This window comes from Pristiophorus japonicus, chromosome 30, assembly GCF_044704955.1.
Source record: "Pristiophorus japonicus isolate sPriJap1 chromosome 30, sPriJap1.hap1, whole genome shotgun sequence".
NCBI classification, from domain to species: Eukaryota; Metazoa; Chordata; class Chondrichthyes; family Pristiophoridae; genus Pristiophorus; species Pristiophorus japonicus.
This window is the reverse complement of record NC_092006.1, coordinates 268,786-557,143: the sequence shown is the minus strand read 5'-3', so window position 1 is coordinate 557,143 and position 288,358 is coordinate 268,786. Positions and strand designations below refer to the sequence as shown.

Sequence of the window (288,358 nt, the reverse complement as noted above, 5' to 3'; positions counted from 1 at the left end):
CACTCACTCACTCACCTCTCACTCACTCACTCACCTCTCACTCACTCACTCACCTCTCACTCACTCACTCACCTCTCACTCACTCACTCACCTCTCACTCACTCACTCACCTCTCACTCACTCACTCACCTCTCACTCACTCACTCACCTCTCACTCACTCACTCACCTCTCACTCACTCACTCACCTCTCACTCACTCACTCACCTCTCACTCACTCACCTCTCACTCACTCACCTCTCACTCACTCACCTCTCACTCACTCACCTCTCACTCACTCACCTCTCACTCACTCACCTCTCACTCACTCACCTCTCACTCACTCACCTCTCACTCACTCACCTCTCACTCACTCACCTCTCACTCACTCACCTCTCACTCACTCACCTCTCACTCACTCACCTCTCACTCACTCACCTCTCACTCACTCACCTCTCACTCACTCACCTCTCACTCACTCACCTCTCACTCACTCACCTCTCACTCACTCACCTCTCACTCACTCACCTCTCACTCACTCACCTCTCACTCACTCACCTCTCACTCACTCACCTCTCACTCACTCACCTCTCACTCACTCACCTCTCACTCACTCACCTCTCACTCACTCACCTCTCACTCACTCACCTCTCACTCACTCACCTCTCACTCACTCACCTCTCACTCACTCACCTCTCACTCACTCACCTCTCACTCACTCACCTCTCACTCACTATTCTAACCTCCACACGTATACCTCACTCACTATTCTAACCTCCACACGTATACCTCACTCACTATTCTAACCTTCACACGTACACCTCCCTCACTCACTCACCTCGCAATCACTCACACACACTCACTCACTCACTTACCTCTCAATCACTCACTCACTGCTCTCTGTCTCTGTCGTGGCTGCCTGTTGGTAGCGGTAGTAACTGGCGAGTTACTGACCCACATTCAATGTGTCGTTGGGTGATGAGTTGTTTAACTGTCCTCAGTACCAATGGGTTCGGGACTGATCATTCTCCAGCGTCTCCTGCTGCAAAGTTCCCGAGTCTGTTTGTCGGGTGAGCTCATTTCCTGCTAAAGCCGAGATCTTCAGTAGAGGAACACAAATTGCCCGGAACACTTACCCGTCCCCACCCACTGACACTTACTTTTAAACGATAAGTTGCAAACACCCATCAACATCTCACGGCAAACCTTTCTCCCACATTACGGTGAGATGTTGAGCGGGTTTGGTGTGTTACGGTGAGATGTTGAGCGGGTTTGGTGTGTTACGGTGAGATGTTGAGCGGGTTTGGTGTGTTACGGTGAGATGTTGAGTGGGTTTGGTGTGTTACGGTGAGATGTTGAGTGGGTTTGGTGTGTTACAGTGAGATGTTGAGCGGGTTTGGTGTGTTACAGTGAGATGTTGAGCAGGTTTGATGTGTTACGGTGAGATGTTGAGCGGGTTTGGTGTGTTATGGTGAGTGGGTTTGGTGTGTTATGGTGAGTGGGTTTGGTGTGTTACGGTGAGATGTTGAGTGGGTTTGGTGTGTTATGGTGAGTGGGTTTGGTGTGTTATGGTGAGTGGGTTTGGTGTGTTACGGTGAGATGTTGAGTGGGTTTGGTGTGTTGGTGAGATGTTGAGTGGGTTTGGTGTGTTACAGTGAGATGTTGAGCGGGTTTGGTGTGTTACAGTGAGATGTTGAGCAGGTTTGATGTGTTACGGTGAGATGTTGAGCGGGTTTGGTGTGTTATGGTGAGTGGGTTTGGTGTGTTACGGTGAGATGTTGAGTGGGTTTGGTGTGTTGGTGAGATGTTGTGGGTTTGGTGTGTTGGTGAGATGTTGTGGGTTTGGTGTGTTACGGTGAGATGGTGACCGGGTTTGCTTGGGTTTGCCTTGTAGTGATGACGATGGGCACCAGGACTCCAAAGACAATTGTCCAGAAACTCCAAACAGCTCCCAGCTGGACTCTGACAACGACGGGCTGGGCGACGAGTGTGACGATGATGACGACAATGATGGGATTCCTGACTATGGGCCATCGGGCCCCGATAACTGCCGCTTGATTGCGAACCCCAATCAGAAGGACTCTGATGGTCAGTGTCTCGATCCAACTCTCGCACCACAAAGAGGCAGGGTGGGGTGGTGGATGGTTCTGGAGATGGGGGACTGGTTTGGGGGGTGGGGGGGGGCGGTCAGGGGGAAGGAGCCGGACTGGGATTTGCTTAGTAGTGGTGAAGTTTGGGGAGCAAGGTTGGGTCGGGAACGGGATTTGGGGGGCAAGTTCGGGGAGTGGGGTGCCAGGTGTGGAGTTTGGGGAGCAGGGGTGGGGCGAGGGTGGGTTTTGGTGATGGGGGTCAGGTTTGGGGGGAAGCTAGGCTGAGGTTTGGGGAGCAGGGGTGGGTCGGAGGTGGCTTTTGGGGTTGGGTGGGGAGCAGAGTTGGGGTAGGGGTTGGTTTAGGTGTTGGGGTTCTGGTGGGGAGCAGGTGTGGAGTTTGGGAAGCAGGGTTGGGTCGGGGATGGGACTTGGTGATGGGGTCAGGTTCGGGGAGGGGGAACGCGAGCGGGGTTAGTGAGAGGGCGGGGTATGGGATTGTGTAGCATGGTTGGGTTTTGGGGTTCGGGGATGGGGTTTTTATGGGGTTAGAGAGGGGAGCAAGATAGAGGTTCGAGAGCGAGAGTGAGGTTCAGGGAGCGGGATGGGGGTTAGAGAGGGAGAGTGGGGAGCGGGATGGGGGTTAGAGAGGGAGAGTGGGGAGTGGGATGGGGGTTAGAGAGGGAGAACGGGGAGCGGGATGGGGGTTAGAGAGGGAGAACGGGGAGCGGGATGGGGGTTAGAGAGCGAGAGTGGGGAGCAGGATGGGGGTTAGAGAGGGAGAACGGGGAGCGGGATGGGGGTTAGGGAGGGAGAGTGGGTAGTGGGATGGGGGTTAGAGAGGGAGAACGGGGAGCGGGATGGGGGTTAGAGAGCGAGAGTGAGGTTCAGGGAGCGGGATGGGGGTTAGAGAGGGAGAGTGGGGAGCGGGATGGGGGTTAGAGAGGGAGAACGGGGAGCGGGATGGGGGTTAGGGAGGGAGAGTGGGTAGAGGGATGGGGGTTAGAGAGGGAGAACGGGGAGCGGGATGGGGGTTAGAGAGCGAGAGTGAGGTTCAGGGAGCGGGATGGGGGTTAGAGAGGGAGAGTGGGGAGCGGGATGGGGGTTAGAGAGGGAGAGCTGGGAGTGGGATGGGGGTTAGAGAGCGAGAGTGGGGAGCAGGATGGGGGTTAGAGAGGGAGAGCTGGGAGTGGGATGGGGGTTAGAGAGGGAGAGTGGGGAGCGGGATGGGGGTTAGAGAGGGAGAGCTGGGAGTGGGATGGGGGTTAGAGAGGGAGAGTAAGGTTCAGGGAGCGGGATGGGGGTTAGAGAGGGAGAACGGGGAGCGGGATGGGGGTTAGAGAGGGAGAGCTGGGAGTGGGATGGGGGTTAGAGAGGGAGAACGGGGAGCGGGATGGGGGTTAGAGAGGGTGAGCTGGGAGTGGGATGGGGGTTAGAGAGGGAGAGCTGGGAGTGGGATGGGGGTTAGAGAGGGAGAGCTGGGAGTGGGATGGGGGTTAGAGAGGGAGAGCTGGGAGTGGGATGGGGGTTAGAGAGGGAGAGCTGGGAGTGGGATGGGGGTTAGAGAGGGAGAGCTGGGAGTGGGATGGGGGTTAGAGAGGGAGAGCTGGGAGTGGGATGGGGGTTAGAGAGGGAGAGCTGGGAGTGGGATGGGGGTTAGAGAGGGAGAGCTGGGAGTGGGATGGGGGTTAGAGAGGGAGAGTGGGGAGCGGGATGGGGGTTAGATAGGGAGAGCTGGGAGTGGGATGGGGGTTAGAGAGGGAGAGCTGGGAGTGGGATGGGGGTTAGAGAGGGAGAGTGGGGAGCGGGATGGGGGTTAGAGAGGGGGAGCTGGGAGTGGGATGGGGGTTAGATAGGGAGAGCTGGGAGTGGGATGGGGGTTAGAGAGGGAGAGTGGGGAGCGGGATGGGGGTTAGAGAGGGAGAGCTGGGAGTGGGATGGGGGTTAGAGGGGGGAGTGGGGAGCGGGATGGGGGTTAGAGAGGGAGAGTGGGGAGCGGGATGGGGGTTAGAGAGGGGGAGCTGGGAGTGGGATGGGGGTTAGAGAGGGAGAGCTGGGAGTGGGATGGGGGTTAGAGAGGGAGAGTGGGGAGCGGGATGGGGGTTAGAGAGGGAGAGCTGGGAGTGGGATGGGGGTTAGAGAGGGAGAGCTGGGAGTGGGATGGGGGTTAGAGAGGGAGAGTGGGGAGCGGGATGGGGGTTAGAGGGGGGGAGCTGGGAGTGGGATGGGGGTTAGATAGGGAGAGCTGGGAGTGGGATGGGGGTTAGAGAGGGAGAGCTGGGAGTGGGATGGGGGTTAGAGAGGGAGAGCTGGGAGTGGGATGGGGGTTAGATAGGGAGAGCTGGGAGTGGGATGGGGGTTAGAGAGGGAGAGCTGGGAGTGGGATGGGGGTTAGAGAGGGAGAGTGGGGAGCGGGATGGGGGTTAGAGAGGGGGAGCTGGGAGTGGGATGGGGGTTAGAGAGGGAGAGTGGGGAGCGGGATGGGGGTTAGAGAGGGAGAGCTGGGAGTGGGATGGGGGTTAGAGAGGGAGAGCTGGGAGTGGGATGGGGGTTAGAGAGGGAGAGTGGGGAGCGGGATGGGGGTTAGAGGGGGGGAGCTGGGAGTGGGATGGGGGTTAGATAGGGAGAGCTGGGAGTGGGATGGGGGTTAGAGAGGGAGAGCTGGGAGTGGGATGGGGGTTAGAGAGGGAGAGCTGGGAGTGGGATGGGGGTTAGATAGGGAGAGCTGGGAGTGGGATGGGGGTTAGAGAGGGAGAGCTGGGAGTGGGATGGGGGTTAGAGAGGGAGAGTGGGGAGCGGGATGGGGGTTAGAGAGGGGGAGCTGGGAGTGGGATGGGGGTTAGAGAGGGAGAGTGGGGAGCGGGATGGGGGTTAGAGAGGGGGAGCTGGGAGTGGGATGGGGGTTAGAGGGGGGGAGCGGGGTAGGGTTGGTGTCGATGTTTTATTCAGATGTATTTATATTTTATTCCAGATAACGGGATTGGTGATGTTTGTGAAAATGACTTTGATAATGATGCTGTGTTTGACCAGTTTGATGTGTGTCCCGAGAATGCGGAGGTCGCACTCACTGATTTCCGAGCCTATCAGACTGTAGTTCTGGACCCTGAGGGGGATGCACAGATTGACCCAAACTGGGTGGTCCTAAACCAGGTAAATTAATTCTCTGTGCCTCTCTTTATCTGTGTTAATTCTCACTCCCTCGGTGCGAGTTAGGACACCTCCAGTTTACGTCGGGTAGAATGTGGGAGACCAGTCATTGGGAGTAGTCGTGTCTGGAGGTAACAAAGGCACAGATGAGGGCTTCAACAGCAGATGAGCTGAGGCAAGGCGGAGACAGGGGATGTTACGGAGGTGGAAATAAGTGGTCTTAGTTATGCTGCCGATATATGGTCGAAAGCTCATTTCAGGGTCAAATATGACAGCGAGGTTGTGAAACAGTCTGTTTCATGCCTCGGACAGGAGTTGGGGAGAGGGATGGAGTCAGTGGCTGGGGAACAGAGTTTGTGGCAGGGACCAAAAACAATGGCTTCAGTCTTCCCAATATTCATTTGGGGAACATTTCTGCTCATCCAAAGCTGGATGTCGGACAAGCAGTCTGACAATTTAGAGACCGAGGAGGGGTGGAGAGAAGTAGGTGGGGTGAGGTAGAGCTGGGTATTGTCAGCGCACTTGTGGAAACTGTCGAAATCTCGACCTCCGAAAAGAATGACTCCGACACTTACAGCTCCGGCAGAAGTTTCTTTAATTTACTTGCTAGCAAGGGGTAGATCACATTCAGTCAATGGCTAAGTGAACACCTCCGCAATGGTACAGTTTAACAAGATATTTATACAGTAAAACCCAAGTTATGGCCTCTCCCTGTGTATTGCTCTGTCTCTCAGTCAGTGAATACAGATAAAGAGTTAATTACTATATCCTGGTCCTGACATGGTTTCCAGATATTTCCTTTTGTCAGGGTTGTCAGTTGGCCAGCCGGCCATTACTCCATGAGAGTGTGGTAATGAGCTATTACCTGTCTTGCATTGTGTCAGGATTGTCCAGTTTCCTAGTCAGTTATCTTTTTGCATCAAATGGATGAGGTCTCTACAAGAGATAATGGCTGGTGGTTTGAGTACTTCGAAAAGGGTGGGGTGGCGTGGAACTGGTGTCGTGTAGACAATAGGAGAGCACCATGGGGGGGGGGGGGTACTTGTCTCAGCATGACTTGTCTCCTAGCTGTCTGATGGCCATCAGCCATCTCAAACCAGGTTTCGCTGTTTATGCAAGCTGACTGCTTTTATGCAGAAAGTTCTGGAAGGACCAGGACTCCATTTTGTTATATATATATTGCAAAGGGCACACAAATACCGTATGGTATCCGCTTAGATAAAAATACATTTCCACATTCCCCCATTTTGTCCTTCACAAGGACAACTCAATCCATTCTGATATTGTACAGTCTCTCCATTTCCATTTCCACACAAGAGCCTTCAGCAGTTGTTGCTACCATAACTCTAGCCGTGGTCTCGGTAGGTAACATAGTTTCTCCCACCCTGGCACAACAACACTTAACGACGACAAATAATAGATACAGGGCGAAGACTATCAGCAGGAATATGATCAAACCCTGTACCACAGATTTCCCTAGAGATCTCAACCATCCCGATGCCCAACCCCACAAGGTGATAGCGTCCTGGCCAACTGTCTGTTTATACTCTATTACCTTTTTCCTGATGTTTTCAGCTAGACTGCCGATATCTTCTGATTTATCCGGGATATACGTACAGCATTCTCCACCTATTAATGCGCATGTCCCTCCCTCCTTGGCTAGGAGATAATCTAAGGCCATATGATTTTGGAGAGCCACTGTTCGAATAGCTACCATTTCATCATTTACCACTTCAAAGGCTTGGGAAGTTGCGTTGGCTACTGATTCGACTAAGTTAGCCAGTTCCCGTAACTGCCATTCGCTCGATGCTATTCCATAGGGTGGCACCATTACCTTGAATATTCCGTTTAGCCATGTCAAATCCCGTTTAAATCTGTGACTTCCATAGGCATCCCTTAGAGTCTTTACTGATCTGATAAGGGGTACCACATATCCTAAGTAACAGGACCCTGTCCAGTTTGCTGGTAACCATGGGTAGGCTTTATGGCCACAAATAAAGTAGGTGCAATTATAGGACGTCCGCTCCTGGTCCTTTCGCACTATCCCTACTCGAGTGCTCTCACCTTCCCACCCTTCACCTGGGGCTTTGTTATGGACCGTTGTCCAGCCAACGGTTGCTATCTTTCTCTCAGTGGGATTAGTTGTGGCTTGCAATTTAATCATTTGGGAACACTTGCTGCGTCCCATTTCTGGTCCTTTAGTCTCATTACTCACTAGGCATATTATACCTTCGGGATTTTCTATTCTGGGAGTAATGCTTAGGAAGGGAGGCTGATGGTTATTATTATAATTGGGCTGGTACCATCCCTGAAAGGCTGTAAGTTTATACCCTGCCGACCTCCATTCTGTGTGCTCCTTCGTTTCTGGCCCCTTAGTTAGGTTTGTCCTATTTTGCACTGTCAACCATTCTACCATTTCTGATTCGTTAAAGGGGACAGATCTCAGGGGAATACCCCCTTCAGAGTGGACAGGCACATGGGAACATATCCAACAACTCGACAAGTTTCTTTCTTAAGCATACTTATGACTCAGTGCCATAAATACGTTTACGTGCAATTCCCTTCTGTGGCGGGTCTGTACCCCTGGTGTAATCAATAATGCAAAATAAAACCCTGTCAAGCCCAGCACCATCAGTCCCCATAGTCCATACAGTTCCTTATTCAGTCTTCCTTTTTCTGTTCCTCTGGTTCCTTCTTCCCTTCCTCCTGGTCGGGTGCCCGTTTGCAATGGGATGCGTGGATCCATGTTGGTCTTTCCTTTACCTTGATTGCAGTATTGGTCGCCAGCAAGACCTGGTATGGTCCTTCAAATCTTGGCTGTAGACTGCTTTTTCTTTTAAAAATCTTGATGTAAACAAATTTCCCTGGCTCCAGGTTATGACACTTCCCTTCCGCTGGCTTGACTTGGGCTTCCTTTACCTGTGAATGAAAGCTGGAAATACATTTGATTAGTGCAATACAATAATTCAACATATTTTCCTCCATTTTGTGGATGTCCATTTGTTTTGCAGTAAATGGTGCTGTAAAAGGTAGTCGTTGGGGACGTCCCATAACTATCTCATGCGGTGACAGGCCTGTTGTTCTGTTGGTTGCAGATCGTATTACCATCAAACCTAAGGGCAGCAGTTCTGTCCATTTCAGTCCAGTGTCATTGCATAGTTTTGCCAGCTTATTTTTAAGCATTCCATTATATCTTTCAACAAGTCCAGCTGATTGTGGATGATAACTGCAATGAAAACGTTGATTAATCTGTAAAGCTTTACACATTTCCCTAATAACAGTTCCCATGAAATGTGACCCGTTATCACTAGAAAGCTTAGCAGGGATTCCGAAGCGCGGTACGATTTCTTTTAACAAACATTTAGCAACAGTAGTGACATCGGCCTTTTTACATGGAAAGGCTTCAATCCATCTAGAGAACACATCTACAATAACTAATACATACTTGAATCCCATACACATAGGTAATTCAATAAAATCCATTTGTAAATGTACAAAAGGCCCGACTGGATTTGGGTGGGAGGCAGATTCTACTTTTTCCGTCTTACCCGGATTCATTGTCTGACAGGTAACACAATTTTCACAGATTTGTTTTGCGATTGCCGAAATACCTGGTGCATACCAAGTTGCCAAAATATAATCTGCCATCCCCCCTTTGCCCGCGTGTGCGAATGTATGAACACATCGGGCAATCCATGGAAGTAAGGATCTGGGGGCCACCACGCGGCCGTCATGGTGAACCCATATTCCTTCTGGATTTTTATAACATTGATCCTTCGTCCAGGTCACCACCTCCTCCGTACTGGCCTGTGTCTGAAAGACCAGCACGTCATTAATAGTGGGTGGCGGGTCTGTCACCACCTCCTCTGTACTGGCCTGTGCCTGAAAGGCCAGCACGTCATTAATAGCGGGTGGTGGGTCTGTCTCCTCCTCCTCCGTACTGGCCTGTGTCTGAAAGGCCAGCACATCATTAATAGTGGGTGGCTGGTCTGAGCAATTATTGTTCCTTAATGGGAACAATGACACCTGCATCCCCCCTTTTGACAGAGCTGCTGACTTAGCTGCATTATCAGCTCTGGCGTTCCCAAGTGCCACCTCATTCGACTGGCCTGTATGTGCTTGGCATTTGATAATGGCAAGTTTCAAGGGGCATTGAATGGCTCGCAGGAGATTTTCCACTTGTTCTGCATTTTTGATAGTGGTTCCTGAAGAAGTCAGGTACCCGCGAATCTTCCAAATTTGTCCATAGTCATGTGATACCCCAAAAGCACACCTGGAGTCAGTGTAAATATTAACTGTTTGTCCTTCAGCCAGAATACAGGCTCGAGTTAACACAAACAATTCGGCTTGTTGGGCTGAAAAGGAGTCTGGAAGAGAGGCTGTTTCGACAACATTAAACTGGGTTACAATTGCATAAGCTGCTCTAGGTTGGCCCCTATCATTTCGTAGGGCTGATCCGTCAACATAGTACACTAGATCAGGGTTACACATTGGTACATCTGTTAGATTGATACGTGGTTTAGTCACTAATTCGGTTACCATTTCACATGAATGGGGTTCGCCGTCATCTTCCGTGGGGAGTAGAGTGGCTGGATTTAAGGTAGTGCATCTTTTGATGATAAGGTTCGGATTTGATAACAGTTCGACCTCGTATTTAGTGGTTCTTGCGGAGGTTAGGTGTTGGGTGGCACACTTAGTAAGTAAAATCTCGACAGAGTGTGGGATATACAAAATGGTCTGATGATTTAGAGTTATTGTCTGAGCCTGTTGCATAGCATAATAAGCTGCTGCCAATGAAGGAAGACATCCTGGTAGTCCGCGTGCCACTGGGTCTATTTGGGTACTGAAATATGCTACCGGCCGCTGCCTGTCCCCATGTAACTGAGTCAAAACAGATTGTGCAAAACCCGACTTATGATGCACAAATAAGTTGAATAGCTTAGTGTAATCTGGTAATCCCAAGGCTGGTGCTGAAGTGAGGGGCTGCTTAAGACTCTGGAAAGCATTCCGGGATACTTCATTCCAAATCCTTCTTTAAGCATTGTGAGAATATAGTAGATTCATTCACAGCTCGTAGGTCTTGGACACACCTCCATTTGTGTGGGCTTCTGAACTGGAAGAATCTGTGTGTTACACGGACTTCTCATTTATGCTTATAGTGATTCACAGATCACAGAATGTAAAGTACTTGTTTTCTAATTTTATTAAAAGGCTTCCAAACCCAAGATTTTTCCAATACACCCAAAATGTTGATCACGGAGATCACCTGAAATATCTCAAAATCCCAATTCAAATATTGTACTGCCACTCTTTATCAAAAAAAAATCCTCTTACTGAGCTAGAAGCTTTTGTACCAAGATTTTACACCAAGGACAATGAGAGTGTACTCCCCCAGCCTGCACCTCGAGAGACCCACAAAGGCTTTTCTTTTTAAAAAAAGGCATTACAACTTCCCAAGGCATTACAACTTTTAACCACCGGGACCATGTCTCAACAAACCTATCCTTTGTGCATTTCCTAGCTCCGTAACTTCTCATCCGAATAAATCCACACCTGCGCTTCTAACTTAAAATGTCTTAAACTTCCCACATACAGGACAACACTATGAAGGGTTTAACAAACTTCACTTTGTTTGAAAAAGTGGGTGGAGCTAAAACAAACAGGCAGCTCCACAACCTTTCCAAACAGGTTTCCAGACACAAGGAAAAAACACAGAAGCACTCTCATTCAAAGACAAGACATTCACGCACTCTCATTCAAAGACAAGACATTCACAAAAGTCTCTCTCCATTCAATAAAGCTTTTTTTTTGGCTAGCTTTATTTTTTTTTTAATCCATAAGTCACTATCAGGTTCTTTTTTTTTACATTTGATTTACTTCCTCTGTTAATTTTACGTGGGCTTGAAGAATCGGAACCCAGGCCTTTTCTATTACTTTCCTTTTTTTTTCTCTTCTACCTGGATCTGTTTATAAGACACTCCTCTAGGCATGTTGTTCTCTCTAAATTAAATGAACCATCGGGTGGAAATGGCCTGTTTTCACCCTTAGTCCACTTTACCGTTTTTTGTTTCTTTGGTCAATTGAAGACTGACCACAATTCTGGAGCATGACATAGGCTGGTATGCCTTTTGGTGGTGGTTTACTTGCTCCAGCCCCCATTCTGGATGATTAAGATTTTCCACAGTTTCTGATCTCACAATCCTTTCGGCCGACCGAGTTCTCTACGCCCACTTCTCCTGGCCGTTACGTGGCCTGAAAAGGCTCTTAATTCGGGCTCAGTCTGGGTGTGTGAGATATGTTGGCACGAACCAACCGCAGTTGATCAATCAGTTACTGTTTCTTTTCTTAATCAATCCTTGTGTTTTTTTTTCCCGAATCACAATTTTCCCTAGTGACTCTTCCTGTTTCTCTAATGGCAATCTCTTACAAAGGTATTGCACACAACAGTATAACAAGGACAACAAACAATATTCTCAGTCTGCGTTGTACGCCACTACAGACCGAGTCCTTAACTTATCCTAATAAAAAAACTGATAAAACTTATGGTTCCATACCCAAACTCTTATCACATAAGAACCTTCGATCGATTGCGCTTTCTTTTTTTTTTCCTGTACTCTTATCACATAAGAACCCCTTCCGAATTAAAAACAATAAAAATCTTATCACATAAGAACCTTCGATTGATTAGCGCTTTCTTTTTTTTTTCCTACTCTTATCACATAAGAACCTGGAACCCTTTTCGATCGACTAGCGCTCCCTTACCTACTGAAACCTTCCCCGGGCTGTTTCGAGATTTTTCCAGAACCTGTTCTCTTCTGCTGGCGAGCTGAGAAAGAAATGGTTATAAAAAATACCTTTAGCTTTTAAATGCCGAGTCTTGTAGATTGCAGTACCTCCCCTGTGGACAACAGATTACATATGTGATTCAATAGTGAAGAAACCTCTTGTGAGCAAAAGGCTCACCTTGTTTTGGCCACTGAAGCCTTTCACTGGAGAGGCACTATGCCTGTATCCGTTTTACTCACAGGGCAGAGAGTATGCATCTCGGTGGAACCTCCAAGTAGTAACTGTCGAAATCTCGACCTCCGAAAAGAATGACTCCGACACTTACAGCTCCGGCAGAAGTTTCTTTAATTCGCTTGCTAGCAAGGGGTAGGTCACACTCAGTCAAGGGCTAAGTGAACACCTCCGAAATGGTACAGTTTAACAAGATATTTATACAGTAAAACCCAAGTTATGGCCTCTCCCTGTGTATTGCTCTGTCTCACAGTCAGTGAATATAGATAAAGAGTTAATTACTATATCCTGGTCCTGACATGGTTTCCAGATATTTCCTTTTGTCAGGGTTATTACTCCATGAGAATGAGGGAATGAGCTATTACCTGTCTTGTATTGTGTCAGGATTGTTCAATTTCCTGGTCAGTTTATCTTTTTGCATCAAATGGATGAGGTCTCTGCAAGAGATAATGGCTGGTGGTTCAAGTACTTCGAAAAGGGTGGGGTGACATGGAACTGGTGTCGTGTAGACAATAGGAGAGCACCATGGGGGGGTACTTGTCTCAGCATGACTTGTCTCCTAGCTGTCTGATGGCCATCAGCCATCTCAAACCAGGTTTAGCTGTTTATGCAAGCTGACTGCTAAAAAGCAGAAAGTTCTGGAAAGACCAGGACTCCATTTTGATATATATTGCAAGGGGCACACAAATACCGTATGGTATCAGCTTAGATAAAAATACATTTCCACAAAACTGACTCCGTGACCAGATTAAATGTGAGATTTAGAGTAGCGAGCCGGTGAATGCTCTTCACAGAGAGTTGTGACACTGCGGGATTCACTCTCTGGGGTAGTGGTTGAGGCAGAAAGGGTTAACATTTCAGGTTAGATTGGCTGGAGGGATGAAGGATAGGAGACCAGGGGTGGGTAAACTATGTACTCTGGCCAAGTGGCCTGTTTTCATGTTGTAATCTTTATGGATTTCTAAGTACCTTCCCCACCACATATAGCCGGGCGTGTTATCGGTTTCTCTCTCTCAGGAAATTGTGACCATTGGATCCAGAATCTGGTCACAGGTAATGGCATCTTAACAAAGTGGGAACAGTGCGTTCAAACAAATCATCAGCTTCTTAATTGGGTGGGCACGGGATTAGGAACGGGATCAGGGACAGGGTGGGCACGGGGTCGGGCACGGGATTAGGAACGGGATCAGGGTGGGCACTGATTTGCCCTCCCTAACTCTCTGTGTTTGTATACCAGGGGATGGAGATCGTTCAGACGATGAACAGTGACCCTGGATTAGCTGTTGGTGAGTTGGTGCAATTTGTTCGATTTGTGAAACGTGACGAACAGCAACATCCTGAACTGGACTGACTGCGTATGAAGAGAGCGCTCGTAATGACTGGGAACACCAGGGATTTCCTGTCTAACTGGCCTCCATTAAAAGTCCATTCTCTTCCCCTCTACCTGGGAGTGTTTGATGGGACAGTGTAAAGGGAGCTTTACTCTGTATCTAACCCCCTGTACCTGCCCTGAGAGTGTGTGATGGGACAGTGTAGAGGGAGCTTTACTCTGTATCTAACCCCCTGTACCTGCCCTGGGAGTGTTTGATGGGGCAGTGTAGAGGGAGCTTTACTCTGTATCTAACCCCCTGTACCTGCCCTGGGAGTGTTTGATGGGACAGTGTAGAGGGAGCTTTACTCTGTATCTAACCCTGTGCTGTACCTGCCCTGGGAGTGTTTGATGGGACAGTGTAGAGGGAGCTTTACTCTGTATCTAACCCCCTGTACCTGCCCTGGGAGTGTTTGATGGGACAGTGTAGAGGGAGCTTTACTCTGTATCTAACCCCCTGTACCTGCCCTGGGAGTGTTTGATGGGACAGTGTAGAGGGAGCTTTACTCTGTATCTAACCCCCTGTACCTGCCCTGGGAGTGTTTGATGGGACAGTGTAGAGGGAGCTTTACTCTGTATCTAACCCTGTGCTGTACCTGCCCTGGGAGTGTTTGATGGGACAGTGTAGAGGGAGCTTTACTCTGTATCTAATCCCCTGTACCTGCCCTGAGAGTGTGTGATGGGACAGTGTAGAGGGAGCTTTACTCTGTATCTAACCCCCTGTACCTGCCCTGGGAGTGTTTGATGGGGCAGTGTAGAGGGAGCTTTACTCTGTATATAACCCCCTGTACCTGCCCTGGGAGTGTTTGATTGGGACAGTGTAGAGGGAGCTTTACTCTGTATCTAACCCTGTGCTGTACCTGCCCTGGGAGTGTTTGATGGGACAGTGTAGAGGGAGCTTTACTCTGTATCTAACCCCCTGTACCTGCCCTGGGAGTGTTTGATGGGACAGTGTAGAGGGAGCTTTACTCTGTATCTAACCCCATGTACCTGCCCTGGGAGTGTTTGATGGGACAGTGTAGAGGGAGCTTTACTCTGTATCTAACCCCCTGTACCTGCCCTGGGAGTGTTTGATGGGACAGTGTAGAGGGAGCTTTACTCTGTATCTAACCCCGGTACCTGCCCTGGGAGTGTTTGATGGGACAGTGTAGAGGGAGCTTTACTCTGTATCTAACCCCGGTACCTGCCCTGGGAGTGTTTGATGGGACAGTGTAGAGGGAGCTTTACTCTGTATCTAACTCCCTGTACCTGCCCTGGGAGTGTTTGAAGCTCCGTTATGCCCTAGTATTGATGAAATCTCCTATTTATGAAAGTAGAGATCGAGGAGAGTTACAGGAGAAGTTTTGAATCTAACCAATATTGATTGCACTATTCTGGCCGTCCTGTCCCAGGTTACTCTGCGTTCAATGGCGTGGATTTCGAAGGCACGTTCCATGTTAACACAGTGACCGATGATGATTATGCCGGGTTTATCTTTGGCTATCAGGACAGCTCCAGCTTCTACGTAGTGATGTGGAAACAGACGGAACAAACATACTGGCAGGCCACTCCGTTTCGTGCAGTGGCTGAGCCCGGACTTCAGCTCAAGGTGAGTCTAGGCTCGAGCTGTGAGGGACAGGCCTGCCCTGGTCACTCGGTGACTACAGGCCCTGTGTAAGACAGGCCTGCCCTGGTCACTCGGTGACTACAAGACTTGGTCACTCAGTAACTACAGGCCCTGGTCACTCGGTAACTACAGGCCCTGGTCACTCGGTAACTACAGGCCCTGGTCACTCGGTAACTACAGGCCCTGGTCACTCGGTAACTACAGGCCCTGGTCACTCGGTAACTACAGGCCCTGGTCACTCGGTAACTACAGGCCCTGGTCACTCGGTAACTACAGGCCCTGGTCACTCGGTAACGACAGGCCCTGGTCACTCGGTAACGACAGGCCCTGGTCACTCGGTAACGACAGGCCCTGGTCACTCGGTAACGACAGGCCCTGGTCACTCAATAACTACAGGCCCTGGTCACTCAATAACGACAGGCCCTGGTCACTCGGTAACTACAGGCCCTGTGTGAGACAGGCCTGCCCTGGTCACTTGGTAACGACAGGCCCTGGTCACTCGGTAACGACAGGCCCTGGTCACTCGGTAACTACAGGCCCTGGTCACTCGGTAACTACAGGCCCTCATCACTCGGTAACTACAGGCCCTGGTCACTCAGTAACTACAGGCCTGAGCTGTAAAAGTCAGCCATGGTTCCTGATCTAGCTGGTGATCCCTTGCTTGGGGAATGTGTGGGTTGATGATGGGAGGTTAGGACCAGGACCGAGTAGTGAAACTTCCGATCACCCAATGGCCTGGTCACGAGGCATGGCGACTACAAGCCCTGTGGGTCCAGTGTACCCCAGACAAACGTCTGCCCTTGGGCGGGACCCCTGCCCAGAATCAGCCACTGTGTAGCTTGTGAGGTCACTGAATGCAGGCTCCTGACGGAATTCTCCGGGCTGCACGACCTGTGGTGGGCCTGTTGAGCCTTGCTGTCCCTCTAGGGTCCTCGATCAAAGGTGGCCAAGCACAAGGGAGACTTTCCCTGGGTGCCTCTGCAAACTGACAGCCGCCAGATGTACCGAGCAGATAAGGCCCGAGCCCTCCCTCCCTCCCTCCCTCTCTCTTTAGAGGGCTGCGTCTGCCTGGTACATTACACTGCCTCCCAACGCCCCGCCCCAGGAGTCCCTGACCTCCACTCCCTCCCCCCCTGCCCCCTGCACCCTGCCTCGCCCTTGGAGTCCCTTGGATGTGCACTAAGTACTTTGTACAGTTTGGGTCTCCTTACCTAAGGAAGGATATACTTGCCACAGAGGGAGTGCAGCGAAGGTTCACCAGACTGATTCCTGGGATGGGGGGATTGTCCTATGAGGAGAGATTGAGCAGACTGGGCTGATATTCTCTGGAGTTTAGAAGAATGAGAGGTGATCTCATTGAAACACACAACATTCTTACAGGGCTTGGCAGGGTAGATGCAGGGAGGGTGTTTCCCCTGGGCTGGGGAGTCTACAACCAGGGGTCACAGTCTCAGGATAAGGGGTCGGCCATTTAGGACTGAGATGAGGAGGAATTTCTTCACTCAGAGGGAGGTGAATCTTTGGAATTCTCTGCCCCAGAGGGCTGTGGAGACTCAGTCGTTGAGTATATTCAGGGCTGAGATAGATAGGTTTTTGGATATTAAGGAATCGAGGGATATGGGGATCGGGCGGGAAAGTGGAGTTGAGGTCGAAGATCAGCCGGGATCTCATTGAATGGCGGAGCAGGCTCGAGGGGCCGAATGGCCGACTCCTGCTCCAATTCTTATTCTAAGCTCCCAACCGCGCGAAGGCAGCAAAATGGCCGTTCCCAGCTCTCACCGTAAGCGCCCGGCGCCATTTACCCAGCTCCTCCCGCTTGGAGTTTCTTAATGGCGGCCGCTTTGGACTGGGCGATCGTGGAGTCCATCCTCTTCAGGGGTATTTACACAGTGTATGGGGGGAGGGGGGTATTTACACGGTGTGTGTGGGGGGGGGTATTTACACAGTGTGTGTGGGTGGGGTATTTACACTGTGTGGGGGGGGGGATTTACACAGTGTCTGGGGGGTATTTACACAGTGTGTAGGGGGAGGGGGGTATTTACACAGTGTATGGGGGGAGGGGTATTTACACAGTGTGTAGGGGGGGTATTTACACTGTGTGTGTGGGGTATTTACACTGTGTGTGTGTGGGGGGGGTATTTACACAGTGTGGGGGGGGTATTTACACAGTGTGTGGGGGGGGTATTTACACAGTGTGTGGGGGGGGTATTTACACAGTGTGTGTGGGGGGGTATTTACACAGTGTGTGTAGGGGGGTATTTACACAGTGTGTGTGGGGTATTTACACACTGTGTAGGGGGGTATTTACACTGTGTGGGGGGGTATTTACACAGTGTGTGTGTGGGGGGGTATTTACACAGTGTGTGTGGGGGGTATTTACACAGTGTGTGTGGGGGGTATTTACACAGTGTGTGTGGGGGAGATATTTACACAGTGTGTGTGGGGGAGATATTTACACAGTGTGTGTGGGGGGTATTTACACAGTGTGTGTGGGAGAGATATTTACACAGTGTGTGTGGGGGAGATATTTACACAGTGTGGGGGGGGGGTATTTACACAGTGTGGGGGGGGGTATTTACACAGTGTGGGGGGGGGGTATTTACACAGTGTGTGGTTGAGATGAGGAGGAATTTCTTCACTCAGTGGGAGGTGAATCTTTGGGATTCTCTGCCCCAGGGAGCTCTGGAGGCTCAGTTGTTGAGTATATTCAAGGCTGAGGTCGATAGATTTTTGGATATTATGGAATCGAGGGATATGGGGATCGGGCGCGAAAGTGGAGTTGAGGTCGAAGATCAGCCGGGATCTCACTGAATGGCGGAGCAGGCTCGAGGGGCCGAATGGCCGACTCCTGCTTCTAATTCTTAAGTTCTTAGCGAGCTGTGACATACAGGGCTCCGGACCTGGTGCTGGAAGTGGGATTAGGCTGGGTAGCTCTTTCTCGACTGACACAATAGGCCAAATGGCCACCTTCTGTCTCATTATTTTCTCTGATTCTAATCTGTTTGAATATCATGTTGGTGGTGACAGTGCATCTTGTGAGCAGCTGAACTCTGTTCCTGAACGGCCAGCTGACTTGTGCTTCCCTTTGTGTCTCAATCAGGCTGTGAAGTCAAAGAGCGGCCCGGGGGAACACCTGAGGAATGCGTTGTGGAACACTGCCACCACCCACGACCAGGTCACGCTGCTGTGGAAAGATCCCCGTGACGTGGGCTGGAAGGACAAGACCTCGTACCGATGGCAGCTGATGCACAGGCCACAGGTCGGCTACATCAGGTGAACTATAGGACCATCAGATCACGTCTAGAATGCACACACCAGTATACGTCACAGCCGCGCATCCAGCTGTGTCTGTGTACACAATAACTTGCATTTACATAGTGCCTATAACGTGGTAAAACACCCTAAGGTGGTCACAGGAGCGTTATGTTTGACACCGACCCACATAAGCAGATAAAGGGTGAACCTGCCTTACCCGGAACCATTCCCGACCACCACAGAACTCCGACATGAACAAATTGAAATCCTTCCTTGCTGCCGATTCCCGCAATCGCTGCCCTGACCCCGTGTTCCACCGTCCCCCCACAATCTCTCGGCCACATTCCCAGCCCCGGCCAGCCAGCCCTGATATCCCCTTGCTCAGTACCTGTACCATCCAATTTAACCTCCAGAAAAATCCCTTCTCCGGAACAGGCCAGGTCCCGGGAGTTCCGGGTAAGGGAGGTTCAACCTGTATTTGGACAGGTGAGAGTTAGGTTTTAAGGAGCGACTTAAAGAAGAGGTTTAGGGAGGGAATTCCAAAGCTTATAGTGTGTATGGGTCTCAGACAGATTTGTATTTCCATGATGGTCATTAAATAATCTGTGAAAACCATGGATGTATGGGATTTTGACGGTTTGGTGACATTTGGTGATGATCTCATGCCTTGGCAGCCCATGTTAGCTGATCGGGATTGTGTTTCATCACTCTGGTAAATGCTGAACACGTTCTCCAGACACAAAGACATCCTTTCCCCTCCAGTAACACGGTTACTTCTCCATAGCAACTGGATGCTGACAGGCAAGTCGGGGCCCCTGCTTCTATTGAGATGTAAATCTGGAGACAATGGCTGATGGGTTGAAGTTACTGTTTGGAATCAGAGTTCTGCATCATCAGATCAGCAAGACTCCAGCTCTCAGCTATTCCACTTCCTTTGTTTGTTTCAGGCCATGGGATCGGAGCCTGAAATCAGGCTCAAAAAGATTCATTCTGCTGCAACACACAGTTAGAGAGAGAGAGAGACTGTGCAGAGAGAGAGAGAGAGAGAGACTGTGCAGAGAGAGAGAGAGAGACTGTGCAGAGAGAGAGAGAGAGAGACTGTGCAATGTTAGAGAGAGAGAGAGAGAGAGAGAGAGACTGCAGAGAGAGAGAGAGAGAGAGAGACTGTGCAGAGAGAGAGAGAGAGAGAGAGAGACTGTGCAATGTTAGAGAGAGACTGTGCAGAGAGAGACTGTGCAGAGAGAGAGAGAGAGAGACTGTGCAGAGAGAGAGAGAGAGAGACTGTGCAGAGAGAGACTGTGCAATGTTAGAGAGAGAGACTGCAGAGAGAGAGAGACTGTGCAGAGAGAGAGAGAGAGAGAGACTGCAGAGAGAGAGAGAGAGACTGTGCAGAGAGAGAGAGAGAGAGACTGCAGAGAGAGAGAGAGAGACTGCAGAGAGAGAGAGAGAGAGACTGTGCAATGTTAGAGAGAGACTGCAGAGAGAGAGAGACTGTGCAATGTTAGAGAGAGACTGTGCAGAGAGAGACTGACTGTGCAGAGAGAGAGAGACTATGCAGAGAGAGAGAGAGAGAGAGACTGTGCAGAGAGAGAGAGAGAGAGACTGTGCATAGTCCATGTCTGCACGTCTAAACATCTTTGTGTGTGATCCTGACCTCTCCCTTCCCTCCCCCTCCCTTACCCCCTCCCCCTCCCTTGCCCCCCCTTCACCACTCCTCCCTTCCCCCCTCCTTCCTTCCCCCTCGCCCCTTCCCCCCCTCCTCCCTTCCCCTCATACCCCTCCTCACTTCCCCCCCTCATCCCTCCTCCCTCCCCCCCTCACCCCTCCTCCCTTCCCCCCCTCATCCCTCCTCCCTTCCCCCCCTCATCCCTCCTCCCTTCCCCCCCTCATCCCTCCTCCCTTCCCCCCCTCATCCCTCCTCCCTTCCCCCCCTCATCCCTCCTCCCTTCCCCCCCTCCTCCCTTCCCCCTCACCCCTCCACCCTTCCCCCCTCCCTTCCCCCCCCTCCCTTCCCCCCCCTCCCTTCCCCCCCCTCCCTTCCTCCCCCCCCTTCCCCCTCACCCCTCCTCCCTTCCCCCCCCCCCTCAGCCCCCCTCCCTTCCCCCCCCTCCCTCCCCCCCCTCACCCCTCCTCCCTTTCCCCCCCCCTCACCCCTCCTCCCTTCGGCCCCTCCTCACCCTCACCCCTCCTCCCCCATTCCCGCTTTTGTCTCCCTCACTGTTCCAATGACGCTCCATGCATGTTTCCGGATCACAAGCTGATCACTCTGCAGCCCAGCCCAGATCTGAACATTGAGCTTTAAAAACTTCATAGCTCAGAGCCGCCGCTTCCTTTACAGCAAAGTCTGTCTGTCCAGGAGGAAGGCAGCCAGGGTCAAAGGTTACACAGCCAGGGTCAAAGGTTACACAGCCAAATGGCCATAACGTGACTTACAGGCTGACTGACCTGCTGTGTGCTTCCAGCCTGATTATAACCAGACAAGGGCTACACCATTCCCGGGACCCTCAGTAAGGGGCTTGGATACACTGTGGGCTGGAGAGAAATATTTCTGCTGGTTGAAAAGCTGTTTCTTCCCACCCCTTTCAGAGTTAAACTGTACGAAGGACCGAATCTTGTGGCAGATTCAGGCGTCACAATCGACACGACGATGCGTGGGGGGCGACTTGGTGTCTTCTGCTTCTCCCAAGAGAACATCATTTGGTCCAACCTGCGCTACAGGTGTAACGGTGAGTCCAGCGATAGGTGGTCGGGCGTGATGGGGACAAGTGCTGGATTTTCCCGCTCACCTAATCTTTCTGTTCCCCCCCCCCTCCCCCTTGTTTCACAGACACAATTCCTGACGACTTTGAGCCATTTCGAAAGCTGCTGCAACTCGGCCTGTGAGGCCCCTGAAGTTGGGAGAGGACCACCCATCTGGTGGTGTCGGGGCTTGTCAGTCGTTTATACAACCAGTGAATTCAGCCCAATTGCAACAAGAACATCTTTTTTTAAAACTCCCCAAAAAATTAAAAAAAATAGAAAAGAAAATAATAAACCCAGCTGGGAGTGTGACTGTCCCAGTAAATATTGGCCCTGGGTTACTGCGGGGGGTCGGGGGTTACGAGGAGTTACTGCGAGGGGGGGGTCGGGGGTTACGAGGAGTTACTGTGAGGGGTCGGGGGTTACGAGGAGTTACTGCGGGGGGTCGGGGGTTACGAGGAGTTACTGCGGGGGTCGGGGGTTACGAGGAGTTACTGCGGGGGGGGTCGGGGGTTACGAGGAGTTACTGCGGGGGGTCGGGGGTTACGAGGAGTTACTGCGGGGGGTCGGGGGTTACGAGGAGTTACTGCGGGGGGTCGGGGGTTACGAGGAGTTACTGCGGGGGTCGGGGGTTACGAGGAGTTACTGCGGGGGGGGTCGGGGGTTACGAGGAGTTTCTGCGGGGGTCGGGGGTTACGAGGAGTTACTGCGGGGGTCGGGGGTTACGAGGAGTTACTGCGGGGGGTCGGGGGTTACGAGGAGTTACTGCGGGGGGTCGGGGGTTACGAGGAGTTACTGCGGGGGTCGGGGGTTACGAGGAGTTACTGCGGGGGGGTGAGTTACTGCGGGGGGGTCGGGGGTTACGAGGAGTTTCTGCGGGGGTTGGGGGTTACGAGGAGTTACTGCGGGGGGTCGGGGGTTACGAGGAGTTACTGCGGGAGTCGGGGGTTACGAGGAGTTACTGCGGGGGTCGGGGGTTACGAGGAGTTACTGCGGGGGGTCGGGGGTTACGAGGCGTTACTGCGGGGGGTCGGGGGTTACGAGGAGTTACTGCGGGGGGTCGGGGGTTACGAGGAGTTACTGCGGGGGTCGGGGGTTACGAGGAGTTACTGCGGGGGGTCGGGGGTTACGAGGAGTTACTGCGGGGGGTCGGGGGTTACGAGGAGTTACTGCGGGGGTCGGGGGTTACGAGGAGTTACTGCGAGGGGTCGGGGGTTACGAGGAGTTACTGCGGGGGGGGTCGGGGGTTACGAGGAGTTACTGCGGGGGTCGGGGGTTACGAGGAGTTACTGTGAGGGGTCGGGGGTTACGAGGAGTTACTGCGGGGGGAGGGTCGGGGTTTACGAGGAGTTACTGCGGGGGGGGGTCGGGGGTTACAAGGAGTTACTGCGGGGGGGTCGGGGGTTACGAGGAGTTACTGCGAGGGGTCGGGGGTTACGAGGAGTTACTGCGGGGGGTCGGGGGTTACGAGGAGTTACTGCGGAGGGGGGGTCGGGGGTTACGAGGAGTTACTCCGGGGGGTCGGGGGTTACGAGGAGTTACTGCGGGGGGGGGTCGGGGGTTACGAGGAGTTACTGCGGGGGGTCGGGGGTTACGAGGAGTTACTGCGGGGGTCGGGGGTTACGAGGAGTTACTGTGGGGGGTCGGGGGTTACGAGGAGTTACTGCGGGGGGTCGGGGGTTACGAGGAGTTACTGCGGGGGGTCGGGGGTTACGAGGAGTTACTGCGGAGGGTCGGGGGTTACGAGGAGTTACTGCGGGGGGTCGGGGGTTACGAGGAGTTACTGCGGGGGGTCGGGGGTTACAAGGAGTTTCTGCGGGGGGGGGTCGGGGGTTACGAGGAGTTACTGCGGGGGGTCGGGGGTTACGAGGAGTTACTGCGGGGGGGTCGGGGGTTACGAGGAGTTACTGCGGGGGGGGTCGGGGGTTACGAGGAGTTACTGCGGGGGGAGGTCGGGGGTTAGGAGGAGTTACTGCGGGGGGTCGGGGGTTACGAGGAGTTACTGTGGGGGGTCGGGGGTTACGAGGAGTTACTGCGGGGGGGTCGGGGGTTACGAGGAGTTACTGCGGGGGGGTCGGGGGGTTACGAGGAGTTACTGCGGGAGGTCGGGGGTTACGAGGAGTTACTGCGGGGGGGGTCGGGGGTTACGAGGAGTTACTGCGAGGGGTCGGGGGTTACGAGGAGTTACTGCGGGGGGGGGTTACGAGGAGTTACTGCGGGGGGTCGGGGGTTACGAGGAGTTACTGCGGGGGGGGGTCGGGGGTTACGAGGAGTTACTGCGGGGGTCGGGGGTTACGAGGAGTTACTGCGAGGGGTCGGGGGTCGGGGGTTACGAGGAGTTACTGCGGGGGGGAGGGTCGGGGTTTACGAGGAGTTACTGCGGGGGGGTCGGGGGTTACGAGGAGTTACTGCGGGGGTCGGGGGTTACGAGGAGTTACTGCGGGGGGGTCGGGGGTTACGAGGAGTTACTGCGAGGGGTCGGGGGTTACGAGGAGTTACTGCGGGGGTCGGGGGTTACGAGGAGTTACTGTGAGGGGTCGGGGGTCGGGGGTTACGAGGAGTTACTGCGGGGGGGAGGGTCGGGGTTTACGAGGAGTTACTGCGGGGGGGGGTCGGGGGTTACGAGGAGTTACTGCGGGGGCCGGGGGTTACAAGGAGTTACTGCGGGGGGGTCGGGGTTACGAGGAGTTACTGCGAGGGGTCGGGGGTCGGGGGTTACGAGGAGTTACTGCGGGGGGTCGGGGGTTACGAGGAGTTACTGCGGGGGGTCGGGGGTTACGAGGAGTTACTGCGGGGGGTCGGGGGTTACGAGGAGTTACTGCGGGGGGTCGGGGGTTACGAGGAGTTACTCCGGGGGTCGGGGGTTACGAGGAGTTACTGCGAGGGGTCGGGGGTTACGAGGAGTTACTGCGGGAGGGGTCGGGGGTTACGAGGAGTTACTGCGGGGGGTCGGGGGTTACGAGGAGTTACTGTGAGGGGTCGGGGGTTACGAGGAGTTACTGCGGTGGTCGGGGGTTACGAGGAGTTACTGCGGGGGTCGGGGGTTACGAGGAGTTACTGCGGGGGGTCGGGGGTTACGAGGAATTACTGCGGGGGGTCGGGGGTTACGAGGAATTACTGCGGGGGGTCGGGGGTTACGAGGAGTTACTCCGGGGGGTCGGGGGTTACGAGGAGTTACTGTGAGGGGTCGGGGGTTACGAGGAGTTACTGCGGGGGTCGGGGGTTACGAGGAGTTACTGTGAGGGGTCGGGGGTTACGAGGAGTTACTGCGGGAGGGGGTCGGGGGTACGAGGAGTTACTGCGGGGGGGGGTCGGGGTTACGGGGAGTTACTGCGGGGGGGGGTCGGGGGGTTACGAGGAGTTACTGCGGGGGGTCGGGGGTTACGAGGAGTTACTGCGGGGGGTCGGGGGTTACGAGAAGTTACTGCGGGGGGTCGGGGGTTACGAGAAGTTACTGCGGGGGGTCGGGGGTTACGAGGAGTTACTGCGGGGGGTCGGGGGTTACGAGGAGTTACTGCGGGGGGGGGTCGGGGGTTACGAGGAGTTACTGTGAGGGGTCGGGGGTTACGAGGAGTTACTGCGGGGGGTCGGGGTTACGAGGAGTTAATGCGGGGGGTCGGGGGTTACGAGGAGTTACTGCGGGAGGGGGGTCGGGGGTTACGAGGAGTTACTGCGGGGGGTCGGGGGTTACGAGGAATTACTGCGGGGGGTCGGGGGTTACGAGGAGTTACTGCGGGGGGTCGGGGGTTACGAGGAGTTACTGCGGGGGGGGGGTCGGGGGTTACGAGGAGTTACTGCGGGGGGGGGGGTCGGGGGTTACGAGGAGTTACTGCGGGGGGTCGGGGGTTACGAGGAGTTACTGCGGAGGGTCGGGGGTTACGAGGAGTTTCTGCGGGGGGTCGGGGGTTACGAGGAGTTACTGCGGGGGGTCGGGGGTTACGAGGAGTTACTGCGGAGGGTCGGGGGTTACGAGGAGTTACTGCGGGGGTCGGGGGTTACGAGGAGTTACTGCGGGGGGTCGGGGGTTACGAGGAGTTACTGCGGGGGTCGGGGGTTACGAGGAGTTACGGCAGTAGCACGGATTGTTATTGTAACAATGGGATGTGATGGGCGGTTCCCATTCCAATAACAAATGTTGATGGATGTTTTCTTCATCTCCCTCCCTCACTTCAGGGCTCCCAGTTCCCAGGACCCCCCCCCACCTGAGGGACAGTATCAGCCCCCCAGCAGTGAGCAGCCCTTGTCCCAGCCTCTGTGTACCTTCAGTGGGAGCGACCCAGCCCATCAGTCGTGTTACTCTTCTCCCTGATGCACCATTGAGTGCTGTGCCCCTATGTCAACCTTGGAGCTGGTGAACAAGACACTTAGTGTCTGGGAAATGTCTGAGCACCACATTCACGTTATTTAAACTGTTCTCTTACTGAACCTCAGCGACCCCAACCAGATTAGTTAACGGTCTCGCTCCTCTCACACACCTGGACCAAACTATCGGCATTCACCCACAGCACAGGAACAGCGTGTCCCTAGTTACATAAATAGGAGTCGGCCATTCACTAAAATCATGGCGGATCTGATCTTGCGCTCCATCACCCTGGTCTCCTGCTGGATGTGGAGTGAAGACTGGGTCAGGCCGGTGTGGTGCTCCCCAGGGACATTCGAGGCTCCAGGTGGCCATTCGAATCATCCAGTTAAAGGGACGTGGCCCCGAGATGTGTAATCCTCTCAGACTCTGGCCGGGATGAGTGCAATGCCTTTAAGGAAAAATGCAATGCAAATTACAGCTCTCCCAACCTTAGAATGAAAGGTAGCCCAGTGGGTCACATCTGATCACAGTCGCTGCCGCCTTGTCCAGTCAGACCGGGAGGCCGGGACGAGTGCAATATTGGAAGGTAATGAGACAACAGTGCACCTCATCCCGTACCATCCGGTCAGTCGGAGCAGCAAAGAGCTTCTTCAACCCGATTCTGTGACACTGCCCTTCAACCTGAAGGAGATAAACACAGGAATTAAACCACAGACAAATGGATGGGGAAAGAACAGCCTGGTGTACTGAGCATTCGCTCAGGTAGTGGCCGAGTTTGACCCAGATCGAGCAAGTGACAGCGTCAATGTTCAACCTTTATTTATATTAGATTTCCAAAGCAAAACACAATATTCTAAATTATTCCTTCACTAGTTCATTCATGTCGATTCTTTGTAAACTTTAACAGTATTTTATGAGGGTCGGGTGTTCTAGCTCGGAGGTCCTGTTGGTAAAGAAAGAATGAGCATTTATAAAGCGCCTTTCACAACACTAGTGCTTTGCAGTTTGTGAAGTACTTTTGGAGTGCAGTAATGGGAGGGAACACTGCTGGGTCAGAGTGGAGCACGGCTGCAATCCATCCATGCAGGGGATGGGGGCCCCTGAATATAAACACCCGGGAGTGAGTCACAAGCTGGAATCTAATCGTGGTGTTCGGGGGTTTATATATAGAATAACAGATACCCGGGAGTGAGTTACAGGCTGGAATCTAATCGAGGGGTTCGGGGGGTTTATATATAGAACAACAGATACCCGGGAGTGAGTTACAGGCTGGAATCTAATCGTGGTGTTCGGGGGTTTATATATAGAATAACAGATACCCGGGAGTGAGTTACAGGCTGGAATCTAATCGAGGGGTTCGGGGGGTTTATATATAGAATAACAGATACCCGGGAGTGAGTTACAGGCTGGAATCTAATCGAGGGGTTCGGGGGGTTTATATATAGAATAACAGATACCCGGGAGTGAGTTACAGGCTGGAATCTAATCGTGGTGTTCGGGGGTTTATATATAGAATAACAGATACCCGGGAGTGAGTTACAGGCTGGAATCTAATCGTGGTGTTCGGGGGTTTATATATACAATAACAGATACCCGGGAGTGAGTTACAGGCTGGAATCTAATCGAGGGGTTCGGGGGGTTTATATATAGAATAACAGATATCCGGGAGTGAGTTACAGGCTGGAATCTAATCGAGGGGTTCCGGGGGGTTTATATATAGAATAACGGATACCCGGGAGTGAGTTACAGGCTGGAATCTAATCGAGGGGTTCGGGGGGGTTTATATATAGAATACCAGATACCCGGGAGTGAGTTACAGGCTGGAATCTAATCGAGGGGTTCGGGGGGTTTATATATAGAATAACATACCCGGGAGTGAGTTACAGGCTGGAATCTAATCGAGGGGTTCGGGGGGTTTATATATAGAATAACAGATACCCGGGAGTGAGTTACAGGCTGGAATCTAATCGAGGGGTTCGGGGGGTTTATATATAGAATAACAGATACCCGGGAGTGAGTTACTGGCTGATTCTCTGGATTAATCCCACTGTGCGGTGTGGGATCCTGGATTAATCCCACTATCGATTTTCTAGATCAAGTACAAATGTGTCCCTGCTGAAAGAACTTTAGTGAATAAAGAGGTGGATTTAATGCCAGTTTGGGACCAAACTTTGGGTATGAAAAGAGAGAAGACCCTGAATGAAGAAGATTAATTTCTGCTTTAAACACAGATCCGTGTTGCTGCAAATTATTTTTTTTCGCTTGCTGAGCAAGTTTAGAGTTTCTTTATCTAATGTTTGTTTTTGTCCTTTCTAATGAGTAACTGGGCTGTATAGAGGCACTGGCAGTCGTCATGGTGACAGGCTCCTAGCAACACTGCAAGATCAGCTCAATGGAGAGGGTGAGAAACACAGACAGAAAAAGAGGGAGAGAAGGACACAGAAAAAGTGATGAAAAGGGAGAGGGTGAGAGAGGGAACCTAAAATAAAAGGGAGGAAGAGAGGAACAAATGGAGAAGTAAAGGAAATGTGGAAAGTTTATATAAAGTTTACTCAAGGGAAGAGCAATGCTAACAAATCTTGTTATATTATCTTTATAAAACTGTAAAGTCAACAGACCCTTGGAGAATTTAACCATGTCAAATGAGCAAAGTTTTTTCTACCTCGAATGGATTTCGGGTCATTTTACTTAAAAAAAAAAACCAAATGTGAATAATTAATTGTGCAACATTAACAATCTCCCAAACTTCCTTTCGCTCAGTGACAGACCTTGAAAAGCCTACCTGCTCCATGGCGGGCTGTTCCCTGTGTGTCTGGGTCCGCGAGCAGTTTGCAGCTCCCTGCAATGAGACTTGGTGGAAATGGGTCTTTGGTCTGCCCTCTAACCCGCCCCCTTCCCTCACACACCAACAAAAGACACCGCTCTATTCACTTGGCTCTGTCATGCCACTTAAAGGGGCACTGCGCATGTTAAAGAGGGAATCTCAGCACCTCGAGGGAATCGGAGCACTGAGGATTTCATAGGGTATGGCAGGGAAGCTGGAATGTGGTTGTGAGTGAGCAGCTAGCCAGGGTTGTGTTGGTGGGGAGTCCCAGTGATTGTGATAGACCCATATTCCCAGCTACTATTGGTGCTGGCACACAACACAAAATGTCACTCGCTCAGTCGGGCCCACTGAACTTTATTCACCCAATCACTGCTGGTACCCTTGGAATAGTGAGGACAATGTACAGTGGAAACTCGCACACATCGGGCCTCTTGTGTGAGATACCAAGAGGCAGCCACTGCTTATGGACCTCTTCCTCTGAATGAGTCAATCCCTCAGGTGACTCATTCAAGTCTTCATTGTATGACAGTGTGTTCAACCCTGGGGAACAGTTCAGCCATGCTGCATTCTGTCCTTCCCCCAACAGCCACGATGCCAGCAGGAACGACTAGGAGCAATCAGGAAATGGGACAGGACCGGTTCCTGCACTAGTTCCTGCACTGGGTCTGAGGCTGTGAGTGTGACTCAGTACCTAATATCTGAGCCACGCACACACTGGGCGATACAGTAATATCGGGCCCTTGATACCAAGCACTGTATTCGAGCCCTGTGATCAAACTGCCTGCAGTTGTTAGAATTTTACCGTTACACTCAGTTCAATATCACACAAGTTCCATTTGAATCCTCCTATTGGACAGGTGCGATAGATTTTGGATTCCTCCCTCCCCTGTAAGAACATAAGAAATAGGACTACGAGTAGGCCATTGGGCCTCTCATGCCTGCTTCCCCCATTCAGTAAGATCATGGCTGATCAACCTTAATGCCACTTTCCTGCAAAGAGACAAATACAAAGGCTGGCACATGCAATAAGAGTCATGGTCAGTTGTGGCTGGAAACTTGGTTCTGCCTACTTGTGGCTATGTCGTGATGGTGCCACTGACTGGCTGAGCATTCAACCCTCCTTGCAATCACCGTATACAGCACCACCTACACTTCAACAGCTATCAGACAAGGACTTGAATTGGGGTTCCTGTTGCCTCGACTTTAGCTTTTCTCTTCCCTCCATTCTTTTCTCTCAGTCAAATGTCTCCGCACCCTTGGAAAAACTGATAATGGTCGGCTGCCGACCTGCCCCTTTAATTAGCCACATCCCTCGAAGTTTCACTCAGTCACAATTTGCTGGTCCAACCATTAGAGTGCTTCCTACACGTGTCCAAACCTGAAGCTACATTGAATGAGCTCTCAGAAAACTGGTGCAAACAGCACTCTTCCTGTCTAAAATTCACTCAAATATTCCAAACAAAGAAACTCCAAACAGGCACATCCGAAAAGGGAAAACGCAGAGCAAGAGTTGCAGAATACTTCATTTCAATATTTTGTGTCAAATCTGGGGCCTTAACGAGACTAATGCGTGAAACAGACACAAGTCCTTCAGCTTACATAAAGCAGCAGAAATGGACACAAGATATATTCTCAGTTCTGACAACCATCACACCCCCCCTCCCATCGCTGCCCATCCATCACCCGCTCTCAGCACAGAGTACCACACAATCTACTGTCCTGTTATTTCACAAACATATCTACATTGTTATAACTTTCAAAAGCTCACGATGCAAAGATGCTCTTTCCATGCAACACAGCCACATAATGATAATATTATCACCCTGTAATCACTCGGCAGAGATATGCAACTGACTAAACATCTGTTTGCAGAGAGACCAGCCGGCAGAAATATTAACGTTGAAGGTTACTGCCAAAACTGCTCCCAGTGGACAGGCCTTGCTTTGAGCTCCCGACTAGTGCCGAGAGTGACACCACAACACCCAGATATATGCACTCAGCACATCCTACAGACAAAATTCACAGAACAACACATCTTTCATTGTCTGAAGGACTCTGGTTCATCTATAATAAAAGACACACTAGTTCCTACAGCTTCAGTCCCCTTTACGTATTGAGCTTTATTCACTGTACTCTGCCACCAACGTACTGCTTTTGTAATCATTTCATTGCCCTGGGAACACACTGGAAACACAGGAGCTCTGCTCGTTGTAAGGAGAGAAGACGGGTTAATGTTTAGGGTGGGGACTTGATCGGAACAGGTTTGTTGACCCATCTTTCTCTTTACGTTAACAGTCCAGCTATTTATTTCCACTTTTTTTTTTAACCATCTCTGCTGCTCCATGGGAGCTGACTGAAGAAATCTCAATTTATGCAGAAATTCAACTCCCATTTAGCCTCTCATTTACATTACACTTAATAGCCCAGTCTCCAACCCAATGTTGCCATTGAGCCAATCATTATACATTACACTCACTCTTTTCCTCACACGGCCGAAGGCTGCACTGGCGCACTGGAGGCGATGTTGAATCTCCGCATTAATGTCTGCCTTTGTTGATAAGAGGCTCCCGGGGTATGGGAAATGGTCCACGTTGTCGAGGGCTGTGCCGTGAATCTTGATGATTGGAGGGCAGTGCTGTGCAGCGGGGACAGGCTGGTGGAGGTCCTTTTTCTTACAGATGTTAAGCGTTTGAAGATCTGGCCCTCAAATCTACCACCAAGCTCATGGTCTACAGGGCTGTAGTAATACCCGCCCTCCTGTCTGGATCTGAGGCATGGACGATGTACAGAAGGCACCTCAAGTCGCTGGAGATATATCACCAACAATGTCTCCGCAAGATCCACAAATCCCCTGGGAGGACAGACGCACCAACATCAGTGTCCTTTTCCAGGCTAACATCCCCAGTATTGAAGCACTGACCACACTCGATCAGCTTCGCTGGGCAGGCCACATAGTACACATGCCAGATACGAGACTCCCTAAGCAAATGCTTTATGCAGAGCTCCTTCATGGTAAACGAGCCAAAGGTGGGAAGCGGAAACGTTACAAGGACACCCTCAAAGCCTCCCTGGTAAAGTGTGACATCACCACTGACACCTGGGAGACCTTGGCCGCAGACCGCCCGAGGTGGAGAAAGTATATCCGGGAGGGCGCTGAGCTCTTCGAGTCTCAACGCAGAGAGCGTGAAGAGGCCAGGCGCAGGCAGCGGAAGGAGCACCCGGCAAACCAGCCCCACCCACCCCTTCCCCTGACCAATGTCTGTCCCACCTGTAACAGGGTCTGTGGCTCTCGTACCGGACTGTTCAGCCATCGGAGAACTCAGTTTGGGAGTGGAAGCAAGTCTTCCTCGATTCCGAGGGACTGCCTATGATGATGATGATACATTACACTCAACACTCCAGTCTCCAACCCAATGGTGCCATTGAACCAATCATTATACATTACACTCAACACTCCAGTCTCCAACCCAATGGTGCCATTGAACCAATCATTATACATTACACTTAACACCCCAGTCTCTAACATTGGGCCCCAGTCACATAAGAACAGAACAAATAGGAGTAGGCCATTCACCTCCTCGAGCCTGCTCTATTCAGGAGACTGATCTGATCTGATCCTGGCCTCAACTCCACTTTCCTACCCACTCCCCATAACCCTTCACTCCCTTATCAAAAATCTGTCTATCTCCACCTTAAATATATTCAATGACCCAGCCTCACAGCTCTCTGGAGCAGAGAATTCCAAAGATTCATGAGCCTCTGAGAGAAGAAATTCCTCCTCATCTCCGTTTTAAATGGGCGAACCATTATTCTATGCCCCCTAGTTCTAGACTCCCCCACGAGGGGAAACATTCTCTCTGCATCTACTCTGTCCAGCCCCCTCAAAATCTTATCCATTTCAATAAGATCACCTCTCATTCTTCTAAACTCTAATGAGGATAGGCCCAATCTTTCTTCATATGACAACCCCTTCATCTCAGGAATCAACCGAGTGAACCTTCTCTGAACTGCCTCCATTGCAAGTATATCCCTCCTTAATTACGGAGACCAAAACTACATGCAGTACTCCAGGTGTGGCCTCACCAATACCCTATACAGTTGTAGCAGGCCTTCTCTGCTTTTATACTCTATCCCCCTTGCAATAAAGGCCAGCATCCCATTTGCCTTCCTGATCACTTGCTGTACCTGCATACTAACTTTTTGTGTTTCATGTACAAGGACCCCCAGGTCCCTCTGTACTGCAGCATTTTGTAATCTCTCTGCATTTAAATAATAATCACTATAATTGTCTGCCCTTTACTCAGATTTATACAATGCCTTTCATATTAAAATGTCTCCAATTGCTTTCACAATGAATTCATTCTTCGATTGTAATGACTATTATGTAGGTAATCATTAATTACCGTTTCATCAGAACTGGGAATGGTTAGAGATGTAACAGAATTTAAGCAAGTCATCTCATCATCATCATCATCATCATAGGCAGTCCCTCGGAATCGAGGAAGACTTGCTTCCACTCCCAAACTGAGTTCTCTGGTGGCTGAACAGTCCGATACGAGAGCCACAGACCCTGTTACAGGTGGGACAGACATTGGTCAGGGGAAGGGGTGGGTGGAGTTGGTTTGCCGGGGGCTCCTTCCGCTGCCTGCGCCTGGCCTCTTCACGCTCTTTGCGTTGAGACTCGAAGAGCTCAGCGCCCTCCCGGATACACTTTCTCCACCTCGGGCGGTCTGCGGCCAGGGTCTCCCAGGTGTCGGTGGTTAATGTCGCACTTTACCAGGGAGGCTTTGAGGGTGTCCTTGTAACGTTTCCGCTGTCCACCTTTGGCTCCGCATAAAGCATTTGCTCAGGGAGTCTCGTATCTGGCATGCGGACTATGTGGCCTGCCCAGCGAAGCTGATCGAGTGTGGTCAGTGCTTCAATACTGGGGATGTTGGCCTGGCCGAGGACCCTGATGTTGGTGCGTCTGTCCTCCCAGGGGATTTGCAGGATCTTGCGGAGACATCGTTGGTGATATTTCTCCAGCAACTTGAGGTGCCTTCTGTACATTGTCCATGCCTCAGATCCATACAGGAGGGCAGGTATTACTACAGCTCTGTAGACCATGATCTTGGTGGTAGATTTGAGGGCCTGGTCTTCAAACACTCTTCCGCAGGCGGCCGAAGGCTGCACTGGCGCACTGGAGGCGATGCTGAATCACCGCATCAATGTCTGCCTTTGTTGATAAGAGGCTCCCGAGATATGGGAAATGGTCCACGTTGTCCAGGGCCGCGCCGTGGATCTTGATGACTGGGGGGCAGTGCTGTGCGGCAGTGACAGGCTGGTGGAGGACCTTTGCCTTACGGATGTTAAGCGTAAGGCTCATGCTTTCATATACCTCATGTCTAGAACATGAATTCCTCATCACCAGCACCCTGTTCCGCCAAAGGGACAAATACAAGGCATCGTGGCAACACCCTCGCTCCAAACACTGGCACCTGCTCGACTGAGTCATCGTCCGAGCCAGGGATCGCAAGGATGTGCGCATCACCCGCGCCATGACAGGAGCTGACGACTGCTGGACAGACCACCGCCTAATCCAATCCATCATCAACATAAACATTGCCCCAAAGTAGAGGGGACAGCAGAAGCAGTGCCGCAAAAAAGTTAATGCCGGGGCACTTAGAGACCCAGCTAAGAGAGCCCTATACAGCCAGCGCCTCACAGCCAATCTGGCGTGCCTTGATGACTCAGATGCAGAATACCCACAGCGCTTGGTCTGCCCTCCAGGCCTCTATAACCAGTGCCTGTGAAGAGACACTTGGTCACTCAACCAGAAAACACCAGGACTGGTTTGATGAGAATGATCAGGAGATTGAAGAACTAATAGATCGCAAGCGCAAAGCATTTCTGAGCCTCAAGCAACAGCCCAACTCGGGAACCGCAAAACATTACAGACGGCTCAAGGCTCAGGTCCAACAAAAAACCCGGGACCTAAGCAAGTACAGAGGCAGGGAAAGGAGCGAGAGGAGGAGAAAACAAAAGGGAAAGTTTGTGATATGGTGGAGGGCAGGAGAGATTCAAAAACAAAAAGGGATGATGGTGCAAGGCAGAAGGTAATGGAACAAGTATTGAAAAAAAGACTTGCATTTATATAGCACCTTTAACAACCACCAGACGTCTCAAAAGTGCTTTACAGCCAATGAAGTACTTTTGGAGTGTAGTCACTGTTGTACTATGGGAAATCCGCGCACAGCAAGCTCCCACACACAGCAATGTGACAATGACCAGATCATCTGTTTTGTTATGTTGATTGAGGGATAAATATTGGCCCCAGGACACCGGGGAGAACTCCCCTGTTGTTCTTCAAAATAGTGCCGTTGGATCTTTTACGTCCACCTGAGAGAGCAGACGGAGCCTCGGTTTAACATCTCATCTGAAAGACAGCACTTCTGACAATGCAGCCCTCCCTCAGTACTGCACCTCCGAGAGTGCGGCGCTCCCTCAGTACTGCCCCTCCGACAGTGCGGCACTCCCTCAGTACCGCCCCTCCGAGAGTGCGGCACTCCCTCAGTACCGCCCCTCTGACAGTGCGGCGCTCCCTCAGTACCGCCCCTCTAACAGTGCGGCACTCCCTCAGTACCGCCCCTCTGACAGTGCGGCGCTCCCTCAGTAGTGCCCCTCTGACAGTGCGGCACTCCCTCAGTACTGCCCCTCTGACAGTACGGCACTCCCTCAGTACTGCCCCTCCGACAGTGCGGTGCTCCCTCAGTACTGCCCCTCTGACAGTGCGGCACTCCCTCAGTACTGCCCCTCCGAGAGTGCGGTGCTCCCTCAGTACTGCCCCTCTGACAGTGCGGCACTCCCTCATTACTGAACCCACAACCTTCTGACTCAGAGGCAATTGTGTTCCCCACTTAAAAAAAAATATTTATTCAACATAAAAAATATTTACAGCATGGTGACCATTCCATTGTATGATACAAATCCTTTGCACCCTCTGCACAGACATTGCTCCCACACATATTGACATCAAAACCTGAAGTTTAATTTGTCTCCCGTAACATATATTAATCTATCGTACTTTAAAAATTGACCGACCATAACCAAACCTTCCAAACTCTTGCCAGGATATCCTCGTCCCGAAAGTTTTTTTGCCTTTCAAACACTGCAACAACTGGCGCAATTTCCTCTCCCCCCTCAACTTAATCGAGACCAATAAAGGAAGTGTGCCTGATAATCCCACCATCGTTTAATCTCCAGCCCTTCCCTCCTCTCGCACTCCTTCCCAACCTTTGGACAGCTGTTGCTTTCTGCTGTAGCTTTGGGCTCTTCCTCACCTCCTGATTGAACCTTCCCTGCCCTTTCAGCCTCTTCCTTACATTAGGTTGAGGCCGAGGAACTGCCCCTCACTAACCTTTCCCCTTCCACATGATCCCATGTCTCCATCTCCCTCTGACCCCCTCACTCTCGAGCTCTGTAATCTCCCGTCCCTGTTCCCCGTCAGATACAGAATCTCCCTGAGAGAGTCTTCCTGCTAATATGGTTTCTCCAACAGTGTCACTCCCTTCGGCCTCACCTCCACCGCTCACCCCTGACCCCTGACCCTGGCTCCCCGTTATGATATTAAACGGTCGAACAGGCTTGAGGGGCCAAAATGAACTGCTCCTGTTCCTATTTCTTATGTTCTTTATACTTCCATTGGCTACCCCCATTCCAGGATAGTATCTCCTCTGAGCAAAGTTCAATGTCCCACAATACCAGCTTGTTTATCAGCACATTGTCCTCAGTGTAAACCGCCAGGTTTAAGAACGACACTAGCAGAGATATATCCAAGTACTTCTCTCCAACCTTCAGCCTCAGTCTTTCCACCTCCTCTCGGCTACTGACCCTCACTTCGAATCCAACATTCGGCTTTGATGGGTAAGCAGAACAACTTCCCTCGCCGTGTTCCTCACGTACCGCCTGGATGACAGCTCGCGCTCACCTCTCTCCTTATCCAGGCAGTGAACCACCGCCGTGTTTTCTTTTCCAAACCTCCTGGGGTCCCGGCCCAAACCTTTTATTCTCCCTTCTCCCAACATTTTCTCCCCTGATTAAATTAATGTTGGGAGCACTCCGGGTCCCTCTGAGCCAGAGTGGCCTTAAAATCGGAATTAAAAACAACCCACAAGCCCTGCACCAACTTTTGCCAAACGTTAGTGGGAGTTGTGTACAGACCTCCAAACAGTAGTAGTGATGTTGGGGAGGGCATCAAACAGGAAATTAGGGGTGCGTGCAATAAAGGTGCAGCAGTTATAATGGGTGACTTTAATATGCACATAGATTGGGCTAACCAAACTGGAAGCAATACGGTGGAGGAGGATTTTCTGGAGTGCATAAGGGATGGTTTTTTAGACCAATATGTCGAGGAACCAACTAGGGGGGAGGCCATCTTAGACTGGGTGTTATGTAATGAGAAAGGATTAATTAGCAATCTCGTTGTGCGAGGCCCCTTGGGGAAGAGTGACCATAATATGGTGGAATTCTGCATTAGGATGGAGAATGAAACAGTTAATTCAGAGACCATGGTCCAGAACTTAAAGAAGGCTAACTTTGAAGGTATGAGGCGTGAATTGGCTGAGATGGATTGGCGAATGATACTTAAGAGGTTGACTGTGGATGGGCAATGGCAGACATTTAGAGACCGCATGGATGAACTACAACAATTGTACATTCCTGTCTGGCATAGAAACAAAAAAGGGAAGGTGGCTCAACCGTGGCTATCAAGGGAAATCAGGGATAGTATTAAAGCCAAGGAAGTGGCATACAAATTGGCCAGAAATAGCAGCGAACCTGGGGACTGGGAGAAATTTAGAACTCAGCAGAGGAGGACAAAGGGTTTGATTAGGGCAGGGAAAATGGAGTATGAGAAGAAGCTTGCAGGGAACATTAAGACGGATTGCAAAAGTTTCTATAGATATGTAAAGAGAAAAAGGTTAGTAAAGACAAATGTAGGTCCCCTGCAGTCAGAATCAGGGGAAGTCATAACGGGGAACAAAGAAATGGCAGACCAATTGAACAAGTACTTTGGTTCGGTATTCACGAAGGAGGACACGAACAACCTTCCGGTTATAAAAGGGGTCGGGGGGTCTAGTAAGGAGGAGGAACTGAGGGAAATCCTTATTAGCCGGGAAATTGTGTTGGGGAAATTGATGGGATTGAAGGCCGATAAATCCCCAGGGCCTGATGGACTGCATCCCAGAGTACTTAAGGAGGTGGCCTTGGAAATAGTGGATGCGTTGACAGTCATTTTCCAACATTCCATTGACTCTGGATCAGTTCCTATGGAGTGGAGGGTAGCCAATGTAACCCCACTTTTTAAAAAAGGAGGGAGAGAGAAAACAGGGAATTATAGACCGGTCAGCCTGACATCGGTAGTGGGTAAAATGATGGAATCAATTATTAAGGATGTCATAGCAGTGCATTTGGAAAGAGGTGACATGATAGGTCCAAGTCAGCATGGATTTGTGAAAGGGAAATCATGCTTGACAAATCTTCTGGAATTTTTTGAGGATGTTTCCAGTAGAGTGGATAAGGGAGAACCAGTTGATGTGGTATATTTGGACTTTCAGAAGGCGTTCGACAAGGTCCCACACAAGAGATTGATGTGCAAAGTTAGAGCACATGGGATTGGGGGTAGTGTATTGACATGGATTGAGAACTGGTTGTCAGACAGGAAGCAAAGAGTAGGAGTAAATGGGTACTTTTCAGAATGGCAGGCAGTGACTAGTGGGGTACCGCAAGGTTCTGTGCTGGGGCCCCAGCTGTTTACACTGTACATTAATGATTTAGATGAGGGGATTAAATGTAGTATCTCCAAATTTGCGGATGACACTAAGTTGGGTGGCAGTGTGAGCTGCGAGGAGGATGCTGTGAGGCTGCAGAGCGACTTGGATAGGTTAGGTGAGTGGGCAAATGCATGGCAGATGAAGTATAATGTGGATAAATGTGAGGTTATCCACTTTGGTGGTAAAAACAGAGAGACAGACTATTATCTGAATGGTGACAGATTAGGAAAAGGGGAGGTGCAAAGAGACCTGGGTGTCATGGTACATCAGTCATTGAAGGTTGGCATGCAGGTGCAGCAGGCGGTTAAGAAAGCAAATGGCATGTTGGCCTTCATAGCAAGGGGATTTGAGTACAGGGGCAGGGAGGTGTTGCTACAGTTGTACAGGGCATTGGTGAGGCCACACCTGGAGTATTGTGTACAGTTTTGGTCTCCTAACCTGAGGAAGGACATTCTTGCTATTGAGGGAGTGCAGCGAAGGTTCACCAGACTGATTCCCGGGATGGCGGGACTGACCTATCAAGAAAGACTGGATCAACTGGGCTTGTATTCACTGGAGTTCAGAAGAATGAGAGGGGACCTCATAGAAACATATAAAATTCTGACGGGGTTAGACAGGTTAGATGCAGGAAGAATGTTCCCAATGTTGGGGAAGTCCAGAACCAGGGGTCACAGTCTAAGGATAAGGGGTAAGCCATTTAGGACCGAGATGCGGAGGAACTTCTTCACCCAGAGAGTGGTGAACCTGTGGAATTCTCTACCACAGAAAGTTGTTGAGGCCAATTCACTAAATATATTCAAAAAGGAGTTAGATGAGGTCCTTACTGCTAGGGGGATCAAGGGGTATGGCGAGAAAGCAGGAATGGGGTACTGAAGTTGAATGTTCAGCCATGAACTCATTGAATGGCGGTGCAGGCTAGAAGGGCCGAATGGCCTACTCCTGCACCTATTTTCTATGTTTCTATGTTTCTATGTTTCCTGCAGTAATCAGCAGCACCTGCTCACTGCTAGCCCCTCCCACCACCAGGCCAACACCACAAGAGGAAGTGGTCATTCCCAGCAACACCGGAGCACTGCTTCTCATCGCTAATTCTTCAACTCAGTGTTGAGTCCGCAAGGCTGCAAAGTGCCGAATGGAAAGATGAGGCACTGTTCCTGCTTCCCTGATTTTTCACAGGGATCTGAGCTACTGCAAGGGACAGACGGACAGAGCCTCGGTTTAACATCACAACTAAAGGATGGCCCAGGGCTCCCTCATTTCCAGAGGCTCAGTCAGGATTACTTGGATTAATACAACACCTTCAATGTCGCAATGCCACAGCGGAGGCAGCGTTTGTCAAAGAGTATGAGACTGCAACAGAAAGCAGGGTGGTAGAGCCAGGCGTTCAGAGGGCTCCTACTGTTGGAGATGATGTCGCTGAAGTAGGGAGAGAGTTGCAGAGTATGGCTGAAGGGCCCTGTCACTGATGATGGAAGCAGGCAGGATCAGGTCCAAAGAGCAGGGGGCTCACACTGGGCCAGGGCAGGGGGCAGGGGGCTCACACTGAGCCAGGGCAGGGGGCAGGGGGCTCACACTGGGGAAGGGGGCAGAGGGCTCACACTGGGCCAGGGCAGGGGGCTCACACTGGGGCAGGGGGCAGAGGGCTCACACTGGGCCAGGGCAGGGGGCAGAGGGCTCACACTGGGCCAGGGCAGGGGGCAGGGGGCTCACACTGGGGCAGGGGGCAGAGGGCTCACACTGGGCCAGGGCAGGGGGCAGGGGGCTCACACTGGGGCAGGAGGCAGAGGGCTCACACTGGGCCAGGGCAGGGGGCAGAGGGCTCACACTGGGCCAGGGCAGGGGGCAGGGGGCTCACACTGGGCCAGGGCAGGGGGCAGGGGGCTCACACTGGGGCAGAGGGCTCACACTGGGCCAGGGCAGGGGGCTCACACTGGGGCAGGGCAGAGGACTCTCACTGGGGCAGGGCATGGTGCTAAGGGCAGAGACTGGGGCAGGCCAGGCCAGGGTACAGAGGGGACATGCTTGGGCAACTGGGTCAGGCTGGAGAAGGAGGGTGGGTTCACAATGTAAGAGATTTGCAAACACGGAGTTTAATATCAATGGATGGTTGGGCTTGGAGTGAATGGAGGTTGAAGAATGACAGAGAGACAGGATAGATTGTGGGGAATGTGGGATAGTTGAGCCGCAGGTGACAATGGTTTCAGTAGCAGTGGGGATATGGTATGAGCGGAGGTGGAAGATATTGTAGAGGTGACAATAGGTAGTGGCAGTAAGGGCTGCGCTGTTGGGTTCAACCAGGGAGAAAACAGCACCCTCGGCCTTGGTGTTGTTGGGTTGGAGCATGGTTCTGCTCGTCATTGAACACACAGTCAGACAATACGGCAATGGTCGAAGGTGTGGGTGACTATACCAGGGAGAAACAGGTAGATGAGAAACAAGACAATATGGGACTCAAACTCAAAGAGCAATCTCTCCATTTACAGACAAGAACATAAGAAATGGGAAGAAATAGGTGCAGGAGTAGACCATTCGGCCCTTCGAGCCTGCACCACCATTCAATAGATCATGGCTGATCATTCCCTCGGTACCCCTTTCCTGCTTTCTCTCCATACTCCTTGATCCCTTTAGCTGTAAGGGCCATATCTAACTCCCTCTTGAATATATCTAACGAACTGGCCTCAACAACTCTCTGTGGTAGAGAATTCCACAGGTTCACAATTCTCTGAGTGAAGAAGTTTCTCCTCATCTCGGTCCTAAATGGCTTACCCCTTATCCTTAGACTGTGACCCCTGGTTCTGGACTTCCCCAACATCGGGAACATTCTTCCTGCATCTAACCTGTCCAGTCCCGTCAGAATTTTATATGTTTCTGTGAGATCCCCTCTCATTCTTCTAAATTCCAGTGAATATAAGCCCAGTCGATCCAGTCTTTCTTCATATGTCAGTCCTGCCATCCCTGGAATCAGTCTGGTGAACCTTCGCTGCACTCCCTCAATAGCAAGAATGTCCTTCCTCAGATTAGGAGACCAAAACTGCACACAATATTCCAGGTGAGGCCTCACCAAGGCCTTGTACAACTGCAGCAAGACCTCACTGCTCCTATACTCAAATCCTCTAGCTATGAAGGCCAACATGCCATTCACAAGACACAAGAACATAAGAAATAGGAGCCTGAGTCAGCCATTTGGCCCCTCGAGCCTGCTCTGCCATTCAATAAGATCATGGCTGATCTGATCCTGGACTCAGCTTCACTTCCCCGCCCGTTCCCCATAACCCGTGACACCCACTGGAACGTGAACCAAAGGAGATTCACAACAAACCATCCAGTGTGTTCTCTCCTAGTGACTTGGAGCAAGCTGAGACGTACTGACCAGAAGCCACTCTCTGCTGTGCCTTTGCGTGAAGGATGGATGACCCCAACTGGTGGCTGAGGACAGGAATGGGCTTTGCTGGGATCAAACAGGAAGAATGGTCACTTGGGCAGCCTCTGAACAATGTGCAGATAAACCATAGTCTGGTGATTGCCGGTGAGGGCTGATTGATCCGGTGAGGGCTGATTGATCCGGTGAGGGCAGATTGATCCGGTGTGGGCAGATTGATCCGGTGAGGGCAGATTGATCCGGTGACAGATTGATCCGGTGAGGGCTGATTGATCCGGTGACAGATTGATCCGGTGACAGAGTGATCCGGTGTGGGCAGATTGATCCGGTGAGGGCTGATTGATCCGGTGACAGATTGATCCGGTGAGGGCAGATTGATCCGGTGTGGGCAGGTTGATCCGGTGACAGATTGATCCGGTGAGGGCAGATTGATCCGGTGACAGATTGATCTGGTGACAGATTGATCCGGTGACAGATTGATCCGGTGAGGGCAGATTGATCCGGTGTGGACAGATTGATCTGGTGACAGATTGATCCGGTGACAGATTGATCCGGTGAGGGCAGATTGATCCGGTGAGGGCAGATTAATCCGGTGACAGATTGATCCGGTGAGGGCAGATTGATCCGGTGAGGGCAGATTGATCCGGTGACAGATTGATCCGGTGTGGGCAGATTGATCCGGTGACAGATTGATCCGGTGAAGGCAGATTGATCCGGTGACAGATTGATCCGGTGAGGGCAGATTGATCTGGTGGCAGATTGATCCGGTGACAGATTGATCCGGTGAGGGCAGATTGATCCGGTGACAGATTGATCCGGTGAGGGCAGATTGATCTGGTGGCAGATTGATCCGGTGACAGATTGATCCGGTGAGGGCAGATTGATCCGGTGAGGGCAGATTGACCCGGTGACAGATTGATTCGGTGACAGATTGATCCAGTGTGGGCAGATTGATCCGGTGAGGGCAGATTGATCCGGTGACAGATTGATCCGGTGACAGATTGATCCAGTGACAAGTTTTATCCGGTGTGGGCAGATTGATCTGGTGTGGGCAGACTGATCCGGTGACAGATTGATCTGGTGACAGATTGATCCGGTGACAGATTGATCTGGTGACAAGATATATCCGGTGTGGGCAGATTGATCCGGTGTGGGCAGACTGATCCGGTGACAGATTGATCCGGTGACAGATTGATCTGGTGACAGATATATCCGGTGAGGACAGATTGATCCGGTGACAGATTGATCCGGTGACAGATTGATCTGGTGAGGGCAGATTGATCTGGTGGCAGATTGGTCCGGTGAAGGCAGATTGATCCGGTGTGGGCAGATTGATCTGGTGAAGGCAGATTGATCCGGTGACAGATTGATCCGGTGACAGATTGATCCTGTGAGGGCAGATTGATCCGGTGAAGGCAGATTGATCCGGTGACAGATTGATCCGGTGACAGATTGATCCTGTGAGGGCAGATTGATCCGGTGAAGGCAGATTGATCCGGTGACAGATTGATCCGGTGACAGATTGATCCGGTGAGCGCAGATTGATCCGGTGGCAGATTGATCCGGTGACAGATTGATCCGGTGAGGGCAGATTGATCCGGTGACAGATTGATCCGGTGACAGATTGATCCGGTGAGGGCAGATTGATCCAGTGGCAGATTGATCCGGTGACAGATTGGTCCAGTGACAGATTGATCCGGTGTGGGCAGATTGGTCCGGTGACAGATTGATCCGGTGACAGATTGATCCGGTGAGGACAGATTGATCCGGTGACAGATTGATCCGGTGAGAACAGATTGATCCGGTGAAGGCAGATTGATCCGGTGACAGATTGATCCGGTGACAGATTGATCCTGTGAGGGCAGATTGATCCGGTGAAGGCAGATTGATCCGGTGACAGATTGATCCGGTGACAGATTGATCCGGTGAGCGCAGATTGATCCGGTGGCAGATTTATCCGGTGACAGATTGATCTGGTGAGGGCAGATTGATCCGGTGAGGGCAGATTGATCCGGTGACAGATTGATCCGGTGACAGATTGATCCGGTGAGGGCAGATTGATCCAGTGGCAGATTGATCCGGTGACAGATTGGTCCAGTGACAGATTGATCCGGTGTGGGCAGATTGGTCCGGTGACAGATTGATCCGGTGACAGATTGATCCGGTGAGGACAGATTGATCCGATGACAGATTGATCCGGTGAGAACAGATTGATCCGGTGACAGATTGATCCGGTGTGGGCAGATTGATCCGGTGACAGATTGATCTGGTGACAAGATATATCCGGTGTGGGCAGATTGATCCGGTGTGGGCAGACTGATCCGGTGACAGATTGATCCGGTGACAGATTGATCTGGTGACAGATATATCCGGTGAGGACAGATTGATCCGGTGACAGATTGATCCGGTGACAGATTGATCTGGTGAGGGCAGATTGATCTGGTGGCAGATTGGTCCGGTGAAGGCAGATTGATCCGGTGTGGGCAGATTGATCTGGTGAAGGCAGATTGATCCGGTGACAGATTGATCCGGTGACAGATTGATCCTGTGAGGGCAGATTGATCCAGTGAAGGCAGATTGATCCGGTGACAGATTGATCCGGTGACAGATTGATCCTGTGAGGGCAGATTGATCCGGTGACAGATTGATCCGGTGACAGATTGATCCGGTGAGGGCAGATTGATCCGGTGGCAGATTGATCCGGTGACAGATTGATCCGGTGAGGGCAGATTGATCCGATGAGGGCAGATTGATCCGGTGACAGATTGATCCGGTGACAGATTGATCCGGTGAGGGCAGATTGATCCAGTGGCAGATTGATCCGGTGACAGATTGGTCCGGTGACAGATTGATCCGGTGTGGGCAGATTGGTCCGGTGACAGATTGATCCGGTGACAGATTGATCCGGTGAGGACAGATTGATCCGGTGACAGATTGATCCGGTGAGAACAGATTGATCCGGTGACAGATTGATCCAGTGAGGACAGATTGATCCGGTGACAGATTGATCCGGTGACAGATTGATCCGGTGTGGGCAGATTGATCCGGTGACAGATTGATCCGGTGTGGGCAGATTGATCCGGTGAGGGCAGATTGATCCGGTGACAGATTGATCCGGTGTGGGCAGATTGATCCGGTGACAGATTGTTCCGGTGTGGGCAGATTGATCCGGTGAGGGCAGATTGATCCGGTGACAGATTGATCCGGTGTGGGCAGATTGATCCGGTGACAAATTGATCCGGTGTGGGCAGATTGATCCGGTGACAGATTGATCCGGTGAGGGCAGATTGATCTGGTGACAGATTGATCCGGTGACAGATTGATCCAGTGACAGATTGATCCGGTGACAGATTGATCCGGTGAGGGCAGATTGATCCGGTGTGGACAGATTGATCTAGTGACAGATTGATCCGGTGACAGATTGATCCGGTGAGGGCAGATTGATCCGGTGAGGGCAGATTAATCCGGTGACAGATTGATCCGGTGAGGGCAGATTGATCCGGTGAGGGCAGATTGATCCGGTGACAGATTGATCCGGTGTGGGCAGATTGATCCGGTGACAGATTGATCCGGTGAAGGCAGATTGATCCGGTGACAGATTGATCCGGTGAGGGCAGATTGATCTGGTGGCAGATTGATCCGGTGACAGATTGATCCGGTGAGGGCAGATTGATCCGGTGACAGATTGATCCGGTGAGGGCAGATTGATCTGGTGGCAGATTGATCCGGTGACAGATTGATCCGGTGAGGGCAGATTGATCCGGTGAGGGCAGATTGACCCGGTGACAGATTGATTCGGTGACAGATTGATCCAGTGTGGGCAGATTGATCCGGTGAGGGCAGATTGATCCGATGACAGATTGATCCGGTGACAGATTGATCTGGTGACAAGATATATCCGGTGTGGGCAGATTGATCCGGTGTGGGCAGACTGATCCGGTGACAGATTGATCCGGTGACAGATTGATCTGGTGACAGATATATCCGGTGAGGACAGATTGATCCGGTGACAGATTGATCCGGTGACAGATTGATCTGGTGAGGGCAGATTGATCTGGTGGCAGATTGGTCCGGTGAAGGCAGATTGATCCGGTGTGGGCAGATTGATCTGGTGAAGGCAGATTGATCCGGTGACAGATTGATCCGGTGACAGATTGATCCTGTGAGGGCAGATTGATCCGGTGAAGGCAGATTGATCCGGTGACAGATTGATCCGGTGACAGATTGATCCTGTGAGGGCAGATTGATCCGGTGAAGGCAGATTGATCCGGTGACAGATTGATCCGGTGACAGATTGATCCGGTGAGCGCAGATTGATCCGGTGGCAGATTGATCCGGTGACAGATTGATCCGGTGAGGGCAGATTGATCCGGTGTGGGCAGATTGGTCCGGTGACAGATTGATCCGGTGACAGATTGATCCGGTGAGGACAGATTGATCCGGTGACAGATTGATCCGGTGAGAACAGATTGATCCGGTGACAGATTGATCCGGTGTGGGCAGATTGATCCGGTGACAGATTGATCTGGTGACAAGATATATCCGGTGTGGGCAGATTGATCCGGTGTGGGCAGACTGATCCGGTGACAGATTGATCCGGTGACAGATTGATCTGGTGACAGATATATCCGGTGAGGACAGATTGAACCGGTGACAGATTGATCCGGTGACAGATTGATCTGGTGAGGGCAGATTGATCTGGTGGCAGATTGGTCCGGTGAAGGCAGATTGATCCGGTGTGGGCAGATTGATCTGGTGAAGGCAGATTGATCCGGTGACAGATTGATCCGGTGACAGATTGATCCTGTGAGGGCAGATTGATCCAGTGAAGGCAGATTGATCCGGTGACAGATTGATCCGGTGACAGATTGATCCTGTGAGGGCAGATTGATCCGGTGACAGATTGATCCGGTGACAGATTGATCCGGTGAGGGCAGATTGATCCGGTGGCAGATTGATCCGGTGACAGATTGATCCGGTGAGGGCAGATTGATCCGATGAGGGCAGATTGATCCGGTGACAGATTGATCCGGTGACAGATTGATCCGGTGAGGGCAGATTGATCCAGTGGCAGATTGATCCGGTGACAGATTGGTCCGGTGACAGATTGATCCAGTGTGGACAGATTGGTCCGGTGACAGATTGATCCGGTGACAGATTGATCCGGTGAGGATAGATTGATCCGGTGACAGATTGATCCGGTGAGAACAGATTGATCCGGTGACAGATTGATCCAGTGAGGACAGATTGATCCGGTGACAGATTGATCCGGTGACAGATTGATCCGGTGTGGGCAGATTGATCCGGTGACAGATTGATCCGGTGTGGGCAGATTGATCCGGTGAGGGCAGATTGATCCGGTGACAGATTGATCCGGTGTGGGCAGATTGATCCGGTGACAGATTGATCCGGTGTGGGCAGATTGATCCGGTGAGGGCAGATTGATCCGGTGACAGATTGATCCGGTGTGGGCAGATTGATCCGGTGACAGATTGATCCGGTGTGGGCAGATTGATCCGGTGACAGATTGATCCGGTGAGGGCAGATTGATCTGGTGACAGATTGATCCGGTGACAGATTGATCCAGTGACAGATTGATCCGGTGAGGGCAGATTGATCCGGTGACAGATTGATCCAGTGACAGATTGATCCGGTGTGGGCAGATTGATCCGGTGAGGGCAGATTGATCTGGTGACAGATTGATCCGGTGACAGATTGATCCAGTGACAGATTGATCCGGTGAGGGCAGATTGATCCGGTGACAGATTGATCCGGTGAGGGCAGATTGATCCGGTGACAGATTGATCCGGTGTGGGCAGATTGATCCGGTGAGGGCAGATTGATCTGGTGACAGATTGATCCGCTGACAGATTGATCCAGTGACAGATTGATCCGGTGAGGGCAGATTGATCCGGTGACAGATTGATCCAGTGACAGATTGATCCGGTGTGGGCAGATTGATCCAGTGAGGGCAGATTGATCTGGTGACAGATTGATCCGGTGACAGATTGATCCAGTGACAGATTGATCCGGTGAGGGCAGATTGATCCGGTGACAGATTGATCCAGTGAGGGCAGATTGATCTGGTGACAGATTGATCCGGTGACAGATTGATCCGGTGAGGGCAGATTGATCCGGTGTGGGCAGATTGATCCGGTGACAGATTGATCCGGTGACAGATTGATCCGGTGAGGGCAGATTGATCCGGTGACAGATTGATCCGGTGAGGGCAGATTGATCCAGTGACAGATTGATCCGGTGAGGGCAGATTGATCCAGTGTGGACAGATTGATCCGGTGAGGGCAGATTGATCCGGTGCCAGATTGATCCGGTGAGGGTAGATTGATCCGGTGACAGATTGATCCGGTGACAGATTGATCCGGTGAGGGCAGATTGATCCGGTGCCAGATTGATCCGGTGCCAGATTGATCCGGTGCCAGATTGATCCGGTGACAGATTGATCCGGTGACAGATTGATCCGATGTGAGCAGATTGATCCGGTGACAGATTGATCCGGTGACAGATTGATCCGATGGCAGATTAATCCGGTGCCAGATTGATCCGGTGACAGATTGATCCGGTGACAGATTGATCCGGTGACAGATTGATCCGGTGACAGATTGGTCCGGTGACAGATTGATCCAGTGTGGGCAGATTGGTCCGGTGACAGATTGATCCGGTGACAGATTGATCCGGTGAGGATAGATTGATCCGGTGACAGATTGATCCGGTGAGAACAGATTGATCCGGTGACAGATTGATCCAGTGAGGACAGATTGATCCGGTGACAGATTGATCCGGTGACAGATTGATCCGGTGTGGGCAGATTGATCCGGTGACAGATTGATCCGGTGTGGGCAGATTGATCCGGTGAGGGCAGATTGATCCGGTGACAGATTGATCCGGTGTGGGCAGATTGATCCGGTGACAGATTGATCCGGTGTGGGCAGATTGATCCGGTGAGGGCAGATTGATCCGGTGACAGATTGATCCGGTGTGGGCAGATTGATCCGGTGACAGATTGATCCGGTGTGGGCAGATTGATCCGGTGACAGATTGATCCGGTGAGGGCAGATTGATCTGGTGACAGATTGATCCGGTGACAGATTGATCCAGTGACAGATTGATCCGGTGAGGGCAGATTGATCCGGTGACAGATTGATCCAGTGACAGATTGATCCGGTGTGGGCAGATTGATCCGGTGAGGGCAGATTGATCTGGTGACAGATTGATCCGGTGACAGATTGATCCAGTGACAGATTGATCCGGTGAGGGCAGATTGATCCGGTGACAGATTGATCCGGTGAGGGCAGATTGATCCGGTGACAGATTGATCCGGTGTGGGCAGATTGATCCGGTGAGGGCAGATTGATCTGGTGACAGATTGATCCGCTGACAGATTGATCCAGTGACAGATTGATCCGGTGAGGGCAGATTGATCCGGTGACAGATTGATCCAGTGACAGATTGATCCGGTGTGGGCAGATTGATCCAGTGAGGGCAGATTGATCTGGTGACAGATTGATCCGGTGACAGATTGATCCAGTGACAGATTGATCCGGTGAGGGCAGATTGATCCGGTGACAGATTGATCCAGTGAGGGCAGATTGATCTGGTGACAGATTGATCCGGTGACAGATTGATCCGGTGAGGGCAGATTGATCCGGTGTGGGCAGATTGATCCGGTGACAGATTGATCCGGTGACAGATTGATCCGGTGAGGGCAGATTGATCCGGTGACAGATTGATCCGGTGAGGGCAGATTGATCCAGTGACAGATTGATCCGGTGAGGGCAGATTGATCCAGTGTGGACAGATTGATCCGGTGAGGGCAGATTGATCCGGTGCCAGATTGATCCGGTGAGGGTAGATTGATCCGGTGACAGATTGATCCGGTGACAGATTGATCCGGTGAGGGCAGATTGATCCGGTGCCAGATTGATCCGGTGCCAGATTGATCCGGTGCCAGATTGATCCGGTGACAGATTGATCCGGTGACAGATTGATCCGATGTGAGCAGATTGATCTGGTGACAGATTGATCCGGTGACAGATTGATCCGATGGCAGATTAATCCGGTGCCAGATTGATCCGGTGACAGATTGATCCGGTGACAGATTGATCCGGTGACAGATTGATCCGGTGACAGATTGATCCTGTGACAGATTGATCCGGTGACAGATTGATCCGGTGTGGGCAGATTGATCCGGTGAGGGCAGATTGATCCAGTGACAGATTGATCCGGTAAGGGCAGATTGATCCGGTGACAGATTGATCCGGTGAGAGCAGATTGATCCGGTGCCAGATTGATCCGGTGAGGGCAGATTGATCCGGTGACAGATTGATCCGGTGACAGATTGATCCGGTGAGGGCAGATTGATCCGGTGACAGATTGATCCGGTGAGGGCAGATTGATCCGGTGCCAGATTGATCCGGTGAGGGCAGGTTGATCCGGTGCTAGATTGATCCGGTCACAGATTGATCTGGTGAGGGCAGATTGATCCGGTGCCAGATTGATCCGGTGAGGGCAGATTGATCCGGTGCTAGATTGATCCAGTGACAGATTGATCCGGTGTGGGCAGATTGATCCGGTGACAGATTGATCTGGTGACAAGATATATCCGGTGTGGGCAGATTGATCCGGTGTGGGCAGACTGATCCGGTGACAGATTGATCCGGTGACAGATTGATCTGGTGACAGATATATCCGGTGAGGACAGATTGATCCGGTGACAGATTGATCCGGTGACAGATTGATCTGGTGAGGGCAGATTGATCTGGTGGCAGATTGGTCCGGTGAAGGCAGATTGATCCGGTGTGGGCAGATTGATCTGGTGAAGGCAGATTGATCCGGTGACAGATTGATCCGGTGACAGATTGATCCTGTGAGGGCAGATTGATCCAGTGAAGGCAGATTGATCCGGTGACAGATTGATCCGGTGACAGATTGATCCTGTGAGGGCAGATTGATCCGGTGACAGATTGATCCGGTGACAGATTGATCCGGTGAGGGCAGATTGATCCGGTGGCAGATTGATCCGGTGACAGATTGATCCGGTGAGGGCAGATTGATCCGATGAGGGCAGATTGATCCGGTGACAGATTGATCCGGTGACAGATTGATCCGGTGAGGGCAGATTGATCCAGTGGCAGATTGATCCGGTGACAGATTGGTCCGGTGACAGATTGATCCGGTGTGGGCAGATTGGTCCGGTGACAGATTGATCCGGTGACAGATTGATCCGGTGAGGACAGATTGATCCGGTGACAGATTGATCCGGTGAGAACAGATTGATCCGGTGACAGATTGATCCAGTGAGGACAGATTGATCCGGTGACAGATTGATCCGGTGACAGATTGATCCGGTGTGGGCAGATTGATCCGGTGACAGATTGATCCGGTGTGGGCAGATTGATCCGGTGAGGGCAGATTGATCTGGTGACAGATTGATCCGGTGTGGGCAGATTGATCCGGTGACAGATTGTTCCGGTGTGGGCAGATTGATCCGGTGAGGGCAGATTGATCCGGTGACAGATTGATCCGGTGTGGGCAGATTGATCCGGTGACAGATTGATCCGGTGTGGGCAGATTGATCCGGTGACAGATTGATCCGGTGAGGGCAGATTGATCTGGTGACAGATTGATCCGGTGACAGATTGATCCAGTGACAGATTGATCCGGTGACAGATTGATCCGGTGAGGGCAGATTGATCCGGTGTGGACAGATTGATCTGGTGACAGATTGATCCGGTGACAGATTGATCCGGTGAGGGCAGATTGATCCGGTGAGGGCAGATTAATCCGGTGACAGATTGATCCGGTGAGGGCAGATTGATCCGGTGAGGGCAGATTGATCCGGTGACAGATTGATCCGGTGTGGGCAGATTGATCCGGTGACAGATTGATCCGGTGAGGGCAGATTGATCCGGTGACAGATTGATCCGGTGAGGGCAGATTGATCTGGTGGCAGATTGATCCGGTGACAGATTGATCCGGTGAGGGCAGATTGATCCGGTGAGGGCAGATTGACCCGGTGACAGATTGATTCGGTGACAGATTGATCCAGTGTGGGCAGATTGATCCGGTGAGGGCAGATTGATCCGGTGACAGATTGATCCGGTGACAGATTGATCTGGTGACAAGATATATCCGGTGTGGGCAGATTGATCCGGTGTGGGCAGACTGATCCGGTGACAGATTGATCCGGTGACAGATTGATCTGGTGACAGATATATCCGGTGAGGACAGATTGATCCGGTGACAGATTGATCCGGTGACAGATTGATCTGGTGAGGGCAGATTGATCTGGTGGCAGATTGGTCTGGTGAAGGCAGATTGATCCGGTGTGGGCAGATTGATCTGGTGAAGGCAGATTGATCCGGTGACAGATTGATCCGGTGACAGATTGATCCTGTGAGGGCAGATTGATCCGGTGAAGGCAGATTGATCCGGTGACAGATTGATCCGGTGACAGATTGATCCTGTGAGGGCAGATTGATCCGGTGAAGGCAGATTGATCCGGTGACAGATTGATCCGGTGACAGATTGATCCGGTGAGCGCAGATTGATCCGGTGGCAGATTGATCCGGTGACAGATTGATCCGGTGAGGGCAGATTGATCCGGTGAGGGCAGATTGATCCGGTGACAGATTGATCCGGTGACAGATTGATCCGGTGAGGGCAGATTGATCCAGTGGAAGATTGATCCGGTGACAGATTGGTCCAGTGACAGATTGATCCGGTGTGGGCAGATTGGTCCGGTGACAGATTGATCCGGTGACAGATTGATCCGGTGAGGACAGATTGATCCGGTGACAGATTGATCCGGTGAGAACAGATTGATCCGGTGACAGATTGATCCGGTGTGGGCAGATTGATCCGGTGACAGATTGATCTGGTGACAAGATATATCCGGTGTGGGCAGATTGATCCGGTGTGGGCAGACTGATCCGGTGACAGATTGATCCGGTGACAGATTGATCTGGTGACAGATATATCCGGTGAGGACAGATTGAACCGGTGACAGATTGATCCGGTGACAGATTGATCTGGTGAGGGCAGATTGATCTGGTGGCAGATTGGTCCGGTGAAGGCAGATTGATCCGGTGTGGGCAGATTGATCTGGTGAAGGCAGATTGATCCGGTGACAGATTGATCCGGTGACAGATTGATCCTGTGAGGGCAGATTGATCCAGTGAAGGCAGATTGATCCGGTGACAGATTGATCCGGTGACAGATTGATCCTGTGAGGGCAGATTGATCCGGTGACAGATTGATCCGGTGACAGATTGATCCGGTGAGGGCAGATTGATCCGGTGGCAGATTGATCCGGTGACAGATTGATCCGGTGAGGGCAGATTGATCCGATGAGGGCAGATTGATCCGGTGACAGATTGATCCGGTGACAGATTGATCCGGTGAGGGCAGATTGATCCAGTGGCAGATTGATCCGGTGACAGATTGGTCCGGTGACAGATTGATCCGGTGTGGGCAGATTGGTCCGGTGACAGATTGATCCGGTGACAGATTGATCCGGTGAGGACAGATTGATCCGGTGACAGATTGATCCGGTGAGAACAGATTGATCCGGTGACAGATTGATCCAATGAGGACAGATTGATCCGGTGACAGATTGATCTGGTGACAGATTGATCCGGTGAGGGCAGATTGATCCGGTGACAGATTGATCCGGTGTGGGCAGATTGATCCGGTGAGGGCAGATTGATCCGGTGACAGATTGATCCGGTGTGGGCAGATTGATCCGGTGACAGATTGATCCGGTGTGGGCAGATTGATCCGGTGAGGGCAGATTGATCCGGTGACAGATTGATCCGGTGTGGGCAGATTGATCCGGTGACAGATTGATCCGGTGTGGGCAGATTGATCCGGTGACAGATTGATCCGGTGAGGGCAGATTGATCTGGTGACAGATTGATCCGGTGACAGATTGATCCAGTGACAGATTGATCCGGTGAGGGCAGATTGATCCGGTGACAGATTGATCCAGTGACAGATTGATCCGGTGTGGGCAGATTGATCCGGTGAGGGCAGATTGATCTGGTGACAGATTGATCCGGTGACAGATTGATCCAGTGACAGATTGATCCGGTGAGGGCAGATTGATCCGGTGACAGATTGATCCGGTGAGGGCAGATTGATCCGGTGACAGATTGATCCGGTGTGGGCAGATTGATCCGGTGAGGGCAGATTGATCTGGTGACAGATTGATCCGCTGACAGATTGATCCAGTGACAGATTGATCCGGTGAGGGCAGATTGATCCGGTGACAGATTGATCCAGTGACAGATTGATCCGGTGTGGGCAGATTGATCCAGTGAGGGCAGATTGATCTGGTGACAGATTGATCCGGTGACAGATTGATCCAGTGACAGATTGATCCGGTGAGGGCAGATTGATCCGGTGACAGATTGATCCAGTGAGGGCAGATTGATCTGGTGACAGATTGATCCGGTGACAGATTGATCCGGTGAGGGCAGATTGATCCGGTGTGGGCAGATTGATCCGGTGACAGATTGATCCGGTGACAGATTGATCCGGTGAGGGCAGATTGATCCGGTGACAGATTGATCCGGTGAGGGCAGATTGATCCAGTGACAGATTGATCCGGTGAGGGCAGATTGATCCAGTGTGGACAGATTGATCCGGTGAGGGCAGATTGATCCGGTGCCAGATTGATCCGGTGAGGGTAGATTGATCCGGTGACAGATTGATCCGGTGACAGATTGATCCGGTGAGGGCAGATTGATCCGGTGCCAGATTGATCCGGTGCCAGATTGATCCGGTGCCAGATTGATCCGGTGACAGATTGATCCGGTGACAGATTGATCCGATGTGAGCAGATTGATCCGGTGACAGATTGATCCGGTGACAGATTGATCCGATGGCAGATTAATCCGGTGCCAGATTGATCCGGTGACAGATTGATCCGGTGACAGATTGATCCGGTGACAGATTGATCCGGTGACAGATTGATCCTGTGACAGATTGATCCGGTGACAGATTGATCCGGTGTGGGCAGATTGATCCGGTGAGGGAAGATTGATCCAGTGACAGATTGATCCGGTAAGGGCAGATTGATCCGGTGACAGATTGATCCGGTGAGGGCAGATTGATCCGGTGCCAGATTGATCCGGTGAGGGCAGATTGATCCGGTGACAGATTGATCCGGTGACAGATTGATCCGGTGAGGGCAGATTGATCCGGTGACAGATTGATCCGGTGAGGGCAGATTGATCCGGTGCCAGATTGATCCGGTGAGGGCAGGTTGATCCGGTGCTAGATTGATCCGGTCACAGATTGATCTGGTGAGGGCAGATTGATCCGGTGCCAGATTGATCCGGTGAGGGCAGATTGATCCGGTGCTAGATTGATCCAGTGACAGATTGATCCGGTGAGGGCAGATTGATCCGGTGACAGATTGATCCGGTGACAGATTGATCCGGTGACAGATTGATCCGGTGAGGGCAGATTGATCCGGTGAGGGCAGATTGATCCGGTGACAGATTGATCCGGTGACAGATTGATCCGGTGTGGGCAGATTGATCCGGTGACAGATTGATCCGGTGACAGATTGATCCGGTGTGGGCAGATTGATCCGGTGACAGATTGATCCGGTGACAGATTGATCCTGTGAGGGCAGATTGATCCGGTGAAGGCAGATTGATCCGGTGACAGATTGATCCGGTGACAGATTGATCCGGTGAGCGCAGATTGATCCAGTGAGGGCAGATTGATCTGGTGACAGATTGATCCGGTGACAGATTGATCCAGTGACAGATTGATCCGGTGAGGGCAGATTGATCCGGTGACAGATTGATCCGGTGAGGGCAGATTGATCCGGTGACAGATTGATCCGGTGTGGACAGATTGATCCGGTGAGGGCAGATTGATCTGGTGACAGATTGATCCGCTGACAGATTGATCCAGTGACAGATTGATCCGGTGAGGGCAGATTGATCCGGTGACAGATTGATCCAGTGACAGATTGATCCGGTGTGGGCAGATTGATCCAGTGAGGGCAGATTGATCTGGTGACAGATTGATCCGGTGACAGATTGATCCAGTGACAGATTGATCCGGTGAGGGCAGATTGATCCGGTGACAGATTGATCCAGTGAGGGCAGATTGATCTGGTGACAGATTGATCCGGTGACAGATTGATCCGGTGACAGATTGATCCGGTGAGGGCAGATTGATCCGGTGACAGATTGATCCGGTGAGGGCAGATTGATCCAGTGACAGATTGATCCGGTGAGGGCAGATTGATCCAGTGTGGACAGATTGATCCGGTGAGGGCAGATTGATCCGGTGCCAGATTGATCCGGTGAGGGTAGATTGATCCGGTGACAGATTGATCCGGTGACAGATTGATCCGGTGAGGGCAGATTGATCCGGTGCCAGATTGATCCGGTGCCAGATTGATCCGGTGCCAGATTGATCCGGTGACAGATTGATCCGGTGACAGATTGATCCGATGTGAGCAGATTGATCCGGTGACAGATTGATCCGGTGACAGATTGATCCGATGGCAGATTAATCCGGTGCCAGATTGATCCGGTGACAGATTGATCCGGTGACAGATTGATCCGGTGACAGATTGATCCTGTGACAGATTGATCCGGTGACAGATTGATCCGGTGTGGGCAGATTGATCCGGTGAGGGCAGATTGATCCAGTGACAGATTGATCCGGTAAGGGCAGATTGATCCGGTGACAGATTGATCCGGTGAGGGCAGATTGATCCGGTGACAGATTGATCCGGTGTGGGCAGATTGATCCGGTGAGGGCAGATTGATCTGGTGACAGATTGATCCGCTGACAGATTGATCCAGTGACAGATTGATCCGGTGAGGGCAGATTGATCCGGTGACAGATTGATCCAGTGACAGATTGATCCGGTGTGGGCAGATTGATCCAGTGAGGGCAGATTGATCTGGTGACAGATTGATCCGGTGACAGATTGATCCAGTGACAGATTGATCCGGTGAGGGCAGATTGATCCGGTGACAGATTGATCCAGTGAGGGCAGATTGATCTGGTGACAGATTGATCCGGTGACAGATTGATCCGGTGAGGGCAGATTGATCCGGTGTGGGCAGATTGATTCGGTGACAGATTGATCCGGTGACAGATTGATCCGGTGAGGGCAGATTGATCCGGTGACAGATTGATCCGGTGAGGGCAGATTGATCCAGTGACAGATTGATCCGGTGAGGGCAGATTGATCCAGTGTGGACAGATTGATCCGGTGAGGGCAGATTGATCCGGTGCCAGATTGATCCGGTGAGGGTAGATTGATCCGGTGACAGATTGATCCGGTGACAGATTGATCCGGTGAGGGCAGATTGATCCGGTGCCAGATTGATCCGGTGCCAGATTGATCCGGTGCCAGATTGATCCGGTGACAGATTGATCCGGTGACAGATTGATCCGATGTGAGCAGATTGATCTGGTGACAGATTGATCCGGTGACAGATTGATCCGATGGCAGATTAATCCGGTGCCAGATTGATCCGGTGACAGATTGATCCGGTGACAGATTGATCCGGTGACAGATTGATCCGGTGACAGATTGATCCTGTGACAGATTGATCCGGTGACAGATTGATCCGGTGTGGGCAGATTGATCCGGTGAGGGCAGATTGATCCAGTGACAGATTGATCCGGTAAGGGCAGATTGATCCGGTGACAGATTGATCCGGTGAGAGCAGATTGATCCGGTGCCAGATTGATCCGGTGAGGGCAGATTGATCCGGTGACAGATTGATCCGGTGACAGATTGATCCGGTGAGGGCAGATTGATCCGGTGACAGATTGATCCGGTGAGGGCAGATTGATCCGGTGCCAGATTGATCCGGTGAGGGCAGGTTGATCCGGTGCTAGATTGATCCGGTCACAGATTGATCTGGTGAGGGCAGATTGATCCGGTGCCAGATTGATCCGGTGAGGGCAGATTGATCCGGTGCTAGATTGATCCAGTGACAGATTGATCCGGTGTGGGCAGATTGATCCGGTGACAGATTGATCTGGTGACAAGATATATCCGGTGTGGGCAGATTGATCCGGTGTGGGCAGACTGATCCGGTGACAGATTGATCCGGTGACAGATTGATCTGGTGACAGATATATCCGGTGAGGACAGATTGATCCGGTGACAGATTGATCCGGTGACAGATTGATCTGGTGAGGGCAGATTGATCTGGTGGCAGATTGGTCCGGTGAAGGCAGATTGATCCGGTGTGGGCAGATTGATCTGGTGAAGGCAGATTGATCCGGTGACAGATTGATCCGGTGACAGATTGATCCTGTGAGGGCAGATTGATCCAGTGAAGGCAGATTGATCCGGTGACAGATTGATCCGGTGACAGATTGATCCTGTGAGGGCAGATTGATCCGGTGACAGATTGATCCGGTGACAGATTGATCCGGTGAGGGCAGATTGATCCGGTGGCAGATTGATCCGGTGACAGATTGATCCGGTGAGGGCAGATTGATCCGGTGACAGATTGATCCGGTGACAGATTGATCCGGTGAGGGCAGATTGATCCAGTGGCAGATTGATCCGGTGACAGATTGGTCCGGTGACAGATTGATCCGGTGTGGGCAGATTGGTCCGGTGACAGATTGATCCGGTGACAGATTGATCCGGTGAGGACAGATTGATCCGGTGACAGATTGATCCGGTGAGAACAGATTGATCCGGTGACAGATTGATCCAGTGAGGACAGATTGATCCGGTGACAGATTGATCCGGTGACAGATTGATCCGGTGTGGGCAGATTGATCCGGTGACAGATTGATCCGGTGTGGGCAGATTGATCCGGTGAGGGCAGATTGATCTGGTGACAGATTGATCCGGTGTGGGCAGATTGATCCGGTGACAGATTGTTCCGGTGTGGGCAGATTGATCCGGTGAGGGCAGATTGATCCGGTGACAGATTGATCCGGTGTGGGCAGATTGATCCGGTGACAGATTGATCCGGTGTGGGCAGATTGATCCGGTGACAGATTGATCCGGTGAGGGCAGATTGATCTGGTGACAGATTGATCCGGTGACAGATTGATCCAGTGACAGATTGATCCGGTGACAGATTGATCCGGTGAGGGCAGATTGATCCGGTGTGGACAGATTGATCTGGTGACAGATTGATCCGGTGACAGATTGATCCGGTGAGGGCAGATTGATCCGGTGAGGGCAGATTAATCCGGTGACAGATTGATCCGGTGAGGGCAGATTGATCCGGTGAGGGCAGATTGATCCGGTGACAGATTGATCCGGTGTGGGCAGATTGATCCGGTGACAGATTGATCCGGTGAGGGCAGATTGATCCGGTGACAGATTGATCCGGTGAGGGCAGATTGATCTGGTGGCAGATTGATCCGGTGACAGATTGATCCGGTGAGGGCAGATTGATCCGGTGAGGGCAGATTGACCCGGTGACAGATTGATTCGGTGACAGATTGATCCAGTGTGGGCAGATTGATCCGGTGAGGGCAGATTGATCCGGTGACAGATTGATCCGGTGACAGATTGATCTGGTGACAAGATATATCCGGTGTGGGCAGATTGATCCGGTGTGGGCAGACTGATCCGGTGACAGATTGATCCGGTGACAGATTGATCTGGTGACAGATATATCCGGTGAGGACAGATTGATCCGGTGACAGATTGATCCGGTGACAGATTGATCTGGTGAGGGCAGATTGATCTGGTGGCAGATTGGTCTGGTGAAGGCAGATTGATCCGGTGTGGGCAGATTGATCTGGTGAAGGCAGATTGATCCGGTGACAGATTGATCCGGTGACAGATTGATCCTGTGAGGGCAGATTGATCCGGTGAAGGCAGATTGATCCGGTGACAGATTGATCCGGTGACAGATTGATCCTGTGAGGGCAGATTGATCCGGTGAAGGCAGATTGATCCGGTGACAGATTGATCCGGTGACAGATTGATCCGGTGAGCGCAGATTGATCCGGTGGCAGATTGATCCGGTGACAGATTGATCCGGTGAGGGCAGATTGATCCGGTGAGGGCAGATTGATCCGGTGACAGATTGATCCGGTGACAGATTGATCCGGTGAGGGCAGATTGATCCAGTGGCAGATTGATCCGGTGACAGATTGGTCCAGTGACAGATTGATCCGGTGTGGGCAGATTGGTCCGGTGACAGATTGATCCGGTGACAGATTGATCCGGTGAGGACAGATTGATCCGGTGACAGATTGATCCGGTGAGAACAGATTGATCCGGTGACAGATTGATCCGGTGTGGGCAGATTGATCCGGTGACAGATTGATCTGGTGACAAGATATATCCGGTGTGGGCAGATTGATCCGGTGTGGGCAGACTGATCCGGTGACAGATTGATCCGGTGACAGATTGATCTGGTGACAGATATATCCGGTGAGGACAGATTGAACCGGTGACAGATTGATCCGGTGACAGATTGATCTGGTGAGGGCAGATTGATCTGGTGGCAGATTGGTCCGGTGAAGGCAGATTGATCCGGTGTGGGCAGATTGATCTGGTGAAGGCAGATTGATCCGGTGACAGATTGATCCGGTGACAGATTGATCCTGTGAGGGCAGATTGATCCAGTGAAGGCAGATTGATCCGGTGACAGATTGATCCGGTGACAGATTGATCCTGTGAGGGCAGATTGATCCGGTGACAGATTGATCCGGTGACAGATTGATCCGGTGAGGGCAGATTGATCCGGTGGCAGATTGATCCGGTGACAGATTGATCCGGTGAGGGCAGATTGATCCGATGAGGGCAGATTGATCCGGTGACAGATTGATCCGGTGACAGATTGATCCGGTGAGGGCAGATTGATCCAGTGGCAGATTGATCCGGTGACAGATTGGTCCGGTGACAGATTGATCCGGTGTGGGCAGATTGGTCCGGTGACAGATTGATCCGGTGACAGATTGATCCGGTGAGGACAGATTGATCCGGTGACAGATTGATCCGGTGAGAACAGATTGATCCGGTGACAGATTGATCCAGTGAGGACAGATTGATCCGGTGACAGATTGATCTGGTGACAGATTGATCCGGTGTGGGCAGATTGATCCGGTGACAGATTGATCCGGTGTGGGCAGATTGATCCGGTGAGGGCAGATTGATCCGGTGACAGATTGATCCGGTGTGGGCAGATTGATCCGGTGACAGATTGATCCGGTGTGGGCAGATTGATCCGGTGAGGGCAGATTGATCCGGTGACAGATTGATCCGGTGTGGGCAGATTGATCCGGTGACAGATTGATCCGGTGTGGGCAGATTGATCCGGTGACAGATTGATCCGGTGAGGGCAGATTGATCTGGTGACAGATTGATCCGGTGACAGATTGATCCAGTGACAGATTGATCCGGTGAGGGCAGATTGATCCGGTGACAGATTGATCCAGTGACAGATTGATCCGGTGTGGGCAGATTGATCCGGTGAGGGCAGATTGATCTGGTGACAGATTGATCCGGTGACAGATTGATCCAGTGACAGATTGATCCGGTGAGGGCAGATTGATCCGGTGACAGATTGATCCGGTGAGGGCAGATTGATCCGGTGACAGATTGATCCGGTGTGGGCAGATTGATCCGGTGAGGGCAGATTGATCTGGTGACAGATTGATCCGCTGACAGATTGATCCAGTGACAGATTGATCCGGTGAGGGCAGATTGATCCGGTGACAGATTGATCCAGTGACAGATTGATCCGGTGTGGGCAGATTGATCCAGTGAGGGCAGATTGATCTGGTGACAGATTGATCCGGTGACAGATTGATCCAGTGACAGATTGATCCGGTGAGGGCAGATTGATCCGGTGACAGATTGATCCAGTGAGGGCAGATTGATCTGGTGACAGATTGATCCGGTGACAGATTGATCCGGTGAGGGCAGATTGATCCGGTGTGGGCAGATTGATCCGGTGACAGATTGATCCGGTGACAGATTGATCCGGTGAGGGCAGATTGATCCGGTGACAGATTGATCCGGTGAGGGCAGATTGATCCAGTGACAGATTGATCCGGTGAGGGCAGATTGATCCAGTGTGGACAGATTGATCCGGTTAGGGCAGATTGATCCGGTGCCAGATTGATCCGGTGAGGGTAGATTGATCCGGTGACAGATTGATCCGGTGACAGATTGATCCGGTGAGGGCAGATTGATCCGGTGCCAGATTGATCCGGTGCCAGATTGATCCGGTGCCAGATTGATCCGGTGACAGATTGATCCGGTGACAGATTGATCCGATGTGAGCAGATTGATCCGGTGACAGATTGATCCGGTGACAGATTGATCCGATGGCAGATTAATCCGGTGCCAGATTGATCCGGTGACAGATTGATCCGGTGACAGATTGATCCGGTGACAGATTGATCCGGTGACAGATTGATCCTGTGACAGATTGATCCGGTGACAGATTGATCCGGTGTGGGCAGATTGATCCGGTGAGGGCAGATTGATCCAGTGACAGATTGATCCGGTAAGGGCAGATTGATCCGGTGACAGATTGATCCGGTGAGGGCAGATTGATCCGGTGCCAGATTGATCCGGTGAGGGCAGATTGATCCGGTGACAGATTGATCCGGTGACAGATTGATCCGGTGAGGGCAGATTGATCCGGTGACAGATTGATCCGGTGAGGGCAGATTGATCCGGTGCCAGATTGATCCGGTGAGGGCAGGTTGATCCGGTGCTAGATTGATCCGGTCACAGATTGATCTGGTGAGGGCAGATTGATCCGGTGCCAGATTGATCCGGTGAGGGCAGATTGATCCGGTGCTAGATTGATCCAGTGACAGATTGATCCGGTGAGGGCAGATTGATCCGGTGACAGATTGATCCGGTGACAGATTGATCCGGTGACAGATTGATCCGGTGAGGGCAGATTGATCCGGTGAGGGCAGATTGATCCGGTGACAGATTGATCCGGTGACAGATTGATCCGGTGTGGGCAGATTGATCCGGTGACAGATTGATCCGGTGACAGATTGATCCGGTGTGGGCAGATTGATCCGGTGACAGATTGATCCGGTGACAGATTGATCCTGTGAGGGCAGATTGATCCGGTGAAGGCAGATTGATCCGGTGACAGATTGATCCGGTGACAGATTGATCCGGTGAGCGCAGATTGATCCAGTGAGGGCAGATTGATCTGGTGACAGATTGATCCGGTGACAGATTGATCCAGTGACAGATTGATCCGGTGAGGGCAGATTGATCCGGTGACAGATTGATCCGGTGAGGGCAGATTGATCCGGTGACAGATTGATCCGGTGTGGACAGATTGATCCGGTGAGGGCAGATTGATCTGGTGACAGATTGATCCGCTGACAGATTGATCCAGTGACAGATTGATCCGGTGAGGGCAGATTGATCCGGTGACAGATTGATCCAGTGACAGATTGATCCGGTGTGGGCAGATTGATCCAGTGAGGGCAGATTGATCTGGTGACAGATTGATCCGGTGACAGATTGATCCAGTGACAGATTGATCCGGTGAGGGCAGATTGATCCGGTGACAGATTGATCCAGTGAGGGCAGATTGATCTGGTGACAGATTGATCCGGTGACAGATTGATCCGGTGACAGATTGATCCGGTGAGGGCAGATTGATCCGGTGACAGATTGATCCGGTGAGGGCAGATTGATCCAGTGACAGATTGATCCGGTGAGGGCAGATTGATCCAGTGTGGACAGATTGATCCGGTGAGGGCAGATTGATCCGGTGCCAGATTGATCCGGTGAGGGTAGATTGATCCGGTGACAGATTGATCCGGTGACAGATTGATCCGGTGAGGGCAGATTGATCCGGTGCCAGATTGATCCGGTGCCAGATTGATCCGGTGCCAGATTGATCCGGTGCCAGATTGATCCGGTGACAGATTGATCCGATGTGAGCAGATTGATCCGGTGACAGATTGATCCGGTGACAGATTGATCCGATGGCAGATTAATCCGGTGCCAGATTGATCCGGTGACAGATTGATCCGGTGACAGATTGATCCGGTGACAGATTGATCCTGTGACAGATTGATCCGGTGACAGATTGATCCGGTGTGGGCAGATTGATCCGGTGAGGGCAGATTGATCCAGTGACAGATTGATCCGGTAAGGGCAGATTGATCCGGTGACAGATTGATCCGGTGAGGGCAGATTGATCCGGTGCCAGATTGATCCGGTGAGGGCAGATTGATCCGGTGACAGATTGATCCGGTGACAGATTGATCCGGTGAGGGCAGGTTGATCCGGTGACAGATTGATCCGGTGAGGGCAGATTGGTCCGGTGCCAGATTGATCCGGTGAGGGCAGGTTGATCCGGTGCTAGATTGATCCGGTCACAGATTGATCTGGTGAGGGCAGATTGATCCGGTGCCAGATTGATCCGGTGAGGGCAGATTGATCCGGTGCTAGATTGATCCAGTGACAGATTGATCCGGTGAGGGCAGATTGATCCGGTGACAGATTGATCCGGTGACAGATTGATCCGGTGACAGATTGATCCGGTGAGGGCAGATTGATCCGGTGAGGGCAGATTGATCCGGTGACAGATTGATCCGGTGACAGATTGATCCGGTGTGGGCAGATTGATCCGGTGACAGATTGATCCGGTGACAGATTGATCCGGTGTGGGCAGATTGATCCGGTGACAGATTGATCCGGTGACAGATTGATCCGGTGTGGGCAGATTGATCCGGTGAGGGCAGATTGATCCATTGACAGATTGATCCTGTGAAGGCAGATTGATCCGGTGACAGATTGATCCGGTGACAGATTGATCCGGTGACAGATTGATCCGGTGAGGGCAGATTGATCCAGTGACAGATTGATCCGGTGAGGGCAGATTGATCCGGTGACAGATTGATCCGGTGAGGGCAGATTGATCTGGTGGCAGATTGATCCGGTGACAGATTGATCCGGTGAGGGCAGATTGATCCGGTGACAGATTGATCTGGTGTGAGCAGATCGATACAGTGAGAGATTGATCCGGTGGCAGATTGATCCGGTGAGGGCAGATTGATCCGGTGACAGATTGATTCGGTGACAGATTGATCCAGTGTGGGCAGATTGATCCGGTGAGGGCAGATTGATCCGGTGACAGATTGATCCGGTGACAGATTGATCCAGTGACAAGTTTTATCCGGTGTGGGCAGATTGATCCGGTGTGGGCAGACTGATCCGGTGACAGATTGATCTGGTGACAGATTGATCCGGTGACAGATTGATCTGGTGACAAGATATATCCGGTGTGGGCAGATTGATCCGGTGTGGGCAGACTGATCCGGTGACAGATTGATCCGATGACAGATTGATCTGGTGACAGATATATCCGGTGAGGACAGATTGATCCTGTGACAGATTGATCCGGTAACAGATTGATCTGGTGAGGGCAGATTGATCTGGTGAAGGCAGATTCATCCGGTGACAGATTGATCCGGTGACAGATTGATCCTGTGAGGGCAGATTGATCCGGTGAAGGCAGATTGATCCGGTGACAGATTGATCCGGTGACAGATTGATCCTGTGAGGGCAGATTGATCCGGTGAAGGCAGATTGATCCGGTGACAGATTGATCCGGTGACAGATTGATCCGGTGAGGGCAGATTGATCCGGTGGCAGATTGATCCGGTGACAGATTGATCCGGTGAGGGCAGATTGATCCGGTGAGGGCAGATTGATCCGGTGACAGATTGATCCGGTGACAGATTGATCCGGTGAGGGCAGATTGATCCAGAGGCAGATTGATCCGGTGACAGATTGGTCCGGTGACAGATTGATCCGGTGTGGGCAGATTGGTCCGGTGACAGATTGATCCGGTGACAGATTGATCCGGTGAGGACAGATTGATCCGGTGACAGATTGATCCGGTGAGAACAGATTGATCCGGTGACAGATTGATCCGGTGTGGGCAGATTGATCCGGTGACAGATTGATCTGGTGACAAGATATATCCGGTGTGGGCAGATTGATCCGGTGTGGGCAGACTGATCCGGTGACAGATTGATCCGGTGACAGATTGATCTGGTGACAGATATATCCGGTGAGGACAGATTGATCCGGTGGCAGATTGGTCCGGTGAAGGCAGATTGATCCGGTGTGGGCAGATTGATCTGGTGAAGGCAGATTGATCCGGTGACAGATTGATCCGGTGACAGATTGATTCTGTGAGGGCAGATTGATCCGGTGAAGGCAGATTGATCCGGTGACAGATTGATCCGGTGACAGATTGATCCTGTGAGGGCAGATTGATCCGGTGACAGATTGATCCGGTGACAGATTGATCCGGTGAGGGCAGATTGATCCGGTGGCAGATTGATCCGGTGACAGATTGATCCAGTGAGGACAGATTGATCCGGTGACAGATTGATCCGGTGAGGACAGATTGATCCGGTGACAGATTGATCCGGTGACAGATTGATCCGGTGTGGGCAGATTGATCCGGTGACAGATTGGTCCGGTGACAGATTGATCCGGTGTGGGCAGATTGGTCCGGTGACAGATTGATCCGGTGACAGATTGATCCGGTGAGGACAGATTGATCCAGTGACAGATTGATCCGGTGAGAACAGATTGATCCGGTGACAGATTGATCCGGTGAGGACAGATTGATCCGGTGACAGATTGATCCGGTGACAGATTGATCCGGTGTGGGCAGATTGATCCGGTGACAGATTGATCCGGTGTGGGCAGATTGATCCGCTGAGGGCAGATTGATCCGGTGACAGATTGATCCGGTGTGGGCAGATTGATCCAGTGACAGATTGATCCGGTGAGGGCAGATTGATCCGGTGACAGATTGATCCGGTGAGGGCAGATTGATCCGGTGACAGATTGATCCAGTGAGGGCAGATTGATCTGGTGACAGATTGATCCGGTGACAGATTGATCCGGTGAGGGCAGATTGATCCGGTGTGGGCAGATTGATCCGGTGACAGATTGATCCGGTGACAGATTGATCCGGTGAGGGCAGATTGATCCAGTGACAGATTGATTCGGTGAGGGCAGATTGATCCAGTGACAGATTGATCCGGTGAGGGCAGATTGATCCAGTGTGGGCAGATTGATCCGGTGAGGGCAGATTGATCCGGTGCCAGATTGATCCGGTGAGGGCAGATTGATCCGGTGACAGATTGATCCGGTGACAGATTGATCCGGTGAGGGCAGATTGATCCGGTGAGGGCAGATTGATCCGGTGCCAGATTGATCCGGTGAGGGCAGATTGATCCGGTGCCAGATTGATCCGGTGCCAGATTGATCCGGTGACAGATTGATCCGGTGACAGATTGATCCGGTGACAGATTGATCCGGTGACAGATTGATCCGATGTGAGCAGATTGATCCGGTGACAGATTGATCCGGTGACAGATTGATCCGATGGCAGATTGATCCGGTGACAGATTGATCCGGTGAAGGCAGATTGATCCGGTGACAGATTGATCCGGTGACAGATTGATCCGGTGTGGGCAGATTGATCCGGTGAGGGCAGATTGATCCAGTGACAGATTGATCCGGTGAGGGCAGATTGATCCGGTGACAGATTGATCCGGTGAGGGCAGATTGATCCGGTGCCAGATTGATCCGGTGAGGGCAGATTGATCCGGTGACAGATTAATCCGGTGACAGATTGATCCGGTGAGGGCAGATTGATCCGGTGACAGATTGATCCGGTGAGGGCAGATTGATCCGGTGCCAGATTGATCCGGTGAGGGCAGGTTGATCCGGTGCTAGATTGATCCGGTGACAGATTGATCCGGTGAGGGCAGATTGATCCGGTGCCAGATTGATCCGGTGAGGGCAGATTGATCCGGTGCTAGATTGATCCAGTGACAGATTGATCCGGTGACAGATTGATCCGGTGTGGGCAGACTGATCCGGTGACAGATTGATCCGGTGTGGGCAGATTGATCCGGTGAGGGCAGATTGATCCGGTGACAGATTGATCCGGTGACAGATTGATCCGGTGACAGATTGATCCGGTGACAGATTGATCCGGTGAGGGCAGATTGATCCGGTGACAGATTGATCCGGTGACAGATTGATCCGGTGACAGATTGATCCGGTGTGGGCAGATTGATCCGGTGACAGATTGATCCGGTGTGGGCAGATTGATCCGGTGACAGATTGATCCGGTGACAGATTGATCCGGTGTGGGCAGATTGATCCGGTGAGGGCAGATTGATCCATTGACAGATTGATCCTGTGAAGGCAGATTGATCCGGTGACAGATTGATCCGGTGACAGATTGATCCGGTGACAGATTGATCCTGTGACAGATTGATCCTGTGACAGATTGATCCGGTGCCAGATTGATCCGGTGACAGATTGATCCGGTGACAGATTGATCCGGTGACAGATTGATCCGGTGACAGATTGATCCTGTGACAGATTGATCCGGTGACAGATTGATCCGGTGTGGGCAGATTGATCCGGTGAGGGCAGATTGATCCAGTGACAGATTGATCCGGTAAGGGCAGATTGATCCGGTGACAGATTGATCCGGTGAGGGCAGATTGATCCGGTGCCAGATTGATCCGGTGAGGGCAGATTGATCCGGTGACAGATTGATCCGGTGACAGATTGATCCGGTGAGGGCAGATTGATCCGGTGACAGATTGATCCGGTGAGGGCAGATTGATCCGGTGCCAGATTGATCCGGTGAGGGCAGGTTGATCCGGTGCTAGATTGATCCGGTCACAGATTGATCTGGTGAGGGCAGATTGATCCGGTGCCAGATTGATCCGGTGAGGGCAGATTGATCCGGTGCTAGATTGATCCAGTGACAGATTGATCCGGTGAGGGCAGATTGATCCGGTGACAGATTGATCCGGTGACAGATTGATCCGGTGACAGATTGATCCGGTGAGGGCAGATTGATCCGGTGAGGGCAGATTGATCCGGTGACAGATTGATCCGGTGACAGATTGATCCGGTGTGGGCAGATTGATCCGGTGACAGATTGATCCGGTGACAGATTGATCCGGTGTGGGCAGATTGATCCGGTGACAGATTGATCCGGTGACAGATTGATCCTGTGAGGGCAGATTGATCCGGTGAAGGCAGATTGATCCGGTGACAGATTGATCCGGTGACAGATTGATCCGGTGAGCGCAGATTGATCCAGTGAGGGCAGATTGATCTGGTGACAGATTGATCCGGTGACAGATTGATCCAGTGACAGATTGATCCGGTGAGGGCAGATTGATCCGGTGACAGATTGATCCGGTGAGGGCAGATTGATCCGGTGACAGATTGATCCGGTGTGGGCAGATTGATCCGGTGAGGGCAGATTGATCTGGTGACAGATTGATCCGCTGACAGATTGATCCAGTGACAGATTGATCCGGTGAGGGCAGATTGATCCGGTGACAGATTGATCCAGTGACAGATTGATCCGGTGTGGGCAGATTGATCCAGTGAGGGCAGATTGATCTGGTGACAGATTGATCCGGTGACAGATTGATCCAGTGACAGATTGATCCGGTGAGGGCAGATTGATCCGGTGACAGATTGATCCAGTGAGGGCAGATTGATCTGGTGACAGATTGATCCGGTGAGGGCAGATTGATCCGGTGACAGATTGATCCGGTGAGGGCAGATTGATCCAGTGACAGATTGATCCGGTGAGGGCAGATTGATCCAGTGTGGACAGATTGATCCGGTGAGGGCAGATTGATCCGGTGCCAGATTGATCCGGTGAGGGTAGATTGATCCGGTGACAGATTGATCCGGTGACAGATTGATCCGGTGAGGGCAGATTGATCCGGTGCCAGATTGATCCGGTGCCAGATTGATCCGGTGCCAGATTGATCCGATGTGAGCAGATTGATCCGGTGACAGATTGATCCGGTGACAGATTGATCCGATGGCAGATTAATCCGGTGCCAGATTGATCCGGTGACAGATTGATCCGGTGACAGATTGATCCGGTGACAGATTGATCCTGTGACAGATTGATCCGGTGACAGATTGATCCGGTGTGGGCAGATTGATCCAGTGACAGATTGATCCGGTAAGGGCAGATTGATCCGGTGACAGATTGATCCGGTGAGGGCAGATTGATCCGGTGCCAGATTGATCCGGTGAGGGCAGATTGATCCGGTGACAGATTGATCCGGTGACAGATTGATCCGGTGAGGGCAGGTTGATCCGGTGACAGATTGATCCGGTGAGGGCAGATTGATCCGGTGCCAGATTGATCCGGTGAGGGCAGGTTGATCCGGTGCTAGATTGATCCGGTCACAGATTGATCTGGTGAGGGCAGATTGATCCGGTGCCAGATTGATCCGGTGAGGGCAGATTGATCCGGTGCTAGATTGATCCAGTGACAGATTGATCCGGTGAGGGCAGATTGATCCGGTGACAGATTGATCCGGTGACAGATTGATCCGGTGACAGATTGATCCGGTGAGGGCAGATTGATCCGGTGAGGGCAGATTGATCCGGTGACAGATTGATCCGGTGACAGATTGATCCGGTGTGGGCAGATTGATCCGGTGACAGATTGATCCGGTGACAGATTGATCCGGTGTGGGCAGATTGATCCGGTGACAGATTGATCCGGTGACAGATTGATCCGGTGTGGGCAGATTGATCCGGTGAGGGCAGATTGATCCATTGACAGATTGATCCTGTGAAGGCAGATTGATCCGGTGACAGATTGATCCGGTGACAGATTGATCCGGTGACAGATTGATCCGGTGAGGGCAGATTGATCCAGTGACAGATTGATCCGGTGAGGGCAGATTGATCCGGTGACAGATTGATCCGGTGAGGGCAGATTGATCTGGTGGCAGATTGATCCGGTGACAGATTGATCCGGTGAGGGCAGATTGATCCGGTGACAGATTGATCTGGTGTGAGCAGATCGATACAGTGAGAGATTGATCCGGTGGCAGATTGATCCGGTGAGGGCAGATTGATCCGGTGACAGATTGATTCGGTGACAGATTGATCCAGTGTGGGCAGATTGATCCGGTGAGGGCAGATTGATCCGGTGACAGATTGATCCGGTGACAGATTGATCCAGTGACAAGTTTTATCCGGTGTGGGCAGATTGATCCGGTGTGGGCAGACTGATCCGGTGACAGATTGATCTGGTGACAGATTGATCCGGTGACAGATTGATCTGGTGACAAGATATATCCGGTGTGGGCAGATTGATCCGGTGTGGGCAGACTGATCCGGTGACAGATTGATCCGATGACAGATTGATCTGGTGACAGATATATCCGGTGAGGACAGATTGATCCTGTGACAGATTGATCCGGTAACAGATTGATCTGGTGAGGGCAGATTGATCTGGTGAAGGCAGATTCATCCGGTGACAGATTGATCCGGTGACAGATTGATCCTGTGAGGGCAGATTGATCCGGTGAAGGCAGATTGATCCGGTGACAGATTGATCCGGTGACAGATTGATCCTGTGAGGGCAGATTGATCCGGTGAAGGCAGATTGATCCGGTGACAGATTGATCCGGTGACAGATTGATCCGGTGAGGGCAGATTGATCCGGTGGCAGATTGATCCGGTGACAGATTGATCCGGTGAGGGCAGATTGATCCGGTGAGGGCAGATTGATCCGGTGACAGATTGATCCGGTGACAGATTGATCCGGTGAGGGCAGATTGATCCAGAGGCAGATTGATCCGGTGACAGATTGGTCCGGTGACAGATTGATCCGGTGTGGGCAGATTGGTCCGGTGACAGATTGATCCGGTGACAGATTGATCCGGTGAGGACAGATTGATCCGGTGACAGATTGATCCGGTGAGAACAGATTGATCCGGTGACAGATTGATCCGGTGTGGGCAGATTGATCCGGTGACAGATTGATCTGGTGACAAGATATATCCGGTGTGGGCAGATTGATCCGGTGTGGGCAGACTGATCCGGTGACAGATTGATCCGGTGACAGATTGATCTGGTGACAGATATATCCGGTGAGGACAGATTGATCCGGTGGCAGATTGGTCCGGTGAAGGCAGATTGATCCGGTGTGGGCAGATTGATCTGGTGAAGGCAGATTGATCCGGTGACAGATTGATCCGGTGACAGATTGATTCTGTGAGGGCAGATTGATCCGGTGAAGGCAGATTGATCCGGTGACAGATTGATCCGGTGACAGATTGATCCTGTGAGGGCAGATTGATCCGGTGACAGATTGATCCGGTGACAGATTGATCCGGTGAGGGCAGATTGATCCGGTGGCAGATTGATCCGGTGACAGATTGATCCAGTGAGGACAGATTGATCCGGTGACAGATTGATCCGGTGAGGACAGATTGATCCGGTGACAGATTGATCCTGTGAGGGCAGATTGATCCGGTGACAGATTGGTCCGGTGACAGATTGATCCGGTGTGGGCAGATTGGTCCGGTGACAGATTGATCCGGTGACAGATTGATCCGGTGAGGACAGATTGATCCAGTGACAGATTGATCCGGTGAGAACAGATTGATCCGGTGACAGATTGATCCGGTGAGGACAGATTGATCCGGTGACAGATTGATCCGGTGACAGATTGATCCGGTGTGGGCAGATTGATCCGGTGACAGATTGATCCGGTGTGGGCAGATTGATCCGCTGAGGGCAGATTGATCCGGTGACAGATTGATCCGGTGTGGGCAGATTGATCCAGTGACAGATTGATCCGGTGAGGGCAGATTGATCCGGTGACAGATTGATCCGGTGAGGGCAGATTGATCCGGTGACAGATTGATCCAGTGAGGGCAGATTGATCTGGTGACAGATTGATCCGGTGACAGATTGATCCGGTGAGGGCAGATTGATCCGGTGTGGGCAGATTGATCCGGTGACAGATTGATCCGGTGACAGATTGATCCGGTGAGGGCAGATTGATCCAGTGACAGATTGATTCGGTGAGGGCAGATTGATCCAGTGACAGATTGATCCGGTGAGGGCAGATTGATCCAGTGTGGGCAGATTGATCCGGTGAGGGCAGATTGATCCGGTGCCAGATTGATCCGGTGAGGGCAGATTGATCCGGTGACAGATTGATCCGGTGACAGATTGATCCGGTGAGGGCAGATTGATCCGGTGAGGGCAGATTGATCCGGTGCCAGATTGATCCGGTGAGGGCAGATTGATCCGGTGCCAGATTGATCCGGTGCCAGATTGATCCGGTGACAGATTGATCCGGTGACAGATTGATCCGGTGACAGATTGATCCGGTGACAGATTGATCCGATGTGAGCAGATTGATCCGGTGACAGATTGATCCGGTGACAGATTGATCCGATGGCAGATTGATCCGGTGACAGATTGATCCGGTGTGGGCAGATTGATCCGGTGACAGATTGATCCGGTGACAGATTGATCCGGTGTGGGCAGATTGATCCGGTGAGGGCAGATTGATCCAGTGACAGATTGATCCGGTGAGGGCAGATTGATCCGGTGACAGATTGATCCGGTGAGGGCAGATTGATCCGGTGCCAGATTGATCCGGTGAGGGCAGATTGATCCGGTGACAGATTAATCCGGTGACAGATTGATCCGGTGAGGGCAGATTGATCCGGTGACAGATTGATCCGGTGAGGGCAGATTGATCCGGTGCCAGATTGATCCGGTGAGGGCAGGTTGATCCGGTGCTAGATTGATCCGGTGACAGATTGATCCGGTGACAGATTGATCCGGTGACAGATTGATCCGGTGTGGGCAGACTGATCCGGTGACAGATTGATCCGGTGTGGGCAGATTGATCCGGTGAGGGCAGATTGATCCGGTGACAGATTGATCCGGTGACAGGTTGATCCGGTGAGGGCAGATTGATCCGGTGACAGATTGATCCGGTGACAGATTGATCCGGTGACAGATTGATCCGGTGTGGGCAGATTGATCCGGTGACAGATTGATCCGGTGTGGGCAGATTGATCCGGTGACAGATTGATCCGGTGACAGATTGATCCGGTGTGGGCAGATTGATCCGGTGACAGATTGATCCGGTGACAGATTGATCCGGTGTGGGCAGATTGATCCGGTGAGGGCAGATTGATCCATTGACAGATTGATCCTGTGAAGGCAGATTGATCCGGTGACAGATTGATCCGGTGACAGATTGATCCGGTGACAGATTGATCCGGTGTGGGCAGATTGATCCGGTGACAGATTGATCCGGTGACAGATTGATCCGGTGTGGGCAGATTGATCCGGTGACAAATTGATCCGGTGACAGATTGATCCGATAGCAGATTGATCCGGTGACAGATTGATCCGGTGACAGATTGATCCGGTGTGGGCAGATTGATCCGGTGACAGATTGATCCGGTGACAGATTGATCCGGTGACAGTTTGATCCGGTGACAGATTGATCCGGTGTGGGCAGATTGATCCGGTGACAGATTGATCCGGTGAGGGCAGATTGATCCAGTGACAGATTGATCCGGTGAGGGCAGATTGATCCGGTGACAGATTGATCCGGTGAGGGCAGATTGATCCGGTGACAGATTGATCCGGTGTGGGCAGATTGATCCGGTGACAGATTGATCCGGTGAGGGCAGATTGATCCAGTGACAGATTGATCCGGTGAGGGCAGATTGATCCGGTGACAGATTGATCCGGTGAGGGCAGATTGATCCGGTGACAGATTGATCCGGTGTGGGCAGATTGATCCGGTGACAGATTGATCCGGTGTGGGCAGATTGATCCGGTGACAGATTGATCCGGTGACAGATTGATCCGGTGTGGGCAGATTGATCCGGTGACAGATTGATCCGGTGACAGATTGATCCGGTGTGGGCAGATTGATCCGGTGAGGGCAGATTGATCCATTGACAGATTGATCCTGTGAAGGCAGATTGATCCGGTGACAGATTGATCCGGTGACAGATTGATCCGGTGACAGATTGATCCGGTGACAGATTGATCCGGTGTGGGCAGATTGATCCGGTGACAGATTGATCCGGTGACAGATTGATCCGGTGTGGGCAGATTGATCCGGTGACAAATTGATCCGGTGACAGATTGATCCGATAGCAGATTGATCCGGTGAGGGCAGATTGATCCAGTGGCAGATTGATCCGGTGTGGGCAGATTGAGCCGGTGACAGATTGATCCGGTGACAGATTGATCCGGTGTGGGCAGATTGATCCGGTGACAGATTGATCCGGTGAGGGCAGATTGATCCGGTGACAGATTGATCCAGTGAGGGCAGATTGATCTGGTGACAGATTGATCCGGTGACAGATTGATCCGGTGAGGGCAGATTGATCCGGTGTGGGCAGATTGATCCGGTGACAGATTGATCCGGTGACAGATTGATCCGGTGAGGGCAGATTGATCCAGTGACAGATTGATCCGGTGAGGGCAGATTGATCCAGTGTGGGCAGATTGATCCGGTGAGGGCAGATTGATCCGGTGCCAGATTGATCCGGTGAGGGCAGATTGATCCGGTGACAGATTGATCCGGTGACAGATTGATCCGGTGAGGGCAGATTGATCCGGTGAGGGCAGATTGATCCGGTGCCAGATTGATCCGGTGAGGGCAGATTGATCCGGTGCCAGATTGATCCGGTGACAGATTGATCTGGTGACAGATTGATCTGGTGACAAGATATATCCGGTGAGGGCAGACTGATCCGTTGACAGATTGATCCGGTGACAGATTGATCCGGTGACAGATTGATCCGATGACAGATTGATCCGGTGTGGGCAGATTGATCCGGTGACAGATTGATCCGGTGCCAGATTGATCCGGTGAGGGCAGGTTGATCCGGTGCTAGATTGATCCGTTGACAAATTGATCCGGTGAGGGCAGATTGATCCGGTGACAGATTGATCTGGTGAGGGCAGATTGATCCGGTGCCAGATTGATCCGGTGAGGGCAGATTGATCCGGTGCTAGATTGATCTGGTGACAGATTGATCCGGTGAGGGCAGATTGATCCGGTGACAGATTGATCCGGTGACAGATTGATCCGGTGACAGATTGATCCGGTGAGGGCAGATTGATCCGGTGACAGATTGATCCGGTGTGGGCAGATTGATCCGGTGACAGATTGATCCGGTGTGGGCAGATTGATCCGGTGAGGGCAGATTGATCCGGTGACAGATTGATCCGGTGTGGGCAGATTGATCCGGTGAGGGCAGATTGATCCATTGACAGATTGATCCTGTGAAGGCAGATTGATCCGGTGACAGATTGATCCGGTGACAGATTGATCCGGTGAGAGATTGATCCAGTGACAGATTGATCCGGTGACAGATTGATCCGGTGACAGATTGATCCGGTGACAGATTGATCCGGTGACAGATTGATCCGGTGTGGGCAGATTGATCCGGTGACAGATTGATCCGGTGACAGATTGATCCGGTGACAGATTGATCCGGTGTAGGCAGATTGATCCGGTGACAGATTGATCCGGTGTGGGCAGATTGATCCGGTGACAGATTGATCCGGTGACAGATTGATCCGGTGACAGATTGATCCTGTGAAGGCAGATTGATCCATTGACAGATTGATCCTGTGAAGGCAGATTGATCCGGTGACAGATTGATCCGGTGACAGATTGATCCGGTGTGGGCAGATTGATCCGGTGACAGATTGATCCGGTGCCAGATTGATCCGGTGAGGGCAGGTTGATCCGGTGCTAGATTGATCCGTTGACAAATTGATCCGGTGAGGGCAGATTGATCCGGTGACAGATTGATCTGGTGAGGGCAGATTGATCCGGTGCCAGATTGATCCGGTGAGGGCAGATTGATCCGGTGCTAGATTGATCTGGTGACAGATTGATCCGGTGAGGGCAGATTGATCCGGTGACAGATTGATCCGGTGACAGATTGATCCGGTGAGGGCAGATTGATCCGGTGAAAGATTGATCCGGTGTGGGCAGATTGATCCGGTGACAGATTGATCCGGTGTGGGCAGATTGATCCGGTGAGGGCAGATTGATCCGGTGACAGATTGATCCGGTGTGGGCAGATTGATCCGGTGAGGGCAGATTGATCCATTGACAGATTGATCCTGTGAAGGCAGATTGATCCAGTGACAGATTGATCCGGTGACAGATTGATCCGGTGACAGATTGATCCGGTGACAGATTGATCCGGTGTGGGCAGATTGATCCGGTGACAGATTGATCCGGTGACAGATTGATCCGGTGACAGATTGATCCGGTGTGGGCAGATTGATCCGGTGACAGATTGATCCGGTGTGGGCAGATTGATCCGGTGACAGATTGATCCGGTGACAGATTGATCCGGTGACAGATTGATCCTGTGAAGGCAGATTGATCCATTGACAGATTGATCCTGTGAAGGCAGATTGATCCGGTGACAGATTGATCCGGTGACAGATTGATCCGGTGTGGGCAGATTGATCCGGTGACAGATTGATCCAGTGACAGATTGATCCGGTGACAGATTGATCCGGTGTGGGCAGATTGATCCGGTGACAGATTGATCCGGTGACAGATTGATCCGGTGACAGATTGATCCGGTGACAGATTGATCCGGTGACAGATTGATCCGGTGTGGGCAGATTGATCCGGTGACAGATTGATCCGGTGACAGATTGATCCGATAGCAGATTGATCCGGTGACAGATTGATCCGGTGACAGATTGATCCGGTGTGGGCAGATTGATCCGGTGACAGATTGATCCGGTGACAGATTGATCCGGTGTGGGCAGATTGATCCGGTGACAGATTGATCCGGTGAGGGCAGATTGATCCGGTGACAGATTGATCCGGTGAGGGCAGATTGATCCGGTGACAGATTGATCCGGTGAGGGCAGATTGATCCAGTGACAGATTGATCCGGTGATGGCAGATTGATCCGGTGACAGATTGATCCGGTGTGAGCAGATCGATACAGTGAGAGATTGATCCGGTGGCAGATTGAACCGGTGCGGGCAGATTGATCCGGTGACAGATTGATCCGGTGACAGATTGATCCGGTGACAAGATATATCCGGTGTGGGCAGATTGATCCGGTGACAGATTGATCCGGTGAGGGCAGATTGATCTGGTGACAGATTGATCTGGTGAGGGCAGATTGATCTGGTGACAGATTGATCTGGTGAGGGCAGATTGATCCGGTGACAAATTGATCCGGTGTGGGCAGATTGATCCGGTGACAGATTGATCCGGTGTGGGCAGATTGATCCGGTGACAGATTGATCCGGTGTCGGCAGATTGATTTGGTGACAGATTGATCCGGTGTGGGCAGATTGATCCGGTGAGGGCAGATTGATCCGGTGACAGATTGATCCGGTGACAGATTGATCTGGTGACAGATTGATCTGGTGACAAGATATATCCGGTGAGGGCAGACTGATCCGTTGACAGATTGATCCGGTGACAGATTGATCCGGTGACAGATTGATCCGATGACAGATTGATCCGGTGTGGGCAGATTGATCCGGTGACAGATTGATCCGGTGCCAGATTGATCCGGTGAGGGCAGGTTGATCCGGTGCTAGATTGATCCGTTGACAAATTGATCCGGTGAGGGCAGATTGATCCGGTGACAGATTGATCTGGTGAGGGCAGATTGATCCGGTGCCAGATTGATCCGGTGAGGGCAGATTGATCTGGTGCTAGATTGATCTGGTGACAGATTGATCCGGTGAGGGCAGATTGATCCGGTGACAGATTGATCCGGTGACAGATTGATCCGGTGACAGATTGATCCGGTGAGGGCAGATTGATCCGGTGACATATTGATCCGGTGTGGGCAGATTGATCCGGTGACAGATTGATCCGGTGTGGGCAGATTGATCCGGTGAGGGCAGATTGATCCGGTGACAGATTGATCCGGTGTGGGCAGATTGATCCGGTGAGGGCAGATTGATCCATTGACAGATTGATCCTGTGAAGGCAGATTGATCCGGTGACAGATTGATCCGGTGACAGATTGATCCGGTGAGAGATTGATCCAGTGACAGATTGATCCGGTGACAGATTGATCCGGTGACAGATTGATCCGGTGACAGATTGATCCGGTGACAGATTGATCCGGTGTGGGCAGATTGATCCGGTGACAGATTGATCCGGTGACAGATTGATCCGGTGACAGATTGATCCGGTGTGGGCAGATTGATCCGGTGACAGATTGATCCGGTGTGGGCAGATTGATCCGGTGACAGATTGATCCGGTGACAGATTGATCCGGTGACAGATTGATCCTGTGAAGGCAGATTGATCCATTGACAGATTGATCCTGTGAAGGCAGATTGATCCGGTGACAGATTGATCCGGTGACAGATTGATCCGGTGTGGGCAGATTGATCCGGTGACAGATTGATCCAGTGACAGATTGATCCGGTGACAGATTGATCCGGTGAGAGATTGATCCAGTGACAGATTGATCCGGTGACAGATTGATCCGGTGACAGATTGATCCGGTGACAGATTGATCCGGTGACAGATTGATCCGGTGTGGGCAGATTGATCCGGTGACAGATTGATCCGGTGACAGATTGATCCGATAGCAGATTAATCCGGTGACAGATTGATCCGGTGACAGATTGATCCGGTGTGGGCAGATTGATCCGGTGACAGATTGATCCGGTGACAGATTGATCCGGTGTGGGCAGATTGATCCGGTGACAGATTGATCCGGTGAGGGCAGATTGATCCGGTGACAGATTGATCCGGTGAGGGCAGATTGATCCGGTGACAGATTGATCCGGTGAGGGCAGATTGATCCAGTGACAGATTGATCCGGTGATGGCAGATTGATCCGGTGACAGATTGATCCGGTGTGAGCAGATCGATACAGTGAGAGATTGATCCGGTGGCAGATTGAACCGGTGCGGGCAGATTGATCCGGTGACAGATTGATCCGGTGACAGATTGATCCGGTGACAAGATATATCCGGTGTGGGCAGATTGATCCGGTGACAGATTGATCCGGTGAGGGCAGATTGATCTGGTGACAGATTGATCTGGTGAGGGCAGATTGATCTGGTGACAGATTGATCTGGTGAGGGCAGATTGATCCGGTGACAGATTGATCCGGTGTGGGCAGATTGATCCGGTGACAGATTGATCCGGTGTGGGCAGATTGATCCGGTGACAGATTGATCCGGTGTCGGCAGATTGATTTGGTGACAGATTGATCCGGTGTGGGCAGATTGATCCGGTGAGGGCAGATTGATCCGGTGACAGATTGATCCGGTGTCAGATTGATCCGGTGACAGATTGATCCGGTGTGGGCAGATTGATCCGGTGATAGATTGATCCGGTGACAGATTGATCCGGTGACAGATTGATCCGGTGTGGGCAGATTGATCCGGTGACAGATTGATCCGGTGACAGATTGATCCGGTGACAGATTGATCCGATGGCAGATTGATCCGGTGACAGATTGATCTGTTGACAGATTGATCCGGTGACAGATTTATCCGGTGAGGGCAGATTGATCCGGTGACAAATTGATCCGGTGACAGATTGATCCGGTGACAGATTGATCCGGAGAGGGAAGATTGATCTGGTGGCAGATTGAGCCGGTGAGTGCAGATTGATCCGATGACAGATTGATCCGGTGTAGGCAGATTGATCTGGTGACAGATTGATGCGGTGAGGGCAGATTGATCCGGTGACAGATTGATCCGGTGAGGGCAGATTGATCCGGTGAGGGGAAGATAGATCCGGTGAGGGGCAGATTGATCCGGTGAGAGGCAGATAGATCCGGTGAGGGCAGATTGATCCGGTGAGGGGCAGCTACATCCGGTGAGGGGCAGATTGATCCGGTGAGGGGCAGATAGATCCGGTGACAGATTGATCCGGTGAGGGCAGATTGATCCGGTGACAGATTGATCCGGTGTGGGCAGATTGATCCGGTGTGGGCAGATTGATCTGGTGACAGATTGATCCGGTGACAGATTGATCCGGTGTGGGCAGATTGATCCGGTGAGGGCAGATTGATCCGGTGACAGATTGATCCGGTGACAGATTGATCCGGTGACAGATTGATCTGGTGTGGGCAGATTGATCCGGTGAGGGCAGATTGATCCGGTGACAGATTGATCCGGTGAGGGCAGATTGATCCGGTGTGGGCAGATTGATCCGGTGACAGATTGATCCGGTGACACATTGATCCGGTGAGGGAAGATTGATCCGGTGAGGGCAGATTGATCCGGTGACAGATTGATCCGGTGAGGGCAGATTGATCCGGTGCTAGATTGATCCGGTGACAAATTGATCTGGTGACAAGATATATCCGGTGTGGGCAGATTGATCCGGTGACAGATTGATCCGGTGACAGATTGATCTGGTGACAGATATATCCGGTGAGGACAGATTGATCCGGTGACAGATTGATCCGGTGACAGATTGATCTGGTGAGGGCAGATTGATCTGGTGGCAGATTGATCCGTTGAGGGCAGATTGATCTGGTGGCAGATTGATCTGGTGAGGGCAGATTGATCTGGTGACAGATTGATCTGGTGAGGGCAGATTGATCTGGTGGCAGATTGATCTGGTGAGGGCAGATTGATCTGGTGACAGATTGATCTGGTGAGGGCAGATTGATCTGGTGGCAGATTGATCTGGTGAGGGCAGATTGATCTGGTGGCAGATTGATCCGGTGTGGGCAGATTGATCTGGTGGCAGATTGATCTGGTGAGGGCAGATTGATCTGGTGACAGATTGATCTGGTGAGGGCAGATTGATCTGGTGGCAGATTGATCTGGTGAGGGCAGATTGATCTGGTGGCAGATTGATCCGGTGACAAATTGATCTGGTGACAAGATATATCCGGTGTGGGCAGATTGATCCGGTGACAGATTGATCCGGTGAGGGCAGATTGATCCGGTGACAGATTGATCCGGTGAGGGCAGATTGATCCGGTGCTAGATTGATCCGGTGACAGATTGATCTGGTGACAAGATATATCCGGTGTGGGCAGATTGATCCAGTGTGGGCAGACTGATCCGGTGACAGATTGATCCGGTGACAGATTGATCTGGTGACAGATATATCCGGTGAGGACAGATTGATCCAGTGACAGATTGATCCGGTGTGGGCAGATTGATCCGATGACAGATTGATCCGATGTGGGCAGATTGATCCGGTGACAGATTGATCCGGTGACAGATTGATCCGGTGACAGATTGTTCCGGTGTGGGCAGATTGATCCGGTGACAGATTGATCCGGTGACAGATTGATCCGGTGTGGGCAGATTGATCCGGTGACAGATTGATCCGGTGACAGATTGATCCGGTGTGGGCAGATTGATCCGGTGAGGGCAGATTGATCCGGTGAGGGCAGATTGATCCGGTGACAGATTGATCCGGTGAGGGCAGATTGATCCGGTGACAGATTGATCCGGTGTGGGCAGATTGATCCGGTGTGGGCAGATTGATCTGGTGACAGATTGATCCGGTGACAGATTGATCCGGTGTGGGCAGATTGATCCGGTGAGGGCAGATTGATCCGGTGACAGATTGATCCGGTGACAGATTGATCCGGTGACAGATTGATCTGGTGTGGGCAGATTGATCCGGTGAGGGCAGATTGATCCGGTGACAGATTGATCCGGTGAGGGCAGATTGATCCGGTGTGGGCAGATTGATCCGGTGACAGATTGATCCGGTGACACATTGATCCGGTGAGGGAAGATTGATCCGGTGAGGGCAGATTGATCCGGTGACAGATTGATCCGGTGAGGGCAGATTGATCCGGTGCTAGATTGATCCGGTGACAGATTGATCTGGTGACAAGATATATCCGGTGTGGGCAGATTGATCCGGTGACAGATTGATCCGGTGACAGATTGATCTGGTGACAGATATATCCGGTGAGGACAGATTGATCCGGTGACAGATTGATCCGGTGACAGATTGATCTGGTGAGGGCAGATTGATCTGGTGGCAGATTGATCCGTTGAGGGCAGATTGATCTGGTGGCAGATTGATCTGGTGAGGGCAGATTGATCTGGTGACAGATTGATCTGGTGAGGGCAGATTGATCTGGTGGCAGATTGATCTGGTGAGGGCAGATTGATCTGGTGACAGATTGATCTGGTGAGGGCAGATTGATCTGGTGGCAGATTGATCTGGTGAGGGCAGATTGATCTGGTGGCAGATTGATCCGTTGTGGGCAGATTGATCTGGTGGCAGATTGATCTGGTGAGGGCAGATTGATCTGGTGAGGGCAGATTGATCTGGTGACAGATTGATCTGGTGAGGGCAGATTGATCTGGTGGCAGATTGATCTGGTGAGGGCAGATTGATCTGGTGGCAGATTGATCCGGTGACAAATTGATCTGGTGACAAGATATATCCGGTGTGGGCAGATTGATCCGGTGACAGATTGATCCGGTGAGGGCAGATTGATCCGGTGACAGATTGATCCGGTGAGGGCAGATTGATCCGGTGCTAGATTGATCCGGTGACAGATTGATCTGGTGACAAGATATATCCGGTGTGGGCAGATTGATCCAGTGTGGGCAGACTGATCCGGTGACAGATTGATCCGGTGACAGATTGATCTGGTGACAGATATATCCGGTGAGGACAGATTGATCCAGTGACAGATTGATCCGGTGTGGGCAGATTGATCCGGTGACAGATTGATCCGGTGTGGGCAGATTGATCCGGTGACAGATTGATCCGGTGACAGATTGATCCGGTGACAGATTGTTCCGGTGTGGGCAGATTGATCCGGTGACAGATTGATCCGGTGTGGGCAGATTGATCCGGTGAGGGCAGATTGATCCGGTGACAGATTCATCCGGTGACAGATTGATCCGGTGTGGGCAGATTGATCCAGTGACAGATTGATCCGGTGACAGATTGATCCGGTGACAGATTGATCCGGTGACAGATTGATCCGGTGTGGGCAGATTGATCCGGTGACAGATTGATCCGGTGACAGATTGATCCGGTGTGGGCAGATTGATCCGGTGACAGATTGATCCGGTGACAGATTGATCCGATGGCAGATTGATCCGGTGACAGTTTGATCCGGTGACAGATTGATCTGGTGTGGGCGGATTGATCCGGTGACAGATTGATCCGGTGACAGATTGATCCGGTGTGGGCAGATTGATCCGGTGACAGATTGATCCGGTGAGGGCAGATTGATCCAGTGACAGATTGATCCGGTGAGGGCAGATTGATCCGGTGACAGATTGATCCAGTGAAGGCAGATTGATCTGGTGACAGATTGATCCGGTGACAGATTGATCCGGTGAGGGCAGATTGATCCGGTGTGGGCAGATTGATCCGGTGACAGATTGATCCGGTGACAGATTGATCCGGTGAGGGCAGATTGATCCTGTGACAGATTGATCCGGTGAGGGCAGATTGATCCGGTGACTGATTGATCCGGTGAGGGCAGATTGATCCGGTGCCAGATTGATCCGGTGAGGGCAGATTGATCCGGTGACAGATTGATCCGGTGACAGATTGATCCGGTGAAGGCAGATTGATCCGGTGAGGGCAGATTGATCCGGTGCCAGATTGATCCGGTGAGGGCAGATTGATCCGGTGCTAGATTGATCCGGTGACAGATTGATCTGGTGACAAGATATATCCGGTGTGGGCAGATTGATCCGGTGTGGGCAGACTGATCCGGTGACAGATTGATCCGGTGACAGATTTATCTGGTGACAGATATATCCGGTGAGGACAGATTGATCCGGTGACAGATTGATCCGGTGACAGATTGATCCGGTGAGGGCAGATTGATCTGGTGAGGGCAGATTGATCCGGTGTGGGCAGATTGATCCGGTGACAGATTGATCTGGTGAGGGCAGATTGATCTGGTGGCAGATTGATCCGGTGTGGGCAGATTGATCTGGTGACAGATTGATCCGGTGACAGATTGATCTGGTGAGGGCAGATTGATCTGGTGGCAGATTGATCCGGTGACAGATTGATCCGGTGTGGGCAGATTGATCCGGTGAGGGCAGATTGATCCGGTGACAGATTGATCCGGTGTGGGCAGATTGATCCGGTGAGGGCAGATTGATCCGGTGGCAGATTGATCTGGTGACAGATTGATCTGGTGAGGGCAGATTGATCTGGTGGCAGATTGATCCGGTGACAGATTGATCCGGTGTGGGCAGATTGATCCGGTGAGGGCAGATTGATCCGGTGACAGATTGATCCGGTGTGGGCAGATTGATCCGGTGACAGATTGATCCGGTGACAGATTGATCCGGTGTGGGCAGATTGATCCGGTGAGGGCAGATTGATCCGGTGACAGATTGATCCGGTGACAGATTGATCCGGTGACAGATTGATCCGGTGACAGATTGATCCGGTGACAGATTGATCCGGTGACAGATTGATCCGGTGTGGGCAGATTGATCCGGTGACAGATTGATCCGGTGACAGATTGATCCGGTGTGGGCAGATTGATCCGGTGACAGATTGATCCGGTGTGGGCAGATTGATCTGGTGACAGATTGATCCGGTGTGGGCAGATTGATCCGGTGACAGATTGATCCGGTGTGGGCAGATTGATCCGGTGACAGATTGATCCTGTGAAGGCAGATTGATCCGGTGACAGATTGATCCGGTGACATTTTGATCCGGTGACAGATTGATCCGGTGTGGGCAGATTGATCCGGTGACAGATTGATCCGGTGACAGATTGATCCGGTGACAGATTGATCCGGAGAGGGAAGATTGATCTGGTGGCAGATTGATCCGGCGAGGGCAGATTGATCCGATGACAGATTGATCCGGTGTAGACAGATTGATCTGGTGAGGGCAGATTGATCCGGTGAGGGGCAGATAGATCCGGTGAGGGGCAGATTGATCCGGTGAGGGGCAGATAGATCCGGTGAGGGCAGATTGATCCGGTGAGGGTCAGATAGATCCGGTGAGGGGCAGATTGATCCGGTGAGGGGCAGATAGATCCGGTGACAGATTGATCCGGTGACAGATTGATCCGGTGACAGATTGATCCGGTGTGGGCAGATTGATCCGGTGACAGATTGAGCCAGTGACAGATTGATCCGGTGACAGATTGATCCGATGAGGGCAGATTGATCCGGTGACAGATTGATCCGGTGACAGATTGATCCGGTGACAGATTGATCCGGTGTGGGCAGATTGATCCGGTGACAGATTGATCCAGTGACAGATTGATCCGGTGACAGATTGATCCGGTGAGGGCAGATTGATCCGGTGACAGATTGATCCAGTGACAGATTGATCCGGTGACAGATTGATCCGGTGAGGGCAGATTGATCCGGTGACAGATTGATCCGGTGACAGATTGATCTGGTGACAGATTGATCCGGTGACAGATTGATCCGGTGAGGGGCAGATTGATCCGGTGAGGGGCAGATAGATCCGGTGACAGATTGATCCGGTGACAGATTGATCCGGTGACAGATTGATCCGGTGTGGGCAGATTGATCCGGTGACAGATTGATCCAGTGACAGATTGATCCGGTGACAGATTGATCTGGTGAGGGGCAGATAGATCCGGTGACAGATTGATCCGGTGACAGATTGATCCGGTGACAGATTGATCCGGTGTGGGCAGATTGATCCGGTGACAGATTGATCCAGTGACAGATTGATCCGGTGACAGATTGATCCGGTGAGGGCAGATTGATCCGGTGACAGATTGATCCGGTGACAGATTGATCTGGTGACAGATTGATCCGGTGACAGATGGATCCGGTGAGGGCAGATTGATTCGGTGAGGGCAGATTGATCCAGTGAGGGCAGATTGATTCGGTCAGGGCAGATTGATTCGGTGACAGATTGATCCGGTGCGGGCAGATTGATCCAGTGAGGGCAGATTGATTCGGTGACAGATTGATCCCATGAGGGCTGATTGATCCAGTGAGGGCAGATTGATTCGGTGACAGATTGATCCGGTGCTAGATTGATCCCATGAGGGCTGATTGATCCAGTGAGGGCAGATTGATTCGGTGACAGATTGATCCCATGAGGGCTGATTGATCCAGTGAGGGCAGATTGATTCGGTGACAGATTGATCCGGTGCTAGATTGATCCCATGAGGGCTGATTGATCCAGTGAGGGCAGATTGATTCGGTGACAGATTGATCCGGTGCTAGATTGATCCCATGAGGGCTGATTGATCCAGTGAGGGCAGATTGATTCGGTGACAGATTGATCCCATGAGGGCTGATTGATCCAGTGAGGGCAGATTGATCCGGTGACAGATTGATCCGGTGCGGGCAGATTGATCCGGTGACAGATTGATCCAGTGCGGGCAGATTGATCCGGTGACAGAATGATCCGGTGACAGATTAATCTGGTGACAGATTGATCCGGTGACAGATTGATCCGGTGCGGGCAGATTGATCCGGTGACAGATTGATCCGGTGAGGGCAGATTGATCCGGTGAGGGCAGATTGATCCGGTGAGGGGCAGATAGATCCGGTGAGGGGCAGATTGATCCGGTGAGGGGCAGAAAGATCCGGTGAGGGCAGATTGATCCGGTGAGGGGCAGATAGATCCGGTGAGGGGAAGATTGATCCGGTGAGGGGCAGATAGATCCGGTGACAGATTGATCCGGTGAGGGCAGATTGATCCGGTGACAGATTGATCTGGTGACAGATTGATCCGGTGACAGATTGATCCGGTGACAGATTGAGCCGGTGACGGCAGATTGATCCGGTGAGGGCAGATTGATCCGGTGACAGATTGATCCGGTGACAGATTGATCCCATGAGGGCTGATTGATCCAGTGAGGGCAGATTGATCCGGTGACAGATTGATCCGGTGAGGACAGATTGATCCGGTGACAGATTGATCCGGTGCGGGCAGATTGATCCGGTGACAGATTGATCTGGTGCGGGCAGATTGATCCGGTGACAGATTGATCCGGTGAGGACAGATTGATCCGGTGACAGATTGATCCGGTGACAGATTGATCCGGTGAGGGCAGATTGATCCGGTGACAGATTGATCCGGTGAGGACAGATTGATCCGGTGAGGGCAGATTGATCCGGTGACAGATTGATCCCATGAAGGCTGATTGATCCGGTGACAGATTGATACGGTGACAGATTGATACGGTGCGGGCAGATTGATCCGGTGACAGATTGATCTGGTGACAGATTGATACGGTGCGGGCAGATTGATCCGGTGACAGATTGATCCGGTGCAGGCAGTTGGATCCGGTGTGGGTGGATGGATCCGGGTTTGTCCGGTGTCTTCAGCAGAGGGGAGAACATGGGTGAAGCAAGATCAACTTGCCCTGAAATGCTGGTCGTTTGCCCAGGGCTGCAGTTTGTGGGTTTTAGTATTTCCACTTGGGGGAGCCAGCGGCACATTCTCTGAGACCTCTTCAGCTCCAGGTCTAAACGGAACGCCCCTTTAGAAAGCTGGCAGGCCAGCCGCCAAGTGTCAAGGAACCGGATCTGCTGACACTTGCTTTGATGTTGGGGCTGAAGCTGTGCCACTCTGGGGGAACAGAACTTTGCTAACAGCTTTTCAATTATTCGCCGAGAAACAAAGCATGGACAAAATGTACCACTAACCGCTCCCTGCCCACTGCTGAACACATTAGAATCACGGCTCCCCCTGTTTCTCAGTAAATTAATGCAGTCTGGTCGTTCCCATTTCTACTCTCCCCAGCAAGTTGATTTCAACTGAACATCGAAACATAGAAAATAGGTGCAGGAGTAGGCCATTCGGCCCTTCGAGCCTGCACCACCATTCAATGAGTTCATGGCTGATCATTCACCTCAGTACCCCTTTCCTGCTTTCTCTCCATACTCCTTGATCCCCTTTAGCCGTAAGGGCCATATCTAACTCCCTTTTGAATATATCCAATGAACTGGCATCAACAACTCTCTGCGACAGGGAATTCCACAGGTTAACAACTCTCTGAGTGAAGAAGTTTCTCCTCATCTCAGTCCTAAATGGCCTACCCCTTATCCTAATACTGTGTCCCCTGGTTCTGGACTTCCCCAACATCGGGAACATTCTTCCTGCATCTAACCTGTCCAGTCCCGTCAGAATCTTAAACGTTTCTATGAGATCCCCTCTCATCCTTCTAAACGCCAGTGTATAAAGGCCCAGTCGATCCAGTCTCTTCTCATATATCAGTCCAGCCATCCCTGGAATCAGTCTGGTGAACCTTCGCTGCACTCCCTCAATAGCAAGAACGTCCTTCCTCAGATTAGGAGACCAAAACTGAACACAATATTCCAGGTGAGGCCTCACTAAGGCCCTGTACAACTGCAGTAAGACCTCCCTGCTTCTATACTCAAATCCCCTAGCTATGAAGGCCAACATACCATTTGCCTTCTTCACCGCCTGCTGTACCTGGATGCCAACTTTCAATGACTGATGAACCATGACAGGCAGGTCTCGTTGCACCTCCCCTTTTCCTAATCTGCCACCATTCAGATAATATTCTGCCTTCGTGTTTTTGCCACCAAAATGGATAACCTCACATTTATCCATATTATACTGCATCTGCCATGCATTTGCCCACTCACCTAACCTGTCCAAATCACCCTGCAGCCTCTTAGCGTCCTCCTCACAGCTCACACCGCCACCCAGCTTAGTGTCATCTGCAAACTTGGAGACATTACACTCAATTCCTTCATCCAAATCATTAATGTATATTGTAAAGAGCTGGGGTCCCAGCACTGAGTCCTGCGGTACCCCACTCGTCACTGCCTGCCATTCTGAAAAGGCCCCGTTTATCCCGACTCTCTGCTTCCTGTCTGCCAACCAGTTCTCTATCCACATCAGTGCATTACCCCCAATACCATGTGCTTTGATTTTGCACACCAATCTCTTGTGTGGGACCTTGTCAAAAGCCTTTTGAAAGTCCAAATACACCACATCCACTGGTTCTCTCTTGTCCACTCTACTAGTTACATCCTCAAAAAATTCCAGAAGATTTGTCAAGCATGATTTCCCTTTCATAAATCCATGCTAACTTGGACCGATCCTGTCACTGCTTTCCAAATGTGCTGCTATTTCATCCTTAATAATTGATTCCAACATTTTCCCCACCACTGATGTCAGGCTAACCGGTCTATAATTACCCGCTTTCTCTCTTCCCCCTTTTTTAAAAAGTGGTGTTACATTAGCTACCCTCCAGTCCATAGGAACTGATCCAAAGTCGATAGACTGTTGGAAAATGATCACTAATGCATCCACTATTTCTAGGGCCACTTTCTTAAGTACTCTGGGATGCAGACTATCAGGCCCCGGGGATTTGTCGGCCTTCAATCCCATCAATTTCCCCAACACAATTTCCTGACTAATAAGGATATCCTTCAGTTCCTCCTTCTCACTAGACCCTCGGTTCCCTAGGACATCCGGAAGGTCATTTGTGTCTTCCTTCGTGAAGACAGAACCAAAGTATTTGTTCAATTGGTCTGCCATTTCTTTGTTCCCCATTATAAATTCACCTGAATCTGACTGCAAGGGACCAGCACTTGGCACTGCACCTGGTTTAGGGAGAGGGGAAATTAGAAGGGTTCCTGCTCCTGATCACTGCCCAGTGACCCTGGGGTTAGAGAGAGAGGGGGAAATCAGCCAGGGTTCCTGCTCCTGATCACTGCGCAGTGACCCCTGGGTTAGAGAGGGGGAAATCAGCCAGGGTTCCTGCTCCTGATCACTGCCCAGTGACCCCTGGGTTAGAGAGAGGGGAAATCAGCCAGGGTTCCTGCTCCTGATCACTGCCCAGTGACCCCTGGGTTAGTGAGAGGGGAAATCAGCCAGGGTTCCTGCTCCTGATCACTGCCCAGTGACCCCTGGGTTAGAGAGAAGAAAAATCAGCCAGAGTTCCTGCTCCTGATCACTGTCCAGTGACCCCTGGGTTAGAGAGAGGGGAAATCAGCCAGGGTTCCTGCTCCTGATCACTGCCCAGTGACCCCTGGTTTAGGGAGAGGTGAAATCAGCCAGGGTTCCTGCTCCTGATCACTGCCCAGTGACCCTTGGTTTAGGGAGAGGGGAAATCAGCCAGAGTTCCTGCTCCTGATCACTGCCCAGTGATCCCTGGGTTAGGGAGAGGGGAAATTAGCCAGGGTTCCTGCTCCTGATCACTGTCGAGTGACCCCGGTTTAGGGAGAGGGGAAATCAGCCAGGGTTCCTGCTCGTACTCACTCTCTGCTGGAAAATGCATGTGTGCAGACACTGAGGACATCAACCCTGGTGTGAGGTGCCTGAATCTCCCAGCATCCTTCCAGCAGGGCAGTGAAAGTTGATGCCTTGGACAACGTGGACCATTTTCCATACCTCGGGAGCCTACTGTCAACAGGGGCAGACGTCGATGACAAAGTCCAACACTGCCTTCAGTGTGCCACTGCAGCCTCCGGTCGCCTGAGGAAGAGAGTGTTTGAGGACCAGGACCTCAAACCCGGCACCAAGCTCATGGTCTACAGAGCAGTGGTGATACCCATCCTTCAGAGACATGCACTATGTACAGCAGGCACCTCAAAGCACTGGAGAAGTAGCACCAGTGTTGCCTCCACAAGATCCTGCAAATCCACTGACAGGATAGACGCACCAACGTCAGTGTTCTCGCTCAGACCAACATGCCCAACATCGAAGCATTGAGCACACTCGATCAGATCTGTTGGCATACCCAATACGGGACTCCCAAAGCAAGCGTTCTACTCAGAGCTCCGACACGACAACCGAGCCCCAGGTGGGCAGAGGAAATGCTTCAAGGACACCCTCAAAGCCTCTTTAATAATGTGCAACAGCCCCACCGACACCTGAGAATCCCTGGCCCAAGACCGCTCAAAGTGGAGAAAATGCATCCGGGAAGGCGCCAATCATGTTGAGTCTCTTCACCGGGAGCATGTGGAAGCCAAGCGCAAACAGCGGAAGGAGCACACGACAACCACCGACAGCTCCACCTGTGACAGAGACTATCGGTCCGCAGTGAACTTATTTTTAGTGTGGAAGCAAGTCAGCCTTGACTCTGAGGGCCTGCCTAAGAGGAGGAAAGCGGTATCTCTGCCCTTTCAATTTTCTCTCCTCCACGGCTGTTGGCCCAGTTGTCCAGTCCCCTCCTCACCCTGGATTAGTTAACTCAGGGTTCACAGCAGGTGTGGATGGGGTTTGCAGCAGGTTTGGGCGGGGTTTAGAGGTGTGGGCGTGGTTTACAGGTGTGGGCGGGGTTTACAGCAGGTGTGGGCAGGGTTTACAGGTGTGGGCGTGGTTTACAGGTGTGGGCGTGGTTTACAGCAGGTTTGGGCAGAGTTTAGAGATGTGGGCGGGGTATGCAGCAGGTGGGGGCGGGGTTTACAGCAGAGTGGGCGGGGTTTACAAGTGTGGGCGGGTTAAGAGCATGTGTGGGTGGGGCTTACAGCAGTTGTGGGCGGGGTTTACAAGTGTGGGCAGGTTAAGAGCATGTGTGGGCGGGGCTTACAGCAGGTATGGGCGGGGTTTACAGCAGGCTTGGGCGGGGTCTACAGGTGTGGGCGGGGTTTACAGCAGGCGTGGGCGGGGTTTACAGGTGTGGGCGGGGTTACAGGTGTACACTACCTGTGCTGGGAGGGGTTTACAGAAGAGGGCGGGGTGAACAGTGTGGGCGGGGTTACAGGTGTACACTAACTGTGCTGGGCGGGGTTTAGGGTGTGGGCGGGGTTACAGGTGTACACAACCTGTGCTGGGCGGGGTGTACAGTGTGGGCGGGGTTACAGGTGTAGACTACCTGTGCTGGGCGGGGTTTAGGGTGTGGGCGGGGTTTAGTGTGTGGGCGTGGTTACAGGTGTACACTGTGCTGGGCGGGGTTACAGTGTGGGCGGGGTTTAGTTTGTGGGCGGGGTTACAGGTGTACACTACCTGTGCTGGGCGGGGTTACAGTGTCGGCGGGGTGAACAGTGTGGGCGGGGTTTAGTGTGTGGGTGGGGTTACAGGTGTACACGACCTGTGCTGGGCGGGGTTACAGTGTGGGCGGGGTTACAGGTGTACACGACCTGTGCTGGGCGGGGTTACAGGTATACACGACCTGTGCTGGGCTGGGTTACAGTGTGGGCGGGGTTACAGGTGTACACGACCTGTGCTGGGCGGGGTTACAGTGTGGGTGGGGTTACAGGTGTACACGACCTGTGCTGGGCGGGGTTACAGTGTGGGCGGGATTACAGGTGTACACGACCTGTACTGGGCGGGGTTACAGTGTGGGCGGGGTTACAGGTGTACACTGTGCTGGGCGGGGTTACAGTGTGGGCGGGGTTACAGGTGTACACGACCTGTGCTGGGCGGGGTTACAGTGTGGGCGGGGTTACAGGTGTACACTGTGCTGGGCGGGGTTACAGTGTGGGCGGGGTTACAGGTGTACACGACCTGTGCTGGGCGGGGTTACAGTGTGGGCGGGGTTACAGGTGTACACTGTGGTGGGCGGGGTTACAGTGTGAGCGGGGTTACAGGTGTACACGACCTGTGCTGGGCGGGGTTACAGTGTGGGCGGGGTTACAGGTGTACACGACCTGTGCTGGGCGGGGTTACAGTGTGGGCGGGGTTACAGGTGTACACGACCTGTACTGGGCGGGGTTACAGTGTGGGCGGGGTTACAGGTGTACACTGTGCTGGGCGGGGTTACAGTGTGGGCGGGGTTACAGGTGTACACGACCTGTGCTGGGCGGGGTTACAGTGTGGGCGGGGTTACAGGTGTACACTGTGCTGGGCGGGGTTACAGTGTGGGCGGGGTTACAGGTGTACACGACCTGTGCTGGGCGGGGTTACAGTGTGGGCGGGGTTACAGGTGTACACTGTGGTGGGCGGGGTTACAGTGTGAGCGGGGTTACAGGTGTACACGACCTGTGCTGGGCGGGGTTACAGGTGTACACGACCTGTGGTGGGCGGGGTTACAGTGTGGGCGGGGTTACAGGTGTACACGACCTGTGCTGGGCGGGGTTACAGTGTGGGCGGGGTTACAGGTGTACACTGTGCTGGGCGGGGTTACAGTGTGGGCGGGGTTACAGGTGTACACGACCTGTGCTGGGCGGGGTTACAGTGTGGGCGGGGTTACAGGTGTACACTGTGGTGGGCGGGGTTACAGTATGGGCGGGGTTACAGGTGTACACGACCTGTGCTGGGCGGGGTTACAGTATGGGCGGGGTTACAGGTGTACACTGTGGTGGTCGTGGGTTAGTGTGGGCGGGGTTACAGGTGTACACGACCTGTGCTGGGCGGGGTTACAGTGTGGGCGGGGTTACAGGTGTACACGACCTGTACTGGGCGGGGTTACAGTGTGGGCGGGGTTACAGGTGTACACTGTGCTGGGCGGGGTTACAGTATGGGCGGGGTTACAGGTGTACACGACCTGTGCTGGGCGGGGTTACAGTGTGGGCGGGGTTACAGGTGTACACTGTGCACAGTGTGGGCGGGGTTACAGGTGTACACGACCTGTGCTGGGTGGGGTTACAGGTGTACACTGTGGTGGGCGGGGTTACAGTGTGGGCGGGGTTACAGGTGTACACGACCTAGCTGGGCGGGGTTACAGTGTGGGCGGGGTTACAGGTGTACACGACCTGTGCTGGGCGGGGTTACAGTGTGGGCGGGGTTACAGGTGTACACGACCTGTGCTGGGCGGGGTTACAGTGTGGGCGGGGTTACAGGTGTACACGACCTGTGCTGGGCGGGGTGGCCTCAGTCTCTCCCGGAGTTGCTCTCTGAGCGCTGATCCACCGTTTGTTCCATTGGAATCGGATTGTTGTGCGATGGACCCGAGACGCCAATTCTCCGCTCTGCTCTTGTTGGGACTGTGGCTGGGAGCAAGTGAGAGCGCTCAATCTGTCCAAACTACAGGTAAGGGCAGGGATTGGAGCGGGGTCTGGGGCAGTGTGTGCCCGGGGGAGGGGGTGTGTGCTCGGGGAGGGGGTATTACCCCGGGGAGGGGGTGTGTGCCCGGGGAGGGGGTGTTGCCCCGGGGAGGGGGTGTGTGCCCGGGGAGGGGGTGTGTTGCCCCGGGGAGGGGGTGTGTGCCCGGGGAGGAGGTGTGTGCCCGGGGAGGGGGTGTTGCCCCGGGGAGGGGGTGTGTGCCCGGGGAGGGGGGTGTGCCCGGGGAGGGGGTGTGTGCCCGGGGAGGGGGTATTACCCCGGGGAGGGGGTGTTGCCCCGGGGAGTGGGTGTATGCCCGGGGAGGGGTGTGTGCCCGGGGAGGGGGTGTGTGCCCGGGGAAGGGGTGTGTGCCCGGGGAGGGGGTATTACCCCGAGGAGGGGGTGTGTGCCCGGGGAGGGGGTATTACCCCGGGGAGGGGGTGTGTGCCCGGGGAGGGGGTATTACCCCGGGGAGGGGGTTTGTGCCCGGGGAGGGGGTGTGTGCCCGGGGAGGGCGTGTGTGCCCGGGGAGGGGATGTGTGCCCGGGGAGGGGGTGTGTGCCTGGGGAGGGGGTGTGTGCCCGGGGAAGGGGTGTGTGCCCGGGGAGGGGGTATTACCCCGGGGAGGGGATGTGTGCCCGTGGTGGGGGTATGTGCCCGGGGAGGGGGTGTTGCCCCGGGGAGTGGGTGTGTGCCCGGGGAGGGGTGTGTGCCCGGGGAGGGGGTGTGTGCCCGGGGAAGGGGTGTGTGCCCGGGGAGGGGATATTACCCCGGGGAGGGGGTGTGTGCCCGGGGAGGGGGTGTGTGCCCGGGGATGGGGTATTACCCCGGGGAGGGGGTGTGTGCCCGGGGAGGGGGTATGTGCCCGGGGAGGGCGTGTGTGCCCGGGGAGGGGTGTGTGCCCGGGGAGGGGGTGTGTGCCCGGGGAAGGGGTGTGTGCCCGGGGAGGGGGTATTACCCCGGGGAGGGAGTGTGTGCCCGGGGAGGGGGTATTACCCCGGGGAGGGGGTGTGTGCCCGGGGAGGGGTGTGTGCCCGGGGAGGGGGTCTGTTCCCGGGGAGGGGGTGTGTGACCCCGGTGAGGGGGGGAAATTAGAACGAGTTTAGTGACCATGTGGAAGCAATTTAATGTTAACGTGAACTTTAAGCAACGGAGAGGGGCTGAACCAAGAGGAGAGAATGAAGGAGGTAAAGGGCAGCGGGCAGTCTCAGTAAATGCTCGTGTCTGAACCGGCTGGGGACAATCTGTAACGTTCCGGCTCCCTGCCTTATGTGCGATTGGAAAGTTAAGTAAAGCTCCCCCACACTGAGGGGGAATAAAGCGAGAGAGCGAGAGATTTTAACTCGAGCGCAGCCAGAGCCGGGGCAGCACCGGGCGGTAAAAGGGTTCCTTGTGGGAAGCATCCGTGGTGTGGGAGAGGTTTCAAGCAGTTCAGCTCATGATCCACTGCCTGATCTACAGGGGCCCTCTCCCCCCGGGAGGGGTAATGCCCCCGGGAGGGGTTAATCCCCGAGAGGGTTTAATCCTCCCGGGAGGGGTAATGCCCCAGGGAGGGTTTAATCCTCCCGGGAGGGGTAATGCCCCCGGGTGGGGTTAATCCCCCTAGTAGGGGTTAATCCCCGGGAGGGTTTATCCCCCTGGAAGGGCTGGTGCTGTTGGAGTGAGGCAGTGTTTGGAATGAAATGTAAGCATTGGATGGAGTGATGATGGAACTCCCCTGCAGACACTGACTCGGGTTAATGTTGGTCACTGTCTCAGCCCATTCGGTGGCTGTGCTCGCTCGGGGTCTTGTGGTTATATTCAGGCCTCTCCCCTCTGTCCATGAAGTCAATACTCCGGATACCAGCCAGCACTCGACCTGTAACAATCCGAGCCCTGAGCGAATAGGAGGCGGTTAGCTCGGAGACAGACGGCTGCTCATGTTTCACATCTGGAACAAGAACCTGTGCCGGCTCTGTGACAGAGCGATCCAATCCGTCCCACTCACTCTGCTCTCCCCCCCACAGGCCTGCACATTTCCCCAGCAGGACTTTGAGTGTTTCCCTATCTCGGTTACCCTCCTTCAGTCCTTCAACCTTCCGATCTCTGAGCTCCTCCAATTCTGGCCCCTTACACATCCCCTTTCAGTGACTCCTTCTGCTGCCCTTATCTAAGTTCTGGAATCCTCGCCTCAAATATCTCCACCTCCTTTAAGACGCTCCTTGAGCAAGCTTCTGGGTACCTGTCTAAATATCTGATTGTGCGGCCTGGTGTCTATGAGTGATGTGAGGATCTTCTGTCCCGGGACTGAAAGCACGCTGTGTATTGCAACATTTCCTCTTTTCATTTTGTAGTTGTAATTGTTTAATTATTTGTCATGTTTTAAATGGTGTGAGGGTGGTCTGGTTCCACACGACCATGCTGAGTGGGGAGCAGCTGACTTTGACAAGTTTTTAAGTGTATGATGAGACTGTAAAAACGTTATTTTTCCCTGTTGTCCTTATTCTCAAATGCACTGTCCCTCAGCCCAGGTGGCCGTTAGCTTGTTGAAATATCAAACACTAATAATATCCAAGCAGGGCCTCAATGGGAAATGCTGCTTCGTATTCTACACAACCCAGTACTATATATAAAAGTGTTGTTTGTTAACCTCTGGGATTGAACGATGGACGACTCTCTCTATGCCTATATAAGGCCAGGCCAGTCTATCCACTGCCCGGTACGGCAAGTCTGCATCACTAAGTTTCTCTCACCGGACCGCCAGTGAAATGGAAATGTTCGAGGGGTGGGAGACAGGATGGGATACCCAAAGGCTGGGCGTTATGTATATTTTGTGGTCTTTCAATAAACAACTACAAGGTAAATTGGGCCACAATCTGTACAACAAAAGAAACTGGATTGGAGTGTCAGGGTTTACACTCATAGGCATTACCAACATACACAGCAAAATACCCAGCAACATACCAGTGGGTATCTGTATAAACCCCAGTCTGTAACTCACTCCCGGGTATGTGTATAAACCCCAGTCTGTAACTCACTCCCGGGTATGTGTATAAACCCCAGTCTGTAACTCACTCCCGGGTATCTGTATAAACCCCAGTCTGTTACTCACTCCCGGGTATGTGTATAAACCCCAGTCTGTAACTCACTCCCGGGTATCTGTATAAACCACAGTCTGTAACTCACTCCCAGGTATCTGCATAAACCCCAGTCTGCAACTCACTCCCGGGTATAAGTATAAACCCCAGTCTGTAACTCACTCCCGGGCATAAGTATAAACCCCAGTCTGTAACTCACTCCCGGGTATAAGTATAAACCCCAGTCTGCAACTCACTCCCGGGTATCAGTATAAATCCCAGTCTGCAACTCACTCCCGGGTATCAGTATAAATCCCAGTCTGCAACTCACTCCCGGGTATAAGTATAAACCCCAGTCTGTAACTCACTCCCGGGTATCAGTATAAATCCCAGTCTGTAGCTCACTCCCCGGTATCTGGATAAACCCCAGTCTGTAACTCATTCCCGGGTATCTGTATAAAGTCTGCAACTCAATCCCAGATATCTGGATAAACCCCAGCCTGTAACTCACTCCCGGGTATAAGTATAAACACCAGTCTGTAACTCAATCCCTGGTATCTGGATAAACCCGAGTCGGTAACTCACCCCCGGGTATCTGTATAAACCCCAGTCTGTAACTCACTCCCTGGTATCTGGATAAACCCCAGTCTGTAACTCACTCCCGGGTATCTGTATAAACCATAGTCTGCAACTCAATCCCAGATATCTGGATAAACCGCAGTCTGTAAGTCACTGCCGGGTATCTGTATAAACCCCAGTCTGTAACTCACTCCCGGGTATCTGGATAAACCCCAGTCTGTAACTCACTCCCGGGTATCTGTATAAACCCCAGTCTGCAACTCACTCCCCGGTATCTGGATAAACCCCAGCCTGTAACTCACTACCGGGTATCAGTATAAATCCCAGTCTGTAACTCACTCCCCGGTATCTGGATAAACCCCAGCCTGTAACTCACTACCGGGTATAAGTATAAATCCCAGTCTGTAACTCAATCCCAGATATCTGTATAAACCCCAGTCTGTAACTCACTCCCCGGTATCTGGATAAACCCCAGTCTGTAACTCACTCCCAGGTATAAGCACAAACCCCAGCCTGTAACTCACTCCCGGGTATCTGTATAAACCCCAGTCTGTAACTCACTCCCGGGTATCTGTATGAACCCCAGTCTGTAACTCACTCCCGGGTATCTGTATAAACCCCAGTCTGTAACTCACTCCCGGTTATCTGTATAAATCCCAATGTGTAACTCACTCCCAGGTATCTGTGTAAACCCCAGTCTGTAACTCACTCCCGGTTATCTGTATAAATCCCAGTCTGTAACTCACTCCCGGGTATCTGTATAAACCCCAGTCTGTAACTCACTCCCGGGTATGTGTATAAACCCCAGTCTGTAACTCACTCCCGGGTATCTGTATAAACCCCAGTCTGTAACTCACTCCCAGGTATCTGCATAAACCCCAGTCTGCAACTCACTCCCGGGTATAAGTATAAACCCCAGTCTGTAACTCACTCCCGGGCATAAGTATAAACCCCAGTCTGTAACTCACTCCCGGGTATAAGTATAAACCCCAGTCTGCAACTCACTCCCGGGTATCAGTATAAATCCCAGTCTGCAACTCACTCCCGGGTATCAGTATAAATCCCAGTCTGCAACTCACTCCCGGGTATAAGTATAAACCCCAGTCTGTAACTCACTCCCGGGTATCAGTATAAATCCCAGTCTGTAGCTCACTCCCCGGTATCTGGATAAACCCCAGTCTGTAACTCATTCCCGGGTATCTGTATAAAGTCTGCAACTCAATCCCAGATATCTGGATAAACCCCAGCCTGTAACTCACTCCCGGGTATAAGTATAAACACCAGTCTGTAACTCAATCCCTGGTATCTGGATAAACCCGAGTCGGTAACTCACTCCCGGGTATCTGTATAAACCCCAGTCTGTAACTCACTCCCGGGTATCTGGATAAACCCCAGTCTGTAACTCACTCCCGGGTATCTGTATAAACCATAGTCTGCAACTCAATCCCAGATATCTGGATAAACCGCAGTCTGTAACTCACTGCCGGGTATCTGTATAAACCCCAGTCTGTAACTCACTCCCGGGTATCTGGATAAACCCCAGTCTGTAACTCACTCCCGGGTATCTGTATAAACCCCAGTCTGCAACTCCCGGGTATAAGTATAAACCCCAGTCTGTAACTCACTCCCGGGTATCAGTATAAATCCCAGTCTGTAACTCACTCCCCGGTATCTGGATAAACCCCAGCCTGTAACTCACTACCGGGTATAAGTATAAATCCCAGTCTGTAACTCAATCCCAGATATCTGTATAAACCCCAGTCTGTAACTCACTCCCCGGTATCTGGATAAACCCCAGTCTGTAACTCACTCCCAGGTATAAGCACAAACCCCAGCCTGTAACTCACTCCCGGGTATCTGTATAAACCCCAGTCTGTAACTCACTCCCGGTTATCTGTATAAATCCCAATGTGTAACTCACTCCCAGGTATCTGTGTAAACCCCAGTCTGTAACTCACTCCCGGTTATCTGTATAAATCCCAGTCTGTAACTCACTCCCGGGTATCTGTATCAATCCCAGTCTGTAACTCACTCCCCGGTATCTGGATAAACCCCAGCCTGTAACTCACTCCCGGGTATAAGTATAAACCCCAGTCTGTAACTAACTCCCGGGTATCTGGATAAACCCCAGTCTGTAACTCACTCCCGGGTATCTATATAAACCCCAGTCAGCAACTCACTCCCGGGTATAAGTATAAACCCTAGTCTGTAACTCACTCCCGGGTATAAGTATAAACCCCAGTCTGCAACTCACTCCCCGGTATCTGGATAAAAACCAAGTCTGTAACTCATTCCCGGGTATCTGTATAAAGCCCAGTCTGCAACTCAATCCCAGATATCTGGATAAACCCCAGCCTGTAACTCACTCCCGGGTATAAGTATAAACACCAGTCTGTAACTCAATCCCAGATATCTGTATAAACCCGAGTCGGTAACTCACTCCCGGGTATCTGTATAAACCCGAGTCGGTAACTCACTCCCCGGTATCTGGATAAACCCCAGTCTGTAACTCACTCCCGGGTATCTGGATAAACCGCAGTCTGTAACTCACTGCCGGGTATCTGTATAAACCCCAGTCTGTAACTCACTCCCGGGTATGTGGATAAACCCCAGTCTGTAACTCACTCCCGGGTATAAGTATAAACCCCAGTCTGTAACTAACTCCCGGGTATCTGGATAAACCCCAGTCTGTAACTCACTCCCGGGTATCTGTATAAATCCCAGTCTGCAACTCACTCCCGGGTATAAGTATAAACCCCAGTCTGTAACTCACTCCCGGGTATCAGTATAAATCCCAGTCTGTAGCTCACTCCCCGGTATCTGGATAAACCCCAGTCTGTAACTCACTCCCGGGTATCTGTATAAAGTCTGCAACTCAATCCCAGATATCTGGATAAACCCCAGCCTGTAACTCACTCCCGGGTATAAGTATAAACACCAGTCTGTAACTCAATCCCAGATATCTGTATAAACCGCAGTCTGTAACTCACTCCCGGGTATAAGTATAAACACCAGTCTGTAACTCACTCCCGGGTATCTGTATAAACCCCAGTCTGCAACTCACTCCCGGGTATCTGGATAAACCGCAGTCTGTAACTCACTGCCGGGTATCTGTATAAACCCCAGTCTGTAACTCACTCCCGGGTATCTGGATAAACCCCAGTCTGCAACTCACTCCCGGGTATCTGGATAAACCCCAGTCTGTAACTCACTCCCGGGTATCTGTATAAACCCCAGTCTGCAACTCAATCCCAGATATCTGGATAAACCGCAGTCTGTAACTCACTACCGGGTATCTGTATAAACCCCAGTCTGTAACTCACTCCCGGGTATCTGGATAAACCCCAGTCTGTAACTCATTCCCGGGTATCTGTATAAACCCCAGTCTGCAACTCCCGGGTATAAGTATAAACCCCAGTCTGTAATCACTCCCGGGTATCAGTATAAATCCCAGTCTGTAACTCACTCCCCGGTATCTGGATAAACCCCAGCCTGTAACTCACTACCGGGTATAAGTATAAACCCCAGTCTGTAACTCAATCCCAGATATCTGTATAAACCCCAGTCTGTAACTCACTCCCCGGTATCTGGATAAACCCCAGTCTGTAACTCACTCCCAGGTATAAGCACAAACCCCAGCCTGTAACTCACTCCCGGGTATCTGTATAAACCCCAGTCTGTAACTCATTCCCGGGTATCTGTATGAACCCCAGTCTGTAACTCACTCCCGGGTATCTGTATCAACCCCAGTCTGTAACTCACTCCCGGTTATCTGTATAAATCCCAATGTGTAACTCACTCCCAGGTATCTGTGTAAACCCCAGTCTGTAACTCACTCCCGGTTATCTGTATAAATCCCAGTCTGTAACTCACTCCCGGGTATCTGTATCAATCCCAGTCTGTAACTCACTCCCCGGTATCTGGATAAACCCTAGCCTGTAACTCACTCCCGGGTATAAGTATAAACCCCAGTCTGTAACTAACTCCCGGGTATCTGGATAATCCCCAGTCTGTAACTCACTCCCGGTTATCTGTATAAACCCCAGTCTGCAACTCACTCCCGGGTATAAGTATAAACCCCAGTCTGTAACTCACTCCCGGGTATAAGTATAAACCCCAGTCTGCAACTCACTCCCCGGTATCTGGATAAACCCCAGTCTGTAACTCACTCCCGGGTATCTGTATAAACCCCAGTCTGCAACTCAATCCCAGATATCTGGATAACCGCAGTCTGTAACTCACTGCCGGGTATCTGTATAAACCCCAGTCTATAACTCACTCCCGGGTATCTGGATAAACCCCAGTCTGTAACTCACTCCCGGGTATCTGTATAAACCCCAGTCTGCAACTCACTCCCGGGTATAAGTATAAACCCCAGTCTGTAACTCACTCCCGGGTATCAGTATAAATCCCAGTCTGTAACTCACTCCCGGGTATCTGTATAAACCCCAGTCTGTAACTCACTCCCGGGTATCTGTATGAACCCCAGTCTGTAACTCACTCCCGGGTATCTGTATAAACCCCAGTCTGTAACTCAATCCTGGTTATCTGTATAAATCCCAATGTGTAACTCACTCCCAGGTATCTGTGTAAACCCCAGTCTGTAACTCACTCCCGGTTATCTGTATAAATCCCAGTCTGTAACTCACTCCCGGGTATCTGTATAAACCCCAGTCTGTAACTCACTCCCCGGTATCTGGATAAACCCCAGCCTGTAACTCATTCCCGGGTATAAGTATAAACCCCAGTCTGTAACTAACTCCCGGGTATCTGGATAAACCCCAGTCTGTAACTCACTCCCGGGTATCTGTATAAACCGCAGTCTGCAACTCACTCCCGGGTATAAGTATAAACCCCTGTCTGTAACTCACTCCCGGGTATCAGTATAAATCCCAGTCTGTAACTCACTCCCCGGTATCTGGATAAACCCCAGCCTGTAACTCACTACCGGGTATAAGTATAAACCCCAGTCTGTAACTCAATCCCAGATATCTGTATAAACCCCAGTCTGTAACTCACTCCCCGGTATCTGGATAAACCCCAGTCTGTAACTCACTACCGGGTATAAGTATAAACCCCAGTCTGTAACTCAATCCCAGATATCTGTATAAACCCCAGTCTGTAACTCACTCCCCGGTATCTGGATAAACCCCAGTCTGTAACTCACTCCCAGGTATAAGCACAAACCCCAGCCTGTAACTCACTACCGGGTATAAGTATAAACCCCAGTCTGTAACTCAATCCCAGATATCTGTATAAACCCCAGTCTGTAACTCACTCCCCGGTATCTGGATAAACCCCAGCCTGTAACTCACTACCGGGTATAAGTATAAACCCCAGTCTGTAACTCAATCCCAGATATCTGTATAAACCCCAGTCTGTAACTCACTCCCCGGTATCTGGATAAACCCCAGCCTGTAACTCACTACCGGGTATAAGTATAAACCCCAGTCTGTAACTCAATCCCAGATATCTGTATAAACCCCAGTCTGTAACTCACTCCCCGGTATCTGGATAAACCCCAGTCTGTAACTCACTCCCAGGTATAAGCACAAACCCCAGCCTGTAACTCACTCCCGGGTATCTGGATAAACCCCAGTCTGTAACTCACTCCCAGGTATAAGCACAAACCCCAGCCTGTAACTCACTACCGGGTATAAGTATAAACCCCAGTCTGTAACTCAATCCCAGATATCTGTATAAACCCCAGTCTGTAACTCACTCCCCGGTATCTGGATAAACCCCAGCCTGTAACTCACTACCGGGTATAAGTATAAACCCCAGTCTGTAACTCAATCCCAGATATCTGTATAAACCCCAGTCTGTAACTCACTCCCCGGTATCTGGATAAACCCCAGTCTGTAACTCACTCCCAGGTATAAGCACAAACCCCAGCCTGTAACTCACTCCCGGGTATCTGTATAAACCCCAGTCTGTAACTCACTCCCGGGTATCTGTATGAACCCCAGTCTGTAACTCACTCCCGGGTATCTGTATAAACCCCAGTCTGTAACTCACTCCCGGTTATCTGTATAAATCCCAATGTGTAACTCACTCCCAGGTATCTGTGTAAACCCCAGTCTGTAACTCACTCCCGGTTATCTGTATAAATCCCAGTCTGTAACTCACTCCCGGGTATCTGTATAAACCCCAGTCTGTAACTCACTCCCCGGTATCTGGATAAACCCCAGCCTGTAACTCACTCCCGGGTATAAGTATAAACCCCTGTCTGTAACTCACTCCCGGGTATCAGTATAAATCCCAGTCTGTAACTCACTCCCCGGTATCTGGATAAACCCCAGCCTGTAACTCACTACCGGGTATAAGTATAAACCCCAGTCTGTAACTCAATCCCAGATATCTGTATAAACCCCAGTCTGTAACTCACTCCCCGGTATCTGGATAAACCCCAGTCTGTAACTCACTACCGGGTATAAGTATAAACCCCAGTCTGTAACTCAATCCCAGATATCTGTATAAACCCCAGTCTGTAACTCACTCCCCGGTATCTGGATAAACCCCAGTCTGTAACTCACTCCCAGGTATAAGCACAAACCCCAGCCTGTAACTCACTCCCGGGTATCTGTATAAACCCCAGTCTGTAACTCACTCCCAGGTATAAGCACAAACCCCAGCCTGTAACTCACTACCGGGTATAAGTATAAACCCCAGTCTGTAACTCAATCCCAGATATCTGTATAAACCCCAGTCTGTAACTCACTCCCCGGTATCTGGATAAACCCCAGCCTGTAACTCACTACTGGGTATAAGTATAAACCCCAGTCTGTAACTCAATCCCAGATATCTGTATAAACCCCAGTCTGTAACTCACTCCCCGGTATCTGGATAAACCCCAGCCTGTAACTCACTACCGGGTATAAGTATAAACCCCAGTCTGTAACTCAATCCCAGATATCTGTATAAACCCCAGTCTGTAACTCACTCCCCGGTATCTGGATAAACCCCAGTCTGTAACTCACTCCCGGGTATCTGTATGAACCCCAGTCTGTAACTCACTCCCGGGTATCTGTATAAACCCCAGTCTGTAACTCACTCCCGGTTATTTGTATAAATCCAAATGTGTAACTCACTCGCAGGTATCTGTATAAACCCCAGTCTGTAACTCACTCCCGGTTATCTGTATAAATCCCAATGTGTAACTCACTCCCAGGTATAAGCACAAACCCCAGTCTGTAACTCACTCCCGGTTATCTGTATAAATCCCAGTCTGTAACTCACTCCCGGGTATCTGTGTAAACCCCAGTCTGTAACTCACTCCCCGGTATCTGTATAAATCCCAGTCTGTAACTCACTCCCGGGTATCTGTATAAATCCCAGTCTGTAACTCACTCCCGGGTATCTGTATCAATCCCAGTCTGTAACTCACTCCCGGGTATCTGTATAAACCCCAGTCTGTAACTCACTCCCGGTTATCTGTACAAACCCCAGTCTGTAACTCACTCCCGGTTATCTGTACAAACCCCAGTCTGTAACTCACTCCCGGGTATCTGTATAAATCCCAGTCTGTAACTCACTCCCGGGTATCTGTTTAAACCCCAGTCTGTAACTCACTCCCGGGTATCTGTTAAACCCCAGTCTGTAACTCACTCCCGGTTATCTGTACAAACCCCAGTCTGTAACTCACTCCCGGGTATCTGTATAAATCCCAGTCTGTAACTCACTCCCGGGTATCTGTTTAAACCCCAGTCTGTAACTCACTCCCGGGTATCTGTTAAACCCCAGTCTGTAACTCACTCCCGGGTATCTGTATAAATCCCAGTCTGTAACTCACTCCCAGGTATCTGTATAAATCCCAGTCTGTAACTCACTCCCGGGTATCTGTATAAATCCCAGTCTGTAACTCACTCCCAGGTATCTGTGTAAACCCCAGTCTGTAACTCACTCCCGGGTATCTGGATAAACCCCAGTCTGTAACTCACTCCCGGGTATCTGTATAAACCCCAGTCTGCAACTCAATCCCAGATATCTGGATAAACCCCAGTCTGTAACTCACTCCCGGGTATCTGTATAAATCCCAGTCTGTAACTCACTCCCGGGTATAAGTATAAACCCCAGTCTGTAACTCACTCCCGGGTATCTGTATAAACCCCAGTCTGCAACTCACTCCCGGGTATAAGTATAAACCCCAGTCTGTAACTCACTCCCGGGTATCAGTATAAATCCCAGTCTGTAACTCACTCCCCGGTATCTGGATAAACCCCAGTCTGTAACTCAATACCGGGTATAAGTATAAACCCCAGTCTGTAACTCAATCCCAGATATCTGTATAAACCCCAGTCTGTAAATCACTCCCGGGTATCTGTTGAACCCCAGTCTGCAACTCACTCCCGGTTATATGTACAAACCCCAGTCTGTAACTCACTCCCGGGTATCTGTTTAAACCCCAGTCTGTAACTCACTCCCGGGTATCTGTATAAATCCCAGTCTGTAACTCACTCCCGGGTATCTGTATAAATCCCAGTCTGTAACTCACTCCCGGGTATCTGTTAAACCGCAGTCTGCAACTCACTCCCGGGTATCTGTATAAATCCCAGTCTGTAACTCACTCCCAGGTATCTGTATAAATCCCAGTCTGTAACTCACTCCCGGGTATCTGTATAAATCCCAGTCTGTAACTCACTCCCAGGTATCTGTGTAAATCCCAGTCTGTAACTCACTCCTGGATATCTGTATAAACCCCAGTCTGTAACTCATTCCGGGTATCGGTATAAACCCCAGTCTGTAACTCACTCCCGGGTATCTGTATAAACCCCAGTCTGTAACTCACTCCCAGGTATCTGTATAAACCCCAGTCTGTAACTCACTCCCCGGTATCTGGATAAACCCAAGTCTGTAACTCACTCCCAGGTATAAGCACAAACCCCAGCCTGTAACTCACTCCCAGGTATGTGTGAAAATCCCAGTCTGTAACTCATTCCCGGATATCTGTATAAACCCCAGTCTGTAACTCACTCCAGGTATCTGTATAAACCCCAGTCTGTAACTCACTCCCGGGTATCTGTATAAATCCCAGTCTGTAACTCACTCCCGGGTATCTGTATCAATCCCAGTCTGTAACTCACTCCCGGGTATCTGTACAAACCCCAGTCTGTAACTCACTCCCGGTTATCTGTACAAAGCCCAGTCTGTAACTCACTCCCGGTTATCTGTACAAACCCCAGTCTGTAACTCACTCCCGGGTATCTGTATAAATCCCAGTCTGTAACTCACTCCCGGTTATCTGTACAAAGCCCAGTCTGTAACTCACTCCCAGGTATAAGCACAAACCCCAGCCTGTAACTCACTCCCAGGTATCTGTGTAAATCCCAGTCTGTAACTCATTCCCGGATATCTGTATAAACCCCAGTCTGTAACTCACTCCAGGTATCTGTATAAACCCCAGTCTGTAACTCACTCCCGGGTATCTGTATAAATCCCAGTCTGTAACTCACTCCCGGGTATCTGTATCAATCCCAGTCTGTAACTCACTCCCGGGTATCTGTACAAACCCCAGTCTGTAACTCACTCCCGGTTATCTGTACAAAGCCCAGTCTGTAACTCACTCCCGGTTATCTGTACAAACCCCAGTCTGTAACTCACTCCCGGGTATCTGTATAAATCCCAGTCTGTAACTCACTCCCGGGTATGTGTATAAACCCCAGTCTGTAACTCACTCCCGGGTATCTGTATAAACCCCAGTCTGCAACTCAATCCCAGATATCTGGATAAACCCCAGTCTGTAACTCACTCCCGGGTATCTGTATAAATCCCAGTCTGTAACTCACTCCCGGGTATAAGTATAAACCCCAGTCTGTAACTCACTCCCGGGTATCTGGATAAACCCCAGTCTGTAACTCACTCCCGGGTATAAGTATAAACCCCAGTCTGTAACTCACTCCCGGGTATCAGTATAAATCCCAGTCTGTAACTCACTCCCCGGTATCTGGATAAACCCCAGTCTGTAACTCAATACCGGGTATAAGTATAAATCCCAGTCTGTAACTCAATCCCAGATATCTGTATAAACCCCAGTCTGTAACTCACTCCCGGGTATCTGTTTAAACCCCAGTCTGTAACTCACTCCCGGATATCTGTTAAACCGCAGTCTGTAACTCACTCCCGGGTATCTGTATAAATCCCAGTCTGTAACTCATTCCCAGGTATCTGTATAAATCCCAGTCTGTAACTCACTCCCAGGTATCTGTATAAATCCCAGTCTGTAACTCACTCCCGGGTATCTGTATAAATCCCAGTCTGTAACTCACTCCCAGGTATCGGTATAAACCCCAGTCTGTAACTCACTCCCAGGTATCTGTGTAAATCCCAGTCTGTAACTCACTCCCGGGTATCTGTATAAACCCCAGTCTGTAACTCACTCCCAGGTATCTGTATAAACCCCAGTCTGTAACTCACTCCCCGGTATCTGGATAAACCCAAGTCTGTAACTCACTCCCAGGTAGAAGCACAAACCCCAGCCTGTAACTCACTCCCAGGTATCTGTGTAAATCCCAGTCTGTAACTCATTCCCGGATATCTGTAAAAACCCCAGTCTGTAACTCACTCCAGGTATCGGTATAAACCCCAGTCTGTAACTCACTCCCAGGTATCTGTGTAAACCCCAATCTGTAACTCACTCCCCGGTATCTGTATAAATCCCAGTCTGTAACTCACTCCCGGGTATCTGTATAAATCCCAGTCTGCAACTCACTCCCGGGTATCTGTATCAATCCCACTCTGCAACTCACTCCCGGGTATCTGTATAAACCCCAGTCTGTAACTCACTCCCGATTATCTGTACAAACCCCAGTCTGTAACTCACTCCCGGTTATCTGTACAAACCCCAGTCTGTAACTCACTCCCGGGTATCTGTATAAATCCCAGTCTGTAACTCACTCCCGGGTATCTATTTAAACCCCAGTCTGTAACTCACTCCCGGGTATCTGTTAAACCCCAGTCTGTAACTCACTCCCGGGTATCTGTATAAATCCCAGTCTGTAACTCACTCCCAGGTATCTGTATAAATCCCAGTCTGTAACTCACTCCCGGGTATCTGTATAAATCCCAGTCTGTAACTCACTCCCAGGTATCTGTGTAAACCCCAGCCTGTAACTCACTCCCGGGTATCTGGATAAACCCCAGTCTGTAACTCACTCCCGGGTATCTGTATAAACCCCAGTCTGCAACTCAATCCCAGATATCTGGATAAACCCCAGTCTGTAACTCACTCCCGGGTATCTGTATAAATCCCAGTCTGTAACTCACTCCCGGGTATAAGTATAAACCCCAGTCTGCAACTCACTCCCGGGTATCTGGATAAACCCCAGTCTGTAACTCACTCCCGGGTATCTGTATAAACCCCAGTCTGCAACTCACTCCCGGGTATAAGTATAAACCCCAGTCTGTAACTCACTCCCGGGTATCAGTATAAATCCCAGTCTGTAACTCACTCCCCGGTATCTGGATAAACCCCAGTCTGTAACTCAATACCGGGTACAAGTATAAACCCCAGTCTGTAACTCAATCCCAGATATCTGTATAAACCCCAGCCTGTAAATCACTCCCGGGTATCTGTTAAACCCCAGTCTGCAACTCACTCCCGGTTATATGTACAAACCCCAGTCTGTAACTCACTCCCGGGTATCTGTTTAAACCCCAGTCTGTAACTAACATAGAAACATAGAAAATAGGTGCAGGAGTAGGCCATTCGGCCATTCTAGCCTGCACCGCCATTCAATGAGTTCATGGCTGAACATTCAACTTCAGTACCCCATTCCTGCTTTCTCGCCATACCCCTTGATCCCCCTAGCAGTAAGGACCTCATCTAACTCCTTTTTGAATATATTTAGTGAATTGGCCTCAACAACTTTCTGTGGTAGAGAATTCCACAGGTTCACCACTCTCTGGGTGAAGAAGTTCCTCCGCATCTCGGTCCTAAATGGCTTACCCCTTATCCTTAGACTGTGACCCCTGGTTCTGGACTTCCCCAACATTGGGAACATTCTTCCTGCATCTAACCTGTCTAACCCCGTCAGAATTTTATATGTTTCTATGAGGTCCCCTCTCATTCTTCTGAACTCCAGTGAATACAAGCCCAGTTGATCCAGTCTTTCTTGATAGGTCAGTCCCGCCATCCCGGGAATCAGTCTGGTGAACCTTCGCTGCACTCCCTCAATAGCAAGAATGTCCTTCCTCAGGTTAGGAGACCAAAACTGTACACAATACTCCAGGTGTGGCCTCACCAATGCCCTGTACAACTGTAGCAACACCTCCCTGCCCCTGTACTCAAATCCCCTTGCTATGAAGGCCAACATGCCATTTGCTTTCTTAACCGCCTGCTGCACCTGCATGCCAACCTTCAATGACTGATGTACCATGACACCCAGGTCTCTTTGCACCTCCCCTTTTCCTAATCTGTCACCATTCAGATAATAGTCTGTCTCTCTGTTTTTACCACCAAAGTGGATAACCTCACATTTATCCACATTATACTTCATCTGCCATGCATTTGCCCACTCACCTAACCTATCCAAGTCGCTCTGCAGCCTCACAGCATCCTCCTCGCAGCTCACACTGCCACCCAACTTAGTGTCATCCGCAAATTTGGAGATACTACATTTAATCCCCTCATCTAAATCATTAATGTACAGTGTAAACAGCTGGGGCCCCAGCACAGAACCTTGCGGTACCCCACTAGTCACTGCCTGCCATTCTGAAAAGTACCCATTTACTCCTACTCTTTGCTTCCTGTCTGACAACCAGTTCTCAATCCATGTCAGTACACTACCCCCAATCCCATGTGCTCTAACTTTGCACATCAATCTCTTGTGTGGGACCTTGTCGAACGCCTTCTGAAAGTCCAAATATACCACATCAACTGGTTCTCCCTTATCCACTCTACTGGAAACATCCTCAAAAAATTCCAGAAGATTTGTCAAGCATGATTTCCCTTTCACAAATCCATGCTGACTCACTCCCGGATATCTGTTAAACCGCAGTCTGTAACTCACTCCCGGGTATCTGTATAAATCCCAGTCTGTAACTCACTCCCAGGTATCTGTATAGATCCCAGTCTGTAACTCACTCCCGGGTATCTGTATAAATCCCAGTCTGTAACTCACTCCCAGGTATCTGTGTAAATCCCAGTCTGTAACTCACTCCCGGATATCTGTATAAACCCCAGTCTGTAACTCATTCCGGGTATCGGTATAAACCCCAGTCTGTAACTCACTCCCAGGTATCTGTGTAAATCCCAGTCTGTAACTCACTCCCGGGTATCTGTATAAATCCCAGTCTGTAACTCACTCCCAGGTATCTGTATAAACCCCAGTCTGCAACTCACTCCCCGGTATCTGGATAAACCCAAGTCTGTAACTCACTCCCAGGTATAAGCACAAACCCCAGCCTGTAACTCACTCCCAGGTATCTGTGTAAATCCCAGTCTGTAACTCATTCCCGGATATCTGTATAAACCCCAGTCTGTAACTCACTCCAGGTATCGGTATAAACCCCAGTCTGTAACTCACTCCCAGGTATCTGTGTAAATCCCAGTCTGTAACTCACTCCCGGATATCTGTATAAATCCCAGACTGTAACTCACTCCCGGGTATCTGTATAAATCCCACATTGTAACTCACTCCCGGGTATCTGTATAAATCCCAGTCTGTAACTCACTCCCGGGTATCTGTATCAACACCAGTCTGTAACTCACTCCCGTGTATCTGTATCAATCCCAGTCTGTAACTCACACCCGGTTATCTGTCTAAATCCCAGTCTGTAACTCACTCCCGGGTATCTGTATAAATCCCAGTCTGTAACTCACTCTCGGGTATCTGTTTGAACCCCAGTCTGTAACTCACTCCCGGGTATCTGTATAAATCCCAGTCTGTAACTCACTCCCGGGTATAAGTATAAACCCCAGTCTGTAACTCACTCCCGGGTATCTGTATAAACCCCAGTCTGCAACTTACTCCCGGGTATAAGTATAAACCCCAGTCTGTAACTCACTCCCGGGTATCAGTATAAATCCCAGTCTGTAACTCACTCCCCGGTATCTGGATAAACCCCAGTCTGTAACTCAATACCGGGTATAAGTATAAACCCCAGTCTGTAACTCAATCCCAGATATCTGTATAAACCCCAGTCTGTAAATCACTCCCGGGTATCTGTTGAACCCCAGTCTGCAACTCACTCCCGGTTATATGTACAAACCCCAGTCTGTAACTCACTCCCGGGTATCTGTTTAAACCCCAGTCTGTAACTCACTCCCAGGTATCTGTATAAATCCCAGTCTGTAACTCACTCCCGGGTATCTGTATAAATCCCAGTCTGTAACTCACTCCCAGGTATCTGTGTAAATCCCAGTCTGTAACTCACTCCTGGATATCTGTATAAACCCCAGTCTGTAAATCATTCCGGGTATCGGTATAAACCCCAGTCTGTAACTCACTCCCGGGTATCTGTATAAACCCCAGTCTGTAACTCACTCCCAGGTATCTGTATAAACCCCAGTCTGTAACTCACTCCCCGGTATCTGGATAAACCCAAGTCTGTAACTCACTCCCAGGTATAAGCACAAACCCCAGCCTGTAACTCACTCCCAGGTATCTGTGTAAATCCCAGTCTGTAACTCATTCCCGGATATCTGTATAAACCCCAGTCTGTAACTCACTCCAGGTATCTGTATAAACCCCAGTCTGTAACTCACTCCCGGGTATCTGTATAAATCCCAGTCTGTAACTCACTCCCGGGTATCTGTATCAATCCCAGTCTGTAACTCACTCCCGGGTATCTGTACAAACCCCAGTCTGTAACTCACTCCCGGTTATCTGTACAAACCCCAGTCTGTAACTCACTCCCGGTTATCTGTACAAACCCCAGTCTGTAACTCACTCCCGGGTATCTGTATAAATCCCAGTCTGTAATTCACTCCCGGGTATGTGTATAAACCCCAGTCTGTAACTCACTCCCGGGTATCTGTATAAACCCCAGTCTGTAACTCACTCCCGGGTATGTGTATAAACCCCAGTCTGTAACTCACTCCCGGGTATCTGTATAAACCCCAGTCTGCAACTCAATCCCAGATATCTGGATAAACCCCAGTCTGTAACTCACTCCCGGGTATCTGTATAAATCCCAGTCTGTAACTCACTCCCGGGTATAAGTATAAACCCCAGTCTGTAACTCACTCCCGGGTATCTGGATAAACCCCAGTCTGTAACTCACTCCCGGGTATCAGTATAAATCCCAGTCTGTAACTCACTCCCCGGTATCTGGATAAACCCCAGTCTGTAACTCAATACCGGGTATAAGTATAAACCCCAGTCTGTAACTCAATCCCAGATATCTGTATAAACCCCAGTCTGTAAATCACTCCCGGGTATCTGTTAAACCCCAGTCTGCAACTCACTCCCGGTTATATGTACAAACCCCAGTCTGTAACTCACTCCCGGGTATCTGTTTAAACCCCAGTCTGTAACTCACTCCCGGATATCTGTTAAACCGCAGTCTGTAACTCACTCCCGGGTATCTGTATAAATCCCAGTCTGTAACTCACTCCCAGGTATCTGTATAAATCCCAGTCTGTAACTCACTCCCAGGTATCTGTATAAATCCCAGTCTGTAACTCACTCCCGGGTATCTGTATAAATCCCAGTCTGTAACTCACTCCCAGGTATCTGTATAAATCCCAGTCTGTAACTCACTCCCAGGTATCTGTGTAAATCCCAGTCTGTAACTCACTCCCGGATATCTGTGTAAACCCCAGTCTGTAACTCACTCCCAGGTATCTGTATAAACCCCAGTCTGTAACTCATTCCGGGTATCGGTATAAACCCCAGTCTGTAACTCACTCCCAGGTATCTGTGTAAATCCCAGTCTGTAACTCACTCCCGGGTATCTGTATAAACCCCAGTCTGTAACTCACTCCCAGGTATCTGTATAAACCGCAGTCTGTAACTCACTCCCCGGTATCTGGATAAACCCAAGTCTGTAACTCACTCCCAGGTATCTGTATAAACCCCAGTCTGTAACTCACTCCCAGGTAGAAGCACAAACCCCAGCCTGTAACTCACTCCCAGGTATCTGTGTAAATCCCAGTCTGTAACTCATTCCCGGATATCTGTAAAAACCCCAGTCTGTAACTCACTCCAGGTATCGGTATAAACCCCAGTCTGTAACTCACTCCCAGGTATCTGTGTAAACCTCAATCTGTAACTCACTCCCCGGTATCTGTATAAATCCCAGTCTGTAACTCACTCCCGGGTATCTGTATAAATCCCAGTCTGCAACTCACTCCCGGGTATCTGTATCAATCCCACTCTGCAACTCACTCCCGGGTATCTGTATAAACCCCAGTCTGTAACTCACTCCCGATTATCTGTACAAACCCCAGTCTGTAACTCACTCCCGGTTATCTGTACAAACCCCAGTCTGTAACTCACTCCCGGGTATCTGTATAAATCCCAGTCTGTAACTCACTCCCGGGTATCTATTTAAACCCCAGTCTGTAACTCACTCCCGGGTATCTGTTAAACCCCAGTCTGTAACTCACTCCCGGGTATCTGTTAAACCCCAGTCTGTAACTCACTCCCGGGTATCTGTATAAATCCCAGTCTGTAACTCACTCCCAGGTATCTGTATAAATCCCAGTCTGTAACTCACTCCCGGGTATCTGTATAAATCCCAGTCTGTAACTCACTCCCAGGTATCTGTGTAAACCCCAGCCTGTAACTCACTCCCGGGTATCTGGATAAACCCCAGTCTGTAACTCACTCCCGGGTATCTGTATAAACCCCAGTCTGCAACTCAATCCCAGATATCTGGATAAACCCCAGTCTGTAACTCACTCCCGGGTATCTGTATAAATCCCAGTCTGTAACTCACTCCCGGGTATAAGTATAAACCCCAGTCTGCAACTCACTCCCGGGTATCTGGATAAACCCCAGTCTGTAACTCACTCCCGGGTATCTGTATAAACCCCAGTCTGCAACTCACTCCCGGGTATAAGTATAAACCCCAGTCTGTAACTCACTCCCGGGTATCAGTATAAATCCCAGTCTGTAACTCACTCCCCGGTATCTGGATAAACCCCAGTCTGTAACTCAATACCGGGTACAAGTATAAACCCCAGTCTGTAACTCAATCCCAGATATCTGTATAAACCCCAGCCTGTAAATCACTCCCGGGTATCTGTTAAACCCCAGTCTGCAACTCACTCCCGGTTATATGTACAAACCCCAGTCTGTAACTCACTCCCGGGTATCTGTTTAAACCCCAGTCTGTAACTAACATAGAAACATAGAAAGTAGGTGCAGGAGTAGGCCATTCGGCCCTTCTAGCCTGCACCGCCATTCAATGAGTTCATGGCTGAACATTCAACTTCAGTACCCCATTCCTGCTTTCTCGCCATACCCCTTGATCCCCCTAGCAGTAAGGACCTCATCTAACTCCTTTTTGAATATATTTAGTGAATTGGCCTCAACAACTTTCTGTGGTAGAGAATTCCACAGGTTCACCACTCTCTGGGTGAAGAAGTTCCTCCGCATCTCGGTCCTAAATGGCTTACCCCTTATCCTTAGACTGTGACCCCTGGTTCTGGACTTCCCCAACATTGGGAACATTCTTCCTGCATCTAACCTGTCTAACCCCGTCAGAATTTTATATGTTTCTATGAGGTCCCCTCTCATTCTTCTGAACTCCAGTGAATACAAGCCCAGTTGATCCAGTCTTTCTTGATAGGTCAGTCCCGCCATCCCGGGAATCAGTCTGGTGAACCTTCGCTGCACTCCCTCAATAGCAAGAATGTCCTTCCTCAGGTTAGGAGACCAAAACTGTACACAATACTCCAGGTGTGGCCTCACCAATGCCCTGTACAACTGTAGCAACACCTCCCTGCCCCTGTACTCAAATCCCCTTGCTATGAAGGCCAACATGCCATTTGCTTTCTTAACCGCCTGCTGCACCTGCATGCCAACCTTCAATGACTGATGTACCATGACACCCAGGTCTCTTTGCACCTCCCCTTTTCCTAATCTGTCACCATTCAGATAATAGTCTGTCTCTCTGTTTTTACCACCAAAGTGGATAACCTCACATTTATCCACATTATACTTCATCTGCCATGCATTTGCCCACTCACCTAACCTATCCAAGTCGCTCTGCAGCCTCACAGCATCCTCCTCGCAGCTCACACTGCCACCCAACTTAGTGTCATCCGCAAATTTGGAGATACTACATTTAATCCCCTCATCTAAATCATTAATGTACAGTGTAAACAGCTGGGGCCCCAGCACAGAACCTTGCGGTACCCCACTAGTCACTGCCTGCCATTCTGAAAAGTACCCATTTACTCCTACTCTTTGCTTCCTGTCTGACAACCAGTTCTCAATCCATGTCAGTACACTACCCCCAATCCCATGTGCTCTAACTTTGCACATCAATCTCTTGTGTGGGACCTTGTCGAACGCCTTCTGAAAGTCCAAATATACCACATCAACTGGTTCTCCCTTATCCACTCTACTGGAAACATCCTCAAAAAATTCCAGAAGATTTGTCAAGCATGATTTCCCTTTCACAAATCCATGCTGACTCACTCCCGGATATCTGTTAAACCGCAGTCTGTAACTCACTCCCGGGTATCTGTATAAATCCCAGTCTGTAACTCACTCCCAGGTATCTGTATAGATCCCAGTCTGTAACTCACTCCCGGGTATCTGTATAAATCCCAGTCTGTAACTCACTCCCAGGTATCTGTGTAAATCCCAGTCTGTAACTCACTCCCGGATATCTGTATAAACCCCAGTCTGTAACTCATTCCGGGTATCGGTATAAACCCCAGTCTGTAACTCACTCCCAGGTATCTGTGTAAATCCCAGTCTGTAACTCACTCCCGGGTATCTGTATAAACCCCAGTCTGTAACTCACTCCCAGGTATCTGTATAAACCCCAGTCTGCAACTCACTCCCCGGTATCTGGATAAACCCAAGTCTGTAACTCACTCCCAGGTATAAGCACAAACCCCAGCCTGTAACTCACTCCCAGGTATCTGTGTAAATCCCAGTCTGTAACTCATTCCCGGATATCTGTATAAACCCCAGTCTGTAACTCACTCCAGGTATCGGTATAAACCCCAGTCTGTAACTCACTCCCAGGTATCTGTGTAAATCCCAGTCTGTAACTCACTCCCGGGTATCTGTATAAATCCCAGACTGTAACTCACTCCCGGGTATCTCTATAAATCCCACATTGTAACTCACTCCCGGGTATCTGTATAAATCCCAGTCTGTAACTCACTCCCGGGTATCTGTATCAACACCAGTCTGTAACTCACTCCCGTGTATCTGTATCAATCCCAGTCTGTAACTCACACCCGGTTATCTGTCTAAATCCCAGTCTGTAACTCACTCCCGGGTATCTGTATAAATCCCAGTCTGTAACTCACTCTCGGGTATCTGTTTGAACCCCAGTCTGTAACTCACTCCCGGGTATCTGTATAAACCCCAGTCTGTAACTCACTCCCGGGTATATGAATAAATCCCTGTCTGTAACTCACTCCCGGGTATCTGTATGAACCCCAGCCTGCAACTCATTCCCGGGTATCGGTATAAACCCAAGTCTGTAACTCACTCCCGGTTATCTGTATAAATCCCAGTCTGTAACTCACTCCCGGGTATCTGTATAAACCCCAGTCTGTAACTCATTCCCGGGTATCTGTATAAACCCCAGTCTGTAACTCACTCCCGGGTATGTGTATAAATTCCAGTTTGTAACTCACTCCCGGGTATCTGTGTAAATCCCAGTCTGTAACTCACTCCCGGGTATCTGTATAAATCCCAGTCTGTAACTCACTCCCGGGTATCTGTTAAACCCCGGTCTGTAACTCACTCCCGGGTATCTGTATAAACACCAGTCTGTAACTCACTCCCGGTGATCTGTATAAACCCCAGTCTGTAACTCACTCCCGGGTATCTGTTTAAACCCCAGTCTGTAACTAAATCCCGGGTATCTGTATAAATCCCAGTCTGTAACTCACTCCCAGATATCTGTATGAACCCCAGTCGGTAACTCACTCCCGGGTATCTGTAGAAATCCCAGTCTGTAACTCACTCCCAGGTACATGTATAAACCCCAGTCTGTAACTCAGTCCCGGGTATCTGTATCAACACCAGTCTGTAACTCACTCTCGGGTATCTGTATAAATCCCAGTCTGTAACTCACTCCCGGGTATCTGTATAAACCCCAGTCTGTAACTCACTTCCAGGTATCTGTGTAAACCCCAGTCTGTAACTCACTCCCCGGTATCTGGATAAACCCCAGTCTGTAACTCACTCCCAGGTATAAGCACAAACCCCAGCCTGTAACTCACTCCCAGGTATCTGTGTAAATCCCAGTCAGTAACTCACTCCCGGATATCTGTATAAACCCCAGTCTGTAAATCACTCCGGGTATCAATATAAACCCCAGTCTGTAACTCACTCCCAGGTATCTGTGTAAATCCCAGTCTGTAACTCATGCCCGGGTTTCTGTATAAATCCCAGACTGTAACTCACTCCCGGGTATCTGTATAAATCCCAGATTGTAACTCATTCCCGGGTATCAGTACAAATCCCAGTCTGTAACTCACTCCCGGGTATCTGTGTCAACACCAGTCTGTAACTCACTCCCGTGTATCTGTATCAATCCCAGTCTGTAACTCACTCCCGGGTATTTGTATAAATCCCAGTCTGTAACTCACACCCGGTTATCTGTCTAAATCCCAGTCTGTAACTCACTCCCGGGTATCTGTATAAATCTCAGTCTGTAACTCACTCTCGGGTATCTGTTTGAACCCCAGTCTGTAACTCACTCCCGGGTATCTGTATAAACCCCAGTCTGTAACTCACTCCCGGGTATATGAATGAATCGCTGTCTGTAACTCACTCCCGGGTATCTGTATGAACCCCAGCCTGCAACTTATTCCCGGGTATCTGTATAAACCCAAGTCTGTAACTCACTCCCGGTTATCTGTATAAATCCCAGTCTGTAACTCACTCCCGGGTATCTGTATAAACCCCAGTCTGTAACTCACTCCCGGGTATCTGTATAAACCCAAGTCTGTAACTCACTCCCGGGTATGTGTATAAATTCCAGTCTGTAACTCACTCCCGGGTATCTGTGTAAATCCCAGTCTGTAACTCACTCCCTGGTATCTGTATAAATCCCAGTCTGTAACTCACTCCCGGGTATCTGTATAAACACCAGTCTGTAACTCACTCCCGGTGATCTGTATAAACCCCAGTCTGTAACTCACTCCCAGGTATCTGTGTAAACCCCAGTCTGTAACTCATTCCTGGGTATCTGTATAAATCCCAATCTGTAACTCACTCCCAGGTATCTGTATAAATCCCAGTCTGTAACTCACTCCCGGGTATCTGTGTAAACCCCAGTCTGTAACTCACTCCCAGGTATCTGTATAAATCCCAGTCTGTAACTCACTCCCGGGTATCTGTTTAAACCCCAGTCTGTAACTCAGTCCCGGGTATCTATACAAATCCCAGTCTGTAACTCAGTCCCGGGTATCTATATAAATCCCAGTCTGTAACTCACTCCCTGGTATCTGTGTAAATCCCAGTCTGTAACTCACTCCCGGGTATCTGTATAAATCCCAGTCTGTAACTCACTCCCAGGTATCTGTATAAACCCCAGTCTGTAACTCACTCCCGGGTATCTGTATAAACCCCAGTCTGTAACTCACTCCCGGGTATCTGTATAAATCCCAGTCTGTAACTCACTCCCGGGTATCTGTATAAACCCCAGTCTGTAACTCGCTCCCGGGTATCTGTGTAAACCCCAGTCTGTAACTCACTCCCGGGTATCTGTATAAATCCCAGTCTGTAATCACTTCCAGGTATCTGTGTAAACCCTAGTCTGTAACTCACTCCCAGGTATCTGTATAAATCCCAGTCTGTAACTCACTCCCGGGTATCTGTATAAAACCCAAGTCTGTAACTCACTCCCAGGTATCTGTATCAACACCAGTCTGTAACTCACTCCCGTTTATCTGTATCAATCCCAGTCTGTAACTCTCTCCCGGGTATCTGTATCAATCCCAGTCTGTAACTCACTCCCGGGTATCTGTATAAATCCCAGACTGTAACTCACTCCCGGGTATCTGTATAAATCCCAGATTGTAACTCACTCCCGGGTATCTGTATAAATCCCAGTCTGTAACTCACTCCCGGGTATCTGTATCAACACCAGTCTGTAACTCACTCCCGTGTATCTGTATCAATCCCAGTCTGTAACTCACTCCCGGGTATCTGTATCAACACCAGTCTGTAACTCACTCCCGTGTATCTGTATCAATCCCAGTCTGTAACTCACTCCCGGGTATTTGTATAAATCCCAGTCTGTAACTCACACCCGGTTATCTGTCTAAATCCCAGTCTGTAACTCACTCCCGGGTATCTGTATAAATCCCAGTCTGTAACTCACTCTCGGGTATCTGTTTGAACCCCAGTCTGTAACTCACTCCCGGGTATCTGTATAAACCCCAGTCTATAACTCACTCCCGGGTATATGAATAAATCCCTGTCTGTAACTCACTCCCGGGTATCTGTATGAACCCCAGCCTGCAACTCATTCCCGGGTATCTGTATGAACCCAAGTCTGTAACTCACTCCCGGTTATCTGTATAAATCCCAGTCTGTAACTCACTCCCGGGTATCTGTATAAACCCCAGTCTGTAACTCATTCCCGGGTATCTGTATAAACCCCAGTCTGTAACTCACTCCCGGGTATGTGTATAAATTCCAGTCTGTAACTCACTCCTGGGTATCTGTTTAAACCCCAGTCTGTAACTCAATCCCGGGTATCTGTATAAATCCCAGTCTGTAACTCACTCCCAGGTATCTGTATGAACCCCAGTCGGTAACTCACTCCCGGGTATCTGTAGAAATCCCAGTCTGTAACTCACTCCCAGGTATCTGTATAAACCCCAGTCTGTAACTCACTCCTGGTTATCGTTATAAACCCCAGTCTGTAACTCACTCCCAGGTATCTGTGTAAACCCCAGTCTGTAACTCATTCCCGGGTATCTGTATAAATCCCAGTCTGTAACTCACTCCCAGGTATCTGTATTAACCCCAGTGTGTAACTCACTCCCGGGTATCTGTTTAAACCCCAGTCTGTAACTCACTCCCGGGTATCTGTATAAACCCCAGTCTGTAACTCACTCCCGGGTATCTGTATAAATCCCAGTCTGTAACTCACTCCCAGGTATCTGTATAAACCCCAGTCTGTAACTCACTCCCGGGTATCTGTATAAACCCCAGTCTGTAACTCACTCCCGGTTATCTGTATAAATCCCAGTCTGTAACTCACTCCCGGGTATCTGTATAAATCCCAGTCTGTAACTCGCTCCCAGGTATCTGTGTAAACCCCAGTCTGTAACTCACTCCCGGGTATCTGTATAAATCCCAGTCTGTAATCACTCCCAGGTATCTGTGTAAACCCCAGTCTGTAACTCACTCCCGGGTATCTGTATAAATCCCCGACTGTAACTCACTCCCGGGTATCTGTATAAATCCCAGATTGTAACTCACTCCCGGGTATCTGTATAAATCCCAGTCTGTAACTCACTCCCGGGTATCTGTATCAACACCAGTCTGTAACTCACTCCCGTGTATCTGTATCAATCCCAGTCTGTAACTCACTCCCGGGTATTTGTATAAACACCAGTCTGTAACTCACTCCCGGGTATCTGTATAAACCCCAGTCTGTAACTCACTCCCAGGTATCTGTGTAAATCCCAGTCTGTAACTCATGCCCGGGTTTCTGTATAAATCCCAGACTGTAACTCACTCCCGGGTATCTGTATAAATCCCAGATTGTAACTCATTCCCGGGTATCAGTACAAATCCCAGTCTGTAACTCACTCCCGGGTATCTGTGTCAACACCAGTCTGTAACTCACTCCCGTGTATCTGTATCAATCCCAGTCTGTAACTCACTCCCGGGTATTTGTATAAATCCCAGTCTGTAACTCACACCCGGTTATCTGTCTAAATCCCAGTCTGTAACTCACTCCCGGGTATCTGTATAAATCTCAGTCTGTAACTCACTCTCGGGTATCTGTTTGAACCCCAGTCTGTAACTCACTCCCGGGTATCTGTATAAACCCCAGTCTGTAACTCACTCCCGGGTATATGAATGAATCGCTGTCTGTAACTCACTCCCGGGTATCTGTATGAACCCCAGCCTGCAACTTATTCCCGGGTATCTGTATAAACCCAAGTCTGTAACTCACTCCCGGTTATCTGTATAAATCCCAGTCTGTAACTCACTCCCGGGTATCTGTATAAACCCCAGTCTGTAACTCATTCCCGGGTATCTGTATAAACTCCAGTCTGTAACTCACTCCCGGGTATCTGTATAAACCCAAGTCTGTAACTCACTCCCGGGTATGTGTATAAATTCCAGTCTGTAACTCACTCCCGGGTATCTGTGTAAATCCCAGTCTGTAACTCACTCCCTGGTATCTGTATAAATCCCAGTCTGTAACTCACTCCCGGGTATCTGTATAAACACCAGTCTGTAACTCACTCCCGGTGATCTGTATAAACCCCAGTCTGTAACTCACTCCCAGGTATCTGTGTAAACCCCAGTCTGTAACTCATTCCTGGGTATCTGTATAAATCCCAGTCTGTAACTCACTCCCAGGTATCTGTATAAATCCCAGTCTGTAACTCACTCCCGGGTATCTGTGTAAACCCCAGTCTGTAACTCACTCCCAGGTATCTGTATAAATCCCAGTCTGTAACTCACTCCCGGGTATCTGTTTAAACCCCAGTCTGTAACTCAGTCCCGGGTATCTATACAAATCCCAGTCTGTAACTCAGTCCCGGGTATCTATATAAATCCCAGTCTGTAACTCACTCCCTGGTATCTGTGTAAATCCCAGTCTGTAACTCACTCCCGGGTATCTGTATAAATCCCAGTCTGTAACTCACTCCCAGGTATCTGTATAAACCCCAGTCTGTAACTCACTCCCGGGTATCTGTATAAACCCCAGTCTGTAACTCACTCCCGGGTATCTGTATAAATCCCAGTCTGTAACTCACTCCCGGGTATCTGTATAAACCCCAGTCTGTAACTCGCTCCCGGGTATCTGTGTAAACCCCAGTCTGTAACTCACTCCCGGGTATCTGTATAAATCCCAGTCTGTAATCACTTCCAGGTATCTGTGTAAACCCTAGTCTGTAACTCACTCCCAGGTATCTGTATAAATCCCAGTCTGTAACTCACTCCCGGGTATCTGTATAAAACCCAAGTCTGTAACTCACTCCCAGGTATCTGTATCAACACCAGTCTGTAACTCACTCCCGTTTATCTGTATCAATCCCAGTCTGTAACTCTCTCCCGGGTATCTGTATCAATCCCAGTCTGTAACTCACTCCCGGGTATCTGTATAAATCCCAGACTGTAACTCACTCCCGGGTATCTGTATAAATCCCAGATTGTAACTCACTCCCGGGTATCTGTATACATCCCAGTCTGTAACTCACTCCCGGGTATCTGTATCAACACCAGTCTGTAACTCACTCCCGTGTATCTGTATCAATCCCAGTCTGTAACTCACTCCCGGGTATTTGTATAAATCCCAGTCTGTAACTCACACCCGGTTATCTGTCTAAATCCCAGTCTGTAACTCACTCCCGGGTATCTGTATAAATCCCAGTCTGTAACTCACTCTCGGGTATCTGTTTGAACCCCAGTCTGTAACTCACTCCCGGGTATCTGTATAAACCCCAGTCTATAACTCACTCCCGGGTATATGAATAAATCCCTGTCTGTAACTCACTCCCGGGTATCTGTATGAACCCCAGCCTGCAACTCATTCCCGGGTATCTGTATGAACCCAAGTCTGTAACTCACTCCCGGTTATCTGTATAAATCCCAGTCTGTAACTCACTCCCGGGTATCTGTATAAACCCCAGTCTGTAACTCATTCCCGGGTATCTGTATAAACCCCAGTCTGTAACTCACTCCCGGGTATGTGTATAAATTCCAGTCTGTAACTCACTCCCGGGTATCTGTTTAAACCCCAGTCTGTAACTCAATCCCGGGTATCTGTATAAATCCCAGTCTGTAACTCACTCCCAGGTATCTGTATGAACCCCAGTCGGTAACTCACTCCCGGGTATCTGTAGAAATCCCAGTCTGTAACTCACTCCCAGGTATCTGTATAAACCCCAGTCTGTAACTCACTCCTGGTTATCGTTATAAACCCCAGTCTGTAACTCACTCCCAGGTATCTGTGTAAACCCCAGTCTGTAACTCATTCCCGGGTATCTGTATAAATCCCAGTCTGTAACTCACTCCCAGGTATCTGTATTAACCCCAGTCTGTAACTCACTCCCGGGTATCTGTTTAAACCCCAGTCTGTAACTCACTCCCGGGTATCTGTATAAACCCCAGTCTGTAACTCACTCCCGGGTATCTGTATAAATCCCAGTCTGTAACTCACTCCCAGGTATCTGTATAAACCCCAGTCTGTAACTCACTCCCGGGTATCTGTATAAACCCCAGTCTGTAACTCACTCCCGGGTATCTGTATAAATCCCAGTCTGTAACTCACTCCCGGGTATCTGTATAAATCCCAGTCTGTAACTTACTCCCGGGTATCTGTATAAACCCCAGTCTGTAACTCACTCCCGGGTATCTGTATAAATCCAGCCTGTAACTCATTCCCGGGTATCTGTATAAATCCCAGATTGTAACTCACTCCCGGGTATCTGTATAAATCCCAGTCTGTAACTCACTCCCGGGTATCTGTATCAACACCAGTCTGTAACTCACTCCCGTGTATCTGTATCAATCCCAGTCTGTAACTCACTCCCGGGTATCTGTATAAATCCCAGTCTGTAACTCACTCTCGGGTATCTGTTTGAATTCCAGTCTGTAACTCACTCCCGGGTATCTGTATAAATCCCAGTCTGTAACTCACTCCCGGGTATCTGTATAAACCCCAGTCTGTAACTCACTCCCGGTGATCTGTATAAACCCCAGCCTGTAACTCACTCCCGGGTATCTGTATAAATCCCAGTCTGTAACTCACTCCCGGGTATCTGTATGAACACCAGTCTGTAACTCACTCCCGGTGATCTGTATAAACCCCAGTCTGTAACTCACTCCCGGGTATCTGTTTAAACCCCAGTCTGTAACTAAATCCCGGGTATCTGTATAAATCCCAGTCTGTAACTTACTCCCAGGTATCTGTATGAACCCCAGTCGGTAACTCACTCCCGGGTATCTGTAGAAATCCCAGTCTGTAACTCACTCCCAGGTATCTGTATAAACCCCAGTCTGTAACTCACTCCTGGTTATCGTTATAAACCCCAGTCTGTAACTCACTCCCGGGTATCTGTGTAAACCCCAGCCTGTAACTCAGTCCCGGGTATCTGTATCAACACCAGTCTGTAACTCACTCTCGGGTATCTGTATAAATCCCAGTCTGTAACTCACTCCCGGGTATCTGTATAAACCCCAGTCTGTAACTCACTCCCAGGTATCTGTGTAAACCCCAGTCTGTAACTCACTCCCCGGTATCTGGATAAACCCCAGTCTGTAACTCACTCCCAGGTATAAGCACAAACCCCAGCCTGTAACTCACTCCCAGGTATCTGTGTAAATCCCAGTCAGTAACTCACTCCCGGATATCTGTATAAACCCCAGTCTGTAACTCACTCCGGGTATCGGTATAAACCCCAGTCTGTAACTCACTCCCAGGTATCTGTGTAAATCCCAGTCTGTAACTCATGCCCGGGTTTCTGTATAAATCCCAGACTGTAACTCACTCCCGGGTATCTGTATAAATCCCAGATTGTAACTCACTCCCGGGTATCAGTACAAATCCCAGTCTGTAACTCACTCCCGGGTATCTGTGTCAACACCAGTCTGTAACTCACTCCCGTGTATCTGTATCAATCCCAGTCTGTAACTCACTCCCGGGTATTTGTATAAATCCCAGTCTGTAACTCACACCCGGTTATCTGTCTAAATCCCAGTCTGTAACTCACTCCCGGGTATCTGTATAAATCTCAGTCTGTAACTCACTCTCGGGTATCTGTTTGAACCCCAGTCTGTAACTCACTCCCGGGTATCTGTATAAACCCCAGTCTGTAACTCACTCCCGGGTATATGAATGAATCGCTGTCTGTAACTCACTCCCGGGTATCTGTATGAACCCCAGCCTGCAACTTATTCCCGGGTATCTGTATAAACCCAAGTCTGTAACTCACTCCCGGTTATCTGTATAAATCCCAGTCTGTAACTCACTCCCGGGTATCTGTATAAACCCCAGTCTGTAACTCATTCCCGGGTATCTGTATAAACTCCAGTCTGTAACTCACTCCCGGGTATCTGTATAAACCCAAGTCTGTAACTCACTCCCGGGTATGTGTATAAATTCCAGTCTGTAACTCACTCCCGGGTATCTGTGTAAATCCCAGTCTGTAACTCACTCCCTGGTATCTGTATAAATCCCAGTCTGTAACTCACTCCCGGGTATCTGTATAAACACCAGTCTGTAACTCACTCCCGGTGATCTGTATAAACCCCAGTCTGTAACTCACTCCCAGGTATCTGTGTAAACCCCAGTCTGTAACTCATTCCTGGGTATCTGTATAAATCCCAGTCTGTAACTCACTCCCAGGTATCTGTATAAATCCCAGTCTGTAACTCACTCCCGGGTATCTGTGTAAACCCCAGTCTGTAACTCACTCCCAGGTATCTGTATAAATCCCAGTCTGTAACTCACTCCCGGGTATCTGTTTAAACCCCAGTCTGTAACTCAGTCCCGGGTATCTATACAAATCCCAGTCTGTAACTCAGTCCCGGGTATCTATATAAATCCCAGTCTGTAACTCACTCCCTGGTATCTGTGTAAATCCCAGTCTGTAACTCACTCCCGGGTATCTGTATAAATCCCAGTCTGTAACTCACTCCCAGGTATCTGTATAAACCCCAGTCTGTAACTCACTCCCGGGTATCTGTATAAACCCCAGTCTGTAACTCACTCCCGGGTATCTGTATAAATCCCAGTCTGTAACTCACTCCCGGGTATCTGTATAAACCCCAGTCTGTAACTCGCTCCCGGGTATCTGTGTAAACCCCAGTCTGTAACTCACTCCCGGGTATCTGTATAAATCCCAGTCTGTAATCACTTCCAGGTATCTGTGTAAACCCTAGTCTGTAACTCACTCCCAGGTATCTGTATAAATCCCAGTCTGTAACTCACTCCCGGGTATCTGTATAAAACCCAAGTCTGTAACTCACTCCCAGGTATCTGTATCAACACCAATCTGTAACTCACTCCCGTTTATCTGTATCAATCCCAGTCTGTAACTCTCTCCCGGGTATCTGTATCAATCCCAGTCTGTAACTCACTCCCGGGTATCTGTATAAATCCCAGACTGTATCTCACTCCCGGGTATCTGTATAAATCCCAGATTGTAACTCACTCCCGGGTATCTGTATAAATCCCAGTCTGTAACTCACTCCCGGGTATCTGTATCAACACCAGTCTGTAACTCACTCCCGTGTATCTGTATCAATCCCAGTCTGTAACTCACTCCCGGGTATTTGTATAAATCCCAGTCTGTAACTCACACCCGGTTATCTGTCTAAATCCCAGTCTGTAACTCACTCCCGGGTATCTGTATAAATCCCAGTCTGTAACTCACTCTCGGGTATCTGTTTGAACCCCAGTCTGTAACTCACTCCCGGGTATCTGTATAAACCCCAGTCTATAACTCACTCCCGGGTATATGAATAAATCCCTGTCTGTAACTCACTCCCGGGTATCTGTATGAACCCCAGCCTGCAACTCATTCCCGGGTATCTGTATGAACCCAAGTCTGTAACTCACTCCCGGTTATCTGTATAAATCCCAGTCTGTAACTCACTCCCGGGTATCTGTATAAACCCCAGTCTGTAACTCATTCCCGGGTATCTGTATAAACCCCAGTCTGTAACTCACTCCCGGGTATGTGTATAAATTCCAGTCTGTAACTCACTCCCGGGTATCTGTTTAAACCCCAGTCTGTAACTCAATCCCGGGTATCTGTATAAATCCCAGTCTGTAACTCACTCCCAGGTATCTGTATGAACCCCAGTCGGTAACTCACTCCCGGGTATCTGTAGAAATCCCAGTCTGTAACTCACTCCCAGGTATCTGTATAAACCCCAGTCTGTAACTCACTCCTGGTTATCGTTATAAACCCCAGTCTGTAACTCAATCCCGGGTATCTGTATAAATCCCAATGTGTAACTCACTCCCAGGTATCTGTGTAAACCCCAGTCTGTAACTCATTCCCGGGTATCTGTATAAATCCCAGTCTGTAACTCACTCCCAGGTATCTGTATTAACCCCAGTGTGTAACTCACTCCCGGGTATCTGTTCAAACCCCAGTCTGTAACTCACTCCCGGGTATCTGTATAAATCCCAGTCTGTAACTCACTCCCGGGTATCTGTGTAAACCCCAGTCTGTAACTCACTCCCGGGTATCTGTATAAATCCCAGTCTGTAACTCACTCCCAGGTATCTGTATAAACCCCAGTCTGTAACTCACTCCCGGGTATCTGTATAAACCCCAGTCTGTAACTCACTCCCGGGTATCTGTATAAATCCCAGTCTGTAACTCACTCCCGGGTATCTGTATAAATCCCAGTCTGTAACTCGCTCCCAGGTATCTGTATAAATCCCAGTCTGTAACTCACTCCCGGGTATCTGTATCAACACCAGTCTGTAACTCACTCCCGTGTATCTGTATCAATCCCAGTCTGTAACTCACTCCCGGGTATTTGTATAAATCCCAGTCTGTAACTCACACCCGGTTATCTGTCTAAATCCCAGTCTGTAACTCACTCCCGGGTATCTGTATAAATCCCAGTCTGTAACTCACTCTCGGGTATCTGTTTGAATTCCAGTCTGTAACTCACTCCCGGGTATCTGTATAAACCCCAGTCTGTAACTCACTCCCGGGTATATGAATAAATCCCTGTCTGTAACTCACTCCCGGGTATCTGTATGAACCCCAGCCTGCAATTCATTCCCGGGTATCTGTATATACCCCAGTCTGTAACTCATTCCCGGGTATCTGTATAAACCCAGCCTGTAACTCACTCCCGGGTATCTGGATAAATCCCAGTCTGTAACTCACACCCGGGTATCTGTATCAACACCAGTCTGTAACTCACTCCCGTGTATCTGTATCAATCCCAGTCTGTAACTCACTCCCGGGTATTTGTATAAATCCCAGTCTGTAACTCACACCCGGGTATCTGTATAAACCCCAGTCTGTAACTCACTCCCGGGTATATGAATAAATCCCTGTCTGTAACTCACTCCCGGGTATCTGTATGAACCCCAGCCTGCAACTCATTCCCGGGTATCTGTATAAACCCAAGTCTGTAACTCACTCCCGGTTATCTGTATAAATCCCAGTCTGTAACTCACTCCCGGTTTCTGTATGAACCTCAGTCTGTAACTCATTCCCGGGTATCTGTATAAACCCAGCCTGTAACTCACTCCCGGGTATCTGGATAAATCCCAGTCTGTAACTCACTCCCGGGTATCTGTATAAATCCCAGACTGTAACTCACTCCCGGGTATCTGTATAAATCCCAGATTGTAACTCACTCCCGGGTATCTGTATAAATCCCAGTCTGTAACTCACTCCCGGGTATCTGTATAAATCCCAGTCTATAACTCACTCCCGGGTATCTGTATCAACACCAGTCTGTAACTCACTCCCGTGTATCTGCATCAATCCCAGTCTGTAACTCACTCCCGGGTATTTGTATAAATCCCAGTCTGTAACTCACACCCGGTTATCTGTCCAAATCCCAGTCTGTAACTCACTCCCGGGTATCTGTATAAATCCCAGTCTGTAACTCACTCTCGGGTATCTGTTTGAACCCCAGTCTGTAACTCACTCCCGGGTATCTATATAAACCCCAGTCTGTAACTCACTCCCGGGTATATGAATAAATCCCTGTCTGTAACTCACTCCCGGGTATCTGTATGAACCCCAGCCTGCAACTCATTCCCGGGTATCTGTATAAACCCAAGTCTGTAACTCACTCCCGGTTATCTGTATAAATCCCAGTCTGTAACTCACTCCCGGGTATCTGTATGAACCCCAGCCTGCAATTCATTCCCGGGTATCTGTATATACCCCAGTCTGTAACTCATTTCCGGGTATCTGTATAAACCCAGCCTGTAACTCACTCCCGGGTATCTGGATAAATCCCAGTCTGTAACTCACTCCCGGGTATCTGTATAAATACCAGTCTGTAACTCACTCCCGGGTATCTGTATAAATCCCAGTCTGTAACTCACTCCTGGGTATCTGTATAAACCCAGCCTGTAACTCACTCCCGGGTATCTGTATAAACCCAGCCTGTAACTCACTCCCGGGTATCTGTATAAACCCCAGTCTGTAACTTACTCCCGTGTATCTGTATCAATCCCAGTCTGTAACTCATTCCCGGGTATATGTATAAACCCAAGTCTGTAACTCACTCCCGTGTATCTGTATCAATCCCAGTCTGTAACTCACTCCCGGGTATTTGTATAAATCCCAGTCTGTAACTCACACCCGGTTATCTGTCTAAATCCCAGTCTGTAACTCACTCCCGGGTATCTGTATAAATCCCAGTCTGTAACTCACTCCCGGGTATCTGTATAAATCCCAGTCTGTAACTCACTCCCGGGTATCTGTATCAACACCAGTCTGTAACTCACTCCCGTGTATCTGTATCAATCCCAGTCTGTAACTCACTCCCGGGTATTTGTATAAATCCCAGTCTGTAACTCACACCCGGTTATCTGTCTAAATCCCAGTCTGTAACTCACTCCCGGGTATCTGTATAAATCCCAGTCTGTAACTCACTCTCGGGTATCTGTTTGAATTCCAGTCTGTAACTCACTCCCGGGTATCTGTATAAACCCCAGTCTGTAACTCACTCCCGGGTATATGAATAAATCCCTGTCTGTAACTCACTCCCGGGTATCTGTATGAACCCCAGCCTGCAATTCATTCCCGGGTATCTGTATATACCCCAGTCTGTAACTCATTCCCGGGTATCTGTATAAACCCAGCCTGTAACTCACTCCCGGGTATCTGGATAAATCCCAGTCTGTAACTCACTCCCGGGTATCTGTATCAACACCAGTCTGTAACTCACTCCCGTGTATCTGTATCAATCCCAGTCTGTAACTCACTCCCGGGTATTTGTATAAATCCCAGTCTGTAACTCACACCCGGGTATCTGTATAAACCCCAGTCTGTAACTCACTCCCGGGTATATGAATAAATCCCTGTCTGTAACTCACTCCCGGGTATCTGTATGAACCCCAGCCTGCAACTCATTCCCGGGTATCTGTATAAACCCAAGTCTGTAACTCACTCCCGGTTATCTGTATAAATCCCAGTCTGTAACTCACTCCCGGTTTCTGTATGAACCTCAGTCTGTAACTCATTCCCGGGTATCTGTATAAACCCAGCCTGTAACTCACTCCCGGGTATCTGGATAAATCCCAGTCTGTAACTCACTCCCGGGTATCTGTATAAATCCCAGACTGTAACTCACTCCCGGGTATCTGTATAAATCCCAGATTGTAACTCACTCCCGGGTATCTGTATAAATCCCAGTCTGTAACTCACTCCCGGGTATCTGTATAAATCCCAGTCTATAACTCACTCCCGGGTATCTGTATCAACACCAGTCTGTAACTCACTCCCGTGTATCTGCATCAATCCCAGTCTGTAACTCACTCCCGGGTATTTGTATAAATCCCAGTCTGTAACTCACACCCGGTTATCTGTCCAAATCCCAGTCTGTAACTCACTCCCGGGTATCTGTATAAATCCCAGTCTGTAACTCACTCTCGGGTATCTGTTTGAACCCCAGTCTGTAACTCACTCCCGGGTATCTATATAAACCCCAGTCTGTAACTCACTCCCGGGTATATGAATAAATCCCTGTCTGTAACTCACTCCCGGGTATCTGTATGAACCCCAGCCTGCAACTCATTCCCGGGTATCTGTATAAACCCAAGTCTGTAACTCACTCCCGGTTATCTGTATAAATCCCAGTCTGTAACTCACTCCCGGGTATCTGTATGAACCCCAGCCTGCAATTCATTCCCGGGTATCTGTATATACCCCAGTCTGTAACTCATTTCCGGGTATCTGTATAAACCCAGCCTGTAACTCACTCCCGGGTATCTGGATAAATCCCAGTCTGTAACTCACTCCCGGGTATCTGTATAAATACCAGTCTGTAACTCACTCCCGGGTATCTGTATGAACCCCAGCCTGCAATTCATTCCCGGGTATCTGTATATACCCCAGTCTGTAACTCATTTCCGGGTATCTGTATAAACCCAGCCTGTAACTCACTCCCGGGTATCTGGATAAATCCCAGTCTGTAACTCACTCCCGGGTATCTGGATAAATCCCAGTCTGTAACTCACTCCCGGGTATCTGTATAAATACCAGTCTGTAACTCACTCCCGGGTATCTGTATAAATCCCAGTCTGTAACTCACTCCTGGGTATCTGTATAAACCCAGCCTGTAACTCACTCCCGGGTATCTGTATAAACCCCAGTCTGTAACTCACTCCCGGGTATCTGTATAAATCCCAGTCTGTAACTCACTCCCGGGTATCTGTATCAACACCAGTCTGTAACTCACTCCCGTGTATCTGTATCAATCCCAGTCTGTAACTCACTCCCGGGTATTTGTATAAATCCCAGTCTGTAACTCACTCCCGGGTATCTGTATCAACACCAGTCTGTAACTCACTCCCGTGTATCTGTATCAATCCCAGTCTGTAACTCACTCCCGGGTATTTGTATAAATCCCAGTCTGTAACTCACACCCGGTTATCTGTCTAAATCCCAGTCTGTAACTCACTCCCGGGTATCTGTATAAATCCCAGTCTGTAACTCACTCTCGGGTATCTGTTTGAATTCCAGTCTGTAACTCACTCCCGGGTATCTGTATAAACCCCAGTCTGTAACTCACTCCCGGGTATATGAATAAATCCCTGTCTGTAACTCACTCCCGGGTATCTGTATGAACCCCAGCCTGCAATTCATTCCCGGGTATCTGTATATACCCCAGTCTGTAACTCATTCCCGGGTATCTGTATAAACCCAGCCTGTAACTCACTCCCGGGTATCTGGATAAATCCCAGTCTGTAACTCACTCCCGGGTATCTGTATCAACACCAGTCTGTAACTCACTCCCGTGTATCTGTATCAATCCCAGTCTGTAACTCACTCCCGGGTATTTGTATAAATCCCAGTCTGTAACTCACACCCGGGTATCTGTATAAACCCCAGTCTGTAACTCACTCCCGGGTATATGAATAAATCCCTGTCTGTAACTCACTCCCGGGTATCTGTATGAACCCCAGCCTGCAACTCATTCCCGGGTATCTGTATAAACCCAAGTCTGTAACTCACTCCCGGTTATCTGTATAAATCCCAGTCTGTAACTCACTCCCGGTTTCTGTATGAACCTCAGTCTGTAACTCATTCCCGGGTATCTGTATAAACCCAGCCTGTAACTCACTCCCGGGTATCTGGATAAATCCCAGTCTGTAACTCACTCCCGGGTATCTGTATAAATCCCAGACTGTAACTCACTCCCGGGTATCTGTATAAATCCCAGATTGTAACTCACTCCCGGGTATCTGTATAAATCCCAGTCTGTAACTCACTCCCGGGTATCTGTATAAATCCCAGTCTATAACTCACTCCCGGGTATCTGTATCAACACCAGTCTGTAACTCACTCCCGTGTATCTGCATCAATCCCAGTCTGTAACTCACTCCCGGGTATTTGTATAAATCCCAGTCTGTAACTCACACCCGGTTATCTGTCCAAATCCCAGTCTGTAACTCACTCCCGGGTATCTGTATAAATCCCAGTCTGTAACTCACTCTCGGGTATCTGTTTGAACCCCAGTCTGTAACTCACTCCCGGGTATCTATATAAACCCCAGTCTGTAACTCACTCCCGGGTATATGAATAAATCCCTGTCTGTAACTCACTCCCGGGTATCTGTATGAACCCCAGCCTGCAACTCATTCCCGGGTATCTGTATAAACCCAAGTCTGTAACTCACTCCCGGTTATCTGTATAAATCCCAGTCTGTAACTCACTCCCGGGTATCTGTATGAACCCCAGCCTGCAATTCATTCCCGGGTATCTGTATATACCCCAGTCTGTAACTCATTTCCGGGTATCTGTATAAACCCAGCCTGTAACTCACTCCCGGGTATCTGGATAAATCCCAGTCTGTAACTCACTCCCGGGTATCTGTATAAATACCAGTCTGTAACTCACTCCCGGGTATCTGTATAAATCCCAGTCTGTAACTCACTCCTGGGTATCTGTATAAACCCAGCCTGTAACTCACTCCCGGGTATCTGTATAAACCCAGCCTGTAACTCACTCCCGGGTATCTGTATAAACCCCAGTCTGTAACTTACTCCCAGGTATCTGTATAAATCCCAGTCTGTAACTCACTCCCGGGTATCTGTATCAATCCCAGTCTGTAACTCACTCCCGGGTATCTGTATAAACCCCAGTCTGTAACTCATTCCCGGGTATCTGTATAAACCCAGCCTGTAACTCACTCCCGGGTATCTGGATAAATCCCAGTCTGTAACTCACTCCCGGGTATCTGTATCGACACCAGTCTGTAACTCACTCCCGTGTATCTGTATCAATCCCAGTCTGTAACTCACTCCCGGGTATTTGTATAAATCCCAGTCTGTAACTCACACCCGGGTATCTGTATAAACCCCAGTCTGTAACTCACTCCCGGGTATATGAATAAATCCCTGTCTGTAACTCACTCCCGGGTATCTGTATGAACCCCAGCCTGCAACTCATTCCCGGGTATATGTATAAACCCAAGTCTGTAACTCACTCCCGTGTATCTGTATCAATCCCAGTCTGTAACTCACTCCCGGGTATTTGTATAAATCCCAGTCTGTAACTCACACCCGGTTATCTGTCTAAATCCCAGTCTGTAACTCACTCCCGGGTATCTGTATAAATCCCAGTCTGTAACTCACTCTCGGGTATCTGTTTGAACTCCAGTCTGTAACTCACTCCCGGGTATCTGTATAAACCCCAGTCTGTAACTCACTCCCGGGTATATGAATAAATCCCTGTCTGTAACTCACTCCCGGGTATCTGTATGAACCCCAGCCTGCAACTCATTCCCGGGTATCTGTATAAACCCAAGTCTGTAACTCACTCCCGGTTATCTGTATAAGTCCCAGTCTGTAACTCACTCCCGGGTATCTGTATGAACCCCAGCCTGCAATTCATTCCCGGGTATCTGTATATACCCCAGTCTGTAACTCATTCCCGGGTATCTGTATAAACCCAGCCTGTAACTCACTCCCGGGTATCTGGATAAATCCCAGTCTGTAACTCACTCCCGGGTATCTGTATCAACACCAGTCTGTAACTCACTCCCATGTATCTGTATCAATCCCAGTCTGTAACTCACTCCCGGGTATTTGTATAAATCCCAGTCTGTAACTCACACCCGGGTATCTGTATAAACCCCAGTCTGTAACTCACTCCCGGGTATATGAATAAATCCCTCTGTAACTCACTCCCGGGTATCTGTATGAACCCCAGCCTGCAACTCATTCCCGGGTATCTGTATAAACCCAAGTCTGTAACTCACTCCCGGTTATCTGTATAAATCCCAGTCTGTAACTCACTCCCGGTTTCTGTATGAACCTCAGTCTGTAACTCATTCCCGGGTATCTGTATAAACCCAGCCTGTAACTCACTCCCGGGTATCTGGATAAATCCCAGTCTGCAACTCACTCCCGGGTATCTGTATAAATCCCAGACTGTAACTCACTCCCGGGTATCTGTATAAATCCCAGATTGTAACTCGCTCCCGGGTATCTGTATAAATCCCAGTCTGTAACTCACTCCCGGGTATCTGTATAAATCCCAGTCTATAACTCACTCCCGGGTATCTGTATCAACACCAGTCTGTAACTCACTCCCGTGCATCTGTATCAATCCCAGTCTGTAACTCACTCCCGGGTATTTGTATAAATCCCAGTCTGTAACTCACTCTCGGGTATCTGTTTGAACCCCAGTCTGTAACTCACTCCCGGGTGTCTATATAAACCCCAGTCTGTAACTCACTCCCGGGTATATGAATAAATCCCTGTCTGTAACTCACTCCCGGGTATCTGTATGAACCCCAGCCTGCAACTCATTCCCGGGTATCTGTATAAACCCAAGTCTGTAACTCACTCCCGGTTATCTGTATAAATCCCAGTCTGTAACTCACTCCCGGGTATCTGTATGAACCCCAGCCTGCAATTCATTCCCGGGTATCTGTATATACCCCAGTCTGTAACTCATTTCCGGGTATCTGTATAAACCCAGCCTGTAACTCACTCCCGGGTATCTGGATAAATCCCAGTCTGTAACTCACTCCCGGGTATCTGTATAAATACCAGTCTGTAACTCACTCCCGGGTATCTGTATAAATCCCAGTCTGTAACTCACTCCTGGGTATCTGTATAAACCCAGCCTGTAACTCACTCCCGGGTATCTGTATAAACCCAGCCTGTAACTCACTCCCGGGTATCTGTATAAACCCCAGTCTGTAACTTACTCCCGGGTATCTGTATAAATCCCAGTCTGTAACTCACTCCCGGGTATCTGTATCAATCCCAGTCTGTAACTCACTCCCGGGTATCTGTATAAACCCCAGTCTGTAACTCATTCCCGGGTATCTGTATAAACCCAGCCTGTAAATCACTCCCGGATATCTGGATAAATCCCAGTCTGTAACTCACTCCCGGGTATCTGTATCAACACCAGTCTGTAACTCACTCCCGTGTATCTGTATCAATCCCAGTCTGTAACTCATCCCGGGTATTTGTATAAATCCCAGTCTGTAACTCACACCCGGGTATCTGTATAAACCCCAGTCTGTAACTCACTCCCGGGTATATGAATAAATCCCTGTCTGTAACTCACTCCCGGGTATCTGTATGAACCCCAGCCTGCAACTCATTCCCGGGTATCTGCATAAACCCAAGTCTGTAACTCACTCCCGGTTTCTGTATGAACCTCAGTCTGTAACTCATTCCCGGGTATCTGTATAAACCCAGCCTGTAAATCACTCCCGGGTATCTGGATAAATCCCAGTCTGTAACTCACTCCCGGGTATCTGTATCAACACCAGTCTGTAACTCACTCCCGTGTATCCGTATCAATCCCAGTCTGTAACTCACTCCCGGGTATTTGTATAAATCCCAGTCTGTAACTCACACCCGGTTATCTGTCCAAATCCCAGTCTGTAACTCACTCCCGGGTATCTGTATAAATCCCAGTCTGTAACTCACTCTCGGGTATCTGTTTGAACCCCAGTCTGTAACTCGCTCCCGGGTATCTGTATAAACCCCAGTCTGTAACTCACTCCCGGGTATATGAATAAATCCCTGTCTGTAACTCACTCCCGGGTATCTGTATAAATACCAGTCTGTAACTCACTCCCGGGTATCTGTATAAATCCCAGTCTGTAACTCACTCCCGGGTATCTGTATGAACCCCAGCCTGCAATTCATTCCCGGGTATCTGTATATACCCCAGTCTGTAACTCATTCCCGGGTATCTGTATAAACCCAGCCTGTAACTCACTCCCGGGTATCTGGATAAATCCCAGTCTGTAACTCACTCCCGGGTATCTGTATCAACACCAGTCTGTAACTCACTCCCGTGTATCTGTATCAATCCCAGTCTGTAACTCACTCCCGGGTATTTGTATAAATCCCAGTCTGTAACTCACACCCGGGTATCTGTATAAACCCCAGTCTGTAACTCACTCCCGGGTATATGAATAAATCCCTGTCTGTAACTCACTCCCGGGTATCTGTATGAACCCCAGCCTGCAACTCATTCCCGGGTATCTGTATAAACCCAAGTCTGTAACTCACTCCCGGTTATCTGTATAAATCCCAGTCTGTAACTCACTCCCGGTTTCTGTATGAACCTCAGTCTGTAACTCATTCCCGGGTATCTGTATAAACCCAGCCTGTAACTCACTCCCGGGTATCTGGATAAATCCCAGTCTGTAACTCACTCCCGGGTATCTGTATAAATCCCAGACTGTAACTCACTCCCGGGTATCTGTATAAATCCCAGATTGTAACTCACTCCCGGGTATCTGTATAAATCCCAGTCTGTAACTCACTCCCGGGTATCTGTATAAATCCCAGTCTATAACTCACTCCCGGGTATCTGTATCAACACCAGTCTGTAACTCACTCCCGTGTATCTGTATCAATCCCAGTCTGTAACTCACTCCCGGGTATTTGTATAAATCCCAGTCTGTAACTCACACCCGGTTATCTGTCCAAATCCCAGTCTGTAATTCACTCCCGGGTATCTGTATAAATCCCAGTCTGTAACTCACTCTCGGGTATCTGTTTGAACCCCAGTCTGTAACTCACTCCCGGGTATCTATATAAACCCCAGTCTGTAACTCACTCCCGGGTATATGAATAAATCCCTGTCTGTAACTCACTCCCGGGTATCTGTATGAACCCCAGCCTGCAACTCATTCCCGGGTATCTGTATAAACCCAAGTCTGTAACTCACTCCCGGTTATCTGTATAAATCCCAGTCTGTAACTCACTCCCGGGTATCTGTATGAACCCCAGCCTGCAATTCATTCCCGGGTATCTGTATATACCCCAGTCTGTAACTCATTTCCGGGTATCTGTATAAACCCAGCCTGTAACTCACTCCCGGGTATCTGGATAAATCCCAGTCTGTAACTCACTCCCGGGTATCTGTATAAATACCAGTCTGTAACTCACTCCCGGGTATCTGTATAAATCCCAGTCTGTAACTCACTCCTGGGTATTTGTATAAATCCCAGTCTGTAACTCACACCCGGTTATCTGTCCAAATCCCAGTCTGTAACTCACTCCCGGGTATCTGTATGAACCCCAGCCTGCAACTCATTCCCGGGTATCTGTATAAACCCAAGTCTGTAACTCACTCCCGGTTTCTGTATGAACCTCAGTCTGTAACTCATTCCCGGGTATCTGTATAAACCCAGCCTGTAACTCACTCCCGGGTATCTGGATAAATCCCAGTCTGTAACTCACTCCCGGGTATCTGTATCAACACCAGTCTGTAACTCACTCCCGTGTATCCGTATCAATCCCAGTCTGTAACTCACTCCCGGGTATTTGTATAAATCCCAGTCTGTAACTCACACCCGGTTATCTGTCCAAATCCCAGTCTGTAACTCACTCCCGGGTATCTGTATAAATCCCAGTCTGTAACTCACTCTCGGGTATCTATTTGAACCCCAGTCTGTAACTCGCTCCCGGGTATCTGTATAAACCCCAGTCTGTAACTCACTCCCGGGTATATGAATAAATCCCTGTCTGTAACTCACTCCCGGGTATCTGTATAAATACCAGTCTGTAACTCACTCCCGGGTATCTGTATAAATCCCAGTCTGTAACTCACTCCCGGGTATCTGTATGAACCCCAGCCTGCAATTCATTCCCGGGTATCTGTATATACCCCAGTCTGTAACTCATTCCCGGGTATCTGTATAAACCCAGCCTGTAACTCACTCCCGGGTATCTGGATAAATCCCAGTCTGTAACTCACTCCCGGGTATCTGTATCAACACCAGTCTGTAACTCACTCCCGTGTATCTGTATCAATCCCAGTCTGTAACTCACTCCCGGGTATTTGTATAAATCCCAGTCTGTAACTCACACCCGGGTATCTGTATAAACCCCAGTCTGTAACTCACTCCCGGGTATATGAATAAATCCCTGTCTGTAACTCACTCCCGGGTATCTGTATGAACCCCAGCCTGCAACTCATTCCCGGGTATCTGTATAAACCCAAGTCTGTAACTCACTCCCGGTTATCTGTATAAATCCCAGTCTGTAACTCACTCCCGGTTTCTGTATGAACCTCAGTCTGTAACTCATTCCCGGGTATCTGTATAAACCCAGCCTGTAACTCACTCCCGGGTATCTGGATAAATCCCAGTCTGTAACTCACTCCCGGGTATCTGTATAAATCCCAGACTGTAACTCACTCCCGGGTATCTGTATAAATCCCAGATTGTAACTCACTCCCGGGTATCTGTATAAATCCCAGTCTGTAACTCACTCCCGGGTATCTGTATAAATCCCAGTCTATAACTCACTCCCGGGTATCTGTATCAACACCAGTCTGTAACTCACTCCCGTGTATCTGTATCAATCCCAGTCTGTAACTCACTCCCGGGTATTTGTATAAATCCTAGTCTGTAACTCACTCCCGGTTATCTGTCCAAATCCCAGTCTGTAATTCACTCCCGGGTATCTGTATAAATCCCAGTCTGTAACTCACTCTCGGGTATCTGTTTGAACCCCAGTCTGTAACTCACTCCCGGGTATCTATATAAACCCCAGTCTGTAACTCACTCCCGGGTATATGAATAAATCCCTGTCTGTAACTCACTCCCGGGTATCTGTATGAACCCCAGCCTGCAACTCATTCCCGGGTATCTGTATAAACCCAAGTCTGTAACTCACTCCCGGTTATCTGTATAAATCCCAGTCTGTAACTCACTCCCGGGTATCTGTATGAACCCCAGCCTGCAATTCATTCCCGGGTATCTGTATATACCCCAGTCTGTAACTCATTTCCGGGTATCTGTATAAACCCAGCCTGTAACTCACTCCCGGGTATCTGGATAAATCCCAGTCTGTAACTCACTCCCGGGTATCTGTATAAATACCAGTCTGTAACTCACTCCCGGGTATCTGTATAAATCCCAGTCTGTAACTCACTCCTGGGTATCTGTATAAACCCAGCCTGTAACTCACTCCCGGGTATCTGTATAAACCCAGCCTGTAACTCACTCCCGGGTATCTGTATAAACCCCAGTCTGTAACTTACTCCCGGGTATCTGTATAAATCCCAGTCTGTAACTCACTCCCGGGTATCTGCATCAATCCCAGTCTGTAACTCACTCCCGGGTATCTGTATAAACCCCAGTCTGTAACTCATTCCCGGGTATCTGTATAAACCCAGCCTGTAACTCACTCCCGGGTATCTGGATAAATCCCAGTCTGTAACTCACTCCCGGGTATCTGTATCAACACCAGTCTGTAACTCACTCCCGGGTATTTGTATAAATCCCAGTCTGTAACTCACACCCGGGTATCTGTATAAACCCCAGTCTGTAACTCACTCCCGGGTATATGAATAAATCCCTGTCTGTAACTCACTCCCGGGTATCTGTATGAACCCCAGCCTGCAACTCATTCCCGGGTATATGTATAAACCCAAGTCTGTAACTCACTCCCGTGTATCTGTATCAATCCCAGTCTGTAACTCACTCCCGGGTATTTGTATAAATCCCAGTCTGTAACTCACACCCGGTTATCTGTCTAAATCCCAGTCTGTAACTCACTCCCGGGTATCTGTATAAATCCCAGTCTGTAACTCACTCTCGGGTATCTGTTTGAACTCCAGTCTGTAACTCACTCCCGGGTATCTGTATAAACCCCAGTCTGTAACTCACTCCCGGGTATATGAATAAATCCCTGTCTGTAACTCACTCCCGGGTATCTGTATGAACCCCAGCCTGCAACTCATTCCCGGGTATCTGTATAAACCCAAGTCTGTAACTCACTCCCGGTTATCTGTATAAATCCCAGTCTGTAACTCACTCCCGGGTATCTGTATGAACCCCAGCCTGCAATTCATTCCCGGGTATCTGTATATACCCCAGTCTGTAACTCATTTCCGGGTATCTGTATAAACCCAGCCTGTAACTCACTCCCGGGTATCTGGATAAATCCCAGTCTGTAACTCACTCCCGGGTATCTGTATAAATACCAGTCTGTAACTCACTCCCGGGTATCTGTATAAATCCCAGTCTGTAACTCACTCCTGGGTATCTGTATAAACCCAGCCTGTAACTCACTCCCGGGTATCTGTATAAACCCAGCCTGTAACTCACTCCCGGGTATCTGTATAAACCCCAGTCTGTAACTTACTCCCGGGTATCTGTATAAATCCCAGTCTGTAACTCACTCCCGGGTATCTGCATCAATCCCAGTCTGTAACTCACTCCCGGGTATCTGTATAAACCCCAGTCTGTAACTCATTCCCGGGTATCTGTATAAACCCAGCCTGTAACTCACTCCCGGGTATCTGGATAAATCCCAGTCTGTAACTCACTCCCGGGTATCTGTATCAACACCAGTCTGTAACTCACTCCCGGGTATTTGTATAAATCCCAGTCTGTAACTCACACCCGGGTATCTGTATAAACCCCAGTCTGTAACTCACTCCCGGGTATATGAATAAATCCCTGTCTGTAACTCACTCCCGGGTATCTGTATGAACCCCAGCCTGCAACTCATTCCCGGGTATATGTATAAACCCAAGTCTGTAACTCACTCCCGTGTATCTGTATCAATCCCAGTCTGTAACTCACTCCCGGGTATTTGTATAAATCCCAGTCTGTAACTCACACCCGGTTATCTGTCTAAATCCCAGTCTGTAACTCACTCCCGGGTATCTGTATAAATCCCAGTCTGTAACTCACTCTCGGGTATCTGTTTGAACTCCAGTCTGTAACTCACTCCCGGGTATCTGTATAAACCCCAGTCTGTAACTCACTCCCGGGTATATGAATAAATCCCTGTCTGTAACTCACTCCCGGGTATCTGTATGAACCCCAGCCTGCAACTCATTCCCGGGTATCTGTATAAACCCAAGTCTGTAACTCACTCCCGGTTATCTGTATAAATCCCAGTCTGTAACTCACTCCCGGGTATCTGTATGAACCCCAGCCTGCAATTCATTCCCGGGTATCTGTATATACCCCAGTCTGTAACTCATTCCCGGGTATCTGTATAAACCCAGCCTGTAACTCACTCCCGGGTATCTGGATAAATCCCAGTCTGTAACTCACTCCCGTGTATATGAATAAATCCCTGTCTGTAACTCACTCCCGGGTATCTGTATGAACCCCAGCCTGCAACTCATTCCCGGGTATCTGTATAAACCCAAGTCTGTAACTCACTCCCGGTTATCTGTATAAATCCCAGTCTGTAACTCACTCCCGGTTTCTGTATGAACCTCAGTCTGTAACTCATTCCCGGGTATCTGTATAAACCCAGCCTGTAACTCACTCCCGGGTATCTGGATAAATCCCAGTCTGTAACTCACTCCCGGGTATCTGTATAAATCCCAGACTGTAACTCACTCCCGGGTATCTGTATAAATCCCAGATTGTAACTCACTCCCGGGTATCTGTATAAATCCCAGTCTGTAACTCACTCCCGGGTATCTGTATAAATCCCAGTCTATAACTCACTCCCGGGTATCTGTATCAACACCAGTCTGTAACTCACTCCCGTGTATCTGCATCAATCCCAGTCTGTAACTCACTCCCGGGTATTTGTATAAATCCCAGTCTGTAACTCACACCCGGTTATCTGTCCAAATCCCAGTCTGTAACTCACTCCCGGGTATCTGTATAAATCCCAGTCTGTAACTCACTCTCGGGTATCTGTTTGAACCCCAGTCTGTAACTCACTCCCGGGTATCTATATAAACCCCAGTCTGTAACTCACTCCCGGGTATATGAATAAATCCCTGTCTGTAACTCACTCCCGGGTATCTGTATGAACCCCAGCCTGCAACTCATTCCCGGGTATCTGTATAAACCCAAGTCTGTAACTCACTCCCGGTTATCTGTATAAATCCCAGTCTGTAACTCACTCCCGGGTATCTGTATGAACCCCAGCCTGCAATTCATTCCCGGGTATCTGTATATACCCCAGTCTGTAACTCATTTCCGGGTATCTGTATAAACCCAGCCTGTAACTCACTCCCGGGTATCTGGATAAATCCCAGTCTGTAACTCACTCCCGGGTATCTGTATAAATACCAGTCTGTAACTCACTCCCGGGTATCTGTATAAATCCCAGTCTGTAACTCACTCCTGGGTATCTGTATAAACCCAGCCTGTAACTCACTCCCGGGTATCTGTATAAACCCAGCCTGTAACTCACTCCCGGGTATCTGTATAAACCCCAGTCTGTAACTTACTCCCAGGTATCTGTATAAATCCCAGTCTGTAACTCACTCCCGGGTATCTGTATCAATCCCAGTCTGTAACTCACTCCCGGGTATCTGTATAAACCCCAGTCTGTAACTCATTCCCGGGTATCTGTATAAACCCAGCCTGTAACTCACTCCCGGGTATCTGGATAAATCCCAGTCTGTAACTCACTCCCGGGTATCTGTATCGACACCAGTCTGTAACTCACTCCCGTGTATCTGTATCAATCCCAGTCTGTAACTCACTCCCGGGTATTTGTATAAATCCCAGTCTGTAACTCACACCCGGGTATCTGTATAAACCCCAGTCTGTAACTCACTCCCGGGTATATGAATAAATCCCTGTCTGTAACTCACTCCCGGGTATCTGTATGAACCCCAGCCTGCAACTCATTCCCGGGTATATGTATAAACCCAAGTCTGTAACTCACTCCCGTGTATCTGTATCAATCCCAGTCTGTAACTCACTCCCGGGTATTTGTATAAATCCCAGTCTGTAACTCACACCCGGTTATCTGTCTAAATCCCAGTCTGTAACTCACTCCCGGGTATCTGTATAAATCCCAGTCTGTAACTCACTCTCGGGTATCTGTTTGAACTCCAGTCTGTAACTCACTCCCGGGTATCTGTATAAACCCCAGTCTGTAACTCACTCCCGGGTATATGAATAAATCCCTGTCTGTAACTCACTCCCGGGTATCTGTATGAACCCCAGCCTGCAACTCATTCCCGGGTATCTGTATAAACCCAAGTCTGTAACTCACTCCCGGTTATCTGTATAAATCCCAGTCTGTAACTCACTCCCGGTTTCTGTATGAACCTCAGTCTGTAACTCATTCCCGGGTATCTGTATAAACCCAGCCTGTAACTCACTCCCGGGTATCTGGATAAATCCCAGTCTGTAACTCACTCCCGGGTATCTGTATAAATCCCAGACTGTAACTCACTCCCGGGTATCTGTATAAATCCCAGATTGTAACTCACTCCCGGGTATCTGTATAAATCCCAGTCTGTAACTCACTCCCGGGTATCTGTATAAATCCCAGTCTATAACTCACTCCCGGGTATCTGTATCAACACCAGTCTGTAACTCACTCCCGTGTATCTGCATCAATCCCAGTCTGTAACTCACTCCCGGGTATTTGTATAAATCCCAGTCTGTAACTCACACCCGGTTATCTGTCCAAATCCCAGTCTGTAACTCACTCCCGGGTATCTGTATAAATCCCAGTCTGTAACTCACTCTCGGGTATCTGTTTGAACCCCAGTCTGTAACTCACTCCCGGGTATCTATATAAACCCCAGTCTGTAACTCACTCCCGGGTATATGAATAAATCCCTGTCTGTAACTCACTCCCGGGTATCTGTATGAACCCCAGCCTGCAACTCATTCCCGGGTATCTGTATAAACCCAAGTCTGTAACTCACTCCCGGTTATCTGTATAAATCCCAGTCTGTAACTCACTCCCGGGTATCTGTATGAACCCCAGCCTGCAATTCATTCCCGGGTATCTGTATATACCCCAGTCTGTAACTCATTTCCGGGTATCTGTATAAACCCAGCCTGTAACTCACTCCCGGGTATCTGGATAAATCCCAGTCTGTAACTCACTCCCGGGTATCTGTATAAATACCAGTCTGTAACTCACTCCCGGGTATCTGTATAAATCCCAGTCTGTAACTCACTCCTGGGTATCTGTATAAACCCAGCCTGTAACTCACTCCCGGGTATCTGTATAAACCCAGCCTGTAACTCACTCCCGGGTATCTGTATAAACCCCAGTCTGTAACTTACTCCCAGGTATCTGTATAAATCCCAGTCTGTAACTCACTCCCGGGTATCTGTATCAATCCCAGTCTGTAACTCACTCCCGGGTATCTGTATAAACCCCAGTCTGTAACTCATTCCCGGGTATCTGTATAAACCCAGCCTGTAACTCACTCCCGGGTATCTGGATAAATCCCAGTCTGTAACTCACTCCCGGGTATCTGTATCGACACCAGTCTGTAACTCACTCCCGTGTATCTGTATCAATCCCAGTCTGTAACTCACTCCCGGGTATTTGTATAAATCCCAGTCTGTAACTCACACCCGGGTATCTGTATAAACCCCAGTCTGTAACTCACTCCCGGGTATATGAATAAATCCCTGTCTGTAACTCACTCCCGGGTATCTGTATGAACCCCAGCCTGCAACTCATTCCCGGGTATATGTATAAACCCAAGTCTGTAACTCACTCCCGTGTATCTGTATCAATCCCAGTCTGTAACTCACTCCCGGGTATTTGTATAAATCCCAGTCTGTAACTCACACCCGGTTATCTGTCTAAATCCCAGTCTGTAACTCACTCCCGGGTATCTGTATAAATCCCAGTCTGTAACTCACTCTCGGGTATCTGTTTGAACTCCAGTCTGTAACTCACTCCCGGGTATCTGTATAAACCCCAGTCTGTAACTCACTCCCGGGTATATGAATAAATCCCTGTCTGTAACTCACTCCCGGGTATCTGTATGAACCCCAGCCTGCAACTCATTCCCGGGTATCTGTATAAACCCAAGTCTGTAACTCACTCCCGGTTATCTGTATAAATCCCAGTCTGTAACTCACTCCCGGGTATCTGTATGAACCCCAGCCTGCAATTCATTCCCGGGTATCTGTATATACCCCAGTCTGTAACTCATTCCCGGGTATCTGTATAAACCCAGCCTGTAACTCACTCCCGGGTATCTGGATAAATCCCAGTCTGTAACTCACTCCCGGGTATCTGTATCAACACCAGTCTGTAACTCACTCCCATGTATCTGTATCAATCCCAGTCTGTAACTCACTCCCGGGTATTTGTATAAATCCCAGTCTGTAACTCACACCCGGGTATCTGTATAAACCCCAGTCTGTAACTCACTCCCGGGTATATGAATAAATCCCTGTCTGTAACTCACTCCCGGGTATCTGTATGAACCCCAGCCTGCAACTCATTCCCGGGTATCTGTATAAACCCAAGTCTGTAACTCACTCCCGGTTATCTGTATAAATCCCAGTCTGTAACTCACTCCCGGTTTCTGTATGAACCTCAGTCTGTAACTCATTCCCGGGTATCTGTATAAACCCAGCCTGTAACTCACTCCCGGGTATCTGGATAAATCCCAGTCTGTAACTCACTCCCGGGTATCTGTATAAATCCCAGACTGTAACTCACTCCCGGGTATCTGTATAAATCCCAGATTGTAACTCGCTCCCGGGTATCTGTATAAATCCCAGTCTGTAACTCACTCCCGGGTATCTGTATAAATCCCAGTCTATAACTCACTCCCGGGTATCTGTATCAACACCAGTCTGTAACTCACTCCCGTGTATCTGTATCAATCCCAGTCTGTAACTCACTCCCGGGTATTTGTATAAATCCCAGTCTGTAACTCACTCTCGGGTATCTGTTTGAACCCCAGTCTGTAACTCACTCCCGGGTGTCTATATAAACCCCAGTCTGTAACTCACTCCCGGGTATATGAATAAATCCCTGTCTGTAACTCACTCCCGGGTATCTGTATGAACCCCAGCCTGCAACTCATTCCCGGGTATCTGTATAAACCCAAGTCTGTAACTCACTCCCGGTTATCTGTATAAATCCCAGTCTGTAACTCACTCCCGGGTATCTGTATGAACCCCAGCCTGCAATTCATTCCCGGGTATCTGTATATACCCCAGTCTGTAACTCATTTCCGGGTATCTGTATAAACCCAGCCTGTAACTCACTCCCGGGTATCTGGATAAATCCCAGTCTGTAACTCACTCCCGGGTATCTGTATAAATACCAGTCTGTAACTCACTCCCGGGTATCTGTATAAATCCCAGTCTGTAACTCACTCCTGGGTATCTGTATAAACCCAGCCTGTAACTCACTCCCGGGTATCTGTATAAACCCAGCCTGTAACTCACTCCCGGGTATCTGTATAAACCCCAGTCTGTAACTTACTCCCGGGTATCTGTATAAATCCCAGTCTGTAACTCACTCCCGGGTATCTGTATCAATCCCAGTCTGTAACTCACTCCCGGGTATCTGTATAAACCCCAGTCTGTAACTCATTCCCGGGTATCTGTATAAACCCAGCCTGTAAATCACTCCCGGGTATCTGGATAAATCCCAGTCTGTAACTCACTCCCGGGTATCTGTATCAACACCAGTCTGTAACTCACTCCCGTGTATCTGTATCAATCCCAGTCTGTAACTCATCCCGGGTATTTGTATAAATCCCAGTCTGTAACTCACACCCGGGTATCTGTATAAACCCCAGTCTGTAACTCACTCCCGGGTATATGAATAAATCCCTGTCTGTAACTCACTCCCGGGTATCTGTATGAACCCCAGCCTGCAACACATTCCCGGGTATCTGTATAAACCCAAGTCTGTAACTCACTCCCGGTTTCTGTATGAACCTCAGTCTGTAACTCATTCCCGGGTATCTGTATAAACCCAGCCTGTAAATCACTCCCGGGTATCTGGATAAATCCCAGTCTGTAACTCACTCCCGGGTATCTGTATCAACACCAGTCTGTAACTCACTCCCGTGTATCCGTATCAATCCCAGTCTGTAACTCACTCCCGGGTATTTGTATAAATCCCAGTCTGTAACTCACACCCGGTTATCTGTCCAAATCCCAGTCTGTAACTCACTCCCGGGTATCTGTATAAATCCCAGTCTGTAACTCACTCTCGGGTATCTGTTTGAACCCCAGTCTGTAACTCGCTCCCGGGTATCTGTATAAACCCCAGTCTGTAACTCACTCCCGGGTATATGAATAAATCCCTGTCTGTAACTCACTCCCGGGTATCTGTATAAATACCAGTCTGTAACTCACTCCCGGGTATCTGTATAAATCCCAGTCTGTAACTCACTCCCGGGTATCTGTATGAACCCCAGCCTGCAATTCATTCCCGGGTATCTGTATATACCCCAGTCTGTAACTCATTCCCGGGTATCTGTATAAACCCAGCCTGTAACTCACTCCCGGGTATCTGGATAAATCCCAGTCTGTAACTCACTCCCGGGTATCTGTATCAACACCAGTCTGTAACTCACTCCCGTGTATCTGTATCAATCCCAGTCTGTAACTCACTCCCGGGTATTTGTATAAATCCCAGTCTGTAACTCACACCCGGGTATCTGTATAAACCCCAGTCTGTAACTCACTCCCGGGTATATGAATAAATCCCTGTCTGTAACTCACTCCCGGGTATCTGTATGAACCCCAGCCTGCAACTCATTCCCGGGTATCTGTATAAACCCAAGTCTGTAACTCACTCCCGGTTATCTGTATAAATCCCAGTCTGTAACTCACTCCCGGTTTCTGTATGAACCTCAGTCTGTAACTCATTCCCGGGTATCTGTATAAACCCAGCCTGTAACTCACTCCCGGGATCTGGATAAATCCCAGTCTGTAACTCACTCCCGGGTATCTGTATAAATCCCAGACTGTAACTCACTCCCGGGTATCTGTATAAATCCCAGATTGTAACTCACTCCCGGGTATCTGTATAAATCCCAGTCTGTAACTCACTCCCGGGTATCTGTATAAATCCCAGTCTATAACTCACTCCCGGGTATCTGTATCAACACCAGTCTGTAACTCACTCCCGTGTATCTGTATCAATCCCAGTCTGTAACTCACTCCCGGGTATTTGTATAAATCCCAGTCTGTAACTCACACCCGGTTATCTGTCCAAATCCCAGTCTGTAATTCACTCCCGGGTATCTGTATAAATCCCAGTCTGTAACTCACTCTCGGGTATCTGTTTGAACCCCAGTCTGTAACTCACTCCCGGGTATCTATATAAACCCCAGTCTGTAACTCACTCCCGGGTATATGAATAAATCCCTGTCTGTAACTCACTCCCGGGTATCTGTATGAACCCCAGCCTGCAACTCATTCCCGGGTATCTGTATAAACCCAAGTCTGTAACTCACTCCCGGTTATCTGTATAAATCCCAGTCTGTAACTCACTCCCGGGTATCTGTATGAACCCCAGCCTGCAATTCATTCCCGGGTATCTGTATATACCCCAGTCTGTAACTCATTTCCGGGTATCTGTATAAACCCAGCCTGTAACTCACTCCCGGGTATCTGGATAAATCCCAGTCTGTAACTCACTCCCGGGTATCTGTATAAATACCAGTCTGTAACTCACTCCCGGGTATCTGTATAAATCCCAGTCTGTAACTCACTCCTGGGTATTTGTATAAATCCCAGTCTGTAACTCACACCCGGTTATCTGTCCAAATCCCAGTCTGTAACTCACTCCCGGGTATCTGTATGAACCCCAGCCTGCAACTCATTCCCGGGTATCTGTATAAACCCAAGTCTGTAACTCACTCCCGGTTTCTGTATGAACCTCAGTCTGTAACTCATTCCCGGGTATCTGTATAAACCCAGCCTGTAACTCACTCCCGGGTATCTGTATAAACCCAAGTCTGTAACTCACTCCCGGTTTCTGTATGAACCTCAGTCTGTAACTCATTCCCGGGTATCTGTATGAACCCCAGCCTGCAACTCATTCCCGGGTATCTGTATAAACCCAAGTCTGTAACTCACTCCCGGTTATCTGTATAAATCCCAGTCTGTAACTCACTCCCGGGTATCTGTATGAACCCCAGCCTGCAATTCATTCCCGGGTATCTGTATATACCCCAGTCTGTAACTCATTTCCGGGTATCTGTATAAACCCAGCCTGTAACTCACTCCCGGGTATCTGGATAAATCCCAGTCTGTAACTCACTCCCGGGTATCTGTATAAATACCAGTCTGTAACTCACTCCCGGGTATCTGTATAAATCCCAGTCTGTAACTCACTCCTGGGTATCTGTATAAACCCAGCCTGTAACTCACTCCCGGGTATCTGTATAAACCCAGCCTGTAACTCACTCCCGGGTATCTGTATAAACCCCAGTCTGTAACTTACTCCCGGGTATCTGTATAAATCCCAGTCTGTAACTCACTCCCGGGTATCTGCATCAATCCCAGTCTGTAACTCACTCCCGGGTATCTGTATAAACCCCAGTCTGTAACTCATTCCCGGGTATCTGTATAAACCCAGCCTGTAACTCACTCCCGGGTATCTGGATAAATCCCAGTCTGTAACTCACTCCCGGGTATCTGTATCAACACCAGTCTGTAACTCACTCCCGGGTATTTGTATAAATCCCAGTCTGTAACTCACTCCCGTGTATCTGTATCAATCCCAGTCTGTAACTCACTCCCGGGTATCTGTATAAATCCCAGACTGTAACTCACACCCGGTTATCTGTCTAAATCCCAGTCTGTAACTCACTCCCGGGTATCTGTATAAATCCCAGTCTGTAACTCACTCTCGGGTATCTGTTTGAACTCCAGTCTGTAACTCACTCCCGGGTATCTGTATAAACCCCAGTCTGTAACTCACTCCCGGGTATATGAATAAATCCCTGTCTGTAACTCACTCCCGGGTATCTGTATGAACCCCAGCCTGCAACTCATTCCCGGGTATCTGTATAAACCCAAGTCTGTAACTCACTCCCGGTTATCTGTATAAATCCCAGTCTGTAACTCACTCCCGGGTATCTGTATGAACCCCAGCCTGCAATTCATTCCCGGGTATCTGTATATACCCCAGTCTGTAACTCATTCCCGGGTATCTGTATAAACCCAGCCTGTAACTCACTCCCGGGTATCTGGATAAATCCCAGTCTGTAACTCACTCCCGGGTATCTGTATCAACACCAGTCTGTAACTCACTCCCGTGTATCTGTATCAATCCCAGTCTGTAACTACTCCCGGGTATTTGTATAAATCCCAGTCTGTAACTCACACCCGGGTATCTGTATAAACCGCAGTCTGTAACTCACTCCCGGGTATATGAATAAATCCCTGTCTGTAACTCACTCCCGGGTATCTGTATGAACCCCAGCCTGCAACTCATTCCCGGGTATCTGTATAAACCCAAGTCTGTAACTCACTCCCGGTTATCTGTATAAATCCCAGTCTGTAACTCACTCCCGGTTTCTGTATGAACCTCAGTCTGTAACTCATTCCCGGGTATCTGTATAAACCCAGCCTGTAACTCACTCCCAGGTATCTGGATAAATCCCAGTCTGTAACTCACTCCCGGGTATCTGTATAAATCCCAGACTGTAACTCACTCCCGGGTATCTGTATAAATCCCAGATTGTAACTCACTCCCGGGTATCTGTATAAATCCCAGTCTGTAACTCACTCCCGGGTATCTGTATAAATCCCAGTCTGTAACTCACTCCCGGGTATCTGTATCAACACCAGTCTGTAACTCACTCCCGTGTATCTGTATCAATCCCAGCCTGCAACTCACTCCCGGGTATTTGTATAAATCCCAGTCTGTAACTCACACCCGGTTATCTGTCCAAATCCCAGTCTGTAACTCACTCCCGGGTATCTGTATAAATCCCAGTCTGTAACTCACTCTCGGGTATCTGTTTGAACCCCAGTCTGTAACTCACTCCCGGGTGTCTATATAAACCCCAGTCTGTAACTCACTCCCGGGTATATGAATAAATCCCTGTCTGTAACTCACTCCCGGGTATCTGTATGAACCCCAGCCTGCAACTCATTCCCGGGTATCTGTATAAACCCAAGTCTGTAACTCACTCCTGGGTATCTGTATAAACCCAGCCTGTAACTCACTCCCGGGTATCTGTATGAACCCCAGCCTGCAATTCATTCCCGGGTATCTGTATAAACCCCAGTCTGTAACTCATTCCCGGGTATCTGTATAAACCCAGCCTGTAACTCACTCCCGGGTATCTGGATAAATCCCAGTCTGTAACTCACTCCCGGGTATCTGTATCAACACCAGTCTGTAACTCACTCCCGGGTATTTGTATAAATCCCAGTCTGTAACTCACACCCGGGTATCTGTATAAACCCCAGTCTGTAACTCACTCCCGGGTATATGAATAAATCCCTGTCTGTAACTCACTCCCGGGTATCTGTATGAACCCCAGCCTGCAATTCATTCCCGGGTATATGTATAAACCCAAGTCTGTAACTCACTCCCGTGTATCTGTATCAATCCCAGTCTGTAACTCACTCCCGGGTATTTGTATAAATCCCAGTCTGTAACTCACACCCAGTTATCTGTCTAAATCCCAGTCTGTAACTCACTCCCGGGTATCTGTATAAATCCCAGTCTGTAACTCACTCTCGGGTATCTGTTTGAACTCCAGTCTGTAACTCACTCCCGGGTATCTGTATAAACCCCAGTCTGTAACTCACTCCCGGGTATATGAATAAATCCCTGTCTGTAACTCACTCCCGGGTATCTGTATGAACCCCAGCCTGCAACTCATTCCCGGGTATCTGTATAAACCCAAGTCTGTAACTCACTCCCGGTTATCTGTATAAATCCCAGTCTGTAACTCACTCCCGGGTATCTGTATGAACCCCAGCCTGCAATTCATTCCCGGGTATCTGTATATACCCCAGTCTGTAACTCATTCCCGGGTATCTGTATAAACCCAGCCTGTAACTCACTCCCGGGTATCTGTATCAATCCCAGTCTGTAACTACTCCCGGGTATTTGTATAAATCCCAGTCTGTAACTCACACCCGGGTATCTGTATAAACCGCAGTCTGTAACTCACTCCCGGGTATATGAATAAATCCCTGTCTGTAACTCACTCCCGGGTATCTGTATGAACCCCAGCCTGCAACTCATTCCCGGGTATCTGTATAAACCCAAGTCTGTAACTCACTCCCGGTTATCTGTATAAATCCCAGTCTGTAACTCACTCCCGGTTTCTGTATGAACCTCAGTCTGTAACTCATTCCCGGGTATCTGTATAAACCCAGCCTGTAACTCACTCCCGGGTATCTGGATAAATCCCAGTCTGTAACTCACTCCCGGGTATCTGTATAAATCCCAGACTGTAACTCACTCCCGGGTATCTGTATAAATCCCAGATTGTAACTCACTCCCGGGTATCTGTATAAATCCCAGTCTGTAACTCACTCCCGGGTATCTGTATAAATCCCAGTCTGTAACTCACTCCCGGGTATCTGTATCAACACCAGTCTGTAACTCACTCCCGTGTATCTGTATCAATCCCAGTCTGTAACTCACTCCCGGGTATTTGTATAAATCCCAGTCTGTAACTCACACCCGGTTATCTGTCCAAATCCCAGTCTGTAACTCACTCCCGGGTATCTGTATAAATCCCAGTCTGTAACTCACTCTCGGGTATCTGTTTGAACCCCAGTCTGTAACTCACTCCCGGGTGTCTATATAAACCCCAGTCTGTAACTCACTCCCGGGTATATGAATAAATCCCTGTCTGTAACTCACTCCCGGGTATCTGTATGAACCCCAGCCTGCAACTCATTCCCGGGTATCTGTATATACCCAAGTCTGTAACTCACTCCCGGTTATCTGTATAAATCCCAGTCTGTAACTCACTCCCGGGTATCTGTATGAACCCCAGCCTGCAATTCATTCACGGGTATCTGTATATACCCCAGTCTGTAACTCATTTCCGGGTATCTGTATAAACCCAGCCTGTAACTCACTCCCGGGTATCTGGATAAATCCCAGTCTGTAACTCACTCCCGGGTATCTGTATAAATACCAGTCTGTAACTCACTCCCGGGTATCTGTATAAATCCCAGTCTGTAACTCACTCCTGGGTATCTGTATAAACCCAGCCTGTAACTCACTCCCGGGTATCTGTATAAACCCAGCCTGTAACTCACTCCCGGGTATCTGTATAAACCCCAGTCTGTAACTTACTCCCGGGTATCTGTATAAATCCCAGTCTGTAACTCACTCCCGGGTATCTGTATCAATCCCAGTCTGTAACTCACTCCCGGGTATCTGTATAAACCCCAGTCTGTAACTCATTCCCGGGTATCTGTATAAACCCAGCCTGTAACTCACTCCCGGGTATCTGGATAAATCCCAGTCTGTAACTCACTCCCGGGTATCTGTATCAACACCAGTCTGTAACTCACTCCCATGTATCTGTCTAAATCCCAGTCTGTAACTCACTCCCGGGTATTTGTATAAATCCCAGTCTGTAACTCACACCCGGGTATCTGTATAAACCCCAGTCTGTAACTCACTCCCGGGTATATGAATAAATCCCTGTCTGTAACTCACTCCCGGGTATCTGTATGAACCCCAGCCTGCAACTCATTCCCGGGTATCTGTATAAACCCAAGTCTGTAACTCACTCCCGGTTTCTGTATGAACCTCAGTCTGTAACTCATTCCCGGGTATCTGTATAAACCCAGCCTGTAACTCACTCCCGGGTATCTGGATAAATCCCAGTCTGTAACTCACTCCCGGGTATCTGTATCAACACCAGTCTGTAACTCACTCCCGTGTATCCGTATCAATCCCAGTCTGTAACTCACACCCGGTTATCTGTCCAAATCCCAGTCTGTAACTCACTCCCGGGTATCTGTATAAATCCCAGTCTGTAACTCACTCTCGGGTATCTGTTTGAACCCCAGTCTGTAACTCGCTCCCGGGTATCTGTATAAACCCCAGTCTGTAACTCACTCCCGGGTATATGAATAAATCCCTGTCTGTAACTCACTCCCGGGTATCTGTATAAATACCAGTCTGTAACTCACTCCCGGGTATCTGTATAAATCCCAGTCTGTAACTCACTCCTGGGTATCTGTATAAACCCAGCCTGTAACTCACTCCCGGGTATCTGTATAAACCCCAGTCTGTAAATCATTCCGGGTATCGGTATAAACCCCAGTCTGTAACTTACTCCCGGGTATCTGTATAAATCCCAGTCTGTAACTCACTCCCGGGTATCTGTATAAACCCCAGTCTGTAACTCACTCCCGGGTATCTGTATAAACCCCAGTCTGTAACTCATTCCCGGGTATCTGTATAAACCCAGCCTGTAACTCACTCCCGGGTATCTGTATAAATCCCAGTCTGTAACTCACTCCCGGGTATCTGTATAAACCCAGCCTGTAACTCACTCCCGGGTATCTGTATAAATCCCAGTCTGTAACTCACTCCCGGGTATCTGTATAAACCCCAGTCTGTAACTCACTCCCGGGTATCTGTATAAATCCCAGTCTGTAACTCACTCCCGGGTATCTGTATCAATCCCAGTCTGTAACTCACTCCCGGGTATCTGTATAAATACCAGTCTGTAACTCACTCCTGGGTATCTGTATAAATCTCAGTCTGTAACTCACTCCCGGGTATCTGTATAAACCCCAGTCTGCAACTCACTCCCGGGTATCTGTATAAATCCCAGTCTGTAACTCACTCCTGTGTATCTGTTATTTGGTGTTTAATCATTCTGGTTTGGAATTTTTTGATCTCGGTGTTGGCCATTAGGAATGCAGCCTGTTTGTCTGGGGCGTTTGATTCCTTTTCAGTTGCATAGTCACTGTCATCATACTTGGTGCTTGCTCAGGGTGTGGTGCCAATGGAGTCTGTGCTGGTAACAATCCAAATTGCAGCTGTGTTGTGATTACATTCGGAACTGTGCTTTGAGCAAATTGCCAGTGTTTGCCCATGTCCTGACTGGATTTGAATATACTGGTGCTGAATTTCACCATTATAGTTGCTTCACTTGTCATGCCTTGCCATCTGAAGGCTGAGGATAGGAACGATGCTGATTGACACGGCACTGGATACTCTCCAGTACCTGGACCAAATCTTGGTCTCCACGTGGGAGGGTAATGTTCATGGGCTGACCCTGTCTGCATGCACACAATCTGCAGGGACCAGTGGATGAGGATCAGGAGTCAACAACTGGTAACTTCTGCCCGTCCTTGCCTGGGACACTGAGTCCAGTTGGAGAGCTTGGCTAATGCCCGGCACAGACCGGCTATCGAGCTCGGGACTTTTGTTGATACTTTGTGACTTGGTACCACACTGGATTGTCCATTGAACTGTCAAAGGAGCTTTGATGTAGTTATAGAAACATAGAAAATAGGTACAGAAGTAGGCCATTCGGCTCTTCAAGCCTGCACCACCATTCAATATGATCATGGCTGATCATGCAACTTCAGTACCCCATTCCTGCTTTCTCTCCATACCCCTTGATCCCTTTAGCCGTAAGGGCCACATCTAACTCCCTTTTGAATGTATCTAACGAACTGGCCTCAATAACTTTCTGTGGTAGAGAATTCCACAGGTTCACAATTCTCTGAGTGAAGAAGTTTCTCCTCATCTTGGTCCTAAATGCTTACCCCTTATCATTAGACTGTGACCCCTGGTTCTGGACTTCCCCAACATCGGGAACATTCTTCCTGCATCGAACCTGTCCAGTCCTGTCATTGGCTGTCCTGTCCCAGTCCCTCATGAGATACTCCCCAGTTCCCATCCACTGAATAGTCTGTGCTGTGTATGTCAGGACCCACCTCGGTCTGAAGGTTTTGCCCTGTGACTGGTTGAGACAGTGTGACAGTTGTGAATAAGGCAGTGTATCAGAGAGAGAGAGCGAGAAGACATACTGCATTTTCATTCCCAGGCCCTTGCACACTGACTGAGAGCATGGCCTGGTCATCACGACTGGGTGCTTGGACAATTTACAGAAAAGTTTGGCAAGCACTTGTGGGTAAAAAAACTGTTCTTTAAAATGATCTTTATAACAATCGCTCTGTCCCAGGTGGGTAGGGGATTTGAGACCAATATGGAAATGATGGTGATTGAGATTGGTGGCTTGTGCATACACAAAACCATCAGCTGTCCACTGGAGGCCTAGAAGAAATATCTAGGTCACCATATACCCTCCCACCATGTTATAAAAGTATGTACCAAGACCATTCATCACAACAACACTGTGCTTTTTAACAGGTTGTCATTTTTTATAAACTCGGAAAGTTGTCAAGACGGTGAGGAGAAAGTCTGTATTTACATTTTGCTTTAATCCCAACCCTCTAATATCTCTCGTACAATGAACTGTATTGGAGAGACAGACATTACTTCATTTCCTGCACCTTTAGTTTCATTTTTGAATGATCAAATGTGGTTTCGAAGACACTCTGGTGTTTGGGGTGTGGCAAATTTAAATTTCTATGCTAATGAATGTCAGAGTGCATCGCCCTCACCTGATCGTGGCAGCTTCTTAGTGCTCAGGTCTTTGCAAAAATAACAGAAGAACGAACATAAGAATTAGGAACAGGAGTAGGCCATCTAGCCCCTCGAGCCTGCTCCGCCATTCAACAAGATCATGGCTGATCTGGCCGTGGACTCAGCTCCACTTACCCACCCGCTCCCCGTAACCCTTAATTCCCTTATTGGTTAAAAATCTATCTCTCTGTGACTTGAATACATTCAATGAGCTAGCCTCAACTGCTTCCTTGGGCAGAGAATTCCACAGATTCACAACCCTCTGGGAGAAGAAATTCCTTCTCAACTCGGTTTTAAATTGGCTCCCCCGTATTTTGATGCTGTGCCCCCTAGTTCTAGTCTCCCCGACCAGTGGAAACAACCTCTCTGCCTCTATCTTGTCTATCCCTTTCATTATTTAAAATGTTTCTATAAGATCACCCCCTCATTCTTCTGAACTCCAACGAGTAAAGACCCAGTCTACTCAATCTATCATCATAAGGTAACCCCCTCATCTCCGGAATCAGCCTAGTGAATTGTCTCTGTACCCCCTCCAAGGCTAGTATATCCTTCCTTAAGTAAGGTGACCAAAACTGCACGCAGTACTCCAGGTGCGGCCTCACCAATACCCTGTACAGTTGCAGCAGGACCTCCCTGCTTTTGTACTCCATCCCTCGCAATGAAGGCCAACATTCCATTCGCCTTCCTGATTACCTGCTGCACCTGCAAACTAACTTTTTGGGATTCATGCACAAGGACCCCCAGGTCCCTCTGCACCGCAGCATGTTGTAATTTCTCCCCATTCAAATAATATTCCCTTTTACTGTTTTTTTTTCCAAGGTGGATGACCTCACATTTTCCGACATTGTATTCCATCTGCCAAACCTTAGCCCATTCGCTTAACCTATCTAAATCTCTTTGCAGCCTCTCTGTGTCCTCTACACAACCCGCTTTCCCACTAATCTTTGTGTCATCTGCAAATTTTGTTACACTACACTCTGTCCCCTCTTCCAAGTCATCTATGTATATTGTAAACAGTTGTGGTCCCAGCACCGATCCCTGTGGCACACCACTAACCACCGATTTCCAACCCGAAAAGGACCCATTTATCCCGACTCTCTGCTTTCTGTTCGCCGGCCAATTCTCTATCCATGCTAATACATTTCCTCTGACTCCGCGTACCTTTATCTTCTGCAGTAACCTTTTGTGTGGCACCTTATCGAATGCCTTTTGGAAATCTAAATACACCACATCCATCGGTATACCTCTATCCACCATGCTCGTTATATCCTCAAAGAATTCCAGTAAATTAGTTAAACATGATTTCCCCTTCATGAATCCATGTTGCGTCTGCTTGATTGCACTATTCCTATCTAGATGTCCCGCTATTTCTTCCTTAATGATAGCTTCAAGCATTTTCTCCACTACAGATGTTAAACTAACCGGCCTATAGTTACCTGCCTTTTGTCTGCCCCCTTTTTTAAACAGAGGCGTTACATTAGCTGCTTTCCAATCCGCTGGTACCTCCCCAGAGTCCAGAGAATTTTGGTAGATTAGAACGAATGCATCTGCTATAACTTCCACCATCTCTTTTAATACCCTGGGATGCATTTCATCAGGACCAGGGGACTTGGCTACCTTGAGTCCCATTAGCCTGTCCAGCACTACCCCCCTAGTGATAGTGATTGTCTCAAGGTCCTCCCTTCCCACATTCCCGTGACCAGCAATTTCTGGCATGGTTTTTGTGTCTTCCACTGTGAAGACCGAAGCAAAATAATTGTTTAAGGTCTCAGCCATTTCCACATTTCCCATTATTAAATCCCCCTTCTCATCTTCTAAGGGACCAACATTTACTTTAGTCACTCTTTTACGTTTTATATATCGGTAAAAGCTTTTACTATCTGTTTTTATATTTTACTTTCGTAATCTATCTTTCCTTTCTTTATTGCTTGCTCAGTCATTCTTTGCTGTCGTTTAAAATTTTCGCAATCTTCTAGTTTCCCACTAACCTTGGCCAGCTTATATGCATTGGTTTTTTATTTGATAGTCTCCTTTATTTCCTTGGTTATCCACGGCTGGTTATCCCTTCTCTTACCGCCCTTCTTTTTCACTGGAATATATTTTTGTTGAGCACTGTGAAACTTCCTCACCCTCAATCTGTATTACAAATTCAACCATACTGTGATCACTCATTCCGAGAGGATCTGTTAGAAACATAGAAACATAGAAAATAGGTGCAGGAGTAGGCCATTCGGCCCTTCTAGCCTGCACCGCCATTCAATGAGTTCATGGCTGAACATGCAACTTCAGTACCCCATTCCTGCTTTCTCGCCATACTCCTTGATCCCCCTAGTAGTAAGGACTTCATCTAACTCCTTTTTGAATATATTTAGTGAATTGGCCTCAACAACTTTCTGTGGTAGAGAATTCCACAGGTTCACCATTCTCTGGGTGAAGAAGTTTCTCCTCATCTCGGTCCTAAATGGCTTACCCCTTATCCTTAGACTGTGACCCCTGGTCCTGGACTTCCCCAACATTGTGAACATTCTTCCTGCATCTAACCTGTCTAAACCCATCAGAATTTTAAACGTTTCTATGAGGTCCCCTCTCATTCTTCTGAACTCCAGTGAATACAAGCCCAGTTGATCCAGTCTTTCTTGATAGGTCAGTCCCACCATCTCGGGAATCAGTCTGGTGAACCTTCGCTGCACTCCCTCAATAGCAAGAATGTCCTTCCTCAGGTTAGGAGACCAAAACTGTACACAACACCTCCCTGCCCCTGTAACAAATATGATGTGATTGGGATTACGGAGACGTGGCTCCAGGATGATCAGGGCTGGGAACTCAACATCCAGGGGTATTCAACATTCAGGAAAGATAGAATAAAAGGAAAAGGAGGTGGGGTAGCATTGCTGGTTAAGGAGCAAATTAAGGCAATAGTTCGGAAGGATGATGTGGAATCTATATGGGTAGAGCTGCAGAATACCAAAGGACAAAAAACGTTAGTGGGAGTTGTGTACAGACCTCCAAACAGTAGTAGTGATGTTGGGGAGGGCATCAAACATGAAATTAGGGGTGCGTGCAATAAAGGTGCAGCAGTTATAATGGGTGACTTTAATATGCAAATAGATTGGGTTAACCAAACTGGAAGCAATACGGTAGAGGAGGATTTCCTGGAGTGCATAACGGATGGTTTTTTTAGACCAATATGTCGAGGAACCAACTAGGGGGGAGGCCATCTTAGACTGGGTGTTGTGTAATGAGAGAGGATTAATTAGCAATCTCGTTGTGCGAGGCCCCTTGGGGAAGAGTGACCATAATATGGTGGAATTCGGCATTAGGATGGAGAATGAAACAGTTAATTCAGAGACCATGGTCCAGAATTTAAAGAAGGGTAACTTTGAAGGTATGAGGCGTGAATTGGCTAGGATAGATTGGCGAATGATACTGAAGGGGTTGACTGTGGATGGGCAATGGCAGACATTTAGAGACCGCATGGATGAACTACAACAATTGTACATTCCTGTCTGTCGTAAAAATAAAAAAGGGAAGGTGGCTCAACCGTGGCTATCAAGGGAAATCAGGGATAGCATTAAAGCCAAGGAAGTGGCATACAAATTGGCCAGAAATAGCAGCGAACCTGGGGACTGGGAGAAATTTAGAACTCAGCAGAGGAGGACAAAGGGTTTGATTAGGGCAGGGAAAATGGAGTACGAGAAGAAGCTTGCAGGGAACATTAAGACGGATTGCAAAAGTTTCTATAGATATGTAAAGAGAAAAAGGTTAGTAAAGACAAACGTAGGTCCCCTGCAGTCAGAATCAGGGGAAGTCATAACGGGGAACAAAGAAATGGCGGACCAATTGAACAAGTACTTTGGTTCGGTATTCACTGAGGAGGACACAAACAACCTTCCGGATATAAAAGGGGTCGGAGGGTCTAGTAAGGAGGAGGAACTGAGGGAAATCCTTATTAGTCGGGAAATTGTGTTGGGGAAATTGATGGGATTGAAGGCCGATAAATCCCCAGGGCCTGATGGACTGCATCCCAGAGTACTTAAGGAGGTGGCCTTGGAAATAGTGGATTACAGTCATTTTCCAACATTCCATTGACTCTGGATCAGTTCCTATGGAGTGGAGGGTAGCCAATGTAACCCCACTTTTTAAAAAAGGAGGGAGAGAGAAAACAGGGAATTACAGACCGGTCAGCCTGACATCGGTAGTGGGTAAAATGATGGAATCAATTATTAAGGATGTCATCGCAGTGCATTTGGAAAGAGGTAATATGATAGGTCCAAGTCAGCATGGATTCGTGAAAGGGAAATCATGCTTGACAAATCTTCTGGAATTTTTTGAGGATGTTTCCAGTAGAGTGGACAAGGGAGAACCAGTTGATGTGGTATATTTGGACTTTCAGAAGGCTTTCGACAAGGTCCCACACAAGAGATTAATGTGCAAAGTTAAAGCACATGGGATTGGGGGTAGTGTGCTGACATGGATTGAGAACTGGTTGTCAGACAGGAAGCAAAGAGTAGGAGTAAATGGGGACTTTTCAGAATGGCAGGCAGTGACTAGTGGGGTACCGCAAGGTTCTGTGCTGGGGCCCCAGCTGTTTACACTGTACATTAATGATTTAGACGAGGGGATTAAATGTAGTATCTCCAAATTTGCGGATGACACTAAGTTGGGTGGCAGTGTGAGCTGCAAGGAGGATTCTATGAGGCTGCAGAGCGACTTGGATAGGTTAGGTGAGTGGGCAAATGCATGGCAGATGAAGTATAATGTGGATAAATGTGAGGTTATCCACTTTGGTGGTAAAAACAGAGAGACAGACTATTATCTGAATGGTGACAGATTAGGAAAAGGGCAGGTGCAAAGAGACCTGGGTGTCATGGTACATCAGTCATTGAAGGTTGGCATGCAGGTACAGCAGGCGGTTAAGAAAGCAAATGGCATGTTGGCCTTCATAGCGAGGGGATTTGAGTACAAGGGCAGGGAGGTGTTGCTACAATTGTACAGGGCCTTGGTGAGGCCACACCTGGAGTATTGTGTACAGTTTTGGTCTCCTAACCTGAGGAAGGACATTCTTGCTATTGAGGGAGTGCAGCGAAGGTTCACCAGACTGATTCCCGGGATGGCGGGACTGACCTATCAAGAAAGACTGGATCAACTGGGCTTGTATTCACTGGAGTTCAGAAGAATGAGAGGGGACCTCATAGAAACGTTTAAAATTCTGACGGGGTTAGACAGGTTAGATGCAGGAAGAATGTTCCCAATGTTGGGGAAGTCCAGAACCAGGGGACACAGTCTAAGGATAAGGGGGAAGCCATTTAGGACCGAGATGAGGAGGAATTTCTTCACCCAGAGAGTGGTGAACCTGTGGAATTCTCTACCACAGAAAGTTGTTGAGGCCAATTCACTAAATATATTCAAAAAGGAGTTAGATGAAGCCTTACTACTAGGGTAATCAAGGGGTATGGTGAGAAAGCAGGAATGGGGTACTGAAGTTGCATGTTCAGCCATGAACTCATTGAATGGCGGTGCAGGCTAGAAGGGCCGAATGGCCTACTCCTGCACCTATTTTCTATGTTTCTATGTTTCTATGTACACAAATCCCCTCGCTATGAAGGCCAACATGCCATTTGCTTTCTTAACCGCCTGCTGCACCTGCATGCCAACCTTCAATGACTGATGTACCATGACACCCAGGTCTCGCTGCACCTCCCCTTTTCCTAATCTGTCACCATTCAGATAATAGTCTGTCTCTCTGTTTTTACCACCAAAGTGGATAACCTCACATTTATCCACATTATACTTCATCTGCCATGCATTTGCCCACTCACCTAACCTATCCAAGTCGCTCTGCAGCCTCATAGCATCCTCCTCGCAGCTCACACTGCCACCCAACTTAGTGTCATCCGCAAATTTGGAGATATTACAGTTAATCCCCTCGTCTAAATCATTAATGTACAATGTAAACAACTATGGCCCCAGCACAGAACCTTGCGGTACCCCATTAGTCACTGCCTGTCATTCTGAAAAGTCCCCATTTACTCCTACTCTTTGCTTCCTGTCTGACAACCAGTTCTCAATCCATGTCAGCACACTACCCCCAATCCCATGTGCTTTAACTTTGCACATTAATCTCTTGTGTGGGACCTTGTCGAAAGCCTTCTGAAAGTCCAAATATACCACATCAACTGGTTCTCCCTTGTCCACTCGACTGGAAACATCCTCAAAAAATTCCAGAAGATTTGTCAAGCATGATTTCCCTTTCACAAATCCATGCTGACTTGGACCTATCATGTCACCTCTTTCCAAATGCGCTGCTATGACATCCTTAATAATTGATTCCATCATTTTACCCACTACTGATGTCAGGCTGACCGGTCTATAATTCCCTGTTTTCTCTCTCGCTCCTTTTTTAAAAAGTGGGGTTACATTGGCTACCCTCCACTCGATAGGAACTGATCCAGAGTCTATGGAATGTTGGAAAATGACTGTCAATGCATCCGCTATTTCCAAGGCCACCTCCTTAAGTACTCTGGGATGCAGTCCATCAGGCTCTGGGGATTTATCGGCCTTCAATCCCACCAATTTCCCCAACACAATTTCCCAGCTAATAAAGATTTCCCTCAGTTCCTCCTCCTTACTAGACCCTCTGACCCCCTTTATATCCGGAAGGTTGTTTGTGTCCTCCTTAGTGAATACCGAACCAAAGTACTTGTTCAATTGGTCCGCCATTTATTTGTTCCCCGTTATGACTTCCCCTGATTCTGACTGCAGGGGACCTACGTTTGTCTTTACTAACCTTTTTCTCTTTACATATCGATCGAAACTTTTGCAATCCGCCTTAATGTTCCCTGCAAGCTTCTTCTCGTACTCCATTTTCCCTGCCCTAATCAAACCCTTTATCCTCCTCTGCTGAGTTCTAAATTTCTCCCAGTCCCCAGGTTCACTGCTATTTCTGGCCAATTTGTATGCCACTTCCTTGGCTTTAATACTATCCATGATTTCCCTTGATAGCCACGGTTGAGCCACCTTCCCTTTTTTATTTTTACGCCAGACAGGAATGTACAATTGTTGTAGTTCATCCATGTGGTCTCTAAATGTCTGCCATTGCCCATCCACAGTCAACCCCTTCAGTATCATTCGCCAATCTATCCTAGCCAATTCATGCCTCATACCTTCAAAGTTACCCTTCTTTAAATTCTGGACCATGATCTCTGAATTAACTGTTTCTTTCTCCATCCTAATGCAGAATTCCACCATATTATGGTCACTCTTCCCCAAGGGGCCTCGCACAACGAGATTGCTAATTAATCCTCTCTCATTACACAGTCTAAGATGGCCTCCCCCCTAGTTGGTTCCTCGACATATTGGTCTAGAAAACCATCCCTTATGCACTCCAGGAAATCCTCCTCCACCGTATTGCTTCCAGTTTGGTTAGCCCAATCTATTTGCATATTAAAGTCACCCATTATAACTGCTACACCTTTATTGCATGCACCCCTAATTTCCTGTTTGATGCCCTCCCCAACATCACTACTACTGTTTGGAGGTCTGTACACAACTCCCACTAACGTTTTTTGCCCTTTGGTGTTCTGCAGCTCTACCCATATAGATTCCACATCATCCAAGCTAATGTCATTCCTAACTATTGCATTAATCTCCTCTTTAACCAGCAATGCTACCCCACCTCCTTTTCCTTTTATTCTATCCTTCCTGAATGTTGAATACCCCTGGATGTTGAGTTCCCAGCCCTGATCATCCTGGAGCCACGTCTCTGTAATCCCAATCACATCATATTTGTTAACATCTATTTGCACAGTTAATTCATCCACCTTATTACCGATACTCCTTGCATTAAGACACAAAGCCTTCAGGCTTGTTTTTTTAACACCCTTTGTCCTTTTCGAATTTTGCTGTACAGTGGCCCTTTTTGTTCTTTGCCTTGTGTTGCTCTGCCCTCCACTTTTACTCATCTCCTTTCTGTCCTTTGCTTTTGTCTCCTTTTTGTTTCCCTCTGTCTCCCTGCATTGGTTCCCATCCCTCTGCCATATAAGTTTAACTCCTTCCCAACATCCTTAGCAAACACTCCCCCTAGGACATTTTACTAGGAGATCGTTTATTTTTCCTGTCTCATTACACAGGACCAGATCTAAGATAGCTTGCTCTCTTGTAGGTTCTGTAACATACTGTTCTAAGAAACAATCCCGTATGCATTCTATGAATTCCTCCTCCAGGCTACCCCGTGCGATTTGATTTGACCAATCGATATGTAAGTTAAAATCCCCCATGATTACTGCCGTTCCTTTTTCACATGCCTCCACTATTCCCTTGATTATTGTCCGCCCCACCATGAAGTCATTATTTGGGGGCTTATAAACTACGCCCACCAGTGACTTTTTCCCCTTACTATCTTTAATCTCCACCCACAATGATTCAACATTTTGTTCATTAGAGCCAATATCATCTCTCACAACTGCCCTGATATCATCCTTTATTAACAGAGCTACCCCACCTCCTTTCCCTTCTTGTCTATCCTTCCGAATTGTCAGATACCCCTGTATGTTTAATTCCCAGTCTTGGCCACCCTGCAACCCTCTGAGAGAAAAAATTCCTCCTCATCGCTGTTTTAAATGGGTGACCCCTTATTCTGAAACTATGCTCCCTAGTTCTAGAATCCCCCACGAGGGGAAACATCCTCTCTGCATCCACCATGTCCAGCCCCCTCAGGATCTTATACCTTTCAATAAGATCAGCTCTGTCTCCAATGAGTATAGGCCTAACCTGCTCAACCTTTCTTCATATGACAACCTTTTCATCTCAGGAATCAATCTTGTGAACCTTCTCTGAACGGCCTCTAATGCAAAAAATAGAATTACTGCATCAACCATCTGTAATATATTAAAAAATCTTGCGTTAGCACACATTTCCTTTCTATAAACCGTACATCTGGTTGTCACATTTTGCCATTATAAATTCCCATGTCCACCGCTTATGTAAACTTGCCACGCTGTAAATACACGCCCCAGCCAGTGGGGGGCAGATGCACATCCCAACTCCTCAGCCTGTACTGCCCAGAGACTTCTCTGCTTCAACAAATTGTACTTTTTTGCTCTCCAAATTGAAATTTCTGCTATTTGATTTTCTGTTATTTGTAGTTGGGTATAAAAGCAAGGACAGCAATGTGCTCCTAAAAGATGGGGTTAAATTATGTCTTTGCACCCTGTTCCCCTTACTCTCTAACTCCACTTTGCTTGAAGACTACAATTGGATCTTGCATGGGAACATAGAGGCCATTCAGCCCCTCAAGCCTGTTCCACCATTCAATCGGATCATGGCTGATCTACGACCTAACTCCTTATACCTGTCTTTAATACCTTTGGTTAATAAAATGCTATCAATCTCAGATTTAAAATTAACAATTGATCAAGCATCAATTGCTGTGTTTTTCTCACGTTGATTGAGGAACAAATATTGGCCAGGACACCGGGGATAACTCATCTGCTCTTCTTCGAAATAGTGCCATGGGATCTTTTACTTCCACCTGAGAGTGCAGAGGGGGCTCGGTTTAACGTCGCATCCAAAAGACAGCACCTCCAACAGTGCAGCGCTTCCCCAGCACTGTATTGGAGTGTCCGCCTAGATTTATGCTCAAGTCCCTGGAGTGGGACTTGAACCCACAACCTTCTGACTCAGAGGCGAGTGTGCGACCCACTGAAGCCACAGCTGACAGTGAGGTGAATTTGCCTTTTTGATTATTTTCTGTACCTGTTCATGACATTTTAATGATCTAGGTACCTGGACATCCACTGTTTTTAGTTTTTCACCGTTTAGAAAGTACCCTGTTCTTTCCTTTTTAGGTGTAAAGTGGATAACCTCACATTTGCCTACATTCAAATCCATTTACTACAGTTTTGCCCATTCACTTATTCTATCGATATCACTGTAATTTGATGCTTTTATCTACACTGCTTACAATGCGACCTATCTTTGTGTCATCGACAAATTTGGATTTATGACTTTCTATGGCATTTGCTAAGTTGTTAATAAATATTGTGAATAGTTATGGCCCCTGCAGGACACCACTAGTCACATGCTGCCGATTTGAGTACTATCCATTATCCCCACTCCCTGTCACCAGCCGCTCAGCCAATTTTCTAACCAGGTCAATAATTTACCTTCAATTCCATGGGTTTCTTAGATAATAGTCTTTTGCGTGGAACTTTATCAAATGCTTTCTGGAAGTCCATATAAAATAACAAGTTTTTGTTAAAATTATGCACTTTTCAGCCCAGAGTTGTCAGTTGAGATTGCACATGGATGCAAGATTACTTTGCCCAGTATTTACAGTAGAAGAAGCATGCCAGAAATCCCAAGGAAACTATGCCTTGAATGGTGGCTGATGTGCAACACGTTAAAAAATCCATGCCATGACATCTTCCACCCCTGGAGTTCAGGACTGGAATATCGGGTTCTGATATTCCCCTGTATACTACTTTCATCACCTCTTCAAAAACATTCAATCAGCTTTGTCAGGCATGACCCATGCTGGCTCTCCCTGATCAGCTGAAAATGTTCGAGGTGTTCAGTCACCCTATCCTTAATTATAGATTCTAGCAACTTCCCGGCAACAGATGTTAGACTAACTGGTCTATAATTCCCTGATTTCCTTCTCTCGCCATTCTTAAATAAGGGAGTGACATACGCAATTTTCCAATCTGATGGAACGGTTCCTGAATCTAGAGAACTTAGGAAGATTGTAGTCAGAGCACCTGCAATATGCTGACCTACTTCCTTTAAATCCCTGGGATAGAAACCTTATGGCCCTGGGGATGTCATTTTCGTACCATTATTTTCTTCATTACGGTTATGTTACTTGCATTAATTTTATTGAGTCCCTGTCCCCAATTCATCATCATCATAGGCGGTCCCTCGAACGAGGATGACTTGCTTCCACACCAAAAGGGACGAGTTCACAGATGTTTCAATGAAGGACCCGATATTCCAGTCCTGAACTCCAGGGGTGGAAGATGCCATGGCGTGGATTTTTTAACGTGTGGTGACCGTTGCACATCAGCCACCATTCAAGGCATAGTTTCCTTGGGATTTCTGGCATGCTTCTTCTACTGTAAATACTGGGCAAGTAATCTTGTATCAATGTGCAATCACAACTGACAACTCTGGGCTGAAAAGTGCATAATTTTAACAACTTGCATTTATATAGCACCTTTAACGTAGTAAAACGCCCCAAGGCGCTTCACAGGAATGTTATCAAACACAATTTGATACTGGGCCACATAAGGAGATGTTCGGGTAGATGACTAAGAGCTTGGTCGTCTGTCCTAAAAGTTCGGTTTTAAGAAGCGTCTTAAAGGACGGAGGCAGAGAGGTTTAGGGAGGGAGTTCCAGAGTTTTGGGGCCCAGGCAGGAAGGCACAGCCACCAATACACTTGCTACCATGCATGACCCAATTAGAAAGAAAGATCTTGCATTTATAGCAGTTCCTGGCCAATGAAGTGCTTGAAATGTCCTCACGGTCAGGTTATGCAAATGTGGCAGCCAATTTGTGCACAAGATCCCACAAACAGCAATTAGATGAATGTCATTGTGGTTGTGTGTGGGGGCAGAGGAAACGTTACAAGGGACACCCTCAAAGCCTCCCTGATAAAGTGCAACATCCCCACCGACACCTGGGAGTCCCTGGCCAAAGACCGCCCTAAGTGGAGGAAGTGCATCCGGGAGGGCGCTGAGCACCTCGAGTCTCGTTGCCGAGAGCGTGCAGAAACCAAGCGCAGGCAGTGGAAGGAGCGTGCGGCAAACCAGTCCCACCCTCCCCTTCCCTCACCCACTGTCTGTCCCACCTGTGACAGGGTCTGTGGCTCTCGTATTGGACTGTTCAGTCACCTAAGAACTCACTTCAGGAGTGGAAGCAAGTCTTCCTCGATTCCGAGGGACTGCCTCTGATGATGATGGGTGGTAGGGTAATTCAAACTTGAAACCTCTCTGAATGTTCAGTTGCCGCCCAGACAAAGATCTGTGTCTGAATTCCCTAAAGGTCAGCGGCTTGTAAAGGACCAGAGTCACTGTATTATCCACTGGACTGGTCCAAAACCTGCTTCTCCAGTTTTATTTAAACCAGGCTGGAATGACCAGTTGCAGGATTTACTGCAACGATCAAGTCAAGTTTGATGAATGGTGACGTGGGTCTGGTGTCCTTGAGTCAGCAGGATCACAGTGAGATCACAGGACAGCCTTTAATTCACCTTTCTTTACCCAACTCCTGCTCTCTGGTCAATTATTAACCAGGAAAGTCCCTTCCCCCCCCCCCCCCCGGTGCTCAGTCGCCAAACCTTGTTTAACGATTCCCGTTTCTGGCTGAAGCACCGGGCGGAACCACATCCCAGTTATAACCTGTTACTATTTTTCCACATTGGGATTTTAAAATAAACGGGCGGCAGGATCCAGGTCTCGGGAGGCGGCTTGTCATTTAATGCCTTGTCATTTCCAGCTGACTGTAAAAGGATGTTGTCCGCCTGGGAACCCATCACCAGGCTGTGCTAGAAACATAGAAAATAGGTGCAGGAGTAGGCCATTCGGCCCTTCTAGCCTGCACCGCCATTCAATGAGTTAATGCTGCCTCGTTTACAGACTTCCTCCCTCCCTAAAGCTGTGCATTCCCAGCGCAGTTGTGTGATTATGAATGCATTGTGTTGAGGGATTTTTTTTGCAGACACACGGACGGGTTGGATCTCAGAGCTGTGTTTTTTGGGGGAGGGAGGGAGGGGGGGTCTCCCTGTTATTGTTATATTTGTTGCCTCTCTCTCCCGAATGGAACTCCAGCTCCAGCTAGATGGGAGTGTGGTTGCTTTCTCTCTGGCTCTCCAGCTCCTCCTCTGGGTACAGGCTGACAGGGAGGGTCATATTGGGAATCCAGACACCCCAACACCAGACCTTACCATGGAAACATTGCTACTCTGTTTAAAAAAAACAATCACACTGGGTCCAATTAAAAAATAACGTAACGTGCCACCTTTTAAATTGGAAATAAGTAATAGAAAACAAAATGGCAAGCCAAGGGAAATTAGCAAATGAATTACGAACATTGTTTGCTGTGTCTATTATAGAAGCCCCTGCAGATAAAGAGGTTTCTGAAACATAGCTTTTTTTAATTGCCGGTGTCATCAGCAGAGAAAGCAGTGTAAAACTGACAAACTCCAAAGGAAATAGTAGGACCGCGAAGTAACAGCTTGGATAAAGAGGATTTAAGGAGCATCTTAAAGGTGGTGTGAAGGACGAGGCCAAAGTTGTTGGGAGTGGTATAGGTTACAGAGAGAGGTCATGGAGGGATTTCAACACAAGGATATTGTCATGTATTCAACTGTCATTGTAATCCATGTATAAACTGACCTAAGTTGTACACCGTGAGAACACTGACCACTAGGTGGTGAACTTGTGGGAGACACTCCTAACCCGGACTTTCAGGTATAAAAGAGGAAGCTTCACCCACTTTCATCACTTCAGTGCCAGAATAAAGGTTACTGGTCACAGAGTGACCTTCTCTCTAATGTGGGCCTTGTGTGTATTTGTACTGTGTAGTAAGGACATATTATTGGTGATGAGAAACTGGGATTTAAACCACGCGAGCATGGCCACCAGCAGCACAGAAGAGAGGTGCTGTGTTGGTGATGATTGGGATGATTTTATTGAGAGACTACAGCAAAGTTTTGTCACTAAGGAATGGCTGGGACAGGATTCGGCCGACAAACGCAGGGCTCGTCTCCTGACGGTTTGTGGATCCAGGACGTACTCCCTGATGAAGGACCTTCTAGCGCCAGAGAAGCCGGCGGACAAGATTTTTGAAGAGCTCAGTAAGTTGATTGGGGAACACTTTAAACTGGTGAGCAGCATGCACATGGCGAGACCGGTTTTACACGCAGCGGCGGTGAGAAGGGCAAAGTGTTCCAGACTTCATGGCAGACCTCCGGCGACTGGCGAGCCTATGTAAGTTCCCAGAGCATGCAGAGCGGAAATGCTGCGAGACTTTTTTTATTGAGGGCATCGGGCACGCTGGGGTTTTCAGGAAACTGATTGAGACCAAAGACTTGACCCTGGAAAGGGCGGCTTTGATGGCCCAGACATTTATCCCAGGGAGGAAGAGACCAGAATGATGTTTGACAAAAATCTTGGTTTAAATGCAGTAAATGGACAGGGAGTCAACATTGTTAATGTGGCACACAGTTCTCCAGGCAGACAGGGGCAATCGGACATGCCCGAGCATGTAGTCAAACCCAAAGGAGGAATTCAACAGAGACAATGGCTAGCTGAACAGCGATTCATGCCATTGCAAGGGACAATGCGGCCAATAATGGGGCCATCAACACCTGTTAATGGTGCGCTTAAGGACAGTTACAGAGACAGTCAGAGATGATCGACTGGTAATGGACCTTTTGTTTCCAACAACGGCTCATGTTGGAGATGTGGAGGCAAACACACAGCCAGAGCTTGCAGGTATCAGCAATATACCTGCAGAAACTGCAACATCAGCGGTCACTTGGCACGTATGTGCAGGAAGCCTGCAGCCAGGTTGATGTACGAGGAGGACGGGCCCAATGTAAGCCCTACGAGGCCAAATGAACTCTGGGGGAAATCGCTGGAAGCTGAAGTTCAGCGAGTTCATAGACCAGGACGCCACCGATAATGATGAAAATGCTCCTCAATGGCATCCCAGTATCAATGGAGCTAGACACGGGGGCCAGCCAGTACCTGATGAGTATCAAACAGTTCGACAAGTTGTGGGCGTCCAAGGCCAGGAGGCCAAAATTATTGCCGATTGATGCACAGCTACGGACATATACAAAGGAGATCATTTCGGTGCTAGGCAGCACCACGGTAATCGTGACCCACAAAGATTCGGAGAACAGGTTGCCACTCTGGATTGTCCCGGGGGACGGTCCCGCACTACTGGGGAGGAGTTGGCTTGCTGTCATGAACTGGAAATGAGGCGATGTCAATGCAATTTCTTCTGTGGAGCGAATATTATGCTCACAGGTCCTGGACGAATTTGAATCACTATTCCAACCCGGCATTGGCACTTTCATGGGGATCAAGGTAGTGATTCATATAAACCCGGACGCCAGGCCAGTACACCACAAGGCCAGAGCTGTGCCGTACGTGATGCGGGAAAAGATAGAAGGCGAATTGGATCGCTTGCTGAGGGAAGGCATCATCTCGCCAGTCGAATTCAGTGACTGGGCGAGCTCTATTGTGTCGGTGCTCAAGGCGGATGGGTCAGGATATGTGGTGATTACAAGACCACCATCAATTGGGTGTCACTCCAAAAGACCAGCACCCGCTACTGAGAGCGGAGGACCTCTTTGCGATGCTATCCAGTGGCAAACTTTTTTCAAAATTGGACCTGACCTCAGCTTACATGACCCAGGAGCTGGCGAGTGAGTCGAAGAAGCTGACCACAATCACGACACACAAGGGGTTGTTTGAGTACAACAGATGTCCGTTCGGGATTCGCTCGGCTGCAGCGATCTTCCAACGAAATATGGAAAGTCTCCTTAAGTCGACTTCAGGGATGGTGGTTTTTCAAGACGAAATCCTCATCATGGGTCGCGATACTGAAGAACACCTCCACAACCTGGAGGAGGTGCTACGCAGACTGGACCGGGTAGAGCTGCGACTGAAAAAGGCGAAGTGCGTCTTCCTAGCTCCAGAGGTAGAATTCCTGGGGATGAGGGTAGCAGCAGACGGGATCAGACCTACTGTGTCCAAAACGGAAGCGATCCAGAGAGCACGCAGACCCCGTAACACGACAGAGCTGCGTTCATTCCTGGGGCTCCTGAACTATTTTGGTAACTTTCTTACCAAATTGAGCACGCTGTTAGAGCCGCTACACGTGCTCCTACGCAAAGGTCGCGAATGGGTCTGGGGGGACTGCCAGGAAAGGGCTTTTGATAGAGCACGCAATTTGTTATGCTCCAACAATCTGTTAACACTATATGACCCATGTAAGAAACTTGTTTTAACGTGCGATGCATCGTCCTATGGGGTCGGGTGTGTGTTGCAGCATGTTAATGCCAAGGGTCAGTTACAGTCGGTAGCTTATGCCTCCAGAATTCTGTCCCAGGCAGAAAGGGGCTACGGGATGGTAGAAAAGGAAGCGCTTGCATGTGTATATGCTGTAAAAAAAAATGCACCAGTACCTGTTTGGCAGGAAATTTGAGCTGGAGACAAATCACAAAACCCTAACGTCCCTTTTGGCCGACAACAAGGCCATAAATGCAAATGCGTTGGCCCGCATACAGAGGTGGGCACTCACGTTAGCCGCTTATGACTATACAATTCGGCACAGACCGGGCACTGAAAACTGCGCCGATGCACTCAGCAGGCTCTCACTAGCCACCACCGAGGGGGCAACCGAGCATGCTGCTGAGATGGTCATGGCTGTTGAAGCTTTCGAAAGCGAAGGCTCACCCGTGACAGCCCGTCAGATCAAAGTCTGGACAAATAGAGACCCGCTGCTGTCTTTAGTTGAGAAATGTGTCCTGAATGGGGACTGGGCAGCCATGTACGGGGCATGTCCTGAGGAATTTAAACCATTTCACAGGTGCAAGGATAAACTCTCGATTCAGGCTGATTGCCTACTATGGGGAAACCGAGTAGTCATGCCCCAGATGAGCAGAGAGGCGTTCATCCGAGAACGCCACAATGAGCATCAGGGCATTGTTGTGATGAAGGCAATTGCTAGGTCACATGTTTGGTGGCCAGGAATAGATACAGACCTGGAACTTTGTGTTCGCAGGTGCAACACGTGTGCCCAGCTGGGCAATGCGCCCAGGGAAGCCCCCCTTAGCCCCTGGTCCTGGCCCACCAAGCCATGGTCCACATCCATGTGGACTACGCAGGTCCTTTCATGGAAAAAATGTTTTTGGTTGTAGTAGACGCCTACTCCAAATGGATCGAGTGTGACATTCTCAATTCAAGCACATCCTCTGCCACGGTAGAAAGTCTACGGTCAATGTTCGCTGCCCATGGTCTACCGGACGTCTTGGTCAACGACAATGGCCCGTGCTTTACAAGCATTGAATTCCAGGACTTCATGGCAGGAAATGGTATCAACCATGTCAGAACGGCACCGTTCAAGCCGGCTTCAAACGGCCAGGCGGAATGAGCAATGCAGATAATCAAACGGGGGATGCTCAGAATCCAAGGGGGTTCCCTACAAAGCCGCTTATCACGCCTCCTGTTGGCCAATAGATCCCGACCACAGGGGTTCCACCCGCAAAGCTGCTAATGAAAAGTACGCTCAAAATCAGGTTATCCCTTATACACTCCATCATGAAAGAAATTGTTGAGAGCAGGCGCCAGTCACAATGTGACTACCATGACAAGAATGTGAGGGCGCGATGTATTGATGTAAATGATCCTGTCTTTGTCATCAACTACGCTGCAGGACCCAAATAGCTCGCAGGCACTGTGATTGCCAAAGAGGGGAATAGGATTCTGGTAGTTAAACTTACCAATGGACAAATCTGCTGCAAACACGTGGATCAAACAAAAAGGAGGTTCAGCAACCCCATAGAAGAAGCAGAGGAAGAACACGATATAGAGTTCACTCCACCACAGGTGACCGAAAACCGGAACCAAAGGGAGGAGAGCCCAGTCACTGTGAGCAGTCTGGACAGGCCTGAGGCAACGCAAACAGCAGACACTCATGACCTTCTCTCTAGTGTGGGCCTCGTGTGCATTTGTACTGTGTAGTAAGGACATATTAGATATGAATTTTAAAATCGAGACTTTGCCAGACTGGGAGCCAATGTAGGTCAGCGAGCACTTGGTGATGGGTGAGCGGGACTTGGTGCGATTTAGGACATTGGCAGAAAAGTTTTGGATAAGCTGAAGTTTATCAAGGACAGAAGATGGCTGGCCAGGAGAACATTGCAATGGTCAAGTCTGGAGGTAACAAAGGCATGGATGAGGGTTTCAGCAGCAGATGGACCGAGGCGGGGTGGAGACGGGCGATGTTACGGAAATAGGTGGTTTTGGTGTTTGAGAGGACATGGAGCTGGAAGCTCAGCTTGGGGGATAGAATTGGTGGTTAGGGAACAGAGATTGTGCTGGGAATCACTTTAACCATTCACTGAGGAATGTGGTTAAATGTCACCCACTCCACCGTGTATCCTTCAGTCTGAATCCCCAGTGACTCTGCGTGTGGGTTAGGGTTACTGCCCCTTACTGTATACACCCATCCAGGCTAAAGCACGAGAATTAGCAGTAAGTTCCTGAGGCAGCCTGTTAAACGGTGCTTGGGCTGGGGGAAGTTTGTTCAGCAAGGCCTGTAATGCATGTGGGCCTCCCCGGGGGGATGGTCCTGGGAGACAGTGGGAGGTGGTTTTGAGATTGAGCACAGCTTATATCACCTTGTCATGTTTCCTTGGAGTATTTTTTTTATTCACAACCTTTGCTTATTTTTGATATGTGAATAAGGTGGCATAATTTAAGTAACATTTATTCTGCAAAGGAGCAGCAGGATCTGTTGTGCATGATCAGCCTGCACCTATGCAAAGCTGAGATTGTAATCTTCCTGCAAGAGATGAATGGGTGAGGTAGTGAGTCTAAATCAGTTCGAGGCAGAGCATCACAACTGTGAAATACCAGGCCCCCTGAACATTCTCAGGTTCTTTTATCCTTTTTAATATCAGAAGTCTTAATATTTGCTGGTTCTTATTTGGATATTTCAAGTTTCTCCACCTGCATGACCCCTCACTCCCCCCCACCCCCGCCATACTGTCTCCACCAACACTTCTGAGGGATGGCCATGAATTGCCACTGGTGTACTTAACCCAGTTCCTGCCAGGGCATGGGTTTCCCACAATATTCTGATTCAGATATTTATTGGGGTCACTGCATAGAATTATAGAAGGAAACCATTCAGCCCATTGTGGAACTATCCAATTAATCCAACGGCCCATTGTGGAACTATCCAATTAATCCAACGGCCCATTGTGGAACTATCCAGTTAATCCAATGGCCCATTGTGGAACTATCCAATTAATCCAACGGCCCATTGTGGAACTATCCAATTAATCCAACGGCCCATTGTGGAACTATCCAATTAATCCAACGGCCCATTGTGGAACTATCTAATTAATCCAACGGCCCATTGTGGAACTATCCAGTTAATCCAACGGCCCATTGTGGAACTATCCAATTAATCCAACGGCCCATTGTGGAACTATCCAATTAATCCAACGGCCCATTGTGGAACTATCCAATTAATCCAACGGCCCATTGTGGAACTATCCAATTAATCCAACGGCCCATTGTGGAACTATCCAATTAATCCAACGGCCCATTGTGGAACTATCCAGTTAATCCAACGGCCCATTGTGGAACTATCCAGTTAATCCAACGGCCCATTGTGGAACTATCCAATTAATCCAACGGCCCATTGTGGAACTATCCAGTTAATCCAACGGCCCATTGTGGAACTATCCAATTAATCCAACGGCCCATTGTGGAACTATCCAATTAATCCAACGGCCCATTGTGGAACTATCCAGTTAATCCAACGGCCCATTGTGGAACTATCAGAGCTCGGTCGGGTGTTATGCTCCTCCTGTACTATGTGGGAACTCAGGGACACTTCCGGTGTCCCTGGCGACTACGTGTGTGGGAAGTGTATCCGCCTCGAGTTCCTGACGGTCCGCGTTGCGGAATTGGAGCTGAGGATTGATTCACTCTGGAGCATCCACGATACTGAGAATGACGTGAGTATCACGTGTAGTGAGTTGGTCTTACCGCAGGAGAAGGATCCACAGCCAGATAGGGAATGGAAGACCAGCAGGAAGAGTAGTGCAAGGAAGGTAGTGCAGGGGTTCCCTGTGGTCATCCCCCTGCAAAACAGATACACCGCTTTGAGTACTGTTGGGGGGGAATGACTCATCAGGGGAGGGCAGCAGCAGCCAAGTTCATGACACCGTGGCTGGCTCTGCTGCACAGGAGGGCAGGAAAAAGAGTGGGAGCGCGATAGTGATAGGGGATTCGATGGTGAGGGGAATAGATAGGCGTTTCTGTGGCCACAACCGAGACTCCAGGATGGTATGTTGCCTCCTTGGTGCAAGGGTCAAGGATGTCTCGGAGCGGGTGCAGGACATTCTGAAATGGGAGGGAGAACAGCCAGTTGTCGTGGTGCACATTGGTACCAACGACATAGGTAAAAAAAGGGATGAGGTCCTACGAAACGAATTTAAGGAGCTAGGAGCTAAATTAAAAAGTAGGACCTCAAAAGTAGTAATCTCGGGATTGCTACCAGTGCCACGTGCTAGACAGAGTAGGAATCGCAGGATAGCGCAGATGAATACGTGGCTTGAGCAGTGGTGCAGCAGGGAGGGATTCAAATTCCTGGGGCATTGGAACCGGTTCTGGGGGAGGTGGGACCAGTACAAACTGGACGGTCTGCACCTGGGCAGGACCGGAACCAATGTCCTAGGGGGAGTGTTTGCTAGTGCTGTTGGGGAGGAGTTAAACTAATATGGCAGGGGGATGGGAACCAATACAGGGAGACAGAGGGAGACAAAAATGAGGCAAAAGCAAAAACAGAAAGGAGATGAGGAAAAGTGGAGGGCAGAGAAACCTAAGGCAAAGAACAAAAAGGGCCACTGTACAGCAAAATTCTAAAAGGACAAAGGGTGTTAAAAAAACAAGCCTGAAGGCTTTGTGTCTTAATGCAAGGAGTATCCGCAATAAGGTGGATGAATTAACTGTGCAAATAGACGTTAACAAATATGATGTGATTAGTATTACGGAGACGTGGCTCCAGGATGATCAGGGCTGGGAACTCAACATCCGGGGGTATTCAACATTCAGGAAGGATAGAATAAAAGGAAAAGAAGGTGGGCTAGCATTGCTAGTTAAAGAGGAGATTAATGCAATAGTTAGGAATGACATTAGCTTGGATGATGTGGAATCTATATGGGTAGAGCTGCAGAACACCAAAGGGCAAAAAACGTTAGTGGGAGTTGTGTACAGACCTCCAAACAGTAGTAGTGATGTTGGGGAGGGCATCAAACAGGAAATTAGGGGTGCATGCAATAAAGGTGTAGCAGTTATAATGGGTGACTTTAATATGCACATAGATTGGGCTAGCCAAACTGGAAGCAATACGGTGGAGGAGGATTTCCTGGAGTGCATAAGGGATGGTTTTCTAGACCAATATGTCGAGGAACCAACTAGGGGGGGAGGCCATCTTAGACTGTGTAATGAGAGAGGATTAATTAGCAATCTCATTGTGCGAGGCCCCTTGGGGAAGAGTGACCATAACATGGTGGAATTCTGCATTAGGATGGAGAATGAAACAGTTAATTCAGAGACCATGGTCCAGAACTTAAAGAAGGGTAACTTTGAAGGTATGAGGCGTGAATTGGCTAGGATAGATTGGCGAATGATACTTAAGGGGTTGACTGTGGATGGGCAATGGCAGACATTTAGAGACCGCATGGATGAATTACAACAATTGTACATTCCTGTCTGGCGTAAAAATAAAAAAGGGAAGGTGGCTCAACCGTGGCTATCTAGGGAAATCAGGGATAGTATTAAAGCCAAGGAAGTGGCATACAAATTGGCCAGAAATAGCAGCGAACCTGGGGACTGGGAGAAATTTAGAACTCAGCAGAGGAGGACAAAGGGTTTGATTAGGGCAGGGAAAATGGAGTACAAGAAGAAGCTTGCAGGGAACATTAAGGCGGATTGCAAAAGTTCTGTAGGTATGTAAAGAGAAAAAGGTTAGTAAAGACAAACGTAGGTCCCCTGCAGTCAGAATCAGGGGAAGTCATAACGGGGAACAAAGAAATGGCAGACCAATTGAACAAGTACTTTGGTTCGGTATTCACTAAGGAGGACACAAACAACCTTCCGGATATAAAGGGGGTCAGAGGGTCTAGTAAGGAGGAGGAACTGAGGGAAATCTTTATTAGCTGGGAAATTGTGTTGGGGAAATTGATGGGATTGAAGGCCGATAAATCCCCAGGTCCTGATGGACTGCATCCCAGAGTACTTAAGGAGGTGGCCTTGGAAATAGCGGATGCATTGACAGACATTTTCCAACATTCTATAGACTCTGGATCAGTTCCTATCGAGTGGAGGGTAGCCAATGTAACCCCACTTTTTAAAAAAGGAGCGAGACAGAAAACAGGGAATTATAGACCGGTCAGCCTGACATCAGTAGTGGGTAAAGTGATGGAATCAATTATTAAGGATGTCATAGCAGCGCATTTGGAAAATGGTGACATGATAGATCCAAGTCAGCATGGATTTGTGAAAGGGAAATCATGCTTGACAAATCTTCTGGAATTTTTTGAGGATGTTTCCAGTGAAGTGGACAAAGGAGAACCAGTTGATGTGGTATATTTGGACTTTCAGAAGGCTTTCGATAAGGTCCCACACAAGAGATTAATGTGCAAAGTTAAAGCACATGGGATTGGGGGTAGTGTGCTGATGTGGATTGAAAACTGGTTGGCAGACAGGAAGCAAAGAGTAGGAGTAAATGAGTACTTTTCAGAATGGCAGGCAGTGACTAGTGGGGTACCGCAAGGTTCTGTGCTGGGGCCCCAGCTGTTTACATTGTACATTAATGATTTAGACGAGGGGATTAAATGTAGTATCTCCAAATTTGCAGATGACACTAAGTTGGGTGGCAGTGTGAGCTACGAGGAGGATGCTATTAGGCTGCAGAGTGACTTAGATAGGTTAGGTGAGTGGGCAAATGCATGGCAGATGAAGTATAATGTGGATAAATGTGAGGTTATCCACTTTGGTGGTAAAAACAGAGAGACAGACTATTATCTGAATGGTGACAGATTAGGAAAAGGGAAGGTGCAACGAGACCTGGGTGTCATGGTACATCACTCATTGAAGGTTGGCATGCAGGTACAGCAGGCGGTTAAGAAAGCAAATGGCATGTTGGCCTTCATAGCGAGGGGATTTGAGTACAGGGGCAGGGAGGTGTTGCTACAGTTGTACAGGGCCTTGGTGAGGCCACACCTGGAGTATTGTGTACAGATTTGGTCTCCTAACTTGAGGAAGGACATTCTTGCTATTGAGGGAGTGCAGCGAAGATTCACCAGACTGATTCCCGGGATGGTGGGACTGACCTCTCAAGAAAGACTGGATCAACTGGGGTTGTATTCACTGGAGTTCAGAAGAATGAGAGGGGACCTCATAGAAACGTTTAAAATTCTGACGGGTTTGGACAGGTTAGATGCAGGAAGAATGTTCCCAATGTTGGGGAAGTCCAGAACCAGGGGTCACAGTCTGAGGATAAGGGGTAAGCCATTTAGGACCGAGATGAGGAGAAACTTCTTCACCCAGAGAGTGGTGAACCTGTGGAATTCTCTACCACAGAAAGTAGTTGAGGCCAATTCACTAAATATATTCAAAAGGGAGTTAGATGAAGTCCTTACTACTCGGGGGGTTAAGGGGTATGGCGAGAAAGCAGCCATGAACTCATTGAATGGCGGTGCAGGCTAGAGGGGCTGAATGGCCTGCTCCTGCACCTATTTTCTATGTTTCTATGTTTCTATCCAACGGCCCATTGTGGAACTATCCAATTAATCCAACGGCCCATTGTGGAACTATTCAATTAATCCAACGGCCCATTGTGGAACTATCCAGTTAATCCAACGGCCCATTGTGGAACTATCCAGTTAATCCAACGGCCCATTGTGGAACTATCCAGTTAATCCAACGGCCCATTGTGGAACTATCCAGTTAATCCAACGGCCCATTGTGGAACTATCCAGTTAATCCAACGGCCCATTGTGGAACTATCCAGTTAATCCAACGGCCCATTGTGGAACTATCCAGTTAATCCAACGGCCCATTGTGGAACGATCCAGTTAATCCAACGGCCCATTGTGGAACTATCCAGTTATTCCAACGGCCCATTGTGGAACTATCCAGTTAATCCAACGTCCCATTGTGGAACTATCCAATTAATCCAACGGCCCATTGTGGAACTATCCAATTAATCGAACGGCCCATTGTGGAACTATCCAATTAATCCAATGGCCCATTGTGGAACTATCCAATTAATCCAACGGCCCATTGTGGTACTATCCAATTAATCCAACGGCCCATTGTGGAACTATCCAATTAATCCAATGGCCCATTGTGGAACTATCCAGTTAATCCAACGACCCATTGTGGAACTATCCAGTTAATCCACCGGCCCATTGTGGAACTATCCAATTAATCCAACGGCCCATTGTGGAACTATCCAGTTAATCCAATGGCCCATTGTGGAACTATCCAGTTAATCCAACGGCCCATTGTGGAACTATCCAGTTAATCGAATGTCCCATTGTGGAACTATCCAATTAATCCAACGGCCCATTGTGGAACTATCCAGTTAATCCAACAGCCCATTGTGGAACTATCCAATTAATCCAACGGCCCATTGTGGAACTATCCAGTTAATCCAATGGCCCATTGCGGAACTATCCAATTAATCCAACGGCCCATTGTGGAACTATCCAATTAATCCAACGGCCCATTGTGGAACTATCCAGTTAATCCAACGGCCCATTGTGGAACTATCCAGTTAATCCAACGTCCCATTGTGGAACTATCCAATTAATCCAACAGCCCATTGTGGAACTATCCAATTAATCCAACGGCCCATTGTGGAACTATCCAATTAATCCAACAGCCCATTGTGGAACTATCCAATTAATCCAACGGCCCATTGTGGAACTATCAGAGCTAGGTCGGGTGTTATGCTCCTCCTGTACCATGTGGGAACTCAGGGACACTTCCGGTGTCCCTGGCGACTACGTGTGCGGGAAGTGTATCCGCCTCGAGCTCCTGACGGTCCGCGTTGCGGAATTGGAGCTGAGGATTGATTCACTCTGGAGCATCCACGATACTGAGAATGACGTGAGTATCACATGTAGTTAGTTGGTCTCACCGCAGGAGAAGGGTCCACAGCCAGATAGGGAATGGAAGACCAGCAGGAAGAGTAGTGCAAGGAAGGTAGTGCAGGGGTCCCCTGTGGTCATCCCCCTGCAAAACAGATACACCGCTTTGAGTACTGTTGGGGGGGATGACTCATCAGGGGAGGGCAGCAGCAGCCAAGATCATGGCACCGTGGCTGGCTCTGCTGCACAGGAGGGCAGGAAAATGAGTGGGAGAGCGATAGTGATAGGGGATTCGATGGTGAGGGGAATAGATAGGCGTTTCTGGGCCACAACCGAGACTCCAGGATGGTATGTTGCCTCCCTGGTGCAAGGGTCAAGGATGTCTTGGAGCGGGTGCAGGACATTCTGAAATGGGAGGGAGAACAGCCAGTTGTCGTGGTGCACATTGGTACCAACGACATAGGTAAAAAAAGGGATGAGGTCCTACGAAACGAATTTAAGGAGCTAGGAGCTAAATTAAAAAGTAGGACCTCAAAAGTAGTAATCTCGGGATTGCTACCAGTGCCACGCGCTAGTCAGAGTAGGAATCGCAGGATAGCGCAGATGAATATGTGGCTTGAGCAGTGGTGCAGCAGGGAGGGATTCAAATTCCTGGGGCATTGGAACCGGTTCTGGGGGAGGTGGGACCAGTACAAACTGGACGGTCTGCACCTGGGCAGGACCGGAACCAATGTCCTAGGGGGAGTGTTTGCTAGTGCTGTTGGGGAGGAGTTAAACTAATATGGCAGGGGGATGGGAACCAATGCAGGGAGACAGAGGGAGACAAAAAGGAGGCAAAAGCAAAAACAGAAAGGAGATGAGGAAAAGTGGAGGGCAGAGAAACCTAAGGCAAAGAACAAAAAGGGCCACTGTACAGCAAAATTCTAAAAGGACAAAGGGTGTTAAAAAAACAAGCCTGAAGGCTTTGTGTCTTAATGCAAGGAGTATCCGCAATAAGGTGGATGAATTAACTGTGCAAAAAGACATTAACAAATATGATGTGATTAGTATTACGGAGACGTGGCTCCAGGATGATCAGGGCTGGGAACTCAACATCCAGGGGTATTCAACATTCAGGAAGGATAGAATAAAAGGAAAAGGAGGTGGGGTAGCATTGCTGGTTAAAGAGGAGATTAATGCAATAGTTAGGAAAGACATTAGCTTGGATGATGTGGAATCTATATGGGTAGAGCTGCAGAACACCAAAGGGCAAAAAACGTTAGTGGAGTTGTGTACAGACCTCCAAACAGTAGTAGTGATGTTGAGGAGGGCATCAAACAGGAAATTAGGGGTGCATGCAATAAAGGTGTAGCAGTTATAATGGGTGACTTTAATATGCACATAGATTGGGCTAGCCAAACTGGAAGCAATACGGTGGAGGAGGATTTCCTGGAGTGCATAAGGGATGGTTTTCTAGACCAATATGTTGAGGAACCAACTAGGGGGGAGGCCATCTTAGACTGTGTAATGAGAGAGGATTAATTAGCAATCTCATTGTGCGAGGCCCCTTGGGGAAGAGTGACCATAACATGGTGGAATTCTGCATTAGGATGGAGAATGAAACAGTTAATTCAGAGACCATGGTCCAGAACTTAAAGAAGGGTAACTTTGAAGGTATGAGGCGTGAATTGGCTAGGATAGATTGGCGAATGATACTTAAGGGGTTGACTGTGGATGGGCAATGGCAGACATTTAGAGACCGCATGGATGAATTACAACAATTGTACATTCCTGTCTGGCGTAAAAATAAAAAAGGGAAGGTGGCTCAACCGTGGCTATCTAGGGAAATCAGGGATAGTATTAAAGCCAAGGAAGTGGCATACAAATTGGCCAGAAATAGCAGCGAACCCGGGGACTGGGAGAAATTTAGAACTCAGCAGAGGAGGACAAAGGGTTTGATTAGGGCAGGGAAAATGGAGTACAAGAAGAAGCTTGCAGGGAACATTAAGGCGGATTGCAAAAGTTCTGTAGGTATGTAAAGAGAAAAAGGTTAGTAAAGACAAACGTAGGTCCCCTGCAGTCAGAATCAGGGGAAGTCATAACGGGGAACAAAGAAATGGCAGACCAATTGAACAAGTACTTTGGTTCGGTATTCACTAAGGAGGACACAAACAACCTTCCGGATATAAAGTGGGTCAGAGGGTCTAGTAAGGAGGAGGAACTGAGGGAAATCTTTATTAGTCGGGAAATTGTGTTGGGGAAATTGATGGGATTGAAGGCCGATAAATCCCCAGGGCCTGATGGACTGCATCCCAGAGTACTTAAGGAGGTGGCCTTGGAAATAGCGGATGCATTGACAGTCATTTTCCAACATTGCATTGACTCTGGATCAGTTCCTATCGAGTGGAGGGTAGCCAATGTAACCCCACTTTTTAAAAAAGGAGGGAGAGAGAAAGCAGGGAATTATAGACCGGTCAGCCTGACCTCAGTAGTGGGTAAAGTGATGGAATCAATTATTAAGGATGTCATAGCAGCGCATTTGGAAAATGGTGACATGATAGATCCAAGTCAGCATGGATTTGTGAAAGGGAAATCATGCTTGACAAATCTTCTGGAATTTTTTGAGGATGTTTCCAGTCGAGTGGACAAGGGAGAACCAGTTGATGTGGTATATTTGGACTTTCAGAAGGCTTTCGACAAGGTCCCACACAAGAGATTAATGTGCAAAGTTAAAGCACATGGGATTGGGGGTAGTGTGCTGATGTGGATTGAAAACTGGTTGGCAGACAGGAAGCAAAGAGTAGGAGTAAATGGGTACTTTTCAGAATGGCAGGCAGTGACTAGTGGGGTACCGCAAGGTTCTGTGCTGGGGCCCCAGCTGTTTACATTGTACATTAATGATTTAGACGAGGGGATTAAATGTAGTATCTCCAAATTTGCGGATGACACTAAGTTGGGTGGCAGTGTGAGCTGCGAGGAGGATGCTATTAGGCTGCAGAGTGACTTGGATAGGTTAGGTGAGTTGGCAAATGCATGGCAGATGAAGTATAATGTGGATAAATGTGAGGTTATCCACTTTGGTGGTAAAAACAGAGAGACAGACTATTATCTGAATGGTGACAGATTAGGAAAAGGGAAGGTGCAACGAGACCTGGGTGTCATGGTACATCACTCATTGAAGGTTGGCATGCAGGTACAGCAGGCGGTTAAGAAAGCAAATGGCATGTTGGCCTTCATAGTGAGGGGATTTGAGTACAGGGGCAGGGATGTGTTGCTACAGTTGTACAGGGCCTTGGTGAGGCCACACCTGGAGTATTGTGTACAGTTTTGGTCTCCTAACTTGAGGAAGGACATTCTTGCTATTGAGGGAGTGCAGCGAAGATTCACCAGACTGATTCCCGGGATGGTAGGACTGACCTCTCAAGAAAGACTGGATCAACTGGGCTTGTATTCACTGGAGTTCAGAAGAATGAGAGGGGACCTCATAGAAACGTTTAAAATTCTGACGGGTTTGGACAGGTTAGATGCAGGAAGAATGTTCCCAATGTTGGGGAAGTCCAGAACCAGGGGTCACAGTCTGAGGATAAGGGGTAAGCCATTTAGGACCGAGATGAGGAGAAACTTCTTCACCCAGAGAGTGGTGAACCTGTGGAATTCTCTACCACAGACAGTAGTTGAGGCCAATTCACTAAATATATTCAAAAGGGAGTTAGATGAAGTATTTACTACTCGGGGGATCAAGGGGTATGGCGAGAAAGCAGGAAGGGGGTACTGAAGTTTCATGTTCAGCCATGAACTCATTGAATGGCGGTGCAGGCTAGAGGGGCTGAATGGCCTGCTCCTGCACCTATTTTCTATGTTTCTATGTTTCCATCCAACAGCCCATTGTGGAACTATCCAATTAATCCAACGGCACATTGTGGAACTATCCACTTAATCCAACGGCCCATTGTGGAACAATCCAGTTTATCCAACGGCCCATTGTGGAACTATCCAGTTAATCCAACGTCTCATTGTGGAACTATCCAATAAATCCAACGGCCCATTGTGGAACTATCCAGTTAATCCAACGGCCCATTGTGGAACTATCCAGTTAATCCAACGGCTCATTGTGGAACTATCCAATTAATCCAAAGGCCCATTGTGGAACAATCCAGTTAATCCAACGGCCCATTGTGGAACTATCCAGTTAATCCAACGGCCCATTGTGGAACTATCCAGTTAATCCAACGGCCCATTGTGGAACTATCCAGTTAATCCAACGGCCCATTGTGGAACTATCCAGTTAATCCAACGGCCCATTGTGGAACTATTCAGTTAATCCAACGGCCCATTGTGGAACTATCCAGTTAATCGAACGTCCCATTGTGGAACTATCCAATTAATCCAACAGCCCATTGTGGAACTATCCAATTAATCCAATGGCCCATTGTGGAACTATCCAATTAATCCAACGGCCCATTGTGGAACTATCCAATTAATCCAACGGCCCATTGTGGAACTATCCAGTTAATCCAACGGCCCATTGTGGAAATATCCAGTTAATCCAACGGCCCATTGTGAAACTATCCAATTAATCCAACGGCCCATTGTGGAACTATCCAGTTAATCCAACGGCCCATTGTGGAACTATTCAATTAATCCAACGGCCCATTGTGGAACTATCCAATTAATCCAACGGCCCATTGTGGAACTATCCAATTAATCCAACGGCCCATTGTGGAACTATCCAATTAATCCAACGGCTCATTGTGGAACTATCCAGTTAATCCAACGGCCCATTGTGGAACTATCCAATTAATCCAACGGCCCATTGTGGAACTATCCAATTAATGCAACGGCCCATTTTGGAACTATCCAGTTAATCCAACGGCCCATTGTGGAACTATCCAATTAATCCAACGGCCCATTGTGGAACTATCCAGTTAATCCAACGGCCCATTGTGGAACTATCCAGTTAATCCAACGGCCCTGCTCCTTCCTATTTCCTTGTCATGGTTTTCCTCCCAATTCTCTTCTGAAAGTTATCACCGAACCCGCTCCCACTGAACCTGCTCCCACCCCCGCTCCCACAGAACCCGCTCCCACCCCCGCTCCCACAGAACCCGCTCCCACAGGACCCGCTCCCACAGGACCCGCTCCCACAGGACCCGCTCCCACAGGACCCGCTCCCACAGGACCCGCTCCCACAGAACCCGCTCCCACAGAACCCGCTCCCACCCCGCTCCCACAGAACCCGCTCCCACAGGACCCGCTCCCACAGGACCCGCTCCCACAGAACCCGCTCCCACAGAACCCGCTCCCACCCCGCTCCCACAGAACCCGCTCCCACCCCGCTCCCACAGAACCCGCTCCCACAGGACCCGCTCCCACAGGACCCGCTCCCACAGAACCCGCTCCCACAGAACCCACTCCCACAGGACCCGCTCCCACATAACCCGCTCCCACAGAACCCGCTCCCACAGAACCCGCTCCCACCCCGCTCCCACTGAACCGGCTCCCAAGAACCCGCTCCCACAGAACCCGCTCCCACAGAACCCGCTCCCACTGAACTCGCTCCCGCTGAACCCGCTCCCACTGAACTTGCTCCAACTGAACCCGCTCCCACAGAACCCGCTCCCACTGAACCCGCTCCCACTGAACCCGCTCCCACTGAACCCGCTCCCACAGAACCCGCTCCCACAGAACCCGCTCCCACTGAACCCGCTCCCACTGAACCCGCTCCCACTGAACCCGCTCCCACAGAACCCGCTCCCACAGAACCCGCTCCCACTGAACTCGCTCCCGCTGAACCCGCTCCCACTGAACTCGCTCCAACTGAACCCGCTCCCACAGAACCTGCTCCCACTGAACCCGCTCCCACTGAACTCGCTCCCACTGAACCCGCTCCCACAGAACCCGCTCCCACAGAACCCGCTCCCACAGAACCCGCTCCCACTGAACCCGCTCCCACTGAACTCGCTCCCACAGAACCCGCTCCCACTGAACCCGCTCCCACTGAACCCGCTCCCACTGAACCCGCTCCCACTGAACCGGCTCCCACCCCCGCTCCCACAGAACCCGCTCCCACAGAATCCGCTCCCACTGAACTCGCTCCCACAGAACCCGCTCCCACTGAACCCGCTCCCACAGAACCCGCTCCCACAGAACCCGCTCCCACAGAACCCGCTCCCACAGAACCCGCTCCCACAGAACCCGCTCCCACTGAACCCGCTCCCACTGAACCCGCTCCCACAGAACCCGCTCCCACTGAACCCGCTCCCACAGAACCCGCTCCCACAGAACCCGCTCCCACCCCGCTCCCACCCCGCTCCCATTGAACTCGCTCCCACTGAACCCGCTCCCACCCCGCTCCCACAGAACCCGCTCCCACAGAACCCGCTCCCACAGAACCCGCTCCCACTGAACCCGCTCCCACAGAACCCGCTCCCACCCCGCTCCCATTGAACTCGCTCCCACAGAACCCGCTCCCACAGAACCCGCTCCCACAGAACCCGCTCCCACAGAACCCGCTCCCACCCCGCTCCCATTGAACTCGCTCCCACAGAACCCGCTCCCACTGAACCCGCTCCAACTGAACCCGCTCCCACAGAACCCGCTCCAACTGAACCCGCTCCCACAGAACTCGCTCCCACAGAACCCGCTCCCACTGAACCCGCTCCAACTGAACCCGCTCCCACAGAACCCGCTCCCATTGAACTCGCTCCCACAGAACTCGCTCCCACAGAACCCGCTCCCACTGAACCCGCTCCAACTGAACCCGCTCCCACAGAACCCGCTCCCATTGAACTCGCTCCCACAGAACCCGCTCCCACTGAACCCGCTCCAACTGAACCCGCTCCCACAGAACCCGCTCCCATTGAACTCGCTCCCACAGAACCCGCTCCCACAGAACCCGCTCCCACAGAACCCGCTCCCACTGAACCCGCTCCCACAGAACCCGCTCCCATTGAACTCGCTCCCACTGAACTCGCTCCCACAGAACTCGCTCCCACAGAACCCGCTCCCACTGAACCCGCTCCCACAGAACCCGCTCCCACTGAACCCGCTCCCACAGAACCCGCTCCCACCCCGCTCCCATTGAACTCGCTCCCACTGAACCTGCTCCCACTGAACCTGCTCCCACAGAACCCGCTCCCACTGAACCCACTCCCACAGAACCCGCTCCCACTGAACTCGCTCCCACTGAACCCACTCCCACAGAACCCGCTCCCACTGAACTCGCTCCCACAGAACCCGCTCCCACAGAACCCGCTCCCACTGAACCCGCTCCCACTGAACCCGCTCCCACAGAACCCGCTCCCACAGAACCCGCTCCAACTGAACCCGCTCCCACAGAACCCGCTCCCACAGAACCCGCTCCAACTGAACCCGCTCCCACTGAACCCGCTCCAACTGAACCCGCTCCCACAGAACCCGCTCCCACTGAACCCGCTCCCACTGAACCCGCTCCCACAGAACCCGCTCCCACAGAACCCGCTCCCACTGAACTCGCTCCCACAGAACCCGCTCCCACTGAACTCGCTCCCACTGAACCAGCTCCCACAGAACCCGCTCCAACTGAACCCGCTCCCACAGAACCCGCTCCCACAGAACCCGCTCCCACAGAACCCGCTCCCACAGAACCCGCTCCCACTGAACCCGCTCCCACAGAACCCGCTCCCACTGAACCTGCTCCCACTGAACCTGCTCCCACAGAACCCGCTCCCACTGAACCCGCTCCCACAGAACCCGCTCCCACAGAACCCGCTCCCACTGAACCCGCTCCAACTGAACCCGCTCCCACAGAACCCGCTCCCACAGAACCCGCTCCCACTGAACTCGCTCCCACCCCGCTCCCACAGAACACGTTCCCATTGAATCTGTTCCCACCGCCCTTTCAGGCAGTGCATTTCAGAACACAACTCGCTGTGTAAAAAAAAAAAAATGTTTTCTCATCCCCCTCTGGTCCTTTTGTTGATCACCTTCAATCCGTGTCCCTCTGGTTACTGACCTTCCTGCCCCTGGAACACTTTCTCCTTATTCACTCCATGAAAACCATTAATGATCTTGAACATCTCTTTCAAATCTACTCTTAACCTTCTCTGCTCTAAGGAGAACAACCTTTGTTTCACCAGTCGCTTCACGTAACTGAAGTCCCTCATCCCTAGAACCAATCCAGTAAATCTCCTCAGCACCCTCTCCAAGGCCTCGCAATACCTTCCCACACACAGGAATTGGACACAATACTCCAGCTGATCCTAACCAGGTTTATACAGGTTTAAATGTCCTTGCTTTTGTACTCATTGGCTCTATTAATAAAACCAAGGATACCATATGCTTTACTAATAGTCTTCTCTTGCATAAGGTGGGGGGGCCAGGGGGGTGGGGGGGGGGGGGCTGGGGGGAGGAGGGTCCCAGTGGAGAGCAATCTAGAATGCTAAAGAGAAAAGAAAAGGAAGCAATGCAGGAAAGTGATTGTGGTAAGGATAACCAGATTATGTCAGGAAGGGACAGAGCGTACAAACACAAGAGTGCACTAACAAATAGGCTGCAGGTAAGAAAACATAGTGATAAGACAAATAGGGCTTAGTACAAAATAATGTTATCTCTAATAATGTTAAAGAGACAAATCTAAAAGCATTGTATCTGAATGCACAAAGAATCCGCAATAAAGTAATCGAATTAACAGCACAAATAGATGTAAATGGATACGATATAGTTGCAATTACGGAAACATGGTTGCAGCGTGAATATCCCTGAATATCCAAGGGTATTCGATATTTAGGAAGGACAGGCAAAAAGAAAGAGGGGGGGGCGGTGTGGCGTTGTCAGTAAAGGATGAAATCAGAGCAATAGTGAGAAAGGATATTGGCTCAGAAAATCAAGATGTAGAATCAGTCTGGGTGGAGCTAAGCAGCACCAAGGGGCAGAAAACATTGGTGGGAGTTGTCTATAGATCTCCAAACAATAGTGGTAGTGTAGGGGATGGCAACAAACAGGAAATTAGAAATGCATGTAACAAGGGTACTACAGTAATCGTAGGTGACTTTCATCTACATATAGACTGGCCAAACCAAATTAGTAATAATACTGTGGCAGATGAATTCCTGGAGTGTGTACGAGATGGTTTTTTAGACCAGTATGTTGCGGAGCCTACTAGGGAACAGGCTTTCCTAGATTGGGTATTGTGCAATGAGAAGGGTTAATTAACAGTCTTGTTGTGTGGGGTCCTTTAGGGAAGAGTGACCATAACATGATTGAATTCTTTATTAAGATGGAAAGTGAAGTAGTCCAATCCAAAACTAGGATCCTAAATCTAAACAAAGGAAATGATGAAGGTATGAGGAATGAGTTGGCTATGATAGATTGGGAGGATTCATTAAAAGGCACGATGGTGGATAGGCAAAGGCTAATATTTAAGGAATGAATGCATGAATTGCAACAGTTATTCTGGCGTAAAAACACAAAAGGAAAAGTGACCCAACCATGGCTAACAAAAGAAATTAAGGATAGTATTAGATCCAAGAGGAGTCATTCAAAGTTGTCAGAAAAAGTAGCAAGCCTGAGGATTGGGAGCAGTTTAGAATTCAGCAAAAAAGGATCATGAGATTGATTAAGAGGGGAAAAATAGAGTACGAGAGTAAACTTGCAAGGAACATACAAGTACGTAAAAAGAAAAAGATTAGTGAAGACAAATGTAGGTCCTTTACAGACAGAAACAGGAGAATTTGTAATGGGAAACAAGGAAATGGCAGCACAATTAAATAAATACTTGGGTTCTGTCTTCACGGAAGAGGACACGAATAACGTCCCAGAAATGCTAGGGAACCAAGGGTCTAGTGAGCAAGAGAAATTAAAGGAAATTATTATTAGTAAGAAAATAGTGCTGGAGAAACTAATGAGACTGAAAGCCAATAACTCCCCAGGGCCTGATGATCAACATCCCAGAGTACTAAAAGAGGTAGCCATGGAAATAGTGGATGCATTGGTTGTCATCTTCCAAAATTCTATAGATTATGGGACAGTTCCTGCAGATTGGAGGGTGGCAAATGTAATCCCACTATTTAAAAAAGGAGGGAGAGAGAAAACGGGGAACTACAGACTGGTTAGCCTGACATCAGTAGTAGGGAAAATGCTGGAGTCTATTATAAAGGATGTGATAACGGCACACTTAGATAATATCAACGGGATTAGACAAAGTCAACATGGATTTATGAAAGGAAAATCATGTTTGACAAACCTACTGGTTTTTTGAGGATGTAACCGATAGAATAGATAAGGGAGAACAAGTGGATGGAGTGTATCTGGATTTTCAGAAGACCTTTGATAAAGTTCCACATAAGAGGTGAGTGTGCAAAATTACAGCACATAGGACTGGGGGTAATGTACTGGCATGGATTGAAAATTGGTTAACTGACAGGAAACAGAGAGTAGGAATAAACGGGTCTTTTTTGGGGTGGTGGGCGAGTGGGGTACCACAGGGATCAGTGCTGGGGCACCAGCTATTCACAATATATATAAATGATTTGGATGAGGGAACCAAATGTAATATTTCCAAGTTTGCTGATGACACAAATCTAGGTGGGGTTGTGAGTTGTGAGGAGGATGCAAAGACACTGCAAGGTGATTTAGATAGGTTGAGTGAGTGGGCAAACACATGGCAGATGCAGTATAACGTGAATAAATGTGAAGTTATCCACTTTTGTAGGAAAAACATAAAGACGAAGTATTATTTAAATGGTGATAGTTTGGGAAATGTCGATGTACAAAGTGACCTGGGTGTCCTTGTACACCAGTCATGGAAACAAATATGCAGGTGCAGCAAGCAGTTAGGAAGGCAACTGGTATGTTGGCCTTCATTGCAAGAGGATTTGAGTACGGGAGCAAGGATGTCTTACTCCAGTTATACAGGGCCTTGGTGAGACCGCACCTGGAGTATTGTGTGCAGTTTGGGTCTCCTTACCTAAGAAAGGATATACTTGCCACAGAGGGAGTGCAGCGAAGGTTCACCAGACTGATTCCTGGGATGGCAGGACTGACGTATGAGGAGAGATTGGGTCGACTGGGCCTGTATTCACTAGAGTTTAGAAGAATGAGGGGGATCTCATTGAAAGGTATAAAATTCTGACGGGGTTGGACAGACTGGATGTGGGGAGGATGTTTTCCCGGAGCTGGGAAGTCCAGAACAAGGGCTCACAGTCTCAGGATACGGGGTAGGAAATTTAGGACTGAGATGAGGAGAAATGTTTTCACTCAGAGGGTGGTGAACCTGTGGAATTCTCTACCACAGAGGGCTGTGGAGGCCAAGTCACTGAATATATTTAAGAGAGAGATAGATAGATTTCTAGACACAAAAGGCATCAAGGGGTCTGGGGAAAAAGCGGGAATATGGTGTTGAGATAGAGGATCAGCCATGATCATATTGAATGGTGGTGCAGATTCGAAGGGCCGAATGGTCTACTACTGCTCCGATTTTCTATGTTTCTCAACTTGCCCTGCCACCTTCAAGGATTTGTGTACATACACCCCATGGTCTCTCTGTTCCTGCACCCCCTGTAAAACTACCTCTCCTCATTCTTCCTATCACAATGTATCACTTCATATTTCAGTGCATTAAATTGTATCTGCCACGTGTCTGTCCGCCTGGACTGTTACTATCCACCTCACTGTTTACTACATTTCTGAGTTTCATATCATCTGCAAACTTTGAAATGATGCCCAAGTCTAGGTCATTAATATATATCAAAAAGAGCGCTGTGGTCCTAATAGCAACCGCTGGGCAACATTCATCTCAAAAACAACTCTTCACCATTACTCGCCGCTTTCTGTCTCGTTGCTACTTTTGTGTCCCATGCTACACGGTTCCTTTTAATCCCATGGGTATTAATTTTGCTAACAATTCTAATATGTGGTACTTTATCAAATGCCTTTTGAAAGCCCATATACACAGCCCTGACCAACCCCCTCCGTTACTTCATTAAAGAACTCAATGAAGTTAGTCAAACATGATTTGCCTTTAACAAATTCGTACTGACTTTAATTTATTAGGACATACTTTTCCAAATGCCAATTAATTTTGTCCCGAATTATTGTCCCTCTCAGCTTCCCACCTCTGACTGACCTGTAGTTGCCGGGTTTTTAAACAGAAATATAACATTCGCAATCCTCCAGTTCTCTGCCACCACTTCCAGATCCAAGGAGGATTGGGTGACTGAGGCCATTGGGTGACTGAGGCCATTGGATGACCGAAGACATTGGATGATCGAGGCCGTTGGATGACCGAGGCCGTTGGATGACCGAGGCCATTGGATGATCGAGGCCATTGGATGACCGAAGACGTTGGATGACCGAGGCCGTTGGATGACCGAGGCCGTTGGATGACCGAGGCCGTTGGATGATCGAGGCCGTTGGATGACCGAGGCCGTTGGATGACCGAGGCCGTTGGATGACCGAGGCCGTTGGATGATCGAGGCCGTTGGATGACCGAGGCCGTTGGATGACCGAGGCCATTGGATGATCGAGGCCGTTGGATGACCGAGGCTGTTGGATGATCGAGGCCATTAGATGACCGAAGACATTGGATGACCGAGGCCATTGGATGACCGAGGCCGTTGGATGACCGAGGCCGTTGGATGATCGAGGCCGTTGGATGATCGAGGCCGTTGGATGACCGAGGCCGTTGGATGACCGAAGACATTGGATGATCGAGGCCGTGGGATGACCGAAGACATTGGATGACCGAGGCCGTTGGATGATCGAGGCCGTTGGATGATCGAGGCCATTGGATGATCGAGGCCGTTGGATGACCGAGGCCGTTGGATGATCGAGGCCATTGGATGATCGAGGCCATTGGATGATCGAGGCCGTTGGATGATCGAGGCCGTTGGATGACCGAGGCCGTTGGATGATCGAGGCCATTGGATGACCGAAGACATTGGATGACCGAGGCCGTTGGATGACCGAAGACGTTGGATGACCGAGGCTGTTGGATGATCGAGGCCGTTGGATGACCGAGGCCATTGGATGACCGAGGCCGTTGGATGACCGAAGACATTGGATGACCGAGGCCGTTGGATGATCGAGGCCGTTGGATGACCGAGGCCATTGGATGATCGAGGTCGTTGGATGACCGAGGCTGTTGGATGATCGAGGCCATTGGATGATCGAAGACATTGGATGACCGAGGCCGTTGGATGACCGAAGACTTTGGATGACCGAGGCCTTTGGATGACCGACGCCGTTGGATGATCGAGGCCTTTGGATGACCGAGGCTGTTGGATGACCGAAGACGTTGGATGATCGAGGCCATTGGATGATCGAGGCCATTGGATGACCGAAGACATTGGATGACCGAGGCCGTTGGATGACCGAAGACATTGGATGACCGAGGCCTTTGGATGACCGAGGCCGTTGGATGATCGAGGCCGTTGGATGACCGAAGACGTTGGATGATCGAGGCCATTGGATGATCGAGGCCGTTGGATGATCGAGGCCATTGGATGACCGAGGCCGTTGGATGATCGAGGCCGTTGGATGATCGAGGCCAGAGCCTCTGCAATTTCCTCCCTACTACTTCCCTCAGTAACCTGGGATAACTTTTCTACTTTGAGTGCTGCCAGCCTTTATTTATTTTTATCCTATCCAGTATCACTACTGCCTCCTCCTTTATTGTGATACTGGCAGTATCCTCTTCTCTAGTGAAGACAGATGCAAAGGACTCATTCAGTACCTCAGCCATGCCCTCTGCCTCCACAATATTGGTCCCTAATCGGCCCCACCCTTCCTTTGATGACCCTTTTACTATTGATATGTTTATAATAGACTTTGGGTTTCCTTTTATATTAGCCGGAGAGATGAAGTGCTGCTACCAACAAACGAGGAAGGGATAGCATGTGGCACACACAACAATAATGAGATAAATGACCAGCTAATTTGGTTGTAGAGTTTGAGGGAGGAATTTTGACTGACAAAGCCTCACGTTTCTTTGCTGCTGCCATGAGATCTTTAATGTCTTCCAGGATGATTGGGATTGGCAGATGAGCCTCGGTTTTAACATCTCCCCTAGGATCCAGCACTCTCTCAGAACTGCACTCAGTGTCAGCCTACATTGTATAATGGAGTCTATTATCTGCCTCTCCCCAAGGCTGGGGTACAGTCCCAAATGGGCTGCTCCCTTCCAGTACCTCACTCGTGGCTACTCTTGATGTGCAAGCCGAGACAGTTGGTGCCAGCATGCTATGTAATGGAGCATCACAGGACAGTTATACTCCAGGCATTTATCTTCAGAGCTGGTGGGGGGTGGGGGATAATGAAGAGCTAATACTGTGTTTCTACTGAGGGAGCAGGTGATTTGACCGGACTAGAACCCGCCTTGTTGAAGATTGTTTACTTGTGGCGTTCCCCTTCGCTCTCATATTTATCTTTTGTTTTTGTTTTTCCAGTGACAACAGCGAGGAGCACTGGTGAAAATGTTTCATCAACTATTTCAGGCACTGCTTCTTCCAATGTGACATCTCGTACTATACCCAATGCAACTACCGTAACACAGCCACCCTCCTCATCGGCAAACGCCACCACCCCCTCGGCGAATGTCACCGGCACCTCCCCCTCGGTGAACGTCACCGGCACCTCCCCCTCGGTGAACGTCACCGGCACTTCCCCCTCAGTGAATGTCACCGGCACCTCCCCCTCGGTGAACGTCACCGGCACTTCCCCCTCAGTGAACGGCACCGGCACCTCCCCCTCGGTGAATGTCACCGGCACCTCCCCCTCGGTGAATGTCACCGGCACCTCCCCCTCAGTGAACGTCACCGGCACCTCCCCCTCGGCGAATGTCACCGGCACCTCCCCCTCGGCGAATGTCACCGGCACCTCCCCCTCGGTGAACGTCACCGGCACTTCCCCCTCGGTGAATGTCACCGGCACCTCCCCCTCGGTGAACGTCACCTCCCCCTCGCCAAACGCTACCTCCCCCTTGGCAAACGTCACCGTCACCTCCCCCTCGGTGAACATCACCGGCACTTCCCCCTCTGCAAACATCACCGTCACCACCACCTCTCCCTCGGTGAACGTCACCTCCCCCTCGGCAAACGCCACCTCCCCCTCGGCAAACGTCACCGTCACCACCACCTCTCCCTCGGTGAACGTCACCTCCCCCTCGGCAAACGCCACCTCCCCCTCGGCAAACGTCACCGTCACCACCACCTCCCCCTCGGTAAATGCCACCTCCCCCTCGGTGAATGTCAGCGCCACCTCTCCCTCGGTGAATGTCACCGCCACCTCTCCCTCGGTGAATGTCACCTCTCCCTCGGTAAATGTCACCGCCACCTCTCCCTCGGTGAATGTCACCGCCACCTCTCCCTCGGTGAATGTCACCTCTCCCTCGGTAAATGTCACCGCCACCTCCCCCTCGGTGAATGTCACCTCTCCCTCGGTAAATGTCACCGCCACCTCTCCCTCGGTGAATGTCACCTCTCCCTCGGTGAATGTCACCGCCACCTCCCCCTCGGTAAATGTCACCTCTCCCTCGGTAAATGTCACCGCCACCTCCCCCTCGGTAAATGTCACCTCTCCCTCGGTAAATGCCACCTCCCCCTCGGTGAATGTTACCGCCACCTCCCCCTCGGTGAATGTCACCTCTCCCTCGGTAAATGTCACCGCCACCTCCCCCTCGGTGAATGTCACCGCCACCTCCCCCTCGGTGAATGTCACTGCCACCTCCCCCTCGGTAAATGTCACCTCTCCCTCGGTAAATGTCACCGCCACCTCCCCCTCGGTGAATGTCACCTCTCCCTCGGTGAATGTCACCTCTCCCTCGGTAAATGTCACCGCCACTTCTCCCTCGGCGAATGTCACCGCCTCCCCCCCCTCGGTAAATGTCACCGCCACCTCCCCCTCGGTAAATGTCACCGCCACCTCCCCCTTGGTAAATGCCACCTCCCCCTCGGTAAATGCCACCTCCCCCTCTCCGAACACCACCACCCCCTCGGTGAACACCACCTCCTCCTCGGTAAATGTCACCGCCACCTCCCCCTCGGTGAACACCACCTCCCCCTCGGCAAACATCACCGTCACCTCCCCCTCGGTGAATACCACCTCCTCCTCGGTAAATGCCACCACCCCCTCTCTGAACACCACCACCCCCTCGGTGAACACCACCTCCCCCTCGGCAAACATCACCATCACCTCCCCCTCGGCGAATGCCACTGCCACCTCGCCTTTGGTTACTGCGCCCTCAGCGACCACGTCCTCCCCCTCGGTGAATGCCACGACAGCTGGTTTAAACATCACAAGCACGATGACGCCAGGCAATGCTGGGACAACAATTAACATGACAACCAGTGTGATTGGTCAGTCTACAACCACTTCGCCGATGGGTTCCACAGTTGTTTCGAATATGACCAGCACAGCTTTCACCAATACAACTGTAACAACCCCCAGCACCATGACTGTTATTTCTCCTTCGGTAAACTCTACTGCTTCTACAACAGTGACACAGGCAACCACACAAGAGCATGCCAATGTCACCAGCTTGAGCCCTGCATCACTGCCAACCAGCACTGCCTTGACCAACCACTCTTCAGTCACCCAGTACCCCAGCAACACCACTCCAAGTGCCAATACAGCACCTGGCAGCACAACCAGTAACGTGTCCATGAACACCATGAAACCGAACAACACCACAGTGTCCACTGTGGTTACAATCACAAAAACCACTACCAAGACGCCCACTGCCACGGCAGCCCCAACATCCAACTTCAATGTATCTATTCGCATTACCAACAAGATTTTTAACTCCAGTCTGGAGAATCCAACCTCGAAAGAGTTCAAGCATTTGCGTGATCAAGTTGTTCAAGCGGTAGGTCTAATAACGGCAACATTCAAAATGCATGAACTATTTAATACTGCACTTTCCAGCTCTCTTTTCCCCTCACCCCCCACTCCCCAGTGGGTAAATGTCCCTGATCCCCAGGGGCAGTATTTAACCAGACACACCAGGACAGTTCCCCAAATTCACTTGGGTAGCAGCAGAGGGCTAAATTGGGCCATAATGTATTGGGCAAGGGAGGGGTGAATTCGGGCTGCTTTCTTGCTTTTGATCGGGTGTCTAGTAAACCTTGCTGGGAGTGTATGTGTGCAGACAGGATTGGGCTTAGCTGTGATGCTTGCCATGGTGAAATAGCTTGCTATCTAGGCGCACACATGAAAAATAGAAAGGGTCGCAGCATGTCAGCATCCTCAGGAGAACATGGAGTGAGGAAAATCCTTCTCTGGGGACAGTCGGCAGTAGTCAGTGTTGGTTCCTGATTGGTTGCCAAATTATTTATTACTCAAACAACTTTTTGGAGCACCATTTCCCACAATAGCTGCTCTTGTGGTATCTCTGAAAGAAGTGGCAAATTGTGAACAACTTTGTGCGGTGAGCTGCAGCTCATTGTGACTGAGTTTCCCAAACTCATTTCATGTCGGTTCCTTTGAGCCAGAAGACAAAGGGGACTTTCATCCTGACTGCATTTGAAGTCTGGGCCCAAAGGTTGTGCATCAATCGGATCACAGAACAGGTGCCCAGTGCTTGGTTCTCAATCCACAATTTGTGCTCAATCCCAAACTCTGTTGTTGTGTGTGTGTGTCTCCATGATTACCAGCATCAGACTTTATCTCTTGGCTATGGGCACAAAGCAATATCTGGCGTCCCAAAATGTTTACTGTGCAGCATCTGTAGAACCAATAGAGGCCTGTGTTGTGACCGGGATATTGTGGGACTAGCATACGGGCTAAGCTATTGAGAGGTGGGTGATCTAAATCCTGCAATCACACCTGCTCTGCATCTCCAGTCCTTTCCATCACCTGTCACATAATTTCTGTTTTTGGTCCCTTTACTATCAGTAGAGGGAAGAGTTTGAGTTGGAGCAGTTCCAGACAAGCCCACACACATCTCCTGGCTGGTTCAAGGTTTCACCCAGTCTCAGATGCTGAGAATGGGGTATGTTAGAGGCAGTTAGTGGCAAGACCATGATTGAATAAAGCAGGGTATTTTGAGGAGACAGCAGGACATGTTAGCAGTTGGTGGCAAGACTGGAATATGAGGCAATTGGTTCTGGGAGCATTGGTGGTGAGAGCAAGGAATTGGGGATTGTTGTTCGTGACAACAGGGTATGAGGGCCAGGTATTTGGGATTGTTGGTGATGAACACACAGTATGGGCAGGGGTTAGTGAGGTGAGAAAGGGTACAGGGAAATTGGTGGTGAGCACAGGCTTTGGGAACTTTATTTTCTTTTTATTAAATGATACATAAGTGTTTTGTAACTTTTCTGTTGCAGATGGACGATGCTTTTAATTGTTCTGCGTGCCAGCTCCACACATTGTACCTGGGCTCCGAGGTTCTGCAGTTCAGGTAAACCATTCACTTTCTGTGATAGCTCGAGATGTGGGAAGAGGTCCTGCCCTTTTTGGCATCACATCATTAAAATAACATTGTGGTCCCGTCAAAATCAGTGATGGGAATGTGTAATTGGGAATATCGCCACCCAGGAAACGTTCTGTGCCCCTTTCTTTGTTGCCTCTTGTATACAAGACATCTGTGATTTACATAAGAACATAAGAAATAGGAGCAGGAGTCAGCCATTCGGTCCCTCGTGCTGCTTCGCCATTCAATAAGATCACAGCTGATCTTCTAGCTCAACTTGACTTGCCTGCACTATCCCCATATCCCTCGATTCCCTTAGTAACCAAAAATCTATCCATCTCTGTCTTGAATATAGTCAACGGACCTCTGGGGTAGAGAATTTCAAAGACTCACAACCCTCTGAGTGAAGAAATTTATCCGCATCTCAGTCCTACACCAGGAAGGACTGGCCGGGTCACTGCCTGGGATAAGAATAGGTACAGTACATACGTAATGCATGAGGTAGAGTCACACCTATCGTTCTGGTCCCCTCAAGATCTGTTCTTGGTCCTCCAAATATAGGGGCTTCACTGGTACACTGCTCCCCCAAGGGTGATCATGCTCAATTTGATTTCTGTACAGGTGTCCTGTTTCCTGATGGTTATATGGTTATGCAGTGACTCCATCTGGCGGATGATTGGCCTGGGCTCATTTGTGATGCTATAAGCAGTCAAATATCCTGCCAACAGTCACTGCAGGTTCACAGGTGAAATGTTACCACACCAAGAGTCAATGCCGACAGAAGGGGGGTTTTGGGCTGGGGGGGTGGGGGGGGGAGAGTAAGCAGTTGCTTGTGTGTGTGTGTAAATCTATATTGTACCAACTTCTGGTTCCAAGATGACAGCAGGTTCTGATTGAACTTCACCCCATCTGGAGTTTTAAGTCTTCAGACTGTAATTTCTGTAGAAGGAATATGGGCCTCCCCTATCGTGGGTACATTTGCTGAAGCAATGCAAAGCTTTAGTTAAGGGATTGGGTTATTACTGTAGTCGCTGCCCTCCTGTTGCTGGATAAAAACGCTGCCAATTGTTGTGCTTTCGCTGCTGGCTGACACAGATCAGCAGATGAAAGTTTGGAGCAAGGGCTTTTCTGGTCTGTAAGGCTGTGTCCAGTGCTGCTGCCCCACTGAAGCGGAGATTTTTAATCAATGGTTTGTGACTGGTTATTTTGTTTTATTTTTAAGCCAAGGGTCAGTTGTTGCTACAACTAAATCTACCTTCAAACCAGCGAGCTCTCTAAACTCGGACACTGTTCAGGAAGCGTTTACTAACGCATTGACGGACGGTGAGGTCAACAAACTGAAGATCAATGATGTAAAAGGTATTGTTATATGCGAGAGATGGGAATAAGACCAATGCAGCAAGGCTGGGGATTGACTGGTGCTGGTTTGTGATTGGTGCAGCAAGGTCAAATGTCTTTACTCTTCTCTCCCCCAGAATGCAGCATCTGTGGAGAGAGAAACAGAGTTCACATTTCAGGTCCATGACCCTTCATTAGAAGTGGAGAAAATTAGAGATGTAACAGATTTTTAAGCAAGTGTAGGGTTCAGGGAAAGGTGAGGAGGGGAACATGGTCAATTGCGCGAGGCACTCGAACAGTAATCACTTGTGAAACATCACTGGCACTTTCAGGGAAGAAGCAGTGAACAAGAAATAACATTTGAGGGATGGAGGAAAGGAAGGAATGAGGTCGGGAACAAAAATACAATTCCTGAGACCATGATTATAATATCTTCAAATAGAGAGCTTGTGGAACAGACTGACTCCAGTGAAGCATTCAACAGGAAGTGTATCAAATCCTGATTTAGCAGGGAGTGGAGGGCTCACGGGTCTGTGGCAGGAGAAGATGAGGCCCCATTTGGGACCTTGCAATGGGGTGTGGATGGCCGAGTGGCTATTTCTCATTCTTATGTTTCTCATGGTCTGTAAAATGGAAATGAAATGTCGGAGAACAGACAGTTGCTGTGTATTTATTTTAATTTGTTTGTTTAGTGACTGCGTTGCAATCGAGCACCAGTACGGCCGCGACAACAACCACAGCTCCTATTGTACCTGGCTGGGGCATTGCACTTCTGGTCCTTGCCAGCATCATCCTCCTGATCCTCATCATCATCTTCCTCTTGATCGTAAGTCTTCAATGGTGTTGGTGCGTGTCTGTGCCCATTGCTGACCTTTCTTTCAGCTATGATCCCTCCCCTCTCTCCCTTGTTGCAAGCCTCCTGCATATAATCTCTCTGGGGGCCCTATCAGGCCAATGTCATTCATCAGCTGCCCGGGGAGTATCCAGGCTTGAAGTGGCCTGGCCCTCTGATTGCACCTCCACGTCCACAAAAGCGTGGCGTTGGTCTCTTTCTTTCCTTGTTTGGACTCGCTCTCTGGAGGGAGAGGGAAATCGAACGAGGAACAAATCCAAATGACATTTAAGGCATGGGGGCTGAAATTCAGGTGCACCAGAAAGCTGCCAATGATTTTTAGAGTGGGACTTACCGCTGGGAGCTCCGATACGGTTGGAAGAGCCATTTTCAGGACTTGTCCCACAGGAAATGACTCGTAATGGAGGCTGGTCATAGATTGAAAGCCAGGCTGACTGGAACGACAGCGGTAGAGTACTGGTGATGTCATAGCGCGTGTGCATCACTGCGCTCTCTCCTCTCCGTTACAGGGCAGAGATTCTGTTATTTTAAATCTTTGGCCACTGGGCCACCAGGGAGGGTTTCGGCCGGGCCAGCGGTCCGACACCCAAGAGGGGGTGCCAGGCTGCCCATTGGCCGCCCTGCCGAACCCGGGGGCACTATTTTGCCGGCCAATCAAGAAGTCGGCCGGCAAAAATGTTTACATTGTGGCCGCCACACTGCCGGGCCACACTCACTCTGCAGGAGATGCACCGGCAAAAAACCTGTCGGGGGCACCGCATGGCAAGGGATCGACTGATGGAACTAAATATCGGAAGGTAAGTATGTTTGTTTAATAAAATTGGCGGTGTAACCCCTGATGACTTGTTTTCAGCGGTCATCAGAATTGGGCGGGATTGGGTCTAGGCCGAAAAATCCCCGACCTGAATTTGGGTTGGGTCGGCCAGTTGGCCCCAAAACGGCGGCCATTCGATTTTTAAGAAAGGCCGCCACCAATGGGCATTAGCAGGTCTCTTTGAGACCCTGAATTTCGGCCTCCATGAGATCTGAATCTGGCAATTCAGGTCAAGTGGAAATTTGAGAACATGCAGATTCTGATCACGTTCTTTTTGTGTCGGTCAGACCTCTGTACTTGATGCCTCCACAAGACTGGTGTGTGGCTGTTGGGACAGAAATTGAATCTCCAGTTTGATCTAGAATTATTCTGCAAGGCCTTCTGCAGGCTTTGTAAAATAAAACTTGCCTAGAGTTGTACGCTCTGCTCAAACAGATTGGGTTATGTGATCGGTATTCCTGAGGAGAGGGGGAGGGGGGAGGAACTTTGTGACATTCAAACAGATTTGTCGTTTAGCTGTGGTGTCAACATTTCAAAACCTCTTGTGTGATTTTTGAAAATTACAAATGAGAATTTTTCAATTTCTTCTCAGACTACAACATCCTTGCTTTGGTTGGTGGAGCTAACCCGTTCATTTCACTCCCACACTCTTTCTAGATCATTTACTTATGTCGCCGCAGAAGTTATGGGCAGTTCGAAGTGTTTGGTTCCCGAGGGTCCTACTACCCAATGGCAGATCGCAATGATTATCCGGTGTACTTGTCTCATAGCAGATTCACAGCACCCAATGGCAAGCAGAACCCCTACAACCAGGTAGACTGATCGCTGCGAAGGGGATAGCTGCATGCTATGTCCTCTTGATTCTGATTAAAATTCTGTGACCAGTAGAAGCCGGAAAGAACTTAGTCTAGGAGCAAAGAACTGTGGCTGCGGTGGCAATGGAGGTAGATGTGACTTAATGCAGGCATTCAGAAAGCAATTGTGTTGTAAACAAATTTCTAAACAAATGTCTTACTTCAAAGTTAAATTGAAAATTCCTGAAAAGATGAACTTGCAATTCTACAGCGCCTTCCACGATCATCACACGTCCCAAAGCGCTTTACAGCCAATGAAGTACTTTTGGAATGTGGTCACTGTTGTGATGTAGGAAACGCGGCAGGCAATTTACACACATGCAAGTGCCCACAATCAGCTATGTGATAATTACCTGACAATCTGATTTAGTGATGTTGATTGGGGGATAAATATTGGCCCCAGGACACCGAGTAAGTAAAGTTACAATCGGAACTTTGTTCCAGCACTGTAAGGCAGTCATGGCTGAGGAACCGAGCTGAATTTCCCCCCTTTCCTGCCCCAAAGTTGCTGAGCCCAAGCAGAGCTCCTCTGCTAAAGAACATAAGAAATAGGAGCAGGAGTCGGCCGTACGGCCCCTCGAGCCTGCTCCGCCATTCAATAAGATCATGGCTGATCTGATCATGGTCTCAGCTCCACTTCCCTGCCCGCTCCCCATAACCCCTTATCGTTTAAGAAACTGTCTATTTCTGTCTTAAATTTATCCAATGTCCCGGCTTCCACAGCTCTCTAAGGCAGCGAGTTCCACAGATTTACAACCCTCTGAGAGAAGAAATTCCTCCTCATCTCAGTTTTAAATGGGTGGCCACTTATTCTAAGATCATGCCCCCTAGTTCTAGTCTCCCCCATCAGTGGAAACATCCTCTCTGCATCCACCTTGTCAAGCCCCCCTCATAATCTTATACGTTTCGATAAGATCACCTCTCATTTTTCTGAATTTCAATGAGTAGAGGCCCAACCTTTCCTCATAAGTGAACCCCATCATCCCCGGAATCAACCCAGTGAACCTTCTCTGAACTGCCTCCAAAGCAGGTATATCCTTTCGTAAATATGGAAAGCAAAACTGCTGTCCCATCTCTGAGATAAACTAACTGAGCAACTATTAGAATGCTTAACTGGATACATCCTGGAGGAGGAGGCTGTGGAGTGTAGCGGTGTGATGGAGAGGCTTACACTGATAACTTGTGCTCTGACTTGCTGTAAAAATATGTTCAGAGTCTCCCACATGCAGGCATTCTGAAATCAACTTGATAATGAGTGGGGAGCGGCTACTGCAATCAGCAAGAGAGTTAAAGAGTGGCCACACAATCTCTACACTGACTGGGCTCTCCCAGGGGAATCAATCAACTGGGTCTCTTGGCAAGAATGTGATACACTGGGAATTCTTATGGAGATGCGCATGGCCTGGAGATATTGTATGCTGAGATATCTGTCTCCTGACCAGGGTGTCTGGCAGATGTGGGGAGATGCCTGTGTGTAATGAATGCTTCTCTTGTGACTCAGGTCTGAGATCAGCCAGTGGCAAAGGAAAAGGAATTCATGGTAAAAGCAATAATCAGATAAGCAGGAGCAAACAAAATCATTGAATTTTTAAAAAATTCTCGGGATTTGGACGTTGCTGGCAAGGCCGGCATTTATTACCCATCCTGAGCTGCCTTTGAGAAGGTGGTGGTGAGCTACCTTGGAACTCATGACATAAAAACAGATTGTAATGGAAATACACAACTGTTAGTCCGCAAAAGGAAAAAGACCGGTTATGTTGCAGGTGGGATCCTTCAACAGAAACCAGACCCCAAGTGCAATTCCAGCGTTTTCTGTTTCCGACCCCAGTGAGTTTAATCTTACTTTTAGAATCTGGTGAAAGGGCAGTCAGACAATGTGTAATTTTGAGAGGTGGGAATGGCTCAAACCCTTAAGGTGAACCTGGTTAGCAGGTTTATGAAGCTGGGACTGTGCCAAGCAGCATCTGATGGTTACCGGGGAGTGGAATGTTTCGTGCTGCTGTGTATATCTGCGTTTCACTCGCATCTGTGTATTGTCCAATGGGAAGCCCAAGACCAATCAATCCTTCCGGACTGGCAGAGGCAGTCTCCGGTTTTCCCCTCATCTGGTGGCTATAACTACAGATTGAGGGGCAGAAAGATTTGCACTTATATAACACCTTTCACGACCACCGGATGTCCCAAAGCGCTTGTAATGTAGGACCCTACTGGTCAGAACACGAGTAGTCAGCCCCATGGTCTGTAAGAATTTCTCTTGGTGCATGCAAGGCCATTATTTTTATGGGCCAGCCCACACTGCGATATGAGCGCACTGGGTCCGTGCAGCAGAGCTGGTCTCCAGTTGTCTTGGGTAACCCTTGCCACTGGACCCAGACCTCGCTCTGTCAAGCCCGTGTGGTGGCTGGTGTGCAACAGCCACCCCACGTTAAAACAATCCACCCACAGGCATCTTCCACCCTTCAGGATGTAGTTCGGGACCCGGAATATTTGGTCGGGATCCGGAATATTTGGTCCTTCATTGAAACACCAATGAACTCATCCCTTTTTGACATGGAAGCGTCATCCTCGATACGAGGGACTGCCTGTGACTTGATGAGTCCTGGGGGCGAAACGGTTTGTGCCTTTTTTATATATATATATCTTCTGACTTGCTTCCAGATTAGCTTGGTGAACTGTTGCTTTGTGTTTGCTACCCCTGCTCTGGAGAACAATAACAGCAACTTGTATTTATATAACGTAGTAATACATCCCAAGATGCTTCACAGCAGTGTTATAAGACAAAACAGATACATTTAACACCAAGCCACACAAGAAGAAATTACGGTAGATGACCAAAAGACTTAGGTTTTAAGGAGTGTCTTAAAGGAGGAGAGTGAGGCAGAGAGGTGGAGAGGTTTAGGGAGGGAGTTCCAGAGCTTGGGGCCCAGGCAGCTGAAGGCACGGCCGCCGATGGTTGAGCGATTGTAATCAAGGATGCTCAAGAGGGCAGAATTTGAGGAGCGCAGACATCTTGTGGGGTTGTGAGGCTGAAAGAGTTTACAGAGATCGGGAGGGGTGAGGCCATGGAGGGATTTGTAAACAAGGATGAGAATTTTGAAATCAACTTGCTTAAGCAGGGGCCAATGTAGGTCAGCGAGCACAGGGGTGATGGGTGATTGGAGCTTGGTGCGAGTTAGGACATGGGGGCAGCCCAGTTTACGTAGGGTAGAATGTGGGAATCCAGCCAGGAGTGCGTTGAATAGTCAAGTCTAGAGGTAACAAAGGCATGGATGAGGGTTTCAGCAGCAGATGTGCTGAGGCAGGGGCAGAGACGGGCGATGTTACAGAGGGGAAATAGCTCCCGGCTCTCTGCACTGTTTGTACAGCAGGCCCCTCTGCTGGGAACAGCTTCCGGCTCTCTGCATTGTTTGGGTTACTCTCCTTTTGTGTTTACAGTCACAAGCCTTGATAAACTCAGCGGGGCACGTTAGCACCTGGATTCTCTGACTGTTCGTTGTTTGTTGACACTGTTTGACCAGGATGTTCCTGCTCAGGTGTGTGTATCTGGATTCAAATCTGCACCTGACTGTGTTCTGCTAATGAGGCTGAACCAGACCTGGAGTTGGAATCTTGTCTTTTCTTAGTGCTCGGGATGCGTTTCATTTTCTTCACGTGTCAGTTACTAGAGTTCAGACTTGAAGGGTACAGGAGGTTACCTCTGTATTCTTACTCTCTCCCCATGCCTAGGAACTAGAATCCTGGCCAAGCGCTGCACTTCAATGCACTGCCTGGTACATTATTCAGTCAGACCGACCAGGGAAGTCTCAGTTTTGATCCCCAACTTGCTGATCTCAGAAGTTGACCCACTAGATTTGGCCTCTTCACTCTGGGCTAAGGAGGGTTGTGATGTGATGCCCCCATGTTAGAATTGCCCAACAACACCCATTGTCAAGGCTCCAATGGGAAGAGCTGGTGCAGCTGACACCCAGTAACAGGCAGCACTTTCAGGCCAGGCGGGAAGGACAGCTTTGAGTATTGGTGCTGTAGACCCGCACGGAACCTATTAAACCTGCTGAGTCACTGATTGGGAAAGGACCACTGGAGCCCATGTAGGTCAGTAACACAGGTTAATGCAGCTTGGTGTGGGTTAGGAAGCTATTGATCAGGATGGGAGGCCAGCTAGGAGAGCATTGGAATAGCCTCCAACCTCCATTTTGTTTCCAAAGTTCTGTCACCGCCCGCATCACCCAAGGTGACTTTCCGATCACATGACATCTGCATCACAAAGACCATCTACTTCCATCTCCAGAACATTACTCTGCCTTGCCTCGCCTCAGTATATCTTCCTCTGAAACTCCTCATTGTTATAAATCCCTCCATGGCCTCGGCCAGCTCTACAACTCTTTCTGCCCACGTGTGCATCACTCCGTCACTCCCTGCTATTGTCGCACCAATGGCAACTGAGCTTCCAGCTGTCTAGATCAGACACTCTTGAATTCTCTCTCTACGCCCCTCCTCCTTGATGTCCCTCCTTAAAACCCACCTCTTGGAGCAAGCTTTTGATCAGCCCTCCTAATCTCTCCTTTTTGGCTCAGCATCCAATTTTGCCTCTGTGAAGCACTTTGGGACATTTTTCCACATTAAAGCCACAATATAAATGGGAGTTGTGTGCACTGGATAGGCCCTTGAGCCAATCGGGACTTCAGTGCACTACAAAAGATGAACTGTTGCTGGGAGCTTTGATTACAGCGGCAGTCATTTCGCAGTGTGGCGACAGACTGGGAAATAAGAAGATATTTTTGCGTTTTTTTACCCATGATGTGATTTTATTTTTCTCCTAATTCTCTTTTGTTGTTTGAACAATTATTATCCCCAAGAGTTTCCAATTCCAGGCTTTTAAGCAAAGCTGTTTATGATCCTGAGATTCGAGATTCTGGCTGACCCATTTTAACTGAGTCTGACATACAAAAACAGTAAGCTGTTAGCAGCGCTGTGCACCTGTGACTGAAACTCTATCCTGATAATACTACTACACCCTCTCTGATAGTGATCTGCCTGGAATGTACTGTCTGACTGCCAACATTTACTCAAGATTATGTGATTAACACAAGCCACTTTATTGCAATATATGGAGGCTAAATAGGATGCCGAGGTTGCAAACTGTCTGATTCAACTTAAGGCGGTGGCCGGGGAAGAGGATGGGTAGGAGATTTGTGGCAGAGTCAGGTGAAGATGATCACTTCGGTTTTCACCTGGCTCGGAGTCTTGCCTTCCATATAAATACACTTCCAATGGCTTCCACTGCATCGTGATCAGCAACAGGATCCCGAACTTATTCTCTGCTATCCAATGGCTCCCTGCTGGATGGTGGAATGTGTGGTAATTGGGTGAAGACAGGCTTGGCTGTGATGTTTCTTGGGATGTGTAACCTGTTGGTACTCGCTGTCTGGGCTCAATATGAAAAGTGACTACTTGTCTGTCTGCGGAGTTGTACCCCATTTAGCATCAGAGAAAACCAGGGTGTGGGAAGAAATATAATTGCTGAAAAATGCTACGAGTCAGAATTGGAATGATCCTGTTAAGTTAAAAAGCCTTGGCTATTTAAAAACTGTAAGGATGAAACTCTCCCTCTACTCTGGTCATACTATGAAGTAGTAACATCAAAGGCCCTGCAACACCAGTGTGACTTTCCATTTCCCCACCAATCATCCTTATAGACTCTTTGAAGGTACAAGCATCAGCCTTGGCTTCAGTGGTAGCATTCTCGTTTGAGTCAGAAGTTTGCGAATTCAAGTCCCAGTTCAGGATTGAACACAATCTAGGCTAACACTTTAGTGCAGTACTCTTTCAGATTAGGTGTTGGGTGGTCATACAAGAGCCCATGGCATCAGTCGAAGTAGATCATGAGCGTTCTCCTGGAGTCCTAGCCAATATTTATCCCTCAGTCAAACACTGTATCTGATCACTGTTTGTGGGACCTTGCTGTGTGCAAATTGGCTACCGTGTTTACAACAGTGACAATACTAATGGTACTTTGGCTCCGAAGCATTTTGGGATATTCTGAGGACCTGAAACGTGACTTGTAAAAGCAAATTCTTTCTTTTTTTGAACTACATTACAAAAGTACACCCGACAGCAAATGCACTATTCTCCCACCGTCTGCTTTTTGTAAATATGAATCATCTGAATGCCTTGTTCAGAGACCCCGGGTAGATTTTGAAAAAGGGTCTTTTAACAGGTATTGGGCCCCTAATTAAAATTTTTAAGGGGCCTAATGCCTGTTTTAGACATCTGCCTGGGATGCTAATAAACAAGGCCCCACAAATTTATGGCCGGCTGTCCCACTGCTAAATTGGCACGCTGTGCAACCATTTTATGCCCGAAAAATTGGCGCAGCGCACATCAATTTCTGCCCGTGGCTTCTGGGGGGCTCGACACCCAATACCAAAACCACTTCTCTCCTTGGCCTTCTAGATGTGGGGCGAGGGTTCAGAAAAATGGCATCATATTACAAAGACACTCGTCAGCTCCTTGAAGAACCCTCTCTGAGCCATCAGCTTCCATTGCTGACACTGCATCCTGTTTTTGAGGCCTTCTCAAGACTGATTTAAAAAAAAATAGAGTTCGTCTTCCGTGCCGAAAACCAGATGGCCATTTTTGGAGTTATCCCTCCAATGGACTTATCAGACAGTGCATGGACTCTGGAGACCAGTGCGACTTAGTGCGACTTGCGACATATTTCACTAATTGGAATCAGAAGTCGAGATACTTAATGACCTCTCCTGTGAAAACTCTTCTGAAGTGGGCGAGGGGGGCTCTGGGGAGGAAGGAGCTCTCTGGTGTGCAAATCAGTCAAAGATGCCAAAGTGCTTCTCCATGGAAACCGCTGAGCATACTTCAATTGGCTCTGCAGTTTGTCGCTAGGTTACCAAGCTAAAACCTGACCGCACTGGGTTGCTCTAGATAAACAGGAGGATCTAGCTGAGGCATGTGTTGTAAATGAGTGATGCTCAATCCCACATTGTATGTTGTGCTAATCTCCAATTGTAATTTCTCCCGAGTGGAACACTGCCTTTCAATTTTACAGTAACCCTATCGGCATACTATTGTAAACATCTCATGCAAACATTAAATGCATTTGTTTCCAGGTCGGGATACCAATTCATTTTTTCACAAATCACATCAATTTACAGCACAGAAGGAGGCAATGGCTGCCGATGGTTTATACGCCGGCCAATAAAGGGCTACCCAGTCTAAACCCATTTTCCAGCTCTAGGTCTGTAACCCTGCAGGTTACAGCACTTCAGGTGCACAGCCAAGTACTTTTAAAATGTGGTGAGGGTTTCTGCACCTACCACCCTTTTAGGCCGTGAGTTCCAGACCCCCACCCCAGGCCACCAATATCTGGGTGAAGATATTTCCACAAAATCCCCTCTAAACCTTCTACCAATTACTTTAAATCTATGCCTCCTGGTTGTTGACCCCTCTGCTAAGGGAAAAAGATCCTTCCAATCGATTCTATCTAAGCCCCTCATAATTATATACACCTCAATAAGTTCTCCCCTCAGCCTCCTATGTTCCAGAGGAAATAAACCCAGCCTATGTAGTCTTTCCTCATTAGCTAAAATTCTCCATTCCGGGCCACCTCCTCGTAAATCTCCTTTGTACCCTCTCTCGTGCAAACACGTTTTTCCTGTAACACTGGATGGGTTGGTTGCACATGTGTGAAAATGAAAGTGGTCAGTTTTGTATTTGGACTTTGTGCGAGCAGGGAGCACTGCTGGACCCCAGCTCACTGCACATTTCACACTGGCTGTTTCACAACACCTTCAGTTACGACCAGCGAGCATGCAGGTGTCCCCCACCTTTCAGGTGAACGTGGTGCCGAAGGAAGAAAGGGCGAAATTAACATTGTTAACAGGGCTTTCGTATTCCTGGATTGGACATGTGGGAAACATGAGTCCCGTTTTCTGCTCCTACATGCTTTGACGTCTGAAAAATGAGCAAATGTTCGGAGGCTGAGGACTGGATTATGCTTGGCTGTAATGCCTCTGACAGTTGAATATCCCATCAAAACTCATTATTGAGGCTCATTCATCAAGAATGGGGTCTTGGGTGAGGTAATGGAGAAAATTGGTGGGGCAGGGTCGAAGGAGTTTTGCTGTATTTAGGTTGCCTGTATATAGAGGTTGATATAGAAAATGAAGTTGATTACACACTGTTTAATATTCCGTGATTTGTGCTGTTACATTTTTAGATGTCTGGGAATGGAAAGAACACGTACTCGTACACCAATCATGCTGCAGAATCTGACAACTTGTGAGAAAATGAAGAGACACTTTGCAGAAAGCTGCCTTCGATTCAAACTGAGGGCGCTTACGAAACTTAATTTTAAATCCATTCTACTATTTTAAAAACACTTTCAAAGAAATGTTCTTTCAGGGAAATGCTGGATTTCCTCCACTGCCAACAGTGAGGTGCGCGTTAAGCAGAACCATGAAGGAAACGAGAGGACATGTTGTGGGTGCATGGCGGACTTTACTGCACACTTTTAACTAAATGTTCAATGTGTTTTTAGGGGGTGGGTCCTTTTTTGTTTGACTGAAATCAAATCAGCTTGGATAGAATATGATGGGAGGCCATTCGTGCTGCACACACTATGGTCAAGTCAGAGGTCCAGTTCCTTCAATTGGCAAGAATTTTCAGTCTTGAACAGCAGCGTACAGGAGTTAGTGGGGGAGGGGGAAGGTAAGGGTAGGGGTCGGGGAGAAAGAGGAGGGCAGGGGTCCGTGCGGGTTGTGGTGTTGTACAGGAATCACTGCGGGCTGCCGTGTTGTACAGTTCCCTTACTGGAAGCAATGTTTATTTTCCAATTGCCGAAGCATTCTGTTGAGATTCTACATTGTTCCTGGTTTTATTAAGTTTAATTTCTGAAATCTATTTGTGCAAATTGAATGTGAACGTATTGTTTCTGGTGTGGGGTCATTTCTGAAGCATTCGATTGGCTTGGTGACGTAACAGGAGAGGTAGCAGGGATAGTCAAACTGACTGCAACTTTTCATACTGTGCCTGAAGTTGTGACCTTCCGTTAATTGCCCACATGTATCATGCTAATACACTGTTCAGTATTGTCACTTTAACCAGTTCTGCTGCACAGGGCATTTTTTAGACATTGGTGTGGATTCTGATTCTAGGTGTGCAATCTCACAGAATATCGGCTGCCCTCTCAAGGTTTCGAGTGAAGCTGGTGTTGTGACTGCAGCCTAACATAAAAATCCATTCACTGTGCACTGCTGGGGCCAAAACTGTCCAGCAGCCAAAGACCTTTCAACTCTCTCGAATGGGGTTAATTGGTGCCGCCCCTTTAGCATCGACTCCATATGCAAACCTGGTGAGCAGGTCATTCTGCTGGTATACTCACATGTGGAGGAAGTTAGTTAGGGAAAGAATGATTCACTTGTTACATGTCAATATTTGCCTATTTTATCTCCTGATATCTGTTAATTCATAACATAGAAACTATATGTAAATATATAAGCAAATGTTTATGCTCTAAGATGCACCTTCGCACTAATCAATCTCCATTGCGTGGAGGAGAATCCCTTTGCAAGTGCAAGTTGTCTCTGGTTCCTGGCTCTTGGTGAACTTTCTTCTGCCTATGTTTGAACAAAGTTGTGGCTGAGCCTGCTGATGGGTGAGCTGCTATCTGGCTCATTTGCTTCTGATCAGCCTACAAAATCTCCTCTACTGACTGCTTTCTCACTCATCCACTTCACACTATTTCTCACTGCATGTCCTCTGTGTCTCGTAATTCATAAGAACATAAGAAACAGGAGTAGGAGTCGGCCATTCAGCCCCTCGAGCCTGCTCCGCCATTCAATAAGATCATGGCTGATCTTCTACCTCAACTCCACTTTCCTGCACTGTCCCCGTATCCTTTGATTCCCTTGATATCCAAAAATCTATTGATTTCTGTCATGAATATACTCAACGACTGAGCCTCCAGAGCCCGATGGGGCAGAGAATTCCAAAGATGAGTGAAGAAATTTCTCCTCATCGCAGTCCTAAATGGCCGACCCCTTATCCTGGTTCTAGACTCCCCAGCCAGGGGGAACTTTGTGCACTTTTCCTTACTCCCACCACGCCCGTGCTGAGCCACAATTGCTGTGAATGCCCTTCCAGTAGCTAAGTATACACTCCCAATTTTGCTACTGCAATTACTCATGACTTGATTAGTATAAGCTTTGGGCAAGGAGATATGAGTCAGAACAATGACTTAACACCGACTATCCCCAAACCCCAGCCTTGAATACCAGGTGCCAAATTTCGAGTAGGTATGTAAATTGTTCTTTGTTCAATTGAAGCTTTATTGCCTCAAAGATGAATCATTGAACTCCGGACCGACTGAAGTTTTCTCCACAGAGCCTTCTGTGGGCTGTAAACCCAGCCGCATGATGGAGCTTGATAGCTAATTGTGGTCTGATACCCATCTCCTGTCTGTGTGTGCGTGCGTGTCTATGGTTAAGATACCCATTCTTCAGTTTTCAATATGCCTTTTAATTCTTCAGTCTGAGCTGTATGTATGCAAGAGGTTCGGGTTCCACATGAGGTTGGTGTGAGGATGTGTTCTGGTCTGAGATTGGGTGTGATTGAGGATTGCTTTGGGTCTTCATGCTCTGGTGGAGCAGGAGTTCTCTGGGTTCACTAAGTGACCCTAGATCACTATCTCTGCTGCCATTGTGTGCTACAAGGTGTATAGACAAGTAAATGAGGCGCTCTCGTGAGCTGTTTCTCAACAGGCTGACCAGCGTCTGATTCAGGTGGCGATCAGTTCCAGGGGCAGCTGAGGATGAATCTGAGGGGGCATCCTCCGGCTGGTTGACTCAGGAGCTGCTCGAGTACTTGTAATGCAGAAATGTTATTTTTAGCTGCACTCACACAATCTTCAGACTTAAAGCTTCCATCTCCAAAGCTTTGGGAGCTCTCCGATGAAGGACCGGTTTATGGAAAGCAGTGCTGAAGAACAAAGCTTTATCTACGGGACAAAGGTGTTATCGCGGAGTCCTTTCACAACATTGTGACTGCAGGGCTGGGATCTAAACTGCAACTAGGTCCTTGTATGAAATCCTCACATTATTGAAATACTGAAACCAAAGCGCGCAACCTGAAACTGATTTATTTACTTTCACTGTGTATCACTGTTGCTCTCACCCTCTGTCCTTTAAATAACTCATTCATCACTAATTATAATATTTATATCCTGGTTGAATAAAACTCCACTCCCATTTGAGGACTGCAGGCTATATTTAAAACAAATGCATGTTATTTTTTTAATTAAAATTCTTTTCATAGTAATATTGGTCTTGACTATCACACACAATTCTTTTCTTTTCAAAAGATTTTTGGAAAATTGCCAAATTGATAATTTTATGGAAAAAATTGTGAAATGTTGTCAGTGTGATCTGCATCTGAAAATAATCAAAACTGAAAATAAAAAATATTTTTAAATGATGTATTTTTTTGTCTGATTCCGAACCACTCTTTGTCGGCAGTCTCCCGGAGTCGAACACGAATACGAGTTCGAAGGGAACTGATGAGACCAATGTGGGATCTCACAATCATCATCATAGATGCTCCCTCGTGTCGAGGATGAACTTCCACGCCAAAAAGGGATGGGTTCCCAGGTCTTTCAATGAGGGCCTGATATTCCAGATCCCGAACTACATGTTGAAGGGTGGAAGATGCCTGTGGGTGGATTGTTTTAACGTGGGGTGACCGTTGCACACCAGCCACCACACGGGCTTGACAGAGCTCGGTCTTGGGACTGTGGCAAGGGTTAACCAAGAACAGCTCTGCTGCACGGACCAAGTGTGCTCACATATCGCAGTGTGGGCTGGCCCGTGCTGCCCCTGGGCCCTCGCCTCTCCTGGGCCCCGATCACTTCTCTCTGCAATCTCTTGCCGTTCGTTCACCCTGACCTCACCACTCTTCATTCGCCCTTTCAAAGCAGCAGCATGATGGCATACTGCTTCCAGATGCAGCGGTTCAGGAGGCCGACAGCTGTGAAGAGGGCGGCTGGATTGGATATCACCAAGGTCCAGGTCGCTGATTGAAGCGTGGACAACTACAGCAGGTGCGGCACGGTGTCCCCAATACATTCACTGACTCCCCCTGTCCTTACACTCACTGACACCCCCTGTCCTTACACTCACTGACTCCCCCTGTCCACACACTCACTGACTCCCCCTGTCCCCGATACACTCACTGACTCCCCCTGTCCCCGATACATTCACTGACTCCCCCTGTCCTTACACTCACTGACACCCCCTGTCCATATACTCACTGACTCCCCCTGTCCATACACTCACTGACTCCCCCTGTCCATACACTCACTGACTCCCCCTGTCCATACACTCACTGACTCCCCCTGTCCCCGATACATTCACTGACTCCCCCTGTCCTTACACTCACTGACTCCCCCTGTCCATACACTCACTGACTCCCCCTGTCCCCGATACATTCACTGACTCCCCCTGTCCTTACACTCACTGACTCCCCCTGTCCTCGATACATTCACTGACTCCCCCTGTCCATACACTCACTGACTCTCCCTGTCCCCGATACACTCACTGGCTCCCCCTGTCCTTACACTCACTGACTCCCCCTGTCCTCGATACACTCACTGACTCCCCCTGTCCTCGAAACACTCATTGACTCCCCCTGTCCATACACTCACTGATTCCCCCTGTCCCCGATACATTCACTGACTCCCCCTGTCCATACACTCACTGACTCCCCCTGTCCCCGATACACTCACTGACTCCCCCTGTCCTTACACTCACTGACTCCCCCTGTCCTCGATACACTCACTGACTCCCCCTGTCCTCGATACACTCACTGACTCCCCCTGTCCATACACTCACTGACTCCCCCTGTCCATACACGCACTGACTCCCCCTGTCCCCGATACATTCACTGACTCCCCCTGTCCTTACACTCACTGACTCCCCCTGTCGTCGATAAATTCACTGACTCCCTCTGTCCATACACTCACTGACTCCCCCTGTCCCCGATACACTCACTGACTCCCCCTGTCCTCGATACACTCACTGACTCCCCCTGTCCTCGATACATTCACTGACTCCCCCTGTCCATACACTCACTGACTCCCCCTGTCCCCGATACACTCACTGACTCACCCTGTCCCCGATACATTCACTGACTCCCCCTGTCCATACACTCACTGACTCCCCCTGTCCCCGATACATTCACTGACTCCCCCTGTCCCCGATACACTCACTGACTCCCCCTATCCCCGATACACTCACTGACTCCCCCTGTCGCCGATACACCCACTGACTCCCCCTGTCCCCGATACATTCACTGACTCCCGCTGTCCCCGATACATTCACTGACTCCCCCTGTCCATACACTCACTGACTCCCCCTGTCCCCGATACATTCACTGACTCCCGCTGTCCCCGATACATTCACTGACTCCCCCTGTCCATACATTCACTGACTCCCCCTGTCCCCGATACATTCACTGACTCCCCCTGTCCATACACTCACTGACTCCCCCTGTCACCGATACATTCACTGACTCCCCCTGTCCCCGATACATTCACTGACTCCCCCTGTCTCCGATACATTCACTCACTCCCCCTGTCCATAACTCACTGACTCCCCCTGTCCCCGATACATTCACTGACTCCCCCTGTCCTCAATACACTCACTGACTCACCCTGTCCCCGATACATTCACTGACACCCCCTGTCCATACACTCACTGACTCCCCCTGTCCCCGATACATTCACTGACTCCCCCTGTCCATACACTCACTGACTCCCCCTGTCCCCGATACATTCACTGACTCCCCCTGTCCCCGATACACTCACTGACTCCCCCTATCCCCGATACACTCACTGACTCCCCCTGTCGCCGATACACCCACTGACTCCCCCTGTCCCCGATACATTCACTGACTCCCCCTGTCCCCGATACACTCACTGACTCCCCCTGTCCATACACTCACTGACTCCCCCTGTCCCCGATACACTCACTGACTCCCCCTGTCCCCGATACACTCACTGACTCCCCCTGTCCATACACTCACTGACTCCCCCTGTCCCCGATACACTCACTGACTCCCCCTGTCCATACACTCACTGACTCCCCCTGTCCCCGATACACTTACTGACTCCCGCTGTCCATACACTCACTGACTCCCCCTGTCCATACACTCACTGACTTCCACTGTCCATAAACTCACTGACTCCCCCTGTCCATACACTCACTGACTCCCCCTGTCCATACACTCACTGACTCCCCCTGTCCCCGATACACTCACTGACTCCCCCTGTCCCCGATACATTCACTGACTCCCCCTGTCCCCGATACACTCACTGACTCCCCCTGTCCATACATTCACTGACTCCCCCTGTCCCCGATACATTCACTGACTCCCCCTGTCCATACACTCACTGACTCCCCCTGTCACCGATACATTCACTGACTCCCCCTGTCCCCGATACATTCACTGACTCCCCCTGTCCCCGATACATTCACTCACTCCCCCTGTCCATAACTCACTGACTCCCCCTGTCCCCGATACATTCACTGACTCCCCCTGTCCTCAATACACTCACTGACTCCCCCTGTCCCCGATACACTCACTGACTCCCCCTGTCCTCGATACACTCACTGACTCCCCCTGTCCTCGATACATTCACTGACTCCTCCTGTCCTCGATACACTCACTGACTCCCCCTGTCCTCGATACACTCACTGACTCCCCCTGTCCCCGATACATTCACTGACTCCCCCTGTCCCCGATACACTCACTGACTCCCCCTGTCCCCGATACACTCACTGACACCCCCTGTCCCCGATACACTCACTGACTCCCCCTGTCCTCGATACATTCACTGAGTACCCCTGTCCCCGATACACTCACTGAATCCCCCTGTCCATACACTCACTGACTCCCCCTGTCCCCGATACATTCACTGACTCCCCCTGTACATACACTCACTGACTCCCCCTGTCCATACACTCACTGACTCTCCCTGTCCTCGATACATTCACTGACTCCCCCTGTCCCCGATACACTCACTGAGTCCCCCTGTCCCCGATACACTCACTGACTCCCCCTGTCCATACACTCACTGACTCCCCCTGTCCCCGATACACTTACTGACTCCCCCTGTCCATACACTCACTGACTCCCCCTGTCCATACACTCACTGACTCCCCCTGTCCATACACTCACTGACTCCCCCTGTCCATAAACTCACTGACTCCCCCTGTCCCCGATACACTCACTGACTCCCCCTGTCCCCGATACATTCACTGACTCCCCCTGACCCCGATACACTCACTGACTCCCCCTGTCCATACATTCACTGACTCCCCCTGTCCCCGATACATTCACTGACTCCCCCTGTCCATACACTCACTGACTCCCCCTGTCACCGATACATTCACTGATTCCCCCTGTCCTCGATACACTCACTGACTCCCCCTGTCCCCGATACATTCACTGACTCCCCCTGTCCCCGATACACTCACTGACTCCCCCTGTCCATACACTCACTGAATCCCCCTGTCCCCGATACACTCACTGACTCCCCCTGTCCCCGATACATTCACTGACTCCCCCTGTACATACACTCACTGACTCCCCCTGTCCATACACTCACTGACTCCCCCTGTCCCCGATACATTCACTGACTCCCCCTGACCCCGATACACTCACTGACTCCCCCTGTCCATACATTCACTGACTCCCCCTGTCCTCAATACACTCACTGACTCCCCCTGTCCCCGATACACTCACTGACTCCCCCTGTCCTCGATACACTCACTAACTCCCCCTGTCCTCGATACACTCACTGACTCCCCCGGTCCCCGATACATTCACTGACTCCCCCTATCCCCGATACACTCACTGACTCCCCCTGTCCCCGATACACTCACTGACTCCCCCTGTCCCCGATACACTCACTGACTCCCCCTGTCCATACACTCACTGACTCCCCCTGTCCTCGATACACTCACTGACTCCCCCTGTCCCCGATATATTCACTGACTCCCCCTGTCCATACACTCACTGACTCCCCCTGTCCCCGATACACTCACTAACTCCCCCTGTCCTCGATACACTCACTGACTCCCCCTGTCCTCGATACACTCACTGACTCCCCCTGTCCATACACTCACTGACTCCCCCTGTCCTCGATACACTCACTGACTCCCCCTGTCCCCGATACACTCACTAACTCCCCCTGTCCTCGATACACTCACTGACTCCCCCGGTCCCCGATACATTCACTGACTCCCCCTATCCCCGATACACTCACTGACTCCCCCTGTCCCCGATACACTCACTGACTCCCCCTGTCCATACACTCACTGACTCCCCCTGTCCCCGATACACTCACTGACTCCCCCTGTCCTCGATACACTCACTGACTCCCCCTGTCCATACACTCACTGACTCCCACTGTCCATACACTCACTGACTCCCCCTGTCCCCGATACACTCACTGACTCCCCCTGTCCATACACTCACTGACTCCCCCTGTCCCCGATACACTCACTGACTCCCCCTGTCCCCGATAAATTCACTGACTCCCCCTGTCCCCGATACATTCACTGACTTCCCCTGTCCCCGATACACGCACTGACTCCCCCTGTCCATACACTCACTGACTCCCCCTGTCCCCGATACATTCACTGACTCCCCCTGTCCATACACTCACTGACTCCCCCTGTCCCCGATACACTCACTGACTCACCCTGTCCCCGATACATTCACTGACTCCCCCTGTCCATACACTCACTGACTCCCCCTGTCCCCGATACATTCACTGACTCCCCCTGTCCATACACTCACTGACTCCCCCTGTCCCCGATACATTCACTGACTCCCCCTGTCCCCGATACACTCACTGACTCCCCCTATCCCCGATACACTCACTGACTCCCCCTGTCGCCGATACACCCACTGACTCCCCCTGTCCCCGATACATTCACTGACTCCCCCTGTCCCCGATACACTCACTGACTCCCCCTGTCCCCGATACATTCACTGACTCCCCCTGTCCCCGATACACTCACTGACTCCCCCTGTCCCCGATACATTCACTGACTCCCCCTGTCCCCGATACACTCACTGACTCCCCCTGTCCCCGATACATTCACTGACTCCCCCTGTACCCGATACACTCACTGACTCCCCCTGTCCCCGATACATTCACTGACTTCCCCTGTCCCCGATACACTCACTGACTCCCCCTGTCCATACACTCACTGACTCCCCCTGTCCCCGATACACTTACTGACTCCCGCTGTCCATACACTCACTGACTCCCCCTGTCCATACACTCACTGACTTCCACTGTCCATAAACTCACTGACTCCCCCTGTCCATACACTCACTGACTCCCCCTGACCCCGATACATTCACTGACTCCCCCTGTCCCCGATACACTCACTGACTCCCCCTGTCCCCGATACATTCACTGACTCCCCCTGTCCCCGATACACTCACTGACTCCCCCTGTCCATACATTCACTGACTCCCCCTGTCCCCGATACATTCACTGACTCCCCCTGTCCATACACTCACTGACTCCCCCTGTCACCGATACATTCACTGACTCCCCCTGTCCCCGATACATTCACTGACTCCCCCTGTCCCCGATACATTCACTCACTCCCCCTGTCCCCGATACACTCACTGACTCCCCCTGTCCCCGATACATTCACTGACTCCCCCTGTCCCCGATACACTCACTGACTCCCCCTGTCCCCGATACATTCACTGACTCCCCCTGTCCCCGATACACTCACTGACTCCCCCTGTCCCCGATACATTCACTGACTCCCCCTGTCCCCGATACACTCACTGACTCCCCCTGTCCCCGATACATTCACTGACTCCCCCTGTCCCCGATACACTCACTGACTCCCCCTGTCCATACACTCACTGACTCCCCCTGTCCCCGAGACACTTACTGACTCCCGCTGTCCATACACTCACTGACTCCCCCTGTCCATACACTCACTGACTTCCACTGTCCATAAACTCACTGACTCCCCCTGTCCATACACTCACTGACTCCCCCTGTCCCCGATACATTCACTGACTCCCCCTGTCCCCGATACACTCACTGACTCCCCCTGTCCCCGATACATTCACTGACTCCCCCTGTCCCCGATACACTCACTGACTCCCCCTGTCCATACATTCACTGACTCCCCCTGTCCCCGATACATTCACTGACTCCCCCTGTCCATACACTCACTGACTCCCCCTGTCACCGATACATTCACTGACTCCCCCTGTCCCCGATACATTCACTGACTCCCCCTGTCCCCGATACATTCACTCACTCCCCCTGTCCATAACTCACTGACTCCCCCTGTCCCCGATACATTCACTGACTCCCCCGTCCTTACACTCACTGACTCCCCCTGTCCTCGATACACTCACTGACTCCCCCTGTCCTCGATACACTCACTGACTCCCCCTGTCCCCGATACATTCACTGACTCACCCTGTCCTCGATACACTCACTGACTCCCCCTGTCCTCGATACACTCACTGACTCCCCCTGTCCTCGATACACTCACTGACTCCCCCTGTCCTCGATACACTCACTGACTCCCCCGGTCCCCGATACATTCACTGACTCACCCTGTCCATACACTCACTGACTCCCCCTGTCCCCGATACATTCACTGACTCCCATTGTCCCCGATACATTCACTGAGCCCCCCTGTCCTCGATACATTCACTGACTCCTCCTGTCCTCGATACACTCACTGACTCCCCCTGTCCTCGATACACTCACTGACTCCCCCTGTCCCCGATACATTCACTGACTCCCCCTGTCCCCGATACACTCACTGACTCCCCCTGTCCCCGATACACTCACTGACTCCCCCTGTCCCCGATACACTCACTGACTCCCCCTGTCCATAAACTCACTGACTCCCCCTGTCCATACACTCACTGACTCCCCCTGTCCCCGATACATTCACTGACTCCCCCTGTCCCCGATACACTCACTGACTCCCCCTGTCCCCGATACACTCACTGACTCCCCCTGTCCATACATTCACTGACTCCCCCTGTCCCCGATACATTCACTGACTCCCCCTGTCCATACACTCACTGACTCCCCCTGTCCCCGATACATTCACTGACTCCCCCTGTCCCCGATACACTCACTGACTCCCCCTATCCCCGATACACTCACTGACTCCCCCTGTCGCCGATACACTCACTGACTCCCCCTGTCCCCGATACACTCACTGACTCCCCCTGTCCATACACTCACTGACTCCCCCTGTCCCCGATACATTCACTGACTCCCGCTGTCCCCGATACACTCACTGACTCCCCCTGTCCATACACTCACTGACTCCCCCTGTCCCCGATACACTTACTGACTCCCGCTGTCCATACACTCATTGACTCCCCCTGTCCGTACACTCACTGACTTCCACTGTCCATAAACTCACTGACTCCCCCTGTCCATACACTCACTGACTCCCCCTGTCCATACACTCACTGACTCCCCCTGTCCCCGATACACTCACTGACTCCCCCTGTCCCCGATACATTCACTGACTCCCCCTGTCCCCGATACACTCACTGACTCCCCCTGTCCATACATTCACTGACTCCCCCTGTCCCCGATACATTCACTGACTCCCCCTGTCCATACACTCACTGACTCCCCCTGTCACCGATACATTCACTGACTCCCCCTGTCCCCGATACATTCACTGACTCCCCCTGTCCCCGATACATTCACTCACTCCCCCTGTCCATAACTCACTGACTCCCCCTGTCCCCGATACATTCACTGACTCCCCCTGTCCTCAATACACTCACTGACTCACCCTGTCCCCGATACATTCACTGACACCCCCTGTCCATACACTCACTGACTCCCCCTGTCCCCGATACATTCACTGACTCCCCCTGTCCATACACTCACTGACTCCCCCTGTCCCCGATACATTCACTGACTCCCCCTGTCCCCGATACACTCACTGACTCCCCCTATCCCCGATACACTCACTGACTCCCCCTGTCGCCGATACACCCACTGACTCCCCCTGTCCCCGATACATTCACTGACTCCCCCTGTCCCCGATACACTCACTGACTCCCCCTGTCCATACACTCACTGATTCCCCTGTCCCCGATACACTTACTGACTCCCGCTGTCCATACACTCACTGACTCCCCCTGTCCATACACTCACTGACTTCCACTGTCCATAAACTCACTGACTCCCCCTGTCCATACACTCACTGACTCCCCCTGTCCATACACTCACTGACTCCCCCTGTCCCCGATACACTCACTGACTCCCCCTGTCCCCGATACATTCACTGACTCCCCCTGTCCCCGATACACTCACTGACTCCCCCTGTCCATACATTCACTGACTCCCCCTGTCCCCGATACATTCACTGACTCCCCCTGTCCATACACTCACTGACTCCCCCTGTCACCGATACATTCACTGACTCCCCCTGTCCCCGATACATTCACTGACTCCCCCTGTCCCCGATACATTCACTCACTCCCCCTGTCCATAACTCACTGACTCCCCCTGTCCCCGATACACTCACTGACTCCCCCTGTCCCCGATACACTCACTGACTCCCCCTGTCCTCGATACACTCACTGACTCCCCCTGTCCCCGATACACTCACTGACTCCCCCTGTCCCCGATACACTCACTGACTCCCCCTGTCCTCGATACACTCACTGACTCCCCCTGTCCCCGATACACTCACTGACTCCCCCTGTCCTCAATACACTCACTGACTCCCCCTGTCCCCGATACACTCACTGACTCCCCCTGTCCTCGATACACTCACTGACTCCCCCTGTCCTCGATACATTCACTGACTCCTCCTGTCCTCGATACACTCACTGACTCCCCCTGTCCTCGATACACTCACTGACTCCCCCTGTCCCCGATACATTCACTGACTCCCCCTGTCCCCGATACACTCACTGACTCCCCCTGTCCCCGATACACTCACTGACACCCCCTGTCCCCGATACACTCACTGACTCCCCCTGTCCTCGATACATTCACTGAGTCCCCCTGTCCCCGATACACTCACTGAATCCCCCTGTCCATACACTCACTGACTCCCCCTGTCCCCGATACATTCACTGACTCCCCCTGTACATACACTCACTGACTCCCCCTGTCCATACACTCACTGACTCTCCCTGTCCTCGATACATTCACTGACTCCCCCTGTCCCCGATACACTCACTGAGTCCCCCTGTCCCCGATACACTCACTGACTTCCCCTGTCCATACACTCACTGACTCCCCCTGTCCCCGATACACTTACTGACTCCCCCTGTCCATACACTCACTGACTCCCCCTGTCCATACACTCACTGACTCCCCCTGTCCATACACTCACTGACTCCCCCTGTCCATAAACTCACTGACTCCCCCTGTCCCCGATACACTCACTGACTCCCCCTGTCCCCGATACATTCACTGACTCCCCCTGACCCCGATACACTCACTGACTCCCCCTGTCCATACATTCACTGACTCCCCCTGTCCCCGATACATTCACTGACTCCCCCTGTCCATACACTCACTGACTCCCCCTGTCACCGATACATTCACTGATTCCCCCTGTCCTCGATACACTCACTGACTCCCCCTGTCCCCGATACATTCACTGACTCCCCCTGTCCCCGATACACTCACTGACTCCCCCTGTCCATACACTCACTGAATCCCCCTGTCCCCGATACACTCACTGACTCCCCCTGACCCCGATACACTCACTGACTCCCCCTGTCCATACATTCACTGACTCCCCCTGTCCTCAATACACTCACTGACTCCCCCTGTCCCCGATACACTCACTGACTCCCCCTGTCCTCGATACACTCACTAACTCCCCCTGTCCTCGATACACTCACTGACTCCCCCGGTCCCCGATACATTCACTGACTCCCCCTGTCCATACACTCACTGACTCCCCCTGTCCCCGATACACTCACTGACTCCCCCTGTCCATACACTCACTGACTCCCCCTGTCCCCGATACACTCACTGACTCCCCCTGTCCCCGATAAATTCACTGACTCCCCCTGTCCCCGATACATTCACTGACTTCCCCTGTCCCCGATACACGCACTGACTCCCCCTGTCCATACACTCACTGACTCCCCCTGTCCCCGATACACTCACTGACTCACCCTGTCCCCGATACATTCACTGACTCCCCCTGTCCATACACTCACTGACTCCCCCTGTCCCCGATACATTCACTGACTCCCCCTGTCCATACACTCACTGACTCCCCCTGTCCCCGATACATTCACTGACTCCCCCTGTCCCCGATACACTCACTGACTCCCCCTATCCCCGATACACTCACTGACTCCCCCTGTCGCCGATACACCCACTGACTCCCCCTGTCCCCGATACATTCACTGACTCCCCCTGTCCCCGATACACTCACTGACTCCCCCTGTCCCCGATACATTCACTGACTCCCCCTGTCTCCGATACACTCACTGACTCCCCCTGTCCCCGATACATTCACTGACTCCCCCTGTCCCCGATACACTCACTGACTCCCCCTGTCCCCGATACATTCACTGACTCCCCCTGTCCCCGATACACTCACTGACTCCCCCTGTCCCCGATACATTCACTGACTCCCCCTGTCCCCGATACACTCACTGACTCCCCCTGTCCATACACTCACTGACTCCCCCTGTCCCCGATACACTTACTGACTCCCGCTGTCCATACACTCACTGACTCCCCCTGTCCATACACTCACTGACTTCCACTGTCCATAAACTCACTGACTCCCCCTGTCCATACACTCACTGACTCTCCCTGTCCCCGATACATTCACTGACTCCCCCTGTCCCCGATACACTCACTGACTCCCCCTGTCCCCGATACATTCACTGACTCCCCCTGTCCCCGATACACTCACTGACTCCCCCTGTCCATACATTCACTGACTCCCCCTGTCCCCGATACATTCACTGACTCCCCCTGTCCATACACTCACTGACTCCCCCTGTCACCGATACATTCACTGACTCCCCCTGTCCCCGATACATTCACTGACTCCCCCTGTCCCCGATACATTCACTCACTCCCCCTGTCCCCGATACACTCACTGACTCCCCCTGTCCCCGATACATTCACTGACTCCCCCTGTCCCCGATACACTCACTGACTCCCCCTGTCCCCGATACATTCACTGACTCCCCCTGTCCCCGATACACTCACTGACTCCCCCTGTCCCCGATACATTCACTGACTCCCCCTGTCCCCGATACACTCACTGACTCCCCCTGTCCCCGATACATTCACTGACTCTCCCCCTGTCCCCGATACACTCACTGACTCCCCCTGTCCATACACTCACTGACTCCCCCTGTCCCCGAGACACTTACTGACTCCCGCTGTCCATACACTCACTGACTCCCCCTGTCCATACACTCACTGACTTCCACTGTCCATAAACTCACTGACTCCCCCTGTCCATACACTCACTGACTCCCCCTGTCCCCGATACATTCACTGACTCCCCCTGTCCCCGATACACTCACTGACTCCCCCTGTCCCCGATACATTCACTGACTCCCCCTGTCCCCGATACACTCACTGACTCCCCCTGTCCATACATTCACTGACTCCCCCTGTCCCCGATACATTCACTGACTCCCCCTGTCCATACACTCACTGACTCCCCCTGTCACCGATACATTCACTGACTCCCCCTGTCCCCGATACATTCACTGACTCCCCCTGTCCCCGATACATTCACTCACTCCCCCTGTCCATAACTCACTGACTCCCCCTGTCCCCGATACATTCACTGACTCCCCCTGTCCTCAATACACTCACTGACTCCCCCTGTCCCCGATACACTCACTGACTCCCCCTGTCCTCGATACACTCACTGACTCCCCCTGTCCTCGATACACTCACTGACTCCCCCGGTCCCCGATACATTCACTGACTCCCCCTGTCCATACACTCACTGACTCCCCCTGTCCCCGATACATTCACTGACTCCCCCTGTCCCCGATACATTCACTGAGCCCCCCTGTCCTCGATACATTCACTGACTCCTCCTGTCCTCGATACACTCACTGACTCCCCCTGTCCTCGATACACTCACTGACTCCCCCTGTCCCCGATACATTCACTGACTCCCCCTGTCCCCGATACACTCACTGACTCCCCCTGTCCCCGATACACTCACTGACTCCCCCTGTCCCCGATACACTCACTGACTCCCCCTGTCCTCGATACATTCACTGACTCCCCCTGTACATACACTCACTGACTCCCCCTGTCCATACACTCACTGACTCTCCCTGTCCTCGATACATTCACTGACTCCCCCTGTCCCCGATACACTCACTGAGTCCCCCTGTCCCCGATACACTCACTGACTCCCCCTGTCCATACACTCACTGACTCCCCCTGTCCCCGATACACTTACTGACTCCCCCTGTCCATACACTCACTGACTCCCCCTGTCCATACACTCACTGACTCCCCCTGTCCATACACTCACTGACTCCCCCTGTCCATACACTCACTGACTCCCCCTGTCCCCGATACACTCACTGACTCCCCCTGACCCCGATACACTCACTGACTCCCCCTGTCCATACATTCTCTGACTCCCCCTGTCCCCGATACATTCACTGACTCCCCCTGTCCATACACTCACTGACTCCCCCTGTCACCGATACATTCACTGATTCCCCCTGTCCTCGATACACTCACTGACTCCCCCTGTCCCCGATACATTCACTGACTCCCCCTGTCCCCGATACACTCACTGACTCCCCCTGTCCATACACTCACTGACTCCCCCTGTCCCCGATACACTCACTGACTCCCCCTGTCCCCGATACATTCACTGACTCCCCCTGACCCCGATACACTCACTGACTCCCCCTGTCCATACATTCACTGACTCCCCCTGTCCTCAATACACTCACTGACTCCCCCTGTCCCCGATACACTCACTGACTCCCCCTGTCCTCGATACACTCACTAACTCCCCCTGTCCTCGATACACTCACTGACTCCCCCGGTCCCCGATACATTCACTGACTCCCCCTGTCCATACACTCACTGACTCCCCCTGTCCCCGATACATTCACTGACTCCCCCTGTCCCCGATACACTCACTGACTCCCCCTGTCCCCGATACACTCACTGACTCCCCCTGTCCTCGATACACTCACTGACTCCCCCTGTCCATACACTCACTGACTCCCCCTGTCCCCGATACACTCACTGACTCCCCCTGTCCCCGATAAATTCACTGACTCCCCCTGTCCCCGATACATTCACTGACTTCCCCTGTCCCCGATACACGCACTGACTCCCCCTGTCCATACACTCACTGACTCCCCCTGTCCCCGATACACTCACTGACTCCCCCTGTCCCCGATACATTCACTGACTCCCCCTGTCCATACACTCACTGACTCCCCCTGTCCCCGATACATTCACTGACTCCCCCTGTCCCCGATACATTCACTGACACCCCCTGTCCTCGATACATTCACTGACTCCTCCTGTCCTCGATACACTCACTGACTCCCCCTGTCCTCGATACACTCACTGACTCCCCCTGTCCCCGATACATTCACTGACTCCCCCTGTCCCCGATACACTCACTGACTCCCCCTGTCCCCGATACACTCACTGACTCCCCCTGTCCCCGATACACTCACTGACTCCCCCTGTCCTCGATACATTCACTGACTCCCCCTGTCCCCGATACACTCACTGAGTCCCCCTGTCCCCGATACACTCACTGACTCCCCCTGTCCATACACTCACTGACTCCCCCTGTCCCCGATACACTTACTGACTCCCGCTGTCCATACACTCACTGACTCCCCCTGTCCATACACTCACTGACTCCCACTGCCCATACACTCACTGACTCCCCCTGTCCATACACTCACTGACTCCCCCTGTCCATACACTCACTGACTCCCCCTGTCCCCGATACATTCACTGACTCCCCCTGTACATACACTCACTGACTCCCCCTGTCCATACACTCACTGACTCTCCCTGTCCTCGATACATTCACTGACTCCCCCTGTCCCCGATACACTCACTGAGTCCCCCTGTCCCCGATACACTCACTGACTCCCCCTGTCCATACACTCACTGACTCCCCCTGTCCCCGATACACTTACTGACTCCCGCTGTCCATACACTCACTGACTCCCCCTGTCCATACACTCACTGACTCCCACTGCCCATACACTCACTGACTCCCCCTGTCCATACACTCACTGACTCCCCCTGTCCATACACTCACTGACTCCCCCTGTCCCCGATACACTCACTGACTCCCCCTGTCCATACATTCACTGACTCCCCCTGTCCCCGATACATTCACTGACTCCCCCTGTCCATACACTCACTGGCTCCCCCTGTCCATACATTCACTGACACCCCCTGTCCCCGATACACTCACTGACTCCCCCTGTCCCCGATACATTCACTGACTCCCCCTGACCCCGATACACTCACTGACTCCCCCTGTCCATACATTCACTGACTCCCCCTGTTCTCAATACACTCACTGACTCCCCCTGTCCCCGATACACTCACTGACTCCACCTGTCCTCGATACACTCACTAACTCCCCCTGTCCTCGATACACTCACTGACTCCCCCGGTCCCCGATACATTCACTGACTCCCCCTGTCCATACACTCACTGACTCCCCCTGTCCCCGATACATTCACTGACTCCCCCTGTCCCCGATACACTCACTGACTCCCCCTGTCCCCGATACACTCACTGACTCCCCCTGTCCATACACTCACTGACTCACCCTGTCCCCGATACACTTACTGACTCCCCCTGTCCATACACTCACTGACTCCCCCTGTCCCCGATACACTTACTGACTCCCGCTGTCCATACACTCACTGACTCCCCCTGTCCATACACTCACTGACTCCCACTGCCCATACACTCACTGACTCCCCCTGTCCATACACTCACTGACTCCCCCTGTCCCCGATACACTCACTGACTCCCCCTGTCCATACATTCACTGACTCCCCCTGTCCCCGATACATTCACTGACTCCCCCTGTCCATACACTCACTGACTCCCCCTGTCACCGATACATTCACTGATTCCCCCTGTCCTCGATACACTCACTGACTCCCCCTGTCCCCGATACACTCACTGACTCCCCCTGTCCCCGATACACTCACTGACTCCCCCTGTCCATACACTCACTGACTCCCCCTGTCCCCGATACACTCACTGACTCCCCCTGTCCCCGATACATTCACTGACTCCCCCTGTCCATACATTCACTGACTCCCCCTGTCCTCAATACACTCACTGACTCCCCCTGTCCCCGATACACTCACTGACTCCCCCTGTCCTCGATACACTCACTAACTCCCCCTGTCCTCGATACACTCACTGACTCCCCCGGTCCCCGATACATTCACTGACTCCCCCTGTCCATACACTCACTGACTCCCCCTGTCCCCGATACATTCACTGACTCCCCCTGTCCCCGATACACTCACTGACTCCCCCTGTCCCCGATACACTCACTGACTCCCCCTGTCCTCGATACACTAACTGACTCCCCCTGTCCATATACTCACTGACTCCCCCTGTCCATACACTCACTGACTCCCCCTGTCCCCGATACATTCACTGACTCCCCCTGTCCCCGATACATTCACTGACTCCCCCTGTCCCCGATACATTCACTGACTCCCCCTGTCCCCGATATATTCACTGACTCCCCCTGTCCATACACTCACTGACTCCCACTGTCCCCGATACACTCACTGACTCCCCCTGTCCCCGATAAATTCACTGACTCCCCCTGTCCCCGATACACGCACTGACTCCCCCTGTCCCCGATACACGCACTGACTCCCCCTGTCCTCGATACATTCACTGACTCCCCCTGTCCATACACTCACTGACTCCCCCTGTCCCCGATACATTCACTGACTCCCCCTGTCCCCGATACATTCACTGACCCCCCCTGTCCTCGATACATTCACTGACTCCTCCTGTCCTCGATACACTCACTGACTCCCCCTGTCCTCGATACACTCACTGACTCCCCCTGTCCCCGATACATTCACTGACTCCCCCTGTCCCCGACACACTCACTGACTCCCCCTGTCCCCGATACACTCACTGACTCCCCCTGTCCTCGATACATTCACTGACTCCCCCTGTCCCCGATACACTCACTGAGTCCCCCTGTCCCCGATACACTCACTGAATCCCCCTGTCCATACACTCACTGACTCCCCCTGTCCCCGATACATTCACTGACTCCCCCTGTACATACACTCACTGACTCCCCCTGTCCATACACTCACTGACTCCCCCTGTCCATACACTCACTGACTCCCCCTGTCCCCGATACACTCACTGACTCTCCCTGTCCTCGATACATTCACTGACTCCCCCTGTCCCCGATACACTCACTGAGTCCCCCTGTCCCCGATACACTCACTGACTCCCCCTGTCCATACACTCACTGACTCCCCCTGTCCCCGATACACTTACTGACTCCCGCTGTCCATACACTCACTGACTCCCCCTGTCCATACACTCACTGACTCCCACTGTCCATACACTCACTGACTCCCCCTGTCCATACACTCACTGACTCCCCCTGTCCATACACTCACTGACTCCCCCTGTCCCCGATACACTCACTGACTCCCCCTGTCCATACATTCACTGACTCCCCTTGTCACCGATACATTCACTGACTCCCCCTGTCCTCGATACACTCACTGACTCCCCCTGTCCCCGATACATTCACTGACTCCCCCTGTCCCCGATACACTCACTGACTCCCCCTGTCCATACACTCACTGACTCCCCCTGTCCCCGATACACTCACTGACTCCCCCTGTCCCCGATACATTCACTGACTCCCCCTGACCCCGATACACTCACTGACTCCCCCTGTCCATACATTCACTGACTCCCCCTGTCCTCAATACACTCACTGACTCCCCCTGTCCCCGATACACTCACTGACTCCCCCTGTCCTCGATACACTCACTAACTCCCCCTGTCCTCGATACACTCACTGACTCCCCCGGTCCCCGATACATTCACTGACTCGCCCTGTCCATACACTCACTGACTCCCCCTGTCCCCGATACATTCACTGACTCCCCCTGTCCCCGATACACTCACTGACTCCCCCTGTCCCCGATACACTCACTGACTCCCCCTGTCCTCGATACACTCACTGACTCCCCCTGTCCATATACTCACTGACTCCGCCTGTCCATACACTCACTGACTCACCCTGTCCCCGATACATTCACTGACTCCCCCTGTCCTCGATACACTCACTGACTCCCCCTGTCCCCGATACACTCACTGACTCCCCCTGTCCATACACTCACTGACTCCACCTGTCCCCGATACGATCACTGACTCCCCCTGTCCATACACTCACTGACTCCCCCTGTCCCCGATACATTCACTGACTCCCCCTGTCCATACACTCACTGACTCCCCCTGTCCCCGATACATTCACTGACTCCCCCTGTCCCCGATACACTCACTGACTCCCCCTATCCCCGATACACTCACTGACTCCCCCTGTCCCCGATACACCCACTGACTCCCCCTGTCCCCGATACATTCACTGACTCCCCCTGTCCATACACTCACTGACTCCCCCTGTCCCCGATACACCCACTGACTCCCCCTGTCCTCGATACATTCACTGACTACCCCTGTCCCCGATACACTCACTGACTCCCCCTGTCCATACACTCACTGACTCCCCCTGTCCCCGATACACTTACTGACTCCCGCTGTCCATACACTCACTGACTCCCCCTGTCCCCGATACATTCACTGACTCCCCCTGTCCCCGATACACTCACTGACTCCCCCTGTCCATACATTCACTGACTCCCCCTGTCCCCGATACATTCACTGACTCACCCTGTCCATACACTCACTGACTCCCCCTGTCACCGATACATTCACTGACTCCCCCTGTCCCCGATACATTCACTGACTCCCCCTGTCCCCGATACATTCACTCACTCCCCCTGTCCATAACTCACTGACTCCCCCTGTCCCCGATACATTCACTGACTCCCCCTGTCCTCAATACACTCACTGACTCCCCCTGTCCCCGATACACTCACTGACTCCCCCTGTCCTCGATACACTCACTGACTCCCCCTGTCCTCGATACACTCACTGACTCCCCCGGTCCCCGATACATTCACTGACTCCCCCTGTCCATACACTCACTGACTCCCCCTGTCCCCGATACATTCACTGACTCCCCCTGTCCCCGATACACTCACTGACTCCGCCTGTCCCCGATACACTCACTGACTCCCCCTGTCCTCGATACACTCACTGACTCCCCCTGTCCATACACTCACTGACTCCCCCTGTCCATACACTCACTGACTCCCCCTGTCCCCGATATATTCACTGAGTCCCCCTGTCCCCGATACACTCACTGACTCCCCCTGTCCCCGATACACTCACTGACTCCCCCTGTCCATACACTCACTGACTCCCCCTGTCCCCGATACACTCACTGACTCCCCCTGTCCCCGATACATTCACTGACTCCCCCTGTCCCCGATACATTCACTGACTTCCCGTGTCCCCGATACACTCACTGACGCCCCCTGTCCATACACTCACTGACTCCCCCTGTCCCCGATACGCTCACTGACTTCCCCTGTCCATACACTCACTGACTCCCCCTGTCCCCGATACATTCACTGACTCCCCCTGTCCCTGATACACTCACTGACTCCCCCTATCCCCGATACACTCACTGACTCCCCCTGTCCCCGATACACCCACTGACTCCCCCTGTCCTCGATACATTCACTGACTCCCCCTGTCCCCGATACACTCACTGACTCCCCCTGTCCCCGATATATTCACTGACTCCCCCTGTCCATACACTCACTGACTCCCCCTGTCCCCGATACATTCACTGACTCCCCCTGTCCCCGATATACTCACTGACTCCCACTGTCCCCGATACACTCACTGACTCCCCCTGTCCATACACTCACTGACTCCCCCTGTCCATACACTCACTGACTCCCCCTGTCCCCGATACATTCACTGACTCCCCCTGTCCCCGATACACTCACTGACTCCCCCTGTCCCCGATACATTCACTGACTCCCCCTGTCCCCGATACACTCACTGACTCCCCCTGTCCCCGATACACTCACTGACTCCCCCTGTCCATACACTCACTGACTCCCCCTGTCCCCGATACACTCACTGACTCCCCCTGTCCCCGATACATTCACTGACTCCCCCTGTCCCCGATACATTCACTGACTCTCCCTGTCCCCGATACACTCACTGACTCCCCCTGTCCATACACTCACTGACTCCCACTGTCCCCGATACATTCACTGACTCCCCCTGTCCCCGATACATTCACTGACTCCCCCTGTCCTCGATACACTCACTGACTCCCCCTGTCCTCGATACATTCACTGACTCCCCCTGTCCTCGATACACTCACTGACTCCCCCTGTCCTCGATACACTCACTGACTCCCCTTGTCCCCGATACATTCACTGACTCCCCCTGTCCCCGATACACTCACTGACTCCCCCTGTCCCCGATACACTCACTGACTCCCCCTGTCCATACACTCACTGACTCCCCCTGTCCCCGATACACTTACTGACTCCCGCTGTCCATACACTCACTGACTCCCGCTGTCCATACACTCACTGACTCCCCCTGTCCATACACTCACTGACTCCCACTGTCCAGACACTCACTGATTCCCCCTGTCCATACACTCACTGACTCCCCCTGTTCATACACTCACTGACTCCCCCTGTCCCCGATACACTCACTGACTCCCCCTGTCCCCGATACATTCACTGACTCCCCCTGTCCCCGATACACTCACTGACTCCCCCTGTCCATACACTCACTGACTCCCCCTGTCCCCGATACACTCACTGACTCCCCCTGTCACCGATACATTCACTGACTCCCCCTGTCCCCAATACATTCACTGACTCCCCCTGTCCCCGATACATTCACTCACTCCCCCTGTCCATAACTCACTGACTCCCCCTGTCCCCGATACATTCACTGACTCCCCCTGTCCTCAATACACTCACCGACTCCCCCTGTCCCCGATACACTCACTGACTCCCCCTGTCCCCGATACACTCACTGACTCCCCCTGTCCCCGATACACTCACTGACTCCCCCTGTCCTCGATACACTCACTGACTCCCCCTGTCCATACACTCACTGACTCACCCTGTCCATGCACTTACTGACTCCCCCTGTCCACGATACATTCACTGACTCCCCCTGTCCCCGATACACTCACTGACTCCCCCTGTCCCCGATACACTCACTGACTCCCCCTGTCCCCGATACATTCACTGACTCCCCCTGTCCCCGATACATTCACTGACTTCCCCTGTCCCCGATACACTCACTGACTCCCCCTGTCCATACACTCACTGACTCCCCCTGTCCCCGATACGCTCACTGACTCCCCCTGTCCCCGATACACTCACTGACTCCCCCTGTCCCCGATACACTCACTGACTCCCCCTGTCCCCGATACACTCACTGACTCCCCCTGTCCTCGATACATTCACTGACTCCCCCTGTCCCCGATACACTCACTGAGTCCCCCTGTCCCCGATACACTCACTGAATCCCCCTGTCCATACACTCACTGACTCCCCCTGTCCCCGATACATTCACTGACTCCCCCTGTCCCCGATACACTCACTGAGTCCCCCTGTTCCCGATACACTCACTGACTCCCCCTGTCCATACACTCACTGACTCCCCCTGTCCCCGATACATTCACTGAGTCCCCCTGTTCCCGATACACTCACTGACTCCCCCTTTCCATACACTCACTGACTCCCACTGTCCATACACTCACTGACTCCGCCTGTCCATACACTCATTGACTCCCCCTGTCCATACACTCACTGACTCCCCCTGTCCCCGATACACTCACTGACTCCCCCTGTCCCCGATACATTCACTGACTCCCCCTGACCCCGATACACTCACTGACTCCCCCTGTCCATACATTCACTGACTCCCCCTGTCCCCGATACATTCACTGACTCCCCCTGTCCATACACTCACTGACTCCCCCTGTCACCGATACATTCACTGATTACCCCTGTCCTCGATACACTCACTGACTCCCCCTGTCCCCGATACATTCACTGACTCCCCCTGTCCCCGATACACTCACTGATTCCCCCTGTCCCCGATACATTCACTGACTCCCCCTGACCCCGATACACTCACTGACTCCCCCTGTCCATACATTCACTGACTCCCCCTGTCCTCAATACACTCACTGACTCCCCCTGTCCCCGGTACACTCACTGACTCCCCCTGTCCTCGATACACTCACTAACTCCCCCTGTCCTCGATACACTCACTGACTCCCCCTGTCCATATACTCACTGACTCCCCCTGTCCATACACTCACTGACTCCCCCTGTCCCCGATACATCCACTGACACCCCTGTCCATACACTCACTGACTCCCCCTGTCCCCGATACACTCACTGACTCCCCCTGTCCCCGATACACTCACTGACTCCCCCTGTCCTCGATACACTCACTGACTCCCCCTGTCCATATACTCACTGACTCCCCCTGTCCATACACTCACTGACTCCCCCTGTCCCCGATACATTCACTGACTCCCCATGTCCCCGATACACTCACTGACTCCCCCTGTCCCCGATACACTCACTGACTCCCCCTGTCCCCGATACATTCACTGACTCCCCCTGTCCATACATTCACTGACTCCCCCTGTCCCCGATACATTCACTGATTCCCCTGTCCATACACTCACTGACTCCCCCTGTCCCCGATACATTCACTGACTCCCCCTGTCCCCGATACACGCACTGACTCCCCCTATCCCCGATACACTCACTGACTCCCCCTGTCCCCGATACACCCACTGACTCCCCCTGTCCCCGATACATTCACTGACTCCCCCTGTCCATACACTCACAGACTCCCCCTGTCCCCGATACATTCACTGATTCCCCTGTCCTCGATACACTCACTGACTCCCCCTGTCCCCGATACATTCACTGACTCCCCCTGTCCCCGATACACTCACTGACTCCCGCTGTCCTCGATACACTCACTGACTCCCCCTGTCCTCGATACACTCACTGACTCCCCCTGTCCCCGATACACTTACTGACTCCCGCTGTCCATGCACTCACTGACTCCCCCTGTCCAGACACTCACTGACTTCCACTGTCCATACACTCACTGACTCCCCCTGTCCATACACTCACTGACTCCCCCTGTCCATACACTCACTGACTCCCCCTGTCCCCGATACACTCACTGACTCCCCCTGTCCCCGATACATTCACTGACTCCCCCTGTCCCCGATACATTCACTCACTCCCCCTGTCCATAACTCACTGACTCCCCCTTTCCCCGATACATTCACTGACTCCCCCTGTCCTCCATACACTCACTGACTCCCCCTGTCCCCGATACACTCACTGACTCCCCCTGTCCTCGATACACTCACTGACTACCCCTGTCCTCGATACACTCACTGACTCCCCCGGTCCCCGATACAATCACTGACTCCCCCTGTCCATACACTCACTGACTCCCCCTGTCCCCGATACATTCACTGACTCCCCCTGTCCCCGATACACTCACTGACTCCCCCTGTCCCCGATACACTCACTGACTTCCCCTGTCCATACACTCACTGACTCCCCCTGTCCCCGATACACTCACTGACTCCCCCTGTCCCCGATACACCCACTGACTCCCCCTGTCCTCGATACATTCACTGACTCCCCCTGTCCCCGATACACTCACTGACTCCCCCTGTCCATACACTCACTGACACCCCCTGTCCCCGATACACTTACTGATTCCCGCTGTCCATACACTAACTGACTCCCCCTGTCCATACACTCACTGACTTCCACTGTCCATACACTCACTGACTCCCCCTGTCCATACACTCACTGACTCCCCCTGTCCCCGATACATTCACTGACTCCCCCTGTCCCCGATACATTCACTGACTCCCCCTGTCCCCGATACACTCACTGACTCCCCCTGTCCATACATTCACTGACTCCCCCTGTCCCCAATACATTCACTGACTCCCCCTGTCCATACACTCACTGACTCCCCCTGTCACCGATACATTCACTGACTCCCCCTGTCCCCGATACATTCACTGACTCCCCCTGTCCCCGATACATTCACTCACTCCCCCTGTCCATAACTCACTGACTCCCCCTGTCCCCGATACATTCACTGACTCCCCCTGTCCTCAATACACTCACTGACTCCCCCTGTCCCCGATACACTCACTGACTCCCCCTGTCCTCGATACACTCACTGACTCCCCCTGTCCTCGATACATTCACTGACTCCCCCGGTCCCCGATACATTCACTGACTCCCCCTGTCCATACACTCACTGACTCCCCCTGTCCCCGATACATTCACTGACTCCCCCTGTCCCCGATACACTCACTGACTCCCCCTGTCCCCGATACACTCACTGACTCCCCCTGTCCTCGATACACTCACTGACTCCCCCTGTCCATACACTCACTGACTCCCCCTGTCGATACACTCACTGACTCCCCCTGTCCCCGATATATTCACTGAGTCCCCCTGTCCCCGATACACTCACTGACTCCCCCTGTCCCCGATACACTCACTGACTCCCCCTGTCCATACACTCACTGACTCCCCCTGTCCCCGATACACTCACTGACTCCCCCTGTCCCCGATACATTCACTGACTCCCCCTGTCCCCGATACATTCACTGACTTCTCGTGTCCCCGATACACTCACTGACTCCCCCTGTCCATACACTCACTGACTCCCCCTGTCCCCGATACGCTCACTGACTTCCCCTGTCCATACACTCACTGACTCCCCCTGTCCCCGATACATTCACTGACTCCCCCTGTCCCCGATACACTCACTGACTCCCCCTATCCCCGATACACTCACTGACTCCCCCTGTCCCCGATACACCCACTGACTCCCCCTGTCCTCGATACATTCACTGACTCCCCCTGTCCCCGATACACTCACTGACTCCCCCTGTCCCCGATATATTCACTGACTCCCCCTGTCCATACACTCACTGACTCCCCCTGTCCCCGATACATTCACTGACTCCCCCTGTCCCCGATATACTCACTGACTCCCACTGTCCCCGATACACTCACTGACTCCCCCTGTCCATACACTCACTGACTCCCCTGTCCATACACTCACTGACTCCCCCTGTCCCCGATACATTCACTGACTCCCCCTGTCCCCGATACACTCACTGACTCCCCCTGTCCCCGATACATTCACTGACTCCCCTGTCCCCGATACACTCACTGACTCCCCCTGTCCCCGATACACTCACTGACTCCCCCTGTCCATACACTCACTGACTCCCCCTGTCCCCGATACACTCACTGACTCCCCCTCTCCCCGATACATTCACTGACTCCCCCTGTCCCCGATACATTCACTGACTCTCCCTGTCCCCGATACACTCACTGACTCCCCCTGTCCATACACTCACTGACTCCCACTGTCCCCGATACATTCACTGACTCCCCCTGTCCCCGATACATTCACTGACTCCCCCTGTCCATACACTCACTGACTCCCCCTGTCCTCGATACATTCACTGACTCCCCCTGTCCTTGATACACTCACTGACTCCCCCTGTCCTCGATACACTCACTGACTCCCCTTGTCCCTGATACATTCACTGACTCCCCCTGTCCCCGATACACTCACTGACTCCCCCTGTCCCCGATACACTCACTGACTCCCCCTGTCCATACACTCACTGACTCCCCCTGTCCCCGATACACTTACTGACTCCCGCTGTCCATACACTCACTGACTCCCCCTGTCCATACACTCACTGACTCCCCCTGTTCATACACTCACTGACTCCCCCTGTCCCCGATACACTCACTGACTCCCCCTGTCCCCGATACATTCACTGACTCCCCCTGTCCCCGATACACTCACTGACTCCCCCTGTCCATACATTCACTGGCTCCCCCTGTCCCCGATACATTCACTGACTCCCCCTGTCGATACACTCACTGACTCCCCCTGTCACCGATACATTCACTGACTCCCCCTGTCCCCAATACATTCACTGACTCCCCCTGTCCCCGATACATTCACTCACTCCCCCTGTCCATAACTCACTGACTCCCCCTGTCCCCGATACATTCACTGACTCCCCCTGTCCTCAATACACTCACCGACTCCCCCTGTCCCCGATACACTCACTGACTCCCCCTGTCCTCGATACACTCACTGACTCCCCCTGTCCTCGATACACTCACTGACTCCCCCGGTCCCCGATACATTCACTGACTCCCCCTGTCCATACACTCACTGACTCCCCCTGTCCCCGATACATTCACTGACTCCCCCTGTCCCCGATACACTCACTGACTCCCCCTGTCCCCGATACACTCACTGACTCCCCCTGTCCTCGATACACTCACTGACTCCCCCTGTCCATACACTCACTGACTCCCCCTGTCCACGATACATTCACTGACTCCCCCTGTCCCCGATACATTCACTGACTCCCCCTGTCCTCGATACACTCACTGACTCCCCCTGTCCTCGATACATTCACTGACTCCCCCTGTCCTTGATACACTCACTGACTCCCACTGTCCTCGATACACTCACTGACTCCCCTTGTCCCCGATACATTCACTGACTCCCCCTGTCCCCGATACACTCACTGACTCCCCCTGTCCCCGATACACTCACTGACTCCCCCTGTCCATACACTCACTGACTCCCCCTGTCCCCGATACACTTACTGACTCCCGCTGTCCATACACTCACTGACCCCCCCATGTCCATACACTCACTGACTCCCCGTGTTCATACACTCACTGACTCCCCCTGTCCCCGATACACTCACTGACTCCCCCTGTCCCCGATACATTCACTGACTCCCCCTGTCCCCGATACACTCACTGACTCCCCCTGTCCATACATTCACTGGCTCCCCCTGTCCCCGATACATTCACTGACTCCCCCTGTCGATACACTCACTGACTCCCCCTGTCACCGATACATTCACTGACTCCCCCTGTCCCCAATACATTCACTGACTCCCCCTGTCCCCGATACATTCACTCACTCCCCCTGTCCATAACTCACTGACTCCCCCTGTCCCCGATACATTCACTGACTCCCCCTGTCCTCAATACACTCACCGACTCCCCCTGTCCCCGATACACTCACTGACTCCCCCTGTCCATACACTCACTGACTCCCCCTGTCCCCGATACATTCACTGACTCCCCCTGTCGCCGATACACTCACTGACTCCCCCTGTCCCCGATACACTCACTGACTCCCCCTGTCCTCGATACACTCACTGACTCCCCCTGTCCATACACTCACTGACTCCCCCTGTCCCCGATACACTCACTGACTCCCCCTGTCCCCGATACATTCACTGACTCCCCCTGTCCCCGATACATTCACTGACTTCCCCTGTCCCCGATACACTCACTGACTCCCCCTGTCCATACACTCACTGACTCCCCCTGTCCCCGATACATTCACTGACTCCCCCTGTCCCCGATACATTCACTGACTCCCCCTGTCCCCGATACATTCACTGACTACCCCTGTCCATACATTCACTGACTCCCCCTGTCCTCAATACACTCACTGACTCCCCCTGTCCCCGATACACTCACTGACTCCCCCTGTCCCCGATACACTCACTGACTCCCCCTGTCCTCGATACACTCACTAACTCCCCCTGTCCTCGATACACTCACTGACTCCCCCGGTCCCCGATACATTCACTGACTCCCCCTGTCCATACACTCACTGACTCCCCCTGTCCCCGATACATTCACTGACTCCCCCTGTCCATACACTCACTGACTCCCCCTGTCCCCGATACACTCACTGACTCCCCCTGTCCTCGATACACTCACTGACTCCCCCTGTCCATATACTCACTGACTCCCCCTGTCCATACACTCACTGACTCCCCCTGTCCCCGATACATTCACTAACTCCCCCTGTCCCCGATACATTCACTGACTCCCCCTGTCCCCGATATACTCACTGACTCCCACTGTCCCCGATACACTCACTGACTCCCCCTGTCCATACACTCACTGACTCACCCTGTCCATGCACTTACTGACTCCCCCTGTCCACGATACATTCACTGACTCCCCCTGTCCCCGATACACTCACTGACTCCCCCTGTCCCCGATACACTCACTGACTCCCCCTGTCCCCGATACATTCACTGACTCCCCCTGTCCCCGATACATTCACTGACTTCCCCTGTCCCCGATACACTCACTGACTCCCCCTGTCCATACACTCACTGACTCCCCCTGTCCCCGATACGCTCACTGACTCCCCCTGTCCCCGATACATTCACTGACTCCCCCTGTCCCCGATACATTCACTGACTCCCCCTGTCCCCGATACACTCACTGAGTACCCCTGTCCATACACTCACTGACTCCCACTGTCCCCGATACATTCACTGACCCCCCCAGTCCTCGATACATTCACTGACTCCCCCTGTCCTCGATACACTCACTGACTCCCCCTGTCCTCGATACACTCACTGACTCCCCCTGTCCCCGATACATTCACTGACTCCCCCTGTCCCCGATACACTCACTGACTCCCCCTGTCCCCGATACACTCACTGACTCCCCCTGTCCCCGATACACTCACTGACTCCCCCTGTCCTCGATACATTCACTGACTCCCCCTGTCCCCGATACACTCACTGAGTCCCCCTGTCCCCGATACACTCACTGAATCCCCCTGTCCATACACTCACTGACTCCCCCTGTCCCCGATACATTCACTGACTCCCCCTGTCCCCGATACACTCACTGAGTCCCCCTGTTCCCGATACACTCACTGACTCCCCCTGTCCATACACTCACTGACTCCCCCTGTCCCCGATACATTCACTGAGTCCCCCTGTTCCCGATACACTCACTGACTCCCCCTTTCCATACACTCACTGACTCCCACTGTCCATACACTCACTGACTCCGCCTGTCCATACACTCACTGACTCCCCCTGTCCATACACTCACTGACTCCCCCTGTCCCCGATACACTCACTGACTCCCCCTGTCCCCGATACATTCACTGACTCCCCCTGACCCCGATACACTCACTGACTCCCCCTGTCCATACATTCACTGACTCCCCCTGTCCCCGATACATTCACTGACTCCCCCTGTCCATACACTCACTGACTCCCCCTGTCACCGATACATTCACTGATTACCCCTGTCCTCGATACACTCACTGACTCCCCCTGTCCCCAATACATTCACTGACTCCCCCTGTCCCCGATACACTCACTGATTCCCCCTGTCCCCGATACATTCACTGACTCCCCCTGACCCCGATACACTCACTGACTCCCCCTGTCCATACATTCACTGACTCCCCCTGTCCTCAATACACTCACTGACTCCCCCTGTCCCCGGTACACTCACTGACTCCCCCTGTCCTCGATACACTCACTAACTCCCCCTGTCCTCGATACACTCACTGACTCCCCCTGTCCATATACTCACTGACTCCCCCTGTCCATACACTCACTGACTCCCCCTGTCCCCGATACATCCACTGACACCCCTGTCCATACACTCACTGACTCCCCCTGTCCCCGATACACTCACTGACTCCCCCTGTCCCCGATACACTCACTGACTCCCCCTGTCCTCGATACACTCACTGACTCCCCCTGTCCATATACTCACTGACTCCCCCTGTCCATACACTCACTGACTCCCCCTGTCCCCGATACATTCACTGACTCCCCATGTCCCCGATACACTCACTGACTCCCCCTGTCCCCGATACACTCACTGACTCCCCCTGTCCCCGATACATTCACTGACTCCCCCTGTCCATACATTCACTGACTCCCCCTGTCCCCGATACATTCACTGATTCCCCTGTCCATACACTCACTGACTCCCCCTGTCCCCGATACATTCACTGACTCCCCCTGTCCCCGATACACGCACTGACTCCCCCTATCCCCGATACACTCACTGACTCCCCCTGTCCCCGATACACCCACTGACTCCCCCTGTCCCCGATACATTCACTGACTCCCCCTGTCCATACACTCACAGACTCCCCCTGTCCCCGATACATTCACTGATTCCCCTGTCCTCGATACACTCACTGACTCCCCCTGTCCCCGATACATTCACTGACTCCCCCTGTCCCCGATACACTCACTGACTCCCGCTGTCCTCGATACACTCACTGACTCCCCCTGTCCTCGATACACTCACTGACTCCCCCTGTCCCCGATACACTTACTGACTCCCGCTGTCCATGCACTCACTGACTCCCCCTGTCCAGACACTCACTGACTTCCACTGTCCATACACTCACTGACTCCCCCTGTCCATACACTCACTGACTCCCCCTGTCCATACACTCACTGACTCCCCCTGTCCCCGATACACTCACTGACTCCCCCTGTCCCCGATACATTCACTGACTCCCCCTGTCCCCGATACATTCACTCACTCCCCCTGTCCATAACTCACTGACTCCCCCTTTCCCCGATACATTCACTGACTCCCCCTGTCCTCCATACACTCACTGACTCCCCCTGTCCCCGATACACTCACTGACTCCCCCTGTCCTCGATACACTCACTGACTACCCCTGTCCTCGATACACTCACTGACTCCCCCGGTCCCCGATACAATCACTGACTCCCCCTGTCCATACACTCACTGACTCCCCCTGTCCCCGATACATTCACTGACTCCCCCTGTCCCCGATACACTCACTGACTCCCCCTGTCCCCGATACACTCACTGACTTCCCCTGTCCATACACTCACTGACTCCCCCTGTCCCCGATACACTCACTGACTCCCCCTGTCCCCGATACACCCACTGACTCCCCCTGTCCTCGATACATTCACTGACTCCCCCTGTCCCCGATACACTCACTGACTCCCCCTGTCCATACACTCACTGACACCCCCTGTCCCCGATACACTTACTGATTCCCGCTGTCCATACACTAACTGACTCCCCCTGTCCATACACTCACTGACTTCCACTGTCCATACACTCACTGACTCCCCCTGTCCATACACTCACTGACTCCCCCTGTCCCCGATACATTCACTGACTCCCCCTGTCCCCGATACATTCACTGACTCCCCCTGTCCCCGATACACTCACTGACTCCCCCTGTCCATACATTCACTGACTCCCCCTGTCCCCAATACATTCACTGACTCCCCCTGTCCATACACTCACTGACTCCCCCTGTCACCGATACATTCACTGACTCCCCCTGTCCCCGATACATTCACTGACTCCCCCTGTCCCCGATACATTCACTCACTCCCCCTGTCCATAACTCACTGACTCCCCCTGTCCCCGATACATTCACTGACTCCCCCTGTCCTCAATACACTCACTGACTCCCCCTGTCCCCGATACACTCACTGACTCCCCCTGTCCTCGATACACTCACTGACTCCCCCTGTCCTCGATACATTCACTGACTCCCCCGGTCCCCGATACATTCACTGACTCCCCCTGTCCATACACTCACTGACTCCCCCTGTCCCCGATACATTCACTGACTCCCCCTGTCCCCGATACACTCACTGACTCCCCCTGTCCCCGATACACTCACTGACTCCCCCTGTCCTCGATACACTCACTGACTCCCCCTGTCCATACACTCACTGACTCCCCCTGTCGATACACTCACTGACTCCCCCTGTCCCCGATATATTCACTGAGTCCCCCTGTCCCCGATACACTCACTGACTCCCCCTGTCCCCGATACACTCACTGACTCCCCCTGTCCATACACTCACTGACTCCCCCTGTCCCCGATACACTCACTGACTCCCCCTGTCCCCGATACATTCACTGACTCCCCCTGTCCCCGATACATTCACTGACTTCTCGTGTCCCCGATACACTCACTGACTCCCCCTGTCCATACACTCACTGACTCCCCCTGTCCCCGATACGCTCACTGACTTCCCCTGTCCATACACTCACTGACTCCCCCTGTCCCCGATACATTCACTGACTCCCCCTGTCCCCGATACACTCACTGACTCCCCCTATCCCCGATACACTCACTGACTCCCCCTGTCCCCGATACACTCACTGACTCCCCCTATCCCCGATACACTCACTGACTCCCCCTGTCCCCGATACACCCACTGACTCCCCCTGTCCTCGATACATTCACTGACTCCCCCTGTCCCCGATACACTCACTGACTCCCCCTGTCCCCGATATATTCACTGACTCCCCCTGTCCATACACTCACTGACTCCCCCTGTCCCCGATACATTCACTGACTCCCCCTGTCCCCGATATACTCACTGACTCCCACTGTCCCCGATACACTCACTGACTCCCCCTGTCCATACACTCACTGACTCCCCTGTCCATACACTCACTGACTCCCCCTGTCCCCGATACATTCACTGACTCCCCCTGTCCCCGATACACTCACTGACTCCCCCTGTCCCCGATACATTCACTGACTCCCCTGTCCCCGATACACTCACTGACTCCCCCTGTCCCCGATACACTCACTGACTCCCCCTGTCCATACACTCACTGACTCCCCCTGTCCCCGATACACTCACTGACTCCCCCTCTCCCCGATACATTCACTGACTCCCCCTGTCCCCGATACATTCACTGACTCTCCCTGTCCCCGATACACTCACTGACTCCCCCTGTCCATACACTCACTGACTCCCACTGTCCCCAATACATTCACTGACTCCCCCTGTCCCCGATACATTCACTGACTCCCCCTGTCCATACACTCACTGACTCCCCCTGTCCTCGATACATTCACTGACTCCCCCTGTCCTTGATACACTCACTGACTCCCCCTGTCCTCGATACACTCACTGACTCCCCTTGTCCCTGATACATTCACTGACTCCCCCTGTCCCCGATACACTCACTGACTCCCCCTGTCCCCGATACACTCACTGACTCCCCCTGTCCATACACTCACTGACTCCCCCTGTCCCCGATACACTTACTGACTCCCGCTGTCCATACACTCACTGACTCCCCCTGTCCATACACTCACTGACTCCCCCTGTTCATACACTCACTGACTCCCCCTGTCCCCGATACACTCACTGACTCCCCCTGTCCCCGATACATTCACTGACTCCCCCTGTCCCCGATACACTCACTGACTCCCCCTGTCCATACATTCACTGGCTCCCCCTGTCCCCGATACATTCACTGACTCCCCCTGTCGATACACTCACTGACTCCCCCTGTCACCGATACATTCACTGACTCCCCCTGTCCCCAATACATTCACTGACTCCCCCTGTCCCCGATACATTCACTCACTCCCCCTGTCCATAACTCACTGACTCCCCCTGTCCCCGATACATTCACTGACTCCCCCTGTCCTCAATACACTCACCGACTCCCCCTGTCCCCGATACACTCACTGACTCCCCCTGTCCTCGATACACTCACTGACTCCCCCTGTCCTCGATACACTCACTGACTCCCCCGGTCCCCGATACATTCACTGACTCCCCCTGTCCATACACTCACTGACTCCCCCTGTCCCCGATACATTCACTGACTCCCCCTGTCCCCGATACACTCACTGACTCCCCCTGTCCCCGATACACTCACTGACTCCCCCTGTCCTCGATACACTCACTGACTCCCCCTGTCCATACACTCACTGACTCCCCCTGTCCACGATACATTCACTGACTCCCCCTGTCCCCGATACATTCACTGACTCCCCCTGTCCTCGATACACTCACTGACTCCCCCTGTCCTCGATACATTCACTGACTCCCCCTGTCCTTGATACACTCACTGACTCCCACTGTCCTCGATACACTCACTGACTCCCCTTGTCCCCGATACATTCACTGACTCCCCCTGTCCCCGATACACTCACTGACTCCCCCTGTCCCCGATACACTCACTGACTCCCCCTGTCCATACACTCACTGACTCCCCCTGTCCCCGATACACTTACTGACTCCCGCTGTCCATACACTCACTGACCCCCCCATGTCCATACACTCACTGACTCCCCGTGTTCATACACTCACTGACTCCCCCTGTCCCCGATACACTCACTGACTCCCCCTGTCCCCGATACATTCACTGACTCCCCCTGTCCCCGATACACTCACTGACTCCCCCTGTCCATACATTCACTGGCTCCCCCTGTCCCCGATACATTCACTGACTCCCCCTGTCGATACACTCACTGACTCCCCCTGTCACCGATACATTCACTGACTCCCCCTGTCCCCAATACATTCACTGACTCCCCCTGTCCCCGATACATTCACTCACTCCCCCTGTCCATAACTCACTGACTCCCCCTGTCCCCGATACATTCACTGACTCCCCCTGTCCTCAATACACTCACCGACTCCCCCTGTCCCCGATACACTCACTGACTCCCCCTGTCCATACACTCACTGACTCCCCCTGTCCCCGATACATTCACTGACTCCCCCTGTCGCCGATACACTCACTGACTCCCCCTGTCCCCGATACACTCACTGACTCCCCCTGTCCTCGATACACTCACTGACTCCCCCTGTCCATACACTCACTGACTCCCCCTGTCCCCGATACACTCACTGACTCCCCCTGTCCCCGATACATTCACTGACTCCCCCTGTCCCCGATACATTCACTGACTTCCCCTGTCCCCGATACACTCACTGACTCCCCCTGTCCATACACTCACTGACTCCCCCTGTCCCCGATACATTCACTGACTCCCCCTGTCCCCGATACATTCACTGACTCCCCCTGTCCCCGATACATTCACTGACTACCCCTGTCCATACATTCACTGACTCCCCCTGTCCTCAATACACTCACTGACTCCCCCTGTCCCCGATACACTCACTGACTCCCCCTGTCCCCGATACACTCACTGACTCCCCCTGTCCTCGATACACTCACTAACTCCCCCTGTCCTCGATACACTCACTGACTCCCCCGGTCCCCGATACATTCACTGACTCCCCCTGTCCATACACTCACTGACTCCCCCTGTCCCCGATACATTCACTGACTCCCCCTGTCCATACACTCACTGACTCCCCCTGTCCCCGATACACTCACTGACTCCCCCTGTCCTCGATACACTCACTGACTCCCCCTGTCCATATACTCACTGACTCCCCCTGTCCATACACTCACTGACTCCCCCTGTCCCCGATACATTCACTAACTCCCCCTGTCCCCGATACACTCACTGACTCCACCTGTCCCCGATACGCTCACTGACTCCCCCTGTCCATACACTCACTGACTCCCCCTGTCCCCGATACACTCACTGACTCCCCCTGTCCCCGATACATTCACTGACTCCCCCTGTCCCCGATACATTCACTGACTCCCCCTGTCCCCGATACACTCACTGACTCCCCCTGTCCCCGATACACTCACTGACTCCCCCTGTCCCCGATACACCCACTGACTCCCCCTGTCCCCGATACATTCACTGACTCCCCCTGTCCTCGATACACTCACTGACTCCCCCTGTCCCCGATACACCCACTGACTCCCCCTGTCCCCGATACATTCACTGACTCCCCCTGTCGATACACTCACTGACTCCCCCTGTCACCGATACATTCACTGACTCCCCCTGTCCCCAATACATTCACTGACTCCCCCTGTCCCCGATACATTCACTCACTCCCCCTGTCCATAACTCACTGACTCCCCCTGTCCCCGATACATTCACTGACTCCCCCTGTCCTCAATACACTCACCGACTTCCCCTGTCCCCGATATACTCACTGACTCCCCCTGTCCTCGATACACTCACTGACTCCCCCTGTCCTCGATACACTCACTGACTCCCCCGGTCCCCGATACATTCACTGACTCCCCCTGTCCATACACTCACTGACTCCCCCTGTCCCCGATACATTCACTGACTCCCCCTGTCCCCGATACACTCACTGACTCCCCCTGTCCCCGATACACTCACTGACTCCCCCTGTCCTCGATACACTCACTGACTCCCCCTGTCCATACACTCACTGACTCCCCCTGTCCATACACTTACTGACTCCCCCTGTCCACGATACATTCACTGACTCCCCCTGTCCCCGATACACTCACTGACTCCCCCTGTCCCCGATACACTCACTGACTCCCCCTGTCCCCGATACATTCACTGACTCCCCCTGTCCCCGATACATTCACTGACTTCCCCTGTCCCCGATACACTCACTGACTCCCCCTGTCCATACACTCACTGACTCCCCCTGTCCCCGATACGTTCACTGACTCCCCCTGTCCATACACTCACTGACTCCCCCTGTCCCCGATACACTCACTGACTCCCCCTGTCCCCGATACATTCATTGACTCCCCCTGTCCCCGATACATTCACTGACTCCCCCTGTCCCCGATACACTCACTGACTACCCCTGTCCATACACTCACTGACTCCCACTGTCCCCGATACATTCACTGACCTCCCCAGTCATCGATAGATTCACTGACTCCCCCTGTCCTCGATACACTCACTGACTCCCCCTGTCCTCGATACACTCACTGACTCCCCCTGTCCCCGATACATTCACTGACACCCCTGTCCCCGATACACTCACTGACTCCCCCTGTCCCCGATACACTCACTGACTCCCCCTGTCCCCGATACACTCACTGACTCCCCCTGTCCTCGATACATTCACTGACTCCCCCTGTCCCCGATACACTCACTGAGTCCCCCTGTCCCCGATACACTCACTGAATCCCCCTGTCCATACACTCACTGACTCCCCCTGTCCCCGATACATTCACTGACTCCCCCTGTCCCCGATACACTCACTGAGTCCCCCTGTTCCCGATACACTCACTGACTTCCCCTGTCCATACACTCACTGACTCCCCCTGTCCCCGATACACTTACTGTCTCCCGCTGTCCATACACTCACTGACTCCCCCTTTCCATACACTCACTGACTCCCACTGTCCATACACTCACTGACCCCGCCTGTCCATACACTCACTGACTCCCCCTGTCCATACACTCACTGACTCCCCCTGTCCCCGATACACTCACTGACTCCCCCTGTCCCCGATACATTCACTGACTCCCCCTGACCCCGAGACACTCACTGACTCCCCCTGTCCATACATTCACTGACTCCCCCTGTCCCCGATACATTCACTGACTCCCCCTGTCCTTACACTCACTGACTCCCCCTGTCACCGATACATTCACTGATTACCCCTGTCCTCGATACACTCACTGACTCCCCCTGTCCCCGATACATTCACTGACTCCCCCTGTCCCCGATACACTCACTGACTCCCCCTGTCCATACACTCACTGACTCCCCCTGTCCCCGATACACTCACTGACTCCCCCTGTCCACGATACATTCACTGACTCCCCCTGACCCCGATACACTCACTGACTCCCCCTGTCCATACATTCATTGACTCCCCCTGTCCTCAATACACTCACTGACTCCCCCTGTCCCCGATACACTCACTGACTCCCCCTGTCCTCGATACACTCACTAACTCCCCCTGTCCTCGATACACTCACTGACTCCCCCTGTCCATATACTCACTGACTCCCCCTGTCCATACACTCACTGACTCCCCCTGTCCCCGATACATTCACTGACTCCCCCTGTCCATACACTCACTGACTCCCCCTGTCCCCGATACATTCACTGACTCCCCCTGTCCCCGATACATTCACTGACTACCCCTGTCCATACACTCACTGACTCCCACTGTCCCCGATACATTCACTGACTCCCCCTGTCCCCGATACATTCACTGACCCCCCCAGTCCTCGATACATTCACTGACTCCCCCTGTCCTCGATACACTCAATGATCCCCCCAGTCCTCGATACATTCATTGACTCCCCCTGTCCCCGATACATTCACTGACTCCCCCTGTCCCCGATACACTCACTGACTCCCCCTGTCCCCGATACACTCACTGACTCCCCCTGTCCCCGATACACTCACTTACTCCCCCTGTCCTCGATACATTCACTGACTCCCCCTGTCCCAGATACACTCACTGAGTCCCCCTGTCCCCGATACACTCACTGAATCCCCCTGTCCATACACTCACTGACTCCCCCTGTCCCCGATACATTCACTGACTCCCCCTGTCCCCGATACACTCACTGACTCCCCCTGTCCTCGATACATTCACTGACTCCCCCTGTCCCCGATACACTCACTGAGTCCCCCTGTCCCCGATACACTCACTGAATCCCCCTGTCCATACACTCACTGACTCCCCCTGTCCCCGATACATTCACTGACTCCCCCTGTCCCCGATACACTCACTGAGTCCCCCTGTTCCCGATACACTCACTGACTCCCCCTGTCCATACACTCACTGACTCCCCCTTTCCATACACTCACTGACTCCCACTGTCCATACACTCACTGACTCCGCCTGTCCATACACTTACTGACTCCCCCTGTCCATACACTCACTGACTCCCCCTGTCCCCGATACATTCACTGACTCCCCCTGTCCCCGATACATTCACTGACTCCCCCTGACCCCGATACACTCACTGACTCCCCCTGTCCATACATTCACTGACTCCCCCTGTCCCCGATACATTCACTGACTCCCCCTGTCCATACACTCACTGACTCCCCCTGTCACCGATACATTCACTGATTACCCCTGTCCTCGATACACTCACTGACTCCCCCTGTCCCCGATACATTCACTGACTCCCCCTGTCCCCGATACACTCACTGACTCCCCCTGTCCATACACTCACTGACTCCCCCTGTCCCCGATACACTCACTGACTCCCCCTGTCCCCGATACATTCACTGACTCCCCCTGACCCCGATACACTCACTGACTCCCCCTGTCCATACATTCACTGACTCCCCCTGTCCTCAATACACTCACTGACTCCCCCTGTCCCCGATACACTCACTGACTCCCCCTGTCCTCGATACACTCACTAACTCCCCCTGTCCTCGATACACTCACTGACTCCCCCGGTCCCCGATACATTCACTGACTCCCCCTGTCCATACACTCACTGACTCCCCCAGTCCCCGATACATTCACTGACTCCCCCTGTCCCCGATACACTCACTGACTCCCCCTGTCCCCGATACACTCACTGACTCCCCCTGTCCTCGATACACTCACTGACTCCCCCTGTCCATATACTCACTGACTCCCCCTGTCCATACACTCACTGACTCCCCCTGTCCCCGATACATTCACTAACTCCCCCTGTCCCCGATACACTCACTGACTCCCCCTGTCCCCGATACACTCACGGACTCCCCCTGTCCATACACTCACTGACTCCCCCTGTCCCCGATACACTCACTGACTCCCGCTGTCCCCGATAAATTCACTGACTCCCCCTGTCCCCGATACATTCACTGACTTCCCCTGTCCCCGATACACGCACTGACTCCCCCTGTCCATACACTCACTGACTCCCCCTGTCCCCGATACACTCACTGACTCCCGCTGTCCCCGATAAATTCACTGACTCCCGCTGTCCCCGATAAATTCACTGACTTCCCCTGTCCCCGATACACGCACTGACTCCCCCTGTCCCCGATACACTCACTGACTCCCGCTGTCCCCGATAAATTCACTGACTCCCCCTGTCCCCGATACATTCACTGACTTCCCCTGTCCCCGATACACGCACTGACTCCCCCTGTCCATACACGCACTGACTCCCCCTGTCCATACACTCACTGACTCCCCCTGTCCCCGATACACTCACTGACTCCCGCTGTCCCCGATAAATTCACTGACTCCCGCTGTCCCCGATAAATTCACTGACTCCCCCTGTCCCCGATACATTCACTGACTTCCCCTGTCCCCGATACACGCACTGACTCCCCCTGTCCCCGATACACTCACTGACTCCCGCTGTCCCCGATAAATTCACTGACTCCCCCTGTCCCCGATACATTCACTGACTTCCCCTGTCCCCGATACACTCACTGACTCCCCCTGTCCCCGATACGCTCACTGACTACCCCTGTCCCCGATACACTCACTGACTCCCCCTGTCCCCGATACACTCACTGACTCCACCTGTCCCCGATACACTCACTGACTCCCGCTGTCCCCGATAAATTCACTGACTCCCGCTGTCCCCGATAAATTCACTGACTCCCCCTGTCCCCGATACATTCACTGACTTCCCCTGTCCCCGATACACGCACTGACTCCCCCTGTCCCCGATACACGCACTGACTCCCCCTGTCCCCGATACACTCACTGACTCCCGCTGTCCATACACTCACTGACTCCCCCTGTCCCCGATACGCTCACTGACTCCCCCTGTCCCCGATACACTCACTGACTCCCCCTGTCCCCGATACACTCACTGACTCCCCCTGTCCCCGATACACTCACTGACTCCCCCTCTCCCCGATACACTCACTGACTCCCGCTGTCCATACACTCACTGACTCCCCCTGTCCCCGATACGCTCACTGACTCCCCCTGTCCCCGATACACTCACTGACTCCCCCTGTCCCCGATACATTCACTGACTCCCCCTGTCCCCGATACACTCACTGACTCCCCCTGTCCCCGATACACTCACTGACTCCCCCTGTCCCCGATACACTCACTGACTCCCCCTGTCCCCGATACATTCACTGACTCCCCCTGTCCCCGATACACTCACTGACTCCCCCTATCCCCGATACACTCACTGACTCCCCCTGTCCCCGATACACCCACTGACTCCCCCTGTCCCCGATACATTCACTGACTCCCCCTGTCCCCGATACATTCACTGACTCCCCCTGTCGATACACTCACTGACTCCCCCTGTCACCGATACACTCACTGACTCCCCCTGTCCCCGATACATTCACTCACTCCCCCTGTCCATAACTCACTGACTCCCCCTGTCCCCGATACATTCACTGACTCCCCCTGTCCTCAATACACTCACCGACTCCCCCTGTCCCCGATACACTCACTGACTCCCCCTGTACTCGATACACTCACTGACTCCCCCGGTCCCCGATACATTCACTGACTCCCCCTGTCCATACGCTCACTGACTCCCCCTGTCCCCGATACATTCACTGACTCCCCCTGTCCCCGATACACTCACTGACTCCCCCTGTCCTCGATACACTCACTGACTCCCCCTGTCCATACATTCACTGACTCCCCCTGTCCATACACTTACTGACTCCCCCTGTCCACGATACATTCACTGACTCCCCCTGTCCCCGATACACTCACTGACTCCCCCTGTCCCCGATACACTCACTGACTCCCCCTGTCCCCGATACATTCACTGACTCCCCCTGTCCCCGATACATTCACTGACTTCCCCTGTCCCCGATACACTCACTGACTCCCCCTGTCCATACACTCACTGACTCCCCCTGTCCCCGATACGTTCACTGACTCCCCCTGTCCATACACTCACTGACTCCCCCTGTCCCCGATACACTCACTGACTCCCCCTGTCCCCGATACATTCATTGACTCCCCCTGTCCCCGATACATTCACTGACTCCCCCTGTCCCCGATACACTCACTGACTACCCCTGTCCATACACTCACTGACTCCCACTGTCCCCGATACATTCACTGACCTCCCCAGTCATCGATAGATTCACTGACTCCCCCTGTCCTCGATACACTCACTGACTCCCCCTGTCCTCGATACACTCACTGACTCCCCCTGTCCCCGATACATTCACTGACACCCCTGTCCCCGATACACTCACTGACTCCCCCTGTCCCCGATACACTCACTGACTCCCCCTGTCCCCGATACACTCACTGACTCCCCCTGTCCTCGATACATTCACTGACTCCCCCTGTCCCCGATACACTCACTGAGTCCCCCTGTCCCCGATACACTCACTGAATCCCCCTGTCCATACACTCACTGACTCCCCCTGTCCCCGATACATTCACTGACTCCCCCTGTCCCCGATACACTCACTGAGTCCCCCTGTTCCCGATACACTCACTGACTTCCCCTGTCCATACACTCACTGACTCCCCCTGTCCCCGATACACTTACTGTCTCCCGCTGTCCATACACTCACTGACTCCCCCTTTCCATACACTCACTGACTCCCACTGTCCATACACTCACTGACCCCGCCTGTCCATACACTCACTGACTCCCCCTGTCCATACACTCACTGACTCCCCCTGTCCCCGATACACTCACTGACTCCCCCTGTCCCCGATACATTCACTGACTCCCCCTGACCCCGAGACACTCACTGACTCCCCCTGTCCATACATTCACTGACTCCCCCTGTCCCCGATACATTCACTGACTCCCCCTGTCCTTACACTCACTGACTCCCCCTGTCACCGATACATTCACTGATTACCCCTGTCCTCGATACACTCACTGACTCCCCCTGTCCCCGATACATTCACTGACTCCCCCTGTCCCCGATACACTCACTGACTCCCCCTGTCCATACACTCACTGACTCCCCCTGTCCCCGATACACTCACTGACTCCCCCTGTCCACGATACATTCACTGACTCCCCCTGACCCCGATACACTCACTGACTCCCCCTGTCCATACATTCATTGACTCCCCCTGTCCTCAATACACTCACTGACTCCCCCTGTCCCCGATACACTCACTGACTCCCCCTGTCCTCGATACACTCACTAACTCCCCCTGTCCTCGATACACTCACTGACTCCCCCTGTCCATATACTCACTGACTCCCCCTGTCCATACACTCACTGACTCCCCCTGTCCCCGATACATTCACTGACTCCCCCTGTCCATACACTCACTGACTCCCCCTGTCCCCGATACATTCACTGACTCCCCCTGTCCCCGATACATTCACTGACTACCCCTGTCCATACACTCACTGACTCCCACTGTCCCCGATACATTCACTGACTCCCCCTGTCCCCGATACATTCACTGACCCCCCCAGTCCTCGATACATTCACTGACTCCCCCTGTCCTCGATACACTCAATGATCCCCCCAGTCCTCGATACATTCATTGACTCCCCCTGTCCCCGATACATTCACTGACTCCCCCTGTCCCCGATACACTCACTGACTCCCCCTGTCCCCGATACACTCACTGACTCCCCCTGTCCCCGATACACTCACTTACTCCCCCTGTCCTCGATACATTCACTGACTCCCCCTGTCCCAGATACACTCACTGAGTCCCCCTGTCCCCGATACACTCACTGAATCCCCCTGTCCATACACTCACTGACTCCCCCTGTCCCCGATACATTCACTGACTCCCCCTGTCCCCGATACACTCACTGACTCCCCCTGTCCTCGATACATTCACTGACTCCCCCTGTCCCCGATACACTCACTGAGTCCCCCTGTCCCCGATACACTCACTGAATCCCCCTGTCCATACACTCACTGACTCCCCCTGTCCCCGATACATTCACTGACTCCCCCTGTCCCCGATACACTCACTGAGTCCCCCTGTTCCCGATACACTCACTGACTCCCCCTGTCCATACACTCACTGACTCCCCCTTTCCATACACTCACTGACTCCCACTGTCCATACACTCACTGACTCCGCCTGTCCATACACTTACTGACTCCCCCTGTCCATACACTCACTGACTCCCCCTGTCCCCGATACATTCACTGACTCCCCCTGTCCCCGATACATTCACTGACTCCCCCTGACCCCGATACACTCACTGACTCCCCCTGTCCATACATTCACTGACTCCCCCTGTCCCCGATACATTCACTGACTCCCCCTGTCCATACACTCACTGACTCCCCCTGTCACCGATACATTCACTGATTACCCCTGTCCTCGATACACTCACTGACTCCCCCTGTCCCCGATACATTCACTGACTCCCCCTGTCCCCGATACACTCACTGACTCCCCCTGTCCATACACTCACTGACTCCCCCTGTCCCCGATACACTCACTGACTCCCCCTGTCCCCGATACATTCACTGACTCCCCCTGACCCCGATACACTCACTGACTCCCCCTGTCCATACATTCACTGACTCCCCCTGTCCTCAATACACTCACTGACTCCCCCTGTCCCCGATACACTCACTGACTCCCCCTGTCCTCGATACACTCACTAACTCCCCCTGTCCTCGATACACTCACTGACTCCCCCGGTCCCCGATACATTCACTGACTCCCCCTGTCCATACACTCACTGACTCCCCCAGTCCCCGATACATTCACTGACTCCCCCTGTCCCCGATACACTCACTGACTCCCCCTGTCCCCGATACACTCACTGACTCCCCCTGTCCTCGATACACTCACTGACTCCCCCTGTCCATATACTCACTGACTCCCCCTGTCCATACACTCACTGACTCCCCCTGTCCCCGATACATTCACTAACTCCCCCTGTCCCCGATACACTCACTGACTCCCCCTGTCCCCGATACACTCACGGACTCCCCCTGTCCATACACTCACTGACTCCCCCTGTCCCCGATACACTCACTGACTCCCGCTGTCCCCGATAAATTCACTGACTCCCCCTGTCCCCGATACATTCACTGACTTCCCCTGTCCCCGATACACGCACTGACTCCCCCTGTCCATACACTCACTGACTCCCCCTGTCCCCGATACACTCACTGACTCCCGCTGTCCCCGATAAATTCACTGACTCCCGCTGTCCCCGATAAATTCACTGACTCCCCCTGTCCCCGATACATTCACTGACTTCCCCTGTCCCCGATACACGCACTGACTCCCCCTGTCCCCGATACACTCACTGACTCCCGCTGTCCCCGATAAATTCACTGACTCCCCCTGTCCCCGATACATTCACTGACTTCCCCTGTCCCCGATACACGCACTGACTCCCCCTGTCCATACACGCACTGACTCCCCCTGTCCATACACTCACTGACTCCCCCTGTCCCCGATACACTCACTGACTCCCGCTGTCCCCGATAAATTCACTGACTCCCGCTGTCCCCGATAAATTCACTGACTCCCCCTGTCCCCGATACATTCACTGACTTCCCCTGTCCCCGATACACGCACTGACTCCCCCTGTCCCCGATACACTCACTGACTCCCGCTGTCCCCGATAAATTCACTGACTCCCCCTGTCCCCGATACATTCACTGACTTCCCCTGTCCCCGATACACTCACTGACTCCCCCTGTCCCCGATACGCTCACTGACTACCCCTGTCCCCGATACACTCACTGACTCCACCTGTCCCCGATACACTCACTGACTCCCGCTGTCCCCGATAAATTCACTGACTCCCGCTGTCCCCGATAAATTCACTGACTCCCCCTGTCCCCGATACATTCACTGACTTCCCCTGTCCCCGATACACGCACTGACTCCCCCTGTCCCCGATACACGCACTGACTCCCCCTGTCCCCGATACACTCACTGACTCCCGCTGTCCATACACTCACTGACTCCCCCTGTCCCCGATACGCTCACTGACTCCCCCTGTCCCCGATACACTCACTGACTCCCCCTGTCCCCGATACACTCACTGACTCCCCCTGTCCCCGATACACTCACTGACTCCCCCTGTCCCCGATACACTCACTGACTCCCGCTGTCCATACACTCACTGACTCCCCCTGTCCCCGATACGCTCACTGACTCCCCCTGTCCCCGATACACTCACTGACTCCCCCTGTCCCCGATACATTCACTGACTCCCCCTGTCCCCGATACACTCACTGACTCCCCCTGTCCCCGATACACTCACTGACTCCCCCTGTCCCCGATACACTCACTGACTCCCCCTGTCCCCGATACATTCACTGACTCCCCCTGTCCCCGATACACTCACTGACTCCCCCTATCCCCGATACACTCACTGACTCCCCCTGTCCCCGATACACCCACTGACTCCCCCTGTCCCCGATACATTCACTGACTCCCCCTGTCCCCGATACATTCACTGACTCCCCCTGTCGATACACTCACTGACTCCCCCTGTCACCGATACACTCACTGACTCCCCCTGTCCCCGATACATTCACTCACTCCCCCTGTCCATAACTCACTGACTCCCCCTGTCCCCGATACATTCACTGACTCCCCCTGTCCTCAATACACTCACCGACTCCCCCTGTCCCCGATACACTCACTGACTCCCCCTGTACTCGATACACTCACTGACTCCCCCGGTCCCCGATACATTCACTGACTCCCCCTGTCCATACGCTCACTGACTCCCCCTGTCCCCGATACATTCACTGACTCCCCCTGTCCCCGATACACTCACTGACTCCCCCTGTCCTCGATACACTCACTGACTCCCCCTGTCCATACATTCACTGACTCCCCCTGTCCATACACTTACTGACTCCCCCTGTCCACGATACATTCACTGACTCCCCCTGTCCCCGATACACTCACTGACTCCCCCTGTCCCCGATACACTCACTGACTCCCCCTGTCCCCGATACATTCACTGACTCCCCCTGTCCCCGATACATTCACTGACTTCCCCTGTCCCCGATACACTCACTGACTCCCCCTGTCCATACACTCACTGACTCCCCCTGTCCCCGATACATTCACTGACTCCCCCTGTCCTCGATACACTCACTGACTCCCCCTGTCCATACATTCACTGACTCCCCCTGTCCCCGATACACTCACTGACTACCCCTGTCCATACACTCACTGACTCCCACTGTCCCCGATACATTCACTGACCCCCCCAGTCATCGATAGATTCACTGACTCCCCCTGTCCTCGATACACTCACTGACTCCCCCTGTCCTCGATACACTCACTGACTCCCCCTGTCCCCGATACATTCACTGACTCCCCCTGTCCCCGATACACTCACTGACTCCCCCTGTCCCCGATACACTCACTGACTCCCCCTGTCCCCGATACACTCACTGACTCCCCCTGTCCTCGATACATTCACTGACTCCCCCTGTCCCCGATACACTCACTGAGTCCCCCTGTCCCCGATACACTCACTGAATCCCCCTGTCCATACACTCACTGACTCCCCCTGTCCCCGATACATTCACTGACTCCCCCTGTCCCCGATACACTCACTGAGTCCCCCTGTTCCCGATACACTCACTGACTCCCCCTGTCCATACACTCACTGACTCCCCCTGTCCCCGATACACTTACTGTCTCCCGCTGTCCATACACTCACTGACTCCCCCTTTCCATACACTCACTGACTCCCACTGTCCATACACTCACTGACTCCGCCTGTCCATACACTCACTGACTCCCCCTGTCCATACACTCACTGACTCCCCCTGTCCCCGATACACTCACTGACTCCCCCTGTCCCCGATACATTCACTGACTCCCCCTGACCCCGATACACTCACTGACTCCCCCTGTCCATACATTCACTGACTCCCCCTGTCCCCGATACATTCACTGACTCCCCCTGTCCATACACTCACTGACTCCCCCTGTCACCGATACATTCACTGATTACCCCTGTCCTCGATACACTCACTGACTGCCCCTGTCCCCGATACATTCACTGACTCCCCCTGTCCCCGATACACTCACTGACTCCCCCTGTCCATACACTCACTGACTCCCCCTGTCCCCGATACACTCACTGACTCCCCCTGTCCCCGATACATTCACTGACTCCCCCTGACCCCGATACACTCACTGACTCCCCCTGTCCATACATTCACTGACTCCCCCTGTCCTCAATACACTCACTGACTCCCCCTGTCCCCGATACACTCACTGACTCCCCCTGTCCTCGATACACTCACTAACTCCCCCTGTCCTCGATACACTCACTGACTCCCCCTGTCCATACACTCACTGACTCCCCCTGTCCATACACTCACTGACTCCCCCTGTCCCCGATACATTCACTGACTCCCCCTGTCCATACACTCACTGACTCCCCCTGTCCCCGATACATTCACTGACTCCCCCTGTCCCCGATACACTCACTGACTCCCCCTGTCCCCGATACACTCACTGACTCCCCCTGTCCTCGATACACTCACTGACTCCCCCTGTCCATATACTCACTGACTCCCCCTGTCCATACACTCACTGACTCCCCCTGTCCCCGATACATTCACTGACTCCCCCTGTCCCCGATACACTCACTGACTCCCCCTGTCCCCGATACACTCACGGACTCCCCCTGTCCATACACTCACTGACTCCCCCTGTCCCAGATACACTCACTGACTCCCGCTGTCCCCGATAAATTCACTGACTCCCCCTGTCCCCGATACATTCACTGACTCCCTCTGTCCATACACTCACTGACTCCCCCTGTCCCCGATACAGTCACTGACTCCCCCTGTCCTCGATACATTCACTGACTCCCCCTGTCCCCGATACACTCACTGACTCCCCCTGTCCTCGATAAACTCACTGACTCCCCCTGTCCTCGATACATTCACTGACTCCCCCTGTCCCCGATACACTCACTGACTCCCCCTGTCCCCGATACGCTCACTGACTCCCCCTGTCCATACACTCACTGACTCCCCCTGTCCTCGATACACTCACTGACTCCCCCTGTCCCCGATACACTCACTGACTCCCCCTGTCCCCGATACGCTCACTGACTCCCCCTGTCCATACACTCACTGACTCCCCCTGTCCTCGATACATTCACTGACTCCCCCTGTCCCCGATACACTCACTGACTCCCCCTGTCCCCGATACACTCACTGACTCCCCCTGTCCCCGATACACTCACTGACTCCCCCTGTCCCCGATACACTCACTGACTCCCCCTGTCCCCGATACGCTCACTGACTCCCCCTGTCCATACACTCACTGACTCCCCCTGTCCTCGATACACTCACTGACTCCCCCTGTCCCCGATACACTCACTGACTCCCCCTGTCCTCGATACACTCACTGACTCCCCCTGTCCCCGATACACTCACTGACTCCCCCTATCCCCGATACACACACTGACTCCCCCTGTCCCCGATACACCCACTGACTCCCCCTGTCCCCGATACATTCACTGACTCCCCCTGTCCATACACTCACTGACTCCCCCTGTCCCCGATACATTCACTGACTCCCCCTGTCCTCGATACACTCACTGACTCCCCCTGTCCTCGATACATTCACTGACTCCCCCTGTCCTCGATACACTCACTGACTCCCCCTGTCCTCGATACACTCACTGACTCCCCCTGTCCATACACTCACTGACTCCCCCTGTCCCCGACACACCCACTGACTCCCCCTGTCCTCGATACATTCACTGACTCCCCCTGTCCCCGATACGCTCCCTGACTCCCCCTGTCCATACACTCACTGACTCCCCCTGTCCCCGATACACTTACTGACTCCCGCTGTCCATACACTCACTGACTCCCCCTGTCCATACACTCACTGACTCCCCCTGTCCATACACTCACTGACTCCCCCTGTCCCCGATACACTCACTGACTCCCCCTGTCCCCGATACATTCACTGACTCCCCCTGTCCCCGATACACTCACTGACTCCCCCTGTCCATACATTCACTGACTCCCCCTGTCCCCGATACATTCACTGACTCCCCCTGTCCATACACTCACTGACTCCCCCTGTCACCGATACATTCACTGACTCCCCCTGTCCCCGATACATTCACTGACTCCCCCTGTCCCCGATACATTCACTCACTCCCCCTGTCCAAAACTCACTGACTCCCCCTGTCCCCGATACATTCACTGACTCCCCCTGTCCTCAATACACTCACTGACTCCCCCTGTCCCCGATACACTCACTGACTCCCCCTGTCCTCGATACACTCACTGACTCCCCCTGTCCTCGATACACTCACTGACTCCCCCGGTCCCCGATACATTCACTGACTCCCCCTGTCCATACACTCACTGACTCCCCCTGTCCCCGATACATTCACTGACTCCCCCTGTCCCCGATACACTCACTGACTCCCCCTATCCCCGATACACTCACTGACTCCCCCTGTCCCCGATACACTCACTGACTCCCCCTGTCCATACACTCACTGACTCCCCCTGTCCATACACTCACTGACTCCCCCTGTCCCCGATACACTCACTGACTCCCCCTGTCCCCTATACATTCACTGACTCCCCCTGTCCCCGATACACTCACTGACTCCCCCTGTCCATACATTCACTGACTCCCCCTGTCCCCGATACATTCACTGACTCCCCCTGTCCATACACTCACTGACTCCCCCTGTCACCGATACATTCACTGACTCCCCCTGTCCCCGATACATTCACTGACTCCCCCTGTCCCCGATACATTCACTCACTCCCCCTGTCCATAACTCACTGACTCCCCCTGTCCCCGATACATTCACTGACTCCCCCTGTCCTCAATACACTCACTGACTCCCCCTGTCCCCGATACACTCACTGACTCCCCCTGTCCTCGATACATTCACTGACTCCCCCTGTCCCCGATACACTCACTGATTCCCTTGTCCCCGATACATTCACTGACTCCCCCTGTCCATAAACTCACTGACTCCCCCTGTCCCCGATACATTCACTGACTCCCCCTGTCCCCGATACATTCACTGACTCCCCCTGTCCCCGATACACTCACTGACTCCCCCTGTCCATACACTCACTGACTCCCCCTGTCCCCGATACACTCACTGACTCCCCCTGTCCCCGATACACCCACTGACTCCCCCTGTCCTCGATACATTCACTGACTCCCCCTGTCCCCGATGCACTCACTGATTCCCCTGTCCCTGATACATTCACTGACTCCCCCTGTCCATAAACTCACTGACTCCCCCTGTCCCCGATACATTCACTGACTCCCCCTGTCCCCGATACATTCACTGACTCCCCCTGTCCATAAACTGACTGACTCCCCCTGTCCCCGATACATTCACTGACTCCCCCTGTCCTCAATACACTCACTGACTCCCCCTGTCCCCGATACACTCACTGACTCCCCCTGTCCTCGATACATTCACTGACTCCCCCTGTCCCCGATACACTCACTGATTCCCCTGTCCCCGATACATTCACTGACTCCCCCTGTCCATAAACTCACTGACTCCCCCTGTCCCCGATACATTCACTGACTCCCCCTGTCCCCGATACATTCACTGACTCCCCCTGTCCATACACTCACTGACTCCCCCTGTCCCCGATACACTCACTGACTCCCCCTGTCCCCGATACACCCACTGACTCCCCCTGTCCTCGATACATTCACTGACTCCCCCTGTCCTCGATACATTCACTGACTCCCCCTGTCCCCGATACACTCACTGACTCCCCCTGTCCATACACTCACTGACTCCCCCTGTCCCCGATACACTCACTGACTCCCCCTGTCCCCGATACACTCACCGACTCCCCCTGTCCCCGATACACTCACTGACTCCCCCTATCCCCGATACACTCACTGACTCCCCCTGTCCCCGATACACCCACTGACTCCCCCTGTCCTCGATACACTCACTGACTCCCCCTGTCCATACACTCACTGACTCCCCCTGTCCCCGATACATTCACTGACTCCCCCTGTCCCCGATACACTCACTGACTCCCCCTATCCCCGATACACTCACTGACTCCCCCTGTCCCCGATACACCCACTGACTCCCCCTGTCCTCGATACATTCACTGACTCCCCCTGTCCCCGATACACTCACTGATTCCCCTGTCCCCGATACATTCACTGACTCCCCCTGTCCATAAACTCACTGACTCCCACTGTCCCCGATACATTCACTGACTCCCCCTGTCCCCGATACATTCACTGACTCCCCCTGTCCATACACTCACTGACTCCCCCTGTCCCCGATACACTCACTGACTCCCCCTGTCCCCGATACACTCACCGACTCCCCCTGTCCCCGATACACTCACTGACTCCCCCTATCCCCGATACACTCACTGACTCCCCCTGTCCCCGATACACTCACTGACTCCCCCTGTCCCCGATACACCCACTGACTCCCCCTGTCCTCGATACATTCACTGACTCCCCCTGTCCCCGATACACTCACTGACACCGCCTGTCCCCGATACATTCACTGACTCCCCCTGTCCACAAACTCACTGACTCCCCTTGTCCCCGATACATTCACTGACTCCCCCGGTCCATACACTCACTGACTCCCCCTATCCCCGATACATTCACTGACTCCCCCTGTCCATAAACTCACTGACTCCCCTTGTCCCCGATACATTCACTGACTCCCCCGGTCCATACACTCACTGACTCGCCCAGTCCCCGATACACTCACTGACTCCCCCTGTCCATACACTCACTGACTCCCCCTGTCCCCGGTACACTCACTGACTCCCCCTGTCCCCGACACATTCACTGACTCCCCATGTCCCCGATACACTCACTGACTCTCCCTGTCCATACATTCACTGACTCCCCCTGTCCCCGATACATTCACTGACTCCCCCTGTCCATACACTCACTGACTCCCCCTGTCCCCGATACATTTACTGACTCCCCCTGTCCTCGATACACTCACGGACTCCCCCTGTCCCGGATACATTCACTGACTCCCCGTCCCCGATACATTCACTGACTCCCCCTGTCCATACACTCACTGACTCCCCCTGTCCCCGATACATTCACTGACTCCCCCTGTCCTCGATACACTCACTGACTCCCCCTGTCCATACACTTACTGACTCCCCCTGTCCTCGATACACTCACTGACTCCCCCTGTCCTCGATACACTCACTGACTCCCCATGGCCTCGATACACTCACTGACTCCCCCTGTCCATACACTCACTGACTGCCCCTGTCCCCGATACACTCAATGACTCCCCCTGTCCCCGATACATTCACTGACTCCCATTGTCCCCGATACATTCACTGACTCCCCCTGTCCCCGATACATTCACTGACTCCCCCTGTCCTCGATACACTCACTGACTCCCCCTGTCCTCGATACACTCACTGACTCCCCCTGACCATACACTCACTGACTCCCCCTGTCCCCGATACATTCACTGACTCCCCCTGTCCCCGATACACTCACTGACTCCCCCTGTCCCCGATACATTCACTGACTCCCCCTGTCCCCGATACACTCACTGACTCCCCCTGTCCCCGATACACTCACTGACTCCCCCTGTCCCCGATACACTCACTGACTCCCCCTGTCCTCGATACATTCACTGACTCCCCCTGTCCCCGATACACTCACTGAGTCCCCCTGTCCCCGATACACTCACTGAATCCCCCTGTCCATACACTCACTGACTCCCCCTGTCCCCGATACATTCACTGACTCCCCCTGTCCCCGATACACTCACTGAGTCCCCCTGTTCCCGATACACTCACTGACTCCCCCTGTCCATACACTCACTGACTCCCCCTGTCCCCGATACACTTACTGTCTCCCGCTGTCCATACACTCACTGACTCCCCCTTTCCATACACTCACTGACTCCCACTGTCCATACACTCACTGACTCCGCCTGTCCATACACTCACTGACTCCCCCTGTCCATACACTCACTGACTCCCCCTGTCCCCGATACACTCACTGACTCCCCCTGTCCCCGATACATTCACTGACTCCCCCTGACCCCGATACACTCACTGACTCCCCCTGTCCATACATTCACTGACTCCCCCTGTCCCCGATACATTCACTGACTCCCCCTGTCCATACACTCACTGACTCCCCCTGTCACCGATACATTCACTGATTACCCCTGTCCTCGATACACTCACTGACTGCCCCTGTCCCCGATACATTCACTGACTCCCCCTGTCCCCGATACACTCACTGACTCCCCCTGTCCATACACTCACTGACTCCCCCTGTCCCCGATACACTCACTGACTCCCCCTGTCCCCGATACATTCACTGACTCCCCCTGACCCCGATACACTCACTGACTCCCCCTGTCCATACATTCACTGACTCCCCCTGTCCTCAATACACTCACTGACTCCCCCTGTCCCCGATACACTCACTGACTCCCCCTGTCCTCGATACACTCACTAACTCCCCCTGTCCTCGATACACTCACTGACTCCCCCTGTCCATACACTCACTGACTCCCCCTGTCCATACACTCACTGACTCCCCCTGTCCCCGATACATTCACTGACTCCCCCTGTCCATACACTCACTGACTCCCCCTGTCCCCGATACATTCACTGACTCCCCCTGTCCCCGATACACTCACTGACTCCCCCTGTCCCCGATACACTCACTGACTCCCCCTGTCCTCGATACACTCACTGACTCCCCCTGTCCATATACTCACTGACTCCCCCTGTCCATACACTCACTGACTCCCCCTGTCCCCGATACATTCACTGACTCCCCCTGTCCCCGATACACTCACTGACTCCCCCTGTCCCCGATACACTCACGGACTCCCCCTGTCCATACACTCACTGACTCCCCCTGTCCCAGATACACTCACTGACTCCCGCTGTCCCCGATAAATTCACTGACTCCCCCTGTCCCCGATACATTCACTGACTCCCTCTGTCCATACACTCACTGACTCCCCCTGTCCCCGATACAGTCACTGACTCCCCCTGTCCTCGATACATTCACTGACTCCCCCTGTCCCCGATACACTCACTGACTCCCCCTGTCCTCGATAAACTCACTGACTCCCCCTGTCCTCGATACATTCACTGACTCCCCCTGTCCCCGATACACTCACTGACTCCCCCTGTCCCCGATACGCTCACTGACTCCCCCTGTCCATACACTCACTGACTCCCCCTGTCCTCGATACACTCACTGACTCCCCCTGTCCCCGATACACTCACTGACTCCCCCTGTCCCCGATACGCTCACTGACTCCCCCTGTCCATACACTCACTGACTCCCCCTGTCCTCGATACATTCACTGACTCCCCCTGTCCCCGATACACTCACTGACTCCCCCTGTCCCCGATACACTCACTGACTCCCCCTGTCCCCGATACACTCACTGACTCCCCCTGTCCCCGATACACTCACTGACTCCCCCTGTCCCCGATACGCTCACTGACTCCCCCTGTCCATACACTCACTGACTCCCCCTGTCCTCGATACACTCACTGACTCCCCCTGTCCCCGATACACTCACTGACTCCCCCTGTCCTCGATACACTCACTGACTCCCCCTGTCCCCGATACACTCACTGACTCCCCCTATCCCCGATACACACACTGACTCCCCCTGTCCCCGATACACCCACTGACTCCCCCTGTCCCCGATACATTCACTGACTCCCCCTGTCCATACACTCACTGACTCCCCCTGTCCCCGATACATTCACTGACTCCCCCTGTCCTCGATACACTCACTGACTCCCCCTGTCCTCGATACATTCACTGACTCCCCCTGTCCTCGATACACTCACTGACTCCCCCTGTCCTCGATACACTCACTGACTCCCCCTGTCCATACACTCACTGACTCCCCCTGTCCCCGACACACCCACTGACTCCCCCTGTCCTCGATACATTCACTGACTCCCCCTGTCCCCGATACGCTCCCTGACTCCCCCTGTCCATACACTCACTGACTCCCCCTGTCCCCGATACACTTACTGACTCCCGCTGTCCATACACTCACTGACTCCCCCTGTCCATACACTCACTGACTCCCCCTGTCCATACACTCACTGACTCCCCCTGTCCCCGATACACTCACTGACTCCCCCTGTCCCCGATACATTCACTGACTCCCCCTGTCCCCGATACACTCACTGACTCCCCCTGTCCATACATTCACTGACTCCCCCTGTCCCCGATACATTCACTGACTCCCCCTGTCCATACACTCACTGACTCCCCCTGTCACCGATACATTCACTGACTCCCCCTGTCCCCGATACATTCACTGACTCCCCCTGTCCCCGATACATTCACTCACTCCCCCTGTCCAAAACTCACTGACTCCCCCTGTCCCCGATACATTCACTGACTCCCCCTGTCCTCAATACACTCACTGACTCCCCCTGTCCCCGATACACTCACTGACTCCCCCTGTCCTCGATACACTCACTGACTCCCCCTGTCCTCGATACACTCACTGACTCCCCCGGTCCCCGATACATTCACTGACTCCCCCTGTCCATACACTCACTGACTCCCCCTGTCCCCGATACATTCACTGACTCCCCCTGTCCCCGATACACTCACTGACTCCCCCTATCCCCGATACACTCACTGACTCCCCCTGTCCCCGATACACTCACTGACTCCCCCTGTCCATACACTCACTGACTCCCCCTGTCCATACACTCACTGACTCCCCCTGTCCCCGATACACTCACTGACTCCCCCTGTCCCCTATACATTCACTGACTCCCCCTGTCCCCGATACACTCACTGACTCCCCCTGTCCATACATTCACTGACTCCCCCTGTCCCCGATACATTCACTGACTCCCCCTGTCCATACACTCACTGACTCCCCCTGTCACCGATACATTCACTGACTCCCCCTGTCCCCGATACATTCACTGACTCCCCCTGTCCCCGATACATTCACTCACTCCCCCTGTCCATAACTCACTGACTCCCCCTGTCCCCGATACATTCACTGACTCCCCCTGTCCTCAATACACTCACTGACTCCCCCTGTCCCCGATACACTCACTGACTCCCCCTGTCCTCGATACATTCACTGACTCCCCCTGTCCCCGATACACTCACTGATTCCCTTGTCCCCGATACATTCACTGACTCCCCCTGTCCATAAACTCACTGACTCCCCCTGTCCCCGATACATTCACTGACTCCCCCTGTCCCCGATACATTCACTGACTCCCCCTGTCCCCGATACACTCACTGACTCCCCCTGTCCATACACTCACTGACTCCCCCTGTCCCCGATACACTCACTGACTCCCCCTGTCCCCGATACACCCACTGACTCCCCCTGTCCTCGATACATTCACTGACTCCCCCTGTCCCCGATGCACTCACTGATTCCCCTGTCCCTGATACATTCACTGACTCCCCCTGTCCATAAACTCACTGACTCCCCCTGTCCCCGATACATTCACTGACTCCCCCTGTCCCCGATACATTCACTGACTCCCCCTGTCCATAAACTGACTGACTCCCCCTGTCCCCGATACATTCACTGACTCCCCCTGTCCTCAATACACTCACTGACTCCCCCTGTCCCCGATACACTCACTGACTCCCCCTGTCCTCGATACATTCACTGACTCCCCCTGTCCCCGATACACTCACTGATTCCCCTGTCCCCGATACATTCACTGACTCCCCCTGTCCATAAACTCACTGACTCCCCCTGTCCCCGATACATTCACTGACTCCCCCTGTCCCCGATACATTCACTGACTCCCCCTGTCCATACACTCACTGACTCCCCCTGTCCCCGATACACTCACTGACTCCCCCTGTCCCCGATACACCCACTGACTCCCCCTGTCCTCGATACATTCACTGACTCCCCCTGTCCTCGATACATTCACTGACTCCCCCTGTCCCCGATACACTCACTGACTCCCCCTGTCCATACACTCACTGACTCCCCCTGTCCCCGATACACTCACTGACTCCCCCTGTCCCCGATACACTCACCGACTCCCCCTGTCCCCGATACACTCACTGACTCCCCCTATCCCCGATACACTCACTGACTCCCCCTGTCCCCGATACACCCACTGACTCCCCCTGTCCTCGATACACTCACTGACTCCCCCTGTCCATACACTCACTGACTCCCCCTGTCCCCGATACATTCACTGACTCCCCCTGTCCCCGATACACTCACTGACTCCCCCTATCCCCGATACACTCACTGACTCCCCCTGTCCCCGATACACCCACTGACTCCCCCTGTCCTCGATACATTCACTGACTCCCCCTGTCCCCGATACACTCACTGATTCCCCTGTCCCCGATACATTCACTGACTCCCCCTGTCCATAAACTCACTGACTCCCACTGTCCCCGATACATTCACTGACTCCCCCTGTCCCCGATACATTCACTGACTCCCCCTGTCCATACACTCACTGACTCCCCCTGTCCCCGATACACTCACTGACTCCCCCTGTCCCCGATACACTCACCGACTCCCCCTGTCCCCGATACACTCACTGACTCCCCCTATCCCCGATACACTCACTGACTCCCCCTGTCCCCGATACACTCACTGACTCCCCCTGTCCCCGATACACCCACTGACTCCCCCTGTCCTCGATACATTCACTGACTCCCCCTGTCCCCGATACACTCACTGACACCGCCTGTCCCCGATACATTCACTGACTCCCCCTGTCCACAAACTCACTGACTCCCCTTGTCCCCGATACATTCACTGACTCCCCCGGTCCATACACTCACTGACTCCCCCTATCCCCGATACATTCACTGACTCCCCCTGTCCATAAACTCACTGACTCCCCTTGTCCCCGATACATTCACTGACTCCCCCGGTCCATACACTCACTGACTCGCCCAGTCCCCGATACACTCACTGACTCCCCCTGTCCATACACTCACTGACTCCCCCTGTCCCCGGTACACTCACTGACTCCCCCTGTCCCCGACACATTCACTGACTCCCCATGTCCCCGATACACTCACTGACTCTCCCTGTCCATACATTCACTGACTCCCCCTGTCCCCGATACATTCACTGACTCCCCCTGTCCATACACTCACTGACTCCCCCTGTCCCCGATACATTTACTGACTCCCCCTGTCCTCGATACACTCACGGACTCCCCCTGTCCCGGATACATTCACTGACTCCCCGTCCCCGATACATTCACTGACTCCCCCTGTCCATACACTCACTGACTCCCCCTGTCCCCGATACATTCACTGACTCCCCCTGTCCTCGATACACTCACTGACTCCCCCTGTCCATACACTTACTGACTCCCCCTGTCCTCGATACACTCACTGACTCCCCCTGTCCTCGATACACTCACTGACTCCCCATGGCCTCGATACACTCACTGACTCCCCCTGTCCATACACTCACTGACTGCCCCTGTCCCCGATACACTCAATGACTCCCCCTGTCCCCGATACATTCACTGACTCCCATTGTCCCCGATACATTCACTGACTCCCCCTGTCCCCGATACATTCACTGACTCCCCCTGTCCTCGATACACTCACTGACTCCCCCTGTCCTCGATACACTCACTGACTCCCCCTGACCATACACTCACTGACTCCCCCTGTCCCCGATACATTCACTGACTCCCCCTGTCCCCGATACATTCACTGACTCCCCCTGTCCTCGATACACTCACTGACTCCCCCTGTCCTCGATACACTCACTGACTCCCCCTGTCCTCGATACACTCACTGACTCCCCCTGTCCTCGATACACTCGCTGACTCCCCCTATCCTCGATACATTCACTGACTCCCCCTGTCCTCGATACATTCACTGACTCCCCCTGTCCTCGATACACTCGCTGACTCCCCCTGTCCTCGATACACTCACTGACTCCCCCTGTCCTCGATACACTCACTGACTCCCCCTGTCCCCGATACATTCACTGACTCCCCCTGTCCCCGATACACTCACTGACTCCCCCTGTCCCCGATACACTCACTGACTCCCCCTGTCCCCGATACACTCACTGACTCCCCCTGTCCTCGATACAATCACTGACTCCCCCTGTCCATACACTCACTGACTCCCCCTGTCCATACACTCACTGACTCCACCTGTCCATACACTCACTGACTCCCCCTGTCCATACATTCACTGACTCCCCCTGTCCCCAATACACTCACTGACTCCCCCTGTCCCCAATACACTCACTGACTCCCCCTGTCCATACACTCACTGACTCCCCCTGTCCCTGATACACTCACTGACTCCCCCTGTCCCCGATACATTCACTGACTCCCCCTTTCCTCGATACAATCACTGACTCCCCCTGTCCTCGATACACTCACTGACTCCCCCTGTCCCCGATACACTCACTGACTCCCCCTGTCCTCGATACATTCACTGACTCCCCCTGTCCCCGATACACTCACTGACTCCCCCTGTCCATACACTCACTGACTCCCCCTGACCATACACTCACTGTCTCCCCCTGTCCCCGATACACTCACTGACTCCCCCTGTCCATACACTCACTAACTCCCCCTGTCCCCGATATATTCACTAACTCCCCCTGTCCCCGATACCCTCACTGACTCCCCCTGACCCCGATACATTCACTAACTCCCTCTGTCCCCGATACACTCACTGACTCCCCCTGTCCCCGATACATTCACTGACTCCCCCTGTCCATACACTCACTGACTCCCCCTGTCCTTACACTCACTGACTCCCCCTGACCATACACTCACTGACTCCCCCTGTCCCCGATACACTTACTGACTCCCCATGTCCCCGATACATTCACTGACTCCCCCTGTCCATACACTCACTGACTCCCCCTGTTCCCGATACATTCACTGACTCCCCCTGTCCCCGATACACTCACTGACTCCCCCTGTCCTCGATACACTCACTGACTCCCCCTGTCCATACACTCAGTGACTCCCCCTGTCCCCTCTACACTCACTGACTCCCCCTGTCCCCGATACATTCACTGACTCCCCCTGTCCCCGATACATTCACTGACTCCCCCTGTCCTCGATACACTCACTGACTCCCCCTGTCCTCGATACATTCACTGACTCCCCCTGTCCTCGATACACTCACTGACTCCCCCTGTCCATACACTCACTGACTCCCCCTGTCCCCGATACATTCACTGACTCCCCCTGTCCCCGATACACTCACTGACTCCCCCTATCCCCGATACACCCACTGACTCCCCCTGTCCCCGATACACTCACTGACTCCCCCTGTCCTCGATACACTCACTGACTCCCCCTGTCCCCGATACATTCACTGACTCCCCCTGTCCCCGATACATTCACTGACTCCCCCTGTCCTCGATACACTCACTGACTCCCCCTGTCCTCGATACATTCACTGACTCCCCCTGTCCATACACTCACTGACTCCCCCTGTCCATACACTCACTGACTCCCCCTGTCCATACACTCACTGACTCCCCCTGTCCTCGATACACTCACTGACTCCCCCTGTCCATACACTCACTGACTCCCCCTGTACATACACTCACTGACTCCCCCTGTCCCCGATACACCCACTGACTCCCCCTGTCCTCGATACATTCACTGACTCCCCCTGTCCCCGATACACTCACTGATTCCCCTGTCCCCGATACATTCACTGACTCCCCCTGTCCATAAACTCACTGACTCCCACTGTCCCCGATACATTCACTGACTCCCCCTGTCCCCGATACATTCACTGACTCCCCCTGTCCATACACTCACTGACTCCCCCTGTCCCCGATACACTCACTGACTCCCCCTGTCCCCGATACACTCACCGACTCCCCCTGTCCCCGATACACTCACTGACTCCCCCTATCCCCGATACACTCACTGACTCCCCCTGTCCCCGATACACTCACTGACTCCCCCTGTCCCCGATACACCCACAGACTCCCCCTGTCCTCGATACATTCACTGACTCCCCCTGTCCCCGATACACTCACTGACACCGCCTGTCCCCGATACATTCACTGACTCCCCCTGTCCATAAACTCACTGACTCCCCTTGTCCCCGATACATTCACTGACTCCCCCGGTCCATACACTCACTGACTCCCCCTATCCCCGATACATTCACTGACTCCCCCTGTCCATAAACTCACTGACTCCCCTTGTCCCCGATACATTCACTGACTCCCCCGGTCCATACACTCACTGACTCGCCCGGTCCCCGATACACTCACTGACTCCCCCTGTCCATACACTCACTGACTCCCCCTGTCCCCGGTACACTCACTGACTCCCCCTGTCCCCGACACATTCACTGACTCCCCATGTCCCCGATACACTCACTGACTCTCCCTGTCCATACATTCACTGACTCCCCCTGTCCCCGATACATTCACTGACTCCCCCTGTCCATACACTCACTGACTCCCCCTGTCCCCGATACATTTACTGACTCCCCCTGTCCTCGATACACTCACGGACTCCCCCTGTCCCGGATACATTCACTGACTCCCCGTCCCCGATACATTCACTGACTCCCCCTGTCCATACACTCACTGACTCCCCCTGTCCCCGATACATTCACTGACTCCCCCTGTCCTCGATACACTCACTGACTCCCCCTGTCCATACACTTACTGACTCCCCCTGTCCTCGATACACTCACTGACTCCCCCTGTCCTCGATACACTCACTGACTCCCCATGGCCTCGATACACTCACTGACTCCCCCTGTCCATACACTCACTGACTGCCCCTGTCCCCGATACACTCAATGACTCCCCCTGTCCCCGATACATTCACTGACTCCCATTGTCCCCGATACATTCACTGACTCCCCCTGTCCCCGATACATTCACTGACTCCCCCTGTCCTCGATACACTCACTGACTCCCCCTGTCCTCGATACACTCACTGACTCCCCCTGTCCCCGATACATTCACTGACTCCCCCTGTCCCCGATACATTCACTGACTCCCCCTGTCCCCGATACATTCACTGACTCCCCCTGTCCTCGATACACTCACTGACTCCCCCTGTCCTCGATACACTCACTGACTCCCCCTGTCCCCGATACACTCATTGACTCCCCCTGTCCATACATTCACGGACTGCCCCTGTCTCCGATACACTTACTGACTCCCGCTGTCCATACACTCACTGACTCCCCCTGTCCATACACTCACTGACTCCCACTGTCCATACACTCACTGACTCCCCCTGTCCCCGATACACTCACTGACTCCCCCTATCCCCGATACACTCACTGACTCCCCCTGTCCCCGATACACCCACTGACTCCCCCTGTCCTCGATACACTCACTGACTCCCCCTGTCCATACACTCACTGACTCCCCCTGTCCCCGATACATTCACTGACTCCCCCTGTCCCCGATACACTCACTGACTCCCCCTATCCCCGATACACTCACTGACTCCCCCTGTCCCCGATACACCCACTGACTCCCCCTGTCCTCGATACATTCACTGACTCCCCCTGTCCCCGATACACTCACTGATTCCCCTGTCCCCGATACATTCACTGACTCCCCCTGTCCATAAACTCACTGACTCCCACTGTCCCCGATACATTCACTGACTCCCCCTGTCCCCGATACATTCACTGACTCCCCCTGTCCATACACTCACTGACTCCCCCTGTCCCCGATACACTCACTGACTCCCCCTGTCCCCGATACACTCACCGACTCCCCCTGTCCCCGATACACTCACTGACTCCCCCTATCCCCGATACACTCACTGACTCCCCCTGTCCCCGATACACTCACTGACTCCCCCTGTCCCCGATACACCCACTGACTCCCCCTGTCCTCGATACATTCACTGACTCCCCCTGTCCCCGATACACTCACTGACACCGCCTGTCCCCGATACATTCACTGACTCCCCCTGTCCACAAACTCACTGACTCCCCTTGTCCCCGATACATTCACTGACTCCCCCGGTCCATACACTCACTGACTCCCCCTATCCCCGATACATTCACTGACTCCCCCTGTCCATAAACTCACTGACTCCCCTTGTCCCCGATACATTCACTGACTCCCCCGGTCCATACACTCACTGACTCGCCCAGTCCCCGATACACTCACTGACTCCCCCTGTCCATACACTCACTGACTCCCCCTGTCCCCGGTACACTCACTGACTCCCCCTGTCCCCGACACATTCACTGACTCCCCATGTCCCCGATACACTCACTGACTCTCCCTGTCCATACATTCACTGACTCCCCCTGTCCCCGATACATTCACTGACTCCCCCTGTCCATACACTCACTGACTCCCCCTGTCCCCGATACATTTACTGACTCCCCCTGTCCTCGATACACTCACGGACTCCCCCTGTCCCGGATACATTCACTGACTCCCCGTCCCCGATACATTCACTGACTCCCCCTGTCCATACACTCACTGACTCCCCCTGTCCCCGATACATTCACTGACTCCCCCTGTCCTCGATACACTCACTGACTCCCCCTGTCCATACACTTACTGACTCCCCCTGTCCTCGATACACTCACTGACTCCCCCTGTCCTCGATACACTCACTGACTCCCCATGGCCTCGATACACTCACTGACTCCCCCTGTCCATACACTCACTGACTGCCCCTGTCCCCGATACACTCAATGACTCCCCCTGTCCCCGATACATTCACTGACTCCCATTGTCCCCGATACATTCACTGACTCCCCCTGTCCCCGATACATTCACTGACTCCCCCTGTCCTCGATACACTCACTGACTCCCCCTGTCCTCGATACACTCACTGACTCCCCCTGACCATACACTCACTGACTCCCCCTGTCCCCGATACATTCACTGACTCCCCCTGTCCCCGATACATTCACTGACTCCCCCTGTCCTCGATACACTCACTGACTCCCCCTGTCCTCGATACACTCACTGACTCCCCCTGTCCTCGATACACTCACTGACTCCCCCTGTCCTCGATACACTCGCTGACTCCCCCTATCCTCGATACATTCACTGACTCCCCCTGTCCTCGATACATTCACTGACTCCCCCTGTCCTCGATACACTCGCTGACTCCCCCTGTCCTCGATACACTCACTGACTCCCCCTGTCCTCGATACACTCACTGACTCCCCCTGTCCCCGATACATTCACTGACTCCCCCTGTCCCCGATACACTCACTGACTCCCCCTGTCCCCGATACACTCACTGACTCCCCCTGTCCCCGATACACTCACTGACTCCCCCTGTCCTCGATACAATCACTGACTCCCCCTGTCCATACACTCACTGACTCCCCCTGTCCATACACTCACTGACTCCACCTGTCCATACACTCACTGACTCCCCCTGTCCATACATTCACTGACTCCCCCTGTCCCCAATACACTCACTGACTCCCCCTGTCCCCAATACACTCACTGACTCCCCCTGTCCATACACTCACTGACTCCCCCTGTCCCTGATACACTCACTGACTCCCCCTGTCCCCGATACATTCACTGACTCCCCCTTTCCTCGATACAATCACTGACTCCCCCTGTCCTCGATACACTCACTGACTCCCCCTGTCCCCGATACACTCACTGACTCCCCCTGTCCTCGATACATTCACTGACTCCCCCTGTCCCCGATACACTCACTGACTCCCCCTGTCCATACACTCACTGACTCCCCCTGACCATACACTCACTGTCTCCCCCTGTCCCCGATACACTCACTGACTCCCCCTGTCCATACACTCACTAACTCCCCCTGTCCCCGATATATTCACTAACTCCCCCTGTCCCCGATACCCTCACTGACTCCCCCTGACCCCGATACATTCACTAACTCCCTCTGTCCCCGATACACTCACTGACTCCCCCTGTCCCCGATACATTCACTGACTCCCCCTGTCCATACACTCACTGACTCCCCCTGTCCTTACACTCACTGACTCCCCCTGACCATACACTCACTGACTCCCCCTGTCCCCGATACACTTACTGACTCCCCATGTCCCCGATACATTCACTGACTCCCCCTGTCCATACACTCACTGACTCCCCCTGTTCCCGATACATTCACTGACTCCCCCTGTCCCCGATACACTCACTGACTCCCCCTGTCCTCGATACACTCACTGACTCCCCCTGTCCATACACTCAGTGACTCCCCCTGTCCCCTCTACACTCACTGACTCCCCCTGTCCCCGATACATTCACTGACTCCCCCTGTCCCCGATACATTCACTGACTCCCCCTGTCCTCGATACACTCACTGACTCCCCCTGTCCTCGATACATTCACTGACTCCCCCTGTCCTCGATACACTCACTGACTCCCCCTGTCCATACACTCACTGACTCCCCCTGTCCCCGATACATTCACTGACTCCCCCTGTCCCCGATACACTCACTGACTCCCCCTATCCCCGATACACCCACTGACTCCCCCTGTCCCCGATACACTCACTGACTCCCCCTGTCCTCGATACACTCACTGACTCCCCCTGTCCCCGATACATTCACTGACTCCCCCTGTCCCCGATACATTCACTGACTCCCCCTGTCCTCGATACACTCACTGACTCCCCCTGTCCTCGATACATTCACTGACTCCCCCTGTCCATACACTCACTGACTCCCCCTGTCCATACACTCACTGACTCCCCCTGTCCATACACTCACTGACTCCCCCTGTCCTCGATACACTCACTGACTCCCCCTGTCCATACACTCACTGACTCCCCCTGTACATACACTCACTGACTCCCCCTGTCCCCGATACACCCACTGACTCCCCCTGTCCTCGATACATTCACTGACTCCCCCTGTCCCCGATACACTCACTGATTCCCCTGTCCCCGATACATTCACTGACTCCCCCTGTCCATAAACTCACTGACTCCCACTGTCCCCGATACATTCACTGACTCCCCCTGTCCCCGATACATTCACTGACTCCCCCTGTCCATACACTCACTGACTCCCCCTGTCCCCGATACACTCACTGACTCCCCCTGTCCCCGATACACTCACCGACTCCCCCTGTCCCCGATACACTCACTGACTCCCCCTATCCCCGATACACTCACTGACTCCCCCTGTCCCCGATACACTCACTGACTCCCCCTGTCCCCGATACACCCACAGACTCCCCCTGTCCTCGATACATTCACTGACTCCCCCTGTCCCCGATACACTCACTGACACCGCCTGTCCCCGATACATTCACTGACTCCCCCTGTCCATAAACTCACTGACTCCCCTTGTCCCCGATACATTCACTGACTCCCCCGGTCCATACACTCACTGACTCCCCCTATCCCCGATACATTCACTGACTCCCCCTGTCCATAAACTCACTGACTCCCCTTGTCCCCGATACATTCACTGACTCCCCCGGTCCATACACTCACTGACTCGCCCGGTCCCCGATACACTCACTGACTCCCCCTGTCCATACACTCACTGACTCCCCCTGTCCCCGGTACACTCACTGACTCCCCCTGTCCCCGACACATTCACTGACTCCCCATGTCCCCGATACACTCACTGACTCTCCCTGTCCATACATTCACTGACTCCCCCTGTCCCCGATACATTCACTGACTCCCCCTGTCCATACACTCACTGACTCCCCCTGTCCCCGATACATTTACTGACTCCCCCTGTCCTCGATACACTCACGGACTCCCCCTGTCCCGGATACATTCACTGACTCCCCGTCCCCGATACATTCACTGACTCCCCCTGTCCATACACTCACTGACTCCCCCTGTCCCCGATACATTCACTGACTCCCCCTGTCCTCGATACACTCACTGACTCCCCCTGTCCATACACTTACTGACTCCCCCTGTCCTCGATACACTCACTGACTCCCCCTGTCCTCGATACACTCACTGACTCCCCATGGCCTCGATACACTCACTGACTCCCCCTGTCCATACACTCACTGACTGCCCCTGTCCCCGATACACTCAATGACTCCCCCTGTCCCCGATACATTCACTGACTCCCATTGTCCCCGATACATTCACTGACTCCCCCTGTCCCCGATACATTCACTGACTCCCCCTGTCCTCGATACACTCACTGACTCCCCCTGTCCTCGATACACTCACTGACTCCCCCTGTCCCCGATACATTCACTGACTCCCCCTGTCCCCGATACATTCACTGACTCCCCCTGTCCCCGATACATTCACTGACTCCCCCTGTCCTCGATACACTCACTGACTCCCCCTGTCCTCGATACACTCACTGACTCCCCCTGTCCTCGATACACTCACTGACTCCCCCTGTCCTCGATACACTCACTGACTCCCCCTGTCCCCGATACACTCATTGACTCCCCCTGTCCATACACTCACGGACTGCCCCTGTCTCCGATACACTTACTGACTCCCGCTGTCCATACACTCACTGACTCCCCCTGTCCATACACTCACTGACTCCCACTGTCCATACACTCACTGACTCCCCCTGTCCCCGATACATTCACTGACTCCCCCTGTCCCCGATATACTCACTGACTCCCACTGTCCCCGATACACTCACTGACTCCCCCTGTCCATACAGTCACTGATTCCCCCTGTCCATACACTCACTGACTCCCTCTGTCCCCGATACATTCACTGACTCCCCCTGTCCCCGATACACTCACTGACTCCCCCTGTCCCCGATACATTCACTGACTCCCCCTGTCCCCGATACACTCACTGACTCCTCCTGTCCCCGATACACTCACTGACTCCCCCTGACCATACACTCACTGACTCCCCCTGTCCCCGATACACTCACTGACTCCCCCTGTCCCCGATACATTCACTGACTCCCCCTGTCCCCGATACATTCACTGACTCTCCCTGTCCCCGATACACTCACTGACTCCCCCTGTCCATACACTCACTGACTCCCACTGTCCCCGATACATTCACTGATTCCCCCTGTCCTCGATACACTCGCTGACTCCCCCTGTCCTCGATACATTCACTGACTCCCCCTGTCCTCGATACATTCACTGACTCCCCCTGTCCTCGATACACTCGCTGACTCCCCCTGTCCTCGATACATTCACTGACTCCCCCTGTCCTCGATACACTCACTGACTCCCCCTGTCCCCGATACATTCACTGACTCCCCCTGTCCCCGATACACTCACTGACTCCCCCTGTCCCCGATACACTCACTGACTCCCCCTGTCCCCGATACACTCACTGACTCCCCCTGTCCTCGATACAATCACTGACTCCCCCTGTCCATACACTCACTGACTCCCCCTGTCCATACACTCACTGACTCCACCTGTCCATACACTCACTGACTCCCCCTGTCCATACATTCACTGACTCCCCCTGTCCCCAATACACTCACTGACTCCCCCTGTCCCCAATACACTCACTGACTCCCCCTGTCCATACACTCACTGACTCCCCCTGTCCCCGATACACTCACTGACTCCCCCTGTCCCCGATACATTCACTGACTCCCCCTTTCCTCGATACAATCACTGACTCCCCCTGTCCTCGATACACTCACTGACTCCCCCTGTCCCCGATACACTCACTGACTCCCCCTGTCCTCGATACATTCACTGACTCCCCCTGTCCCCGATACACTCACTGACTCCCCCTGTCCATACACTCACTGACTCCCACTGTCCCCGATACATTCACTGACTCCCCCTGTCCATACACTCACTGACTCCCCCTGACCATACACTCACTGACTCCCCCTGTCCCCGATACACTCACTGACTCCCCCTGTCCATACACTCACTAACTCCCCCTGTCCCCGATATATTCACTAACTCCCCCTGTCCCCGATACCCTCACTGACTCCCCCTGACCCCGATACATTCACTAACTCCCTCTGTCCCCGATACACTCACTGACTCCCCCTGTCCCCGATACATTCACTGACTCCCCCTGTCCATACACTCACTGACTCCCCCTGTCCTTACACTCACTGACTCCCCCTGACCATACACTCACTGACTCCCCCTGTCCCCGATACACTTACTGACTCCCCCTGTCCCCGATACATTCACTGACTCCCCCTGTCCATACACTCACTGACTCCCCCTGTTCCCGATACATTCACTGACTCCCCCTGTCCCCGATACACTCACTGACTCCCCCTGTCCTCGATACACTCACTGACTCCCCCTGTCCATACACTCACTGACTCCCCCTGTCCATACACTCAGTGACTCCCCCTGTCCCCTCTACACTCACTGACTCCCCCTGTCCCCGATACATTCACTGACTCCCCCTGTCCCCGATACATTCACTGACTCCCCCTGTCCTCGATACACTCACTGACTCCCCCTGTCCTCGATACATTCACTGACTCCCCCTGTCCTCGATACACTCACTGACTCCCCCTGTCCATACACTCACTGACTCCCCCTGTCCCCGATACATTCACTGACTCCCCCTGTCCCCGATACACTCACTGACTCCCCCTATCCCCGATACACTCACTGACTCCCCCTGTCCCCGATACACCCACTGACTCCCCCTGTCCTCGATACATTCACTGACTCCCCCTGTCCTCGATACACTCACTGACTCCCCCTGTCCCCGATACACTCACTGACTCCCCCTGTCCCCGATACATTCACTGACTCCCCCTGTCCCCGATACACTCACTGACTCCCCCTATCCCCGATACACTCACTGACTCCCCCTGTCCCCGATACATTCACTGACTCCCCCTGTCCCCGATACACTCACTGACTCCCCCTGTCCCCGATACACTCACTGACTCCCCCTATCCCCGATACACTCACTGACTCCCCCTGTCCCCGATACACTCACTGACTCCCCCTGTCCTCGATACATTCACTGACTCCCCCTGTCCCCGATATACTCACTGATTCCCCTGTCCCCGATACATTCACTGACTCCCCCTGTCCCCGATACACTCACTGATTCCCCTGTCCCCGATACATTCACTGACTCCCCCTGTCCATAAACTCACTGACTCCCACTGTCCCCGATACATTCACTGACTCCCCCTGTCCCCGATACATTCACTGACTCCCCCTGTCCATACACTCACTGACTCCCCCTGTCCCCGATACACTCACTGACTCCCCCTGTCCCCGATACACTCACCGACTCCCCCTGTCCCCGATACACTCACTGACTCCCCCTATCCCCGATACACTCACTGACTCCCCCTGTCCCCGATACATTCACTGACTCCCCCTGTCCCCGATACATTCACTGACTCCCCCTATCCCCGATACACTCACTGACTCCCCCTATCCCCGATACACCCACTGACTCCCCCTGTCCTCGATACATTCACTGACTCCCCCTGTCCCCGATACACTCACTGACACCGCCTGTCCCCGATACATTCAATGACTCCCCCTGTCGCCGATACATTCACTGACTCCCCCTGTCCCCGATACACTCACTGACTCGCCCGGTCCCCGATACACTCACTGACTCCCCCTGTCCATACAGTCACTGACTCCCCCTGTCCCCGGTACACTCACTGACTCCCCCTGTCCCCGACACATTCACTGACTCCCCATGTCCCCGATACACTCACTGACTCCCCCTGTCCATACATTCACTGACTCCCCCTGTCCCCGATACATTCAGACTCCCCCTGTCCATACACTCACTGACTCCCCCTGTCCCCGATACATTCACTGACTCCCCCTGTCCATACACTCACTGACTCCCCCTGTCCCCGATACATTCACTGACTCCCCCTGTCCTCGATACACTCACTGATTCCCCTTGTCCCCGATACACTCACTGACTCCCCCTGTCCTCGATACACTCACTGACTCCCCCTGTCCATGCACTCACTGACTCCCCCTGTCCTCGATACACTCACTGACTCCCCCTGTCCTCGATACACTCACTGACTCCCCATGGCCTCGATACACTCACTGACTCCCCCTGTCCATACACTCACTGACTGCCCCTGTCCCCGATACACTCAATGACTCCCCCTGTCCCCGATATACTCACTGACTCCCACTGTCCCCGATACACTCACTGACTCCCCCTGTCCATACAGTCACTGACTCCCCCTGTCCTCGATACACTCACTGACTCCCCATGGCCTCGATACACTCACTGACTCCCCCTGTCCATACACTCACTGACTGCCCCTGTCCCCGATACACTCAATGACTCCCCCTGTCCCCGATATACTCACTGACTCCCACTGTCCCCGATACACTCACTGACTCCCCCTGTCCATACAGTCACTGACTCCCCCTGTCCATACACTCACTGACTCCCTCTGTCCCCGATACATTCAC

General features: G+C 51.3%; 2 protein-coding genes across 2 annotated transcripts in view; both read left to right on the top strand.

The window, feature by feature from the left end:
• thbs3a (thrombospondin 3a) overlaps nucleotides 1-21,506 on the top strand; it is an 80,522-nt gene extending 59,016 nt beyond the window's left edge. The window contains exons 22-23 of the mRNA XM_070868508.1: nucleotides 21,045-21,184; nucleotides 21,286-21,506. Coding sequence (XP_070724609.1) covers nucleotides 21,045-21,184; nucleotides 21,286-21,341 — 196 coding nt within the window. The 3' untranslated portion in view covers nucleotides 21,342-21,506. The remainder of the gene's footprint in view (nucleotides 1-21,044; nucleotides 21,185-21,285) is intronic.
• A 72,585-nt stretch (nucleotides 21,507-94,091) lies between these two features.
• On the top strand, nucleotides 94,092-214,045 carry LOC139240131 (mucin-1-like). Its single transcript, XM_070868506.1, has 7 exons — nucleotides 94,092-94,224; nucleotides 197,509-199,925; nucleotides 201,388-201,461; nucleotides 202,696-202,832; nucleotides 203,504-203,637; nucleotides 205,136-205,291; nucleotides 213,569-214,045. Exons 1-7 carry the CDS (start codon nucleotides 94,137-94,139, stop codon nucleotides 213,632-213,634), a joined length of 3,072 nt encoding a protein of 1,023 aa, XP_070724607.1. The 5' UTR covers nucleotides 94,092-94,136; the 3' UTR covers nucleotides 213,635-214,045.
• Nucleotides 214,046-288,358: the final 74,313 nt, after the last annotated feature.

Excerpts from the sequence above, each read along its gene's own strand:
- LOC139240131 (XM_070868506.1), top strand. The coding sequence starts at position 94,137 with ATGGACCCGAGACGCCAATTCTCCGCTCTGCTCTTGTTGGGACTGTGG. Across the intron at positions 94,225-197,508 it reads TCAATCTGTCCAAACTACAG|TGACAACAGCGAGGAGCACT; the intron begins GTAAGGGCAGGG and ends TTGTTTTTCCAG. Across the intron at positions 199,926-201,387 it reads GTGATCAAGTTGTTCAAGCG|ATGGACGATGCTTTTAATTG; the intron begins GTAGGTCTAATA and ends TTTCTGTTGCAG.